This window comes from Eschrichtius robustus, chromosome 2 (assembly GCF_028021215.1).
Source record: "Eschrichtius robustus isolate mEscRob2 chromosome 2, mEscRob2.pri, whole genome shotgun sequence".
NCBI lineage: Eukaryota > Metazoa > Chordata > Mammalia > Artiodactyla > Eschrichtiidae > Eschrichtius > Eschrichtius robustus.
In genome coordinates, this window is record NC_090825.1 from 96,353,417 (window position 1) to 96,641,774 (window position 288,358).

At 35.7% G+C, this 288,358-nt stretch overlaps 1 non-coding gene across 1 annotated transcript; it reads right to left on the bottom strand.

Moving 5' to 3' along the window:
• Window positions 1–51,355: 51,355 nt before the first annotated feature.
• On the bottom strand, window positions 51,356–51,428 carry TRNAG-GCC (transfer RNA glycine (anticodon GCC)). Its single transcript has one exon. It is a non-coding gene; the product is annotated as a tRNA-Gly (tRNA).
• Between the last annotated feature and the right edge of the window lie 236,930 nt (window positions 51,429–288,358).

Below are 288,358 nucleotides of genomic sequence, written 5' to 3' on the forward strand. Positions count from 1 at the left end.
CAGGGCTCGAACCTGTGTCCCCTGCATTAGCAGGCAGATTCTCAACCACTGCGCCACCAGGGAAGCCCGGCAGGTAGATTCTTAACCACTGTGCCACCAGGGAAGTCCTACCATATTGTTTTAATTACTGTAGCTTTGTAATATAATATGAAGTCAGGGAGCCTGATTCCTCCAGCTCTGTTTTTCTTTCTCAAGATTGCTTTGGCTATTCAGGTCTTTTGTGTTTCAATACAAATTTAAAAATTTTGTTCTAGTTCTTTGAAAAATGCCATTGGTAATTTGATAGGGATTGCATTGAATCTGTGGATTGCCTTAGGTAGTATAGTCATTTTATATTAATTAATTAATTAATTAAATACCTAGGTTTATTCCAAGGTATTTTATTCTTTTTGATGCAATGGTAAATGGGATTGTTTCCTTAATTTCTCTTTCTGATCTTCTGTTGTTAGTGTATAGAAATGGAAGCGATTTCTGTGCATTAATTTTGTATCCTGCAACTTTACTGAATTCATTGAGGAACTCTAGTAGTTTTCTGGTAGCCTCTTTAGAATTTTCTATGTATAGTATCATGTCATCTGCAAACAGTGACAGTTTTATTTCTTCTTTTCCAATTTGGATTCCTTTTATTTCTTTTTCTTCTCTGATTGCTTTAGCTAAGACTTCCAAAGCTATGTTGAATAAAAGTGGTGAGAGTGGACATCCTTGTCTTATTCCTGATGTTAGAGGAAAGGCTTTCAGTTTTTCATCAATGAGTATAGTGTTAGCTGTGGGTTTGTCATGTATGACCTTTATTATGTTGAGATATGTTCCCTCTGTGCCTGCTTTCTGGAGAGTTTTTACCATAAATGGGTATTGAATTTTGTCAAAAGCTTTTTCTGCATCTACTGAGATAATCATATGTTTTTTATTCTTCAGTTTGTTAATGTGGTGTATCACACTGATTGATTGGTGAATATTGAAAAATCCTTGCATCTGTAGGGTAAATCCCATTTGATCATGGTGTGTGATCCTTTTAATGTATTGTTGGATTTGGTTTGAGGATTTTTGTGTCTATTTTCATCAGTGATCTTGGCCTATAGTTTTTTTGTGATATCTTTGTCTGGTTTTTTTATCAGGGTGTTGGTGGCCTCATAGAATGAGTTTGGGAGTATTCCTTCCTCTGCAATTTTTTGGAATAGTTTCTGAAGTGTAGGTGTTAACTCTTCTCTAAGTGTTTGACAGAATTTTCCTGTGAAGCCATCTCGTCCTGGACTTTTGTTTTTTGGGAGTTTTTTAATCACAGTTTTAATTTCAGTGCTTGTGATTGGTCTGTTCATATTTTCTATTTCTTCCCGGTTCAGTCTTGGGAGATTGCACCTTTCTAAGAATTTGTCCATTTCTTTTAGGTTGTCCAGTTTATTGGCATATAGTTTCTTGTAATAGCCTCTTATGATCCTCTGTATTTCTGTGGTGTCAGTTGTAACTTCTCCTTTTTCATTTCTAATTTTATTGATTTGAGCCATCTCCCTTTTTCTTGATGAGTCTGAATAATAACCTCATTTTATAGATGAAGAAAATGAACCTTTCAGAGCCTCTGCAAAATATCAGGTCACATTATGGAATCAGAATTGTAACCTAAGCAGTCTGACTACAAAGCCCGATATTTTAACAGATACTCTAAGGAAAAATACAAAACAAATCCTTGAACAGTTGAGCTACACTTTGATGCAGGGACAGAGTAGACTCCCTTTCCAAGTATGGTTTATACATGTAATCATCACCATCTGTCCCTTACGTTGGTTAAAGATGTAGAACATTGGTGAAGAGTACCCGTTAGGAGTTTTAAATATGCTTTGATAGAAAAAAATAGGGGGACATCTATACTGAGAAAACAAGTGGGTTGGTGAGATAAACAAATAATTAAGATTCAGGTGTCTAAGGTTTACATCCTGGCTTTTCTGTACACCAAAGCCCACGTGACAGCTATGACAGACAGTGCAATCTGTTTATCTCCAACTACAGGGACCATAATTGGCCAAGGGCCTCAGGGAGGGCTGGCTATATTATTTGCAAGACCTGTTACAAAATAAAAATATGAGGCCCACTGTTCAAAATGCAAAGTGTCAGGAAAGGTACTAAAATATAAATCTGTTTTCTTTCTTCTTCAATCTTCCTCTTGACTTTTCATGGTGTTTTTTAAATTTGATATGTCATGTTGTCCTAAGTAAAGAAATACTTAAAATTTTAAATTACTAGCTTGAATTTTTCACCATTTATGTTGTGTAATACCAGTTTTAAATACAAATATAAGAATATTTAATTTAGTGCAGGGTCACTGAATTGTGCAATTTGTGTTTTGTAGCTTGTACATGCATATGTATTTTGTCTCACCAGAAAAATGGAAGCTGCACAAAAGTTGCTCGAGTGTTCTTATTTTACTTCCTGATATGCACACACATCCTACCAACATCCTCTATCTTCAGCTTACTTATCAGTGAGGAAAAAGTGAAAGGAACAGGAACTATGGATTGCTCTATCTTTTCTTTTTCTTTCTATGCCATCATTTTCAGCACAAGTGATTGTTGAATACGGAATAGTCACATAAGTGATGATGTGTTTCTTCTTTCTGATTTGAGGCAAGTTCTGGTGGCCTGTTGGCTTACATCAGTAACCCTGCTTACTCAGTCATAGGCATAACAAACTTACCTCCAACTAACTTTGAGTCTGGCTTAAGCACATCATGGGTCTACCAGAATCCTGTGCGGTGGGACATCATGAGCCCCATATGTAAATGGGCAGCAAGGAATGGCAGACATGCCAATTGCCCGTGTTTCCTCTGTTAGTGCCCATACTCCATTGTCCCTTACAAAACACAAGTTCAAAGATAAAATTATTCAGAATGTCAAGACAGTAGCAGAGCGCTTAAACAAGGGCAGGTCTCTGCCAAGTGCAGGGCCCTGTATGATTGCCAAGCTGAAGCCCATGATGCTGGCCCTGAACCCAGGTGCTTTACTCTGAAATCCATCCCCATGTTCTGGTCAAGGGCATGTTTCCAGTGGGATGCTCCCAGACAGGGATTGAGTGCAGCTGGGCAAATAAAGACCCATTCATGAGATACAAGGGAGTTTATTGACAGCTGATTTTGGCTTAAGGCCTCCTGAATGGTCTTACCAAACTTTCCTTAGACTGCTCAGCAATCTAGGTCTCTCACCCAGACTTCTCTCTCCTCTCCTTTATTTAGAGTCACACATCATGATCTAAGGGCTCTCCCCAGCTACCTGGCCATTTTCTTTCACATAGATTAAAATAAGTGGTACCAAGTGGTCTGAGAAAACAGGTAGTAGGATGGGGATGTGGGAATGGCTCACCTACTAAGTGGCAGGTGAAGAGGATGCCACTCTACTCATTGGATGGGGCATGGGTAGATGACATAACTCAATCAATAGGGATTTCCCAGTAATGATCTAGGAAAATGTCACAGTGGAGGAAAGTGCTGTGGCAGGTATGTGATACATTTGAAAAATTCAAACTTTGGAGAATTGAAGCTGCAGAAGTCTCTTCCAAATAAGGCAATAAGTATCTCCCTTAGGAGCTGCCTCCAACTTCTCTCCTGGTTCTGAATCTGATGATTAGGGTTAAACCGTAATATAACTTGCCTAAGGATCTGCTGAGCTTTATAAGGAAGAAAAGAGTCTTTTAACCTAAAAAAATTGCAAGAACTAGTTTGCATATGCCAGCAGGAGCCAGGAGATTAATACCGGGATTAGATTTTGAGGATGTTTGATCAAGGGGCAGGAATGTAAGTCTGGATCAACAAGAACTATTATTTTAAAGCCATTATCTTGGGACTTAGTATTTAATGTTCTAGCAAGAATCCCAGGAAACGGGGCAAATTATCAGTGGGTTAGCTGTTAGATGCCTGGAATAAACAGTAGCTCACTCTGAGTGAAGTGAAAATGCCTGAGTTACCCTGAAAAATGGTAGAGGGAGGAATAAGGAGGCAGAAAAAGTGGATATGTTGGAATGGGTATATTATGTAAGTCCAGAAGAGCCATCAGAGTATGACGTTCCACAAGGAGGCCCAGAGAACATTCAATTTACCAAGACTATTGGTAATGTGTGGTGGGAAGGGTACTAGCATCACCAAGAAGTTTGATGGTATGCCAAGGCTGATGGTAGCAGATGTGGTCACAGAATTTGGCTCATTAGTATTCATGGGTTGATGTGGATTTAAAGTAAGCGTGGCCAGGTGGCAGTGCTTCATTTCTATAAGCCAGGAGACCACAGTTGATGTAATGGTTGGTATGATGAGGAACAGCCAAGGGTCTTTACTAGCCAAGAGTTGTGAAATGGTTAATAGATAATAGTATCTCAAGGGGGCATAGTGTCTGAGGTGCTGCTGAACAAATACAATTTTTTTAAAAGACATAAATGTAGGAGCAAGAGATAAAGAATGCTCACCTCAATAAAAAGTTATGCTCAAGGTTTCAGATCCGAAACAGTTTTTGCACTGAGAACCCTTTGAGGAGGAAGGACTTTACAACATGATGTCAAGTATACGCTCTGATGATTTCCCCAAGTTTTTTTCAAAGATCTACAGCCATTTACTCACATGAATATACCATGGGCGAGGGGGACTAAACCCAGACATTTCTAAGACTTCTGAACACAGTTTGAGTTGGCATTGTTATCTGTAGACTCAGCCGTCATCATAGTACCCCTGTTGGAGCAGAGGCATATGGAGGCCAGAGAATCAATGGAGTTCTGGCTCACAGTGAGTACCCTGGGCCTACAGACCCATCCTGTAGTCATTTCTCCAATCCCCAAGGACATAGGAAAAACTGCTATATTTGGTAGTTGGATTAACGCTTCTGTCCCTAATCTGTGAAGAAAGAGCTATCACTCTGAAGAAAGGCCAGTTGAAACCTCCGAAACTGCCTTCCTTGGATAAGATAGTAACTAGGAAACAATATGAAATCTCAGAGGGGATGGCAGAGCTTAATGCTGCAACTAAAGACCTAAACAATGCAGAGTAGTGGTCCCTATCACATCTCTGTTTAATTAGCCAGTCTGACACCTTTGGAATCTGATGGACATTGGAGAATGATTGTAGACCACCACAGACTTAAAAAAGTATTAAACCCTATCACAGCTGCTGGGTCAAATGTGGTGTTATTTCCTGAACAGATTAATAATATCTTGGGTGCATGCTATGTCAACATTGATTTGGTATGTGCTTTCTTTTCCCTTCCAATCAGAAGAGAATCAGAAACAGTTTGTATTCATGTGAAACAAACAGCAATAGTCACTGACAGTTTTGCCTCAGAGCTATGTTAACTCTCCTGCCCTCTGTCACAGTCTGAAGAGATCTGAACTGCATGTGTATCCCACTGAAAATTATACTGATCCGTCATAACATTGATGACATCATTTTGATTGGACAGAATGAGCAAGAAGTGTCTAGAAAGCTGGAAACATTGGTAAGACGCACGCACTCCAAAGGGTGAAAGGTAAATCCTATGAAGATTCAGGGAAAGGCCACATCAGTGAAATTTACAGGAGTCCAGTGATCAAGAGTGTACTTGGACATTCTCTCCAGAGTAAAAGACAAATTGCTGCATCTTGCATCCTTTACCACGAAGAAAGAAACCTGGCGTCCCTTTTGGACTCTGGAGGTCCATATAGCAGGTGATGCAGAAGGCAGCCAGCTTTGTATGGGACCTGGAGCAGGAAAGAGAACTGCAGTAATTTCAGGCTACAGTACAAGCAGCCCTGCCACTTAGCCTATGTGATCTGCTAGGCACTATGTTATTAGAAGTATAATTGGCACTGTGTACCTTTGTGGCAAGCTTCAGTGGAAGAATCACAAAGCAGACCTTGAAATTCTGGAATAAGACTATGCCGTTCAAGGAAATAATCATATACCCTTTGAGAAACAGCTCTCAGCTTTACTGGGCCCTGGTGGAGATGGAATGTTTAACCATGGGCACAAAGTAACCATGCATCTATAATTTTCTATTATGATCTAGGATCTGTGGGACTCACTAGGCCATAAAGTTGGATGGGTCAAACATCAGTCAGACCATTGTAAGATGAAAACGGGTACAACTAGGATTAAGCCCCTGTGGGATCAGAGGTCATGAGTAGACCCACATGTCACCTAGTAACAGTGTTCTTCACCTTGCTTTTACCTGTAACGTATGGGAGATTCTATATGATCAACTGCAAGAGGAGAGAAAAGTGTGAAATTGGTTTATGGATGGATCAGCTGAGTTGCTGGGTGCAAGCCAAGAATGAATGTTGGCTACATTACAGCCACATTCAGGGATGATCCTTAAAGACAATAGAGGGCAGAAAAAATCTTCCCAGTGAATAGGGCTGTGAGCAGTGCACCAGGTTATATGCTTTGTGTGAAAGGGGAACTGGCTCAGTATGAGAATATTTATGATTCTTGTCAGTGGCCAATCACCTTGCCTTCTGGCAGTAGCCTGGAAGATGAAGAATTGGAAGATCAGTGATAAGCAGGTCTGCAATGTGGATGGATATGCAGAAGTGAGCACAAAATGTGGAGATTTCTGTGTCACACGATATTGGCCACAAGAAAGCATTCACCATGTTAGATGAATTGAACAACTTAACCAGTTGACATAAGCCAGCTTTTGCCATTGGCTACCCCAGAGCTGCCATGATGGACACATGAATAACATGGCTATAGTGGCATAGACAAAAGCTATGTAAGGGCTTCACAGCATTTTCTCCCACTTACAAAGGCTGATCTTGTTCCTGCTTCCTTGACATATCAACCTGTCTATAATAGAGAAAAACTTTGAGCCTCCAATATGGTACATTCCTTGAGGAGACCAGCTTGGTAGAACTGACCACATTCCATGACCATGGAATCCACTGGAGGAATCACATATTTTATTACCCAGGCTCGCAGAATGCTGGAATGGCCTCCTAAAGGTATAGCTGAAGTGCCAGAGCAAAGACTTTGAGATGATGAGGTGACATCTTTGAGGATACAGTGTACTTATTAAATCAGAGGCATCTGTGGTTCTCTGTGTCCCCAAAGGAAGGATGCATGGGTCCAATATTCGTGGTGAGAGGTGAACTCTAAATAGAATATAGCCCTCTGTATTCACATTTCAAGCACTTGATTGAGCTGCTTCTTCCACTCCTAGGCAAAGTTGCAGAAGGCCTGCACAGGAAAGGCATACAGGGCATAAAATAAATTCCTAATTGAAAAGGGCCAACGCTATCACAAGTAAACAAACCTTTTTTTTTTTTTTTCTTTCATGAGAACCCTTTGGCTACAGATTATGTAGGCTTTGTAAAGAAGCAGCTGCTCAGATAATCACCTTTGGCCATGATGCAACCTATTAATTACTGTGCCATCCCATAAGAGGCTCCACAGAGCCATGTTGTCTTTTGCATATTAGCTATCTCAAAATTATGATAATATTCCAATGAACTAACCTCAAATACAAATTTACAAATCACCACTATCTTCCACCTTCCCCTCAAAGGCCAATTATCTGTAAAGCATTTGATCAATCTCCAGATGAAAGAGACTGGAATTGCCAAACATATTTGTGATTGCCTGACTATTTCAAAGAGCACTCTGGTGGTTCACACCAACAAAAGGATGAAAAAAAAAATATATATATATATATATATATAAGCATACACAGATATACCCAATCTTCATGAAGACCCTTGGTAACTGGCATGATGATGACCAGCATATATTAATATAAAAAAATAAAACATCCATAATCCACATGGCTGGCTGCCCTGAGTTCTGAGAAGGAGATTTTTACTCTACAATTCCTACCCAGAACCCAAGTTCAAACGTTGTTTCTATCATTGTGATTTTACTCTTTTATAGGATATTTTAACAAGATTACACAATCTGGAGGTGCCTATAGCAGGCACTATACGGAAGACCTTTTCACATTTTAAGGTAAACACAAATCACATTCCTAAGCACAGAATTTTTCTTCAGTGGGTCTGGGGTGGGGCTTGGAATTCTGCATTTCTAACCAAGCTCCCAGGCGCTATAGATACTTGGAGTAGTAAGATTATAGGGTCTATTACGTATCCCACTAATACCCGTTGACCTCTCTTCTCCTTATTAACAGAAATGTTTTCTTTGTTCCCATGTCTTCCCCATTTGAATCAAGGATGAGTCCTACTTGGTGGAATTCAGTCATGATGGTTCTGTTCATCTTGCCAGGGAGGGGTTAGAGGCAATCTGACCAATGAGATGTGAGGGGAGATCTGCTAGATCTGGGAAAATAGTTTTCACATGTAAGAATGAGACACCATGAGAGAAGATCTCTTCTCTACTTCTGCATATGCTCTTATTTGTGCATATGATGACTGGCATTAGTGCAATATCTTGCAACCAACCTGTGGATGAAGCAAGCACCTGGAAAAGATCAGAGTCAAGATAATGAGAGAAAACCAAAGCAGCGTACTTATAGTTATGCTGTCTTTGAACTTTTCCTTATTTGATATACTTGCCTTATTGTTTAAGACAATTTCAATCAGGACTTGGGCTTGAAAATTATCCTGACTACAGAAAGAAATGTAGAAATCAACTTAGTTCAATTCTATATCATATATACTAGATCTGTGTCTTTAGACATGATTCGGTTTCCTCATTTATAAAACAGAGATGATTATAAAAGTGACCACCGTATAGGATTGTTGTGATTTTCAGATAGGCTTTTACTTGTTAACCATTTATCAAAGTGCCTGGCATATATTACATATTCTAGGAAAATGATAAATGATTGTCCAAATTCTACCTGTATACTGCTAGTGCTGGGGAGCTCACTCAAGTGACATCCTACTCCTTTGTTGAGCAGTCTCCATTGTTCAAAAATGATCTCTTTTGTTGAGCTAAAGACCTATTCCCCTCTTTCTTTCAGCCCTAAATCCTAGCTCTGACCTCTGTCGCACAAAAAATAAGTATAACTTTCTTATTCATGACAGTCCTCAAAGGATTTACAAATAGTTTTCATGACCCACTGCTAAATCTTTTCTTTCCTGGCTAAACCTCCTCAGGCTTTTCAAATGTTTCTTCCGTGTCATGTCTCCTAGATCCTTTTCTAACCTACCTTATTTTTCTGGACCTTTTTCATTTTAGTTAAAAACTGTGTGCTTAATGGTACTTTTTTGTTTTCAGACTAGAACTGTGGCTCACACTTCTGCTTCCAAGAATAAAATACATGTGTTGCTTATATACAAATTTATATTTAATGGATTTAAATTGTCCAATATCCTATGGAACATCCACTATGTTTTTTAGTTCTTAAGTGGTCTTCTTTAAATTGGGTATGTGCTAAAGGTAAAAACCATCTATGATTATGGTGTATATTCCTGGTTTGCCCATGAGAATCCTATTGTATTCCTGCTGTCTCAGTATAGTTATTAAGCCCTCCTTTTACTTTTAAAAATGTCTCTGTTTAGATAATAAATTATATGATCACCCTAGTTATAAGCTATACTTAGATTTTTATTTTATGTTAAAAATTTTTGTTTTATATTGGAGTATAGTTGATTTACAATGTGGTGTCAGTTTCAGGTGTATAGCAAAGTGATTCAGTTATACATATACATATATCTATTCTTTTTCAGATTCTTTTACCATATAGTTTATTACAAAGTATTGAGTAGAGTTCCCTGTGCTATACAGGAGGTCCTTGTTGATTATTTTATACATAGTAGTGTGTATATGTTAATCCCAAACTCCTAATTTATCCCTCCCCACCTCCCACCCCCTCCACATTTCTCCTTTGGTAACCATAAACTTGTTTTCTAAGTCTGAGTCTGTTTCTGTTTTGTAAATAAGTTCATTTGTATCATTTTTTTAGATTCCACATATAAGTGATATCATATGATATTTGTCTTTCCCTGTCTAACTTACTTCACTTACTATGATAATCACTGGGTCCATCCATGTTGCTGCAAATGGCATCATTTCATTCTTTTTTAATGGCAGAGTAATATTCCATTGTATATTTGTACCACATCTTCTCTATCCATTCATCAGTTGATGGACGTTTAGATTGCTCCCATGTACTGGGTATTGTAAATAGTGCTTCAGTGAACATTGGGGTGCATGCATCTTTTCGAATTGTGGTTTTCTTTGGATATATGCCTAGGAGTGGGATCACTGAATCATATGGTAGCTTTATTTTTAGTTTTTTAAGGAACCTCCAGACTATTTTCCATAGTGGCTGAACCAATTTACATTCCCACCAACAGTGCAGGGGTGTTCCCTTTTCTCCACAGCCTCTCCCGCATTTATTGTTTGTAGACTTTTTGATGATGGTCATTCTGACTGGTGTGAGGTGATACCTCATTGTAGTTTTGGTTGGCATTTCTCTAATAATTAGTGACGTTGTGCATCTTTTCATGTGCTTTTTGGCCATCTGTATGTCTTCTTTGGAGAAACGTCTATTTAGATCCTCTGCCCATTTTTTGATAGAGGTTTTTTTTTGATCTTGAGCTGCATGAACTGTTTGTGAATTTTGGAGATTAATCTCTTGTCATTTGCAAATATTTTCTCCCATTCTGTTGTCTTTCCATTTTGTTTATGGTTTCCTTTGCAATGCAAAAGCTTTTAACTTTAATTAGGTCCCATTTGTTTATTTTTGTTTTTATTTCCATTACTCTAGGAGGTGGATCCAAAAAGATATTGCTGTGACTTATGTCAGAGAGTGTTCTGCCTGTGTTTTCCTCTAAGAGTTATAGTATCTGGTCTTACATTTAGGTCTTTAATCCATTTTGAGTGTATTTTTGTGTATGGTGCTAGAAAATGTTCTAATTCCATCCTTTTACATGTAGCTGTCCAGTTTCCCGGCACCATTTATCAAAGAGACGGTCTTTTCTGCATTGTATGTTCTTGCTTCCTTTGTCATAGATTAATTGACCATAGGTGTGTGGGTTTATTTCTCAGCTTTCTATCCTATTCCAATAATCTATAAATCTTTATGCCAGTACCATACTGTTTTGATGACTGTAGCTTTGTAGTATAGTCTGAAGCCAGGTAGCCTGATTCCTCCAGCTCCACTTTTTTTTCTCAAGATTGCTTTGGCTATTTGGGGTCTTTTGTGTTTCCATACAAATTTCAAGATTTTTTTGTCCTAGATCTGCAAAAAATGCCATTGGTAATTTGATAGAAATTGCCTTGAATCTGCAGATTGCCTGACGTATTACAGTCATTTTGACAGTATTGATTCTTCCAATCCAAGAACATGGTATATCTTTTCATCTGTGTCACCTTCGATTTCTTTCATCAGCATCTCATAGTTTTTTGAGTACAAGTCTTTTGCCTCCTGAGGTAGGTTTATTCCTAGGTATTTTATTCTTTTTGTTGCGATGGTAAATGGGATTGTTTCCTTAATTTCTCTTTCTGATCTTTTGTTGTTAGTGTATAGAAATGCAAGAGATTTCTGTGTATTAATTTTGTATCCTGCAACTTTACTGAATTCATTGAGGAACTCTAATAGTCTTCTGGTAGCATCTTTAGGATTTTCTATGTATAATATCATGTCATCTGCAAACAGTGACAGCTTTACTTCTTCATTTCCAATTTGGATTCCTTTTATTTCTTTTTCTTCTCTGATTGCCTTGGCTAAGACCTCCAGTACCATGTTGAATAAAATTGGCAGGAGTGGACATCCTTGTCTTGTTCCTGATGTTAGAGAAAATGCTTTCAACTTTTCACCATTGAGTATAATGTTAGCTGTGTGTTTGTCATATATGGCCTTTATTATGTTGAGGTATGTTCCCTCTATACTCACTTTCTGGAAAGTTTTTATCATAAATGGGTGCTGGATTTTGTCAAAAGCTTTTTCTGCATCTATTGAGATGATCATGTGGATTTTATTCTTCAATTTGTTAATGTGTTGTATCACACTGATTGATTTGCAGATATTAAAAAAAAACCTTGCATCCCTGGGATAAACCCCACTTGATCATGGTGTATGATCCTTTTAATGTATTGTTGGGTTTGGATTGCTAATATTTTGTTGAGGTTTTTGTGTCTCTGTTCATCAGTGATATTGGCCTGTAGCCTTCTTTTTTGTGATATCCTTGTCTAGTTTTGGTATCAGAGTTATGGTGGTCTCATAGAGCAAGTTTGGGAGTGTTCCTTCCTCTGCAAGCTTTTGGAATAGTTTCAGAAGGATAGGTGTTAACTCTTCTCTATATGTTTGATAGAATTCACCTGTGAAGCCATCTGGTCCTGGACTTTTGTTTGTTGGGAGTTTTTTAAATCAGAGTTTCAGTTTCAGTACTTGTGATTGGTCTGTTCATATTTTTTATTTCTTCCTTGTTTAGTCTTGGGAGATTATACCTTTCTAATAATTTGTTCATTTCTTTTAGGTTGTCCATTTTATTGGCATAGAGTTGCTTATAGTAGTCTCTTATGATCCTTTGTATTTCTGTGGTGTCTGTTATAACTTCTCCTTTTTCATTTCTAATTGTATTGATAAAAGCCCTCTCACTTTTTTTCTTGATGAGTCTGGCTAAAGGTTTATCAATTTTGTTTATCTTTTCAAAGAGCCAGCTTTTAGTTTCATTGATCTTTAGAATTTTAATTAATACTTCTTGACTGATTCATCAAAAGACTATTCACTTTCAATCAGTGACCTATAGTTTTCATCTTTGAAAGATATGTCACTTACGGAGCAAATAATGTGGATTGCCAACTCTAATATTTTCTAATAAATCTGCCAGCATTCCAAGTACAGGTTTTAAACACCCTCACAGTTTCTTCACCTTTTAATAAATTCAATATGACTTTTTAAAAAATCTGTTTTGTTCAGTAGTTTTCTATTTTGTTCAAATGGGAATGCCAACTGATCCTGATCTGTTTATTTAGTATACTATCCTAACGGTAGTTCAGGCATGCAGAAATGAATGTGGGAATTTTTGTGACTCATTCCATTCACCCAGGGAATGGTTACAACAGGCTGAAAAAACCCAGTTGATGACTAATAAAGGATATTAGTCTGAAAGAAAAGTTTTTACTCTGTGTTAATTGCTAAATAAACCAGAAACCAAGAAGAAAGCCTCCTCTATTTTGGTGAAGCATTCCACTTAATGTATTGGGAGATTATCCAGGTGGCATTTATGCCCATGTTGGAACTCAAAGTTCCAGAAAATTTTCCAACAGGCTGAAACTGTCAACTTCATGGAAATGAAAAGTGTCAAGTTGAATTTTATCCTGAGCAGTGTAGAAGGCTTAGAGCTCAGTTTGAATGCTATTAGGTACGATATTCTTAGCAGTCACCTGATTTTTGCTTCTAATGAACAAATCAGGTCGACATTAGAATGAGACTTCCATTCTTGAAAAGAATAGAAAGTTGCACCTTACAGTGGGTATCTGGCCTAAGCAATAAATATCCAGTAAACGGGGAATGATACATCTTTAAATTCCTCTCAGCAAAAGATAGCACTTTTTGGGGGTCTTATTCTTATCCAGTATTCAAAATTGTGGAATAGAATTGTGTTTTCTCCTTTGAGGCATGTAACAGAATAGAAATGGAGATTTTGAGAACAAAATTCTCATTAGTAACTGTAACACATATTGAATATTGTTCCATGTAATGAGAGCTACCACACTGATTTCAATTTTGTATGATTAACCAAAAATTGTTAGGAAAACTGCACTGATTAATTAGTTACTTTATTACAACTAAAATTTGCTTTAAAAATATGATCGTAACAATTATTTTGCCTGTATTTAATATTTGACTGAAACCAAAACTTGGGCAGTAAATAGGACATATTTTACTTTTATGTTTGGCAAACTTGTTTACAGTACATAATAAAACTTTTAGAATTCCCCTCAGTGACTGAATTTGGATTTTGTGCTTCTGCTGTGCTTGCCACTGGGACAGTTCAGCAGAAATGTATGAACTTTTGTCTGATATTAGGGAGAATTGGAGTGGAAATTAAGATTCACCCTGGCACTGGGTAAGTTCTCGGTCTCTAGAGTTTAGATAGACTATGATTCAATGAAGCAGGATTGCCACATCCACAGACACTCTCAGTGGGCAAACAAGATGCACAAATAAAAAGGCTACGTGGTTGTCAGTAGCCTTGTGGTTCCGTAACCCTCTGGATCCAGTAGGCATACAAATTCCAGGGTGAATTTTGAATAACACATTACAAATTTGGGGGGATTTTCATGGTACTTTATCATATTTGTTCTAAGAAAATGTTAGTGAAAGATGTCTGTTAATTTTCAGATTGTTAGGGCCTGGGAAATTGTCAGTCCAAGCTCTGGTAGGTGGCAGGCATGACAGTGGGTTTCATGTGGGAGGGCAACCTCCAGTGACTGGGTAGGCTAAAAGTTTGGTCCCTGGGCTCCAAGCAGTAGTGAGATGTCCTATCCAGTGGGAAGAGCACGGCCATAGAGTTCTAGAGTGGGCAGTACAAACCATGGCCTTGGGGAAAAGATTTGGTTTAGAAGAATGGGTTTGAAATTACAGCCTTAGCTTTCATCTGTCAGCTATATCACATTACTTAATGTCTCTGAGCTAGAAATTTCTCATTGAACAAAATACTGATAATAGAATCTACTTTATAAAGTGGTTGTGTGGATTAATTGGATCTTATATGTAAAGCTCTAGGATCTTGCCTAGCTCAGTGCTTAATAAATGGCAGTTCTCTTCAGCCCCCAAGGAAGGATTTTGGTAAGGGCAATACAGAGCCCTAATCATCAGATGTGAGTGAATTAATCTAAAAACCCAAGCCATTTGGGTCTCTTGCACAGACTACTGCCAGGGCTAGCTATATAATCTGTGAGGTTCAGTGCAAAATAAAAATGCAGGGCCCCTTGTTCAACAATTATTTAGTATTTCATGACAGCTACAGCAGAATTAAGCCAGGAGCAGTGCCCTTCTAAGTATGGGGTCTGGTGCAATGGCACAGTTTGTGTGCCTTGAAGCTGGCTTTAACTATGCAGTTAATTTCTGTTTTCCCCGCGTTCATTCTTGTTCCTCTATAACCATCCTTTCCACAGCAGATGGGGTGAACTTTTCAATTAATAAAGTAGATCCTGCTGCAACATGTTCCAGTCTTAAACTGAGAGGCAGTATAGCATAGGGAGAAGCTACATAGCATAGCAGTTAAGTGGGTGGGTTCTGAAGCTAGAGATTCTTATCTTTGTTTGCTGTTTTATCCTATCTGTGATCTTGGACATATTCCTTAAATTTAGTTGACTGTGTTATCAAATGATCATGATAATAAATACCTACCATATAGAGTTATTGTGAGGACTTAATGAAATAGCTCTTGTAAAGCACTTGGAATACTCTTTGTTATCTAGAAGTCACTTGATGTTATTGCTATTATGTTAAGTAGATCTATACTTGAAAGATGATATTAACCTGGCCCCCAGCCTCTCCATCATCTGCCTGTGTTGACCTCTCCATGCTCGTCACCTACAGCTTTCCTCTACTCTCATTACCAACTAGGCACACTTGTTTTTTGTTTGTTTGCTTTGTTTTCCATGTCCTTGAGTTAGTCAAACTTTATTTATACTGCAAGATCTTAGCTGTTCTCTCTACGCAGAATGGTTTTTCTCAAACTTGTATCTTTTAGGTCTCAGCTCAAGGATTCCTTTCTTGGAGAAGGCTCCCACAGATTGCAAATCTAAATGCCCTCTCTTTGTTATAATCCAGTACAATACCATGTTCTTCTACTTTGTAGCACTTTTCATAATTTGAACTTAAGTATTTAATTATAAGTTTGTTTAATGTGTGCCTTCTCATGAGGGTGGAGGGTCATATGTGATGTCTTTAATACATTATCCCCGGCACTCAGCAAAGCACCTGGCACGTGGCAAGTGATCAATAAGTGTGTGTTGAATAAATGAATGAGTAAAGAATAGCAGAAACTTAGAAAGCAGGATCATTTGGATAAATTAGGATCCTTGTCTGAGAGGCAGGAGATGGGATTAACATAACATAAAATATTAGGAAGCCTAATTAAAAAGACATTAATGCTATAAACAGTTGCTTAATGAATTTGCCTTGGTGGTAATCAAATTGTTACTTTTTTTTAATCCTTGCTATGTGCCAGGTATTCTGTTAAGCATGTTAAACATGTCATTTAATTTTTTTTTTTTTTTAGTCCTAAAAAGTAATTAAAATTGTTATCCCCCTTTTGCACAGCTTGGATGTGGTGAACTGATATTTTAACTTGTTTCACTTTACTTTTAGCAGAAACTGCTCTTTGGGAGCTAGTGTACACATTTGTTACTAATTTTTTTAACCTTGTTTTCAATGATATCTGGTCTAGTCTGTTATCCCCTTGATATTTAAAATATCAATTTTAAATTTTTAAATTCAGCTGAATTTTTAAAATCAGCTTTATTGAAATATAACATAGCACAACAAAATTGACTCAGTCGAAGTATACAGCTAGATGATTTCGATACATGTATAGAATTGTGTCATTACATTAAGATATAAAACATTTCCACCCCCACAAAAAGTGCTTCCTGCCTCTTTGCAGTTGATCCCTCCCTTTTCCGAACCCTGGCCCCTGACAATCACTGGTCTACTTTCTGCCTCTCTAGTTCTCCTTGTCCTGAATGTAGTGTGAATGGACGGATAGTTTGAACTCATATGTAGCTGACTTCATTCACTGAGCACAATTCCTCTGTGCTGTAGTGATATCATAATCCATTCCTTTTTCTTGTCCAGCAGTATCTATTGCATAAGGTATGCCACATTTTCCTTATCCATTTACCAGTTGATAGATATTTGGGTTGACTCTAGCTTTGAGCTAATATGAATAAAGCTATGTGAACACTGGCCTTTATTTAAACAGGTAACTATTGAATTTTAAATAGTGATGTAAATGTGTTTGAAAATTGACACAAACTAGTTCTTTAATGAGTTAATTTAAGGTGGCTCTGTAAAAAACAACCATTAGTAGTTAATTTTTCAACCCTATGGGATATCTCTTTTAAATGGAAACGTTTTCTTTACTGTTATTAAAGAACATGACTTTCAAGCCAGGAATGTCAATATCAAAAAAAAAAAAAATCAATAACTTTAATACCTTGGAAATTCCTTTTTCCTTTGTACAGATCTCCTTTGCTCCCCCTTTTTTCACCTAAATAAGTGTGGTACACAGTAATAATTTTTCGTTTCCTTAATATTAGTAGAAGACTTTATTTTAAATGAAACTAGGTAGGATTTACAGTTTGACATTGTGCCTACCTATCTCTTTAAGGACAAAGAGATAAAATAGTTTATGATCTGAAGGTGTGTATCATGAGCAGCTGCAAATGGGAATGGGGGGAGTCAAAAGACAGGTCTTACCCATAATACATGTTCCTCGTGGTGCACTAGTACCTCTGCTACAATAAGCTTTGTCAAATTATAAAATGGGTATAAAAAAAGAAGTATCAAACAGGAAAATGAAAGATGCAATCTAGTAACATTTCAAGTATTAATATATACCAGATATATTTCACATCATCCTGTTTTATTCTGAGTCTCTTAGTAATGAAACATCAATAGAGGTAATTCAGCTCCAGACTCCACAGCAAGTCTTATCCTATGCGATGTATGAAAGCTAAGGATGAACAACAAAGAAGGGTATTTTTATTGTTCAGTATTTCTATTTTCCAAAACATACTACACATTGTCATTTCTCCCTGGTTAAACATAAAGGGAATCACTTAGGGTTATCTGAGAGTTATGGCACCCTGAAACTGACCAGTACTCTTCCTGTATGCTTTTCCATTCTGGAACTGGGTCTATGGGGGTAGAGGTGCTATATAACCAGTGAAGCATCACCGGTCTCTTTGTGACTGTAGGATTCTGTGACAAGTCAGGGCTGATCAGGAGCCCTACCACAGAAGGGAGTTCAAAACCTTAAACCCCAGATAGAACTCTTATAGCAAGGCATTCCATAAAATAGCAATATAATTTCCAAATCCATCGATGTGCAGTTTATATTAGGAATAAACTAATACCCAGGGTATTTTGATGCTATTTAGAAACTATTTAAAGATCTTTCTGAGACGATGACTTGGTTAATAAAAATGGGGGCAGGGGGGGAAATGATAAATGATTTCAAAGTAAACATAGTATGATTTAAAAGATTAATTATGAATTTTTATGAGTGATAATATCCATGTGAGTTAAGCTCATTCTTTGAGAGAAAACATGCTTTTGAGTAAGCCTTAAACTCCTCAAAATTCATTTTGCAGGTAATTTTTTCCCCACAAATAAATCAGTATCATTTTCCATATTAATTGGCATTGTATTTCTTCTTTGCTTTTGACTGGCCAGGGGTTAAAATGAAGGTTTCTAATGTATCAAATGGTATATGTGTTGGAGAGAGAAGACCCCTCAGACATTTGCTTTCCCAGGAGACTCATTTCTCCACTTTCTAATATCCTACAAAAGTCAATTGTTGGTGTGTTTAAAATTAATCTCACGTGTCTATTTTTATATCCACATGCATAATAATTTCTCTGGATTTTGATTGTGACATTTTGAACCCTTTTTACTACAAATACATGAAAATATCTTTGTTTTCAAAGTAATCCCAGTTCTAGGAAAATGATATTGAGAGAGACAGTATTTAAATTGTTATATTTGTTCTGCTTTACTGTCTAAAATTTTAATATGGGGAATGTGATGCAGGAAGAAACAGAACAAAAGGAAAATTCACTTCACGCTAAATTTCAGAGCAGTTTCAATAGGTATTTAATCATAGAAGCAGAAGTACCAAGCTGTGAATGAAGATTGCTCTATTTTTACCAGCTCTTTTCTTTCTTTCCCTCTCTGTTTCTTAAAAAATATGTGAATAGGGGACAAGATCAGGCAAAGGAACACTTATTACTAGCAAGCATTTTGGCCCCAAACCCCATGCAATCTCTTGGTCAGCAGGTAGGAGTACATAAAAAAACAAATTTGTTTAGATTTACAGCCATATTACTTGGAGCACCCTCTTTTAAATTCCTGTGTCAGGTTTTATGGCTTTGGTGGTAAAGAATGTCCAGTCTAGACCACATGAGGTAAAAAGAAGAGTCTTCCTTTCTGTCTAGAAAAGAGCTTGACTAGATCACCCATGGTCCGCTCAGTTTGAGAAAAAGGCTGCAGGCTCAGCTTACCTTGTCAGTCACAGGAGAAAGAGGGATAAGGAAGCTGGAGGAAGGGAAGATAGAGGAACCCAGGCCTCTCACCACACACTGTTCCTCAGTTCAAAGGGCTAAGCATTCTTCTGCCCTTTCTTATCCCTTAAGACCCATGAAAGGAAATGTACAGTAAGAGCCAGAGAACGGGCGCTTGCCACAGTGTGGTTTCCTCTGCTCCCACTCACTCTCATTCCCTGATTCATCCCAATAAATATCTGCTATTTTGATTGCTCAAGAAGCAACAGTCTTCTTTCCTAGGGGTGGAGTGAGGAAGGAGACAAGTTTTGAACTGGCTGCCCTAAATCCAACAGTTTACGTTAGGTTTTCTGAGCCTTGAGTGTCATGCCATCAATTATCCACTACTGCGATTATATCATAGGCTTTTTTGTTTTGAGATAAATCATAGTTCTAGAAATATTTATTCATATGTAAGATATTGGTTCTGTTAATCATCTAAAACTTTATTCCAGTGGGTTTGATCATGAAAAAGATAACTGAACACCAGTTCTTGGAAACCCTAGCATGGTTTACATTTGAGGCGTCCATGAGCCTGTCTTACCCACCTACAGAGACAGCCTGGGAGAGCATCTAAACAGATTTCACAACTCATAGTTTAGTGTCTTAACACAAGTTCATGACCCTTTCTCTGGGGTAGCAGATGTTAGTGCTCATCAGTAGCCTGAAGAATAACCTGGATTTCTTTTAGGCAAGAAATTTTTGTATTTGTATTAATTTATATGGCTGCCTATTAGTTTATGGGATATTCAATTATTGTTCTCAACTAATGCATGGTTTCCTAGGTCTTATGTGGTATTGGGAATCCATTTTAGCTTAAATGTGCTTTAAAGTTGCATTTAATAAAATGTATAGGTCTTTTGGTGATGAGAGGAAAGAGGGATGATAGAATCAAATGAATAGGTCTAGAGAAAGTAACTTAAAACTTTTTTTTTAAATATCAGAACTGCTGCACAGCAGTGTGATATAATCAAATAATTATACACATTGAACCTTTTCTTTCTCTAAACGTCATTCAAGCCGAAGCCATGAAACTGATGACAAAGTGGTATTTTATCTGTTCCTGTGTGTCAGCTGGGCTGGCTGTAACTGCATCCCAGTGATTTCACCTTTTTTTTTTTAACTTGCCATAAAGAAAACTTCAGTTTTTTTTTTTTCTTAATTCAAACTAAATTCACACAGTGTACCAAGGCATGCTTCTTCAAATACCTAGCTTTCAAGTACTTTCCAATTAATAGGAATTAATGAAGTTTTGTGTTTTTCTTTTTAAAGACATGTCGTTGAATCCACAGCTCCTCATTTCTGTTGCTGTTTATGCCACCTCTTGGAGATTTTAGTATTAGGGGTTTTGTCTGTTTGTTTCTTTGTTTTGGTCAGCTCTGCGTGAAGTCAGTTATAAAAATGAAACTGTTCCTTTTAAATCATCTAATCCCATAGGATTAGAGTGAGCAAAGTGCTTACTAAATTGAATGAATATTCTACTGCCAGTATTAAATAGGATGATTTTAAAAAGTGCTTTATAATGGTGAAACATAAGCCATGTAATACTAAGATTAAGAAGTAGTTGCAGAGAAAGGCACACTGGAGGGATAATCTTAGGAGTTAAGTATTACTTTGTTCAGAGGAACGGAATAAATGATCACTCTTCTATTACAAAAATATTTCAGCATCTTACATTATCTGCTCAATCAAATCAATTAAATTCTTCTTATTAAGGAAATACTTCTAGGGAATCTGTGATTTGCTATCCAAATTTGGGGAGATTTTCTCTTTTGATAGTTGTACAGATGTTATCCATGACTTTATTTTCTTTGGTTTCTAGTGTTGCTTTTATTCCTTTTTGAATTGCATGTCTTCTTATTGTTGTTTTCTTCTGAAATATAACCTTTAGTGAATTTTAAAGGAAGAATGCATAGGAAATCATATTTCTGAGTCTTTTCATGTTTGACAAAGTCCTTACTTCCCTATTTTGCCTTCACACTTACTGATATTTTGGCTGGGTAAAGAATTATATGTCAGTAATTAGCTTTTTCCTCAGAGCTTTGATAGGTTCCATCACTGTGTTTAGAAACCAGAATGGCAAATAAGATCATTGACATTAAACCTGATTTGTGTTCCTGGAGGTAACCATATTTCCTCCTCTTTCTTTGGAATATTTTAGGCCATTCTCTCTAACCTATGTATTCTGAAATGCTACATTTTAGTTGGTAATCTCTTTTTCATTCATCTAACTGGATCTTTTCTATCTGAAGATAAGGATCTTTGGCTTTGGAAATTTTTTATCTATGAATTATATGATTATTTTTTTCATCTTTTCAGAACATTTTTTCAGAATGCATAATAAATGGGTATCTGTAAACCTCTTAAATTGGTCCTCATTATCTATTACACTTTTATTTTCCATCTCTGTTTCTCTCTCTCCCAACATTGTCTGTTCTGGCTGTTAGATTTGTCTTTTTCTTTAAATAGTATCTTTTTATATACATTTTACTAATTTAAAAATAAAAATATGATGACTAAACAATGACATGAAACATAAATATCTGTCTTTTCTTTTTGTCTAACACTCAGAAACATCTTTTTTTTAACCAAAATGGGAGCTTACTATGGTAAATAAATTTCTCTGCTTTGTGTTTTCCCCCCTTAATATATGTTGGACATAATTCCATTATAGCCTATATAAACAGATCCATTACTTATTATACCATTGAGTTTAATATAATTTGCTTTTCAGTTTTGATGGCAATTTACATAGATGTTAGCCTTGGCTTCCATAAACAGTGGTACAGTTTGTCAGTGAGTATCTTTGTATATATAGCCTATATATTTGTAAAATAAAATCCAGAAATAGAAATACTGTGTAAAAAGATACTTGCATTTTAGTATCTTGTTATATATTTGCTTAATATTTTGTCAAGTTGTTCTCCAGAGAGGATTCACAAATTTATATTCCTATGAACAATGAATGCCTGTTCCCAATGTGTTGCCAATGCTGGGTATTAATTTAATTTTTGATATATGCTGTTCACATTGCTAAAAAAAAAAAAAATGGCCTTTTCTTTTTGTTTTGACTTAACATTTTTTCAGTGTAAATTTGAACTTTTTCAAATACTTCAATGCCATTCGTGGTTTTGTTTTTCCTTCATGTGAAATAACTTTTATGTCATCTGCCCACTTGTTTCCTAAGAATTTGTCATTTTTTGTTGTAGTGATTTGGGACCTATTTATATTGAATAGAAATAATTTTGCATATCTTATGTGTTACTGTTCTTCTTCTGGTCTGTAATATGTTTTAAAACGCTGTTTATTGCCTTTTTTCCCATGTCAAACTTTCATTTTCTATGTCAAATACATCAATCTTGCCTGTTATGGCTTTTCTAAGAATACTATGGGTACAGATATTGATAAAGATATAGATATATAGATGTGTGTATATAAATATCTATTTATTCAAACATAAGCACACTGATAATTAGACTTTTTACAGCTAAAGCTGAAAAGCAATACGCTCATCAATTTTTATTTAAATTTAAAAGTAAGAAATACTACTTGAAAATGTTTTAATGCATTATTTATCAGAAACATAACTAGTTTGATAATAAAAGTGTTTTTAGTTTAAGGTAATTCTCCACAAATTTTGGTACCTATCATAAATTATGAATCAATGCTTTATGTGCCTATAAATTAAGCAAGAGGCAACAAATTGGGTGTCTTTAAGATGAAGACCTCAACTCTCTTCTGTCGGTTATATGCCTGAGAAACTTCTAAGGCTCTGAAAAACCAAGAGGTATAAACAGCCAAGATTGATCCTCACTACATGTACCAGGTATCCTTAACTGCAACCTGGGTAGTTCTTCTGCCTTAAGTGGTTATTCACAGAGATAAGCGTAGCAAAAGTTAGTTCTAATTTCCATTGAGTGTGAACTACCTGTCAGGCATGAGGCGAAGAAGCTCTGGACATACATCCTCCTTTCTTAAGCTGCACAGTGGCTTGCTTTGGTGGGTACTATTGTTGACTCCATTTTACAGGTGAGGAAACCAAGGCTTTGAGGCATTATGTAATTGTAACTGCTCAACGTCACACATCTAGCAGGCAGCATGCAAAGAACAGATGCTAAGTTTTTCAGACTCCATAATTCTGTGCACCCAATGCTTATTTCACACTGTCTGTAAGGTTTGTTACCATGGCCATCAGCCTTTACAATGGGGGATTCAAGAAGGAAGTAGTTGATTTGTCAGGTTAATTCTTTTTATCATAATTAACTCCATATTTTTTTTATATGTTAAAGACTTTAAGAATAAGGAAGTTGCTACCAGTTTGTGGTCAACTAGAATGTACGATCATTGATCATTGGGTTTTCTATTTAAATTAAAGATTCAAGCTCTAGATGCAGACAGACCTAGATTCAAAGATTGTGAACTTAATCAGGCAAATTAATTAACTTCTAAATTCCATTATGTTATCTTCTAAGAAATAGGATTAGTAATAGCACACACTTCAAGCAGTTCAAGGGTTGTTAAATAAATGTAGCTTTTCAAGAGCAAGGGTTTTTTGTTTTGTTCATTTTTGTACCCAAGCACCTAAAACAGGGCGTATACATAGTAATTGCTCAATAAATATTTGTTGAATAAGTATAAAAAGTTCCTAATACACTGTCATTGTATTTGCCACTATTAGACAATACAAATAATAATGGTACATATTTAGAGTTCTCTTTAAATGAGAAGTGTGATTTGAGATTCTTAATAAATAAAAATTCTTGAGTGAAATTGGCATAGATGAGATTCTGTGAGAGCCATAGTACCTTATCATCCACTAGCCTTTAGCTGCTTTTACGTATGTGAGAGATAGCTACCCTTTCCTCATTGGGAAAAAAAGAAAGGACAATTATACTGGTGACAAATTTTACTTGAGTTTTTAATGTTGCATCTTGGTATTTCACTTCTTTAAGAAGTGCTTTGAAAATGCCACAGTTTACTGAAACAGGTGTTAAGGTCACATAACTCAGAGTATATTTCAAAGAGACAGACAATGGGAGGGAGACAATTTTCAAGAACTGTGAAGTGAGGTTGGAATGCACTTTCCCATTTTAAAAGTCAGATTGGGACTTTCACAGTATTCATTCCAGAGGCAGGAGAACTAGTTTCACTGCCAGTGCACTGAGTACCCCCATCTGCCCCAGGCTGGAGGTGGTTAGGGAACTAAGAGTCAATGCTTGCATCAGGGTCCCCACCCGAGGACCCATATGGGTAAATTCAGCCGCTAGAGTATAGGATCAACTTGGGGCAAGAACCTCTGTCTTGTTTATTATGATTTCTCCAACATTTAGAAGGAAGAGATCCATAAAATTTGTTAAGTGAAGGATTGAAGTCAGTGACAGCTGGCCTTTATGCAGCTGTCCTTTTTAAACCAATATTTATGAAATGTACATTTATTTTTCCTTTCAAGGGAGAAACACAAGGAGAGCATAAATATTCCAGGGAATTTTGTAGGAAATAAAATTTTTATTTATTTATTTTATAAATCAGGGGAGATCTATGGAATGTGTGTTTCTGATAAACTTAATTTTGAATTGAAGTAAAGAAATTCTATAGACATAGACACATAATAAATCATTAACACATAATGAAAATGAAAAAATTGTAGAGTCTCCGAAGACAAATGCCCTGTCATCTTGCATGATCTGCTGCAGAGCTGGAGCTCTGGGATTAGTCTTTTAGGTCAACATTTTTTCTAGAATGTCCATCACATTAGTTTCAAATAATATAAATATAGCAAATTTGTATTTTCTGTGTTATAGTGGTTTGGATTTTTCGATATGGGTATTTCTTTCATGTTATTTACCAATATGGGAATAAAACGTAGCACATTCCACAGCCTTGGAGAATATTTCTGATACATGCATGCAGAGGTCTTGAGCACGCATGTGTAACTACCTCACATGGGTGCAAGATGAATTGCATTTGGGATTTAAATCACTGTTTTGTAACCTGTCAAGATGCTTTGACAGACTGTTGAGACTGAAGCTACTGTGAAAACTGTTCTCTCATTTACTTTCCATTGCTCAATTATTTTGAGCCTTACCCAAAACAGGGATCCATTACCTCCAGAGAGACGTCAGAAGATGTCAGGATGTAGATTTGTCTTTTTTATCCTTTCCTTGCAAATGAGATTCAATTGTCAAAATGACAGAAGATTCAAGCTGGAAAGAAACCCCCAGTAAAATGTCAGAACTTCATCACAGTATGAGTTGCAACCGGCACATTAATAAGTATTCATTCATTTGGGGCCTGACCTGAAGCCAACAATTAGACTTCTGGACAGAAATTGCATAACAGCCAATCAAACATATGGGATGCATAAATTATATAGGGATATAATTTAAAAGGTATGAGACATGTTCATTACATCAGCTATTGATTTGTCCTCTTTTGAACTTCAAAGAACTTCTCTAGTGTGTAACTTTGTGAGATGGAAGCCAATAAACACAAAAAAGAAGTGTTGTTTATAGTGACCCCATTATGCTCAGTGTTCAGATAATGATCTGGGTCTTGCAGAAAAGACTTTGATCTGGGAAATTGTGCTAGAAATCTTTCTGAACCAGATTTTCTTGAGGCATAAAAATCATTTTGTGCTGCTGTGTGTGTGTAGTAAAACAAGCTTCAGTTGGTTAAAGGGGCTCTTTATCTGGCTTTGTTTACTCTGGATGTAAGAGCATTTGATTCTCATTATCAAGAGAAGTGTGTGTCCTGGGCACTGTGGCTGACTCAACATTCATGTCAGCTCAGACTATTAGTCTAAGTCAGCCATGGGGATTTCATTCCCATTGCCAGCAACAGGTTTACTTGGGACATGTGACTGAATTCTTGCTAATGAGAAACCAGAGTTTCAAGATAAAAGAATCTGCACTCCTACAAAAAAGCCCCAGGTACCTGTCCCACATCTGAACATTGGCAGGGTAAAAATGACCCTGGGGACAACTGCAGCTTCCTTGTTACCAGTGTGAGGAAGCAGCTGACAGCATGGAATGGCCTGGAGACAGAAAGAACCTGGTCCCTTGTTACCATCACTGCGCGGCTGGATCAATGAATCCTGGAACCCACTGTACTCGTCTTCTTTTTACAAGAGATAAAACATTTTCTTAATCCTTAATACAGTTGAAGCTGATGTTTCTGTTGCTTACAACCAAGAAATCCTAATTGAGGTAGACTGGCTAAATGAACCTGTATTATGAACTCTAGACTGTGATTAGAATATGGGTGTTCTAATTTTAGATTTTATGAGGCGATCAACAGCACTAGAAGTAGTTTCTGCAAATAACTCTAAATGACAATTGCGTGCTTTTATATCTACCCCATTTATTAGAAATATTTTCAATCAGTTCATCATCCCACTAGCCCATGCGGCTAAGGGAACTATTTTGGCTCAATCTTCATACCCTGGCCATGTGCCTCAGTGGCTTGTCCCACCCACTATGCACTGGAATAGGTGCTTCTGGATTTAGGACATTGATAAAGATGATGATGATGATATTGTAGCCTAGACTGCATCACTCGGTTTCTAGCTAAGGGTTTGCTATTCTAAGGTCTGTCCCATCTTAAGCTCAATAATAGCTGTGATCCTGCACTTTTATCTTTCTCTTTTGAGTATGCTGTGTCCTCTGTGTCTATACTTGTGTACTATTTGGCGGCTGCATTTTCTATATGAGACCACAAGGGTCACTGGATATTGTGACACTTGACGGTGAATTTTAATCCTATTTTGACAAGAAAATTTACTTCCTGCTTGAAAAAAGAACTAAAAATGAATGTTACATTGTACCAAACATGAAGGCCATAAGGCTTCCTGTCCTAGCCTGGGTTTCCCCAGTAACAGGGTGACAGTCAAGGGCTTGCCTCCAAAAGGTTTACTTGTGAAACAATCCCAGGGAGTAGAAGCGACAGACTGCAGACAGTGAAACAGAGGAGGGAAAAATAATTTTTGAAAGGTGCACAATCAAGTTGCTACCACTGTGAATGACTGGGACTTGATCTTGTTGTGACCTTCCGACATATTGAATGAGCCTCAGAATTGTCTGCTTAAGAAACATAGGGAGGCATGTTTATCCATTAGCTCTTATGCCTCATAGGTCGAGTCACCTACATGTAAGTCTCTCACCCTTTCAGATTCCATATGTGTGTACCATGAGAGTTTCCACAGGTATCTCATGAATCAGGATAGTCCAGAGGTGAGATGCTGGTAAGGTACACATAGGTGAGTTTGCCACTGCAGCAGTGATTAGAATAAAAGATGGTTTGGGAGGACCTGAGGTGGGGAATAAGAGGTGGCCAACAGACTTTCTTTTCAATACTGTGAACTAACCTTATCTTCCTCCCACATAAGAGATAAGTAGCTCAGAGACATTTCTGTTTCATTATCTCATGCTTAATATTTCATGGGCAACACTGATTCTGGAATGCAAATAGCTAAAAGGAGGACCATGAGAAAAACTGGAGAAAGAAGCAAAATGAATCTGAAGGCAGAAATAATAAATCATACACACACATAAAACACTGGGGAAAATATACAGAATGTACGAGGGCACACAATATTTCTCAAAGTTATTATGCAGAAGTAGTGGGAAGGATTTGGAGCCAAGGAAGCAAGGTATTATTGAGCAGCCTGGCTAATTCGGGAGGTTGAAGATTCTGTGGAGATACGATTATGTACCACCTCTCTGAGAGTACGTCACATAGAGACTGCGGTTGATACTTGGTTAAGGAGATTCACGGGGTTGTTAGAACATCCGGAAAAGTAGATCTGAGTAGAAATAAACATATCACTTTTTATGTGTGGCTTCTACACAGAGGAATGAGAATAGATACATAAATGTACTCTACATATGGAATAGCCCAAAGGAAACAAAATTATTTAATTGGATGCCAATGTCTACCAGAATTCTAGAATCCTTTTAGTGGGGTGTGTGTGTGTGTAAGTAACATTCACATATGTGAATGCTTGTGTGATACGTGTCTCTGGCCATCAATGATATAAAGTTACACCAAACTAACTGCAGTTCACATTGTATCAGATATTTCAGACTGAAATTCATTGGTGAATCAATTGTTTAGCCAAGTATATTCCATAGGACACCAGTCCTATAATAAATCTAGTACGTGATTTTAAAAACGGGGGTCTCTGGCAAAGTACATTATAGAAAATATTCTATCTGTCAGAGTCACAGTGGACACCAACATTGTAAGGGCTCTGAAAAATCTTGAAGGACTAAAGCCAAGTACATTTTTGTTAAATAATGGTGAACCACATTTATTCTTGAGTGTAAGAGAATTTTGGAAATGCTGCAGGTAGAATGTTTCAGATTTCAGCAAGCCTTTTGACAAAGTCTTTCATGGCACTCATACATGTGATGCTGATATATGGGTTAGGCTTTAGCAAAATTAGGTCAGCTTGTGGCTGGTGGAATTACTTTTCTCAGAGTGTTGACTAATGGGTCACTGCCAACACACAAAAAAGAGTTCCCTGATGGCATGCCGCAGAGCTCTGTCCTTGGCCCTGCTGTGGTTTAACTTGTTTATAAGTAACTCCAATAATGATCTGAAAGGCATATTTTTCAAACTGTTAGAAAGAAGAATGTTGGGTGGAAGAGTCATTACCCTATCGCACTCTGAGGCTATGTAGCATTATGGAAAAAAGTGTTTTTGAATCAGGTGAACCTGGATTCAATCTCTAGCCTCGCTGTTCTCTGTGGTCATCTTCAAATTACCTAGTCTTGCAGAGTCTCTGTTTTCTAACAAATAAATAAATATGGAGGTAACTACATTAAAGATAGTAAATGAAATGTAAAAAGTAAAACCTTTTACTCATTTGCTGGATATAGGAAATTCTATGTTACTACCAAGAGTCGAACTGAGAGATTATAATCAAATGTCAGAAGATATATTTTAAAGTTTATACGTGTAAGATTCATTTTTAAAATCAATTATATAGGTGCATAAGAAAAACCTGAATTTACCTGAATTATATTTCTTAAGCTCGCCCCTGGGAGATAAACTGACTGCAAGCTCAATATGAGGCAGAAATATACATGCAGCTTCTCAGAGTTAATGCAATCTGGGCAGTGATTGTAAAAATAAAATGACAAGACCAAGGTAAACGGTCACTCGAGTGTACTATGCTCTGGCTGCTACCGTATCTGGATTATTCTGTCTGGCTGAAGGACAACATTGACAAGGTCTAGCATGTCCATGAAAGGGTGACCTGGATGGAAAACATCAAAACATGTTTTATTAAGATAGTGATGAAGACTACCAAGGAGGTATTCAGTGGAGTCATGCTGGGAGATATTTGAAGGATGACATTCTGAAACGGGGACTCTGTGCTCTTGTTCTTGGGGTTCCAAGGGCAGGAAGTTGGGTGGAAAGATTTGGAAACAGATCTGGCTCAATATAAAGAATGAATATTCTCGTTTTTAGCAATTACAAAAAAAAAAAAAAAAGAAGAAAATGCAATCTTTCTCACAAAGGAGTGAGTTCACCATCAATGCAAGTCCAGGGGTATCTATCCAGAGTCCTGCTTCTGAAAGGAGAAGCGCAAAGATTACTGCCAAAGCATTTCCAACACAAACATTCTCAGACCCAAGAAAGTAAATGAGATGTGGGAGAAAGATCAAGAAGGGAAAAGAAAAAATGTCTGTAACTGTCCAACACACTCGGTTGAAAGGAGCAAGGCTTTGTCTTTGCCTTTGCTGTTGTTTTATTTTTACTCTTCTTCTCTCCTCCTTCCCTTCTATATCTTTGTTGTGTGCCTAACATCCTTGTGGTCACTCATTTCTATACTAAGCATTTTGCTTATTATACTCGTTTTGTGCTATAGGAAGTAAAAGCAGTCCCAATTTTACACTGCCGACAAAGTTCTATGGACTGCCTGTTACTGTGTGAAGTGCTCTGTAAATACTTACCCAAAGATTCAGTTCTCAAAACTCCTATGCAGACTTTTTACCTGGACACATAGATAGTGGTGACCTCCCTGCTGTTAACAAAAAGGCAAACACTTTGGCCCATGACTGCTTCATTGAAACAGGCACACAGAGAACAATTGTTGATTAGTTTTTAGAAAAAATAGCTGTGTCTGGATTTTACTTATTTGTATTATGGAAATAGTCTGTGGGTCACTATAGATAAGGAACAAAATATAGAGGAGAAAATAAAAGTCAACAGTAATCCATAATTCTGCTTATATTTGTCAAGGGCTAGGCCTTACTAATCAAGACATAAATGAAAGGACTTTAGAATAATAAAAGACAAAAACAAAATAATAATGGCTAATATTAATCCTCATTAAAACCTGAGTTGACCAATATTATTATACCCATTTTAGAGAAGAGGTGAACTTGAGGCTCAGAGAGTTAAGGAATTTGCACTTGGTCACCCAGGCAGCAAGTGGCAGAGCCAAGGTTTGACCACGTGAAAGCTGGCCCCAGAGAGCATGTGCTAAACCACTGTGTTTCACTGAAACAGAAGCCACCTCTAGAAAGTTTAAAAATGAGGGATAGAAAGGAAAATAAGCAAACACAAAGTTCACTCTGTGTATTGTATGTAACATTCATATCCAAAATATATAAAGACCTTCAAAAAAGTAATAAAATATAATACCCCCTTTTTTAGAAAAAAAGGAAATAAATATGAGGTAATTCAAGGAGAAATACAAGTATATTCAAGTATATCAATATCCTTACTAATCAGGAAATCATGAACTTTAAAAATGAGTTTTATTTTGCTCATCAAATTGGCACAATTTAGAAGAATATTAACAATAATTAGCATTGGCAATCTTTTGGGAAATAAACATCCTTATACAGTATAAATAAAACAACATTTTCAGAGGGAAGTTTAGCATTATTAATCACAATTTTTAAAACATAAAATTCGTATTTTTAACACTTCTAAGACATTGTCTTAACAGAAACATACAAATACAAAAAGACACATATTACTTAATATCTTTGTAGCATTGTTTTTAATAGGAAAAAAATTGCAAGAACTCAGATGCCTAACACAGGAGTATATTCAGATTGTAATCATAATAATAATGGTTGTTAATATTTATGAAACCTTTTTTGTATCACACTCTACCAATATTTTACGGGCATTATTTCATATATGTATGGGTATGTGTAAATAATTGAATTATTTTTCTTATGGATCAATTCTGAGAGTATTTCTTAATAATTAGGATTTAAGTTTTAACATGTATCTATTGGTTGATCTGATTGATCTGAATTCTACCTCCTTATTTTATGTTACATATTTTGTTTTTTAAAGCTTCATTGATTTGGTGTTGTATCTTTATAACATAGACAAACTTTTTATATTGTGTTTATACATGATTATTGGCATAATTTTGAAAGTTGATTATATGATTTAGGTGTTCTGGAGATGATCTAAATTTAAAAAAATATTCAAACTTCTCTTTATTAATTTACCCACTTTAAATAGTTTCCTTTGACTTTCATATCAGAAGATCCAAAAAGTAGTGTATTTTAACTTTGTCAACTTTTGACTTTTCTCCTAGTTTCATTCATTTCCTCATTTCTATTAGTTTTATAGATCTGCCTTACTCTGACACTTACTTCCACTCCCTGTATCTATTTTTTTTAGTGTCTTTTCAAATTTTTTACACATGTCTTGGTGGATTCTTTAATTGAAGTATAATTTACATGCATATTACTTCAGTTTCAGTTGTGCAACCTAGTGATTCAATATTTTTTAGATTATACTCCATTTAAAGTTATTATAAAATACTGGCTACATGCCCTATGCTATACACTGTATCTTTGTAGCTTATTTATTTTATACATTGTAGTTTGGACCTCTTGTGCTTCTACCCCTATGGTGCTCTGCCCCTTCCCTCTCCCTACTGGTAACCACTAGTTTGTTCTCTGTACCTGGGAGTCTGTTTCTGTTTTGTTATTAATTTATTTTTTAGATTCTATATATCAGTGATAGCATAGAGTATTTGTCTCTCTCTTTCTGACTTATTTCAGTGAGCATAATGCTCTCTAGGTTTACGCATGTTGCTGCAAATGGCAGAATTTCATTCTTTTTCATGGCTGAGTAATATTCCACCATGTGTATGTATGTGTTTGTGCGTTTGTGTGTGTGTGTGTGTGTGTATGACGTCTCCTTTATCCATTCATTTGTTGATGGACACTTAGGTCACTTGTGTATCTTGGCTATTGTAATAATGCTGCTATGAATATTGGGGTCTTGTATCTTTTTGAATTAGTGTTTTCATTTTCTTCAGATATACACCCTGGAGTGGAATTGTTGGATCATATGGTAGTTTTAGTTTTTTGAGGAAACTCCAAATTGTTTTCCGTGGTAGCTGCACCAATTTACAATCTCACCAAAAGTACACAAGGGTTCCTTTTTCTCCACATCCTCACCAACATTTGTTATTTGTGTTCTTTTTGATGATAACCATGCTGAAAAGTGTGAGGCAATATCTCGTTGTGGTTTTGAGTTACATTTCTCTGATGATTAGCAGTGTTGAGCATCTTTTCAAGTGTCTGTTGGCCATCTGTATGTCTCCTTTGGAAAAATGTCTATTCATGTCATTTGCCCATTTTTAAAATCAGGTTCAGAAGGCTGTAGTATATTTTAGCTGTTGTCAGTGACTAAGTGGGGTCACTTGTACTGGTAAGGGTATGTCGTTAGAGCGTATAGTAAGTGTTAGTGCTTGGAAGCATAGGAAGGAAAGAACCAATGATTAGAGTATCTGCTATGTATATACATATATATATTATATATATATATGTTGTATGTATCTTATCTCATAAAAACCTCATTTAGTTCACAGAAAACCTATGCAAAGCAAGTTTTATCGTTGTTATTTCATGGATAAAAAAGTCAGCTCTCTGACTGTTCAATTTATGATAGTTTCATATGGTTAGGGAGGATCCCACCTGGCGACTAAGCGTGTAGAAGTGTGAGCCAAACCCTGAGTTATGAGATTGAACAGAGTAGAATATCAAGGCCTTAGTCAAGTAGACTAGACTGCAGACTAATTAAGAAATTCAGTGTAATTCAACCCCACACCATCACATGAACTGGACACATGTCGGGTGGAGCTGGGGTAAAACCATAACTCAGTAGTCGTGATTGTCCAGGGCTAAGGCTAGACACTGCAAATTAATTTCCTTTGTAGATAAGGATGAGATTCCCAATGTCTTGCTTTATTTTTTCAGATCTATGTTTGTAACTCATTGGCATTAGTTGGAGACATCAGAGATTATAACATAGTAGGATTGTGTAAAGCTGGGAATTCCCACAAAACAGACTGCTGAAGCCAGACACAGACCATTCAGTTATTCTCTATCTTAGAAAAAAAAAATTGCTGAGTAATTCTTCGCTAATGAAATTCAAGTTTTATTTTTAAAGATCTCCACCGAGTATTTGCAGAGTGTCCCTTTATATAGTACTTCTAATAGTAAAAGTAGTCATAAACACTGAAAGCAGACACTCTGCCCTTCTCTCACTCACCAAAAACTACTCTCCAATTTGACTTTGTTTCTTTTAGTTTTATCTCCACCAGAAAGAGAGTAAAAATGCTCACTGGGTCCTCCCCTGGCCCCTCCCAACACCCTTTATTTATTGAAAAGCAAATAATTTGCTATCATATTTCTTGACTATAGTCTAAATAATTTCTGTGTTTTTCTAAACTTTTAACTATAGGTTCTGTTTTCTCACCATCCAGTAATTTTTAGATTCTCCCATAAGAGATATTTTTATTTAATTACAAGTATTTCTAACTCATTCTACTACAGTGTATGTTTATTGATGAGATTCTACAGTATTGGAAAAAATATAAACCAAAATAAGTATGTGAAATCAAATCATAGACTTTCTGAGGTTCTGTTCAATGTGGAGGTAAAAGTCATGTCTAAGTATCAAGGCCAAGCAACTTGGGCAAAGAAAACAGCAAGATGCTGCAGTTGTCTTGCATGTTTATTAGTGTAATGAATCACGTTTATGAAGGCATTGCAAAGTTATAAACAGTTATAATACAGCAGTGCAGAGTGGTCCATCCCAGATACTCAATATATAACCATTTTATTACTGCAGTGGACCAACATTACAATTAACTAAAGAAGCAGGGTACCTATAAGTTATTTCAAAACAAACAGAAAAAATGAGCTACAAAAGGTCAGCTTTCTGGCCTAGTTTAAAAGTGCATTCTCATAAGCCACAAATAACGGTACAGCCATCAAAGCATTGTACATAAAACCTATAAAGACACTCTTTCTACAACACTATTTAAGGCCTAGAGAGCAAATCGTTAATGGGATGAAGCTTTTGGTTTTAGCTATGCATAATGAAGAAACTCAACTTTCAAAAGTACAAGAATGATTTCTTGCTATCCTATCCATTGATCATTTTCCATCCCCCCTCCAAAATCAGTCTTGGTCAGTTTTGCATGTCTACCCCTGCACTGGTTCTCCCATGCTCCATTTCCTTCTGGCAGCTTAAATTGTCACAGATGGATGACAGTATGTTACCTTGTATCTTATCTCTCTGTTTTGCCCACTCAAATGACTTCTCTTTTCTTAAAGAGGAAAGCTATGATGACAGATTATAAGGCCATGATATCATTTTGTAATTTAACACCATTATTCCTAAGACACTAACATTTGTCTGCATAGTACACGTTGAAGGGATTGCTTGCTGTTAGCCTTGACTCAACTATTTCTTCTAAGGAGTTGAGAAAATTCCAGGACTCATTACTGCAAACACAATTCTTAAAAGCTTTGTGTTCAGCAAAATCCAAACTGTTTTTTTGAAGCATTTTCTTATCTTTAAAACCTTTTATTGTTTAAGAGAAACAATCAATAGCTGCTTTTCATACTTAAATTTCAAATCAATAAAATGCATGTGTTTTAAGTTAATTGATATCCTCAAATATTTAATTATATAAAAACATCATTTGTCTTATATATAATTTTTAAAAATTTTCCCCAAATTTTACTTATAAGGCACTACCAGTGCTTTTTAAAACCCAAATAAATGATGAACTTTCAATCCTTATCTTGTGTATGTAGGATAGTGACTTCACCTATATGATAATTCTTCTATTTATCATAGCCTTTACCAAAAAATATTATTGTGTCTAAAGGGTGATTGAAACTCTAGAAATTGGTATTTCAATATTGAACTTAGTGACTTACCCTAAATGTCATATGGTCCTGGCTGTGGTGAAGGAAGATATTCAATCTTAGGAATCAATATTCATGCTTTTGGTTTTCATAAAACATATGCTTTTTACCAATGAGGAGTTTACTGCTGTTAGCCACTTTTCATTTGCCATGTGTGATCAGCTGTCTAATGATGATTTTGAGCTCTAGGTATTGGCACCACCTTGACGCTTCAACTGGGAAAAAGCCTCAGGCTTCTCCTGGGTCTTGTTCAAGGAGACACAGTCTTCCCAACATTTTTTCCCCAAGAACAGGGACCTGAAGCTTGCTTGTTCTATACGAGGCTTTTATCTAGTGTACGTATATGTCTCCTGGCCCAATGTCTCCTTGCTGTTCTCTGCTGAGAGGAAGCATGGAGTGAGAGGTAGAGCTGTGCTTTAGGCAGGCTGATAAGACAGACATGTAAGGTCAACAGTTGTACAAGGGCCTATGTACTCAATCCTAGTCTTGGATACCTAACACATTCCAGCACAGATGTTTTATGATGGATAGGCACCTCACTTTAGTCCTAAAGAGGTGATGGGGGTAGTACAGGGTTGAATGAAGAGGAGGTGCCTGGCTCAGTTCTCTGGTCCTCAAGCCAATAGAATGGGTAACTACCTGGCCCTTTTCCCTTGCATCAATAGCTGCCTTGTTCCTAGAACCTTAGCAGTAGTTGAAACCAGAGGCAGCCACGTCTGTAGGTACCACATTTAGGGAATTAAAAATATTTCTTAGCTCTCTGGTAATGGAACTTCCTTTTTAACATGTGAGCATACATTTCAACTCTCAGTCCACCATATGTATTTTCATAATGCAGTTGGCGCTTGGCTTTTGCCACCTTGACATTCTACAACCAACTTTTAAATTTCATAAAGGCCAAATCTGTGTTTTATACAGTTTATACAGTCCCAAGGTTATCTGTCTTGTTTCTTCATCTTTTGCTGTGGGACAATGGGTTTTTTGCTTTGTGAAGAAAATCCAAACCATAAATAGTTCTTTGTTTTTGCTTCTATATGTATTTAACTTACAGTCTTTCAATCTTGAGTGCTTCTTTTTTTTTTCCCTTCATTTAGAAGACATTTCTTCCTACACTATTCTCTCCTTAAGACTAGCTGACTTAATAAATTTAGAGGTAAGAAAAACTCTGCAGTGCTATAACCCCTTTGCTTTCTAAATGCAATAATGGATCCCAGCATTGAGTTCTTTAAAGTGATTGCTTTCCCTGTGTGTTTTGAGGGCAACAAAGCAGGGAGTTTTTAAGTGCTTTTGGACAGGAAGAGCCATTCACTTCTTGGATCCCAGCTGAAATCATTACCTCAAGCCATGAAACTTTCAACCATAATATTATAATACTATAATACTCTTAAATATTTTCATGGCAACCATAGCCCAGTATAGCCCACCTTCTATAGCAACCCTGAAAGGTATTATCACTCTTGTGTGTCACAGAGTAGGAACAGTTAAGGGACCTTTCCAAGGTTAGTCAGCAGGTAAGAATTTCTGTGTTTGAGCTCAGAGCCTTTTCTTATAAACTCTCAGCTGATTTTGCTAATGGCAGTATTATGGTTTTGTATATGGAATACGATACTTCCACTTGTAAGAAGTGGAAAAGACAAGATCAAAGAGTTATTTAACTAAAGTGCAGTTATTAGCAAATTTAGTCTCTTTTCTGTAATATAATAGTTATGTAAAAATAAACCAGCCACCCAGGGACAAGACATCTGCTCCTTAGTCAGGTGTGTTCTTGTTTAAATGAGAGAAATCAGTGCAGAGATAACATAAGGGGGAAAAACAAACTATGTTAAAGATGCTAAGCTCTAACAGAAATGGGAAGATAAATTCTGGCTAAGTTACATTCATTTTATTGCTTCATTCTCAGTAAAATTCAGGGAGAAATAAGGTAAATTCTTTTGTAAAACTGTAAAGACAACCATCTTTCCATGCTGAAAGGCTTCTTGTAACATTTCAAATTTCTACAGACATCTCTTATCTGAGTAAGGCTGTTCCATTTTGTTTTTTCCAAGTTTATATATTTTCTTACTGCTTTCTATATTAGCAGGCAAACGCATAAAGGTACTAACAACCAGGGTTCCCAACATTCAAAAATTTCAGTTTCTCTCTTTCCCTCTCTCTTTCTCTTTCTCTCCTATGCACATGCATATCCCTCCCCACCCGACCTCCAACATTTAGATGACTAATAAAAGTAGAGGCTGAACTAATTCAATTCCTGTTCTTTTGTGCGCAGAGTTTCATTTTAACCTCTGGTTCACAGGTACGTGAAAAATGCAAATTAAGTAGCACCAGTACTGGACTGTATCTTTGTTTCTAGGTGCCTCCAAATCTGTAGGGGTATCTCAGAGGTGGTCATGGTGGTGGCGGGGAGGTTTGGGGGTTGTATCCATACGTATAACTTTTTTTAAAACATCTTTATTGGAGTATAATTGCTTCATAATGGTGTGTTAGTTTCTGCTGTATAACAAAGTGAATCAGCTATACGTGTACATATATCCCCATATCACCTCCCTCTTGCGTCTCCCGCCCACCCTCCCTATCCCACCCCTCTAGGTAGTCACAAAGCACCGAGCTGATCTCCCTGTGCTATGCGGCTGCTTCCCACGAGCTATCTGTTTTACATTTGGTAGTGTATATATGTCAATGCTACTCTCTCACTTCATCCCAGCTTATCCTTCCCCCTCCCTGTGTCCTCAAGTCCATTCTCTACATCTGCATCTTTATTCCTGTCCTGCCCCTAGGTTCATCAGAACCATTTTTGTTTTTTAGATTCCATATATACATGTTAGCAGCATACGGTATTTGTTTTTCTCTTTCTGACTTACTTCACTCTGGATGACAGACTCTAGGTCCATCCACCTCACTACAAATAACTCAATTTCATTCTTTTTATGGTTGAGTAATATTCCATTGTATATATGTGCCACATATTCTTTATCCATTCATCTGTTGATGGACACTTAGGTTGCTTCCATGTCCTGGCTATTGTAAATAGAGCTGCAATGAACATCTTGGTACATGACTCTTTTTGAATTATGGTTTTCTCAGGGTATATGCCCAGTAGTGGGATTGCTGTGTCATATGGTAATTCTATTTTTAGTTTTTTACGGAACCTCCATACTGTTCTCCGTAGTGGCTGTATCAATTTACATTCCCACCAACAGGGCAAAAGGGTTCCCTTTTCTCCACACGCTCTCCAGCATTTATTGTTTCTAGATTTTTTGATGATGGCCATTCTGACCAGTGTGAGGTGATACCTCATTGTAGTTTTGCTTTGCATTTCTCTAATGATTAGTGATGTTGAGCATCCTTTCATTTGTTTGTTGGCAATCTGTATATCTTCTTTGGATAAATGTCTATTTAGGTCTTCTGCCCATTTTTGGATTGGGTTGTTTGTTTTTTTGATCTTGAGCTGCATGAGCTGCTTGTATATTTTGGAGATTAATCTGTTGTCAGTTGCTTCGTTTGCAAATATTTTCTCCCATTCTGAGGGTTGTCTTTTCATCTTGTTTATGGTTTCCTTTGCTGTGCAAAAGCTTTTAAGTTTCATTAGGTCCCTTTTAAAGATATATTACAAAATATAATGCACTAGAGCTAACATGTCTGTCCAACTTCTTAGTGTTTCAAATCTTGCAACTCTGAAAGAGTAATTTTTTGTTATTTATTATACTATGGGACAGTACAGGCATAAAGAATCAAAATTTGCTGCTCTGTAACTCAGCACATTCCCACTTGCTATTATAGCTTCCTGAGGCATTGCTTGCTTGTTTTCTTCCTTCGTTCCTTCTCTTTTGCTCTCTCCCTCCCTCTGTTCCTCTACCTTTCTTGTCTAATGAAAGTGTTTCTCTAGAGTGACCTATTATAGTCTGGAGGATTTCAGCCACAGGCAACATTATGTGGAGAATTAAGGAAGAAACATTTAGATTTTTTGATTCAAGAAAGAATGAAAATTTTAAAATAACAAATTCAATTTGACAGAATTTTAATTTTGATATTCCCTCCTTTGTAGTTTCATGCTTCTAACCACATTGTAGTTTGCTGTAGCTTTCTCTGGATAATGGTTTATCAGATGACACTTTGCATCTATTTATGTTCAGAGATACATTTCGGAGACAATTTAAGAAAAGGATTAGTTTAAGAATGAATCAAAGCAATCTAACAAGACAATAAAGGAAATTAAGGGTAACCTTCCTTGCTTGCTTATTTATTTATTTACTTATTGGACCCCTCTGGTCATCATACAACATGCATTAGAAATGAAAGTGTTCTGATTTTACACTTTCCTATATTAGTATCAAGGAGAAAGTGTTGACCATAAACATATGTGCAACTGTCTTTACCATTCCCAGGAATGACACGTATACACATCTGCTAAAAAGTAGACTAAAATTGGAGCTATTTTGACTGAGTGCAAAGCAAAAAACTCTTTTTTTTTTTTTTTTTTACATCAAAGTGTGCATAAAGAGTAGTAGAGAACACTTTTGGAACTTATTTTTCCCCATGGTCTGTTGCAGTTATTGGATAACATTAAAGTTAAAGTAAAAACAAGTCAGTGACTGAAGTCGGAATGCCAGTAACATTAACAAAAATAATAAAACTTGATTGCATTTAATAGCAAGAGTGGGATGGTAAGTGCTCCCAAAGCAATATCAAATAATTTATAATTATCTAATTTTAATGAGGCAGCCTAGAGTTCAATATAGATAATCTGAAATTTTTTAAATAATAGACATAACATATAGATAATATAATGTGATTTAGCTTTATGACTGTACAATCCTCGTGGATTTTTCACAAGAAACTCTGATTTCTTAAAGGACTCTTATCATAGAAGTAAAAATACTCTTTTTACATTTCATCCTTACTTTTGAAAATGAGGTTCACTCACTAACTGGGTGAATAATTCTATTCTTGACAAGAATATTCTATTCTTCCTTTTGACCCTTTCTTTTCATTGTACCTATAACATCTACTACATCCAACTTCATATATTTTATGCCTGCTTTTGCTACTTAGGGATATATCTTTTTATTATGGTCAATTATGGATGTGAACAGAGTAGTTTCTACAGTGGGTAATTCACAACAATGAAATTCTTTGGCCTTATTTCTGCCAAAAAGGAAGACTTTGCATCCACTGCTGGTAACACTAAATTTAAAAATAATAGGTAGAGTGGTTAGGTACCATCCCCTGAGATTATCTCTCTTTTTATTTTTTGTATAAAAGCAAATGGCCTGAGAGCTCTTCAAAGAATAGTTCTGTAGAGGTGGGAATTGTGTTACCTGATGTGAATAGAGTTTATTTGCTCCCAGACTCTGTGAAGCATAGTTTTGGTACTTGTGTTTATCTGAGGAAACAATTTCCCAGATTTTTTTTTTTTTTTTTTTTTTTAGTTATCCCTGTACCTCAAGTAGCTGAACTCAGCTTTTCCACTTTAATGTCAATAAACACAATCTATTGACCTAAATATGCCCACATTCACCTCCAGGATAAAGCTTATGGTATTATATCCATTCTTAGTCTCCATTTGCTTAATAGAGAACTTAATAGTTCAAGGTGTTTAAGGTAATTTTTTGATCAATTATCAGTTGATCACAAGTAAAAGTATCATAGTCAAACTGTTGAAATCCAAGCACAAAGAGAATAATTGGAAAACAGCAAGAGGATGGGAATTTGCGGTTAGGCAGCAAGTGGCATCTTTAAGTTGGATCTAATCGTATTCATGCTAATGATACTCAATATGCATAGAAAACACAGATTCTGATTCAACTCTACAAAAGTTATGGCTTGTGAGAAAGGCAAATTACTGACAAATATTATATTAAATTGTTCCTCTGTAAAACTGTGGAAAATATATATATATATATATTTTTTAATTTATTTATTTATTATTTTTATGGGTGTGTTGGGTTTTCGTTTCTGTGCGAGGGCTTTCTCTAGTTGCGGCAAGCGGGGGCCACTCTTCATCGCGGTGCGCGGGCCTCTCACCATCGCGGCCTCTCTTGTTGCGGAGCACAGGCTCCAGACGCGCAGGCTCAGTAGTTGTGGCTCACGGGCCTAGTTGCTCCGCGGCATATGGGATCTTCCCAGACCGGGGCTCGAACCCGTGTCCCCTGCATTGGCAGGCAGACTCTCAACCACTGCGCCACCAGGGAAGCCCCGGAAAATATTTTAAATCAATGAATTCTGACAAACTTACAGTTAGTGTATTTAGGAAGCTTAGCAGGTACTTAACAGATTACAAATACCGAAAAACTGTCACAAAAAGATCTTGTTCCAAAAGTCACACGTCACAGGAAAGTGCTGATTAATCAAACTTGCTTTGCTTCAAATTAGGTCATTAATCAAAATTATATTTGTCCAACTTTTATAAATGAGATTTGCAGGAGAAGAGAGATTGAAGAAAGTACATCCTGGTGGGAGAAATGAAAACTCTCTGTCCTCCATTTTTGCCAGTAAATTGACCTCAGTTAAAAAAAAAAAAACAAAAAAACAAAAAAACACATATCAGTGAGTGAGAGAGGTCTCTGTTAGCCTTTCTAGAAAGACTGTCTAGGAATTGAATATTCATGTACCCTCAGAATTGGTTTAAAAAAAAATCTGTATTTAATCCTCTCAAAGCACTGATTTCACTGAGGGAAGACACATAACAGATTATTTAAGACATACTGAATTCTTGGTAACATCTAAAATCATAAAAAAAAATGTGTAGTTACCATTGTTTCCTCTCTACTACAAATAATGTGTAATAACTAGAAATGTATACATCATGCAAATAAATTTAGCAAAACATTGGTTAAAATAAGTGAGTTTAATAAACGAAGAGTTCTTTTTCCCTTTTTTTTTTTTCAGTGCTTCTAGTATTTCTCACTTATCTCTTTATCCTTTCAGAATTAATGAAAAATATCAGGGTTGTAAGTCTAAATCACCAAGAGCAGGATTAGAACAATGAAAATTTGTTGTTTAAAGAACTTCTCTCAAAGTAAATCTAGGTATTATTGGAAATATATTGGCAGTTAGGTGATAATAGGGATCCATGGGTTTTCATTATTTGTTTGTTCATTTGTTTTTTTTAAAATTTTTCTGGGGAGGGGACAAAAATTGCTGGAGTTTTAAGGACTTTGGGGCTACTCAAGTATAATCGCAGAGGCTATACTTTGAAATCTCTTACTGTTGTGGCATAATTCTGTGTCCCCTAAATTTCTGTTTATTATTAATTTTAGGAAAATCAGAACCTAAACACTATTCTAGTGAAGGGCCTCTGGCTAAAGCTAACACTGAGAAATCTCTACTATGAGTAAATAGGCTATTAAATTCTGATATACCTAGTAGAGAGTATTTTGTCTTTAAAAACAAACTAGTAAAAATAAAAGTGAAAAATTGGCCTTTTTCATGAGGGGAAAAGAAAAGAAGCAACTCTTTTAGTATCTTCTGTGTGCCAGTTTTCATTCTAGTTGCTATGTCTATCTCATTTTAAAAGTATGAAGTTGTTAAAAAAAAAAAAAAAGTATGAAGTTGTATGTAATGTTAATTACAGATGCATTTAAGAAAAAAGAAAGGAAATTACTGAAACTAATTAACTATCTTAGGTCACACTTTTGGCAAATATTTAAACTTAGGCTTTTCTGATTCTCCAGTCCATGTTCTTTCCTCTCTTGTCCAAAGTTTATAGATAATGAAATCACAATCATTGTAATGATCAAAATAGGTAACTATATGCCGGCTTTGCTGCATGTGTTATTTCATTTAATCTTCATAACAGCCATACGAGGTATGTGAATTTTGAAAAGTTAGATATCAGTTGTTCTTCTGTCTCACTCCAGTGCCTGAACTCTTACTGTGTAACATCCAGTTTTCATAAAAACCCTAAACTATGTTGGAGTCTGGTATTCTACTTTATCCAAATATTCTTTCCAAAGTAGTTCTATTAACTAGTTATATTAGAAATCTTTGTAAGCAGCATGAATAGAGCAGCTGCTGTGTGCATAGCACCGCAGTGGTGCTCAACGTTATTTTTTTTTCTTTCTTTGTCATAGAAACCACGCAGTTAGATTGATTTTTTTTTTTTTTTTTTTTTGGTGCCTAATGAACTGACACTATTCAGAGTATGATAGAAAGATTAGGAAGAATCTCACAAGCAAAGAAACGCATAGGTTCATGAAGATAAATTGGATAAGTACTTATAATTTCTTACTTTAGAAATTAGGGAATTTTAATCTTTCTGTAGGTTACAGGAAAGGTCACAATTAAAATCTCATAGCATTTATTGAACAGCTATGTGTCCGAAACTTGTGGACCAGCAGTCTGATAGTTTGATAAGCTGACAGTAGAACAATATGCAAGTATAGTGGTCACTCAATAAATTGCCAGTAGAGCTATATGTAAGTATAGCAGTCGCTTAGAGAAGCTACTCGTTAAATCTGGGTGAGAGGTCAAAGGAGAAGATGCCTTCTGAACAATAGAAAATTTTCCAAGGGAACAGAGTTGAAGGTTTTCAGATATAGACAAATGTCTGTAGTCATGGCTCCATATTGGAGAGGTATTTCCAGATTAATATTCTGGAAGTGGAAAGACACTAATGTTGTATGGTGTCTGGAAAGAAAATATGGAAAAGGGAGAATGGGGTCTTGGATGTTATGCTATAAAATTTGGAATATGTTCTAGGGCCAAAAAAAGACCTCACTAAAATTTTGTAGTAGTGAAGTGACTTAATCAAACATATGGTTTAAATATAGATTAAAGATGGGAAAAGTTGGAGGCAGAGAGGTTCAGTGAGAGGCTGCTATAAGGAACGTGGGGCGAGAAATAGACTTAAATTATTTGATAGCCTCAGAATAGAGGACATGGAGGTTTGCTGTAGAGGCTCTGGGTTTGGAGAAAATGTAGGAATTCTCTTTTTGATGTAGTGAATGTTGGGGATGGTCTATGAAACATCTATTGACAACATTCAGCCAGAAGTTCAAAAACAGAAAAGTAAATATGAGGCCCACGTTTGTTTTATAGAAGTACATATGCTCAAAAGAGTTGAAGCCAGTGAATAAATAAGCAAAACCTGGGAGAGTTTGTAGAGAAGCTAGGAAAATAAGAGGGTCAAGAAGCAAATAAATCTAAGAGAGGAGCTTAAAGAGACATTTCTACAATAGTTGGAGAGAGGGTAGATTTATTCTACAATAGGATTTCCTTAATTATGGTAATCTTTGTCTTCATTTCTCTTTATTTATTAAGAGACTTACCTTTAATGGACTTTTTAAAAACTAATTTTATTTTCCTCTCTTGTGTCTTAAAATATTTTTCCATCAAATCACCTCCTTCCTATGATCTCATCTCTGTTTCTCGGTGGACCTATTTGTGTCTTCATTATTCATTAAATTACTGACATCACACGTCATTGCTCATTGTCTTGCCTTTTTATATTAATCTCCAAGCCAGATCAAAGTTCATGCATGGAACAATTATGTCCTTTACATGAGATTAAAGGATAGTTTTCCCTATTTATTCAAGTTAATCTTTGCTTCACTGTGTGAAATATTTCACATAGGCATTTTCTATCATTAACCTAAGACTAGGCCATTCCAATTAGGTAGTTTTTACATGTGTTGCTTCCTTTATTGAGAATGTGTTTTCCTTCTCTTTCTCTTATTATATAGACTCCTCCTTCAAGTTTCAGTTCAGTCCCATCTCTTCCATTAAAATCTTTCTTATTTCACATTGACCTGTCTCTTAATTCTGTCTAAACCACACAGTTTGTGTTTTTCTTATATTGATTTTTCAGTTGTTTGAATGTTTAAAATGTGCTTTTATTTCCATAATATATTTCAATCTTCTTGTAGGTACTTTTTTTTTTTTTTTAACATGAAGCAACCACTTCTCAGTATTAAGCGTATAGTAGAGACTCATTAAATGCTTGTATTGCAATGGTGTCATTGTGATTTATTTTTGAATTCAATATTAACTTCTATCAATCACTATTGCCACTCTTTATAAAGACTATCTATGTTGTGGCATGATATGTAGAAATTGTTTGGATCAGTCCCAACTGAGCCTGGAAATGCAAAGTAAAAAGCCCAGTTAAGGTCATATCGTCTTAGGAACAAGCACATCTATTGAAAAAGTGAATAGTTGTGGAACATGTGGTAATATTTCTTTTGAAGTTTATTATAAGTAGCCTGTAACCAAATTTCTCCATTTCCAATGAGGTATGAACCAGAGGAAACAAGCTTATATTAAATAAAGCCTGGATTTTAGTTGGCTCTAGGAAAATAATATTTCTGTACCAAAAGATATTAAACTGGAAAGGGTTGAAGAAAGGGTGTTTTTGGACAACTTTAAAGTCAGCTCCCATCTGTCAGAGGTGGCCTGCCTTTCAGAGCTATTCTGGAGTTGCTGACCTGTGTAGGTCCTTTCAACTCTGGACTTGATCTCAGGACCCCTATATTAAACTTTAGTTCCTTGCCAGGATTTGTTATAATTCATCATAATTAAACCATGGAAGATTAATGTCACAGCTGAGTTCAAATAAATGCTGGCAGACTTTACTCCAAATTAAGTTGGTAAAACGAATAAGCAGCTGACTTCCTTACTCTATTTGCCCCCCAGATCGCCTTATAAGAATATCTTTTCTAACGGCAGTTTAGACTTTCCTGTTCAGTTCCTGGTGAGAAGTTTTACTGCTTACAACTTTTGGGAATGTTGTAAAGAAAAGCTAAGCAGTGATTGTAAAACACTGGGGAATTTTAAAGTACTCTATAAATATCAAGTAATGGCCAAATTAATTGTAGAAATTCCAAGTAAGAAAAAAAATTACCCAAATAGTTGAGTGTCTAAAGGAAAGTTTGACTGAAGTTGGTTTTGCTGTAAAGCATCTCTTGAGTTTTCCTAATATTTCCTTTTATCCATCATTTGAGTATACAGCATATTTTAGGTTTCCAGTTAGCATCAGGTAATTGATAAATTGCTATAAAACAACCTGTAGATGAGGGAAAACGTGAATATTTGCATCGGAGTTATTCTTTGTGATGTATTAAATTTTTTCTCTGTATGGCCGATAAATAACAGTATTTGCCCAGAGATGTGCAGCCACGTTGTGAGAACAAATAAAGTAAAAAAAAAAATCTCATTCTAACAAAAATGGATGATATAACAAATACAGCAAACTACATTAGTTTGCATTACTGTAGTCCTTTCCCAGTTATTGTATTTTGTACTTTCTTCTAAATAAGCAGAGCGGGGGCAAGCCTGGTGTACTGCGTGACTTGTGATTTCATTCTCTCCCCAATCAAACTACCTCTAAGCCCTGGGCTACCTATCATTAGTTTTCTCTCGGTGATTCCTGGCCCTCTGGCAGACCAGAGACAACAATCCTCTGCAGTTTGTGGAATAACCTCGTGCCCTGATAGCTTTGGCAGTCCTCACCCATACTCAACAAGCCCTCATTTCCTCCAGGAATCCTTGCTGTGAGAGTACCTAGTGTTTGACTTCAACAGCTCCAGGGCTTGCATCAATTTGAATGTACCTCTTTCCCAGCGGAGCCCTCTGACTGATGTATTTGCTCAGCTTGCTCTTTGTTAGCACCTAATTGGGGCATTTGGGCTAGCGGTGGGGAGGGTGCCACAGGCACCTGATTGGGAGTCCTGGCCAGAGCTTTCCAGGCAGCTTCTAGTTCACGATTCTGTGACACCTGCCCTGTCACCCCTACCTTAGGGACAACTGCCGGGAGGGCTTCTAGAGTCAAACCAGTGAAGTTTTCATTGCCCTCTGGCAACTTCAGTGATGGAGTTGTTTTATGCTTGCACTCTCTTGAGTGGTCTCAGAAGTAAATGCAGGAGTTGCAGAATGCCAGCAGCTTGGAGTTGAAAACCCAAGCTGTTCTCTCCCTCTCTGGATCTGCTCTTCAATTAGGCACAGACCTGGGGATAGACAGGTTAGGTCTTGCTATGCAGAGCAGCAGGGCATGATGTAGATCTAAGAAGGGGGCATAGCCAGGTAGACCATTTATAATTTTAATTACCTCTGAGATTCAGGGCTCGGTTGTATCAGAGGGCAGATACTGGGGAATGTTTATGCTAAATGGATTCTCGGAGTCCTGCTTTACTCTCCAGGCTGTTGTCCTTTTTCCACCTACTTGCTTTTCAGTTCTCTAGATGCATTTTACTTCTTGCCAAAGTCTTACACTTAGATAGAAAACTCTTAGTTGTTTCAGTCTTTTAGGGTTTTAAGCAACTTATATTTAACAAGTAAAAGAAATTACTGGAAGTTGGGTTGAACAAAGTAGTTAAGTACAGGTGTTAGGAGGGAAATTGATACCCATCCCTACTTTGAGAAGAGTACACTATTTTGCTTGTTGGTTGATTAAGTGAGGTGTTTTTCTTCTTTTTTAAGTTTTGGAAAGACCATGGAACCTAGGTCCTTTTTCCTAGGTCCTACATCTCCGGCTCACATGGGTGCATTCTGATAATGTCTTCAGCCAGTAGTTTTTGACCATACAGAAAACTCAACGTGGCTATTTCCCCATGTGAAATAAGTGAAAAATTATTTTCTACTTAAAGAATGTAATACATCAATAAGGATATGAGTTTGCATGACTCAAAATCTCAGTAACCTGCAGGGGCAGGTAGTAGAAATGAAAGGAAAAAGTGACTCAGATGGGAAGTGTTGGGAGATAAAGAGAGCTGCTTTATTGAAAGCTGGCTGGAGCAACTCAGCTTCAGCTGATTAGGATTCCTAATCATTGTTTATTCCAAGTAAAAGATAAAGATTGAGATTTTTTAACCCAATTTTTAAATGTTTATATAAAATTTATTATTTCTTTAAAACTTTTGATGGCATATCAGATGGGCCAGACTTACTCATGAGCTGCCAGTTTATGACCTTTATCTTAAAGGCAGATGGGGAAAACTAGAGTTAGATTATGAAATTACTATTTACAATCTAAATTTTAGAGTGAGAAATATTAGAGCGAGTTACTTCAAGTAGCTCCTTTAGTATTTCCTCATTTGTTTTCGTAATATTAAAAAATAAAAAGTGGTGTCAAAAATCCTTTTAGGGGAGCTTAACTCCGGACCATAATTTCCTTTTGTCCTTATCAGAGAAAGGGCAATATATGTCTACTAAACCTTCTCAAATGGCAATAAAAAATTTATTTCTTTTTCAGCTTTCTTGGCAACATTCTCTTTGATAGCACCCCCAGCAAGCTTCCCTGAATGGAGATAAATCTTTCCTTGCTCTAGGTGGCTTGGCAACAAGAAGAGAAAAGGGTTTGGAGCCGTGCACCATGAATGTTCATGGGATATAACTCTGTACTTCAACCAGAAAAGTTTATTCAACTGCACTGATGTCACTTTCTCTCTCCTCCTTCAAGATAAATTTCTTATTCCCTCTATGATTTAATTACTAACAGACTTTTCCCTGGACTAAATCCTGGTGGGTTAAGCAACCATGATTTTTGGCCTCTTAAGCCAGTTCAAACACACTTGAATGAAACTATTATTGTTACTGAACCAAACTTGTGTGTACTCACCCTCATGCAATAAAGCCAATCTACTGACACTGGGTTGTGGTGAAGGAAAGTGCGGTGTTTATTGTAAGCCACACTGTAAGTTGTCTGGGACAGCTAGTGCTCAGAAAGCCCAAACTCCCCGATGGGATTCAGGAAAGCATTTTTAAAGGCAAGGTGAGGGAGGGGAGTCGCAAGGTATGTGATCAGCTTGTGCACAGTTCTCTGATTGGTTGGTGGTTAGGTAACAGGGCCATGCCAGAGGGGTTAACATCATTAATCCTTAGGTTCTAGTAGGCCTAGGGGGTATGTGCTCATGGTCATCAAGAGAGTCTTTTGTCTGGTAGAGGTTTTAGCATCTGTAAAACAACTCAGGAAACCTGCATTGGATACTGCTATCTAGGTACTTCACAAAGGAGCTAAAGCCGAGGATATGGGGGAGGGGTCTGTCCCAGGAAGGATCCTGCTCAGTTACACTTCTGAATTTAGAAATACATTTGATTTCACCACATATGCAGAGACGATAAGGGCTGTCAATTTCACTCCTAGCTCTTCTTGACACATCTCAGTATTTACTCTGATAAACTGTGCATGCCATTTTGGGGATGAGTTTTCTTTCCTATTCTTGTCTACACATGCTCTTTGCTTACTTAGTATGAACTTCATCCTCACTACAACAAAAGGAGACCATGACTGCATCTCCTATAGTCTGCATATCACCTCTTCTTCCAAGGCATTCGTATTAAAGGAGGGGGGAATATCACCTGTGTGAACATCTTATAGCTACATTTGTAAGAGAAAACATTTGCAGGGAAAAATCAGCCAAATATTGACTTAAGTGTCTACAATTCTAGTCACTTCATTTACCTTGATTTGATCAGTATTTTTAGTTTATCTTCTTTCAGCCAAGCTTACAGTTTCTGTGAGGTGATAGTGTTCATTTTCAAGCCAATTTGAGTTAAATATTCAGTAAGATGCCTTGAAGCCATGTATCCATTTCGTCTATTGCATTTTCTTCCTTAATTGAAACTCTTGGCAACAAAATCAACATCGAAGAAATCATTTCACCTCTTTCTCCATATTTTTTCTCCATTTTGCTTGGTTATCTTCTGGTGTTCACAAATAAACCTCCCTATATCTTTCTGATAATATTAAAAAAATGTCCATGATTTATACTACAATAATGTTTGTGATTGTATCCTGGACTCCCAAATGTTTCCGGAAACTTCTCTGTTCCCTTAAACTTCACAGCTCAAAATGACCTATGCCTATTGCCAGAATTTGGGCCACATATTTATACATTTTTTGAGATGGAAAACTCAAAACAATTTTGGTTATCAGGACTTGGGCTTAAATTTCTCCATACTCATAAATAATAGTACATAGCATGTAAATCTGTGTGGATATATGCTAACACAGAACAAAATATAACATATGTCAACCACAAATTAATCAGTTGGTCTAAGAAAGAATTGGAAAAATTTATCTGAGCCAAATTTGAGGATTATAACCCAGGAAGAGCATCTCAGAAAGCTCTGAGAACAGTTCTGCCTGTTAGAAATCAAGGCACAGTTATATAAGTTTTTTGAGACAGAGGGCCGTACATCAAATGACATATTATTGACAGTTTACATAATCCAGATCTAAGTGTCTTCCTGGTGGGTCATGTGACCCCTTACAAGCTCAAGAAGGAATGTTAGCTTTTCAGTTGTCTTGTTGCTGCTGGGAGAATGTTGCTCTTTGTGGTTGAGCAGGTATTCCTGCTGATGGGGGAGGTTTGGTCAATGCATGATGTAGACACACAATGCACAGTGAAGGGAGAGAGGAGGCCAGAGGGCAGAGAAGAATTTTTATGTTTCAATTTTTCTTGTCTTGCCATAAAATATGAATTTTATCTCATACATATGTCACATATGAATTCAAATTACAAACTATCCCCAAAAGTCTCAGTAGAATAAATTATTGTAAGAGTTTCCCATTTCTTTTTCTGACATGGAGATGCCTCCTTTAAAAACCCTAACTCAGTCAGCTAGTGACTGCTCTGTCTCCCTTGAGTCCTTGTCACCAGCATATAGAGGCTTGTCCCCTTTGTTCAACATGGTTTACAATTTTACACATTTTCAACCATTACTAATCTTCACAAAGCTGAAAATTATAGAAGTGAGATGACATCTGTAGAGCCACAGAATTTCAGTTCAGTATTGATGCCAAAAACGGCCTCTGTGCACTGGTGCTGAGTCGAATCTCAGAGACAGAGTCTTGGGTGAAGTAGAAAAGAATAGCTTATTGCTTTGCCAGGCAAAGTGGGCTCATGACCTGAAAAACTGTGTGTCCCAACCTGGGCAGGGGAGGTGTTGGTGAGGAGTTTTTTGTTTTAAAACGTTAATTTAATTAATTTATTTATTTATTGGCCACACCATATGGCATGTGGGATCTTAACTCCCCGACCAGGGATTGAACCTGTGCCCGCTGCATTGGCAGTGCAGAGTCTTAACCACTGGAGCACCAGGGAAGTCCCTGGTGGGTTTTATAGCAACGGTTGAAGGGTGGGGTTACTCATAAGGATCAGTGTGTGTGCAGGGCCTGCATCTTTTAATCTGGCCTCAGGTGGTCTGATGAGCTTCTGAGCTTATCAAACTGTGGTCTTCTCTCTGGAATGAAGAATGCTTCATCAAGTAGTTAACATCTTCCCTTTGTTGGGGGTTTTAGTTCTCCAGAAGAGCTCAAAGATACTGTTTTGTACATTTACATTTTTTAAAAAAATTTATTCATTTATTTATTTATGGCTGTGTTGGGTCTTCGTTTCTGCACGAGGGCTTTCTCCCCAGTTGTGGCAAGCGGAGGGCCACTCTTCATCGCGGTGCGCGGGCCTCTCACTATCGCGGCCTCTCCCGTTGCGGAGCACAGGCTCCAGACGCGCAGGCTCAGTAACTGTGGCTCATGGGCCCAGCTGCTCCGCGGCACGTGGGATCTTCCCAGACCAGGGCTCGAACCCGTGTCCCCTACATTGGCAGGCAGACTCTCAAACCACTGCACCACCAGGGAAGCCCAAAGATACCGTTTTGTGCACCCCGTGAGGGGGAACCAGGATCTGTCCAAAGCCTGCACTGTTGTTTCTTGACTGCCCCTCCCTTTCTCTGCATCCCCTCCCTTCCCAACTAGCAACTGTTTGAACCTGACCTTTGGAACTCAGGGAAGGTCATGGAGGCTGGAGCCTATTCCCTACAAACAAGAAACGGGGGACACAGAAGAGCTTCCATCCCCAGGAGTGCTTAGTTCAGTATCTTTCTATTTTCCCTTATGTTTCTTGCCCCACATTCCCATATTTCAGCACTAAAATGCTGTATTTTTAATCTTTTTTTTTCTCACATTTTTATTCTTTTCTTGAAGCAAGGAAACTATGAACTTAACTGCTGGGTTGCCTAATTTGAAGTGACTTGAAGTGGTAGATATTAATGATGTGTAAAAAGCATGAAGCCAGAAAAGTTTTAAACCTCTTTCATTATACAATTTGAGTTTCAGTTACACTTGAGAGCCCTCTTTACTGTCTCATAAAGGCTCTATTTAAATTCTCCCAAATTTTCATTGCATTTATTTAAGTATGAGGTTTACATTTGATATGTCATCTTCTTGTTGATTTTTAATGCAAAATAATGTGTGTGTGTGTGTGGTGCATTCCTCTGTAGTTTCATAGATACCTTATACGTATAAATATCTATCTTTAAAGACTGGCTTTGCTGGTTAGGAAAAGATATAAGATAAAATTTACTTTTAGTACTAATTTAGACTTTCATCTGTACTACCAGTTTTATTCTTAAAAAAAAAAAAGGCAACCCATTATTAATTATTTACAATGCTTTTGAAGAGGCAGAGATTCTGTACCTAACATCCCATGATTGGCCTCACTCACATGTAACCCCTGTGCTGTCTTACTTGACATTCCAGCTGTGCATCTCCCTGCTGCTTGCCATCTACTAGTTTAATTCAGTATTAGCTCAGGGGCAGCATTTTTCTTTTTTATCTGCATGCATTGCTACCCTTTATCTTGGTAACTGTGCAGATAGGAATGAAAGGTATGGTGGCAAGGTCAGGACCCAGATGGTCTGTTAATGAAGGGTATTTTGTTGTTATTAAGGATAATGAAACTATTGTATTTAAAGAATTCAAGTTTATGTAATTTTGAAGTGTTTTTGCTAAACTGCTCTTTATTAACTTTGAGAGAAATTTGGTTTGTTTTTAATTTTGTTTACTCTTTTTTTTTTTTTAAACATCTTTATTGAAGTATAATGGCTTCACAATGGTGTGTTAGTTTCTGCTTTATAACAAGGTGAATCAGCTACAGATATACACGCGTTCCCATATCTCCTCCCTCCCGCATCTCCCTCCCTCCCACCCTCCCCATCCCACCCCCCCAGGCGGTCACAAAGCACCGTGCTGATCTCCCTGTGCTATGCGGCTGCTTCCCACTAGCTATCTATTTTACATTTGGTAGTGTATATATGTCCATGACACTCTCTCATCCTGTCACATCTCACCCCTCCCCCTCCCCATATCCTCAAGTCCATTCTTTATAAGGTCTCTGTCTTTATTCCCATCTTGCCACTAGGTTCTTCATGGCCTTTTTTTTTTTTTTCCTTCGATTCCATATATGTGTGTTAGCATACTGTATTTGTTTTTCTCCTTCTGACTTACTTCACTCTGTATGACAGACTCTAACTCCATCCACCTCATTACAAATACCTCCATTTCATTTCTTTTTATGGCTGAGTAATATTCCATTGTATATATGTGTCACATCATCTTTATCCATTCATCCGATGATGGACACTTAGGTTGCTTCCATGTCCTGGCTATTGTAAATAGAGCTGCGATGAACATTTTGGTACATGTCTCTTTTTGAATTATGGTTTTCTCAGGGTATATGCCCAGTAGTGGGATTGCTGGGTCATATGGTAGTTCTATTTGTAGTTTTTTAAGGAACCTCCATACTGTTCTCCATAGTGGCTGAATCAATTTACATTCCTACCAACAGTGGAAGAGGGTTCCCTTTTCTCCACACCCCCTCCAGCATTTATTGTTTGTAGATTTTTTGATGATGGCCATTCTGACCGGTGTGAGATGATACCTCATTGTAGTTTTGATTTGCATTTCTCTAATGATTAATGATGTTGAGCATTCTTTCATGTGTCTGTTGGCCATCTGTATATCTTCTTCGGAGAAATGTCTGTTTAAGTCTTCTGCCCATTTTTGGATTGGGTTGTTTGTTTTTTTGTTATTGAGCTGCATGAGCTGCTTGTAAATCTTGGAGATTAATCCTTTGTCAGTTGCTTCATTTGCAAATATTTTCTCCCATTCTGAGGGTTGTCTTTTGGTCTTGTTTATGGTTTCCTTTGCTGTGAAAAAGCTTTTAAGTTTCATTAGGTCCCATTTGTTTATTTGTGTTCTTATTTCCATTTCCCTAGGAGCTGGGTCAAAAAGGATCTTGCTGTGATTTATGTCATAGAGTGTTCTGCCTATGTTTTCCTCTAAGCGTTTTATAGTGTCTGGCCTTACACTTAGGTCTTTAATCCATTTTGAGTTTATTTTTGTGCATGGTGTCAGGGAGTGTTCTAATTTCATATTTTTACATGTACCTGTCCAATTTTCCCAGCACCACTTATTAAAGAGGCTGTCTTTTCTCCACTGTATATGCTTGCCTCCTTTATCAAAGATAAGGTGACCGTATGTGCGTGGGTTTATCTCTGGGCTTTCTATCCTGTTCCATTGATCTATATTTCTGTTTTTGTGCCAGTACCAAACTGTCTTGATTACTGTAGCTTTGTAATATAGTCTGAAGTCAGGGAGCCTCATTCCTCCAGCTCCATTTTTCGTTCTCAAGATTGCTTTGGCTATTCGGGGTCTTTTGTGTCTCCATACAAATTGTGAAATTTTTTGTTCTAGTTCTGTGAAAAATGCCAGTGGTAGTTTGATAGGGATTGCATTGAATCTGTAGATTGCTTTGGGTAGTAGAGTCATTTTCACAATGTTGATTCTTCCAATCCAAGAACATGGTATATCTCTCCATCTATTTGTATCATCTTTAATTTCTTTCATCAGTGTCCTATAATTTTCTGCATACAGGTCTTTTGTCTCCTTAGGTAGGTTTATTCCTAGATATTTTATTCTTTTTGTTGCAGTGGTAAACGGGAGTGTTCTCTTAATTTCACTTTCAGATTTTTCATCATTAGCATATAGGAATGCAAGAGATTTCTGTGCATTAATTTTGTATCCTGCTACTTTACCAGATTCATTGATTAGCTCTAGTAGTTTTCTGGTGCCAGTTTTAGGATTCTCTATGTATAGTATTATGTCATCTGCAAACAGTGACAGCTTTGCTTCTTCTTTTCCGATTTGGATTCCTTTTATTTCTTTGTCTTCTCTGATTGCTGTGGCTAACACTTCCAAAACTATGTTGAATAATAGTGGTGAGAGTGGGCAACCTTGTCTTGTTCCTGATCTTAGTGGAAATGGCTTCAGTTTTTCACCATTGAGGACAATGTTGGCGGTGGGTTTGTCATATATGGCCTTTATTATGTTGAGGAAAGTTCCCTCTATGCCTACTTTCTGCAGGGCTTTTATCATAAATCGGTGTTGAATTTTGTCGAAAGCTTTCTCTGCATCTACTGAGATGATCATATGGTTTTTCTCCTTCAATTTGTTAATATGATGTATCATGTTGAACGATTTGCATATATTGAAGAATCCTTGCATTCCTGGAATAAACCCTTCTTATTCATGGTGTATAATCCTTTTAATGTGCTGTTGGATTCTGTTTGCTAGTATTTTGTTGAGGATTTTTGCATCTATGTTCATCAGTGATATTGGCCTGTAGTTTTCTTTCTTTGTGACATCTTTGTCTGGTTTTGGTATCAGGGTGATGCTGGCCTCGCAGAATGAGTTGGGGAGTGTTCCTCCCTCTGCAATATTTTGGAAGAGTTTGAGAAGGAGAGGTGTTAGCTCTTCTCTAAATGTTTGATAGAATTCGCCTGTGAAGCCATCTGGTCCTGGGCTTTTGTTTGTTGGAAGATTTTTAATCACAGTTTCAATTTCAGTGCTTGTGATTGGTCTGTTCATATTTTCTATTTCTTCCTGGTTCAGTCTCGGTAGGTTGTGCATTTCTAAGAATCTGTCCATTTCTTCCAGGTTGTCCATTTTATTGGCATAGAGTTGCTTGTAGTAATCTCTCATGATCGTTTGTATTTCTGCAGTGTCAGTGGTTACTTCTCCTTTTTCATTTCTAATTCTATTGATTTGAGTCTTCTCCCTTTTTCTCTTGATGAGTCTGGCTAATGGTCTATCAATTTTGTTTATCTTCTCGAAGAACCAGCTTTTAGTTTCATTGATTTTTGCTATTGTTTCCTTCATTTCTTTGTCATTTATTTCTGACCTGATCTTTATGATTTCTTTCCTTCTGCTAGCTTTGGGGTTTCTTTGCTCTTCTTTCTCTAATTGCTTTAGGTGCAAGGTTAGGTTGTTTATTCGAGATGTTTCCTGTTTCTTGATGTAGGCTTGTATTGCTATAAACTTCCCTCTTAGCACTGCTTTTGCTGCATCCCATAGGTTTTGGGTCGTCCTGTCTCCATTGTCATTTGTTTCTAGGTATTTTTTGATTTCCCCTTTGATTTCTTCAGTGATCACTTCGTTATTAAGTAGTGTATTGTGTAGCCTCCATGTGTTTGTATTTTTTACAGACCTTTTCCTGTAATTGATATCTAGTCTCATAGCGTTGTGGTCGGAAAAGATACTTGATACGATTTCAATTTTCTTAAATTTACAAAGGCTTGATTTGTGACCCAAGATATGATCTATCCTGGAGAATGTTCCATGAGCACTTGAGAAAAATGTGTATTCTGTTGTATTTGGATGGAATGTCCTATAAATATCAATTAAGTCCATCTTGTTTAATGTATCATTTAAAGCTTGTGTTTCCTTATTTATTTTCATTTTGGATGATCTGTCCATTGGTGAAAGTGGGCTGTTAAAGTCTCCTACTATGATTGTGTTACTGTCGATTTCCCCTTTTATGGCTGTTAGTATTTGCCTTATGTATTGAGGTGCTCCTATGTTGGGTGCATAAATATTTACAATTGTTATACCTTCCTCTTGGATCGATCCCTTGATCATTATATAGTGTCCTTCTTTGTCTCTTGTAATAGTCTTTATTTTAAAGTCTGTTTTGTCTGATATGAGAATTGCTATTCCAGCTTTCTTTTGATTTCCATTTGCATGGAATATCTTTTTCCATCCCCTCACTTTCAGTCTGTATGTGTCTCTAGGTCTGAAGTGGGTCTCTTGTAGACAGCATATATATGGGTCTTGTTTTTGTATCCATTCAGCCAGTCTGTGTGTTTTGGTGGGAGCATTTAATCCATTTACATTTAAGGTAATTATCGATATGTATGTTCCTATTCCCATTTTCTTAAATAGTTTATGTTTGTTATTGTAGGTGTTTCCCTTCTCTTGTGTTTCTTGCCTAGAGAAGTTCCTTTAGCATTTGTTGTAAAGCTGGTTTGGTGGTGCTGAACTCTCTCATCTTTTGCTTGTCTGTAAAGGTTTTAATTTCTCCATCACATCTGAATGAGATCCTTGCTGGGTAGAGTAACCTTGGTTGTAGGTTTTTCTCCTTCATGACTTTAAGTATATCCTGCCACTCCCTTCTGGCTTGCAGAGTTTCTGCTGAAAGATCAGCTGTTAACCTTATGGGGATTCCCTTGTGTGTTATTTGTTGTTTTCCGATTGCTGCTTTTAATATGTTTTCTTTATATTTAATTTTTGATAGTTTGATTAATATGTGTCTTGGCGTGTTTCTCCTTGGATTTATCCTGTATGGGACTCTCTGTGCTTCCAGGACTTGATTAACTCTTTCCTTTCCCATATTAGGGAAGTTTTCAACTATAATCTCTTCAAATATTTTCTCAGTCCCTTTCTTTTTCTCTTCTTCTTCTGGGACCCCTATAATTCGAATGTTGGTGTGTTTAATGTTGTCCCAGAGGTCTCTGAGACTGTCCTCAGTTCTTTTCATTCTTTTTTCTTTATTCTGCTCTGCAGTAGTTATTTCCACTATTTTATCTTCCAGGTCACTTATCCGTTCTTCTGCCTCAGTTATTCTGCTATTGATCCCGTCTAGAGTATTTTTAATTTCATTTATTGTGTTTTTCATCGTTGCTTGGTTCCTCTTTAGTTCTTCTACATGCTTGTTAAATGGTTCTTGCATTTTGTCTTTTCTATCTCCAAGATTTTGGATCATCTTTACTATCATTATCCTGAATTCTTTTTCAGGTAGACTGCCTATTTCCTCTTCATTTGTTAGGTCTGGTGTGTTTTGACCCTGCTCCTTCACCTGCTGTGTGGTTTTTTGTCTTCTCATTTTGCTTATCTTACTGTGTTTTGGGTCTCCTTTTCACAGGCTGCAGGTTCGTAGTTCCCGTTGTTTTTGGTATCTGTCCCCAGTGGCTAAGGTTGGTTCAGTGGGTTGTGTAGGCTTCCTGGTGGAGGGGACTAGTGCCTGTGTTCTGGTGGATGAGGTTGGATCTTGTCTTTCTGGTGGGCGCGTCCACGTCTGGTGGTGTGTTTTGGGGTGTCTGTGGCCTTATTATGATTTTAGGCAGCCTCTCTGCTAATGGATGGGGCTGTATTCCTGTCTTGCTAGTTGTTTGGCATAGGGTGTCCAGCACTGTAGCTTGCTGGTCGTTGAGTGAAGCTGGGTCTTGATGTTGAGATGGAGATCTCTGAGAGATTTTCGCCGTTTGGTGTTATGTGGAGCTGGGAGGTCTCTTGTGGACCAGTGTCCTGAAGTTGGCTCTTCCACCTCAGAGGCACAGCCCTGATGCCTGGCTGGAGCACCAAGAGCCTTTCGTCCACATGGCTCAGAATAAAAGGGAGAAAAAAATAGAAAGAAAGAAAGAAAGAAAGAAAGAGGATAAAATAAAATAAAATAAAGCTATTATAATAAAAAAATAAGAAAAGAAATTATTAAGAATAAATGTATTCAGAAAAAAAATTTTTTTTTAATTTTTAAAAATAGATTTATTAATTTTTTGTAGTAAAAAATAAGAACAAAATATTAAGAAAAAAATGTTAATTTTTTAAAATAAAAAATATGAAAAAACTTATTAAAATTTTTTTTAATTTCTAAAAATAGAAAATAAGGAAAAAATTTTTAAGAAAACATTTATTAGGAAAAAAATTTTTTTTGAGTTAAAAAAAAAAAAAAAAAACACGGACGTACCTAATCCTAGGACTAATGGTGAAAGCAAAGCTATACAGACAAAATCTCACCCAGAAGCATACACATATACACTCACAAAAAAAGGAAAAGGGGAAAAATTAATATATCCTGCTCCCAAAGTCCACCTCTTGAATTTGGGATGATTCGTTGTCTATTCAGGTATTCGACAGATGCAGGCACATCAAGTTGTTTGTGGAGCTTTAATCCGCTGCTTCTGAGGCTGCTGGGAGAGACTTCCCTTTCTCTTCTTTGTTCGTACAGCTCCCGGAGTTCAGCTTTGGATTTGGACCTGCCTCTGCGTGTAGGTCGCCTGAGGGCGTCTGTTCCCCACCCAGACAGGACGGGGTTAAAGGAGCAGCTGCTTCAGGGGCTCTGGCTCACTCAGGCCGGGGGGGAGGGAGCGGTACGGAGGAGGCGGGGCGGGCCTGCAGCGGCAGAGGCCGCCTGACGTTGCAGCAGCCTGAGGCAAAGTTGTCCCTGGATCACGGGACCCTGGCAGTGGCGAGCTGCACAGGCTCCCGGGAGGGGCAGTGTGGAGAGTGACCTGTGCTCGCACACAGGCTTGTTGGTGGCGGCAGCAGCAGCCTTAGCGTCTCCTGCCCGTCTCTGGGGTCCGCGCTGATAACCGCGGCTCGCGCCCGTCTCTGGGGTCCGCGCTGTTAGCCGCGGCTCGTGCCCGCCTCTGGGGTCTGCGCTGATAGCTGCGGCTCGCGCCCGTCTCTGGGGCCCGCGCTGATCGCCGTGGCTCACGCCCGTCTCTGGAGCTCGTTTAGGTGGCGCTCTGAATCCCCTCTCCTTGCGCGCCACGAAACAAAGAGGCAAGGAAAAGTCTCTTGCCTCTTCGGCAGCTGCAGACTTTTTCCCGGACTCCCTCCCGGCTAGTACCGAAGCCTGAGCCTCAGCTCCCAGCCCCCGCCTGCCCCGGTGGGTGAGCAGACAAGCCTCTCGGGCTGGTGAGCGCTGCTCGGCGCCGAGCCTCTGTGTGGGAATCTCTCCGTTTTTCCCTCTGCGCCCCTGTTGCTGTGGGATCTGTGCTGATAGCCGCGGCTCGCGCCCACCTCTGGGGTCCACGCTGATAGCCGCGGCTCGCGCCCGTCTCTGGAGTTCGTTTAGGCGGCGCTCTGAATCCCCTCTCCTTGCGCGCCGCGAAACAAAGAGGTAAGAAAAAGTCTCTTGGCTCTTCGGCAGCTGCAGACTTTTTCCCGGACTCCCTCTCGGCTAGCACCGAAGCCCGAGCCTCAGCTCCCAGCCCCCGCCCGCCCCGGTGGCTGAGCAGACGAGCCTCTCGGGCTGGTGAGTGCCACTCAGCACCGATCCTCCATGCGGGAATCTCTCCGCTTTGCCCTCCGCACCCCTGTGGCTGTGCTCTCCTCCGCGGCTCCAAAGCTTCCCCCCTCTGCCACCCGCAGTCTCTGCCCACGAAGGGGCTTCCTAGTGTGTGGAAACCTTTCCTCCTTCACAGCTCCCTCCCACTGGTGCAGGTCCCGTCCCTATTCTTTTGTCTCTGTTATTTCTTTTTTCTTTTGCCCTACCCAAGCACGTGGGGAGTCTCTTGCCTTTTGGGAGGTCTGACATCTTCTGCCAGTGTTCAGTGGGTGTTCTGTAGGAGCAGTTCCACGTGTAGATGTATTTCTACTGTATCTGTGGGAAGGAAGGTGATCTCCGCGTCTTACTCTTCCGCCATCTTGCCCCTCTCCCTAATTTTGTTTACTCTTAATCCCTCACTACCATAGTTAAGTTGTGTATATTTCCTTATGAGAGTTTTTTTTTTTCTTAAAATTTCATTAGGTAAATGTCTACCATATACAAAGCAGACAGAAAAATACAGGGAGACCCATACACCCATAACCCACTGCAAGCAACCTTCAACTCCGGCAAGTTTGGCTCCATCCATAAATTTACTTACTTCCTCTAATCCACTCTTAATCCACAGCAGGGGGGATTAAATTATCTCATCCATAGATATTTTAGTTTGCGTTGCTATTGCAAAAGTATTCTTTTTTAAGAAAACAAACTATTATCCAAAAATTTATAGATAGTACTTAATAACTTTAAATAGCCAGTGTTGACAATTCTAATTACCTCATAAATGTCAGAGTTTTTAAATTATCAGAATCAAATTAAAATCCATACATTTTGATTGGCTGATATGTTTCTGAATTCTTTAAAAAAAATTTTAATTTTATAATAGTTTTAGATTTATTTAAAATTACAAAGATATTACTGAGAGCTTCTGTGATGGTTAATTATATGTGTCAAGTTGACTGTCTAAGGGATGCCCAGATTAAACATTACTTCTGAGTGTGTCTGTGAGGGCTCTGGAGGAGATTAACATTTAAATCAGTGGACTCAGTAGATTACCCTGCCCAATGTGTGTGGGCATATCATCCAATCCTCTGAAGGCCTTGAATAGAACAAAAGGCAGAGGGAGGTGCATTTCCCTTTCCCCCCCCGCCCCTTTCTCACTGCTGGAGCTGGGATATTTCGTCTCCTGCCCTCCCTTGGACTGGCATTGACATCGTCATTTCCCCTGCCACCACCCCACCAAATTCTCAGGCCCTTAGACTCAGACTGAATTACACCACTGGCTTTCCTGGGTCTCTAGCTCATAGATGGCAAGATAGTGGCACTTCCATAATCAAGTGAGCCATTCCCTTGTGAGATAATTTTTATGTATTCTTTTCACTTTTCCCCCTTTTTGATAAATTACTATATCTACATTGTCAGAACATATAGTTTCTACATGCTGTAATCCATCACTTAAAACCATATGTTTTTACAGTCCTACAGGTAAATATATATTGAATGTTCACCACCAGGCCTTTTGTTGTTTCTCCATTCATTTTGTTTTCTAAAGTCCATTCTCTAGTAAATTCTTTATAAAGTGCTAACAAGAGCAGAATGTCCTAAGTAGTTGGTTGTCATAACAGTTAGTCTGAAGAATTTCTAGTTGAAAGTTAGTTTGGCTGGATTGACTCTTAGGCTCACCTTTCCTTTCCTTTCCTTTCCTTTCCTTTCCTTTCCTTTCCTTTCCTTTCCTTTCCTTAGGTATCAGGTATATTATTCTCTTATCTTCTGAGCTGAAGTACTGTTATTGAGAAGTCTGACAACCTAATTTTCTTTCCCTTGTACGTGTTTTCATGTTTTTGCTGGATGTCCAGAGGACTTTTTGTTTTAATGCCAGTAGTTTTACCAGAATACATCTCACTATTGGCAATTATGGGTCTATTTGTCTATGTTTGCATGGTATTCCTTCAATTTGTAGTTTCAAGTCTTTTTTAAATTTTAATCTCAGTTTTCTTGCATTATAACTTTCAGTATTTTAGTTCTCTGATTTAGATTTCTTTTTCAGGGAATCACATAATGTTGGTGTTTTGGATCATTTAGTCTATTTCCTACATCTGTTACTTTTTCTCATATTTTTTATGTATTCTTTTCATTTCTCTTTGATCTTTAAAAAAGTTTCTTTTTACCTTCTGTTCTTTTTAGTCATTATCTGTCGTGCTTATATGCATATGTGTTTTTCATAGTTTAGTCTTAAATTCTAAAATGATTTTTCTAATGGTTTTCTGAATTCTATTATATCAATTGTGACTTTTTTTTTCAATTCTTTTTTTCAGTTCTGGTTTAGTTTGCTCTGTCAAATTATGTATTATTTAAAACATTTTTTAGCTCCTGTTGAATGATTGGATAACAGAGATCCTCTGATTTATCCATGTGTCTCACTCATCCTATTCTAGATCAACATTAATGACCTGAAAGGGGCCATTTCTAGTGAAAGCCTAAGCCAAAGTGGATATTGGGCATGTGCTATTGAATACTGAATAAAATATGTCAGCCCACCCACTACCTTTCTTCTGATAACTACTTTATGGGTCTTATCAGAGAAGTGTTTTGTCCATTTTATAAGGTTCTATCCCTTCATGCCTGATCTGGTCTTGGTTCTGCTACCTTTGACAGGCAGTTTCAGACAAATTACTTAACTTCTCTGAGTCTTAGTTTTTTTCCTCAGTAAAATGTGAATTATACCTATTTTAGAAAATTGTTACAAAAATTAAATGAATGTAGATGTCTAACACAGTGCCTCACTGCATAACTGATTGTTACTTTTGTTATTATTTGACTAATTTTGGTATAAGTTAATAAATCTCCTGAGTAAAAGTGCTCAACCACTTCTTTTTTAGTAATGCGGAAATGCCATTTTCTTTTAGCTCTTTAATTCCATATTTTCACGATAGTTTAGTTGATTTCTCTTTCATTATATAGTCAGATGTGTTCCTGCTTCTCTAATTCACATTTATCTTCTCTGTTTTATTATTTGCTACAATTTTATTTCTATCACTTTTCTGATTTTTTTTGATAAGGCAAAATTCTTCACATGTTAAACTGTTGCTCCATTCTGAATTACTGTCCAAAATAGGGGACATGCTTAAAAATGCTCTTGAAAAACATCTATGCCATACATGTGGACAAAATCAAAAGAATGAAAATGTGGGTGGAGATGGAAAGTTCTACCTTTAGAGATCCTTTTTAAGATAACTCTGCAATTAATATGGGTCTTCTCTCTACTCTTATAACATGTCTTCCTCCTTATATTTATTTGTTTTTTTATATTTATAACACATTCTGATTTCAGTGCATTTTCAGTTGTGCTCTTTTATTGCTTTAGTGGTTCTGCCTTGGAGACATAGGCATTTAAATGAATAAATGAGAGGTGAGAAATACAGACATCTCAAAAGGGAGAAGGGGCTGCTATCTAACTGTTCCCTAGAGTCTTGTCTACATCAGACTGAGCTTGACTAGACATATATGCCTAAATTAACTGAAATATATAATTAGGTTCATTCTCAATGTTTAGAGAAATCTTGATTTGAGTTCAGGGCCCAAATAATGAGGTGGACTTTTGGCTTGTTTCATTTTTGGTTTTTTAGATACAGTTATTTTGGTGATGATTCAAATTTCCAAGGCTTTTGCAAGTATGTCTTTGTACACTGTAGGTATAAGGTAGTGATTACTTGTGCTAGTTGTGCATCAGAATATCCTTAAAATTATGGGTCCCACATCCCAACAGTCTGACTCAGGAAATTGAATAACAAAGTTATAGTTATGAATATCTAGATTTATTCCTAGCTATGAAATTTGGTATTTGGGTAGACTTGGGCAAGTTACTCGATTTCTCTGAGACCTATTTGATATTTTTTAAAATAAAATGATGGTAATAAAATGTATGTAATAGTTTTGGAGAACTACTTAGCACAGTGCCTGACTTGGAGAGAGCATGTATTAATGGAAAATATTAATATTCCTGAAAAATATTCAAACTGTGAAAGTTGACTGAGCCTATGTGGTGATTTGTGATATTAGAACTCAGACAATTTTAGAGCATGTACCTTTTATGTTCCATTTTTTTGGTCTCATTTTCAGGTTTCTAACTGAGACACAAAAATAGTTTTAACTATACTAGTGGCATTTAAAGGTAATTTTTCCTCTTTATCTCTCCATAGATATTTAATAGTAGATCAAAGAAAGAAAAAAGTCATAGATCTGAAATTAAACCTTAGCACCTTCTCCAGAAGGAAGGAGCTACCAACACTTACTTTGACAGGCTATGCCACCCCAGCAAGTTTGCTCTCTCAGAACAGCTGAGCCTCTCCTGAAAGAGAGTGACCTTCTGGGTATCCTACCTTGAGAGTAGAAATGCTTATAGTTTACCTATGCAGATTTCTGGACTGCATGGACTTCATGCACTTAACATCCATATATCTTTGTTAGCTGTTCTTACTGCACTTATAAATACTTTGTTTTTGAACTGTTTTCTTTTTTCAATTTCCTAATCAGTTATGCCAGTGAAAGAAGAAAAGACTATTACAGAGAATATAAAAGCATATAAAAGAGATGCATGTAAAGATTCATATTGTTTTTTATAATTTTACGTATTAAATTATGTGCAGAAAATTGAATTTGGCCAACTCAAAATAAACCAATTTTAGAAATGTATTCAATGTTGTTTAACTGTATTTACAATTTAGTATTGTCAGGAAGTAATTCCTTCAGCAGATGTTTGGCTTATCAAAATCCTCCTAGTTTCAATATATAAATAGTAGCCCTATTATCCTATTTCGTACCTTATATTAGGTCCATTTACAATATTTAACTTATTTTATTTAAAAAATTCTATACCCATATTCAGTCATTATTGTCATATATTCCTCTTTTTGATTATGTCTCAGGTAATGCCCACTATACTCATTGCATTTCGTTTTATATCTATTCGGAATTTCTCTAACGTCTGCCTACAAATGTTTCCGATTGCCACTTTTCTCTCCCCTTTCTCTTTGTCCTCCTCCTCTTATTTATTTATGTATTTATTTATTTATAAAAAGTTTTATTGAGATATAGTTGATTTATAATATTATATTTATTTCAGGTACACAACATAGTGATTCAAAACTTTTATTGCTTATCTCCACTTATAGTTATTATAAAGTATTTGTTATATTCCTTGTGATGTACAATATATCCTTGTAGCTTATTTATTTTATACATAGTTGTTTGTACCTCTTAATCCGCATCCCTATCTTGCCCCTCCCCTCTTCCTCTCCCCACTGAAAACAACTAGTTTGTTCTCTATATCTGTGAGTCTAATTCTTTTTTGTTATATTCACTAGTTTGTTTTATTTTTTAGATTCCATATATAAGTGATAACATACAGTATTTGCCTTTCTATATCTGGCTTATTTCACTAGGTGTGATACCCTCCAAGTCCAGCAATGTTGTTGCAAATGGCAAAATACCTTATTTATTTATTTATTTATTTATTATTGGAGTAGAGTTGCTTCACAGTGTTGTGTTAGTTTCTGCTGTAGAGCAAAGTGAATCAGCTATGCACATACAAATATCTCCTCCTTTTTGGATTTCCTTCCCACTTAGGTCAGAGTATTGAGTAGAGTTCCTTGTGCTATACTGTAGGTTCTCATTAGTTATCTATTTCATACATAGTAGTATATATATGTCAATCCCAATCTCCCAGTTCATCCCGTTCTTCCTTTCCCCCCCTTGGTGTCCATATGTTTGTTCTCTGTCTGTGTGTCTATTTCTGCTTTGCAAATAGGTTCATCTGTACCATTTTTCTAGATTCCACATACATGTGTTAATATACGATATTTGTTTTTCTGACTTACTTCACTCTGTATGACAGTTTCTAAGTCCATCCACGTCTCTGCAAATGGCATTATTTTGTTCCTTCTTATGGCTGAGTAATATTCCATTGTATATATGTACCACACCTTCTTTATCCATTCCTCTGTTGATGGACATTTAGGTTGCTTCCATGTCCTGGCTGTTGTAAATAGTGCTGCAATGAATATTGGGGTGCATGTGCCTTTTTGAGTTATGGTGTTCTCTGGGTATGTGGCCAGGAGTGGGATTGCTGGATCATATGGTATTTCTATTTTTAGTTTTTCAAGGAACCTCCATACTGTTCTCCACAGTGGCTGTAGCAATTTACATTCCCACCAACAGTATAAGAGGTTTCCCTTTTCTCCACACTCTCTCCAGCATTTATTGTTTGTAGATTTTTTGATGATGGCCATTCTGACTGGTGTGAGGTGATACTTCATTATAGTTTTGATTTGCATTTCTCTAATAATTAGTGATGTTGAGCCTCTTTTCATGTGCCTCTTGGCCATCTGTATGTCTTCTTTGGAGAAATGTCTATTTTGGTCTTCCACCCATTTTTTGATTGGGTTGTTTGTTTTTTTGATACTGAGCTGCATGTGCTGTTTGTGTATTTTGGAGATTAATCCCTTGTCAGTTGCTTCATTTGCAAATATTTTCTCCCATTCTGAGGGTTGTCTTTTCATCTTGTTTATGGTTTCCTTTACTGTGCAAAAGCTTTTAAGTCTAATTAGGTCCCATTTGTTTATTTTTGTTTTTATTTTCATTACTCTAGGAGGTGGGTCAAAAAAGATCTTGCCGCGATTTATATCAGAGTGTTCTGCCTATGTTTTCCTCTAAGAGTTTTATAGTGTCTGGCCTTACATTTAGGTCTGTAATCCATTTTGAATTTATTTTTGTGTATGGTGAAAATTTCTTATTTTAAAATTTTACCTATATCTCTTAGAACATAAAATCTTTTGGTTTGCCATTCTGTTTTTTTCCCCACCTTTACCGTTTTCTCTTTTCACTTCAATAGACTTGAACTTTTATTTTGCTTCCTTGACTTTCAAGAAACACATATTTAAGAGTTGATTTCCCTTTTTACTTCTCAGTTATCTTTTTTGTCTGTTTCTATTTCTGCTTAGTCTCATCACATTTCTCCACTCATCTTTATATATACTTTTTTCTCATGTACTCTTCTATCTTCTTTCCCTATCTTTGGCTTATCACTTCCTAATTTGAATTATACAGCCTTTTACTTATGTCCTTACACATTTGTTGTTTGTTTGATTTTTTATTTATAATTTACAAATTTGAGGCAGAAACTAATTGGTAACAAGAGAAGAGTTGGGGCTAGACCTTGCTTACCTGACTTTCGACCTAGAATTACTGAGAACACAGGTGTTGGCTTTAGACAGACCTGGGTCTGGATATGGATGATCTACTCACTAGGTGTTTGACCATGAACTATATAAGCTCTCAGTCTCACTTTTGTCATCCATAAAATGGGGATAAAATATGTGAATCAAATGTTTGTAGTAAAGTCCTACATGTTAACTGGCACATAGTGGGTGCCCAATAAATTGTAACCATTATAATTTTTTTTTGACACTTTAAAGTTGCACTTCAAAATTCAGCATTGAGATAGATATTAACAAGATGAGTTAATTGCTACATTTAGGACCTTGATTCCCTTTATATTCTTAAGGAGTATGTTTAGTTTTTTAAGAAACCACCAAACTGGGGCTTCCCTGGTGGTGCAGTGGTTGAGAATCCGCCTGCCAATGCAGGGGACATGGGTTCGAGCCCTGGTCTGGGAAGATCCCACATGCCGCGGAGCAACTGGGCCTGTGAGCTACAACTACTGAGCCTGCGCGTCTGGAGCCTGTGCTCCGCAACAAGGGAGGCCGCGATAGTGAGAGGCTCGCACACCGCGATGAAGAGTGGCCCCCGCTCGCCACAACTAGAGAAAGCCCTTGCACAGAAACGAAGACCCAACACAGCTGAAAATAAATAAATAAATTTATATATAAAAAAAAAGAAACCACCAAACTGTCTTCCAAAGTGGTAGTACCATTTTGCATTCCCACCAGCAGTGAATGAGTGTTTCTGTTGTTCCACATCCTCTTCATGTTTGATGTTGTCAGTGTTCCAGATTGTGGCCTTTCTAGTAAGCGTGTAGTGATATCTCATTGTTGTTTTAATTTCCATTTTTTTTATGACATCTGATGTGGACCATCTTTTCAAATGCTTATTTGCCATCAGTATATCTTCTCTGGTGAGATGTCTTTTAAGATCTTGGCCCTTTTTTAATCAAATTGTTTCTTTTATTGTTGAGCTTAGAAAGTTCTTTGTATATTTTGGATAACACTTCTGTATTACATGTGACTTTTCCAAGCATTTTTTCCATGTGGCTTGTCTTCTCATTCTCTTGGCATTGTCTTTTGAAGATAATTTTTTTTTAATTTTAATGAAGTCCAGCTTTTCAATCATTTCTTTCATGAATCATGCCTTTGGTGTGCTGTATTTAAAATGTCATCATCATACCCATGGTCATTTAGATTTCCTCCTATATTATCTTCTAGGAGTTTTATACTTTAGTGTTCTACATTTAGGTCTGTGACCCATTTTCAGTTAATTTATGTGAAAGGTGTAATGTCTGTGTCTACTTCCATGGTTTTGCATGTGGGTGTCCAGTTATTCCAGCACCATTTTTCAAAGAGACTGTCTTTGCTCCATTGTATTGCCTTTGCTCCTTTGTCAAAGATCAGATGTCTATAGTAATGTGGGTTCATTTCTGGATTCCCTATTTGCTTCCATTTATCTTTTTATCTATTCTTTCACCAATACCACACCATCCTGATTACTCTAAGTCTATAGTAATTCTTGAAGTTGGGTAACATCAGTCTTCCAACTTGTTATTCTCCTTCAGTATTGCATTGGCTATTTTGGATCATGTCATCTGTGAACAATAACAGTATTATTCTTTCCTTCCTAAACTGTGTATTTTCTATTTCCTTTTCTTGTCTTGTTGCATTAGCTAGTACTTCCAATAAGATGTTGAAAAGGAGAGATGAGAAAGGACATCCTTGCTTTGTACCTGATCTTAGGAAGTTTCTTATTTCTCACCATTAATTATGATGTTACCTATAAGTTTTTTGTACAGATTCATTGTCAAGTTGAGGTTTAGTTTCTCTCTATTCCTAGATTACTGAAAGTTTTTATCAAGAATAGTTGTTGGATTTTGTCAAAAGTTTTATCTGTATCTGTGTTTAAAATCATGTGATTTTTGTTTTTCAGCCTATTGATGTGATGGATTATATTAATCAATTTTCTAATGTCATGCCAGTCTTGATAAATTTCACTTGTTCAGGGTGTATAATTCTTTTTATTATCCCTAATTTTTAATCCCTTCTTAATGTCCACTTGGCCTGATATGTTCTGGATGTTTGTTTGTTAGGTTTTTCTGATTTTTGTTTGTTTATTTATTTGATTTTCATTATACAAAAAGAGCAGTTTGGGCTTCATGGTTCTCAAGATTCCATTTAACTGTGAAACTCATTGGAAATCATTTTACTTTCATTTTCTATCTGTCTTTACGATTGTCTTATTTTAATGTAATATACAGCATTTAACATCTTCACAGTTGGGAAATAAACTCTCTGTACTTTACCCTCATGGTAAATTTTGTATGATAATGCTGTATTTGAGTCATTGTAGTTATTTCAGTAACTCATAGTGTTTCCCAAACACTGTGTAAACATAACTCAATGAACTCAAAGTCAAAAACCAGTTAAATGTTTTTAACAGCAAAATTTTCTTGCTGCAACCCCAGGAGTCCATGTAACTGTCTTAATTTTGTAATGGTTACTCACTTTTTCTGATAATCAAAATCAAATATGTGATATTTTATGCATTAATTATCTATTTGCATTTTGTATGTCCCCTCTAGAATGTGCGCTTCATAAAACTACGGATTTTTTCCCCGTTTTTCTTACTTTTTATCCTCAGCATTTAGACCACTACTGGCACAGAGCAGATGTTCACTAAATATTTGTTGAGTAGAAAAAAAATCGTATTCAAATGTATAATCTTCAGAGAATTATAATTTAAGGCTCTATATGTTGATTATGACATATCAATTGAAAATTGTCACCAAAATTAGCCATACTGCTATGGCCTTCCCCCTGTCCTGCCCAACCTAATAACATATTGTAAAATCAGAATTTATAATTAGTTTTCAAAATAAAAACAATTCATTAAAATTTAATTTGATTCCTAGCAAAAGAGTAGGAAATGTTAACTTGTAAAGGGCTTTCTTAGAGCTTTCTCCATAGATGAAATAATATAGCTTTAGTCTGAGAATGTGGCTTCTGAGAAAACAAGAACCAAAAAATTCAAACTTCCTCAGATGACTGTGGTTCAAATATCTTTTCATTTATAAAAGGATTGTCTCTTTGAGTGGGAGAATTTATTTTTCTGAAAGCTACTCTTTCACCATTTATTCAACTTCTAAATTATTTCTATACTGTTAGTTGCATTCAGAAGAGGTAGAGGTTAGAGCTAAGCAAGGGAATAAACCAAAAATCCCTAGTATTCACTTGTCCAAAGTACACCCTGTTGTACTAACTCTTTGATTATAATTTTGTTGCATCCTGAGCCCCAGCCTTACCTTTGTTCAAAATGTTCCATGGTTTTGAGTAAATCCCTCCATCTACTGGCATCACATCTCCTTACTGAAATCCCTGGAAACACCTGGGAGACAGGATCTTTACCTTTTTCTGCATATCACTAGTGCCTTGTACAAAGCTCAACATACAGGACAGGAAACTGTTAAATGAAACAGTGAATAAATGAAAGAATGAAGCTAGAAGCAAATGCAAAGTCCTTTGCTCATCTTCCTGCCTTTGGACACAATTATACTTAGTCACCTCAAAGAGTGGGTTGGATCCTCTTCATAAATATCTTTAGTCCTTACATTTCTCTGCTGGCAACAAAGTCTTCAAGTCTCAGTGTTTACAGAAGGTTGATGTACCTCAGCCTAGCAGTCACTTTAGGTTTATTTTCATGTTTTGACTTGTGTTCCACAGACAAATTACAGTGTTCCAGCAATTATTGAGATAACTCAGGTAATAAACCTGCTTTTTTTGAAAGAGTCATTACAGTGCAAATGGAAAACAGTTGCTCACCATTAGATAACATTTTTATAGACATGAATGAACTCAATATTTAACCATGGGGGGCAGTATGTAGCCCCAAATAATTAATATTTCTTTGCTAATAATATCTCTTTTCATTCTCTTTTATCATTTCAGCGTCCAATTTCCTTCTGCGATATTCACAAGTTCCTTGAACATACAAAGTCCCACATTAGAAACTGTGTTTTAAATTCTACCATCTCTATCATTGTTATCAAATGATATAGTTATGTTCGTAGAGAACTTTAGAAATAATGGCCTCATTCTAAGCAATCCCCCAAGTGTAAAGAAACATGTAAAGGACCCCCTCAGCGGTGCAATCCTCCTCAAAGACTTGATGACCTTTCAGAGTTACATCCAGCTTTGCAATTTGATTTTTGTAAATATTTTTAAATGGTATAGATGGTAATATTTTCATAAGAAAAAAATCAGTAACAATCTGTTTTTATATCACACACTGCACCTGCAAGTCTCATTCAATGACTGTCTGTGGTGTCAGCAGCTGTGAGAGGTCTCAGAGTTTGAGGAGGTGACAGAATATGCTGCATAGCAAAGTTTCTCATGGAAGACTCCTGAGTACTATTTATATGTCATAGTAGGTTTAAGCAGTGCTGACAGAGGCCCAGAAAAAATGAGTTTCAGCTTGAGATTGTCAGTCTTTAAGAAATCAGAAACCAGGGCAGTGCACTAAACCACTGCAAATGGAAACAGAAATAGTGGAACTAAGGAGAATTTTGCCTAAAGGCAGAAATCACTGTCTTTATCCTTTGCTTAGACAGATAATAACAGTGAATTATAACAGGCTGCTCCAGAATCTGAGTCAGTAATCAGAGTTTTCACAGTTGTAATACTTTATAAACACAACTAGAAACGTGGGATTTCAAATACATGATTTCCCCCACTCTGCGTTTTAACATTTTATCAGCGTGAGAGGTGAAATATTGCAAATAAAAACTATCTTAATGATCCACAAAAATAAAATAACTATTACAGCTTTCTGTGAAAGACCAATAGCAAATATGCAATTGATTAGTTGCTACTAGCACACAACAGAGAAATATTTCTTGGTGTTTTACTCTGACTGCTATCACTATTTTAGAGCCAAATCCCTTTGTCAACTAACTTCCAAGCTGTTTCTTTTTAAACCCATGAAAAACAGGAAGAGAGCAAAAACCCAAACACTTATATAAAGTTTATATATACCATTTAGTGATTAATTAATCATTGGTAAGGAATTGCATACTTATGTCTCGGCTGTTAACTCATTACTTCTGGCTACTCTTTTACTTTCCAAAATGTTTTATTCTGGAATATTCCCTGGAGGAAATCTTACCTATTTTGTTAGGATTATCAGTCAAAACATAATAGCTAAGTGTATAACATGTCTTGAGGATGTGCAACTTAAAAAGAAGTACATCAGGTTTATTTTATAAAAGATTCTGATGACCTCAATGATAGTTAAGTGGCCTTGGAAAATGGGTGAGTGCTTTTTATAAGATTAAACATGATAATATAGTTCACAAAGTTGGACAACTGTTATTTTGCACTTTGAATTACAATTAATTCCTTCCATTAAAAAGAATTCTATGAAAGGCACATTTGCATATTGACTTGAGGGGCTCATGACAGTTTTTTATAGAACTTATAACCCAGCAATAATATAATGGGATGTCATCTACACTTGCAAGCCATGTTATTTGATTTAGCTACCGCTGTGGGAAAAAAATCTAAGTGCCTGTTTTTCCTTGGTGAAGAATTTAACTAAAGTTCCTGTAGTCTTGGCCAGTCAGGCATACTGTACTGTGGTCATGGAATTGCAGTTACTCAGTGTTCCACTGAAAGACAGCATTAAAAATCTTCTTGTCAGGAAACTCACATGGCTGGGGAGAAGGGTCCTCCATAATGAATGAAAAGGAAATTTTTTTCTGACACAGTTTGGAAACCAAGTTACAGATGACTGCAACCATAGTCTCACTAAAAGAGCTTTCCAGAAGCAGTGTATATTTGACTTATTTGCTCCTTGTTATCCTGAGAAGTAGATGGGAAATTTGACTAAAACTCAAGTACTTTTGAAATTCTGAGCATCATTTCTTCTTTAAAACTTGTTGAATTTTTATGGAGATAATTTGTTGAGGAAATACAGTTCTTTTGCTTCTAGCCACTCACTAAAAAGCACAAATAAATCTCATAAAACAAAAACAAAACCAAAACAGAGTGGATGAAAAGCAGAACAGTTAGAACTAAATAACTCCAAGAGAATCTCAAAATTTATGTTATGTGTCCTTTGAACACCTACAGGTAAGGTATTCTACCAGATACTGATGAGGATTTAGGATATTTCATTGGACCTTAGTCCTGAAAAAGTAGGACTTTCTCTGTTCTGAAGGAGAGAGTTAATGATCAAAGCCCAAGGAAGATGTTTCTCTTTTTGTATAATCTCTTCTTTTCATGAGATCTCCCCAAGGATTGGGTTATGGTAATTTAGGACTCAAGTAATCAGGTCCAAAATGGTTGGTGAGTTGGTAATTGATTGAAGGCTTACATTTTAAGAGATAAGAAAATAGAATTTCTTTAACAATTATAATTTAATTAAAATTGTAAAACATTATTGGATCCTGTATAGTGTATTTCAAGTTTAAAAATGATTTGGGCATCAGTAGGATTAGCCCATAATGAATAAATCCAAAGAATTTAAAGTTTCAGCTTTTGCTTATTAAGTCATGTTTTAAAATAACAATTCTTTTGAGTAATACAGAAGTCATTAATGCTGTTCAGCAAATATTTTCAGCTCTTTGTCTACTAGGCACATACTTCCTGGCCTTTTTATGAGAGGGGAGGACATATGACTAATTCTGTCCAATGGGTTGTGATCAGGGTTGATATGTGTTACTTCTGGGCCACAATATATATATATATATTATTTTAAATTGTATATGTCTAATTTGAATTTTTTTTTAATACATTTGTACCAATTTTATTTATTTATTTTTTGGCTGTGTTGGGTCTCCGTTTCTGTGCGAGGACTTTCTCTAGTTGCGGCAAGCGGGGGCCACTCTTCATCGCGGTGCGCGGGCCTCTCACTGTCGCGGCCTCCCTTGTTGCGGAGCACAGGCTCCAGACGCGCAGGCTCAGTAGTTGTGGCTCACGGGCCCAGTTGCTCCGTGGCATGTGGGATCTTCCCAGACCAGGGCTCGAACCCGTGTACCCTGCATTGGCAGGCAGATTCTCAACCACTGCGCCACCAGGGAAGCCCCCTGGGCCACAATATTTGATGGCTGATGTGGAGTTTTCTTTTGATTGTTGATCCAGAGTTTCTTTCTGGCATCATACTTAATCATGGCTGCTTCATCTGCTTGGTTCTAGAATATGAGTGATACACAATAGAATCCTCAGTCACCTAAGATGTACATGTAGCAGAAATTGAAATTAAATCATATCATTTTGGACCACTGAGATTTTAGAGGTATTTTGACCAGTTAAAACCTAGGCTATCCTGAAATGGGTAAAAGAACAGTTTTTCGTTTGTTTGTTTGTTTTTAATTACAGATGGAGGCAGTGTAGTCCCAAATCAGTAAACTATTTAAGAATTTCAAAATTGGGAGGAACCTCAGTATTAAGCAGCCCACTTAGTAGCCTAGCAACTTAACGTTAGTTCTCTTGAATCTTTTATAATTTTTATTGAGAGAATTAAATCCCAATTGTTAATTCCTTTTCGAAAGCATCTCTGCCAACACTTCAGATTTAAGATATCTATATCTGAATCTATAACTATAGATATGTCTGTATATCAAGTGAAATTGTCAGGACTTGGTACTAGATTAAATGTAAGGTGTGAAGTAGAGGGAAGTGTCAACTTGACTTCCAGGTCCTGATTGAATGACTGGATTGATGGCAATGCCTTTCACGAGGAAAAGAAACATTGGCAGAGAACCAGTGTTTTAAGTGAAGACTCTTAAGTTCACTTTTGGACATGTTGACTTTGAATCACCTCTGAGACATCAAAGATCTAATGTCAAGATGTAATTAGATAGAAAAGTCTAGACCTCAAAGCAGAGGTCTGGACTTGGGTATACATTTGTGAATTATCTGTATGTGGGATAATTTAAGTCCTGGGCATGAATGAGATGGTAGAAGGAGAAAGAATGGCATAATAAGAGGAGAGGCTTAATGGTAAAATATTTTAAATTATTAATGTTTATTATACAAATCAAATGCTTACAAAGTAAATATTGAGTGAGTGATAGAAGATATATAGAAATAAAATCAGGGGAGTATTGCATAATAAAAACCAAGAGAAGAGTGTTTTAAGAATTGTTCTGTAGTGTTTATGGTGCTGAAAATTCAAGTAAAATGAAGATTATGAGATTTCAGGAAATTGAGATCACTACTGACTTCAGTAAGAGCTGTTTCAGTGGAGCATAGAACTAAGAAATCATTTTAAAAATAGGATATTTAAGTAGATTTTTTTCCTCTTCATTTCTAGGTGGTTTATTGTGTTTTTTGTTTGTTTTATTTGCTAGAAAGAATGATACAGAAAATACATTTGCTGAAATATGGACAGTGCTTAAAGTCATAAAAGCACTGTAATGTTAATATAGCATATGTGGATGAAGCACTTTCATGTACATTAATTCATATGATCCCTGGGAGCCTACCTTCATGAACATCTTTCTAAAATCTATAAATGAAAATTTGTTCTGTTGCCTTAAAATAATCGTTTACAGAGTAACAAGGTCTCAATATTTTGCTCACAAAACAGAACAATTCTGAAAATAGCAGTTGAAATTATTTGTTTACATGTAATTTTTATTCAGAAAGTTTATCTGATGATGAAAGATTAAAATACACATACTTTTTGCTAATCAAAAACAACTTTGGTGTTAAATTACTATCTAAACAGAGTGTATAGATATTAAACCTCAAGAAGTCAACTGCTCAAGGGGTCTAGAAGAAGGACTAAGGCAAGCCCCTTCAGTGGCAGATATACCACGTACAGCTCCATTTATGAAGAGAATAGGCAGGCGATCTCGCTGAGCTTCATCTGTTTGGACAAGAATTTTCCTAGAAACTCATCAAGGGCAGTTGTGCATTTCTGGCTCTCCAGATAAGACATCTATGATTAAATTCAGCACATGTGCTATTTCTTCAAACATCTATAAAAATATGTTTTAAACTATAAGATTAAATGAGTAATAGGCTTTGAAGCTACTTTCTCTTATTTTAATTAACACAAATGCCATGCATAAAGTCATTTCATAAAGTACTTTAAATCAGTGTCTATGATACTGCTTTTATGGTAGATCATGAACGAATAATGAATAACAAATATGATCATTGATTAGTATATAATTTAATGGGCTTTAAGTTCCACTTTACTAATTTAGAAGCTCAAATGAAAGAGTAGTACATATTAGATTAAAAAATGCTCAGGGTTGATCATCCATTTATTCCTTAGTGTCCATTAAAATTTTTTTTTATTTGCCGGATATTTGCAGCCGTGAAGTGATCTCATTCATAGCCCCATTTGTTAAATATCATTTTGATTTTCACAAGTATCTCTTTGAAGTATTTGTTTGCTTATTGCTAATTATTATCATTGGAACAAAAAATTCTGTGCCCCAAATCAAAATTTAATTTTACTAAAACAAAACCTCTTCTTTATGTTGGTACATATGCTCATTTTAATTTTAGAGAGAAATTTTATCTGAACAGCAACTGGACATTAACCTTCACATCTTAAAATAAATGTCCTAGAAAACAATTCAATCAGCCTATATTATCTTTACATCAATACAACTGTCAGAGGATGTTTAATGGTAACAATCCAACAAAAGGTTAGAAAACTAATAAATATTTAGGCTGGCATCACTGACTAATTAAAATGACCACAAACAGAGGATCAGATATCCAAACTTCCAAGTATTAGTGTGGTCTTTTAAAACTCAAAAATCCAATCAGCAGAGCCTTTAAAGAATAAATGAAGAATTCTTAGTATAGAGCTCAACCAGGGGAATGCATGTGTATAAGAGTTTTTTAAAGAAAAAAAACATGCCCATTAGCTTTTGGCATCTGGGCAAGCACATGGCATTCTCATGTGGTATATGACCTTGTGGATTTTCAGACACTATGAACTTAGTGTCTCTTCAAATCCCAGTGTATTCTGATTCTATTATTGCAAGCAGCTCCCCATTTCTACTGCAAACCCATCAACACTAAATAAGTAAACGATGTGTATCTTAATAATTTTAATTCAATTTTGATGTAAATAATTTCAAAATTACATGACCCATTCTTAAAATTGTCAAGAAAATATCTTTCTTGTCTAATTAATTTAAATTTATCCTTGGTTTCATAGGCTTCATTGATCACCAGCCTCAAATGATTAATAAAATCATCACTTTCCATAAACAAAGTCTATAACTTTACCGATAACTAAACCACGGGATTAAAAAAAAATAGCCCCTTGAGGCAAATATGTCACTGTGATTAATGTTGGGTGAAAATGACTGGTTGAAAGGAGTTTTGTTTATTTTTTTCACAGGCAAATATGAAGTTGATTCTAATTTGTTTCTTTCAGCAGATATAAAGCCATGCTAGATGATAGTGAGGAAAACCTGCATTGGATAATAGTGTAATATTTGTCATCTTTTAATTCTCCTTTTTGTACCCCAAATGAATGAAGTAGCTTTCATTCATTTGTTCTGTAGACACAACTGGGGTAGTTACCCGTTGTATTTCTTGATATGTGTTTTGGGGGTCCTGAAAGGGCTTCTCTGTGGGCTTACATTTGCTATTTCCCACTATTTCCACTTATTTGGTAAGGCAGGAAGGAAGCCATGCATGCTTTCCCTTCCACTGAGGAATGAAAGGACAATTTGGAGACCTGCTCATCACTCATGAAATGTAACAAAAATGGGTTTGATCTTGACTTCAATAATTTGATAAAACTAAAATACGAGATTTGAAGAAAAATTATTCACCACTGAAATTAAAAAGGTAATTTTTTTCTTCAGATGATTTAAGAAGAAAAGAACAAGTGAAATTTAGCATGAATGGCAAAAGATAAAACAAAAAGACAATGGCAAAGAATTATTTTTATAAGCATAAAGCAAGAAAAATACTTAATATAGCAATATGGTACTACATTTCAATGAGCACAGTTCTCCAGCAATATCACAAAGAATTTCAGTATGAATATTTTAATCTTAAAAAATGTCCTCATTTTGTGATATAGTTATGTCAGGTAAATATGAAGACAAGAAAAGCAGTGTTAGTATCACAAGTAAGAAAAAATGTTTTAATGATACAGAATCGTGTTACATTTGAAAAAAGTATGGTCTATGGCACAGATATATTCACAAACATCATTTAAAACTACAGCAGCAATAAGTCACAAAGCAAAAGGAATTAGGAATAGTGACCTACTAAGGAAGAACGATAATGAAAATTTCAATATGCCACTCTGATTCAATTACAGATCAAATAGACCGAATAGTAATAGCAGCTGCTATTTACTGAGGTCAAGGTTTCATATATATTATCTTTGATGCTTTACGAAGTTTCATCCCATTTTATAAGTGAGAAAACTGAAGCTCATCCAAGTTAGTAACTCTCCTGGGCTCATACAGCTATTAAATAATTGAGCTTGAATTTGAAATCAAGTCCTTATGACTGTAGAGTATCACATTTACAAATAAATAAAGCTATTAATTATTTGAAGAAATAGTAAAAATGGTTAAATATATGTATATATTTATATGTGTACATGTGGTATCCATATACGATAATGTTATAGGCTCTGACAAATTAAATTTTGAAACTTCTCTTAGCTTAGGAGAAATCAAGAAGACAAAAAGTAAGCAAGAATATAGGAGATAAGAGATGTAAGTTTACAAAATGAATCTAAAAGATACATAGCAAAGATATGTATAGGTGGTACAACTTAACTTTTTAAGTATCCATGAAACATTTTCAAAATTTGATCATATACTAGACTACTGAAAAAGTTAAATTTATCTTCAATAATAGAAGTAATGCAACATTATTAATAAATTGGAAAATAGAAAATAGCTATCATATCACTTGACTAATTTTAAGAGCTGTTTATTTGAAAAGTAGATAGATAATATATAAATAGGTAATAGACAAAATAATAGACATATAAATATATAATATATAAATAGATAATAGATAAAACAGTAAACAATTTTAAAATTCAAATTTAAGCAAATATTTTTTAGAAAGATCATAGGCAAGGAGAAAAAGGAAATGGGTTATGAAAGAAAAGATTTATGCTCTCTGTGCAAGGAATATTGATAATCAAAATATTCTCAAATTAACACTAAAAGATATGAAATAAAAATAGGATAACCACTAAGAATGAAACTTAGAAATCTGCCAGAGAATATCCTTTATAAAAACACTAGCTTGTAACAATATGACCCCCAAATCCTACCTACTCTGATGTTGTTTCATGATTGTATCTAATTTTCCTTCAATTACTGTGCAATTGCTGTTGCAACAGTTCAGCCAGTCAGGAACTCAGAGGCCAGTTGACTGCTAAGTGTGGTTTATTCCAAGATGTAAGAGTAACTTAATATTAGGAAGACTATCGATATAATATTTATAGGTTAAAAGACAGTAATTTAATGGCATCCCCTAAATGCAAAAGATGTGTGATAAAATAATTATATTTCCTGATTTAGGGGAAAAAAACCTTGGTAGAGGGATATACCTAATATGTTAAAAGAATGCCTATAAGAAGTCAAAGGCCAGCAATATGATTAATGTTGAATGCTAAAGGACTAGATATATCCCGTTATAGGCAAAGTAAATAGAAGAGTAAACACAATTACTACTTACATTTAACATTGTTCTGGTAATACTAGCCAATGCAATTAAAGAAGTGGAATAAATAATAGGTATAAAAATTGGAAATAATTTATAGATGATATGATGGAAAGCCTAGACAGTGAAGAAGCTCAATCAAAAATTATTAGAATTTGTTTTAGCTTGTAGGGCTTGCCATAATAAAGTATCACAGATTGGGTAGCTTAAAAATAGAAATTTATTTCTTCATAGTTTTGGAGAATAGAAGTCTGAATTCAAGGTGTGAGCATAGTTGTTTCTTCTGAAAGCTTCTCTCCTTGCCTTGTAGATGGCTGTCTTCTTCTTATGTCTCACATGGTCTCCTCCATGCCTGTGTCCTAATCTTATCTTATAAGGACACCAGTTGTATTGGATTTTAGCACACTCATGTGAATTTATTTTACCTTAATTACCTCTTAAAAGGTGCTGTCCCCATGTACAGTCACATTCTGAAACACGAGAGGTTAAGACTTCAACTTATGAATTTTAGGGTACACAAATCAGCCCATAAGAGAATTTAACAAAGATTTCAGTAAAGTATTATATTAGAAAATTAGGTACAAACTTATAATCCTTTCTTAAATCAAACAATAAATGATTGAAAATGTAATGGAAGGAAAGACACCATTTACAACGTCCAGAAAAAGGAGAATGGCAGCTTAGATGAGGGTGGCAGAATTGGTAATAGATACCTTGAGCAGATTTGAGAGGCTGGATAAACAACATAGAGCCTGGCAAGGAAGAGTATTTTGTTCACTGTACAGAAAGAAAGGCCTTCTTCTAAAAAAATATACAACTTTAACTTTACTCTTGCGACTGAAGGCTTTTCAGAAAAAGAAAAGTACCTTCATGTCTTTCTCTTTCTTTAATATTAACCAATAAACTGATCCAGTGGTTTCAGGTGTCGATTTAAACAGTGTCTTTGTGAATAAAATATATCATATTTTATCAAAGTCAAACCACCCTTGATTTTGTACTGCTTTAGTTGCTTTAGCTTTCTTTGGGACAAGCCATGCATAATCTAAAATAATACGGCAGAAGAAACCGAGTAATATAAAGTAAGCTTTAGAATAAACCAATATTTTTGAAACCAGTGAAGTACTCCCCCCCCTTTTTTGAAATTCTTTCTTCTGTTGCATGCTAAAGTTTCTTCTTTTCAATAACAAAAAAATTAAATATGTTAAGAAAGAACCATTTATTTCTGGACTGGTGACTAGCGAGTGCACCCCATGGAGAGCTTTCCAAAGTGTAAGCCCCAGGTCTTCTTTTCAAACCCTGCCTACTTTCTGTATTTTTCTTTCTTCTTTTTTTTTTTTTTTTTTTAACTTTGGGTTTATTTATTTATTTATTTATGGCTGTGTTGGGTCTTCGTTTCTGTGTGAGGGCTTTCTCTAGTTGCGGCAAGTGGGGGCCACTCCTCATCGCGGTGCGCGGGCCTCTCATTATCACGGCCTCTCTTGTTGCGGAGCACAGGCTCCAGACGCGCAGGCCCAGTAATTGTGGCTCACGGGCCCAGTTGCTCCGCGGCATGTGGGATCCTCCCAGACCAGGGCTCGAACCCGTGTCCCCTGCATTGGCAGGCAGATTCTCAACCACTGCGCCACCAGGGAAGCCCTTTTCTTTCTTCTTTTGTCACAGATACTCAGCTTGGTTTCTACTTCTTTAGGAGCTGCCATCACCCACACCTGCCTTTCAGGGATTTCTCTGCTAGGTTTTACTGCAGTGATAGACAAAATCTACCAAGACACCCAACCTCCAGCCCACCCACATAGCTGCTTCTGAAGACAATTACTCCAGAATTTTTCATTTAAGCTTTTCACTGCTGGTCACTATCATGAAAGAAAGACAAGATGACAACCAGGGAAAGTTTAGAAAATCTTGAGGTTCTCACACTCCTTATCCTTGTCTCAGAGTTCATATCTGCTCTTCTAATGTAGCATATTTCCAATGGCATTTAGTAGAATTTACCCTGCTGCAAAAGCAACTACTACAAAATGAACAGACTATTCCTCAAGGTTTCTCTATAATTTAACTATAAAATATTCAGTGACTAAGTTATCACAGCAAAATAAGTGAGTCCTGATTAGGTCTAATATGGAGTTTCCTTATCCAAAGGAAAATGAGATTACTTAACCATAATCAGATGCCTTATTAATAATCAAACAGCATTATTTTAATAAAAATATGAATGCAAATAAATCTTGAAAAGTAAGTGTAATGGAAAACAAGACGACACATGAACATTTAAAATCTTAATACAAGTTTTTTAACATCTGAAACTTTGAAAGGTATCGATTTTTTTTTTTTAATGGCTGAGTGATTTCTGGTTCCAGTTAAGATGGAGTAAGCACACTTGATTTAGTTTAGATCTTGTCTCTCACCTGTATAGAATGTGCAAGGCAGCTTGCTGAAGTCTTTGAAATATAAATGATAGCAGGCAAATTGGGAAAGGGAACCAGAACTTAAAGTGAGGTTGATCTGATGGTGGATTTCTTGTTTTCTGTTTTGTTTGCTTTTGTTTTTGATTTCTTATTATCTCTCCCATCCTGGACTCAAAAGCAGTCTGAGTTTTGGAATTGTGCGTTCAGTGCAGACAGAAAGAGCTCCAAGAGAAGTCCTCTCTTTCTGATCTGGAGATCAAAAAAGAGGGCCTTAAGGAGAAAGAGAAGAGAAAAAAGTCCTCCATTATTTCTATTCCAACTGCCCAAGCCCCCAGCCCATCCTCAGTTTTAAAGCTATAATCTCATTGTGGCAGCAGTGACAATGGTAACTTGGCAAGTATGTAAAACTTTGTGGGAGGAGAATCCCTCTAACCAAAGGAACTGTTGCCTGGAGAAGGGTGGTGATAGGGGTGATATCTTTCTTTTTAAATCCTTGTATCACATGGCTTCAGAAGCAAGCGTAGTTACTGGAATTGCACACCAGAGCAAGGAAACTAAAATCGTAGTTTTATAGACAGACTAAAGGGGCACTTTGGGAGCCAAAAGAGAGTTGAGAAGATTACAAAGAGGGAAAACATGAGAAAATGAACCCCAAAAGTTAATGATCTAGGAACTACTGGGCCCAGAACAAACTGTTTTTGCAAGAATCTGACCCTCAACAGCACACCGAAAACTTTGAGAACATCAGAGTGGCTCCTGGATGGAACACATGAGGAACAGGGTCAAATCACACTTCAAAATGTCCAAGATACAATAAAAAATTCCAAGGACACAAAAACGTCAACATTTGTAATGGAAAAAGACAATCAAAAGATGCAAAACCCAAGATAACTCAGATGCTGAAATTATTAGACATAGGTTTTAAAGCAATTATCAAAACCTTGCTCCGAGAAGGGTCAGTATTGAAATTTTAGAGTGAAATAGAAACTATGGAAATTTTTAAACATGATAAATTCAATAGACCAAGTTAAAAAAAATAAGTGGATGAGCTCAATAGTGAAATAGTGATAACAATGGAAAATAACTGTCATATTTCCATTTTTCAGCTGTTTAAGTTTCAATTCTGAGCAGAGCTAACACTTTTACATGAAAATTTCTCATAGTATTTTCTTAGAAAAAGATTTTAAAGCAGAACTTTACAATCAGTATTGATTTTATCAAATGCCTTTTTTTGGCATCTTTTGAGATGATCAGATGATGTTGTTCTCTTTTATTCTGTTCATGTAGTAAATTACATTTATTGACTGTTGAATGTAAAGACAACCTTGTGTTTCTGGGGTACAACTGACTTGTTAATGGTGTATTATCTCTTTTTTTTTTTTACATCTTTATTGGAGGATAATTGCTTTACAATGGTGTGTTTGTTTCTGCTTTATAACAAAGTGAATCAGTTATACACATACATATGTTCCCATATCTCTTCCCTCTTGCGTCTCCCTCGCTCCCACCCTCCCTATCCCACCCCTCTAGGTGGTCACAAACCACCAAGCTGATCTCCCTGTGCTACGTGGCTGCTTCCCACTAGCTATTTATTTTACGTTTGGTAGTGTACATATGTCCATGACACTCTGTCACTTTATCACAGCTTACCCATCTCCCTCCCCATATCCTCAAGCCCATTCGCTAGTAGGTCTGTGTCTTTATTCCTGTCTTACCCCTATGCTGTTCTTCATGACCATTTTTCTTTTTTTTCTTAGATTCCATATATATGTGTTAGCATACGTTTTTCTCTTTCTGACTTATTTCACTCTGTATGACAGACTCTAGGTCCATCCACCTAACTGAAAATAACTCAGTTTCGTTCCTTTTTATGGCTGAGTAATATTCCATTGTATATATGTGACACATCTTCTATATCCATTCATCTGATGATGGACACTTACGTTGCTTCCATGTCCTGGCTATTGTAAATAGAGCTGCAATGAACATTTTGGTACATGACTCTTTTTGAATTATGGTTTTCTCAGAGTATATGCCCAGTAGTGGGATTGCTGGGTCGTATGGTAGTTCTATTTGTAGTTTTTTAAGGAACCTCCATACTGTTCTCCATAGTGGCTGTATCAATTTACATTCCCACCAACAGTGCAAGAGTGTTCCCTTTTCTCCACACCCCCTCCAGCATTTATTGTTTCTAGATTTTTTGATGATGGCCATTCTGACCAGTGTGAGATGGTATCTCATTGTAGTTTTGATTTGCATTTCTCTAATGATTAATGATGTTGAGCATTCTTTCATGTGTTTGTTGGCAATCTGTATATCTTCTTTGGAGAAATGTCTGTTTAGGTCTTCTGCCTGTTTTTGGATTGGGTTGTTTGTTTTATTGTTACTGAGCTGCATGAGCTGCTTGTAAATTTTAGAGATTAATCCTTTGTCAGTTGCTTCATTTGCAAATATTTTCTCCCATTCTGAGGGTTGTCTTTTGGTCTTGTTTATGGTTTCCTTTGCTGTGCAAAAGCTTTTAAGTTTCATTACGTCCATTTCTCTAGGAGGTGGGTCAAAAAGGATCTTGCTGTGATTTATGTCATAGAGTGTTCTGCCTATGTTTTCCTCTAAGAGTTCGACAGTGTCTGGCCTTACATTTAGGTCTTTAATCCATTTTGAGTTTATTTTTGTGTATGGTGTTAGGGAGTGTTCCAATTTCATACTTTTACATGTAGCTGTCCAGTTTTCCCAGCACCACTTATTGAAGAGGCTGTCTTTTCTCCACTGTATATTTTTGCCTCCTTTATCAAAGATAAGGTGACCATATGAGCGTGGGTTTATCTCTGGGCTTTCTATCCTGTTCCATTGATCTATATTTCTGTGTTTGTGCCAGTACCATACTGTCTTGATTACTGTAGCTTTGTAGTATAGTCTGAAGTCAGGGAGCCTGATTCCTCCAGCTCCATTTTTCGTTCTCAAGATTGCTTTGGCTATTGGGGTCTTTTGTGTTTCCATACAGATTGTGAAATTTGTTGTTCTAGTTCTGTGAAAAATGCCAGTGGTAGTTTGATAAGGATTGCATTGAATCTGTAGATTGCTTTGGGTAGTATAGTCATTTTCACAGTGTTGAATCTTCCAATCCAAGAACATGGTATATCTCTCCATCTATTTGTATCATCTTTAATTTCTTTCATCAGTGTCTTATAATTTTCTGCATACAGGTCTTTTGTCTCCTTAGGTAGGTTTATTCCTAGATATTTATTCTTTTGTTGCAATGGTAAATGTGAATGTTTCCTTATTTCTCTGTCATATATTTCACCATTAGTTTATAGGAATGCAAGAGATTTCTGTGCATTAATTTTGTATCCTGCTACTTTACCAAATTCATTGATTAGCTCTAGTAGTTTTCTGGTAGCCTCTTTAGGATTCTCTATGTATAGTATCATGTCATTCTGCAAACAGTGACAGATTTGCTTCTTCTTTTCTGATGTGGATTCCTTTTATTTCTTTTTCTTCTCGGATTGCTGTGGCTAACACTTCCAAAACTATGTTGAATAATAGTGGTGAGAGTGGGCAACCTTGTCTTGTTCCTGATCTTAGTGAAAATAGTTTCAGTTTTTCACCATTGAGGACGATGTCGGCTGTGGGTTTGTCATATATGGCCTTTATTATGTTGTGGTAAGTTCATTCTATGTCTACTTTCTGCAGGGTTTTTATCATAAATGGGTGTTGAATTTTCTCAAAAGTTTTCTCTGCATCTATTGAGATGATCATATGGTTTTTCTCCTTCAATTTGTTAATATGGTGTATCACATTGATTGATTTGCGTATATTGAAGAATCCTTGCATTGCTGGGATAAACCCCACGTGATCATGGTGTATGATCCTTTTAATGTGCTGTTGGATTCTGTTTGCTCGTATTTTGTTGAGGACTTTTGCATCTATGTTCATCAGTGACATTGGCCTGTAGTTTTCTTTCTTTGTGACATCTTTGTCTGGTTTTGGTATCAGGGTGATGGTGGCCTCGTAGAATGAGTTGGGGAGTGTTCCTCCCTCTGCTATATTTTGGAAGAGTTTGAGAAGGATAGGTGTTAGCTCTTCTCTAAATGTTTGATAGAATTCGCCTGTGATGCCATCTGGTCCTGGGCTTTTGTTTGTTGGAAGATTTTTAATCACAGTTTCAATTTCAGTGCTTGTGATTGGTCTGTTCATATTTTCTATTTCTTCCTGGTTCAGTCTCAGAAGGTTGTGCATTTCTAAGAATTTGTCCATTTCTTCCAGGTTGTCCATTTTATTGGCATAGAGTTGCTTGTAGCAATCTCCCATGATCCTTTGTATTTCTGCAGTGTCAGTTGTTACTTCTCCTTTTTCATTTGTAATTCTATTGATTTTGAGTCTTCTCCCTTTTTTTCTTGATGAGTCTGGCTAATGGTTTATCAATTTTGTTTATCTCCTCAAAGAACCATCTTTTAGTTTTATTGATCTTTGTGATCATTGCCTTCATTTCTTTTTCATTTATTTCTGACCTGATCTTTATGATTTCTTTCCTTCTGCTAACTTTGGGGGTTTTTTGTTCTTCTTTCTCCAGTTGCTTTAGGTGCAAGGTTAGGTTGTTTATTTGAGATGTTTCCTGTTTCTTAAGGTAGGATTGTATTGCTATACACTTCCCTCTTAGAACTGCTTTTGCTGCATCCCATAGGTTTTGGGTCGTCCTGTCTCCATTGTCATTTGTTTCTAGGTATTTTTTGATTTCCCCTTTGATTTCTTCAGTGATCACTTCGTTATTAAGTAGTGTATTGTGTAGCCTCCATGTGTTTGTATTTTTTACAGACCTTTTCCTGTAATTGATATCTAGTCTCATAGCGTTGTGGTCGGAAAAGATACTTGATACGATTTCAATTTTCTTAAATTTACCAAGGCTTGATTTGTGACCCAAGATATGATCTATCCTAGAGAATGTTCCATGAGCACTTGAGAAAAATGTGTATTCTGTTGTATTTGGATGGAATGTCCTATAAATATCAATTAAGTCCATCTTGTTTAATGTATCATTTAAAGCTTGTGTTTCCTTATTTATTTTCATTTTGGATGATCTGTCCATTGGTGAAAGTGGGCTGTTAAAGTCTCCTACTATGATTGTGTTACTGTCGATTTCCCCTTTTATGGCTGTTAGTATTTGCCTTATGTAGTGAGGTGCTCCTATGTTGGGTGCATAAATATTTACAATTGTTATATCTTCTTGGATCAATCCCTTGATCACTATGTAGTGTCCTTCTTTGTCTCTTGTAATAGTCTTTATTTTAAAGTCGATTTTGTCTGATATGAGAATTGCTACTCCAGCTTTCTTTTGATTTCCATTTGCATGGAATATCTTTTTCCATTCCCTCACTTTCAGTCTGTATGTGTCCCTAGGTCTGAAGTGGGACTCTTGTAGACAGCATATATACGGGTCTTGTTTTTGTATCCATTCAGCCAGTCTGTGTCTTTTGGTGGGAGCATTTAATCCATTTACATTTAAGGTAATTATCGACATGTATGCTCCTATTCCCAGTTTCTTAATTGTTTTGGGTTTGTCATTGTAGGTCTTTTCCTTCCCTTGTGTTTCTTGCCTAGAGAAGTTCCTTTAGCATTTGTTTTGAAGCTGGTTTGGTGGTGCTGAACTCTCTCAGCTTTTGCTTGTCTGTAAAGGTTTTAATTTCTCCATCGAATCTGAATGAGATCCTTGCTGGGTAGAGTAATCTTGGTTGTAGGTTTTTCTCCTTCATCACTTTAAATATGTGCTGCCACTCCCTTCTGGCTTGCAGAGTTTCTGCTGAAAGATCAGCTGTTAACCTTATGGGGATTCCCTTGTGTGTTATTTGTTGTTTTTCCCTTGCTGCTTTTAATATGTTTTCTTTGTATTTAATTTTTGATAGTTTGATTAATATGTGTCTTGGCGTGTTTCTCCTTGGATTTATCCTGTATGGGACTCCCTGTGCTTCCTGGACTTGATTAAGTATTTCCTTTCCCATATTAGGGAAGTTTTGAACTATAATCTCTTCAAATATTTTTTTAGTCCCTTTCTTTTTCTCTTCTTCTTCTGGGACCCCTATAATTCGAATGTTGGTGTGTTTAATGTTGTCCCAGAGGTCTCTGAGACTGTCCTCAGTTCTTTTCATTCTTTTTTCTTTATTCTGCACTGTAGTAGTTATTTCCACTACTTTATCTTCCAGGTCACTTATCCGTTCTTCTGCCTCAGTTATTCTGCTATTGATCCCATCTAGAGTATTTTTAATTTCATTTATTGTGTTGTTCATCATTGCTTCTTTCCTCTTTACTTCTTCTAGCTCCTTGTTAAATGTTTCTTGCATTTTTTCTATTCTATTTCCAAGATTTTGGATCATCTTTACTATCATTATTCTGAATTCTTTTTCAGGTAGACTGTATATTTCCTCTTCATTTGTTAGGTCTGGTGGGTTTTTACCTTGCTCCTTCATCTGCTGTGTGTTTTTCTGTCTTCTCATTTTGCTTATCTTACTGCGTTTGGGGTCTCCTTTTCACAGGCTGCAGGTTTGTAGTTCCCGTTGTTTTTGGTGTCTGTCCCCAGTGGCTAAGGTTGGTTCAGTGGGTTGTGTAGGCTTCCTGGTGGAGGGAACTAGTGCCTCTGTTCTGGTGGATGAGGCCGGATCTTATCTTTCTGGTGGGCAGGTCCACGTCTGGTGGTGTGTTTTGGGGTGTCTGTGGCCTTATTATGATTTTAGGCAGCCTCTCTGCTAATGGATGGGGCTGTGTTCTTGTCTTGCTAGTTGTTTGGCATAGGGTGTCCAGCACTGTAGCTTGCTGGTCATTGAGTGAAGCTGGGTCTTGGCATTGAGATGGAGATCTCTGGGAGATTTTCGCCATTTGATATTACATGGAGCTGGGAGGTCTCTTGTGGACCAGTGTCCTGAAGTTGTCTCTCCCACCTCAGAGGCACAGCACTGACGCCTGGCTGGAGCACCAAGAGCCTTTCATCCACGTGGCTCAGATTAAAAGGGAGAAAAAATAGAAAGAAATAAAGAAAGAAGGGGGATACAATAAAATAAAGTTATTAAAATAAAGAATAAAAATAATTATTAAGAAAAAATTTTAAAAAGTAAAAAAAAAAAAAAGAAAGAAAAAAAAAAAGGATGGACAGAACCCTAGGGCAAATGTTGAAAGCAAAGCTATACAGACAAAATCTCACACAGAACCATACACATACACACTCACAAAAAGAGGAAAAGGGGAAAAAATAATATATCATTGCTCCCAAAGTCCACATCCTCAATTTGGGATGATTTGTTGTCTATTCAGCTATTCCACAGATGCAGGGTACATCATTGTGGAGATTTAATCCACTGCTCCTGAGGCTGCTGGGAGAGATTTCCCTTTCTCTTCTTCATTCGCACAGCTCCTGGAGTTCAGCTTTGGATTTGGACCTGCGTCTGCGTGTAGGTCACCTGAGGGTGTCTGTTCTTCGCTCAGACAGGACGGGGTTAAAGGAGCAGCTGCTTCGGGGGCTCTGGCTCACTCAGGGGGGGCGAGGGAGGGGTACGGATGCGGGGTGAGCCTGCGGTGGCAGAGGCCGGCGTGACGTTGCACCAGCCTGATGCACGCCGTGCGTTCTCCCAGCAAAGTTGTCCCTGGATCACAGGACCCTGGCGGTGGTGGGCTGCACAGGCTCCCGGGAGGGGAGGTGTGGATGGTGACCTGTGCTCGCACACAGGCTTCTTGGTGGCGGCAGCAGCAGCCTTAGCGTCTCATGCCTGTCTCTGGGGTCCGCGCTGATAGCCGCGGCTCACACCCGTCTCTGGAGCTCCTTTAAGCGGCGCTCTTAATCCCCCCTCCTCGCGCACCAGGAAACAAAGAGGCAAGAAAAAGTCTCTTGCCTCTTCGGCAGGTCCAGACTTTTTCCCGGACTCCCTCCCGGCTAGCTGTTGCACACAAGCCCCTTCAGGCTGTGTTCACGCCGCCAAGCCCAGTCCTCTCCCTGCGATCCGACCAAAGCCTGAGCCTCAGCTCCCAGCCCCCGCCCGCCCCGGCGGATGAGCAGACAAGCCTCTCGGGCTGGTGAGTGCTGGTCGGCACCGATCCTCTGTGCAGGAATCTCTCCGCTTTGCCCTCCGCACCCCTGTGGCTGTGCTCTCCTCCGTGGCTCCGAAGCTTCCCCCCTACGCCACCCGCAGTCTCCGCCCGCGAAGGGGCTTCCTATTGTGTGGAAACCTTTCCTCCTTCACAGCTCCCTCCCACTGGTGCAGGTCCCATTCCTATTCTTTTGTCTCTGTTTTTTCTTTTTTCTTTTGCCCTACCCAGGTACGTGGGGAATTTCTTGTCTTTTGGGAGGTCTGAGGTCTTCTGCCAACGTTCAGTAGGTGTTCTATAGGAGCAGTTCCACGTGTAGATGTATTTCTGATGTATCTGTGGGGAGGAAGGTGATCTCCGTGTCTTACTCTTACGCTATCTTCTCAAATCTCCTATCTCTTTTATATATTGTTAGATTCAATTTACTAGTATATTATTGAGTTTCTTTTCCAGTGTTCATGAGAGGTAATGTCCTTGTCAGGCTCTGATGTTAGTTTTATACTAGCCTTATAAAATAAGCTCCCAACTATTACCTTCTCTTCTGTTTTATAAGAAAAAGTAACGTGATATTGTTCAAGAGTTTGATCTGTTTGTTCAAGAGTTTTCTACATGGAAATTCAATTTCAGATAGTTGGCTCTTTTGGTTTTGTATTTCTTCTTGTGTCAGTTTTTATTCTGCTTTTCAAGAACATTTTTTGCATTTTCTATAGACTGTCAAATTTATTAGCATAAACTATTGACAATACTCTTATTTAGTTAATGATGATCTAATTAATATGCAATCATTAATACCTGATATTGACAAATTGCATTTTCACTTTTGTCTGTTTAATTTTGCTAAAAAGTCTACTATGTTTATTTTTTCAAAGAACTAATTTTCATCTTTGTTAGTGTTCTTGTTTTATGCATTTTTATTTTATTGATTTCTGTTCTTTGTTATTATTTTTTAATATTTATTTTGAGATTAATTTGCTCTCTTTTCTCTGCTTATTCAGAGGAAGCAGGCATTTAAAGTTAAAATTTTTCTTCTAAGCACTGTTTTAGCTGCACCTCGCATATTTTGATACATATACTTATTATCATTCATTATGAAATACTTTGTAACTTACTGTCAGTTTTTATTTTGACTCATGATTTTTTTGAGTCTGCTATTAAAATTCTAAATATTTGAGAACTTAAAAAATAACTTTATTATTGGTTTCTAAATTTATTTTGATCTGAGAACATTGTAATGTTTTAATAATTTGAAATTTATTGGCATTTATTTCACAGCTTAGCAGTGGTCTAAATTGCTTTATGTTTCATGTGCACTTGAAAACCAATATGTATTCTGTAGTTGTTAGATGTTGTATTCGATCTGTTAGGTCAAAGTGATTGACATTGTGGTTCAAATAATATATATCCTTGTATTTTGTCAGTTATTGAAATTTCCAGTGTGATCATGAATTTGTCTGTTTCTCTGTTTACTATTACCAAATTTTGCTTTATGTACGTGAAGCTTTATTATTAGGTGCATATACATTAATGATTATGACCTTCATGATAAACTTACCTTTTTGTCATTTTGAAAGTGTCTTGTTTATCTCTGGTAATATTATTTGGCTTGAAACAGTTTTTCTCTAGTGGAAAATATCTTCACATGAGATTTCTGATGTATAGTGAATGAATGGCATATCTTTTCCTAACATTTTACTTTCAACCTATATGCATCTTTAAATGTAAAGTGCGTCTCTTCTAAAAAACATATATTTGGGGGACTTCCCTGACAGTCCAGTGCTTAAGACTTCACGCTTCCAATGCAGGGGGCTCAGGTTTGATCCCTGGTCAGGAAACCAAGATCCCACATGCCACGTGGCTCAGCCAAAAAATTAAAAATTAAAAATTAAAAAAACCCACATATTTAGCTCTTATTTTTATGTGCAGTCTGACAATGTCTGCCTTTTATTTAGAGTACTTTTTTTCTATATTGTTTAGTATAATTATTGACATAGTTTGTTTGGGTCTACTATTTGGAAATTGTTTCATATTTGTCGATTCTGGGTTTGTTCCTCTGTTGCTTCTTTCTAACCATTATTTGTTTTGCTTGAATAATTTCTGGTATTCTGTTTTAATTCCTCTATAGCTTTTAGTTACTACTCTATCTTTAATGCTTCTCTAGGGCTTATGAGTATCTTGCAACTTTTTACTTAGAATAAATATTATTACGTTTTACTTAAAATGTAAGAAAGTTGTGACAATATAGACATTTTCCCCTCATGTTTTCCCTCATAGGTTCTTATAAATCCCAAGCCTCACGATAGAGTTCTTGTTTTAAGGAGTGTTTTTCAAAACAATTAAGATCAGAATATCCACATATTTACTATTTCTAATACTCTATAGTTCCTCTTTTAACTCTGAGTTTTCATCTGGTGTAATTTATCTTTAAAGAACATCTTTTTCTTATAAAATGAGTCTTCTTGTCAAAATTCTATCAGATTTTATTTATTTAAGTATGTCTTTATTTTGGTTTCATTTTTGAAAGATAATTGTATTGACGATGGTTGACACACTTATTTTTTTCTTTCAGCATATAAATATACCATTCCATTGCCTTTTGACCACCATTGTATCAACTCATATTGGCTTCTAATAACCTGTGGGCCAGACCCTTGTAAAGAGTTGGTCTAAATTTGTCATTGTGGGACAAAAATAATTAATGACAATTTACAAACACATTTAAAAGAATTTAAAATACATTGTACAAATATGAAATTGGATAATGCAGTTTCCATTTCCCTCTCTCCCTCTTTCCTTCCTTCCATCCCTCCCCCCTTTCCTCTTTCCCTCTCAATCTCTTTCTCTCCCTCCCAATCAATTTCTCTCTCTCTTCCCTCTTCCTCTCTCCCTCTCTCTGTCTCTATCTCCTCCCTTCTCCTTCCCTTCCCCATTTATTGGTCATGATGTATATGCCAGGCAGCATGTTTTACATTTTTGTATTTTAGGTATAACATCTCTGAATTTTTACAATAACAAAATCAGGGTGGTGTTAATAATTTTTCTTTATTTACATCATCTTTAAAATGTGTACAACAATAATGATTACATTAGAGTTGGCTCTTGAACAGCATGAGTTTTCACTGTGCAGGTCCACTTATATGTGGACTTTTTTTTTCAAATAAATGCTGTAAATACTATAGTACTACATGATCCATGGTTGGTTGAATCCATGCATGGTACATTGCACAATTCATGAACCTACATTTACACACCATAATCAAATCACCCAAAGTCCATATTTATCTCATGGTTCACTCTTGGTTTTGTACATTTTATGGGCTTGGATAAATACATAATGCCATATATCTGCTATTGTAATATTAAATAGGGCATTTTCACGACCCTAAAAATCCTCTGCCCTTTGCCTATTCATCCCTTCTCACCCCCCTGGCAACCACTGCTCTTTTTACTACCTCAGTAGTTTGACCTTTTCCAGAATGTTGTATAGTGGAAACACAATATGTAGCCCTTTCACCTTGACTTCTTTCACTTAGTAATATGTATTTAAGATTCCTTCTTGTTTTCCCATGGCATGATAGCTTATTTCACTTTAGTGATGAATAATATTCTGTTCTCTGGCTTTACCACAGTTTATGTATCCATTCACCTACTGAAAGACATTTTGATTGTTTCAAAGTTCTGGCAATTATTTATGAAAAAAGCTGCTAAGTAACTATGTGCAGGTTTTTGTGGGAATATGTTTTCATCTCCTTTGGATAAAGTCTCAAGGAGCACAATTATTGGATCGTATGTAAGAGTAAGTTTAGTTTTGTAGAAAATCACTGCTAAATTGTCTTCTAACGTGGCCGTAGCTTTTTGCCTTCCTCCCAGCAATAAATGAGAGTTCCTGTTGCTCCACATCCTCCTCACATTTGGTGTTGTCAGTGTTCCACAGTTTGGCCTTTCTAATAGGTGTGTAGTAGTATCTTATTGATGTTTCAGTTTCCATTTCACTGATGACATATGATGTGGAGCATCTTTTCATATCCTTATTTGCCATCAGTATATCTTCTTTGGAGAGATGTCTTTTAAGGTTGTTTGCTTATGTTTTTAATCAGGTTGTTTGTTTTCTTGTTGAGTTTTAAGAGTTCTTTGTATATTTTGAATAACAGTCCTTTACCAGATGTGTCTGGTTTACTCATTCTCTTGACAGAGTCTTTCACAGAGCAAAGTTTTTAATTTTAATGGAGTCTAGTTCATCAGTTATTTCTTTAATGTATCATACCTTTGATGTTGTATTTAAAGAGTCCTCACTATGCCCCTGGTCATCTAGGTGTTCTTCTATGTTATCTATTAGGAGTTTTATACATTTGTGTTTTACATTGCAGTCTGTGATTCATTTTGAGTTAATTTATATGAAAGGTGTAAGGTCTGTGTCTACATTTGTGGTTTTGCATGTGGATGTCCAGTTGTTTCGACACTGTTTGCTGAAGAGACAATCTTTACTCCATTGTCAAAAGTCAGTTGTTTACATTTATGTGGGTCTATTTCTGGGTTCTGTATTCTCTTCTGTGGATCTGTTTGTCTGTTTTCTTGCCAATGTCACACTCTTGATTACTGTAGCTTTATGGTGAGTCTTGAAGTTGGGTAATATCAGCCCTACAATTTGTTTTACTTTGATACTGTGTTGGCAATTCTGAATTCTTTGGCTCTCTATTTAAACTTAAGAATCATTTTGCCAACATCCACAAGATAACTTCCTGGGATGTTGATGAGATTATATAGAATCTATAGATCAGGTTGGCAAGAAATGACACCTTGACAATATTGAGTCTTCCTATCCGTGAACATGGAATAACGCTCCATTTATTTAGTTTTTTTGATTCTGTTCATCACATTTTTGTAGTTTTCTTCATATAGATCTTATACAAATTTTGTTATATTTAAACATAAGTATTTCACTTTTAAGAGTGCTAATGTAAATGGTATTGCCTTTTTTTAAAAAAAACACAATTTCCACTTGTTCACTGTTGGTATATCTTATAAATTTTAGTTCCTTCATTGCTCAACTCTCCCTCAACCTTAGAGGTAGTAGCTGCTATCTGCCATTGCTACTTTTTCACCCTTTAGAATATTCTTTACTTTGTTTGGTAGTTACCCACATTTTAACTAGTTAACAATTCTTTTTTTTTTAACATTTTTATTGGAGTATAATTGCTTTACAATGGTGTGTTAGTTTCTGCTGTATAACAAAGTGAATCAGCTATACATGTACATATATCTCTCTATCTCTTCCCTCTTGTGTCTCGCTCCGACACTTGCTATCCCACCCATCTAGGTGGAAACAAAGCACCAAGCTGATCTCCCTGTGCCAGGCAGCTGCTTCCCACTAGCTATCTATTTTACGTTTGGTAGTGTGTGTATGTCCATGCCACTCTCTCACTTTGTCCCAGCTTACCATTCCCCCTCCCCATGTCCTCAAGTCCATTCTCTGTGTCTGGGTATTTATTCCTGTCCTGCCCCTAGGTTCTTCAGAGCCATTTTTTTTTTTTTTTTTTAGATTCCATATATATGTTTTAGCATATGGTATATGTTTTTCTCTTTCTGACTTACTTCACTCTGTATGACAGTCTCTAGGTCCAACCACCTCACTACAAAAAACTCACTGTTGTTTCTTTATATGGCTGAGTAATATTCCATTGTATATATGTGCCACATTTTCTTTATCCATTCAACTTTTGATGGAAACTTAGGTTGCTTCCATGTCCTGGCTATTGTAAATAGAGCTGCAATGAATATTGTGGTACATGACTCTTTTTGAATTATGGTTTTCTCAGGGTATATGCCCAGTAGTGGGATTGCTGGGTTGTATGAGAGTTCTATTTTTAGTTTTTTGAGGAACCTCCATACTGTCCTCCATAATGGCTGTATCAATTTACATTCCCACCAACAGTGCAAGAGGGTTCCCTTTTCTCCACACCCTCTCCAGCATTTATTGTTTGTAGATTTTTTTTGATGATGGTCATTCTGATGGTGTGAGGTGATACCTCATTGTAGTTTTGCTTTGCATTTCTCTAATGATTAGTGATGTTGAGCATCCTTTCATGTGTTTGTTGGCAATCTGTATATCTTCTTCAGAGAAATGTCTATTTAAGTCTTCTGCCCATTCTTGGATTGGGTTGTTTCTTTTTTTGATATTGAGCTGCATGAGCTGCTTGTAAATTTTGGAGATTAATCCACTGTTAGTTGCTTCATTTGCAAATCTTTTCTCCCATTCTGAGGGTTGTCTTTTCATCTTATTTATGGTTTCCTTTGCTGTGCAAAAGCTTTTAAGTTTTATTAGGTGCCATTTGTTTATTTTTGTTTTTATTTCCATTTCTCTAGGAGGTGGGTCAAAAAGGATCTTGCTGTGATTTATGTCCTGGAGTATTCTATGTTTTCCTCTAAGAGTTTTATAGTGTCAGGTCTTACATTTAGGTCTTTAATCCATTTTGAGTTTTTTTTTTATATGGTGTTAGGGAGTGTTCTAATTTCATTCTTTTATGTGTAGCTCTCCAGTTTTCCCAGCACCGCTTAATTGAAGAGGCTGTCTTTTCTCCAGTGTATATTCTTGCCTCCTTTATCAAATATACGGTGACCATATGTGCGGGGGTATATCTCTGGGCTTTCTATCCTATTCCATTGATCTATTTTTCTGTTTTTGTGCCAGTACCATACTGTCTTGATTACTGTAGCTTTGTTGTATAGTCCGAAGTCAGGGAGCCTGATTCCTCCAGCTCCGTTTTTCTTTCTCAAGATTGCTTTGGCTATTTGGGGTCTTTTGTGTTTCCATACACATTGGAAATGTTTTGGTCTGGTTCTGTGAAAAATACCATTGGTAGTTTGATAGGGATTGCATTGAATCTGTAGATTGCTTTGGGTAGTAGAGTCATTTTCACAGTGTTGATTCTTCCAATCCAAGAACATGGTATAGCTCTCCATCTATTTGTATCATCTTTAATTTCTTTCATCAGTGTCTTATAGTTTTCTGCATACAGGTCTTTTGTCTCCTTAGGTAGGTTTATTCCTAGGTATTTTATTCTTTTTGTTGCAATGGTAAATGTGAATGTTTCCTTATTTCTCTGTCATATATTTCACCATTAGTTTATAGGAATGCAAGAGATTTCTGTGCATTCATTTTGTATCCTGCTACTTTACCAAATTCATTGATTAGCTCTGGTAGTTTTCTGGTAGCATCTTTAGGATTCTGTATGTATCTTATCATGTCATCTGCAGTGATAGCTTTACTTCTTCTTTTCGATTTGGATTCTTTTATTTCTTTTTCTTCTCTGATTGCTGTGGCTAAAACTTCCAAAACTATGTTGAATAATAGTGGTGAGAGTGGGCAACCTTGTCTTGTTCCTGATCTTAGTGGAAATGGTTTCAGTTTTTCACCATTGAGGACGATGTTGGCTGTGGGTTTGTCATATATGACCTTTATTATGTTGAGGAAAGTTCCCTCTATGCCTACTTTCTGCAAGGTTTTTACCATAAATGGGTGTTGAATTTTGTCAAAAGCTTTCTCTGCATCTATTGAGACGATCATATGGTTTTTCTCCTTCTATTTGTTAATATAGTGTATCACATTGATTGATTTGTGTATACTGAAGAATCCTTGCATTGCTGGGATAAACCCCACTTGTTCATGGTGTATGACCCTTTTAATGTGCTGTTGGATTCTGTTTGCTCGTATTTTGTTGAGGATTTTTGCATCTATGTTCATCAGTGATATTGGCCTGTAGTTTTCTTTTTTTGTGACATCTTTGTCTGGTTTTGGTATTAGGGTGATGGTGGCCTCGTAGAATGAGTTTGGGAGTGTTCCTACCTCAGCTATATTTTGGAAGTCTTTGAGAAGGATAGGTGTTAGCTCTTCTCTAAATGTTTGATAGAATTCACCTGTGAAGCCATCTTGTCCTGGGCTTTTGTTTGTTGGAAAATTTTTAATCACAGTCTCAATTTCAGTGCTTGTGATTGGTCTGTTCATATTTTCTATTTCTTCCTGGTTCAGTCTTGGAAGGTTGTGCTTTTCTAGGAATTTGTCCATTTCTTCCAGGTTGTCCATTTTATTGGCATAGAGTTGCTTGTAGTCATCTCTCATGATCCTTTGTATTTCCGCAGGGTCAGTTGTTACTTCTCCTTTTTCATTTCTAATTCTACTGATTTGAGTCTTCTGCCTTTTTTTCCTGATGAGTCTGGCTAATGGTTTTTCAATTTTGTTTATCTTCTCAAAGAACCAGCTTTTATTTTTATTGATCTTTGTGATCATTTCCTTCAATTCTTTTTCATTTATTTCTGATCTGATCTTTATGATTTCTTTCCTTCTGCTAACTTTGGGGGGTTTTTTTGTTCTTCTTTCTCTAATTGCTTTAGGTGTAAAGTTAGGTTGTTTATTTGAGATGTTTCTTTTTCTTGAAGTAGGATCGTATTGCTATAAACTTCCCTCTTAGAGCTGCTTTGGCTGCATCCCATACTTTTGGGGTCATCATGTTTGCATTGTCATTTGTTTCTAAGTATTTTTTGATTTCCCCTTTGATTTCTTCAGTGATCTCTTGGGCATTTAGTAGTGTATTGTGTAGCCTCCATGTGTTTGTATTTTTTACAGATCTTTTCCTGTAATTGATATCTAGTCTCATAGCGTTGTGGTCGGAAAAGATACTTGATATGATTTCAGTTTTCTTAATTTTACGAAGGCTTGATTTGTGACCCAAGATATGACCTATCCTGGTGAATGTTCCGTAAGCAGTTGAGAAGAAGGTGTATTCTGCTGTTTTTTGGATGGAATGTCCTATAAATATCAGTTAAGTCCATCTTGTTTAATGTGTCATTTAAAGCTTGTGTTTCCGTATTTATTTTCATTTTGGTTGATCTGTCCATTGGTGAAAGTGGGGTGTTAATGTCCCCTACTATTATTGTGTTACTGTTGATTTCCCCTTTTAAGACTGTTAGCATTTGCCTTATGTAGTGAGGTGCTCCTATGTTGGGTGCATAAATATTTACAATTGTTATATCTTCTTTTTGGATTTATCCCTTGATCGTTATGTAGTGTCCTTCCTTGTCTCTTGCAGTAGTCTTTATTTTGAAGTCTATTTTGTGTGATATGAGAATTGCTACTCCAGCTTTCTTCTGCTTTCCATTTGCATGGAATATCTTTTTCCATTCCCTCACTTCCAGTCTGTATGTGTCACTAGTTCTGAAGTGGGTCTCTTATAGACAGCATATATATGGGTCTTGTTTTTGTATCCATTCAGCCAGTCTATGTCTTTTGGTTGGAGCATTTAATCCGTTTACATTTAAGGTAGTTAACAATATGTATGTTCCTACTACCATTTTCTTAATTGTTTTTGGTTTGTTTTTGTAAGTCTTTTCCTTCTCTTGTGTTTCCTTCCTAGAGAAGTTCCTTTAGCATTTGTTGTAGTGCTGGTGTCTTAGCTTTTGCTTGTCTGTAAAGGTTTTAATTTCTCCATCAAATCTGAATGAGACCCTTGCTGGGTAGAGTAATCTTGGTTGTAGTTTTTTCCCTTTCATCACTTTAAATGTGTCCTGCCACTCCCTTCTGGCTTGCAGAGTTTCTGCTGAAAGATCAGCTGTTAACCTTATGGGGATTCCCTTGTATGTTTTTTGTTGTTTTTCCCTTGCTGCTTTTTATATTTTTTCTTTGTATTTAATTTTTGATAGTTTGATTAATATGTGTCTTGGCGTGTTTCTCCTTGGATTTATCTTGTATGGGACTCTCTGTGCTTCCTGGACTTGATTTACTATTTCTTTACCCATATTAGGGAAGTTTTCAACTATAATCTCTTCAAATATTTTCTCAGTCCCTTCCTTCTTCTCTTCTTCTTCTGGGGCCCCTACAATTCGAATGTAGGTGCATTTAATGTTGTTCCAGAGGTCTCTGAGACTGTCCTCAGTTCTTTTCATTCTTTTTTCTTTATTCTGCTCTGCAGTAGTTATTTCCACTATTTTATCTTCCAGGTCACTTATCAGTTCTTCTGACTCAGTTATTCTGCTATTGATTCCTTCTAGAGAATTTTAAATTTCATTTATTGTGTTGTTCCTCATTGTTTGTTTGCTCTTAGTTTTTCTAGGTCCTTGTGAAACGTTTCTTGTATTTTCTCCATTCTGTTTCCAAGATTTTGGATCATCTTTACTATCATTACTCTGAATTCTTTTTCAGGTAGCCTGCCTATTTCCTTTTCATTTGTTTGGTCTGGTGGGTTTTTACCTTGCTCCTTCATCTGCTGTGTATTTCTCTGTGTTCTCAGTTTGCTTAACTTACTGTGTTTGGGGTCTCCTTTTTACAAGCCTCAGGTTCATAGTTCCCGCTGTCTGTCCCCAGTGGGTAGGGTTTGTTCAGTGTGTTGTGGAGGGGACTGGTGCCTGTGTTCTGGTGGTGAGGCTGGATCTTGTCTTTCTGGTGGGCAGGACCACATCCAGTGGTGTGTTTTGGGGTGTCTGTGAACTTAGTATGCTTTTAGGCAGCCTCTCTTCTAACTGGTGGGGTTGTGTTCCTGTATTGCTAGTTGTTTGGCATAGGGTGTCCAGCACTGTAGCTTGTGGGTTGTTCAGTGGAGCTGGGTGTTAGCATTGAGATGGAGATCTCTAGGAGAGCTTCTGCCATTTGATATTACGTGGGACTGGGAGGTCTCTGGTGGACCAATGTCCTGAACTCAGCTCTCCCATCTCAGAGGCTAAGTCCTGACACCCGGCCAGAGCACCAAGACCCTGTCAGCCACACGACTAACTGGGCTTCAGGCAACAGAATCCCTGCCTCACTCTGCGGGTGAGCAGCTGAGGGGGGCACAGGCATGTGCCGGCATTTAACAATTCTTTACATCACATTTCTTTGTTCAAATTACTGATGAGGTTTCTGTCTCTCAACCAGACCCTAATTGATATAACATATAAAAATATCTAATTCTCAAAAAGTTGACTTACTCAAGGTCTCAAAATAGATAACTTTTTGTAGGGCTTAGAATCAGAACCAATTATACTGTTGTGTACATTACCATCCATTTACCCTCTGCATCCTCTTTCCACCTCTCTCTATCTTTCTTCGTGCCATGGGAGGCTTACTGTATCAATGGACTTTTTTGTCCTTTTTAGCCAATAGTGAATACTAGCAAGAGATCAGAAGGAGGGGCGATGGTGAATGGTTTATTCTCTCAGCTCTCTCCCTGAGGAGTTGATGTAGTTTGGCTATGCTACTTGATAAATGGTTTTAGCTCCTATTGAAGCACCATCTCTAGACAATCCGCCACCTCTATTGGCTGATAACAATTTTTCCTCTTACCCTAATCTAAGGGAGGTAAGTTAACCTGCTATTTCTACCTATACAGTGCTGCACTGTCCCTCAGTTTTACCAACACCTTGACAGTACCTTTACAAAACATCTCTTTATTAAAAACACTCCGTAAATTACTCTAAATTTATTGCTCTGTTTCTGCAGGGATCTTGACCAAAACAAAAATACTCAAAACTCTGTGCTCTTTACCTTAAATTATAATGCCTCATTGGAAGCCAGATATCATGCTAAGTGTAAAAGTTTTTCAACCAAATACTAAAAATTTCATGTATTGGTGTTGGAATTTAGTTTATTTTTTAAAATCTTCTAGAGAGCAAAATCCACTTTGATAGTTGGCAAAATATATTTTTAAAATAGAATAAAGTTTAGGAGGAAATGAAACTCTATCTTCCAGCTCTGTCTCTTAAACATTTATTTTTTTTTTGCTCCCTGGTAAAAAAAATATATTTTTTTAACACCATTAAAGCACCATTTTTAGCACCATTAACACTTTCTTGGGTTCTCTACCCATTCTTTTACAAAGATGGATGGATGAATGGATGGATAGACGGTTGGATGGATGGATGGATGGATGATAGGTATATAGGGAGTTTTTACACAAATAGGAGTACAATATATACAAGAAAATTTTCTTTTAAAAACTGCTTAGAGCTTTTTATGTATGTCTCACTTTTGAAGGGGCTTTTTAGTATTCCACTCTGTAAATATGCCATAATTTATTTAGTCATCTTATGATGGATATTAGCTTGTTTCCGTTGTCTTACTACTAAACAAGAAAATTTTGTTTTGTTACAAAATGCTACAGTAACATATTTTATGTGTGTATATATGCACATCTATATATATTCAAGTATAAAAATACACTTGTAGAAGTAAACCTTAGAGTAGAATATGTACATTTAAAATTTTGACATTGCCAAGTTTCTCTCCATTGATATTGTACTAAATTATATTCCCATCAATAATAAATAATGTTTCCATTTTCCTACATAATTTTCAACACAATCCACTAGGTAAGATATAATGTAATTGTAACTTTCACTGCTCTTCTGACTGGCACGATTAACCTTACGTACCTTTTCATATATTTAAGGATTATTCATATTTTCTTTTAAGTGAAACTGTTCAGTGTTCTTTATCCATTTTTTTCTACAGTATTTGTTATTTTTGGAGGTGTTAATTTCAGTGAGCATTTTGTATATTAAGGAAATTACCCTTCATCTCTAATATGTGCAACAATATTGTTTTTCTAAGTTTGTTGTTTTTCTTTTGACATAGCGTAGGTTTTATTTTGCCATTAAGGTAGTTTTTAGTTTTAAATGGGCAAATTCATTGAACTTTTGTGGTTCCTGGGTTTTATATCATATTTAGAAAATCATCCATTCTCCCCTAAATTTTTAATTTTTTAAAAATTTTTAGTTCACAAATAATTTTGTATACATTTATAGGTTATTCATTTTGAATATATTTCAGTGTTAGGAATTAAATAGTGGTTAATATATTTATTTTCCAAAGTGACTGCTATCCGTGCAGCTATCATAAAACTATTTATTGAAAAATCAAGTTTCGGCATTTATTTGCAAAATTTTTAAAGAGATATTAAATTCACACACATATATATTAGTATGTATACCTATACATGTATAACCTCTTCTGTACTCTTTATTCCATTTTATTCTACCCATGCTTTATTTAATATTGCTTTATGTTTTAAATCCAATAAAGTACTTTCTTCTCTTTTTGACATTTAGTTTTCCATATGAATTTAGATCCTTTTTTTCTGTATCTAAGATCAAAGTCCTGTTGACATTTTAATTGTGACTTTATTAATTAAAATTTAGTTCAAGAATTGGCATATTTATGATATGGAATGTTCCATCAAGAATGGCATATAGAATGGCTTTGATATATCTCTTATTGTCCTTTAGGATGTATTTGTTATTTTCTTATCTCATCATCATAAAGTCAGTTAAGCAATATGTTGTGAGACAACTGTACTCCTGTTCTTGACCCTCGTGATTTACAGTGAACCTCATCTGCCTTTCATTCTCAACAGGTGACCTATCTCTCTATTTCAAAGAGGAAATAAAATCTAACACAATTCTTTCAGTTTTCTATCACAACTTTCTTACATACTTGATTCTGTACCAAACCTTTTCCTCTTTCTTTCAGAAAAATAAAAAGGTTCCTTTTTTCTGAAATATGCATTACTTCTTATCCATATCCATCTCTTCCTGCTCTTCAGAGTGACCTGTCCATTGCCTTGGATATCTAAATATTTCCTCTAAATATTTTCAGAGATATCCACTGTTTCCCACCTATACTAACATCATTATTGTCCAAGATATTGGCATTCTTTGCCCAGGGATAATTGGATCAAATTTCTGTCTCTAGTTGTGCCAGTTTCCCCCACTCTCCCCAAATCCATTCACCAATTTTCATTTACAGCGTTCTTGTTCAACGACGCATTTGATTGTTACAGTGTCTTGCTAAAAATTCTTCATTTGGTTCGCATTGCATTCCGGATGAAAGTCAAACTCCTGACTGGATTACAGGAAGGAGTCTTTGCTTTCTGGCTTGTCTGCCTTTCCAGCCTAATCTTGCTCTAGAGCTTGTGATACTTTGTGGGCTCCCAAGGTAGCCAATACATACACTATGTGATCTTAGGCAATTTCTTAAGTAATCTGCATCTCAGTTTCTGATTTAAGGGAAAATAGTGATGGTATCTACTTTACAGAGTTGTGGTAATTCAGAGGTAAAAAAAAAAAAAAAAAAGAAACACTTAGGACACTGTCTGGCTGTGAATATGTACTTCCTATTAACTTGTCCTCTTACATTCAGTCTTGTCCTCTTTCTTTAGGCCATTTTCCATAAAACAGTGACCTCTTCAAAGCAAGTATATGCTTAAATATCTTCAGGGCTTACTCAATATCTGTATGTTAAAGAACAAACCCCTTTCTTTGTGCATTCAACACTTATTTGTTGAGAGCCATTTATAAGCAAGTTACTGTGTGGAATAATACTAAAACAGTGGTGAACTAAACACATGCAATACACTGCCTTAAAGAGCTTACATCCTAACAGGGGACACATCTATCATTTATGTCTAACTCCCTTAAATTCTAAGGGAGGATCCTAGGGTGCTGTGAAACAGTGAAACCCTGTATCATGGGCCCTCATGGTCTCAAGGCCCAGAAATACTTTTATCAGGGAAGTTGTTTTAGCTGAACCTGATAATATGGGCAGAAATTATCAAAGAGGACTTTGGTAATTTCAGTGAAAGGAGATTTGGTTAACAGGTCTTTAATGTGGCTTATGAATCCTTTCATGATTTTGCCCCAGTTTGTTTCTGTAGCTCCTTCTATTGTTGTTGCTCTTTCGAAAGCTTCTCTTAGGCGATAAAAACTACTTGTATTTCCCCAAAGATACCAGATCCTTTTGACTCAAGGCCTTTGCTTATGCTATTTTCTCCCCTTGGACTAATTTTCTCATCCTCTTTCTTAGATAACCCACCTGTTCTTCATATCTCAGCTTGCATATTTTTTCTTCTGCCAATGCTTCCTACACCTCTTAAAGTTGAATTAGGTTTTCTTTTTGTAGATATAGGTTTTTAAAATTAGGGCTATTATTTTTGTTGCTGTTGTTTTGTAGATAGTACCTACTTTTTCACTAATACATTGAACTGTGATTGCCGCCTTACTTTGTAAAGCTCCATAAAGACAAGGGCCATGTTTTCTTTTATTTTGTTTCCCTAGTTCTGAGCACAGTGTCTGGTACATTGTAGGTGGTCAGTAAACATTTGTTGAATGGGTGAATGAATTTAAAATATAAAAATAAAATACAAGTTGCATGTATAAATCAGAATGCAATGTTTTCTAATACATTGTTGAATAATATAATGTGTGCCAAGGACTTAGGAAAAACAGTGTCACCTCTTCTCAATCTAAATAATAGAGCATCCTTCCTTGTAACAGAACAAAATTAGGAAAAAATTATGGTATAGAAATTACTTCGGAGTGTGAACTGTCACTTTTAATAATTACCTTTTTTTGTTTTTGTAAAAACTCTGCTAGTCTTATAAATATTGGAATTACTGGTTTTTCACATCACATAAATGTACATTTTCTCACATTTAAAACTAATGTATTAAAATGGTTCTAACAAGATTGAGAGAACGAGCAAAAACCTATGCAAAAACCTATGTCCTATACAAAGACTTAAACAAAAATGTTCATAGGTATTTATTTATTCATAGTTGCAAGAAAAAAAAAAACCTGTTGACAATCCAAACATCCATTGCCTGGTGAAATAGTAAAGAAAAAGCATCATGTTTATACAGGGGAATACTATTCAGCAATAATAATGAAAAGACTGTAGAGACATGGTATGACATAGATAAATCTCAAAAGTGTTACAAAATAGTGAAAGAAACCAGACACAAAAGAAATGTATTAGATGATTCTGTTTATATGAAATTTCTAAAAAGGCAAATCTCTAAGAGACAGAAAGCAGTGTTTGCCTGGAGTTAGGGGTGGGAGCAGGGGTTGACTGCAAATGGTCAGGAATGAATCTTTTAGGGTGATGGAGATGTTCTACTCTTGTGGTAGTGGCTACACAACACCATAAATCTAGTAAAAGTCATTAGAAATATAAATGTCAATAAGTGATGTTTATAGTATATAAATTACACCTCAATAAAGCTCTTTACAACAAGATTGAAACAAACACATCCTAGTGGATTTTCAATTGGGGTATAAATTTATACATGGTTTTGGAGGAAATTCTGGTAATAAATATCAAACGCCTGATGATTACATTCTCTTTGACACATCAATTGCATTTCTGAAATGTTGCCGTAAGGAAATAATTAAGAAATTATTGATGTACACAATAATTTAGCAAAATAACTCTGTTTCAGTATGCATTTGTTGTTGTTGTTAAAAACAAAAATGTTCTTGTAATCATTAAAAATTTCCATTTGTATTTGCATATAATTAGTGCTTTAATCAAAGATATAATTTCTAGTTTTAGGCTGAATATAATCATAAAAGAAATTAGAATTAACCTAAATGTTCTAAGGGAATAATAGAAGGGTTTGTATGTGATATATATGTGTGTATTGTGTGTGTGTGTATATATACATATACATGGCAGTCAAGTAATATATAACCATTAATTATATGCACTATATATCTAGATGAAGAAAATGGAATTATTCCACTGTTATGTATTATGTCATATGATGTCCTTTATACCATTGACATACCAAGTAACAACGGTACTAAAAATTGACAGTGCATGGAAACTGTTTACCTAGTGAAGATATCTGGGGTTTCTAAGGTAAAAATATATTATGTGCAGGATGATTAAATGATGCTAAGATATTTATTTATGCCCCACATACCATTCTACAGTATGGCAGTATCACATTTTCCATTCCTGTTTAATGCTTTATCTTCAGGAACTCATTCATTCATAGGATTTCAACTCCCAGTACCGTATATACTATTCCCAGATCTATTTCTCTAAGCCCAACAATTCCTCTTAGTCTGAAACATAAGGGACGTACAAAGTTGAGTCAAATGTTTTGTCTTTTCATGAGAAACTGGAGTAAACTTGGCTCCAAGGAATCTATTCAGTGCCTATGACCAGTAACCATGTGCTCAAGCAGTAGATCTCAGATTGATGTTATATTGACCAGTGAAAGCTGTCTCATTATGAAGTGAGCTGTCTTAGGAGATATTGCAGCTATCCTATTATAGGCTAGTCAAGTGTTGTATACAGTGAAGATGATGTAGAGGTAATAAAATGTATGTTTTGGCCCAAATGACCACTCAGACTCTTGATTCCTTCGGAGGTCACTGCTTTCTTTGTCACCATGCATGTCCAGACAATACCACATCTTGAATGCTTGCTACAAAAAGACTTTTCATCTAAAATACTAATTTCCTTAAGTCTTGAAAATAGTATTGCATATTAAGTCTCAAGTCTCTGCTAGCTAGATTGATGCTTGTCTTCATAATTAGAATTTTAGCTCTATTTACTGGAAACATACCACTGTGGGGTGTTATTATTGGAATTCATTTTGTTTCACTGTGTTAGGGCCTCAAAGACTGACTTTGTGGGAAGATTTGGCAAAATCACACACATTTCATAAAGAAAAACAAATAAGATATTTTTTGGCATCTGGAAAGTTGACAGTATATTTCTAGCTTTATAGAGTTGGTCACCATTCATAATTTTACTTACAATAGCAAGTGTGTTTTATATATCATTAAAATACAAATTTTACATGTGGGTGTAACATAAGACACGGAGAGTGTTGACTAGAAAAATACACAGAAAAATCTTTGTAAATTTTGAGATAGGAACAGTTGCTATATTATATATCTCTGTTAAAATGATAAAGATGCTTAAAGGATTTCATAAAGCACTTATGACTAATTTTTCCTTTTAAAAATAAAAATCAAGGTACTGATTTTCAACACCTACTCTTCTGATTTTCTGCAGATTAGTATTTGGCCATGAGAAAACAAACAGTGATTGATTTGTGCCTTTGAAGGGTTTAAGAAAGCCAAGCAGAACTACAATTTTTGATTCAGGAATGCTACAGATGAGGAAGCCTAAAAGTCAGAAAGGGCACATTTATTGCCAAATGAAGACACCATATGGCCTAAGTTAGCCTAAGAGCATATTCAAATACAAAGTGAAGATGCTAAAAGCATATAGGTGACTTCAGTTACTGTTCATCTCCCTAAATGGAAAAGCTGCCTTGATGGAGAAAACTGTGGGCAGCAGAGGCAATGGCTTGGATGTGGCGGGCAGAAATGATCTGATTACAACCCCATGTAGACCCTCTCTATAGTAAATCATGTAATAAATGTGCGTAGGCCAGCGTGAAGTGATTAGCCGTATACTACAGAAAGATGTATTGACTTAACACAACAGCAACTTAAAGGCCGGCCTACCATTTTCATTGCGAGATGTCATTTTCATTTTGTTATATTTCCTCCAAGCTAGTCCTCCTTTCTCTTCCTTTAATCCTCTCCCCACACTTTGATGGAGCCAGTTAAACATTCACAGGTTCTGTTATCCCCCTGTTATATCCAAAGGTGCTTGCTGCTACATGAATAAGGACAGCAGGCACTTGCCTCAGCAAAACAACAGCAGGTGAAATGTGGTGAAATGCACATATTTATAGATGACCCTGCAGTATTTATAATGTGAAGCTGGAGTCTCCGGTGGAGATCTGGCTCTGGGTGACTGCGCCACTGAGGTCAGTTCAAGGCAGCTGACTGACTTTCTATATACGGGCTGGGGAACAGCTGTTAAGTTTTGAGACTAGAGCATTTAAAACAAGTCTTGGACCTGTTCAAGTCTAATAATTAGAATAAAACATGGCAGGATAGGGAGTGTAAAATGCCATAATCCTGACATTAGGGAAGTGTTTCCCAAAGAAATGATCTTGTGTCAAGTTGCAGTTATTAAAACGAAAATATTTAATGATTTTTGTGGTCTGAGTAACAAGTAGAACAAAAAAATCAATGCATTAAAGTTATAAGTTTGATTATGTGACTCTCTCTTTGAGCAGTGCTTTAGCAGAAAAGCAGATGGGCTCTGATTAGGCTTATAAATATAGAAATGTATTGATCATCCAAACAAAACTCCTTGAAGTGTTCCCTGCATGAGGTCAGTGCATCTCTAAAAAGAGAGAAAGAAGCTGTAGTCTGTCTTTCCAGGCTCCAACTAAGTTTGTGGAGCTGACATCTCAATAAATTACAGAGCTGTATTGACTTCTTTATGGACTATGCACAAACAAAAAGGGATTATATTGAGCAGCATTTAGAGAAATAGACAGAACCCTGTTTTGATTCCAGTATATGGATGTAAATTTTGTCAATGTGAAAGAGTCCAAAGTAGCAGAGGGAACTGCAGAATAGACATATTGGCATGAAGGAACAAGTGATTTCAGCAAAGCTGTGAATATTTTTGGCTGCAACCAATTCTGGCCCATTAACCTCAACTCCCCTCCCTGTTGTCTACACAGTGAATGAGATATGTTTTCACCTTCTAATATTCTTACTCACCCCTGCTTTTTATGCCTCTGAATTATCTCCAGGCACATCCACTAACCCCAAACAAGGGAATGTTCTTGCTGAAGGTCATCCTATCACTCTAGCTTCCCCTAGAATTTTGGACTCTTGATGGAAACTCCCTAATAGACCTCTAGAAGCTCTCCCTTCTCAGACATACACCTTTGGCTCCAGTCCCTCTTTTCCCTGGGCAAATAACGAACTCTTATCCTTCCTCTTAGTAACCAGAAACATACTCGTCATAAAATTATATTTATGTGATCCTTATAGAATATATAAAAGAAAGCTAAGCACTTCCACATAAAGCAGCTCCCGTGGTCTATAAAGACTTTTGTTAGAATATTAATTATATGAAACGTCTCATTTAGCTCTTCATGGCATGAAAATTCTAGAAACACTTTTAAGACCAAAGGAGTCAAAATCCATTCAATAAGCTTTAAAGCTAAAACTGTCATTTGTGTAATTTATGTTCCTTAATTCTATTTCCAAGTCACTCAAGCGTTTTTAGGAACAAGGCTCATCCTACCCATCTTAGAGCAGACATTTTTTCCTGGCCATTAGAAAGGTAACTCAGCCCAAAATACAGCAGGCTAGAGCTGAAGGATTTAGACAGAGACATCTCTGTTTTAAAATATGAGTATTGAAATTTTATCAACTCCAGTATTCTGTTTCTAGAGTCACATGATACATTTTATACAATTTAGCATTTTATCTCTATGTCTGTGTCTTAGAGAAGATTTAGAGAAGCTATTATAAAAAGTAGGGGAAATCAAGACTAGAATAATCAAACTGAAACATCGGAGATTTAAAAAAATACAAGTTTCTTACTGTATGTTTTTATTCATGTGTCTCCTCAGTTAATAAAAGACAGATTTTTTGAGTGCTTATCATGTCCTAGGTATATACAATGATGAAAGCTTTATAAATATCATTTCAACCATCTTAAGAATCCTTTAGATTTGAAACTATTAGCATTATTCCAATTTTGAGAATGAGAAAACTGAGACCTCAGTAAGTTATGTAAATAACCCACAGCTTGTAAATGGCAGAACGGGAGTCAAATCCTGCTCTATATCTGCCTCTAAAATGCTATTATGCTACATTTCTATTTAGTGATGGAAAACAAAGTAACAAGTAGAAAGTCAAGGCCAAGGAAGCTAAAGGTGCTGATCTAACTAATGACAAAGTAAGAACTGAGACTAGAATTCCCTGACTCAGCATCATTGGTATATTTTTACTACTTGAAAAAAATACTAAAGTTATTTGTATGACTACGGTGTGTTTTATACATCTTATAATATGACTATTATATCTGTATCTCTTACATAGTTGACATAGTTATATAAAAACAATAAAGCATTTAATATTTTATTATTTTAACCATAAACTTTGCAATTTTGCCCACGGTTGCAGAAAAGGGCATTCATAAGCATTTCTCCCAAGTACTCTACCAAAAATCTATGGAAAGCCCTTGAGAGAATTACTCAATAATAAATGAGTCATTTGCAATTTAGGATGGGTTATTTTAGTGGGATAATTCAATTATTCTCCTTTCAATATCTAGCTGGGTTTAATTGCATGGAAAGCATAGATATGTATTGGTCACTATTAATTGTTGAATTAATATTTGGTTTGTGTAGTGAGGAAGAGAATTTAGGAAGAGAAAGATTTGATTTTGATACTCCAGGCAATTTGTACAGAATAAATCTGGAGGAGCTTCAGCTGCAAAAAATAGTGTAGAATGATTCCCCAAACTCCAGGAGACGGGTAAATGCAATGTCAGAAAGCAGGAGTGTTGTCAAAAGGGATGTAAAAGTCACTGCAGCTATTTCAGCTACGTGTTCATTTTCCCAAGGGACCTGGCACTGGATTCTGTGTGGTGCCAGAGACACAGCGGGGGAACATCCCAAATAAACAACAAACTGTTAGGAATGTGAGGAGTCAAGAATGAGGAACAGAAACTACAACTTTGCCTTCGCTCACACCATTTTCTCTTTGGACATCCTTCCATCTCCCTACTTCTGCCTGTCAAATCTCACTCCCACAGTCAAGCCCTCTTTTGCTTGGCCACACCAGAAATACAGGGTCATCAGCCTGGCACCAAACCTTGCAAGGGCTGCTAATTTGTGGTTCAAAAACTCAAATGCCTTCAGGAAGCAGGCAGGTAACCTGACAACTGAAACAATTTTTCTGCACAGACTGGAGGGGTCATCACCACCAGACACTAAATGTTCAACATCTACTTTAACAACTTGAGTTGAAATTTATTCTGACATGCTGCATCCTTTTTTGCCAGTTTAACAGTGCCTCCTGAGCATGATGACTCCGGTTGCCAAAGGAGAGTAAATTATTGTACTCCACAGTAGTACTAAGACTGAGAAGGTGCTGGCCATTTTCTTTCCAATATTAAACAGCTCCAATGTCAAATGGGAATAATTTTGAGGCCCCTGAACTTCTACTGTATAAATTATTTATTTTGTTTTTCACTGTATAGTCTAAACCAGTCTGTATGGTCTAAACCAGCCTCTTTGGAACTTTTTCTTCTACCTTTCAATCTGTTGCTTCTGATTGGTTGTGGCCTAGGACTCTGGTTAAATAGCTTTTTGAAATTTTGCATAAAATCTAAAAATAGACTTGAACAAACTTAGAACTATTTTTAAAGTACATTGTAAACTTAGAACTATTTTTAAAGTGCATTGTACACTTTATTTTAATGTAATATTTGATAGATAGTAATATATGTAACATAGGTAAATTTAAAAGTTTAATAATATTATCTATAAACTCACTAGCAAACTTATGAACTGTTAAATACCCATAATACTGATACTATTTGGCCTTCCCCAATTTTCTATCCTAATTCCCTTACCAAACTAATGACTGCTCTGAATTTTATGCATATTATTCCTTTGTTGCCTTTTTTGAATACTACTACTACATATTTAAGTGGTAAGCAATATGTTGCTTAGTTTTCTTGTTTTTGAGATTTACAAAAATATCAAACATTATGTTATCCACTGTGAATTGAGTTTTTCCCTCAGTATATTTTTTCAGACTCATCATGTTATTTTATGTAATTGTAATTTATTCTTCCCATTCTTCCATAATATTCCACTGTGACTATTGCAAAATGTTATCCATACTCTTGCCAATGCATTGTTTCTAGTTTTTTTCGCTACCGTGAACAGTACTGTTCTGAACACCTTTCCTGATGTACATAGGCAAGAATTTCTCTAAAATAGTGTTCAAACTTTTTACTGTGAGTCACATTAAAGGATAAATTTTAGATCACGGCCTGGTAGATATTTAAAACAAGGAATCTTCTAATCCATGAGTATAGTATATTGCTCCATTTATTTAAGTCTTTTAAATATCTTTCAATAAAATTTCATACTTTTTTCCACAAGGACATTAGGTTCATCCAGTCTGTGTAATCCCTCCTTCCAGAATTACAGTTAGAAGGCGGACCTTGTCATTCATCCCTTACTTTTCTTAATGTGTTTTCATATTTCTGTTACCTCGTATCTCTGAATGAGGATGTGGATACTTCCTTCAGCTATTTCCTCCCGTTCTCTAATAACCTTTTGACTATTTTGTTACCTATTCATTAATTATACAATTTGATTCTAGAATTTTGCTTTGTTCTTTTCCAAATCAGTCTCTCCATTGTAATAGTTTCTTATTGGTTATACACTCAAAAAACTTTTTTTTCCTCTTGAACATTTTACATTATTATATACATATTTTTCTAATTCCATTATCTGTTGACCTTGGGAATCTAAAGTTGTCTTTTAGTTCCTACTGTCTCTCATGTTACCCTATTTTATAGATGTGTTTTTTGTGATTAACAAAAAATTGTTGTATTAGGTTGACCTTAATTTGTGAGACTACTGTGGGTTTGTAGGTCTGTAGGTATGTTTCCTCCAGAGAGGATTTAATTTCTTTCTGTTGTGGCCCAGAACCTGCTATTACCCTGGGGGGCAACTTTAACCTCCTCAGGGTTTCCATCTTCTTCAAACACTCAGATCCAATCATATGCAATTCACAGCTGCCGTCTCTGGTTAAAGTTCATAGTTGTTGTTGTTTTGGCTTAATTTTTAATCTTGAAGATTTTCCTTACTTGTCATGAACGCATCAATATCTTTCAAATCAAGTTTTATTCAGATTTTAGTAGTACTGTAATAGGAAGTCTTATAGAGTAGCTAGTCTACTTCCTTAATGGTCAGAAACTGAAGTCCAAGTGCATGTTATTGACTTCACGGCTCCTTCACATCTACTGACTGAATAGTACCCTTCATTAACCAAGTAGACAACATAATCAGCAGGATCGCATTACAGCTGTGTGTGTGTATGTTGGGGAGTGTGTCTGTGTACACGTGTTTGACTTAGACAGATTACTGTATATGTTACTTTGGAGAACTAAAGTTGATGGACTTCTTTGTCTGGGGACTATTCACGTATTTTAAAAAATAGAGCCTGAAATTTTTTATCTCTTGGATATAATGTTGTGGGAATGTTAAGACTTAGATGCTAATTTCCATTAATAAGATGTCTCTGATGCTACGATAAAGAGGTTTTTGTTTTGTTGGTGGCACAGTGAACTAACAATCATTATATAAATCCTTCTACTCGTATGCGTCTACATTAAAATGAGAAGACAAGTTCTTGTTGGAAATATACTGACAACATTTTATTCTTCTAATTGGGTTTCCACTTTTTTTTTTTTTCTTCTGACAACCGCTTGGGAAACAAAATGTGGTGAATGCCAGTCTCTTAGACCATAAGGGATTTAATAGCGTCTGAGAAAAATTTCACCTATCTGCTCATTGTTTTATGCCAAGAAGATACAACAAATTATCCAATTAATCTTAAAATCCCGTGGGCTTCCAATGTATGTTGCACATATCACATTTTGATAGGCTATTCCACCCTCATCAAGGTTTTGCTTTAGCATGTTGGCAAGCACTGTCAAATTTGTGCATGTGTTAGAATGCCTGAACAAACATTTAGGGTGTCCCATGAGGTGGTGGCAGAGAAACCCCAGGGTTGAGGATGAGATATGGGATGCCTCTGAACACAAGGCTGTCAGATTATTCGTGCATCCAGTTACAGTTGGGAAGGGAAAGACCACTACAATTTAACCATGACCTAAAACAATAGTTTCTGTTGAACAGACAAAAGAATTAGGTGGTAGTAGGGAGGTTTATACCCTCTGGCATACAAAAAACAAACAAACAAAATAACCCTAACAAAATTCATTATAGTATATTTTTGTTGTAATTAGTTTTGTGAAAATAAAATTAAAGGACATATTTAAAATTAGTTGTTAGAGTTAATGACTTTAAAGGGATTAAATGTTGAATTGGATTCTCAGGATTTTAGTTTGTTTTTTTTCTCTTCTCTATTCAGTTTTGTAGTTTCTGCTCTCAGAAAATAAAACTCTCCAAATTATATAGCATCTTGTTTTATGTTTGAATAAACAATTCATTCCTGTTTGATCTCATATTTTCTGATCTAAGTTATGTATTGCTACGTAATAAACTGAGTGTCAGTGTCTTAAAACTTTTAAAAAAACGTTGAGGTGAAGGAGTATCCAGAGGTTGTGAGGAGGAGGAGGTGTCCGAGTCACAGTTGTGCCTAAAATATAGATTTTGAACAATCCATCAGGAATCTCTACACGGTCAAAGTTTGTCTACTGGCTTGTTTTCTATTTGTTGAACATGCACTTAGTGACTATTCCTTGTATTGCTTTGCCTCTGCTTTTTGCAGATTTGGAATTATTGGGAATAGTTTTAAAAATGCAGGTTAAAGGACGCATGGGCTTTAACCAAATCTGGAAGAAACTGAAGTGCTTATGCTTTCTAGCCAAATAATTGATTGCTTCATATATTCTGAACACAGTCAACTCCAGGAAAATAGGACTATTGTATTGTCCCGGGGTCACAGGGAGGGAACTCTTCTTAAATTATTCTATGCTACTTGCTCAGAAATACACTAATGAAGTTAAAAACAACAACAAAAAAGTAAAATTTTATTAAACTTAGAGTACTTAAAAAGGATAATGTACATTATAAGAAATACAAATTACTGAAGGTACCTATAATAATAAGACATTGCTAGGTTCTTGGAAATAAAATATTTCTCTAAAGTGCCTGAAAGTAGCTATTGCATTAAGTCCTTGTAGATCAGTGCTTCAGATATTGATTATTACTCTAATATTTATTTTTGGAAAGAGAATCATCATAAATGAGTGTCTAATTCACACAAAACCATGTAAAACAAAGTTCATAAAATGAATTAAACTACATTGCTCTGTATTCACTTCATTAAGGTGGAATGTAGAATAGTAGAACTGTCTTTTCCCTTAATCATGAAAATAGCTGTTATATAGCAACTTTTCCATAAAAATTCCTAGATTTGCCTAAGATTGTATAGCATATATAAATACTAGAATTATTCTTGTGCTTAATTACAGAAAAGAAGAGTTTTATTCTATACTATTTATTCATTGTGACATGCAATGCAGGAAATTGAACTCAGAATATAGATCAAGCAGCTGGGGGAAAAATCCATTATTCGTTTGATAAACACTTTGAGAAAGGCACAAAAGAATTGCCATAAATGTAAGGATTGTGACATATGTAGATATTCTAATTGCTTATGTAATTGTACATTTTAAAAATTTAATGTCTTTTGTTTTGCTCATATAACAACAATTTGAGCCTAAAACTCCCAACTGCATATTCAAATATACGTGCAGTGTAGATGTTATTCATTCAGTTAATCTTTCCAAATGTGACAAAGAAGAGGTTTAGGGTGGAAGTTGAGTGTACGAGTTTTTCAAGTTAACTGACTGTTGAAAATCCGAGCAGCTAAGCTGGGTTTTGTTTATTTTTCTCTGGGAATAAGAATCATGGGTCAGAGTACAGAGGAAAAATGTTGAAATGAAACTAGAATTTGAAAAGAGATAATCTCTCAGAGAGCCAGCAAAACTGAATGAGATAAGAGAGAAGTAATAATTTAAAGAAAAATTTAAAACTGCTGTGATACACAAATTTATTGGGGAAGGCCAATTTCAGAAGGCATAATGTAGCAATGAGAAGATGATAAAAATCAATGATTATGGACCAAATGGACAGGGAACAATCAGAAGTGAAGAAAGTCATTTCTGTAAAGACATTTCGGTAGCTTGTGAGGCTAAGGGTATGGAACATCACCTAGGACAGAGGCTGATAGTCTCCCATGAGTCATTTTTAAAAATTGATATATAGTTGATTTATAATGTTTCAGGTGTACAGCAAAGTGATTCAGTTATATATATATATATATACACACATATATATATATTTTTCAGATTCTTTTCCATTATAGGTTATTACAAGATACTGAATATGGTTCCCTGTGCTATACAGTAGGTCCTTGTTGTTTATTTTATATATAGTAGTGTGTATCTGTTAATCTCAATTCCCTAATTTATCCCTACCCTACACCTTTCCCCTTTAGTAACCATAGTTTGTTTTCTATATCTGTGAATCTATTTAAGTTTTGTTAATAAGTTTCTTTGTATCAGTTTTTTTAGATTCCACATATAAGTGTTATCATACGATATTTGTCTTTCTCTGTCTGACTTCATTTAGCATGATAATCTCTAGGTCCATCCATGTTGCTGCAAATGGCATTATTTCATTCTTTTTTATGGCTGAGTAATATTCCATTGTGTGTGTGTGTGTGTGTGTGTGTGTGTGTGTGTGTGTATACACACACACACATACACCACATCTTCTTTATCCATTCAGCTGTCAATGGACATTTAGGTTGCTTCCATGTCTTGGCTATTGTAAATAGTGCTGCTGTGAACATTGGGGTACATGTATATTTTTGAATTAAATTTTTCCTCTTTTCTGGGTATATGCCCAGGAGTGGGATTGCAGGATCATATGCTAACTCTATTTTTAGTTTTTTAAGGAACCTCCATATTGTTCTCCATTGTGGCTGAACCAATTTACATTCCCACCAACAGTGCAAGAGGGTTCCTTTTCTCCACACCCTCTCCAGCATTTATTATTTGTAGACTTTTTGATGATGGCCATTCTGACTGGTGTGAGCTGATACCTCATTGTAGTTTTGATTTGCATTTCTCTAATAATTAGCAATGTTGAGCATCTTTTCATGTGCCTGTTGGCTATCAGGATGTCTTCTTTGGAAAAATGTCTATTTAGATCTTCTGCCCATTTTTTGATTGGGTTATTTGTTTTATAAATATTGAGCTGTATAAGCTGTTTGTATATTTGGGAAGTTAATTTCTTGTCGGTCGGTTGCATCATTTGCAAATATTTTCTCCTATTCCATAGGTTGTTGTTTTGTTTATGGTTTCCTTTTCTCTGCAAAAGCGTTTAAGTTTAATTAGGTTCCCTGTGTTTATTTTTCCTTTTGTTTACATTACTCTAGGAGACAGATCCAAAAAAATATTGCTGTGATTTATGTCAAAGTGTGTTCTGCCTATGTTTTCCTCTAGGAGTTGTATAGTATTTGGGCTTGCCTTTAGGTCTTTAATTCATTTTGAGTTTCTTTTTGTATATGGTGTTAGAGAATGTTCTAATTTCATTCTTTTACATGTAGCAGTCCAGTTTTCCCAGCACCACTTATTCAAGAGACTGTCTTTTCTCCATTGTATATTCTTGCCTCCTTTGTCTTAGGTTAACTGATCAAAAGTGCATGGATTTATTTTTGGGCTTTCTATCCTGTTCCATTGATCCATGTGTCTGTTTTTGTGTCAGTACCATACAGTTTAGATTATTGTAGCTTTGTAATATAGTCTGAAGTCAGGGAACTTGATTCCTCCAGCACCTTTCTTCCTTCTCAGTATTGTTTTGGCTATTTGACTCTTTTGTGTTTCCATATAGATTAAACATTTTTTTGTTCCACTTCTGTGATTAATGTCATTGGTAGTTTGATAGGGGTTGCACTGAATCTGTAGAGTGCCTTGGGTAGTATGGTCATGTTAACAATATTGATTCTTCCAATCCAAGAACACAGTATTTTGTTCCATCTGTTTGTATCATCTTCAATTTTTTCATCAGCATCTTATAGTTTATGGAGTATAGGTCTTTTGCCTCCTTAGGTAGGTTTATTCCTAGGTATTTTATTCTTTTTGATGCAATGGTAAATGGGATTGTTTCCTTAATTTCTCTTTGTGATCTTTTGTTGTTAGTGTATAGAAATGCAACAGATTTCTGTGTATTAGTTTTGTATCCTACAACTTTACTAGATTCATTGATGAGCTCTAGTAGTTTTCTGGTGGTGTCTTTAGGATTTTCTATGTATAGTATCATGTCATCCACAAACAGTGACAATTTTACTTCTTCCTTTCCAATTTGAGTTCCTTTTATTTCTTTTTCTTCTCTGATTGCTATGGCTAGGACTTTCAAAACTATGTTGACTAAAAGTGATGAGAGTGGGCATTCTTGTCTTGTTCCTGATCTTAGAGGGAATGCTTTCAGCTTTTCACTGTTGAGTATGATGTTAGCTGTGGGTTTGTCATATATAGCGTTTATTACATTGAGATATGTTCCCTCTATGCCCACTTTCTGGAGAGTTTTGTAAACCATAAATGGATGTTGAATTTTATCAGAAGCTTCTTTCTGCATCTATTAAGATGATCATGCGTCTTTATTCTTCTATGTGTTAATGTGATGTATCATATTAATTTACCTGAGTCTTTTTAATATCCCACATAGGTAAAAGAACTAAAGACACATTGGTGTAGTCTTTTAAGTGGGCAAGTTGATGGTATTAAGGCATACTAATTGCATGCATCTTATGACTCAGCAGTTCTGTTCTCAGGCACTTATTCCATATATATTCCATAGAAATTTTCATATGCATGTGTGAAAATATTAATTACAACAATGTTTGTGACGATCAGAAGTTGGAGACAATTTAAGTATCATCATTGGTAAAGTGCATGTAAGTAAATGTATAACGTAGTGAATCTGCCAGTGATTCAAAGCAATGAGTTAGATGTACATATAGCAACATGGATAAATCTCTTTTTTAGTCAAGTTTATTGAGGAATAACTCACATCCATTAAATTCTATTTTTTTAACTGTGCATTTTGATGAATTTTGATAAACCTCTACAGTCAGGTAAATACAACCATAATCAAGATATACAAATATCCATCAACCCCAAAATTCTCTTGTGCCCCTTTGCAAATAATTCCTTTTACCACACTCATTTCTAAGCAACCACTGATTAATTTTCTGTCCTTATAGTTTTGCCTATTCTAGAATATAATAAAAATTGAGTTATACTGTGTGTAGTCTTTTTGCCTGAATTATTTCCCTTAACATTATATTTTTGAGATTCTTCTGCTATAAACATAGTAGTTTTTTGTATTGCTGAGTAATATTCTCTTATTGGGCTGTAACCAAAATGTGTTTATCCTTTCACCAACTGATGGATATTTGGGTGGTTTCCAGATCTGGGCTATTTTGAATAAGCTGCTATGAACACTTGCAAACAGATATTTGTGTGAACATATGCTTTTACTTTTCTTGAGTAAATATCCAGAAATTAAATAACAGGGTCATATGGAAAATGTATATTTAACTTTATAAGAAATTGCTAAACTGGTTTCCAGTTGATCATACCATTTTACATTCCCACTAGCAACGTATGTGTTCCAGTTCTATGTTTACATCATCATTTGCTAATGTCAAGCTTTTCAGTTTTAGCCATCCTATTAGATGTTTATTGGTATGTTATGGTTCAGTTTACATTTTCTTGATAGCTAATTCATTTGAGCATCAATTTCAGGCGCTTTATAATCCATTTGTTTACTGTCTGTGTTGAAGTGTCCTAACCAACTTTTTGCCCTTTTTGTATTAGGTTGTTTGTATTCTTATGTTCAGTTGTAAGTGTTCTTTTTATATTGTGGCTATAAGTCCTTTTATAAGATATGTATTTTGCAAACATTTTCTCCTAGCCTGGGGCTTGTATTTTCATTTTCTAGAAGTATATTTGAGAACATGTATTTTTTTATTTCAATATAGTCCAGTTTATCTAATTTTTTCTTTATGGTTGGTGCTTTTGGTATCATATCTAGGACATATTTAGTTATCACAAATATTTTTCTGTTTTCTTCTATATATTTTATATATTGAATACTTAAATTTATGTCTATGATCATTTTTGAGTTAACTTTTGTGTATGGTAAGGATCAAGGTAACTTTTTTGTATATGAAGGCCTAATTTTTCCAGTACCATGTTGAAAATATATTTTCTTCATTGAATTAATTTGGCACCATATATGCATATATTTCTGTGCGTATTTCTATTTTGTTCCACTGACAGATGTATCTAGCTAATTTCATACCCTATATGTAAAACCTTTTAAATTTGTTGATTGCTCTAGCTTTATAGTAAGTACTAGCATCAAGTAGTATGAGTCCTCCAACTTTATTCTTTTCCAAAATTGTTTTTGTTATTTTATATTCTTTGCTTTGCAATACACATTTTAGACTCAGCTTCTTAATTAATACAAAAATACTTCCAGAATTATGCTTGAAATTGTATTGAAGTTGTAGGTCAATAAGTATAAAACTTCTGATGAGAAAAATGTGTCATTTTCTTCATTTATTTGATTTCTCTCAGCAATGTTTTGTAGCTTTTAGTGTATAAGTCTTGCAAATACTTGGTAAATTGACTCCTAGTTATTTGCTTTTTGATGGAATGAACATTTTATATATATGTGTATATATACATTTATATATGTGTATATATATATACTTTAAATTTGAAGTTAAATATTTTGTTTGCTAGTATGTAGAAATGCAATTGATTTTTGTATCTTGACTCGTATCCTGTGTCCTTGATAAACTCACTTATTAATGCAAGTGGGTCTTTCCCAGATTTTTTGGGATTTTTCTATGTGGTAGATATTGTCAAATAAGAACAGAATTGTATTTCTTCTTCCTAATCTGTTTGCTCCACATTTATTTTTCTTTTCTAATTGAATTTTCCTTCTTTCTTTCTTTCTTTCTTTCTTTCTTTCTTTCTTTCTTTCTTTCTTTCTTTCTTCCTTCCTTCCTTCCTTCCTTCCTTCCTTCCTTTCTTCCTTTCCTTCCTTCCTTTCTTCCTTTCCTTCCTTTCCTTCCTTCCTTCCTTCTTTCCTTCTTTCTTTTTTAATAATAGGAAATATTGCTCTAAATTGCTTTTCTTTAGAAATCCAGACAATTTTAACAAACTAAAATTTAAATAAATTATATATCCATTTAAATCTGTGCTATTTATTGTGTGTCAATTACCTATCTAAAATCTGTTAACATATAAAATATATATTGTTATGTTTAATATATAATAATGCCCTTATTAACTTCTGTCACTGCAGATTAGTTGACATTTTTTAGAGTTTTTTATAAATGAAATCATGGCATATAGTGTTCCTTTCTTTTTTCTTTTTTTCATTCACTCACTCTAATTATTTTGAGATTAATCCCTGCTATTGCATGTATCAATATCCCCTTCCTTTTTACTGCTAATTAGTATTCCATTGTATGGATATACCATTTTATTCATTCATTTACCTGTTGATGAACATTTGGGTTGTTTCTAGTTTTTAGGTGTTACAAATAAAGTTGCTGCAAACATTTATGTAAAAGTCTTTGAATGGATATATATTTCTTTTTATTTTAGGTAAATACCTAGGAGTGGAATGGCATGATCATCTGCTAGGTGAGTGCTTAACTTTTAATAAACTACTAAACTTTTCCTAAGTGGTTATACTATTTAACATGCTGCATATGAGAGATTTAGTTGCTTCATATACACACCAGTACTTGATATTTTCTGCCTTTTTTATTTGTATCCATCTTTTTTTTTTTTTTTTTTTTTTTTTTTTTTTTTTTAAGAGGAATGGTCCTTTTCATGGTAGAACGACAGGGGTGGTGAAGCTTGTTTTTTTTTTTTTTCTTTTTTAAAGGGAACGCTATTTATTTATTTATTTATTTATTTATTTATTTATTTATTTATTTCTGGCTGTGCTGGGTCCTCGTTTCCATGCGAGGGCTTCCTCCAGTTGCGGCAAGCGGGAGGCCACTCCTCATCGCGGCACGCGGGCCTCTCACTATCGCGGCCTCTCTTGTTGTGGAGCACAGGCTCCAGACGCGCAGGCTCAGCAATTGTGGCACACGGGCCCAGTTGCTCCGCGGCATGTGGGATCCTCCCAGACCAGGGCTCGAACCCGTGTCCCCTGCATTGGCAGGCAGACTCTCAACCACTGCGCCACCAGGGAAGCCCTGTATCCATCTTATTGAGTGTGTAGTGGCATTTCACTATGTTACTTACTTGCATTTTGCATTTATCAGTGGTTGGAAATCTTTTCATGTGCTTATTTGCCACCTGTATATCCTTTTTGGTAAAATGTCTCTTCATTTCTTTTGCCAGTTTTCTAACTGGATTATTTGGTTTTTTACTGTTGGGTTTCTAGAGTTTTTTTTTTTTTTTTTTTAATTGAGATATAGTTGACATATAACATTACGTTAGTTTCAGGTTACAACATAATGATTTGATGTATGTATATATTGTGAAATGATTGCCCACAATGTGTCTAGGTAAGATCCACCATCACATGTAGTTACAATATTTTTTTCTCAGATGAAAACTTTTAAGATCTACTCTCTTAGCTATTTTGAAATACACAGTACAGTAGTATTAGCTATAGTCACCATGCTGTACATTACTTCCCCAGGATATTTATTGTATAACTGGAAATCTGTACCTTTTGACCCCCTTCACCATTTCACCCACCCCTTCAAAATTTTGAATTTTTTAGAACTTCCATTACAAGTTCAATGAGAAACAGTGAGATTGAATATCCTTTTCTGTCTCTCTTAATTATAGAGATAATGATTTACATGTTTCACCAATTAGTAAAATACTCATTATTGGTTTTTCAAAGGTGATCTTTATTAGTTTGAGGTAGCTCCCTGTTTGCTGAGAATTTTTATTATGAAGAGAATTTTAATCTTAAATTTCTCAAATGCTGTTTTCTGCATCTATTAAAATTCTTGTGTGATTTTGGAGTTTATGTAATCTGTAGTTGTTGGTTAATCATATTGACTGATTTTCAAGTGTTGACAAATGCTTGTATTCCTGGATGAAGCCACTAATATACTATTGCTTTATATATTGTTGGACTTGATTTGATAACATTTTGTTAAAGATTTTGAGCCTGCGTTTGTAAGAGATATTGGTCTGTAGTTTTCTTGTAATGTTGTTTTAGTATCAGGATAATGTGGTCTCACAAAATGTGAGGGAAAGCATCACTTAATCTTCTATTTTATAGAGGACTTAGTATATAATTGGTATTATTTATTCCTCAAATGTTTGATAGAATTTACCATAAAAGCATCTGAGCTTGGAGTTTTATATTTGAGAAATATATATTTAAATTTTTTACTACTAGACTATTCAGGTTACAGTTTTTTTCTTGAGTGAGTTTTGGTAATTTATATCTTTCAAGAAATTGTCCATTTCATCTTGTTATCAAATATATTATCATAAAGTTGTTTATATTTTTCCTTATTAATCTCTTGATGCCTGTATGTAGTGCTACATACACTTTCCTTCCTGGTATTGGTAAGCTATATATTTCTTGATCAGTCTGCCTAGAGTCTCATCAATTTCATTAATCTTTAAAGAATATTTTGGTTTTATTTACTTTTCTCTTTGGTCTTGTCTTTTCTGTTTTGTTCATTTTTGTTCTGACCTGTATTATTTCCTTTCTTCTGCTTGCTTTCAGATTAATTTGCTCTTCTGTTTTCAGTTGATTGTATTAGAAACCAATGTCATTTTTTGAGACCCTTCTTATAATTATAAACATTTACTTGTACAAATTTGATTTTAAACTTTGCTTTAGCTGTGTTCCACTAATTTTGATGTTATGTTTTCTTTTCCACTGAGTGCAAAATATTGTCTCATTTGTGGTTTCTTTTTTTTTTTATTTTTTTTAACATCTTTATTGGAGTATAATTGCTTTACAATGTTGTGTTAGTTTCTGCTGTATAACAAAGTGAATCAGCTATACATATACATATATCCCCATATCCCCTCCCTCTTGTGTCTCCCTCCCACCCTCCCTATCCCACCCCTCTAGGTGGTCACAAAGCATGGAGCTGATCTCCCCGTGCTGTGCGGGTGCTTCCCACTAGCTATCTATTTTACATTTGGTAGTGTATATATGTCAGTGCTACTCTCTCACTTTGTCTCAGCTTACCCTTCCCCCTCCGCGTGTCCTCAAGTCCATTCTCTACATCTGTGTCTTTATTCCTGTCCTACTCCTAGGTTCTTCAGAACATTTTTTTTTTTTAGATTCCATATATATGTGTTAACATACGATATTTGTTTTTCTCTTTCTGACTTACTTCACTCTGTATGACAGACTCTAGGTCCATCCACCTCACTACAAGTAACTCAATTTCGTTTCTTTTTATGGCTGAGTAATATTCCATTGTATATATGTGCCACATCTTCTTTATCCATTCATCTGTTGATGGACACTTGTGGTTTCTTTTAACCATATTACACGTAGAAATGTGTTGCTTACTTTGTGATTACCTGAGGATTTTCCATACATATTTTTATTTATACGTAAGTTCATTTTTTAATAATCAGTTTATTTTGTATGATTTCAGTTATTTTAAGTTTGTGGAGGTTTGATCTGTGAGATTATGGTATCTCTTATTGAATGCTTCGTGTCCTCTTGAAAATATTGTGCTCTCTGCTGTTGTTGAGTTGAATGTTCTTTAAATGTGAATTAGTTATTTGACTCTCTGGTAAAATTCCTTGTTTTGAAGTATATGTTTTCCCTGATATTTATATAGCCAGTACAATTTTCTTTTCATTATTCTTTTCATGATGTGTCATTTTCCATTGTTTTACTTTTAAATAGCATAAAATTGAGTATGGCTTTGTTATCCAAATTGACAATCTCTACCTCTTATTAAGAGTGTTTAGACAAATTACATTTAAAGAAATTATAAATATGTTAGGATTGATATGTCATGTTGATATTATAGCAAATATTGATACATTTATATCTCTCTTCTTACTTTTTGTTTTCAATTTATCCCATCTGTTCTTTGTTCTAATTTTCTCTTTTCATGCCTCCTTAGAATTAAATGTTTTTATTTTTCCATTTTATCTCCACTAATAGCTTAATACTTGTACCTCTTTTATTTATTTATTTTTTAATTTGTGTCTCTTGTAGTTATTTTTTTCATTAGATTTTGGACATTTGTGCAAAAGAAGAGTAGAGACTAAGATAGATAATATGCACTCTTAGAAATCAGTGTGCCTTGTTTCTGGCAAGTTTTGTGGGGGATTAAGGCAACAGTGTTGTTAGTTCCTGTGGCCTTGAACCCTACCAAAGGGGCTCATTTTCAGCATTTTTCTTCCTTCTCACACAGCAGCCAAACTGCCATTTTTTTTTAATTAATTAATTTATTTTTATTTTTGGCTGTGTTGGGTCTTTGTTTCTGTGCGAGGGCTTTCCCCAGTTGTGGCGAGCGGGGGCCACTCTTCATCGCGGTGCATGGGCCTCTCACTATCGCGGCCTCTCTTGTTGCGGAGCACAGGCTCCAGACGTGCAGGCTCAGTAGTTGTGGCTCACGGGCCTAGTTGCTCCACGGCATGTGGGATCTTCCCAGACCACGGCTCGAACCCGTGTCCCCTGCACTGGCAGGCAGATTCTCAACCACTGCGCCACCAGGGAAGCCCCAAACTACCATTTTTAGATGAGGAGTCTTGCTCAGGGAGTCTTGAACACAAGCACATTTCTTGCTTCTCTTCCAGTGGTGATAGCACACTGCTTTCTATTTGTGTAGGGTGCTTAAAACAAGAGACTTTCTATCCTTCCACCAAAAGCAGCCAACCTTTGCCTGAGATAGGAAAAAGGGCTGTTTTCCTCTTCTTCCCTAAGAAACAGACAGCTTCTGTTTTATCCCTTCTCCGGTGGACAGCTCACCTATTTCTAGGAAAGTTTCTTGCCCTGTACCTAGAGAAAGAGAGCTTTGGCTTAATATGAGAGAATAGCCCCAGTCACTTCTGGGTTTCACGTCTATTCCACAGCAGCAGCTAGTAAATCATCCCCTGCAGGCTTTCATTGCTAAGGAAGGCTTTCTCAGCTATCCTTTATTGCCTCCACCCTTTCTCCTTATGCCTGGTGAGGGTTTATGAGAAAAATTTGGCAGGTGGCTGGGGACTCCTTTTGTTTCTGGGACTTTCAGAGATTTTTAACCTGACATACTAGTTCATACTCTGCTTTTATGTTTTTGTTAACATTTCAGTAATTTATGTCTTCTTACCCATTTTAATGGGTGCTGCTTCTCTATCTTGTACTTTGTCAAGACAAAACTGTTTGCATGTCCTATTTTTCCTTGTAGGAGTTTGTCACCCTTCGAAATTCAATTTACCTCACTGCCTTGAGACCTCAGCTTACTGATGGGCTCAAAAAAATAAAAACCCTCTTGTTTTGCGTATTTTTAGCTTTTATTATTGCTGGGTAGGAGCAATGGTCACTTGTGGTTTTCTATATTCTCAGCAGAGGCAAAACTCTGGATGGGTCTTTAAGCACAATTTTTCAATGAAAAAAATGGAAACTATAATGAGATACATAACATGATGTCATTTAAGTAAATTAAAATATTTGCAAATTATACAATTCATGTTTTGTGAAAGCATATTAAAATAAACAGAAACACATTGAATACATTAAAATTATTGCCTGGGGATGAAAGAAGGAGAAGTGAGATATAGTGATATAAGTGAATGAATTAGGGAATGAATTAATAGAGCAAGAGAGGATAATTTCATTAAACAAGGTTGATTATGTGCAATAAACTGAGGAGTCTGCTAAACTCAGCCCCCTGTAGCTGAGACCCAGAAGGTATTAATAAACAAACAGTCAAACACAAAACAAATCAGATAATCTAGCATTATCTTATTCTACTTATATTGTAATAAGGTGCTACAGTACATGCATATCATTTTTGTACATGTCAGACTTGTTATTTTCATTTTAATATTATTAAATATCTTGTTAAATATATAATTTGAATTATTGAAAATATTTGTGACTATATGTATCTCATTGGCAGATGAAGTACAATGTCTGATTAACATAATAGAACACAAGAATTACTATAATTGGGGGAAAAGAGTAAAACAGAATAATGAGAACATGCATCATGGAGGAAATATTGTATTTACTGATTTAATGCTAAATTATTTTCTAGAAATAATTGTAGTTCTGTTTGTCCATTTGAGATAAAGGCAATAGACAGTGATTTATATAGGCTATGAACCATTTGGAGTACCTTGGGTCAGCTATTTTGCCGATTTTGAGCCTTCGTTTTTTTCATTAGACTCATGAGTTTAAACTCTAAGGTCACTCCCAAATAATATGATAATATAAGGAAGACCCAGAAGGAGAATGCCTGGCTGGACCTCAAGCAGTTTGGTTAAGATACCAGGAGAGTACAACCTAGGGCAGGATACTTTGATAAGGGAAAAAGAAGTTTTTGTAAACTAAGATTCATTGAGGTAGTTTGTTTATCTATTTATTTATTAATTTAAAACTTTTCTTTTTTTGAAGTATAGTTGATTTACAATGTTGTGCTAATTTCTGCTGCACAGCAAAGTGACTCAGTTTAAAGAATTCAAACCAAAGAATAATAAAAGAACAAGGAGAACTTTTCACTGATGGATTCTATAGATAAAGCCTTGATAGCATTGAATAAAATCTTAATTCCACTCTCTTGTGCCTGGACATATACCTCTGTATGAGTCTTGATGGTTCTGTAGACTTAGAAAACTGAGAGTTTTACCCCAAGATCATGATGAGTATTCTAAATGGATTTAGATTCCCTTCCAGCTTAGCTTGGTTTTCTACCAAAGACAGAGCCTGAACTAAGGATTTGCATATAGGTGGTTTATTTGGAAAGAGATTGGAGATCAATCTAGGGCACATCATTGAGGTGCCAGTGAGAGTAAATAGGGAAAGAAAGAGTCTACACAAAGGTATTCCATTGGATTGCTCACTGGAAGTGGCCTTTGAAATTTGATCTCATGTAGACCTTCTGAGGAGTAAACAGAATATTTCTCAAATTGTCCACAAGAGATTTCCAAGAAAAAGCAACTTGTCACACCTCTTTTTTTTTTTTTTTTTTTTTTGAGAGTTTCCCTGAGTGGGTGAGTAAGTAATGTCTGGTATTTCTGAGCTGTGCATGTGTGCACGCCACTCTGTCTCTCACCACTGCCCCGTATCATGGCATTGGAAAAGCCCTGAAAGAAAACAAAAATTACATGGAGCATGTTTGAGCTAATGTAACGTCAACAAAACCTAAATCAAATCCTGCAGGAACCTAGTCAAAAACTCAGGCAGCCCTGAGAGGATGCAAGGTAGAGTCCAAGAGGGTCTGATATACTCTCTGGACTTCTGAAGCTTTGGCATAGCAAGTAGCTGGTTGAATTCCCTCCATCCAGGATTTGAGAAATAGACAGTTCTCCTGTATGATCCATAGGGAGATTTACTTCTTATTTTCTTCTGGTTAAACCCAAGACTGAAGTTTAGTCTCAGAAGCATTGGCCTAATCTCTGTCTAATTTTTCAATAAGTTCAAGGTTCTGTACAGGGGTGTTAGGATGGGACATTTTTCTAATATGCTGTATTTCTATTTCATGGAAAAACTAATACAGTTTTAAGTGTGGTGTTTAGATAGGGCACCAGTAATTCTCGGAGGTAAGCATTCTTTGAAATAAGAAACACTAGTTTTATTCATATACTCTTGAAAAATCACTTTCCCCTGCTGTTTTCTTTGCTCTCCTCGCTCTGTGCCTTTGAATAGCCTTCCAAGTGCTAGAGTTGCATCATTAAAGCTTCATTTCTCAAAGTTCCAGTAAACCCAAATCCGTATTATCCTCATAGTAGATACTCAGTGTGCTGGTTTTCGACTGATCATAATAAGGATTTTTAAATTTCAAGTTACATTGTTTCCACCTCACTCACCTCCCAACACAAAAGCAAAGTAAAGCGGTAGAAGCATTTATTTCCTCTGCAATAATGGTATCTCTTGTCAATAAGTTGTCAAAAATGCTTTCCACCTCCAGGTGAAAGATAAATAAGGAAAGAAAAATACTGAAGTTTCCACCAAAGGACTTCTTTAAATTAGTGTTTTATTTATTTTGGTATGTTTAGAAAAGTGAAGCAAGAAAGGTCATTTAGAAAGGATAATAGGATGTAATCTTCAACAAAAGAGGTTTAAGCAAAAACTTTTAAGAAAAATGTAATACATTTAGTATCGATAAAAGAGAAGTCAGTGGGTGATTATGAGGAGACTGGAGGTAAAATAGTAGGAGAAAAAGGTGGAAGAAGCCAGCTGGGAGGTTAGACTTGGATCAAAGAACTGCAAAAAATAGATGAATCTTGGTGAAAACCTCAAGAACATTTTGAACAGTAAAAGAAAAACCATCACAATCCCAACTTCTAACTCAGGATTTAAAATACTTGAAACTTCTAATGCACAATATTAAAAATAGTAAATGCAATGTCCTTTTAGTATAGCTTTATGTTTCACAAGGGCCTTTTATTGTTATAAACATCTTTTTCTTTCTTTCGTAATTATTTACTCTACACAGTTTGCTCTCAGTATGAAGTCAAATATCATTTCATTACTTTATGTTAAACCTTTATAAAAAGATTATGCAATGAACTAATCAACAAAAGGTAAAGCTGACATTTAAATAGCAATGCACCTTTTGGCATTATCTACTGTGAAATTCAAAGAAATAAAAGATTCAACCAGTGCTTGCCTCCCACTGTCCTTGCCCAGGCTCACTGGATACAAAAAATCCAACTCAGAAAGTTGACACTGCCAAGGTTGAATTTCACATCCTTTGATTTTTTACACATGTAAGTGTCCAACATACCAGTGATTTTTTTCTAATCCAAACTACTTCTAGGTTGCTCCTTTGAAAATCAGGTATGCATTTTCCTATTTAAACAATATTATAAACTAAAAAGAGTGCCAGATACACCCATCAGAGTGCTTTTGGTGTACACTTAGCATAGCTAGACTATCAGTTAGGGACCCTCTTACTGCTGAGTTTTGATTGGCTTTGGCAATAGCATGAGAAGAGACATAAGTCAAACAGAAAACAGAGGAAGAGAGATTCTCCTTGTTAGGAGTTCATGGTTGGTCATGGGGACAATGTTGAAATAAGGGACTGGAAATGAAGATGAAGCTTCTCTCGTGACTTTTCCGTTCCATGTCCACGGCCTGCTTTCACTCCCTGGCATCTCCCAAGGTCCCACAAGGCCCTCAAGTAGGTGTTAAGAAGGAAACCATCTAATTCGGTCTAACTGGTATTGACTGTTGTATTACCTCTTTAATTTTCTCGAAGGGTTAAAAAGGAATACTTATTAATCAAAAGATCTGTAACTGGCTGCATTGAAAGACGTGTAACAAAAGTGCAAGTGTTCTGTGGCATGAGGGCAGACCCTGTATCAGGCAGCTATGCAGGTTGCCAGGCATGACAGGCTATTAGCAGTCCTCAGTTCAAATCCAGTTACTTCTGACCTCCCTGATTTTGCTCCTTGATAAACCTCTCCTTCTCCTTGAGAGTGAAGTTCAAGTGTCACCTCATCTAGCACAATATCACAGCCTCTGAGCTCCTCAAGCACTTAGCTGTAATTTGATTAAACCAGAACTCTTTATATTTAATAAAGGAGGATGAGGAGAAAGGAAGGGGAGGGAGAAGAGAAACGGGGGAAGGATGAAGAGAAGGAGAAGAAAAGGAAGAGAAAAAAGTTTTCTCCTCTTCTCTCTGTCTTTGCCCCCATGAACTATAATTCATATCTAATAATACTATTAATATTTTATCATTACTTATAATAAATTTTGCCTTTTCAAAAACTAATTATATTTAATATTTAGAAAATGCAAATTTTTAAAATATTAACTTTAACCTGTACATATTTTTTATGAAATAAAGAAACAAAATAATTCCCTAAAACAAAGTCCCCTGTAGGATCCTATTCTGTTTATACTTGGCATCCTATTTACCTCTTTTCTTACAGTGTCATATACTATCTGTGACTTAATTTGTAGTTTACGGAAGAAGTGGCTAAAACATAGTTTGAGCAGAGGCCTTTCCAGAATTCCCACTCCTTAAATTACCCTGAACAGTCAGACAGTTGATGAGAACAAGTAATTGAAGTTACGTTTAACAGCATAGAATCACATTTTTGACTATTAAAAAATTCATTTCTTCCCTCCCCTCTTCCATTCTACCACGTTTCCGCTAATGTCAGTGTTATGTCATAAAGCAGGCTGAACAAAGGTCAGATTCAGGAAATGTGGACAGAGCAAGTACACTGATGGTAAATTGTGTCTCATGAATTATATTCTGTGTGCATGTATACATAATGCATTATCATAAATACATCTTATTGTTTGATTTGATTGAGCATTCACTTTACCGTGTATGTAGGGTTTACTTATGCCAGAAATGAACATTCTGGCTTACATAATACTGAAATAGCATTTCTGAAAGGAATTCTATTGTACTTGCCCCAAATTAAAAAAGTCCTTTGCACAAATTATTGGAATTATTTATTTATCATCTCCCATAGGAGACCATGAACTTCTAGGGGGCAGGAGTAATTCTTATCATCCTTGCACTTTGCAGTACTGAGCAAAATTCTTAACGTAAGACAGGTGTTCAATAAATATTGAATGACTGAGTGGAACTTGTCCAAATGTTCTGCTTTCTTTAGAATATTTTCATCCCTTACTTTTGACTTCACAGTTTCTCTTCTAGTTATGATTAAATTATTAACTCTATTAAACAGAAGCTCCCTTGGGGCTACTGGAAGGGCCTGTACTCTAGAGCTGTGAGGTCAGCAAGAGCAATGGCTTGTGAAATAATTGTGATGGGAAGTTTCTCTGTGCCTCTGAACCTCATTTTTTACTTAGCAGACTTGTTCCTAAATGGATGGTATGTTGTGATTTTTGTGATACTTACCTTAATTGCTTCAAGGGAACTAAAAGAATTCCTAACAGATACTCTTTATAAAAAGCAAAGAATCACATCTCCATCCATAGTCTCCTTTTTACAATTTATCTATATTGTGGGGTTCTATTTTTATATCAAGGTGTCTTATCTCTAGATACATTTATTGCTCAGTTAGAACTTTGATAAAATATTTCCCTACTATTCTTAAAACTCTAAATTACAAATACGTAAGGATTTAAAATGGAGCTTGGTAAACTTTAAAAAAAAATTCACTGTTGATTTACCTTACTCTTTGCATCTTCTCATAAAACATAGCACAATGTATAGCTGAACAGAAAAGATAGGTAACCACAAAAAGGAATTTTTTGGTTTAGGATTCAAGAGAGAAGTATGCTGGTGTGCTGGAGTCCATTGGGTCCTCCGGACTGGCCACAAGCAACTCTCTCCCCTTGCCAGAGATGAACCTCGTTGCTCCTGCAGTTTGTACAAAGACCTCAGCTGAGGCTCTTAACTCAGAAAATGACATCTGTTCAGAGCCCTCCCCTACCATCTTCATTGCCTCTAGGTGGATAACCAGAGTCAACTTTCAGCATAACCAGGAACGTATAGTCTGTGGCCTGGTGGAAATAAATTACACACAGAAGGAGCTGCAGGAGTTGGTTACCGCACGCTAACAGCACCTAAGGGAACGTGTGTGGGAGGGGTGCCATGGAATGCTGATTTATGCAGGACTTCTTGTGTGTAGTCTGGGACCAGTAACATCAGATTCACCTACAAAGTTGTTAGAAATGAGACGTATTTGGCCCACCCCAGACCTAGAGAATCAGAAACTCTAGGAGTGGCAGCCAGCGATCTGTGTTCTAACAAGCCCTCCTGGTGCTTCTGATGCCTGCAACAATTTGAGAACCACTGTTCTTCTGTCCCACTTCCCATCCTCTTAGCTTCACTGCATGGGCTGCAATAGTCTTGCCACAGCTATATCCTGACAGTGCCTTGCCTCATGCCTGTGTCCTGCAACTCTTGCCTCCTGTCCTAGGGTTAACTTCTGCATCCCAAAGGCACAAAAATTACAGGATTCATCTCGATGCCGGGGCATATGCAATCTGAAAGCCTGGGGAATCCCCAACTTCCCTAAGGATACATTTTTGACAAATGGGAGATAGAAACTGGGAATATATTCTTCTCACTTCCTCCCTCTGGACAGACTCTTTTGAGATGAAGTTTGTATGGTTTCTTAGAGAGCAGATCTATGAGGTGAAGAAATCAGTCGCAATCAAAATGTTAACATGTTCTTGTAATTTACCCGACATTGTTACTCTCCCTCACCCCGCTGTCCTTCAGGTCAGCTCTCTGGGATTGTATTTCCTCAAACAGTGGTCACACATAAGCCTTTGCCTCAGACTCTAATTTCTGGGAGAATTGGGCTAAGAAAAATGACACCCAGGACCTGAGATTCACTGCAGTATCCTTGCTGCAGGTCTGATGCATACTTGCTATATAGAAAATGATATGCAAAATTAATGTTTCTATAATAGAATATTATTGTGAAATTTTTGTTACATTTAACATAGTAAATCATAAAGCAAATGCCTGATAGCAAACTAAGATATCAGAGGTATGCACTCAATTTCCTATTTGTTATTGTTGGACAATTCTAGCAAGTACTCAGAGGTTAACATGCTATTTTCTCCTTTTGCTCTGCATCCCCACAAAACTGAACAGAGCTATGAATTCTTCAGTAAATCATAAGCTTCTGTACACCATTTGGGAATAAGGAGCGTATCCCTTCAGCATTGGACTTACGAAGCAGCCTGATTTTTGTGCTTTTTGTTTGTTTGTTTTGGATTTCCTTTGTTAAGAATTATTCACTTTGCAAACAAGGTAATGAAAGAGAGTATGCATTTTCATTTCTTCTTGGGACTCAGTAAATCTTTACAGAAATTAACTTCCAGTGTGACCCAATGCCCCAGAGGGCAAAGATGCACATAGAGAGACATGCTAATAATTTAGGAAATCTACCTGGGGAACAGGAATGATCAACTACTTATCTGTTGTCTGAAAAAGTCATTGGACTTCCTTAAGTGCCTAAATCACTATAAGAGAATGGCCCCAGCTCTGAGAAAATATTTCTGAGACTAGGCCAGCTTTTGTGTTATGATTTGGAAGATGATTTGAAAAAATCCCTGAAGTGACATAACTTGCTCACCAGGGTACCTTAAAATTCCTGTTAGGGGGTCCTTTTTTAAAAGATTTTCTTTGAGCTTTATTGAGCTATAATTGACATGTAACATTGTGTAAGTTTAAGGTGTACAATATGTTGATTTGATATACTTATGTATTGCAGAATGATTACCACCACAGGTAACACTTCCAGCAGGTCACATAACGACCATTTCCCTTTTGTAGGGAGAACATTTAAGATCTACTCCCTTAGCAACTTTCAGGTATATAATACAGTATTAACTATAATCACCATGCTGTACATCAGATCTCCCAAGCTTACTCATCTTATAGCCGATAGTTCGTACTCTTTGACCAATACCTCCCCATTTCCCCCAACCCCTAGGCCCCTGGGAACCAACATTCTAGGCTCCATTTCCATGAGTTTGGCTTTTATAGATCACACATATAAGTGATATCATACAGCACTTGTCTTTCTCTTTCTGACTTGCTTTACTTAGATGTTGTCCCAAGTGGGAGGACTTTTTTCTTTCTCGTGGTTGTATGATATCCCGTTGTATATGTATACACTGTAACTTCTTTAGTCATTCATCCATTGACAGACATTTAGGTAGATTACACATCTTGGATGTTGTGACTAATGCTGGAATGAACATGGGAGTACAGATACCTCTTTGAGATCCTGTTTTCATTTCCATTGCATATATACCGAGAAGTGTGATTGCAGGATCATGTAGTAGTTCTATTTTTAATATTTGAGATGATGTTTTCCATTACTGGCTGTAACCAATTTACATTTTCACTAATAGAGCACAAGAATAGTTATCCCTTTCTTGAACACAAGCTTTGGTTTCCAGGAATATTAATTTTCATTACACTCAGGAAAAATAATGCAACTATTACTACTATATTATGAATTTGCTTACAAATTAAGAGATACCAAAACCCTAAGGTGATAGGTTAGGTTAGATAAATCTGGAAGGAGAAGGAAGATAAGAAAAAAGTTTTAAGTGACTTTCTTTGAGTATTCAAAATGGCCCAAGTACTCAAGTAGAAAAAAGTACTGAAGTAGAAAAAAGAAATTCAGTTCTTTCCACCAAAACCATCCCAAAACTATTTAGCTTAATGCATCTTCTCTAAGGCCTCTATACTCAGCCAATATTGTGTATTAGGACATGCATTAAAATGTTTTTCTTGCTTTCTCAGAATATTTCATAATTCAGTATTCATGCCCTCAACCTAAACCTATCTCCTTTTCAGACTTCTGCCTAACTCTGCTATAAGCATTTCTCTGTTGTCAATTCCAACTCCACCCTACAACTTATCTCTGGCTAACCCTCTATCTCTGATTTATCAGATCTTCATGAGATTGCTATACACACTTATGAATAAGACTTACTCAAGTGAATATCCATCAGTAATGATGTCCTCACTAACTCACAGCCACATCCCTAAAGTTCATGAAAACAAAGTGGGTAATTGAGTAAACGATAGAGGTGTATGCTAAGAAAAGGCAATGGGTCGGGAAATAAAAGATAAAAATTCATCAGTTGGGTATGAAAATCCGACAGACTAAAAACAATACAAATGCCATTTATTTTGTTTTCTTAAAAAATTCTACTATATTATACACATTTCCCTGGGTTTTCATAGATCACTTTTAATGATAATTTTTACTAGTTTTTAAATATCCATCTAATTTACATATACTATACTTGTTTTAAACTGCTCTCTATATTTTATCCAGTTTCTTAAAGTTAAAAGTTACTGCAATGAAAATCTGGCTCTGCATAAAGTAGTCCTCTTGTGTGGAATTATGGTATTAGGATACATAGTGGTGAAGGTAGAATTGCTGAGTCAAATTGGGTTAACATGTTGTCTTGTGCCACATATTGTTTATTACAAAGCAAACATCTGTGTTCAGTTATTAGTTTCACCACAATCTCACAAGCTTTGAATGTTTTTACTTAAGCAAAAATTGTTTTCTCCATAGATGGAGAATACAGTGGTGTCCTAGGAAATGTTTATTTTCTACTTCTTTAACAGCTGACAAAAGTATACATTTCCCATGATTATATAATTTTTGTTTATATAAAGTATTTGTTAATAATATTTGCCTTATTTAAAATAAAGAGCAAGACCCCATTAAGTAATTTTTAATAAACACTTTGAAAATGTTGTTTGATGCAAATATTTTCCAAACATGTTACTTTTGTATTAGTTGCTGTCATGTACACAGAATTATCATTATCTTGTATGTATTGATCTATCAATTTTTTTGAATCTCTTTTCTTCCCCAGTTCTAAAAGTTGGCATGCCCATGGTACGAATTCTGTGTTTATTATCTCTTCTATATCTATTCTCATTCATAAGTGATTTCATTTGTCTCATACTCCTTTCGCTTTTTTTTTTAATTAATTAATTATTTATTTATGGCTGTGTTGGGTCTTCGTTTCTGTGCGAGGGCTTTCTCTAGTTGCGGCAAGTGGGGGCCACTCTTCATCGCGGTGTGCGGGCCTCTCACAATTGCGGCCTCTCTCGTTGTGGAGCACAGGCTCCAGACGCGCAGGCTCAGCAATTGTGGCTCACGGGCCTAGTCGCTCCGCGGCATGTGGGATCTTCCCAGACCGCGGCTCGAACCCATGTCCCCTGCATTAGCAGGCAGATTCTCAACCACTGCGCCACCAGGGAAGCCCCCTTTGGCTTTAAATAGCATTTATATGTAGGCAATTCCTAAATCTTTTTGCCCTACTTCAGTTTTTCCCCTAAGTTTCACAAACATGTCCACCTGAGTTTAATTCCATCCCCCCTGGTTCAACTCTTGACCCCTAAAATATGCAGCCAGATAGCAGACTCAAGCCTTTTCTTTGCATAGGTCAGATCACATGATTCATCTATGAGAAAGCATCCACTGGCTTCTCATCTCACATAGAATGCAATCCAAACTTCCTGCCCTGACCATCAAGGCTCTGGATGGCTCTACATTAGAGGTCCACATTTACCTTTTAATTCATACCACTCTAGTCTTTGTTTACTTCTCTGTATTCACATTGCACATTTTTCTGTCCTCAAACAAGCTAGGCTCGTGCCTACACCAAGCATGTTTTTTTCTCTTGCTGGTCTCTGAATGGAATGTTTGTTCATGTTCCTTTTTTCTTGAGGTATAGATGATTTACAATATTATATTAGTTTCAGATGTACAATATAGTGGCTCAATATTTTTACAGATTATAATCCATTTAAATTTACTTCAACACAATGGCTATATTTCCACGTACTTTACAATATATCCGTGTTCCTTATCTATTTTATACATAGTAGTTTGTGTCTCTTAATCCCATACTCTTATCTTGAACCTCACCCTTTCCCTTTCTTTGCTGGTAACTGCTAGTTTGTTCTATCTGTGAGGCTGTTTCAGTTTTGCTATATTCACTTATTTTGAAAAAAATTTTAGATTCCACATATATGCAATAACATAGAGTGTTTGCCTTTTTCTCTCTGACATTTCACTAAGCATAATACTCTCTAGGTCCATCTATGTTGTTCCAAATGGCAGAATTTCATTTTTTATGGCTGAGTAATATTCCACTGTGTGTGTGTGTGTGTGTGTGTGTGTGTGTATGGTACATATTCTTTATGCATTCATCTTTTGAGGAACATACGTTTCTCCCATATCTGGGTTATTGTAAATAGTGCTACTGTGAACATTGGGGTGCATGTATCTTTTCAAATTAGTGTTTTCATTTTCTTTGGATGTATACCCATGAGTGAAACTGTTGCATCATATGGCAGTTCTATTTTTAGTTTATTGAGGAACCTCCATACTGTTTTCCAAAGTGGCTGCACCAATTTATATTCCCACCACCAATGTACGAGGGTTCTCCTTTCTCCACATTCTCACCAACATTTGTTATTTATAGACTTTTTGATGATAAAAAATTAAATACAAGTTTAAATGCAAGTTAAAGCCACAATAAGCTACCACCTCCCACCATTCTGACCAGTGGAAGGTGGTACCTTATTGTGGTTTTAACTTGCATTCCCCTGATTAGTGATGTTGAGCATCTTTTCATGTGCCTGTTGGCCATCTGTATGTCTTCTTTGTGAAAATGTCTATTCAGAACTTCTGCCCATTTTTTAATCAGATAATTTTTTTTGATATCGCATTGTATGAACTGTTTATAAATTTAGGATATTAACCCCTTATTGGTCATATAATTTGAAAATATCCTTTCTCATTCCATACGTTTTGCCTTTTCATTTTGTCAGTGATTTCCTGTACTATGCAAAAGTTTTAAGTTTAATTAGACCCCATTTGTTTATTTTTTGCTTTTGTTTCTTTTGCTATAGGAGACAGATCCAAAAAAGATTGCCACAGTTTATGTCAGAGTGTTCTGCCTATGTTCTCTTCTAGTTCAGGTCTTACATTTAGTTTTTTAATCTATTTTGAGTTTATTTTTGTATGTGGTGTAAGAAAATGTTATGATCTCATCTTTTACATGAGGCTGCTGAATTTTCCGAGCACCGGTTTTTGAAGAGACTGTCTTTTCTCCATTACATATTCTTGACTTCTTCGCCATGAGCTAATTAACTATAGGTGTGTGGGTGGGTTATTTCTTGACTCTCTATTCTGTTCTGTTAATCTGTGTATCTGTTTTTGTGCCCGTATCAGGTTTTTTTGGATGACAGTGGCTTTGTAGTATAGTCTGAAGTCAGGCAGTGTGATACCTCCAGCTTTGTTCTTTTATTCTCAAGATTGCTTTGCAGTTTGGAGTGTTTTGTGGTTCTACACAAATTTCAGGATTATTTGTTCTGGTTCTGTGAAAACTGTCATGGGTGTTTTGATGGGGATTGCACTGAATCTGTAGATTGCTTTGGGAAGTATGAATATTTTAACAATATTAATTCTTCCAGTCTGTGAACACGGGAATCATTTCCATTTCTTTGTCTAATGTTCAAGTTCCTTCATCAATGTATTATTATAGTTTTCAGAGTATAGGTCTTTCACATTCTTGGTTAAATTTATTCCTAGGTATTTTATTATTTTTGATATGATTTTAAATATAATTGCTTTCTTGCTTTCTCTTTCTGTTAGTTCATTATTAGTGTGTAGAAACAGAATAGATTCTGTATATTAATTTTGTATCCTGCAACATTTATAAATTAATTTCTTAGTTCTAATCATTTTTTGGTGGAGACTTTAGGGTTTTCTGTATACAGTATCCTATCATCTTCAAATAGTGACAGTTTTACATCATCCCTTCCAATTTGGTTGCCTTTTATTTTTTGTCCAACTGCTGTGGCTAGGACTTCCAATACTATGTTGAAAAGAAGCAGTGAGAGTGGGTATCTTTGTCTTGTTCCTGAATTTAACAGGAAGGCTTTCAGCTTTTCACCATTGAGTATTATGCTGGCTATTGGTTTGTCATAAATGGCCTTTATTATGTTGAAATATGTTCCTTCTATACCAACTTGAATGGGAGGTTTTATCACTAATAGGATGTTGGATTTTGTCAAATGCTTCTTCTCCATCTATTGAACTGATCTTGTGATTTTTATCATTCCTTTTGTTAATGTGGTCTGTCACATTGATTGATTTATGGATATTGAACCATCCTTGTATCCCTGGCATAAATTCCACTCCTTTATGGTGTATGATCCTGTTTATATATTGTTGCATTCAGTTTGCTAATACTTTGTTGAGATTTTTTCATCTATAGTCATCAGAAATATTGGCCTGTAATGTCTTTTTATAGTGTCTTTGTGTGGCTTTGGTATCAAGGTAATGGTGGCCCTATAGAATGAATTTGGGTGTTTTCTGTCTTCTTCCATTTTTTGGATTCATTTGAGAAAGATAGGCATTAGGTCTTTCTTATATGTTGTGTAGTGTTCCCCTGTGAAGCCATCCAGTCCTGGACTTTTATTTGCTGAGAGTTTTTATTATGATGCAATTTCACTACTAGTGATTGATCTGTTAGGATTGTCTATTTCTTCCTGATTCAGTCTTGACTGGTTGTATATTTCTAGAATTTTGTCCATTTCTTCTAGATTGTCCAATTTGTTGGCATATAACTGTTTGTAGTATTCTCTTATGATTTTTTGTATCTCTGTGGTATTGCTTGTTATTTATTCTCTTTTATTTCTTTTATTTTGTTTGTTTGGGTCCTCTCTCATTTCTTCTTGATGAGCCTGGCTAACGGTTTGTAAATTTCATTTGCCTTTTAAAAAAAGATAGCTCTTGGTCTCACTGATCTTTACTACTGCTTTTTGGTCTCTATGTTATTTATTTCCTCTCTGATCTTTATTATTTTCTTCCTTCTGATGACTTTGGGCTTGTTGTTCTTCTTTTTCTGATTCCTTTAGATGGTAGGTTAGGTTGTCTATTTGATATTTTTCTTGTTTCTCAATGTAGGTCTGTATTCCTATAAACATCCCTCTTAGTACTGGCTTCGTTGAATCCCACAGATAATGGAAAGTTCTATTTCTATTTTCATTTGTCTCAAGGTATTTTCTTATTTCCTTTTTGATTTCTTCATTGACCCACTGGTTTTTAGTAGCATGTTGTTTAGTCTCCACTGTGTGTGCTTTTCCTTTTTTTCTTTTTGTAATTGATTTCTAGTTTCATGCTATTGAGGTCATATAAAATGCTTGATACAATTTCTCTCCTCTTAAAATTTGTTGAGGGTTGTTTTGTGGCCTAGCACGTGACCTGTCTTGGAGAACGTTCCATGTGCCCTTGAAAAGAATGGGTATTTTGCTGTTTTGGGATGGAAAGTCCTGTAGATATTTATTAATTCCAACTGGTCTCATTTAAGACCACTGTTTCCTTACTGATTGTCTGCCTGAATGATCTGTTCATTATGTAAGAGGGGTGCCAAAGTCTCCTACTATTTGTGTATTATTGTCAATTCATCCTTTTATGCCTGTTACGATTTGCTTTATATATTTAGGTGTTCTGTATTTGGTGTATACACATTAACAAGTGCTTTATGTATTTAGGTGTTCTGTATTGGGTGTATACACATTAACAAGTGTAGTATTAATTTCTTTATCATTATATAATGACCTATGTTTTCTTTTGTTATGGACTTTGTTTTAAAATCTATTCTGACTCATATTGGTATTGCTACCTCCACTTTCATGTCATTTCTTTTTGCATGAAATATCTTTTTCCATTCCCTCACTTTCAGTCTGTATGTTTTTAGCTTTGAGCTAAGTCTCTTGGAAGCAGCATATAGATCTGTCTTGTGTTTTATCCAATCAGCCACCCTATGTCGTTGATTGGAGCATTTAGACCATTGACATTTAAAGTAATTATTGTTAGGTATGTACTTATTGCCATTTTTTACTTGTTTTCTGGTTTTTACGGTAGCTCTTTTCTGTTTATTTTTTCTTCTTTTGTTTCTTCCCTTATGGTTTGATGATTTATTTTAGTGGTATGCTTGGGTTTCTTTCTATCACGTGTATTGTAGATTTTTGATTGGGAGTTACTATGGATTTTGTATATGTTAACATAACTATGTCTACTGGTTTTAAACTGGTAGTCATTTAAGTTCAAACACATTGTAAAAGATTTAAATTTTTTACTCCCCATCCCCACATTTTGTTTTTTGATGTCATATTTATATCTTCCTGTTTATTCCATCACTGTTTATTATAGTTATAGTTAACTTTACAATGTTTTGTTTTTTAATATTTGTCCTAGCTTCCTTAAGTGTTTGATCTTCAGCCTTTACTATATGTTTTCCTTTACTAGGGTGATTTTTCCTTTCCTACAGATTCTTACTTCTTGTTGTAACCTTTTCTTTTCCACTTAGAGAAGACCCTTTAACATTTCTCTTAGGGTAGATTTAGTATTGAAGAACTCTTAGTTTTTGCTTGTCTGAAAAGTTCTTCATCTCTTTTTCAATTCTGAATAATAGTCTTGCGTGATAGAGTATCCTAGTTTGTAGGGGTTTCCCTGTCATCACTTTGAATATATCATGATGCTCCCTTCTGGCCTTCAAAGTTTCTGCAGGAAAATCAGCTGATAGCCTTATGGGGATTCCCTTATTTATGACTTTTTTTCTCTTGCTGCCTTTAGAATTCTGTCTTTATCATTAACTTTTGTCATTTGAATTATGATATGTTTTGGTGTAAGTCTATTTGGGTTAATCTTGTTTGGTACCTTCTATACTTCCTGAATCTGAATATCTGTTTCGTTCTTCTGGTTTGGGAAATTTTCATCCATAATTTCATCAAATATATTTTTGACCCTCTTCTCTCTCTCTTCTCCTTCTAGAACCCCTATAATGACATGCTAATGACATGCTGGTAGACTTGATGTTATTCCAGAGATCTCTTAAACTGCTCTCAGTATTTTTTTTTTTCTTTTTTCTGTTCTGATTAGGTAATTTCCATTATTCTGTCTTCCAGATCACTTATGTGTTCTTTTGTATTTTGTATCACTTTGTATGCTATTAATTCCTTCTAGTGTGTTTTTCATTTCCGTTTTTGTATTCTTCAGTTCTGACTGGTTCTTTTTTGTATTTTTTAGTTCCTTTTTAAAATTCTCACTGTGTTATCTTTTTTCCCCCTGGTTCAGTTAGCATTCTTAATACTAATGCTTTGAATTCTTTATCTGATATGTTTATTTCTGTTTCATTTTTTAGTTTTTCAGGAGTTTTGCTATTTCCATTGAGATCAATTTCTCTGTTTTCTTTAAACTTTCTCTGTCTCTATGAAATTAGGTGAAACAGTTACCTATGGTGGTCTTGAAAAGGTTTCCTCATGTGGGATTATCCCTCTACATTCTGCATGTGCCCACTGCTTTTGGCGGGAGGGCTGGATTTGACTTGAACATAAGTCATGTCTTTCTTTCCTCAGAGTGTTCAGGCAGCTATCACCTTGCTGGTATGTGGAGCTGGAGAAGGAGGGGCTAAGGCTGATACCAGGTTTTAGCCTGGGCTTCTCTGCTCGGTGGCTGTCACCACCCTATCAGGGTCAGGGCAGGTCCCAAGTTGCTGGAGCAGAAGCCCTGAGGTCAGGTCCAAGGTGGTTCTTTTCCCTTCAAGTGTGTGCTCTCCTTCCTCCCAGCACCAGCACCTTTGCACTAGAGGGTAGCAGTGCTGGAACAAGAGGGGCCCCTGTGGACTTTTGGCATGTGTTGAGGCAAGGGTTGTGGAGGTTCCAGGTAGAGGTCAGGGCTGCTTCTGATGTGCTGCCTATGCAAAGCACCAGTAACAGCTACCCCACCCGGCTCTCATACCCCTTAGGGTCTGAGTCTCCTTCTTCATTCACACTGATCTCTTCGCTTGGCCTCTGCCACCACTACCCTGGTGTGGGGCTGCCACACAGGACAGGTGGAGTCTGTGTGGGCTCTAGGCATGTGTAGGGATGGGGCTGTGTTGGTCCAGATACAGACAGAGTTTGGGGATGCTTCTGATTCACTGCCTGTGCAAGCGCCAGTAATGGCTGCCCCTGCTCTGCTCAGATGCTGCGTTGGGTCTGAGCTACCTCTGTGTCTCACAGCCAAGTTCTTTCTTTGTTTTTAGCGGCCCTTGCTCCAGTGTGGAGCTGCAATGTGAATTAAGTGGGGCTGGGGTGTTAGCTCAACTTAGGCTGGGTCGCATGCCAGGATGGAGGATGGAAACCTACCTGATACAGTGTGGATCTTTCTTACAGTCTTGGTTGTACAGGGGTCTTTCTGACAATTTCCACTAGTTTTCATTGAGAATTGTTCCACATGTAAATGTATTTTTGATGTATACCTGGGGGGAGGTGAGTTCCATGTCCTCCTTTTCTGCTATCTTGATCTTCTCCTGGATGTTTGTCCTTCTCTCTCTCTCTCTCTCTCTTTCTTTCTTTCTTTCAAGACATTGGTGGGAGAGAGCCTTTGGTGGACAAGGCTGCAGCTGGGATGGTGAGGAGCCCTACTTCCCAGGGTAGGTAGACTCCCCCCTCCAACAAGAAAAGTGACAGACTATGGGAATGTGCAATCATAGCAACCCCTGTGAGGGCCACTCAGAACCCCAGTGCAGCTCCTTTTTTGGTCATTCATGTCGTAGTTCAAATGTAAGTACCTCAATGTCAGTTTTCAAAGAGGTTTTCCCAACCACTCTACCAGAAAATAAAGCTCTCAAGTCACTCTCTATGGAATTTCATGCTATTTTATCTCCATAATAACACTTAATAACATCTAATATCATCCTGGTTTTATTATTTTTAAAATTTTAATTTATCTGTTGTCTTCCTGTCTTACTGAAATAGAAGTTTTAGGGGAATAACCATTTTGCCTATTCCTGTTTAGTTCAGCATGGTATCTCTAGCATCTTGAATAGAGGGAGTAACTCAATAAGCATTTGTTGAATGAATAATTGACTTAATGAGTTTCTACTGTTATAAATCTGAGAGTGTTGTTTTGTGAGGAATCAGGACATCAGTACATTATTTTACCTGCTAGCTTTTGTCCCCTTAATTTATTTCTTAATTTAAATTTAAATTTTTTCGTAGGTAATTCCTTTACACACTTCCAAGATTTTAAACTATAAAAGTTGCATATGTATCTATCTATATCTATATCTATATATACATACATATATCTTTCCCACATCTCTTTTTTGTCTCTTTCTCTGGTTCTCATTTCTATCACTCAGATAGGGAACAACTATTTTTAGCTTCTTGTGAGTGCTTCCAGAGTTCTGTGTGTGTATACAAATAACTACAAATAAATATTCTTATTTTCTACATACAAAGTATATAACTTTGGCACTACTGAATAAGTACCTCACCTTCAGGAAGTATTTTCTGTTGCCTTCAAAGAACTGCCACTGCAGGGCCTCTTTTCACTCTCTCCTCTGTTCTTCCTCTTGTGCACCTTCTGCCAGATCTCACCTGCTTACACAGTCAATACACATGTATTTGTTACATGCATAGTATATCTCTCTCCTAGTTTCATTGAAATGTTCCTGATAATTTAGTTCATTGAAAGAGCTTTTTTTAGGAACTTGGTCTATCCTGCTATTTACAGACTGTATAGCCCTGAATGCCAAAGGGATCTCTGTTATCTGAGGTCCAGAAATCCTAAATTCAGTAAATACAAGCTAGGTATTTCTTGATGATTCATTAGAAAAACCTTTAGTAGAAAACAGCCTAACTAGAATGCTACAGGACATAGCTGTAAGTTTATTTATTTATGTGGAACTTATTCTCATCCTTAAATCTAACAATGAATAATGTCTTTCCAGTTGCATATTCTTTTTCTTAATATTACAGACGTTTTACAAAAGGGTGGCTTCTTCTGGTCTTCACAGAAGACTTCTAACAGAATTTACTAATGGCCCAAATTCTTGATCTATATAGCCAAATCAGTGTTTTTGAAAATAAATGTAGATCAATGGGACACTGACATGCAGATAATGAAATAATATAAATCATCTTTATAATTCAAATGGGCAAAATTTGATTTTCTGCTGTGCCCTGTGTCTCGCAAACACAGGCCATAGCATTTTCAATGGTATTGCACTCACGAGAAGTAGATTGTCATGTACTGAAGAATGATCAGAGAAGGAAATAAATTTTATTTTGTATGATATTATGGAAAATGTTTTTTTCTACACCTGAGAAATATGTATTTGTTGTACGCCTAACTTAGAAAATCAACGAATTAAGATAATTACTCAGAACATTCCGAACAACAAACACCCTCACTGAATAAGAATGATAATTTGAAGACACAACACTTTGTGGCTAGAATAATAGGTGAGTCATCCATACTTTGAAATCAGAAGAGAGTTAGAAAATAAGTGAGTATAGTGTGTACATGTATTTTAATTGAATGTTCCACATTTATTGTGCCAATGATTACATTAAAAATTAAGTATAAACTATTATTTGTACATATATAAATCTATAATATTAACTTTATAATCAAATATTTTCTTACTTATATCATTTAAGAAGTATCACATTTTTCTATTGTTTCCATATTTTTTCTCATAATAAATACTAGAATATTTTCTATTATATAATACTTAGAATCAGATAATTCATCAATGGCTTTGTATTTACACTTAAGTATGAATTTATGATATTCTAGGAATTCATGATTCTTTAAGAAACAGTAAAACTGCAATGCAAAGGTGGAAAAGTTGAAAGCACCCACTCTAAAATTTGGTTCAGGCATCCTGGACTTTCTGTCAAGGTGTGTTTCCTTTTAGACTAATACAAAGGACCTGCCTAAACTTGTCTCTGCTCCCTCTTTAAGTTTAATGATTCATAAGAGTCGGGTTTTTTTTTTTTTTCCATCCCAGCAAAGGTTTACAAAGTTGTTTTTTTTTTTTTTAATTGAACTACTTACATCAATTAGGTATGGGTCCCAAAAAAAGTCATTACATTTACTTTATGAGACATATGGTTAAATTTTATCCTAGAGGCAAATGTTTCATATTTCTACCCTCAAACATATTCCTATAATTATTTATTCTTAGTCTTTTATTACTTCATGTTCTGCATACAAGTATAGCGAGTTAGTCATCTCCACTCCTGAGGTTCAATTGTTTCCTAAATCCATAAAATTGGATTAACTCCTAAAATGTGCAATCTTTAGTTTCTTTTATCACATAAACACTAGAAGATCATTCATATTATCATATTATCTCTAACAATTTTCACATCATTTTTTAAAAGTTAAAACACGGCACTTAATGATTTTTTGAAAATCAAGAAAAAATATCTTTGACTTGTTGAAAGCCTCATATATTTCCTCTGAAAAGCTTTGTCACCCAAAGCTAGCTTTCGGCGTGGGGGTATTTATCCAGTGGCAACATGACTCTAAACATCTCTCACTGCCCTCCTTGCCAACTCCCTGTTCCCGTTTATTGGTAAGAGTCACGGTTTTGCTATGAAATATTCATGTTTGGAATGTCAGGCTGCTTCATCCTGTCAGGTGGATGACAGTTAGCCTGGAAGGCAGCTGTGCATGTAAATTAATCAACCTTACTTTATGTGCCCAAGTACATCTTCTGCTTCTTTGGGACTGAAAAACTCCAGCTATTTCCCAATGCACTGTGCAGTGAATTTAGACCTGGGAGATTTTTGTAGACTTGTCTGTTTTCTTCTCCAGTCTAGCGGGACAGTTGACATTATTGTCCTGCTGAACACTTTGTGAAACCATTTACGGATCAAGAAAAGTGATGTAATTGGCTTTTCTTACAAAAATTCTGGAAGGGTTTGTTAGGTTCTCAGGAACACAAAAACACACAGTGAACCTCATTGGCTCCCCATTGCCTTGTGCTCTAGATTGTCAAACCCTGAACCTTGAAAAGCAGCAGCAGAATCATCTTCCCAATTAGAAGACTGAGGCTGAGGCCAAGCAAGCTATTTTGCACTTGAATTTTTATTGAACATTTTAAGTCCAAACACCTTACCTGACCTCTTTTTTTGTTGTTGTTGTTTTCTTCATTTTTTTTTAATCAGTCATCAATTTTATACACATCAGTGTATACATGTCAATCCCAATTGCCCAATTCAGCACACCACCATCCCCACCCCACCGTGGTTTTCCCCCCTTGGCGTCCATACGTTTGTTCTCTACATCTGTGTCTCAACTTCTGCCTTGCAAACCAGTTCATCTGTACCATTTTTCTAGGTTCCACATACATGCGTTAATATACGATATTTGTTTTTCTCTTTCTGACTTACTTCACTCTGTATGACAGTCTCTAGATCCATCCACGTCTCAACAAATGACCCAATTTCGTTCCTTTTTATGGCTGAGTAATATTCCATTGTATATATGTACCACATCTTCTTTATCCATTCGTCTGTCCATGGGCATTTAGGTTGCTTCCATGACCTGGCTATTGTAAATAGTGCTGCAGTGAACACTGGGGTGCATGTGTCTTTTTGAATTATGGTTTCCTCTGGGTATATTCCCAGTAGTGGGATTGCTGGATCATATGGTAATTCTATTTTTAGTTTTTTAAGGAACCTCCATATTGTTCTCCATAGTGGCTGTATCAATTTGCATTCCCACCAACAGTGCAAGAGGGTTCCCTTTTCTCCACACCCTCTCCAGCATTTCTTGTTTGTAGATTTTCTGATGATGCCCATTCTAACTGGTGTGAGGTGATACCTCTTTGTAGTTTTGATTTGCATTTCTCTAATAATTGTGATGTTGAGCAGCTTTTTATGTACTTCTTGGCCATCTGTATGTCTTCTTTGGAGAAATGTCTATTTAGGTCTTCTGCCCATTTTTGGATTGGGTTGTTTGTTTCTTTAGTATTGAGCTGAATGAGCTGTTTATATATTTTGGAGATTAATCCTTTGTCCATTGATTCATTAGCAAATATTTTCTCCCATTCTGAGGGTTGTCTTTTCGTCTTGTTTATGGTTTCCTTTGCTGTGCAAAAGCTTTGAAGTTTCATTAGGTCCCATTTGTTTATTTTTGTTTTTATTTCCATTACTCTAGGAGGTGGATCAAAAAAGATCTTGCTGTGATTTATGTCAAAGAGTGTTCTTCCTATGTTTTCCTCTAAGAGTTTTATAGTGTCCAGTCTTACATTTAGGTCTCAAATGCATTTTGAGTTTATTTTTATGTATGGTGTTAGGGAGTATTCTAATTTCATTCTTTCACATGTAGCTGTCCAGTTTTCCCAGCACCACTTATAGAAGAGACTGTCTTCTCTCCATTGTATATCTTTGCCTCCTTTGTCATAGATTAGTTGACCATAGGTGCGTAGGTTTATCTCTGGGCTTTCTATCTTGTTCCATTGATCTATGTTTCTGTTTTTGTGCCAGTACCATATTGTCTTGATTACTGTAGCTTTGTAGTAGAGTCTGAAGTCAGGGAGTCTGATTCCTCCAGCTCCGTTTTTTTCCCTCAAGACTGCTTTGGCTATTCGGGGTCCTTTGTGTCTAGATACAAATTTTAAGATGATTTGTTCTAGTTCTGTAAAAAATGCCATTGGTAATTTGATAGGGATTGCATTGAATCTGTAGATTGCTTTGGGTAGTATAGTCATTTTCACAATGTTGATTCTTCCAATCCAAGAACATGGTATATCTCTCCATCTGTTGGTATCATCTTTAATTTCTTTCATCAGTGCCTTATAGTTTTCTGCATACAGATCTTTTGTCTCCCTAGGTAGGTTTATTCCTAGGTATTTTATTCCTTTTGTTGCAATGGTAAATGGGAGTGTTTCCTTAATTTCTCTTTCAGATTTTTCATCATTAGTGTATAGGAATGCAAGAGATTTCTGTGCATTAATTTTGTATCCTGCAACTTTACCAAATTCATTAATTAGCTCTAGCAGTTTTCTGGTGGCAGTTTTAGGATTCCCTATGTATAATATCATGTCATCTGCAAACAGTGACAGTTTTACTTCTTCTTTTCCAATTTGTATTCCTTTTATTTCTTTTTCTTCTCTGATTGCCATGGCTAGGACTTCCAAAACTATGTTGAATAATAGTGGTGAGAGTGGACATCCTTGTCTCTTTCCTGATCTTAGAGGAAATGCTTTCAATTTTTCACCATTTAGAATGATGTTTGCTGTGGGTTTGTCATATATGGCCTTTATTATGTTGAGGTAGGTTCCCTCTATGCCCACTTTCTGGAGAGTTTTTATCAGAAATGGGTGCTGAATTTTGTCAAAAGCTTTTTCTGCATCTATTGAGATGATCATATGGTTTTTATTCTTCAATTGGTTAATATGGTGTATCACATTGATTGATTTGTGTATATTGAAGAATCCTTGCATCCCTGGGATAAATCCCACTTGATCGTGGTGTATGATCCTTTTAATGTGTTGTTGGATTCTGTTTGCTCGTATTTTATTGAGGATTTTTGCATCTATATTCATCAGTGATATTGGTCTGTAATTTTCTTTTTTTGTCGTATCTGTGTCTGGTTTTGGTATCAGGGTGATGGTGGCCTCATAGAATGAGTTTGGGAGTGTTCCTTCCAATGCAATTTTTTGGAAAAGTTTGAAAAGGATGGGTGTGAGCTCTTCTCTAAATGTTTGATAGAATTCACCTGTGAAGCCATCTGGTCCTGGACTTTTGTTTGTTGGAAGATTTTTAATCACAGTTTCAATTTCATTACTTGTGATTGGTCTGTTCATATTTTCTGTTTCTTCCTGGTTCAGTCTTGGAAGGTTATACCTTTCTAAGAATTTGTCCATTTCTTCCAGGTTGTCCATTTTATTGGCATAGAGTTGCTTGTAGTTGTCTCTTAGGATGCTTTGTATTTCTACAGTGTCTGTTGTAACTTCTCCTTTTTCATTTCTGATTTTATTGATTTGAGTCCTCTCCCTCTTTTTCTTGATGAGTCTGGCTAATGGCATATCAATTTTGTCTGTCTTCTCAAAGAACCAGCTTTTAGTTTTGTTGATCTTTGCTATTGTTTTCTTTGTTTCTATTTCATTTATTTCTGCTCTGATCTTTATGATTTCTTTCCATCTGCTAACTTTGGGTTTTGTTTGTTCTTCTTTCTCTAGTTCCTTTAGGTGTAAGGTTAGATTGTTTACTTGAGATTTTTCTTGTTTCTTGAGGTAGGCTTGTATAGCTATAAACTTCCCTCTTAGAACTGCTTTTGCTGCATCCCATAGGTTTTGGATCGTCATGTTTTCATTGTCATTTGTCTCTAGGTGTTTTTTGATTTCCTCTTTGATTTTTTCAGTGATCTCTTGGTTATTTAGTAACGTATTGTGTAGCCTCCATGTGTTTGTGCATTTCACGTTTTTTTCTCTGTAATTCATTTCTAATCTCTTAGCATTGTGGTCAGAAAAGATGCTTGATATGATGTCAATTTTCTTAAATTTACTGAGGCTTGATTTGTGACCCAGGATGTGATCTATCCTGGAGAATGTTCTGTGCACACTTGAGAAGAACGTGTAATCTGCTGTTTTTGGATGGAATGTCCTATAAATATCAATTAAATCTATCTGGTCTATTATGTCATTTAAAGCTTCTGTTTCCTTATTTATTTTCATTTTGGATGATCTGTCCATTGGTGTAAGTGAGGTGTTAAAGTCCCCCACTATTATTGTGTTACTGTCGATTTCCTCTTTTATAGCTGTTAGCAGTTGCCTTATGTATTGAGGTGCTCCTATGTTGGGTGCATATATATTTATAATTGTTATATCTTCTTCTTGGATTGATCCCTTGATCATTATGTAGTGTCCTTCCTTGTCTCTTGTAACATTCTTTATTTTAAAGTCTATTTTATCTGATATGAGTATAGCTACTCCAGCTTTCTTTTGATTTCCATTTGCATGCAATATCTTTTTCCATCCCCCCACTTTCAGTCTGTATGTGTCCCTAGTGGGTCTCTTGTAGACAGCATATAGATGGGTCTTGTTTTTGTATCCATTCAGCAAGCCTGTGTCTTTTGGTTGGAGCATTTAATCCATTCACGTTTAAGGTAATTATCGATATGTATGTTCCTATGACCATTTTCTTAATTGTTTTGGGTTTGTTTTTGTAGGTCCTTTTCTTCTCTTGTGTTTCCCACTTAGAGAAGCTCCTTTAGCATTTGTTGTAGAGCTTGTTTTGTGGTGCTGAATTCTCTTAGCTTTTGCTTGTCTGTAAAGTTTTTGATTTCTCCATCAAATCTAAATGACATCCTTGCCTGGTAGAGTAATCTTGGTTGTAGGTTCTTCCCTTTCATCACTTTAACTATATCATGCCACTCCCTTCTGGCTTGTAGAGTTTCTGCTGAGAAATCAGCTGTTAACCTTATAGGAGTTCCCTTGTATGTTATTTGTCGTTTTTCCCTTGCTGCTTTCAATAATTTTTCTTTGTCTTTAATTTTTGCCAATTTGATTACTATGTGTCTCGGTGTGTTTCTCCTTGGGTTTATCCTGTATGGGACTCTCTGCGCTTCCTGGGCTTGGGTGGCTATTTCCTTTCCCATGTTAGGGAAGTTTTCGACTATAATCTCTTCAAATATTTTCTCTGGTCCTTTCTCTCTCTCTTCTCCTTCTGGGACCCCTATAAGGCGAATGTTGTTGCGTTTAATATTGTCCCAGAGGTCTCTTAGGCTGTCTTCATTTCTTTTCATTCTTTTTTCTTTAGTCTGTTCCGCAGCAGTGAATTCCACCATTCTGTCTTCCAGGTCACTTTTCCGTTCTTCTGCCTCAGTTATTCTGCTATTGATTCCTTCTAGTGTAGTTTTCATTTCAGTTATTGTATTGTTCATCTCTGTTTGTTTGTTCTTTAATTCTTCTAGGTCTTTGTTAAACATTTTTTGCATCTTCTCGATCTTTGCCTCCATTCTTATTCTGAGGTCCTGGATCATCTTCACTATCATTATTCTGAATTCTTTTTCTGGAAGGTTGCCTATCTCCACTTCATTTAGTTGTTTTTCTGGGGTTTTTTCTTGTTCCTTCATCTGGTATATAGCCGTCTGCCTTTTCATCTTGTCTGTCTTTCTGTGAATGTGGTTTTTGTTCCACAGGCTGAAGGATTGTAATTTTTTTTGCTTCTGCTGTCTCCCTCTGGTGGTTGAGGCTATCCAAGAGGCTTGATGGGAGGCTCTGGTGGTGGGTAGAGCTTACGTTTCTTACCTGACCTCTTTACAGTCTGGTTCTAACTGATATTCTGCTATTCCTGTTTGATTACTTTACCTTCCAGGCACACTAAACTTTTCACATTCTTTGGCATGCCATCCTCTCTTTCTCCTCCATGCTTTTGTGGTTTTCTCTGCCTAGTCTACCCACTGCCTTATGTGTTTGAAAAACTCTTACTCATTCTCTAAAACCCATTTCGAATATTGTGATCCCAAGTAGAGTCTGCAACTCCATCTTCTATGCACCTACAGCTCTTTGTATTTCTAGCATCACATTATAGTACATTAGGCTGCAATTAAGTATTTCCTAATCCAATTCACTCTTGGATTTTGAATTCTCAAGGACAAGGATCATTTCTCTTTTTTTTTTAATCTTTCTATTGTATTTCTTTTCTAACATCATTCATTCAGTTCGCAACAGTGTGCCATACTTAAACTTTGAAAGTACTTTATATATTATACAGAAATGTGAATGCTTTCCATAATATGTAATGTGACATTTGCACACTTCCTTAAATATATCATTTAATTTAGAGTACATTTTTAGAGCTTTCAAAAACTACACATGTAGCAAATCATGAGTTCATAAACTTCAACTTTATTCATTAAAGTATGTTGGACAAAAAGTATCCTTTGTAGCTTTGAGATACCTGCCAGTCACTTGTTATCACTCAGATTCAGTTTGCAAGTTATTTTGAAGAGATACATGATCTCTTCAAAAGTTCATTTAAGCTATTGTTTTCTATTCATGAACCTTGACAGGAGCCATCAGAGATCAAATTTCATTACCTTTTCTCCAGGTTGAACCAAAACCATTTACTTTTTTATAAGTCTGCAGAGAAGGAGATTCTATAGCCTGAATCATTTCAGTGATTGACGATGCTCACTACCAAGACAGTTTTATTTATTTTTAATATGGCTCATTCAGTGTAAGTCTATTTTCTTTGGCCTTGTTTTCAGAAAAGATGGAACACAGAAAATCACCATCCTCTGCTTAACAATCTCCAGACTTAACAGTCTCAGTTTCTTTAGCTTCTGAAATGGCTCCTATATTCCAACTGTTAACCATCTTTGTAGCTCTCCTCTGAACACTGCCCTGACTCCCTTAAACTGTGGACTTCATAATGCTTTTATAGGTGAAGATTCAGTACTTTTTTTTGGAATTTCTTGTAAACAAAACTGCATTTTTCTATAGTAGAGCTTTAGAATCACATATTTTCCAGAACATTCTTCACTGGAAACTCTCCTATATACCCCAAAGATGATTAATATAAATAATTAAAGGTACAAGAGGTTGTTTTCTTCATTTCTTTTTTATATAGTTTCTTGGTAGTGTACAGAAGTGCAACTGATATTTACATGTTGATTTTGTATCCTGCAATTTTGCTGAGTTTCTTTATTTGTTCTACCTGATTTTTTTTTTTTTGGTATGTGGAATCTTTAGGTTTTGTACATGTAATATCATGTCACCTGCAAACAGATAATTTTATTTCTTCCTCTCTGATTTGGATGACTTTTATTTCTTTTCGCATTTGCAATACAATAAAAAAAGAATAAAATATTTAGGAATAACTTAACTAAGAAGATAAAATACCTATAGACATAAAACTATAAAACATTGATCAAAAAATTAAGACACAAATAATTGGAAAGACATCCCATGTTTATGGATTGGAAAACAATATTATTAAAATATCCTTATTATCCAATCTACAGATTCGTGGCAATCCTCATTAGAATCCCATTGGCCTTTTTTATAGAAAGAGTAAAAACAGTCTAAAATTCATATGAATCACAAAGGACCTCAAGAACAGTGATAGTATGTGTAAAGGTCAAGGATATGTAGCTAGGGGTGAAAATTTAGATTTATAAGGAGGTTTGAATTTGTTTGTATCTGTTGGCTTTTACTTAGTGTCTGTTATTTGGTCTTTTTTATTAGTATATTTTCTCTTATCAACTCAGTTGGAATTTCTTCAGCTGGACTGCTACAGCAAACTAAGCCTGGGCCTTTGTATTGTTACAAAGGAAGTGCTTGCCATGAACAGAGGAGTTAGGAAACTGGGTGGAGAAGAGAGAAAGAAGCATTTTCTGGACCTCTTAGAAATGCCTTGTCTAATCAAAAAAGTAGTCAATGTATCTCTATCTATCTGTCGATGGAGAAAGAGGGAGAGAGAGATTACAAGGAATACATGGTTGGGGGACTAGTGAAGGAAGTCTGCAATCCAGAGGGCAGAAGGTCAGGAAGGCAAGATCTTGAGCAGACAGAAACCCCCATGGGCACTGGATGAAGCTGTTATCACCAGCAATCAGGAAAGGAAGCTGTTATCACCAGCAATCAGGAAAAGAAGCAATCTTGTAAGGGAAAAATAACTTGTAAGCCAACAGTTGTTGGGATATGGCTCAGGGGGGTACCTAAGTCTTATTTTAAAGGGCTTCCACTGATTAAGTCAGGCCCACCAGTATAGTCTCTCTTACTTAAAGCCAACTGATTAGAACTTTAATCCCTTCTGTATAAGCCCCTCAGAGCAGTACCCATATTGGCATTTGATTGAAAAATCAGAAGACGGCTTCCCTGGTGGCTCAGTGGTTAAGAATCCACCTGCCAATGCAAGGGACATGGGTTTGAGCCCTGGTCCGGGAAGATCCCACATGCCATGGAGCAACTAAGCCCGCGTGCCTAGAGCCCATGCTCCACAACCAGAGAAGCCACCACAATGAAAAGCCTGCACAGCGCAACAAAGAGTAGCCCCTGCTCGCTGCAACTAGAGAAAGCCCGCATGCAACAACAAAGACTCTAACGCAGCCAAAAATAATAAATAAATAAAATAAATAAATTTAAAAAAAAAACAGAAGAAAATATGTGTATGTTACAAAATAGCTGCTATACTCCTTTCCATTGTTGTAGTAATCAATGTGACACATCAAAAAAGCCCTCACAGATAGATTTATGTTTGTCTGGATTTTTCCACTGGGCATTTTCTTCATTCAAGGTCTATCTGAGGTTGCTCTGGCTACTGCAGTGGTGAGAACAGAATTCGGAGGTATGATCTTCATCACTACAGGCTAGCCTGTAGATCAAACTGTTAAAACTAGACTCTAAATTTTAAAAAAAAATGGCATAAAATTTGAGTTCGAGGGAATCTTAGACATGACTGAGCTTACTTCCTCATACGTCAATGACCTTAAGTGATTTTTCTATTGTTAAACTGCCAGCTGGTAATAGAGTCATATCTAATGGCCATATCATGTCATGTATCATATCATATCATATTATATATCATATCTGAGATTTAAAGACACCAGTCTATGATATTTACATGTGGAAATCAAGGAAAAGAGAAATTAAATAACTTCCTCAAGTTAGTAAGAGGGATAGAATTCAGCACAGGTGGCCTGATTTCAGGTACCACATTTTTAACCTCTCTGCCCTACTACCTACCTAAGACTAGAATATGCATCTTGTGACTAATGGTAATGTTTTTTCCAGTAGTCTTTTATTTATCATGGAAAAATCCGTATGGCAGTTAGGAAAATCAATCATCTAATGCTGTGTTTCTTTAGTTCCATTTCTTTTTTTTTTTAACTCTATTCTTTCTCTCCCAAGAAAAATATTAGAAATGTATTACTATCTATGATTTGTTCCCATTTATTACTTTCCATTTCTTCTCTCTTCCTTTAAGTGACTTCAACAGATAGGTTTTACTGAAAAGTTTTTCAGATACCCTGAGGTCCTCTTCTTACCTTTAGTAGTATTCCTAACTATAAAACTTAGCAGATTTTCAACCTTATAATAGCCACCTTTTCTAAATATCTGAAGCCTATAATCTTAGTTTAACATTCTTTCCTAAATCACACACATTTAAAAACTTTAGACATGACAGATGCAAAAGGTTGGCCACAAATTTAGTATGAATCTGGAAATTTATTATTTCCTAGCATGACATGGAGTCCCCAAACTGATATTCCTTATAAAGTATTTGAGTTTTTTCTATAGATATGATTTTATTAAGTTTTACTAATACACATGAAGTTTCATCCAACAGCGGGTTTTAGATGACTTATTTCCATATGAAAATTAAAACTATATTTAAAAAAGTTAGGCTAAGCAATAAACAAAAAAATAAAAGTAGTTAAGAAATCTAGGATACAGGTTATACAAAAGCAGAAAGAAAAGGACACAATTTTTAAAATAGTTTTATGAGATAAAATTTATATATCATAAAATTCACCTGCTTAAAGTATATAATTCACTGATTTTCAGTATATTTAGAGTAATGTAACCATCACCATAATCTAATTTTATAACATATTCATCACCGCAGAAAGAAACAGTGCACCAAATATCAGGGATTCCTCATTCACCTCTCTACCTAACACTAAAGAACTACTAATATAATTTCTGTCTCTATAGATTTGCCCATTCTGGATATTTTATGTTAATGGAGTTAAATAGTACATTGCCATTTGTGAATGGCCTCTTTCATTTAGTGTAGTGCTTTTGAGGTTTATCCATGTTCTAGTGTATCTCAGTACTTCATTCCTTTTTATTGATGATAATCTTCCATTATATGGATATACCATGTATTGTTTATCCATTCATCAGTTGATAGCCATGTAGTGTGTTTCCACTTCAGAGCCACTATGAATAATGGTACTATGAATATCCATGTATATGTTTTTGTGTGAATGTATCTTTTCATTTTATTTACTGTGGATATCTAGGAATAGAATTATTGGTCATCTTCTAATTCTGTGGTTAACATTTTGAGAAACTGCAAAACTGTTTCTTTGAAGAAATATGTATTCACACACTTTCCCATTTTTAAAATGTGTGAATTGCTTTTTTTATTATTGAGTTGTAATTGTTCTTTTTGTGTTCTGAATACAAGTCGCTTATCAGGCATATGATTTGCAAATGTTTTCTCCCATTTTGTAGGTAGTCTTTCTTTTTGAATTTTTTTTTTTAACATTTTTATTGGACTATAATTGCTTTACAATGGTGTGTTTGTTTCTGCTTTATAACAAAGTGAATCAGCTATATATATACACATATCCCCATATCTCTTCCTTCTTGTGTCTCCCTCCCTCCCACCCTCCCTATCCCACCCCTCCAGGTGGTCACAAAGCACGGAGCTGATCTCCCTGTGCCATGTGGCTGCTTCCCACTAGCTATCCATCCTACACTTGGTAGTGTATATATGTCCATGCCACACTCTTACTTTGTCCGAGCTTACCTTTCCCCCTCCCCGTGTCCTCAAGTCGATTCTCTAGTCTGTGTCTTTATTCCTGTCCTGCCCCTAGTTCTATAGAACCATTTTTTTGGGTTTTTTTTAGATTCCATATATATGTGTTAGCATATGGTATTTGTTTTTCTCTTTCTGATTTACTTCACTCTGTATGACAGATTCTAGGTCCATCCACCTCACTACAAATAACTCAATGTTGTTTCTTTTTATGGCTGAGTAATATTCCATTGTATATATGTGCCACATCTTCTTTATCCATTCATCTGTTGATGGATACTTAGGTTGCTTCCATGTCCTGGCTATTGTAAATAGAGCTGCAATGAACATTTTGGTACATGACTCTTTTTGAATTATGGTTTTCTTAGGGTATATGCCCAGTAGTGGGATTGCTGGGTCATATGGTAGTTCTATTTTTAGTTTTTTAAGGAAACTCCATACTGTTCTCCATAGTGGCTGTATCAATTTACATTCCCACCAACAGTGGAAGAGGGTTCCCTTTTCTCCACACCCTCTCCAGCATTTATTGTTTGTAGATTTTTTGATGATGGCCATTCTGACCGGTGTGAGATGATATCTCATTGTAGTTTTGATTTGCATTTCTCTAATGATTAATGATGTTGAGCATTCTTTCATGTGTCTGTAGGCCATCTGTATATCTTCTTTGGAGAAATGTCTATTTAGGTTTTCTGCCCATTTTTGGATTGGGTTGTTTGTTTTTTTGTTATTGATCTGCATGAGCTGCTTGTAAATCTTGGAGATTAATCCTTTGTCAGTTGCTTCATTTGCAAATATTTTCTCCCATTCTGAGGGTTGTCTTTTTGTCTTGTTTATGGTTTCCTTTGCTGTGCAAAAGCTTTTAAGTTTCATTAGGTCCCATTTGTTTATTTGTGTTCTTATTTCCATTTCTGTAGGAGGTGGGTCAAAAAGGATCTTGCTGTGTTTTATGTCATAGAGTGTTCTGCCTATGTTTTCCTCTAAGAGTTTGATAGTGTCTGGCCTTACATTTAGGTCTTTAATCCATTTTGACTTTATTTTTGTGTATGGTGTTAGGGAGTGTTCTAATTTCATTCTTTTACATGTAGCTGTCCAGTTTTCCCAGCACGACTTATTGAAGAGGCTGTCTTTTCTCCACTGTATATTCTTGCCTCATTTATCGAAGGTAAGGTGACCATATGTGCATGGGTTTATGTCTGGGCTTTCTGTACTGTTCCATTGATCTATATTTCTGTTTATGTGCCAGTACCATACTGTCTTGATTACTGTAGTTTTGTAGTATAGTCCGAAGACAGGGAGCCTGATTCCTCCAGCTCCGTTTTCCTTTTTCAAGATTGCTTTGGCTATTCGGCTAGTCTTTTGTGTTTCCATACAAATTGTGAAATTTTTTGTTCTAGTTCTGTGAAAAATGCCAGTGGTAGTTTGATAGGGATTGCATTGAAACTGTAGATTGCTTTGGGTAGTATAGTCATTTTCACAATGTTGATTCTTCCAATCCAAGAACATGGTATACATCTCCATCTGTTTGTATTATCTTTAATTTCTTTCATCAGTGTCTTATAGTTTTCTGCATACAGGTCTTTTGTCTCCTTAGGTAGGTTTATTCCTAGGTATTTTATTCTTTTTGTTGCAATGGTAAATGGGAGTGTTTTATTAATTTCACTTTCAGATTTTTCATCATTAGTGTATAGGAATGCAAGAGATTTCTGTGCATTAATTTTGTATCCTGCTACTTTACCAAATTCATTGATTAGCTCTAGTAGTTTTCTGGTAGCATCTTTAGGATTCTCTATGTATAGTATCAAGTCATCTGCAAACAGTGACAGTTTTACTTCTTCTTTTCCGATTTGGATTCCTTTTATTTCTTTTTCTTCTCTGATTGCTGTGGCTAAAACTTACAAAACTATGTTGAATAATAATGGTGATAGTGGGCAACCTTGTCTTGTTCCTGATCTTAGTGAAAATGGTTTCAGTTTTTCACCATTGAGGACGATGTTGGCTGTGGGTTTGTCATATATGGCCTTTATTATGTTGAGGAAAGTTCCCTCTATGCCTACTTTCTGGAGGGTTTTTTATCATAAATGGGTGCTGAATTTTGTCAAAAGCTTTTTCTGCATCTATTGAGATGATCATATGGTTTTTATTCTTCAGTTTGTTAATATGGTGTATCACATTGATTGATTTGCGTATATTGAAGAATCCTTGCATTCCTGGGGTAAACTCCACTTGATCATGGTATATGATCCTTTTAATGTGCTGTTGGATTCTGTTTGCAAGTATTTTGTTGCAGATTTTTGCATCTATGTTTATCAGTGATATTGGCCTGTAGTTTTCTTTCTGTGTGACATCTTTGTCTGGTTTTGGTATCAGGGTGATGGTGGCTTCATAGAGTGAGCTTGGGAGTGTTCCTCCCTCTGCTATATTTTGGAAGAGTTTGAGAAGTATAAGTGTTAGTTCTTCTCTAAATGTTTGATAGAATTCGCCTGTGAAGCCATCTGGTCCTGGGCTTTTGTTTGTTGGAAGATTTTTAGTCACAGTTTCAAGTTCAGTGCTTGTGTTTGGTCTGTTCATATTTTCTATTTCTTCCTGGTTCAGTCTCGGAAGGTTGTGCTTTTCTACGAATTTGTCCATTTCTTCCAGGTTGTCCATTTTATTGGCATATAGTTGCTTGTAGTAATCTCTCATGATCCTTTGTATTTCTGCTGTGTCAGTTTTTACTTCTCCTTTTCATTTCTAATTCTATGTGGGTAGTCTCTTTACTTTTTTGATGATATTGTTCAAAGCACAAAGAATGTATTTCTGATAAAAAATAATTCACTAATTTCTTTAAATACAAGCATGACTCAAAATTAACTGCTCAGTTGAAGAAAGAAATATACTGACACCAATTCTAGGATTATTTAATATAAATAAGAGGCAGGTAGAGAACATAGTATTTGAATGATCCTTGACCGAGCTATACTTGAGCTATGACTGGCTTGGAATTCTAAAATATTCTGATTGATTGTTTATATCTGCTTTTATGCATCAGAATTATTTTTTTCCTTTTCAGTTAATACTCTCAGATAATGTATATAAGGTTAAGGTAAGACATTTTAATATTATGCCATCTTAGTTTATAGATGTAATAAGATTCTGCCTACTGAAGTTATGTTTTCCTAATGAGATTTGGTTAGCCCATTCTCTAGCAAACTAGGACAAATTTCTGTAATTAGTATCATAAATATTTATAAAAGACTATAGTCAACACAATTTAGTTTTTTTGAATTTTGTATAAATGCTACATTATTCACTGTGTCAAGTATTTCCCTTGCAAATGAACTTTTTCCTACTAGTGCCTTCAGAATCAATAAGTCTCAGGAGATTTCTTACATCTATTAAACTAGAGGTGACAAAATGCTGTCAAAATAAAATACAAGTAGATTCCCAATGTCAACATTTGTCTACATTCTATATAGGTTCCCAGAAAACAGAGAGTCTCATCACAAAGCTATCATAAATAATAGTGGTGCAATATACTACATTATTTTATCCTGCTCCAGTTGACTTATTCAATTATCTAAAAATACCCACAACTTTAAACTTATATATCTGAAGTCAGTCATCTTAATCTATAATTACTTAAAGGTCATCACTTCATCTTTGCTCTTTGTGTCAAGATGATGAAGGATTGCAACTTTATAAGAAACCCTTAACAGTCAGTCAATAAACATTTATTCGAGGACATAGTTAAAATAAATGGACCAAAATTATGGGTTGCCATCCTTCTTTACTTCATGGAAATTGTGTATGTGTTCTCTTATAATTTTAATAGTTGAGGTAATGGGCCTCATCTGTTAAAATTAAGTATTAAGAAAGAATCGGGCCATTTTTCTACTTGGAAAAACAAAGGCAACATAAGTAATATTTAAGTGATTCAGTTGCACACAATTACTAATTGGCCCCTTGAATTACTTTATCCTTTTCTGTTTAACTAGGTTGTCTCCCACATAATTATTCATTGTAAAATGGGATATAAATTGTGGTTTTAAAAATATTGTGATATACTCATCATGATTTGTTATCCTTGCAACAGCATTAAAGTGATTGATGCCTTCTAAAGAGCTACAAAATAATAAAATAAACTGTGGAAAGTGTAAGTTGTCACAGGTATCATAGCAGATACACCTTAGATGAAGTTAGGGATGTCATTGACGAAAGGCTTTGTAACAAAGAGTGATAAAGAAATAGACAACCTCATATAAAGATCATATCCTTCTCAAGAGAAAGCCTGCTTATTTACATGAAGCCTCTAATTTAACATAATGTGATTTGAATTGTGACCCACGGAGTGCTTTGTGCATTTCTCTTTTATCGTCCTGGGCCCGGCCCCTGCTGGGACAAGTCTGCTGTGGGAGATTGAAATTGCCTGCTTCTCTTCAGATGCAACTGCCAAGACTCTGCCTCTCAGGCCTGTGTTCACCAAAACAATGATTATCTTGGACACTTGTGAAATCATGGAAACCTCATTTGCACCTAAATACAGTCTATGTACATGAATAATAATTGCTCATCTTTCAGGTAAAATTATATAAACATACAGAGAAGGCACACTCTTGGACATATTTATGGCAGGTTGACTAAGACTTTTCGAAAATAATTACATCAGGCTAATTAATCTCTCAAATTTTGCACAAGGAGGTCTGTCCACATTAACCAATGCCAACATTTTCTTCTCATCTCCAGCTGTTCCACACCTCAAACCAAAATGCCTTGTGCAGCCAAGATCATTGAACATAGTTTTAATGGACAACATTTACTCACCACTTGACGTGCTTGTGACCCTAGATGGAGGGCTTTACATGCATGAAGAATATGCTGTATAATCGTGGAGAGGTGGTCAAGTCATAATAATGAAAAAGAGCGGGAATATTGTACTAAGATGTACCTAGGTTCAAGTCTTGTTTATGTCTCATGCAAGACTGGACTTATAATTTCTAAGCTTCTGCTCCTTCATCTTTGAGGTAAAGATGGTAATCATAACTTAGAGATTTTAAGTGACTTGTCCACGGAAACAGCCAGCAACATGATGAGTTAGTATTCAAACCCAGGGCTAAAGTCCATGCTCTTAATCAGGAAGTTTTACTGTTGCCATTATTCCTTGTAGCTTTTCTACTTCTCACAAGAGTATTGAAGCTCTTCAGTTTATTGAAAAACAATGTTTTCATACGATTTTCATACTATTCATACGGTATCAGGGACAGGGATGAACAGATATTATTTTTTATTTCTAGACAATTTATATCCTATCATGCATTTTAAGTTTTGAAAACTATTGTACAGTGTTTCCCACAGCTTGTCCACTCCTAGGTCTCTCATTTTTGTTTCTTACCTCAGGTGTCATAAAGAATTGTGTGCATTGTGCATTGTCATGCATGGGTGGCAGAGTGGGGGATGGTGGCATATGTATAGGGAAAGAAGGGGGGAACTGAATATAAGTAGTGTGTTTGAAGAAATGAAAAACTTGGCTCCTTCTTTCTAACTTCAAGTCTTGTTGTGGGTGCTCTTTGAATATGAGGACAAAGTGTTTGTCAATATTGATGACTACTTCTAATGAACTGGAACCTTTTGGTTCTAATTGTGTTTTTTAATACTAGTACAGAATATGGTTAAGTGGAGGTGAATGAGAGGAGTAAAGGAGAGAAAGTAGAGTGATTTTTTTGGTGTTACTGAAATCTAAGTAATAACTGTGAAGGGTTATACAAATGAATATAAATCCAAAGGCCTTCAGAATGAACTTGCCTTTTGTTCTGTTTTATGAAGAACTTAACTTTTGTTCTGTTTTATGAAGAACTTGGAGTAAACTCTTGAGCTCTTGTCGTTATAGGTGCTTCATCCAAAAACATCTGACAGACTAGATTAGAGGAAATACAATCGATTTAAAAAATGTTATTTTAACTCTCTTTCTTGGCCCTTGGTGCACACATAGAAAATGAAAATTTACAGAGCCCCTGCATTGTCCATGAAAACCTAAAGATGCTAAAGAAACAGATCTTTGGGTTTCACTGGATTGACACTTATTTTTATCCAGTGGAGTGCAGGTCAAAGGCACCCCATAAACTGAATTTGTAGCTCTAGGAAGCAGTGTTCTGAACCAGAAAACAGGAAAGAGTATTAATCAAAAGTGAAAAGGTTCTGCTGAAAGAAGACCAGCCTTGGAAAATGATTTTAAAGATCATTTGCCATGCACACAATTATTTTGTAGTTGCAGTTCATGCCAAGACTTTAAAGAGAACCGATGGAAAATTTCATTATTCAAGTATGCACTGTATACACATTGTAATCCCCGTCACTCACCAGGGGAAGGCAAAAGTGACATAAAGACAGAATATTTTAAAAATCTAATTGTCCCGTACTGTACAAAGTGAGGTATCATTGCAAATATTTATTTCCATTATGAGATCTACAGAGGCATCATATTGTTAAAATGAGAATAGTTTCTGAACCGTATAGACTTTTACGGATATTTTAAAATATGTCTCAAAAGTGATGGATGACTGACACTATTATTACTTATTTTCATTTTCTCATGTATTTTACTAGCTCAGGAAGGATCTAATTTAATATAAATTCCCATCACAGTCTGTAACTTCCTCTCCATTTTCATAGTAGTAACATGAGACCCTGTTTCAAACATGGTTAAGCCAGTTAAAGGTGTTGAAGACACAGTTTTGTCATTTTAAAAGACACAGTCCTTAAAGATGGGGTAAGGTTGATAGATTGAAGATGAAGTCTAAGATACTCTGTCTCATGGAAAAATAAAATCAACCCAAAGAGATTATTTCTTTCTCTCAAATGCCAAATCAGTGAACCAGTTGTTTGCCCCAGAGGTTTCTATATAAGTTCATGAATATGCATCCTGAAATATGTGTCAATTCAAAGAAACAACTACCCTTTTATTAAAATAAATTAGTATAATGAAGTGAAAACACTTACTACATTGAATGCATTGTTGTTTTGTTGAGATAACTAGTTAAAGTAAAATATTTCATCAATAGACTTTTTTTTCATTCTAACTCCAATCATAGATTTGCTTTAGCTTACCTGGCAAAAGATAGGGCTATTGTGGAGAATTAGGAAATAAAATAGGTGTAACTCTTCAAAGTATTATAAAATACACTTTCAGAAATAATCCTGTGGAAGAAAGAGGCAGTGTCTTTTGAGACTCAACAACAGTTCCAGTATTTTAACTTCGAACTTCGTGTGTTCTAGTTTCATATAACTCTGTGCTTCTGAAGCTTGTTCTCTGAAGTGAAAGTGATTACATTAGTTCTGCAAGGTTTCTTCTTATTCAACCACACTATCTTTCCTTCACAGGAATCTTAGCACACTATGCACTAAATGTAATACGCTGTACAGTAAAGTCAGTGCATACCTCAGATGTATTTTTATCTAAGTGGCATCCATGTTACTTTATTATTCTTCTGAAAAATCATCTTCATTTCTGTATAAAGTGCCTTTGTATTAAATGCATAGGACATTAATGTGTATCTAATTCACAAAAGTTAGTTGGTTTTAAATCCTCTGCCCTGAGTAATTGAGTTGCTTGGTACTTCTGTTTTCTACAATGTATTCTTTTTTTTTTAATTGAAATATGGTTGATTACAATATTATATTAGTTCCAGGTGTGCAATATAGTGATTCAATAATTTTATAGATTATACTCCATTTAAGGTTATTACAAAACAATGGCTATATCTCCCTGTGCTGTGCAATATGTTCTTATTGCTTTTTCTATTTTATATATAGTAGTTTGTATCTCTTAATCCCATAACCCTATTTTACCCCTCTCCCCTTCTCTCTCCCCACTGGTTACCAATAGTTTGTTCTCTATATCTGTGAGTCAGTTTTCTTCTCTTCTAGGAGATTTATGATTTCAGGTCTTATATTTAGGTCTTTAATCCATTTTGAGTTTATTTTTGTATAAGGTGTAAAGAAATGTTCTAATCTCATTCTTTGACATGTAGCTACCCAGTTTTCTCAGCACCACTTATTCAAGAGACTGTCTTTTCTCCATTCTATATTCTTGTCTCCCTTGTCATAGGCTAATTGACTAGAGGTGTATGGGGTTATTTCTGGGCTCTCTATTCTGTTCTGTTAATCTAAGTGTCTGTTTTGGGGCCAGTACCATGCTGTTTTGATGATGGTAGCTTTGTAGTATAGTATAAAGTCAGGAGTGTGATACCTCCAGCTTTGTTCTTTTTTCTCAAGATTGCTTTGGCAATTTGGAGTCTTTTGTAGTTCCATACAAATTTTAGAATTATTTGTTCTAATTCTGCAAAAAAGTAATAAATGAATTCAGTAAAGTTGCAGGATACAACTTAATACACTGATTAGTTTACAGAAATGTGTTGTTTTTCTGTAATAAAGCACTATCAAAAAAAGGCAAAAAAAAGTCCCATTTAAAACTACATCAAAAATAATAAAATACCTAGGAATAAAATTACCAAGGAGGTGAAAGCCTATACTCTGAAAATTCTAAAACATTGATGAAGGAATTTGAAAATAATATAAAGAAATGGAAAGATACACTGTGTTCCTTGATTGTAATAATTAATATTATTACAATATTATATATTCTTTATTTTAATATGCTTTTTCATTTGGTGATCACATATTTTTTAATTATCAACTCTAGGTATGTATATAACTATATGTTTTGTTCAACAAATGCTTCTTGAATGCCTATTGTATTAAAGGAATTATATGGTGGGATTTGGGTGTCAAAATACATAGTCTTGATGGTCTTATCCTCCAAAAACTTGTACAGTGCAAAATAATGAGCCAAGTACTGTTCCAAATTAAAAGCCCCTGGGTAATTTTAAGTCCTTCAATGCAGTCACTAAGGATGTATTACCAGAGAAACTCCACTATCTCATTGTAAGCACATTATTTATTTCAGTAATTTGACTGATAGCATTTAAAATATAGTTGTTACACCTTACTTTAAATTGGATAACTTAAATATTTTTTAATGCAAATGTGCTTGATCTTGTGAAATATTTTAGTTTCTAATAACATTACTAATCATTATTTTTAACATCAAGACATATAAAAATACATTAAAGGAGTTTTTATCTAAATGGACCTCTATGATGAATTCTTCAGTAACTGAAGGAATAACTGAAGGATTATTCAGCAAAGGGAAATTCTAAGTTATTGAGGTCTTGCATAACTTTTGAAATTCCTATGTTGAGGAAATACCTATTAAAAGCTATCATGGATTTAATAGAACTTTTTTCTTCCTTAAATGAATCAAAGTTTTAGCTGAATTTTTGTCTTATGCATCTTCAGGGTCAAAGTCTCCTTATCACTAGTACTTGAGATCAGGAGCACTAACCCTTTTTTCTAGGTTTATGTCATAAAATGCTGTCCAACTACATTTGTATGAGTATCTCAGACAGATGCAAAGATGTGACTAAAGGTGAGGATGGAAGCTACAATTATGTACAATGCCAGGAGAATGCTCTGATCATATATGCAATATCTCTGCCACAAATCATGAGAGCTGAGTGTGTTAATGTCCTATGGGTAGTTCTGGGTGAAAAACATGCTACAAATAGTATATGATATGGGCTGTTTTAAAAATAATTTATTATATTTAATTCAAACTAAAATCATAAAGCTCTTAGAAGAAAACAAAGAGGTAAATCTTTGACCTTGACAACAAAAGAAAAATAGATAAATTGAACCTTATCAAAATTAAAAGCTTTGCTGCATCAAAGAACATTATCAAAAAAGGGCAACCTACAGAATGGGAGAATATTTTTGCAAATCTTTGCATATATTCAAATCATATGTCTAATAAGGGTTTAATATCCAGATTATACAAAGAACTCATACAAGTCAACAACAAAAGGACAAACACCCAATTAACAAATGGACAGAGGACTTGAATAGACAGTCCTCAAAAAAAAAGAGCTATTCAAATGACCAATAAGCACATGAATTGCTCAACATCATATGTCACTATGCAAATATAAATCCAAACTACCATGAGATACAACTTCAAACCTTCTGGCATGGAAATCATCATCATCATCAGAAAACAACAAATTCTGGTGAGATAGTGGAGAAACTGGAACCCTTATACATTTGTTGGTGGGAAGGAAAATGGTAGACCCACTGGGGAAAACAACATGGCAGTTCCTCAAAAAATTAAACAGAATTATCATATAACCCAGAAATTCTACTGATAGATATATACTTACTAGAACTGAAAAGAGTCTCAAATAGATACTTGTACACCAGTGTTTACTGTAGCATTATTCACAATAGTCAAAAGGTAGAAATAACCAAGTGTCCATCAACAGATGAACAAAATGCAATCTATCCATACAATGAATAATATTCAACCATGAAAAGAAAGGAAGTTCTGAAACATACTACAATATGGATAAATCTTGTAGAAATTATGCTAAGTGAAATAAGACATAAAAAGACAAATTTCACTAATATACGATATTTGTTTTTCTCTTTCTGGCTTACTTCACTCTGTATGACAGACTCTAGGTCCATCTGCCTATTTGTAGGGCAGGAATAGAGATGTAGCCATAGAGAACGGACATGTGGACACAGTGGGGGAAGGGGAGGGTGGGACGAATTGGGAGATTAGGGTTGACATAAATACACTACCATGTGTAAAATAGATAACTAGTGGGAACCTGCTGTATAGCACAGGGAGCTCAGCTTGGTGCTCTGTGATGACCTTGATGGGGGCAGGGGAGAAGTGGGGGAGGGAAGTCCAAGAGGCAGGGGATATAGATATACATATAGCTGATTCATTTCATTGTACAGCAGAAACTAACACAATATTGTAAAGCAAGTTTACTCCAATAAAAATAAAATAAGATAAATAAATTTAAAAAAAAGACAAATTTCGTATGATCCCACCTATATGAAATACCTAGGATAGGCAAATTGATGGAAACAGAAAGTACATTTAAGGTTAACAGGGACTGGAAGTGGGAATAGGGCATTATTGCTTAATGGTTACAGAGTTTCTATTTGGGGTGATGAAAGCAGTTTGGAAATAATGGTGATGGTTGACAACATTGTGAATGTAATTAATGCCACTCAGTTGTACACTAAATGGTTAAAAAAAAACCCACAACTTTTAATGTCATATACATTTTACCACAATAATATACTTTTAAAATTTACTACTTTTAGTTCATTTTAATTTATTTTATCTACTTGCATAAATATGACTCTATAAGAAAAACAAATATATTATTATTCATATTTTCCAGGCAGTAATAATTATGTCAAGACATTTTATTGAGTGCTTCAACGTTCCAGGCCCTGATTTAAGACCTTTTCAATTATTAACTCATTTGTACTCATAAAAACCCTATGAAGTAGAAATTATTATGTTAGCTATTTTACAGGTGAGGAAACTGAGCAACAGAATGTTATGTAACTCATTCAAGGTGCAGTGGACAGTAAGTGGCCAGGCTGAACAACAGCCCCAGGCAGTCTGGTTCCAGAGCTTCTGACCCTAACCACTAGGCTTGACCATTTTGACATTTTGAGCTTTATTTTGCTTTGACATTTTAAACTTAAATTATTCATCTTAAAATGAAGTTCAGTGGTCAGACCCAGGCCAGTGAATGCCTGTGTGCAAGTAAAGTGGGTTCTTTTCACTTCTTTCATTTCAAGACAAGTTTATTATGCCATCTTCCAGTTCTCCGTGGAACTGATTTAATTGCTTCTACTACTAGTTATTATTAATATGTGGCAAGTGGTTATCAGCACTTTTGCATTCAGACTACACATGCCATGTCTCATTTTCAATCTGCCACTTGAAAATTGCTCTTTAGTCACTAAGAGCTGTGATGCTGAAAGGACAGTTAGAATATGGGATATGTTACTGAAATAGCCTTTTCTACTGTTTTATGAACTTTCTGTCACAGTGGTCTGTCATCTTCACAGTGACAGGAGGATAGATTAAATTACTTTCTTGAAAAGAGACCCATACTGCATCTACATCATCTTTGTGTTCCCAGCACCAGACATCATGGTTGGCATATAGTTGATGTTCGAGACACTTTTATTACATGAATGAAGGAAGGAATGGTACAAACACACCTGAGTAATTTTCTAAAGACTCTTTATAATATCCTCATCTACTGTGTGACATCACAGGAAGACAAGGAACTGAGTCTTGTCCATTACATATGTTTATGTACCATGCTCGAATGTGAGCTCTCCCGTATTTCTGCAGTGCCCATGGTGCCATGATTGTATTTTATGTTGTTCTGTCTTTGGAGTTTATACACTTTGGATTTGAATAATTTGATGATACAAAATACATCACTGGTTGTGAAAAGGAGTGAGGAGAAAGATATCCGTTTCTGGCCAGTGTGGAGAAAGTCCTTCTTTTTTGCACTACTTCTTGAATGAGTCTACATAGGGCTAGACTCTGTTTAGGGTGAGGGATATGAGGCACCTGGGTGCACAGTTTAAGGAGACACTCACTCTCAGGTTTGTGCAAGAGAAGTGCTGGCATTGACATGAATGAGAAAATGAATGCCTCGCAGTGTTTGTACCTCTCTTGCCTTGAGCCTGAGATATAAGAATGGTAGTGTTAGCGCTAATAATAAATGAGTCTAGAACGATCTGTAAATGGAAGTAAAAGACTGATTTTGAGCTGTAAGGAGAGTATGGCTGTGTTTAAACCAGAGGGCAGATGATATCCTTCAACATATTTTTGTCAGGGCTCTGCTAGGCATTGGTGCAAAGGGGCTCTCAATAAATATAATTGCTTGGTTGGCAGCTGGTTTTTCTACAGCGTGCTCAGGGATCCCATGGTTGCAGCCCAGGGAAGAACTTTACTCCTGAGGCCGAGGAGATGGGGGCAGAACAATAAAATTAGAGGGGACTAAGCTAATGTTAACTTTTAAGGAGACCTGGATCCTGAAGATAAAGGTTCTATGGTCATCTAAACATTTCAGCTTGGGTCAACTACTGACCATTCCTGCTGTGAGTGTGCCAGACATGTTCTGTGGAATGGAGGACTTACATTAATTTTTAAATAATGTAAAAACATTGGTAATGTTAGATAACATCTTTTGTAAATCATTGCAAAATAATTTTTGCTTGTTAATGTGTATAGCTATAATGACTAATACACATTGGTGCTTGTGAGTACTGGCACACTGAATAATGGAAGCATTTCATCCCGATACCCTCAGATCCCTTTTTACTGTGATGGTGTAACAATTCCCCACTCCCCAGCCTACTTCCCAGCTTCAGTACGCTTTCTGTGTGCTTTTGTTTCCAGCAGCCAGCCCCTGCCTCTCTTTGAAAAGGGCTGACATTGGCTGTTGGGCTCTGCCATGCCCTCCCACAAAGAAAGCTGAGCGAGCCTGGGAATTTTGCCCCCTCCTTCCTCAAAACCAGAGGGAGTGAAGACCATGCTCCTTCACATGCCTTACGTGGTCTTCCTGACCTGCTTCGTGCCTCTCTAGTGAGCAGCCCTCATCATACTTCCCCCCACAAGCCAATCATTCCAGTGCTCTCTTACAGCCCCTAGCTCTTGCACCTTTGGGTTCTTGTACTAGAAGTAAGCCTTTTCCTATTTCTACTCCTCAGCGAATTGTTTGTCCTTAAGATCTCAGCTGAAAATTAACTTCCTTATAGGAACTTTCCCTCATCTCCTAAATCTGGGGTTAAGAGTACCTCTGATGTAATTCCAGAATGCTGTATATTTCTCTGACAAATTTACTTATTTATTAATTTTCTATTTGCACATGTTTAATTCATTTTTGCACAAACTAGCCTATGAGCTTTATGAAGGCAGGGATAAAGCTTTGGCTTCACTGTGGTAACCCAGGGTGTAGCACAGTGCCTGACATATACGAAGTACATAATAAACATACACTGAACATATGAATAATTGGATGAATTGATTTGATTAATCAATCAATGTATGGATTATAAATATAAATCACTTGACACTGTGTCTTATTTTGTTTAATCACATGCTTATTTGCTAGGCTTTACACACTAACACTGTTATTGTGAAGGATGTTAATATATGTATTATACATTCCCTTACCTAAAAGAGTGCAAAAACCACTTTAGGAATCAGCATTTAAACACGTAAAAAAATTAAACATTTCAAGATAAAATTTCCTACTGATTTCCTAAGAGATGGGGGCTCAAAAGGTAACCAAACATTCATGCTTATTCATTACAGAATATATTTCCTGACAAGATAAAATTTCCTACTGATTTCCTAAGGGATGGGGGCTCAAAAGGTAACCAAACATTCATGCTTATTCATTACAGAATATATTTCCTGACTTGGGTCAATACCTGGCCACAAATATACAAGTTGTCTTTCTACCCTCTCTCTTAGCTTAAGCGCATGTATTTAAACACTTAGGGTTGGGTGGGATCCTCTGTCACAAATATTCAATATTTATTCTGTGAACATAAAGTGTCTTTCAGACAAAGTCAGAAAAACCTTTTTAGATTTTTTCTCAAGCAGAATTTGTGAAATGATAGTGCCTTAGAAGCAGTCTCTCCAGAAAGCAAAGCCTGAGAAGGAGGTTGTGTGCAGGTGGTTTATTCTGGTATTCTATCCCGAGGTACGGGAGCAAGAGACTCAGGAAAATTAAGCACAGGAGAGGCGAAGCCAGCATAAGGATACATTCTCATCCTTTGTCTACCATTGTGGGTTACTGCAGTTGAACTCTCTTAGGAGCCATGCACATGGGTCTTGGAATTGCCCAGCCAAGGGCATGAAACGGGGAGTGATTATCAGCTAGCTTGGGTACCACATTGGTCATCCATACCTACTTGAATTTCTAATTACTTAGACGCAAGTACTGAGTACTAGGTGGTTCCTCCAACTGTAACATTGTGGGGGGGGGGGGGCGGTCAGAAAAGCCCTGGGGCAGAAAAGTGAAATCTATTCAGTGCTGCTGTAAAAACGTATATCATGTTCCCCATAGTGAAGCTTTTTACCTCATCGCTGTCTAGGGTAAAAAAGAACCTAGAAGATGTGAGTGGGGGAAGAAGAGTAATCCAACATAGGTGGCCTGTGGGATAGAGACCTACACAGATGTCCTTTATTTGGTCATCACAAGATTTTTTTCAATAAATTGTCAATGTTTAAAAAATTAGTAGAATTCACAACATAATCTGCTTTGTTTCCAAAAAGTGGGATTAATACCTCTCACAGGTGTGTTTTATTTGGTCATCAGGAACACTACTTTTTTCCCCAATGAACTGCCAATAATTAGAATTAAGGAGATTTCACACAATAATCTGGACTTCCTGCTTCACTTCTAAAAACAGATCTTCTAGCAGTGCTGGGTCTACGTTACCCTGAGGCTGAAAGACAGTGGCATGGGTGGTGTCCATGCACCCTTAGATGAGCACATACTCACTAGTCTATTATTGACCCATGTTGTTCCCTCTTCGTGTTTGCGTGCCTGTGTGTCCCCTGAAGATATTTGCATTTGATGCCACTGTTCTAAATACTGAACCACTTATCAAGGTTGATGACTAGATGATTAATGTGTTTGCCCACTCAAAAACATTGTATGCCCATCTCTGAGCAGCTGATCTGCACAGATTGCATCAGCTGGGCTCCCTTTCCAATGTGGCTTTTGGGCTGGTTCAGTCAATGAGAGGAAAAACAAGTTAGGGAATATTCTCCTCACTCCCTCCCACCTTCAAAATCACAGTCCTGAAGGTGGCTGCATCCTGCATCATCACAGCTACCCTGAGCTATCACTGATCCCTCACAGCACAATGTTTTCCCCTTGCGCCTTTCAGGCTTACTAAACTCAGCATCTCAACATTACTTTGGGGGTCTCTTAAATCTACCCTCATTATTGGAAGTTGTCCTGTCATTAAATTCTTTTCAATGAGCCCATCTAATCTGAGTTCTGTTTAATGCCAGGGTCCTGACTAATACAGTAAAGTGCTTATTGTATTATTATTGTTATTATTGTCATTATTATTACAGTTATTAATAATGGAGCCACCCCCTCTCAAGGGTACTTTGTCAAATCCCATCTCTGCTTCAGAGAAACTGATGATCATTCTATGCTGAGCTGCTTCTGCCATCACTGCTGATCACGACCCAGCCCTGTTTTCCTACTTAGCTGACCATGTGCACTACTGGGGCCTAATCTGCTGCCTCGCTCTGGTCTGTGCTGTCTGCTTTGACCTGCCAGCAGATTGATTGACTACTGGACCAGGAGACTCTGTGCTGTGGATCTCCGGTTACCCGCTGTATTTGCCAAGGCTTCAAGTGGCCATAATGAGTTTCCCATGTACCAGCTGTAGCCCAAATTGTCTTTGTTTGCAATAAGCAACGGTACTCAAGCCTCTTATCTTTCCTGCCTCCTCCAGAGCAGAATTTTTGATTTTAGATTGTTTACTTTCTTGGTAACAATCTGTGTGAGGAGGCCTGTGGAGACCAAGTTTTGATCCTGGCCCTGCAGGGCAAAGCTTACTGCAGAAGAACAGACACTGGCAGGTTGATGGAGGCTGTGGCTCTGAATCTTGCACAGCTTGGCATCACGAGGAAGTTTTGGATCACTACTTGGTCTGGCTTGCAAGAGACCAGGGTGCCTAGCTCCCCAGGCATGTGCAGAGCCTGAAGACCTCTCAGCCTGCCCTGCAGCTCTAAGCAAGCCCCAGCAGCCCAATTTCAGATTCAGTATTTCAGCAGCTCTCGAGTTCCTGCTCCTTCCACTGCATCACCAAAAGGAATGGCACAGACTTGGGTTTGAATGCCTGCTTTGCCAATTTGAACAATTTACTTAACTCCTCTGAACCTATTTTTTTCTATCGTTAAAATGGGGATAATAATTTCCTGTAGGAGGATGGAAATTGGTAAGTTAAGTCAATTGCCAGTCCAGTATCTATCATATAATGAATATTCAAAAAATGTTAGTTTCTTTCATAAAATGGAATCCAAACACACTTCATCTCTACTAACTGTAGAATGCTCGCCAAGCGTTGGCTTTTTTTAATTCAGTTCTCAACCACAGGATAGAATAGTTCTAAAGAGTATAATCTGTAAAATCAAAAAGATCTGGGTTGAACTGTGGCTCTGCACCTTCCTGACTGTGTGACGATGGAAACGTCATCTGATCTTCTGCATTTTCTGGGATCATATTGCCTCTGTTCAGTTTCCATCTTTACACCCTTAATAGCTGTGCAGGCTTCCACAGTGTACTTTACTTCTCTGTGCCTCAGCTCTCTCATCTGTAGTTAAATCTTAATACTGGATGTAATCTGTTGTACCTCATTAGGTCATTGCAATAATTAAATGGGTTCATTCTTATCAGGTACCTAAAACAGTACCTTCTCAACAAAAGTTGGGAAAGACTAGTTTCTTTATCTATAAGGTTGGTGTGATGATATCTATTCATAGCTATTGTGAATATCAATTGAAATAATAAATTATGCAGAACTAGATGAAATTGCCCAAATCTGTCTATATGGCAATTTTATATACTTTAATATCACAGAAAACTGTTGGCATATTGGCTGATACATAGTAAATGCTCAATAAATGTTGCTTGTCATTATTTCATCATCAGGTTAAGGTAAAAAGCTTCAAATCACACTGACTTGTTTGGATGTAAATGATCCAATTGAGACCCCACATCCTCTTCCAAATAAAGCCCCCCGGTGCTGCCCAGCCTCAGGTGTTTTGGTAGGTGTAGAATATCGGGTCTATTTAGTCTAAGCTTCTGTAGACAGAAGGAATATGAGCTTTCTTTTCTTATCCATTGCATTTCTTGAATCCAACTGCTAACTCTAATAAAAACATAAAAGTCTTCCTTAATATATCTTGACAGAGGCCCAGCCAAGATCTTGTCTAAAAGACATAGTGGTATTCTCCCCCCACCCCCAGGATTCTCTGAAGCTGTGTACTGACTGAAATTTCTTCTGGTTTGGGCCACTTCCAGCTTGTGGTAAGTCAGGATTCCATAGCTAGCTTCAAGGTTGCATTTAAAAAACCTCCTCCATTCACTGTCCCTAGTTGGCTCCTGACCAGTTGCCCCCTTGAAGTGATGGTTATTTCAATAAAGAATTTATGGCTTTTGGTGTGGAGCAAGAGAACAGCTGGCAAAAAAAACCAAACCAAAACAAAACCAAACCCTCTACAGGCTCTTTCACTGAGCTCGACTACGCACGTACCACTTCAGTCTAACATCAGAAAAATGGGATAATACCCTCCCTAGGAAACAAAGCAGCCTCTACCAGAGCCAAAGAGAAGAAGGTGGTGGAGAGCAGAGAGGAGCTTTGGCAACCAGCTCCTCTTGTGGTAGTTCCGAGACCACTGAGAAATGTGCTGAAAGGGCTTTTGATTAGATATTTTATTCAAGAGTATTTATATCGACTCACACAAATGGTTATGTTACAGAACCAATGCTCTGAAGAGAACCCTCTATTTAGGTCTCTTTCCCTGATTCTAAGCAGAACTGCACAAAAATCCCTGCAGAGACTTTGTGAAAACTCATTTGAACAAAAGCAACTAAATGAGGTAATGGTTAGGTCAGTAAAAATGTGCTGGGAGAAAACAAGGAAAAAATCCTTGCCATAAAAATATTTGTATTTAGTAATTGGCAAAATGAAATGAAACACCTGCCGTTTATAAATCAAAGTTACCATATGGCATATAACATTTGCTAATAAATTCTTATAAGCACAACCCTAGAAGTGAAGCCTTTTAAAAAGTTTTGCTATAGTGCAATATTGTTTTATACTAGTTTACTTCATCTATGGGTTTTTTTTCTCCAAACTTTAAGTTCATAGATTGTAAAATTGTCCTTTAAAGTTTATTTCAAACTCTTACTAGTAATAAAAATACACAGCAGAGCAAATTACTAGGCATGAATGGCAGTGATAAATTAAGAGTTGGGGCCTTGGAATAATCTTTGGAAATCTTTTCCTCAACTTCCTCTTGATGCTCAGTATTTTAATTAGATTATTATTATTTTTAAAAAATTTTATTGGCGTATAGTTGATTTATAGTGTGTTAGTTTCAGGTGCACAGCAAAGTGATTCAGTTATACGTATACATATATTCATTCTTTTTCAGATTCTTTACCCATATAGATTATTACAGATTATTGAGTAGAGTTCCCTGTGTTATACAATAGGTCTTTGTTGATTATCTATTTTATATATAGTAGTGTGTGTATGTTAATCCCAAGCTCCTAATTTATTCCTTCCCCCTACCTCACATTTCTCCTTTGGTAACCAACCATAGGTTTGTTTTCGAAATCTGTGAGTCTGTTTCCATTTTGTAAATAAGTTCATTAGTATCTTTTTAAAAAATTAGATTCCATATATAAGTGATATATGATATTTGTCTTTGTTTGACTTTACTTAGTATGGTAATCTCTATGTTCATCCATGTTGTTGCAAATGGCATTGTTTTGTTCTTTTTTATGGCTGACTAATATTCCATTGTATACATGTACCGCATCTTCTTTACCCATTCATCTGTTGATGGTCATTTAGGTTATTTCCATATCTTGACTATTGTAAATAGTGCTGCTATGCACATTGGGTGGATGCTCAGTTTTAAGTTGATTCTTTGGGGTTGATGGAAGCAATAGTTTGTCAATAGCAAGTTAGCCACAGCACGTATCTTTTTATTTTCAGACACTACCTTGTAGACAGTTTAAGTATCAAATATTCATCTGGTCAAAAAAATTTTTTCCCAGCCCTTCTTTTTTCTCTTGGGAAAGGAAAGGCAGTAACAAAAATGGCATCATGATCACCTCCTAAGCCCCTATTTAGTACTCTTATTTTTGGCAGTTAAAGACCAATTTCTTTTTAAAGACAAATAGGTCATCACTGATTCTACATCATAAACACCTTCTTGGACACAGACTGTCATAGACCCAGGTGTCAAATGTCCCAATCCCCATTTACTTCCTGAGTATTTCATGCTGATTAAACTCTGCAGTGTAGAAATGGAGTCATTAAAAAGGTATTATATGCATACATCTAAGAGAACTGCTTCCAGTAGAGCCTAAATAATGGCAATTTCTAAGCCTTCTAAATTTGTTTTGAATTGCCATTGGTGTCTTGGCATATGCTTTTGAGTATCCTTAATGATACCAGCTCTTTGCACTTTGATGCTGAATTTAATACTTCCAATTGTCCAAAAGGCTCTGGAAGCCAAGTCCAGTGCAAAAAAGCTTTATTAGGAGTAATTGCACTTATAAAATATTAAGTCCACTTTCTCTTTGTCAGTAAACTCATGGGTCATTTACTGTTAAACAACTGAGTGTAATGCCACTGTTTTAGGTTAAAAGAAAACTTCTGCAGAGCTATTTGTGAAGGTTGGCGTGTAACCCGGACTTGGTAAAAAATGAGAAATTTAAGGTTAGTGAAATATATGCTTCCAATCTGCTGGATATCTGGCAGCAATTTTATTTTCTGTAAAAGTCGTATTATAGAGAAAATATTTATAAAAATCCTTGGTAAAAAGTGAAAACTTAATACATAAAGTGTGATTTATATTAAAATAAAAAGATTAGCCCTGACAACATTTCAGACAAAACCAGTCACTATGCTACAAAATCTCTCTCATCTCTAAAATCACAATTTGACATCACTTTAAATAAAGCTACATGTCAGCCTTGTAGTGAGCTATTACTTTACACACATGCAATTTGAGTATGTTACAGATAACTTACTGTGTACAAATTTTTGGTGGAATTAAATTTATGTCTTTTACAGAAAACATTTTCAAAATTAAAAATAAGGTTTTACGTTTATTTTTATGTAGCTTTTCTGTATCTTTTTGTCTGCCTATTCTTTAGCCAGATTGCACAAAGGGTAATTATTGATTCATAATATATCTACTGTTTTAATGAAAATAAATTAGAATCCTTCCTGTACTATTTGATGCAATATATTATAAAGTATCCAATAAAATTAGAATTTTCAAAAATATTCTTTGACCTTTTACATACTTATATTGAAGTATTTTCTTTTTACTCCAAACCAATAACTATTTTTTTATGTACCTTAATTTTCCCATTATTTTCTATTTCTCTTCTGAATCTTTTGCTGTGAAGTAGGTTAAGAAGAAATTCACAAATTTGCCCTTTTTTAAATGGATACTTATTTTGCATTCAGGTAATAGTAATGGAAAAAAATTATTTAATGAATAGTTTCTTTTTTCATATGAAACCTCACAATACTAGAGGAAATTATTTTCTAACCACCTTAAAAATATGCATAAACCCCACATTTAAAGTTAAAATGTAACTAGAGCTCTGAATGGCCATAGGAAATCATGGAAATTATGTTTGGCTTATCCAACTCCAACGAAGTCAATTTCAATAGATCTCAGTCTAATGACACCCTGATTCCAGCAGTGGTAGTTGTCACTTTCAAAGCACCATGCAATTTTCTATTTCAAGAAAATGATGTAAAGACTTAAATAAATTCACTTTAATCTAAAACAAACACAAATACTCTAATATCTTTCACCCCTCCTCCTTAAGAAGTGGAAGAACTCTCTATAAATTTAAACCTCAAAAAGGACAAAATAATAAAATCTTTCTAAACTACCCTGGGTTACTATTTGCTTTCTAACATATTTTAACTTCTTTTATAAAGTGATCATAGAAAGAAATACAAGATTTGCTTTATTTTATTTTTGATGAGAAAAAAGTTCACATAAATCATATAAATGAACTCAGCAAAGGGAAAGATAAATTTCAAAGTAATTGGGTGAATATTTCTTGCAGTTAAACCAAATACATAACCACAGTAATGACCTTAAATTCTTAAACAAATAAACAAAATGGACTAGGTCAACTTTTTTATCTCAGTAGTGAATATATCATTTGTGTAGAAGTACTTGTCAAATTGAAGAAACAGAACAAATCCATTATTAGACTGACTGCCCATTGATGAATTTGATAGGAATGGTCTTGGGGGGAGAATAATACTGATCCACTTTTGTCACGGTGAAGTAAAGAGGTTGAAAAATTCTCTCTGCAGTAAGTCACTGTAAAGCTACACAGAACTGTCAAAAACAGCTATTTAAATGCTAGAGAAATAGCTATGTACAACAAACCAGAGAGTTTTTATTCATGAAAACTACGAAACATTGAGTAGGAACAGTGGGGCTATATGGCATTCTTGGTTGGCAGTACTCCTAAACACACCTCATCTCTTGTGGCAAATAGTTCAACCAGGATGGGGCAGACCATGAAAATCAGCAGTCTGGCTGTTGCTGTTAGAGGTGGCTCCCTTGAGGTGAGGCACCATCAGTTAAAGTGGTGAAGTCAGTATCAAGCAAACAAGGAGAGGCCAGCAGATCTGCTAGTCTGAGGTTTCAGTCCTTTTAGGGGAAGCAAATTACTGATAGCCAAACAGTTTTCCAGGGAGTGCCAGAAGGTAAACCAGCTGATAAGCTCTCTACATATCCTGGGTTGACCTAAGGCTGGACTCATGCACAGCAGAGACAGGGGGAAGGGGCAAGCCACCCATGCATCACTGGCCAAGGACACCTGTGCATACATGCAGAGGAGATGTGAAAGGGCATGGCACAAAATAAGAGCCAGACTAGACTTGAAAATGATTTAAACTTTTAATGTATTCCTTGAACCACACAGAGATCCATCAAAAGAGAGTGGAAGACTCACTGGCTGCGTATGTTTTGAGCACAACTACTGATCAATCTTTCACTGAATAACAAGTTGTGTAGACAAAGGAGAAACCCCTAGGGATCCAGGCTTAAAAATAAAAAATACAACAATAAAAAAACAAAATAAAAAATTCACACTGATGGAAAAACAGATTTCAGAGATGTAATCCAAAGAAGTTCCTAAGCAAACAAACAAATCAAAACAACAACCTTTAGTAAGAAAATATCCAGATCTAGAATTGCTAAAGTATATTATGTAAAATGACCAATATTCTACAAAAGTTTTAGAAGACAAGCAAAGAAATTTTTAAAATGTGATTCATACTCAGAAAAAATAATATCAACTGCCATTCATTATCTCCAGTTATTGGATAAATACTGCAAATTAGAAATTATTCATATTTTCAAAGAACAGAAGGCAACTCTATTTAAAGATTTATATAGAAGCATGATGACCATGACTCAAATAATAATGAATAGCAACAAAGTGACAGGAATTATAAAAACAAGCCAAATGAAAATGCTTATGAAGTGGTTAACAAGCTTAGAATAACCAATGAAATGTTTTGTGTGAGAACTGAGCCATTTTCAAATGCCCTGGATGCTACAGCCTAAGCCCACTGTGAAGACTTGTTTTCTCATTATGTGTAATGCTGAGTATATTTAAAATACTTTGGGAGGGATAAAATGGGAGATTGGGATTGATATATACACACTACTATATATAAAATAGATAACTAATGAGAACCTACTGTATAGCACATGGAACTCTACTCAGTACTCCGTAATGACCTATATGGGAATAGAATCTAAAAAAGAGTGATGTACGCATAACTGATTCACTTTGCTGTACGGCGGAAACTAACACAACATTTTATGTCAACTGTACTCCAATCAAAATTAATTAAAAAATAAAATGCTTTATGTTTATCATGGCTGTAATTGGTAATTTTTTCCTTGAAAAATAGATTCTTGGCTTTTCTGGTCTCATTGTTCTCTCTTCTTCCATTCCACAAATACTCACTTACTCAAAAGCAGTAAATAATCCACCTGGAACATTCTACAAGACAAAAAAAAGTAATAAACCTAACTGTAACAACTACTCATACAATCTATGTAAAAATAAAAAGCTAAAACTAGTATCTTATGTATTTTTTCAAGGAGAACAAGACTGAAAATCTGTTGATAGATGATGTATATCAGTCTGCTACTAAAAGAACAGAATCCAACTGAAAATGGTTATTTGAATTCATCAGTTTCACACGTTGATGTTACCAGCTCTATCTTCTACAAACTTTTGATTTAGTCAATAAACCAGAAACACAGCAAATTGGATTTATTTCTGTTAAGAAATTTTATAACAAAAAGCAATGTGAGATCAAGTTAAAGTAAATGTAGTAATAGTAAGTGTTAGGAGAGTTCAGAGTTGTACAAGAATATCTATAGACTTTGTCATCAAAAAAGCATCACAGAAAAAAATGGCATATGAGGCTATGTTGACCAATGGCTGTGTTCCAGATTGTGACTTAGTCACAGCATCTTACAAGGTCAATATAACGGATTTATGTAAGTTTATTTTTGCAGGGAAGTGGTGGACCAAATTCTTGAAAAGTAGGTTGACATTAAAGAGTTGAAGGCTAGACCGAGAAATCAGGACCTTGGATTCTTTTATTCAGCTTCTCAAAGACCGTCACTGGTTTCTCATTGCTAAATGCAAAAAGACAGACCTTGAAAAGTCGATGTGGTGGTCATGTAAAGGTGGATTGAAGAGACAGGATATTGGAGGTAGAAAGAAGATTTCAGAGAAAGGTATTTTCAGAACAGACAGTTGGCCTCTTGATCACTTCCAGGCCCTCCAAATCAAACCAAATGTTAAGCTTCATCTTTATGAACATCCCAAACTCTAACAAGTTTACATGCATAATTGAAAAGCCTGTGACCCCTGACTCAACTCAAACATTCTTCAGTGACTTTGCATTTTTTCTCGTATCTTACAAGCTGTATGAAATATGTATTTTCAAGAAATTTACTTTCATATATGTCTTCTAACAATGTAATTAAATTGCAGCTCAGCTGTAATTTATATTTTTAAGTACTATACACTAACAAACATTTTATACATAGCACTGTCTGTTGGCTAAGGTATCTTTCACAGCTGAAAAATATTTTATGCTAATTAGATTAGAGTATCATTAAGAAGTTTGAACAGAGAAAGGGAAAAGAGCTTTAATTTAGATTAGACAAAGATGAACTCTGTATGTGGTCACTGACTAGGAATGAAGCCTGATCATTCAGATTATTTTGGTCTCTGCAAATAGTAATAGCATCAATGACAAACTGGCCTAGTAATAATTTACCTTAATCAGAGATGATTTAAATGACAAAAAAGAGCCATACTCCATTTAAGCACACAGATCTCACCTAAAACAAATATAATCAGTGAATGTAGTCAGTTTGAAGATGAAAAATAATGTGCAAAAAATCTTATGAAATAGTAACACCTTTTAAGATGCAGTTATAAGATGAAATTAACCAAATAGTATGTATCTTACATATTTCTCCTTCCTTCAGTTTATGAATATTCAGTAATGTAATATGTATAGACATGTGAGTTAGGGGGAGGTTTTAGTAATAATTACTTGCATATCTTTGGGGATTCAGAAATGGAATGAATCTCTGCTGTTTTCTCAATATTTTTCTCTTTGTAGGTATTTATAACAAGGATATAAGCAGATTCTACTTTGGATTTTTTTTTTTTTTTTGGCCTTTTCTTGAGTTAAGAAATACCAACAACTGAAAATTAACAAAGAAATTCAAGTGTACTATTTTCAAGTGTTGGATTTTCACCATCTACTCTATCATTAAATCAACAAGTATCAGTTGGGTTTGGGATTGCTAGGCAATCCCTGTCTTTAAGGAGCCTGCACTTTAAAATAAATTATAGAACATTCACATAAAGAACAACATAGAAAGAAAGGTATTATGATTTTAATATGTAATGAATTTTCAAGGCAATAAATGATGAATTTTTTCAAAGGAAAGAGTTATTTTAGATCTAAAGTGGTAGGTAAGACTTAATGCTTTTATCTCTTGCCCCTTCCATACTTATTCAGTAACCACTTAACTCCATCCCATTGGCTTAATTGCTTTTAGCTAAATAAGACTTTCATAGTTCTATGTGCTTGTACAATGTAGCCTCCCTTTCTGGGAATGCTTATTCTTCCTTTCTTTGGTAGACTCAGACTCACCCTTCAATAGTCGTCTCAACATGACTTTCCAAGTGCTATATTAAATAGCCTCTGCTTATTTCTCAACTTCATTTCTCATCTATTTCTCAAGTTTATGATAAGCTCCATTTATGCTGAACTTCCTTAGGTTCATAGAATGTCTTAAATTCTCTCTTATACATATTTGAACATGCTGTTTGTCTGCAGTGCTTTCTTTTTTCAGCACGTCTCACTATTACTTTATAATTCCAGTTCATCCTTTAGCTCTCAGATTAGAAATCTTGTCATTTTTTAAGCTTTCCCTGACTTTCCAATATGAGTTGAGTTCCTCTCAAGTGCTTTATGTACTTCAGTATTTATTATGACCATATTGTGAATTCTCTCTTCTTTTCTAGACTGTAATTTCTGTATCTTCTTCAAGTCTATATATGTTCAACTGTGCTTCAATAAAAAATAAATTTTAAAAAGACTATATATAGATCTTACCAGCTAGTACAGTTTCTAATATACAGTGTAGGCACAATAGATACTTATAAGTAAATGAATATGTGAATGAGTGATCTTTTTTTCATAAAAAGCAGAGTTAATTCTTTCTCTTTATGTTTCCAAAGAATATTTAACTTTCCTTGTAACAGGTACTATATTTATCTTAAAGAGCTCTTTATTCCTCTTTAGGTGCAAGGGACTGTCTCTGCAGTTCCAAACCTTGGCATAGTGGAATATAGCATATGTTTTAAGAAAATGTCTATTCATATAGTAATTATGATTTTAAAAGGGAATCAGAATTGGTAGAAGATCTAGAAAACTGATATACTACAGTTTATTCTGCTACAAATCAATTGTGAACATAATAAATATTTCTTATCAGACAACCAAAATACAAAACTTTACTTTTCCACTTAGTGTTTCACAGAGACTTCTCTTGTTCAGATATCAGTTGCATATACTTGATATATATGGGGAAAAAAATCTCTTTATTGTGAGATTTGCTGCTATTACATTTTATTTCTATGGTTTTAAATTTACTATGGCTATGAACATGAATGTAAAGAACATGAGCCCTTTGAACTGGTTTTATGCACTGGAATAAAAATTTGTAGACGTTTTACCAAAACCTTAAACATACATATTTTTTCTTTCAAAATCTTGAGTCAGTCTGTATATCATAGCAAAAAGAGCAAGTACTCCTGGGAAATATGTATCTATAGCTATGTCTATAACTATATCTATATCTGAAGGTGTCCCTTTGAGAAGGAAGTATTGTAATGGGAAGAAATAGCTTTATTATGAGTAAAAACTATCCTTTTACGGAAATAGCTTGTTCTTTCTCATGGGATATCATTTGGGTCTTTGAGAAGAAATGTAAGACTGTTGGCGTATATATATGCCATACATAATCTCTGGTAGGTTATGAATAGTTATTCGTCATCTCCTAGACATTTTTCTAGATGCTGAGATAGAGCAGTGAAAAACACATATAATGCCCCTGCTCTTATGGGGCTGATGGAGTTTAAAAGACTGTAATGAAAGAAAATAAAAGAAAGAAAATTAAAGTAAATAATTGAACAAGATAATTTTATATAATTATAACTTCCACTGAGAAAAATTAAATTAGATAGCAACAAGATTAAAAGGAGGTAGAACTTTAAATACACTGGTCAGGAAAAGACCTGAGACCTGAAATATACCATAGAATTGGTGAATGAGCCAAAGAAGGGTGAAAATGCTATAAAAGAAAAACAGATTAAAAATTGAGCAACCAAATGATCTGTTTCCTTTAATACAAGTTTACTTTTTATCAGAGGTATAGCAAAAACATATCCCTTGGAGGTTATACCAGATTGGGCAACCTGGTGGGCTGAAAGGAGTTACAGGAGTACAGTTTCTTTCCACTAGAGATAATACCTCTTGGTAGAGCACCATGCATTTAATAACTACTTAGAAGTACCTGTTTATCTGATCTGAGAATTTTTACTGGCATGTGTTGCCTTCTCTCTTATATGACAAGAATAGTTTTAAAATAAAACACATTGCCTAAAATCAGTATACTAAAACCACAGGGGCCATTATTTAAGGCAAGTCCATTTCTTAGCCTAACAAACTTGAAGGTGTCCCTTTGAGCAGGAGGTAGTATAATAGGAAGAAGTAGCTTCATTACTATGTCTTTTCTCTAGAAATAAGAACTATCTTTTAATGAAGCAGCTTGCTCTGTTTTGTGGGATATCATTTTGGCCTTTGAGAAGGAATGTAAGACTGATGGTCTGGTTTGAAATGGCTGTATGTGGTTGTCCAGATCCTTGAAGAAACTTTTAAGTTTCTAGCTAAAGCTGCTGCTATTGAAAACAATAAATATATTTTCAGAAACTTAGAGCAATGGAGAGTGAACTAATTCACCTGTCACCTTTTCAAAACTTTAGTTTCCTATTGGGAGCATGAATTTGGTCTTTTGCCTCATTTGACTATCAATTTTGAGTTGCTTCATTAAATTTTTCACTGGGTTAAGGCCAGGTTCCGAGGGAGGGGATGAAGTACAGAGAATTTAAAGTGTGTAGGCTGCTTTTAAGGCATGTTTTCCTCTATACATTTGGAGTTTAATGCATTTAAGGGTTTTGGAAAAGGAGTTGTACTACTTACAATGGGACACATTCCGCCATCAAAAACATAAAATAATTGATTTATAAATTAATAGGAAAACATCCCGAGAACATTTTATTTATATATAAAGGGCTGATTGGTATAAACATTTAGTTTCACAATCTCAACTTTGCAAGTTGAGTTGCAACTTTGCAACTTAGCTTAGTACAACTCTGTTCATTCTCTGAAGGAGATCCAATTATGGAAATTTATTGGCAAATATGATCATACATTACATGTGAGAATTAAGACAATTTCAGCCTGCACACTTTACTTCAGGTATTGGCATAAAATCATCATCATCATTATCATCATCACTGAGATTCGTATGAGAGTATATGTATTCTAGGAACTATTCTAAGTACTTTATACACTTTATCTCATTTGCTATTCATAGTAAATGTTATGAAGTGAATATTTTTTATGGATATATTTTATGGATGAGAAACAAGAAGACCTAGAAAGTTTCAGTAACAAGCCCAAGGTAATTCCAAAAATTCCCAAGTTGTACACAAGGTAATTTTCAGTATCCATTAAATAGCCAAAAGACAAATTCAAAGCAAAATGCAAACTAGTAGAATTTGATTTTCTTTTATGAATGTCCCCATTGCCCCTTGATAATCTCAATTCATTTGTGTGAGGAAGAAACCAATTTGATGGTCAAATTAGACATATTCTCTAAAAGTACTAACTATTTATGCTTTACAATTGTTTTTTATTAGAAAAGTTCATTAAGAGAAACTCAGCTGGCAGGATGTGCCCTATGGTTGTTTTTCCTTGTCAAGAGGTAACTGGAAGTGACAAGTTGTTCCTCTTCCTTTTTATGCTCACAGAAGAATATTAGAGGCACAAAGTGTCAGCAATGTCACTTCTGAAAACTTGTACACTACAGTTCCAAAGTTAACAGATGGGATCCTTATCAAGTCTGAAAGGAACAGAAGAGTGAGCCCAGGGGAGTGAAAAGTCCCACTGGTATTTCTGTTTTCCATTCTAAGAAGCACTGGGTCTGCACAGATGAACTCTGTAGTCATAAAATTGCTGGAAGAAGTGAGGAAAGAGGTCCTTGGTCCCCTCAGGGAGCCCAGGTAAAGACTGAATCCCACATAGCTCCTCATACAATGCCAAGAGAGGGAGTTACTGTGGTTCAGAGAACAAGACTGGAGACCTCTGCCTTGACTACATGACTGACGGACAAAACCTTAAATCTATCACTTAAAAATGAGTGCTTTTAAGTAGTTGCTATGTAAGGTCTTCCCCAAATATTTAAAAAGATGTATGTGCGTATGTCCTTCACGACGTTCTCAGTGGAACTTTCCAACGCAAAGCATTATATTTTAGTCACAAGAGCCATACTCTCGTGACGTTCTGAACACAGTACCCTCGTTCATTATTGACCTGTATCTTCATCATTTAATACTGCAGATTAATTTATTATTATGAAAATAAAATTCACAAGTAGTATTATGTCAAGTATGTATATCATAGCTAGATACCCTCATTATAGAATTTATTGTACTTTTTGGCAAAGGACATTGGATCATGAGCCAACAAGAATCTTAAAGGCAGCTAAAAGAAGTATCATAATAATGCAGTGTCTTGTGGTGAGGTGGGTTAAAGCAAGGAACACTGGTGTATTGTGAGGAAAAATATACAAACGTTTATAAAGAGAGGTCGTGGCACAAGCTCATTCACATTTAAACAGGACAGAAATAAAAGAATCAGGGTATTTCTGAAAGTCGTTGTGAGTGAGACTGATGCTTCTTGTCTTAGGAAATCAATACTATGTCATTTCTACAGTACATCTTGATTTGTAATTCATATAGTGTTATGAAATACTATATATCTCAAGGAAGAAAAGGGTCTCAGAGCTTAAGGAGTTCATGCAAGAGAAACTAAAGTTAGAGAAAATGATGACTATCCCAGATATTACACTTGTTTCCTCTCTTTTACCTATTGAGTCTAACTTTATGCTAAAAAAGCCTTGATACCTATCAAAAGATATCACTGGAGGTCAAGCCACATTTGTTTCTTAGTTCTTGAAAGCCTAACTTCCAAGTTTGTCAATATACGCAACTGAGAAAAGTTTGTATTTTCTAAGACTTAGTTTAATAATATAAGTAGATATATCATTTTAAAAATTATTGGAATTTTCTAATTCGTGAATATTGTATTTCAGTTCATGACCTATGTGTTTGTTGAGCATATAGGTATAATGAAGAAGACAGGAATAAGATATAGTAGTTTCATTTAATAGATTAAATCTTATATAATATTTTAAACTTAAGTGAAAACTGCTTGACAAAACTCCTAGGGATGTGGTTAGTCTCTGTGCTCTAATATATAAAAGTATTATCTACTTATACTTTAGGATACAAAATAGTCATTTATTCTTTTTTTGGAGTCTCATTCCAAATTCTTTGTCTGTACCTGATCTGTTTCTTGTTACTATACATTATATAATAATTTAGATTCTAAGTTTTTAGAGGAACAGGACAGTATCCTATATTTATTTTCATCCACCATACTGGTTAGAAGAATTTAGGCACACATTAGGGTCATGATAAATACATATAAAATAGCATAGCACAGCATAGTATAAAATAGAGTAGAACAGAATGTTTTATATCTCACTCAGTGAAATCTGTCTACATATAATAGTAGAAAAATAGACCACCTTACATTATTTTTTGTAACAAAAAGAAAAAGAAAAAGAAAGAAAGAAAAGGAAGAGAAACTGTGGAAATGTAGGTTCAAAACATGGATGGTAGGTCCTGATCAATTTAGCGCAAACCTTATAACAGACAACTAAATTCGATCCACTGGTCAGATGATAGACATTTTCCATTATTGAGACCTGTCTTTATTCACCCTTTCATTTTTCTTTAGCATACCATAACACATTTCCTCATCATAATAGCAGGAATACTACACTCTACAACATTCCCTGTTGTAGAATCAACCAAACCACAGTGTATTATACAAATATGTCCCAGCCACCTACCCACCCTGCTGTCTGCCAACCTGGCTTAGAAGAAATCTTGGCCATTAACAAGAGATTGTTAGCTCCACTCCATGAGCAAACAGGATGGTTCTTCAGTAGTATGTCAGAGCTAGAGCTCATGGGAGCACATCTTCTTTCCCCCACTCTGTGTTCATTGACATCATTTTAGCAGCATGAAATTGACCATGGTGGGAGTATTTACACCATGGTGATTGGCACATACTATGAATCAAGCCTCTTTTTTTCTGGTGGCCATTTGTTAAAAATTTCCTAGCCTACCACTGAATTTCCTTTCTCTTTTCTTTAAGATTATTTTATCCTATCTTTCCCATTTTTATTGTTTTTTTAAATGTTGGCTTTTTAACTGCAGCTGATCCTTGAATAACACAGGTTTGAACTGTGTGGGTCCACTTATACTTGGATTTCTTGTTTCAGTAATAAATACTACACTAATACATGATCCAGGCTGGTTGAATTCATGGATGAGGAACTGCATATAAGGAGGAATCTGGAATATGGTGGGCTGATTGCAAGTTATATGTGGATTTTCAACTGTGCAGATGGGCAGGGCCCTTAGCCCCCAAGTTGTTCGTGGGTCAACTATCTGTTTGTTATAAGCTAATAACTATAAAAGATCATAGCATCAGACAAGTCTATCAAAGTAGAGATTGATAGATTTATTTTGAAAAGGACACATCTTAGTTTCTAATCATTTGCAGTAACTAAGCAAAAGGAAAAAATGCTACTTTTTAATATTACAAGTATATCTTTTGATGCATTGTGTTTCTGTACTCAATGTCTGATGATCCTTAAAACCTCTGGTAATTTGAAATTTGGAAAACATTCCTTCATATCTGGATGCATAAGTTTGTTTCACTGGGGACTGAATTTTTCCTCATATTATTACCAATCTGCTACTTTATACTTTCGGAGTTGTCTTCAAACAGTGGTGGGTTGCAAAATATCATTGATCATCTTCAGAATGACAGTATTAACAAAAAACAAAAATATTATTGTTAAATTATAACAGGTATATTTAATCATTTATGCTCATTGACTATATTTAAGCGGTATTTTTTTCTCCTTTATTTTTATGTGGGCCTAGAAATTATATAGCGTTTTCTTTCTCATCTTTAAATAGAATGATGAAATACGTATGGAACTCACACGGGATGCTTTCCATTTGTTCCATTACATATGTCAGAGGACATATGATTTATTCTTTTCTCCTTAAGTCAAACAACATTAGTTTTCTCTGAACATCTGGCTGGCATCTGGGAGATCTACTCCATGCACTGTTAATCAGAATATCATTGTGAAGTCTGGGTAATGACCTATGTGAATAGAATATATTTATATGTAGTAAAGTTCACTTTATTGATTTAATACTACTCGGCATCCTGAAGTGCTTTGGTTTTCAACACAATTTAAGTATATTGCCAGGGAGACTTTCAAGATGGCGGAGGAGTAAGAGGTGGAGATCACCTTCCTCCGCACAAATACATCAGAAATACATCTACATGTGGAACAACTCCTACAGAATACCTACTGAACGCTGGCAGAAGACCTCAGACTCCCCAAAAGGCAAAAAACTCCCCACATACATGGGTAGTGCAAAAGAAAAAGAAAAAACAGAGACAAAAGAATAGGGACAGGACCTGCACCTCGGGGAGGGAGCTGTGAAGGAGGAAAAGTCTCCACACACTAGGAAGCCCCTTCGTGGGCAGAGACTGCGGTGGCGGAGGGGGGGAGCTTCGGAGCCGCAGAGGACCGCGCAGCAACAGGGGTGCAGAGGGCAAAGCGGAAAGATTCCTGCGCAGAGAATCGCTGCTGACCAGCACTCACCAGCCTGAGAGGCTTGTCTGCTCACTCCTCGGGCATGAGTGGGGGCTGGGAGCTGAGGCTCAGGCTTTGGAGGTCAGATCCCAGGGAGAGGACTGGGGTTGGCTGCGTGAACACAGCCTGAAGGGGGCTAGTGCGCCACAGCTAGCCAGGAGGGAGTCCGTGAAAAAGTCTGGAACTGCCTAAAAGGCAAGAGACCATTGTTTTGGGGTGTGCGAGGAGAGGGGATTCAGAGCACCACCTAAACGAGCTCCAGAGACGGGCACGAGCCACGGCTATTAGCGCGGACCCCAGAGAAGGGCATGAAACGCTAAGGCTGCTGCTGCAGCCACTAAGAAGCCTGTGTGCAAGCACAGGTCACTATCCACACCTCCCCTCCTGGGAGCCTGTGCAGCCTGTCAAGGCCAGGGTCCCATGATCCACAGCTAACCTGGGAGAACACATGACGCACCTCAGGCTGTTGCAATGTCACGCTGGCCTCTGCCACTGCAGGCTCACCCCACATTCCGTACCCCTCCCTCCCCCCGAAATGAGTGGGCCAGAGCCCCCAATCAGCTGCTCCTTTAACCCCGTCCTGTCTGAACGAAGAACAGATGCCCTCAGGAGACCTACACACAGAGGCGGGGCCAAATACAATGCTGAACCCCAGGAGCTGTGCGAACAAAGAAGAGAAAGGGAAATCTCTCCCAGCAGCCTCAGGAGCAGCGGATTAAATCTCCACAATCAACTTGATGAACCCTGCATCTCTGGAATACCTGAATAGACAACAAATCATCCCAAAATTGAGGTGGTGGACTTTGGAAGCAACTGTAGATTTGGGGTTTGCTTTCTGCATCTAATTTGTTTCTGGTTTTATGTTTATCATAGTTTAGTATTTAGAGTTTATTTTCATTGGTAGATTTGTTTATTGATTTGGTTGCTCTCTTCCTTTTCCTTATTTTATATATATATATATATAGATATAGATATTTTGTTCCTTTTTCTCTTTTTGTGAGTGTGTATGTGTTGGCTTCATTGTGAGATTTTGTCTGTATAGCTCTGCTTTTACCATTTGTCCTAGGGTTCTGTCTGTCCTTTTTTTTTTTTTTTTGTATAGTTTTCAGCACTTGTCATCATTGGTGGATTTGTTTTTTGGTTTGGTTGCTCTCTTCTTTCTTTCCTTCTTTTCTTAAATCACTTTTTAATCTTTAGTAATATTTTAAATTTTTTATTTTAATAACATTATTTTATTTTATTTTACTTTTTCTTTCTTTTATTTCTCACTTTTCTTCTGAGCCCTGGGGTTGACAGGGTCTTGGTGCTCCAGCCAGGTGTCAGGCCTGTGCCACTGAGATGGGAGAGCCGAGTTCAGGACATTGGTCCACCAGAGACCTCCCAGCTCCACTCAGTATCAAACAGCGAAAGCTCTCCCAGGGAACTACATCTCAGTGCTAAGACCCAGCTCCACTCAACGACCAGCAAGCTACAGTGCTGCACACCCTATGCCAAACAACTAGCAAGACAGAACACAACCCCACCCATTAGCAGAGGGGCTGCCTAAAATCATAATAAGGTCACAGACACCCCAAAACACACCACTGGACACATTCCTCCCCACCAGAAAGACAAGATCCAGCCTCATCTACCAGAACGCAGGCACCAGGCCCCTCCACCAGGGAGCCTACACAACCAACTGAACCAAACTTAGCCACTGGGGGCAGACACCAAAAACAACAGGAACTACGAACCTGCAGCCTGTGAAAAGGAGACCCCAAACACAGTAAATTAAGCAAAATAAGAAGACGGAGAAAAACACAGCTGATGAAGGAGCAGGACAAAAACCCACCAGACCTAACAAATGAAGAGGAAATAGGCAGTCTACCTGAAAAAGAATTCAGAGTAATGATAGTAAAGATGATCCAAAATCTTGGAAATAGAATGGAGAAAATACAAGAAACGTTTAACAAGGACCTAGAAGAACTAAGAGCAAACAAACAATGATGAACAACACAATAAATGAAATTAAAATTTCTCTAGAAGGAATCAATAGCAGAATAACTGAGGCAGAAGAACGGATAAGTGACCTGGAAGACAAAATGGTGGAAATAACTACTACAGAGCAGGATAAAGAAAAAAGAATGAAAAGAACTGAGGACAGTCTCAGAGACATCTGGGACAAATGCACCAACATTCGAATTATAGGGGTCCCAGAAGAAGAAGAAAAAAAGAAAGGGACTGAGAAAATAATTGAAGAGACTATAGTTGAAAACTTCCCTAATATGGGAAATGTAATAGTCAATCAAGTCCAGGAAGTGCAGAGAGTCCCATACAGGATATATCCAAGGAGAAACATGCCAAGACACATTTTAATCAAACTATCAAAAATTAAATACAAAGAAAACATATTAAAAACAGCAAGGGAAAAACAACAAATTACATACAAGGGAATCCCCATAAGGTTAACAGCTGATCTTTCAGCAGAAACTCTGCAAGCCAGAAGGGAGTGGCAGGACATATTTAAAGTGATGAAAAAGAAAAACCTACAACCAAAATTACTCTACCCAGCACGGATCTCATTCAGATTCAATGGAGAAATTAAAACCTTTACAGACAAGCAAAAGCTAAGAGAATTCAGCACCACAAAACCAGCTTTACAACAAATACTAAAGGAAGTTCTCTAGGCAGGAAGCACAAGAGAAGGAAAAGACCTATGATAACAAACCCCAAACAATTAAGAAAATGGTCATAGGAACATACATATCAGTAACTACCTTAAATGTAAATGGACTAAATGCTCCAACCAAAAGACATAGACTGGCTGAATGGATACAAAAACAAGACCCGTACATATGCTGTCTAGAAGAGACCCACTTCAGACCTAGGGACACATACAGACTGAAAGTGAGGGGATGGAAAAAGATATTGCATGCAAATGGAAATCAAAAGAAAGCTGGAGTAGCAATTCTCCTATCAGACAAAATAGACTGTAAAATAAAGACTATTACAAGAGACAAAGAAGGACACTACATAATGATCAAGGGATCATTCCAAGAAGAAGATATAACAATTGTAAATATTTATGCACCCAACATAGGAGCACCTTAATACATAAGGCAAATGCTAACAGCCATAAAAGGGGAAATCGACTGTAACACAATCATAGTAGGGGACTTTAACACCCCAGTTTCACCAATGGACAGATCATCCAAAGTGCAAATAAATAAGGAAAACACGCTTTAAATGATACATTAAGCAAGATGTACTTAATTGATATTTTTAGGACATTCCATCCAAAAAGAACAGATACACTTTCTTCTCAAGTGCTCATGGAACATTCTCCAGGATAGATCATATCTTGGGTCACAAATCAAGCCTTTGTAAATTTAAGAAAACTGAAATCGTTTCAAGTATCTTTTCTGACCACAATGCTCTGAGACTACATATCAATTACAGGAAAAAAAACCTGTAAAAAATATAAACACATGGGGGCTAAACAATACACTACTAAATAACCAAGAGATCACTGAAAATATCAAATAGGAAATCAAAAAATACCTAGAAACAAATGACAATGAAAATATGACGACCCAAATCCTATGGGATGCAGCCAAAGCAGTTTTAAGAGGGAAGTTTATAGCAATACAATCCTACCTCAAGAAACAAGAAACATCTCAAATAAACAACCTAACCTTACACCTAAAGCAATTAGAGAAAGAAGAACAAAAAAAACCCCGAAGTTAGTAGAAGGAAAGAAATCATAAAGATCAGATCAGAAAAAAATGAAAAAGAAATGAAGAAACCAATAGCAAAGATCAATAAAACTAAAAGCTGGTTCTTTGAGAAGATAAACAAAATTGATAAAACATTAGCCAGACTCATCAAGAAAAAAACGGAGAAGACTCAAATCAATAGAATTAGAAATGAAAAAGAAGCAACAACTGACACTGCAGAAATACAAAGGATCATGAGAGATTACTACAAGCAACTATATGCCCGTAAAATGGACAACCTGGAAGAAATAGACAAATTCTTAGAAAAGCACAACCTTCCAAGACTGAACCAGGAAGAAATAGAAAATATAAACAGACCAATCACAAGCCCTGAAATTGAGACTGTGATTAAAAATCTTCCAACACACAAAAGCCCCAGACCAGATGGCTTCCCAAGCGAATTCTATCAAACATTTAGAGAAGAGCTAACACCTATCCTTCTCAAACTCTTCGAAAATATAGCTGAGGGAGGAACACTCCCAAACTCATTCTACGAGGCTAAAATCAGCCTGATACCAAAACCAGACAAAGGTGTCAGTAAGAAAGAAATCTACAGGCCAATATGATGAACATAGATGCAAAAATCCTCAACAAAATACTCGCAAACAGAATCCAACAACACATTAGTGGGATCATACACCATGATCAAGTGGAGTTTATCCCAGGAATGCAAGGATTCTTCAATATACACAAATCCATTAATGTGATAAACCATATTAACAAATTGAAGGAGAAAAACCATACGATCATCTCAATAGATGCAGAAAAAGCTTTCTACAAAATTCAACACCTATTTATGATAAAAACCCTCCAGAAAGTAGGCATAGAAGGAACTTACCTCAACGTAATAAAGGCCATATATGACAAACCCACAGCCAACATCGCTCTCAATGGTGAAAAACTGAAACCATTTCCTCTAAGATAAGGAACAAGACAAGGTTTTCCACACTTACCACTATTATTCAACTTAGTGCACCACTCTTATTCAACTTAGTGTTGTAAGTTTTAGCCACAGCAATCAGAGAAGAAAAAGAAATAAAAAGAGTCCAAATCGGAAAAGAAGAAGTAAAACTGTCACTGTTTGCAGATAACATGATACTATACATAGAGAATCCTAAAGATGCTACCAGAAAACTACTAGAGCTAATCAATGAATTTGGTAAAATATCAGGATACAATATTAATGCACAGAAATCTCTTGCATTCCTATGCACTAATGATGAAAAATCTGAAAGAGAAACTAAGGAAACACTCCCATTTACCTTTGCAACATAAAGAATAAAATACCTAGGACTAAACCTACCTAAGGAGACAAAAGACCTGTATGCAGACAGCTATAAGACACTGATAAAAGAAATTAAAGATGAGACAAACAGTTGGAGAGATATACCATGTTCTTGGTTTGGAAGAATCAATATTGTGAAAATTATTACATTACAATTATTACATTATTTCAGAAATGCAAATCAAAACTGCAATGAGGTATCAAATCACACAGGTCAGAATGGCCATCATGAAAAATCTACAAACAATAAATGCTAGAGAGGGTGTGGAGAAAGGGAACCCTCCTACCCTGTTGGTGAGAATGTAAATTGATACAACCATTATGAAGAACAGTATGGAATTTCCTTAAAAAACTAAATATAGAATTACCATATGATCCAACAATCCCACTCCTGGGCTTATATACGGAAAAACCATAATTCGAAAAGATACATGCACCCCAGTGTTCATTGCAACACTTTATACAATAGCCAAGACATGGAAGCAACCTAAATGTCCATTGACAGAAGAGTGGATAAAGATGATGTGGTATATATATACAATGGAACATTACTCAGCCATAAAAAGAGAATGAAATAATGCCTTTTGCAGCAACATGGATGGACCTAGTGATTGTCATACTGAGTGAAGTAAGTCAGACAAGACAAATATCATATGATATTGCTTATATGTGGAATCTAAAAAAATGACACGAATGAAGTTATTTACAAAACAGAAAGAGAGTCACGGATGTAGGAAACAAACTTATGGTTACCAGGCAGGAAAGAGGGGGGCGGGATAAATTGGGAGATTGGGATTGACATTTACATACTACTATATATAAAATGGATAATTAATAAGGACCTACTGTATAGCACAGGGAACTCTACTCAATACTCTGTAATGACCTATATGGGAAAAGAATCTAAAAAAGAGTGGACTATAAGTATATGTATATGTATAACTGATTCACTTTACTGTACACCTGAAACTAACACAACATTGGAAATCAGCTATAATCCAAGAAAAATTTTTTTAAAAAAGGAAAAAATAAATCAGTAAATAAATACATTGCCAAAGCTTTATTCATTTAGTAAATTTACACAATATTTTTCTTCCAAAGTGCTACACAGTAACAGCAGCTAGATCCAAAAGGCACTTTGTCTTCTGGCTTCAGTTATTTTCCATGAGCTCTTTTCTAAGAGCTAGCTCCAGTATCCAGCAGCTGTCTGGTTTAAGATGCAATGCACTCTCCTTTTTTTCCCTTCCTGACTCTCCTGTCTAAATCTTGACATTTTAACTTGTTTGTTTTGCCAACATTCTCTCCACCCCACCCTCTTTCTCCTCCTCTGTCTCTGTATCTCTCCCATCATTAGGACTCATTCCAACCTCCAATGAAGAAAAGTAAAAACATAAGCATTAAATCACTTTTTAATGTCTTGATAGGTCTTCTCCTCATTTCTTATGCAACTTTGCTTTCTCACCTATGTGAAATGTTTGCTTTTTTTGTTGCTCTTCTCTAAGTTTCTCCTATTCTTATCCAAGTTTAAAGTCCATATGAGTTTGGACTATTTATTTTTGTTTAGATGTCAATCTTACTACCTCAGTTTAAGAAGGAAGAATAAAATAAGATAAAAGAAAAATACTTAAAATGTGAATTAAAATTAACACACAGCTAATAGCATTTGGTGTTTAAATTTTTTTTTTTTAAAGTTTCCTTTAAACCCAAACTCCCAATTTAAAAATGAGTTCCATATTTAACCCTTTCACTCTTGATTTCTACTGCTGTTATATTTTTTTGGATGTCCCTCTGTTCCTTAGTTGTTAATCCTCTAAGGGTAGGGACTATGGTTAAATCAATGTTTAAAGAACATTGTACCAAATAGACATGATGATATGTAATCAAAATAATAATCAAATGTGCTACCTAGCTTTATTATTTTTTTCTTTTACTTTCGGTAATGAATGCTCAGCACAGTGAGAGGCAGAAGGAGAGAATGCTCTCTGAAGTTTCATTTTCTTTCGACATATCTCCAACAGTGGGACATTAATATGTCTGTAACTTTGAAATACTGATTCTGAAGCCAGAATCACAACTATGAAGGCATCAGGAGTGCCTCTTGAACATATTTCTCTGGACAAATTACCTCTAATAGCCTGGAATCACTAACGATCACTGCTCTCTTTTCATCAGATCTTCTTTGAGATACCAGAGATCGATTATTGATTCTTGATTGCCTGGGAAATATGATGGAGACTATCCCTGGTTTTGAACAGCAGTGCATCCTTTTAATTTCTATGAAAATATGAAATTTCATCCTTCTCTCTAGTTCCTATCCCAATTATCTAATGACTTTGCCCTGTGATGATTATGTGCTCTGAAAGTCTGACTGAGGTCTTCTCCAGATGTGGCTGTATGAGTCACTGGTTATAAGGTGTTTACTTATATGCTGCCTCAGTAAATCAGAGACTGCTATTTCCCATACAGGAAGCCTAATGAGCCAATGGTGACTGCAAAATAAAAACAAACTGGGTGTTGATCGTCCCACACATAGCTATTAGGAAGAAGCACCAGCTGTAGATCATGCTGAGTCGGGGCAACAGAACAACCAATTTTACTGTTTCCTACTGTTGCTTTAACAATCGAGTTTAGCGCTTAAGAGGTCACAAAGCAGTTCTGTATCTAACAGCTGTCACGTATTAAAACAATTTAGACGGCTCTTTTCTTTATAAGCAGAAATAAGACGTTTCATGTAAAGGATGTATCTAGTAGATAACAACCTGGAAAGGCATCTAAACAGAGGGGAGTGGAGCTAAGGCACAAAGAAGGAAACCTCTGATTTCCTGTGTATTCTCACAGAAACCTCCTGAGTCCCTTAGTAGCTACTTTCTGCTGCTTATGTGGGTCACTATAATGGCAGGGGTGCTGTGAGGGCTGGTGGTTTTAATTTTGTATTCTGAGATGCATTTTCCTTGTACATATGCCCTTAGGGACACAGACAAATACCCTTCTCTATTATATGGTTATTCTGGAAATTCCACTTCTGATATGAGAATACTAAGAGGAACCACTGAAATAGGAAAAGCAATGTGAAATTTCAAAATTTAGGGGGAGTTTCTTCTTGCTATACTCCAGTGGCCTGAAACTCCAGTACTCCTGGGGAGGAAGGGTTTATGCTGGTTGAACTGACTGAATTTATAAGCAAATTGCCGACTGGGAGATGAGAACAGGCCCAAACAGGAAAGGAATAGGAGATACAAAAGCTTAGCTTTGGTGAAAATGTACTGTGTGATTTTTAGAACAGAAAGTGAGATGGAAAAGGGGGAGAAGTACAGATATTTGAGGGGAAATGAAACCATTCCATTAAACAAAGCTGGGTTGAGCCCACACATCTGTCATACACACACACACACACACACACACACAGGCACACATTCCCAGTAAGGGACTGTTAGTCACTTTCTTATGCTTTTATCTCACTATCAAGAATCAAAACCATTGCTCTGAATGGGACCTCAATGTCAAGATACTAGAAAAAGGAAATAACTCTTTTGCCAAATTGTGCAGTCTTGTTCCAGGGTCACTCGTCCACTTAGAAATTCCCCATGAGAGCCGTGGATTCGAAACTCAGTTGCTGTGAACAAAGGGGTGGACCTTTCCTGATCCTTGCTGTTCTGAGCTTGTGGACAGTCATGAACTTTTCATTTTATGTGATCTCATGGGTGAGAGAACTGCACACCTGCTTGGCTCACACTATGCTTGGCTCACACTAAACTACATTAAAAAAAAAAAAAGTCTACATACATAACAGATGCACCAGAGGATTTCATTCTGGGAGGAATTATACGTTCAGACAGTTCACACGTCCCCCCCAGTCCCAATCCTATCCCTATGCCGGCATTATGGTGCAGATTGGGAAAGCTGACATTGTGTGTTTCTCGTGGAAATGAATCCAGTATATTTTCCACATACCTGTTAGATATGCTCAATAAAGCATACTGCACATACATTTTTTTAAAAATACCTTTATTGGAGTATAATTGCTTTACAATGATGTGTTAGTTTCTGCTGTATAACGAAGTGAATCAGTTATACATATACATATGTCCCCATATCTCTTCCCTCTTGCGTCTCCCTCCACCCTCCCTATCCCACCCCTCTAGGTGGTCACACAGCACCGAGCTGATCTCCCTGTGCTATGCGGCTGCTTCCCACTAGCTGTGGGTTTTATATTTGATAATGTATATATGTCCATGCCACTCTCTCACTTTGTCCCAGCTTACCCTTCCCCCTCCTCATGTCCTCAAGTCCATTCTCTAGTAGGTCTGCGTCTTTATTCCCGTCCTGCCTCTAGGTTCTTCAGGACCATTTCTTTTTTTTTTTTTTTAGATTCCATATATATGTGTTAGCATATGGTATTTGTTTTTCTCTTTCTGACTTATTTCACTCTGTATGATAGACTCTAGGTCCATCCACCTCACTACAAACAACTCAGTTTCGTTTAAAATATGAGACAGTTTTATACATTTTATTGAAAATATAACCTAGTCAATTATTTCAAATGACAGCAACAGTGGACAGGTAACATTCCATTTGCAAATCTTTCTAGAACATATCGGGGCCACCAAATCTGTCAGAACACTTTCGAAACCTACTTCCTCAAGGAAACTTCCCTCAACTAATTAGGGAGTGATGGTGAAGACCCTGACATGGAAATTCCACCAATTCTCTGTTCTCGCAGCCTCTCTGAATACATTTTGCTCTACAGGGTCAAAACACCCTATTGACACTTACTGGCTTTCCTAAGTGTAGGTATTCTGTGCCCTCGCCCTTATTTGAAACAGTAGATTTCAAAATCAGAGTTTCTCAAATTTTTAATAGTGTACTTCCAATAAAATGTTCAACATATACAAGTATAAATCCTACTCCTAGATAAGAAATTTTATGAAATAGACTTACTTTTATACTTCAGGTCATTTATTTGAAAGGGAAATTTTATATTAGTACTAGAGATGTGAAATTAGTATTTCATGAATTGAAGATAAATAAAAGTGTAAAGCAACGAATACAAAACAATGTAATTGAATTCCAGCTTGAGACAGTTGCCAGCCAAATCCCCTTTAAAGCCTGATCCCCCAATGTCAAAGAGGGAGAACCACGGTTTGGGAGATGCTAAGGACTTAATAGTACCTTGCTGAGACTTGTCTCTGATGGAAGCCTAGAGAATAACAAAGAATTAGATATTCTTTAAAAAGATAAGAATTAAAAAGAAGTAACTTTCTTGCCACTGTTGAATGATGCATCAGTAACACTGACTAAAATCACCACCACTGTGTGTGTCACACACTTGGGAACACCCTGCCTTGTTGTTGTGCAGTATTAGTGATGTATATAAAGTGATGTAAAGTTTTGACAGTAACTTTTTTCTACATTAAAAAAGTATAATTCCATACGTAAAGTTCAAAACCCCTCTAATCAATGATGCTGAATCAAAGTCATGTTTACTTTTGTGGGTTAATGCACGAGAGAGGATATGTGAGAGACTTCCAGGGCTGATAATGGTCTATATCTCAGTCTAGGTGGTAGTTAGTTACCTGAATGTGTTTACTTTGTGATAGTACATTCAGCTGTACATGTAATATATGTGCATGTTTCTGTTGTGTGGCATGCTTCAATAAAACATTATTTAATACAATAATAATTAAAAGATGTACTTGCTTACTTAAGAGATTTCATAGGAAGGGTGCTTCAGGGTAACTAGATTCCAGTGTTGTACTGCATCTGGCTTGTACTAACTTGTGAGAACCAACAGCTAATTTTCAGGAATTTTGTGAGCTGGCTGTTAAACACAGCCTTTTTGTTTGTTTGGTTTTTTTTTTTTTGGCCTCACTGCGTGGCCTGTGGGACCTTAGTTTCCCGACGAGGGATCGAATCCAGTCCCCAGCATTGGAAGCGTGGAGTCCTAACCACTGGACCACCAGGAAATTCCCTTTTTTGTTGTTGTTGCTTTTTTGGTTTGTTTTTGTTTTTTTTTTTGTAAACACAGCCATTGTTTAAAATCAAATTATATAAACTAAAACCTAAATAAAGTATATTAAAATAGAGATGATAATTACTCAAAACATATCACTTGGTAATTATTTTACTATTATCTGTTCTCAAGGTTACTTCCATCTTTTGTATTTCTATAGTGGAAATACTATATAATGTTGTGTTCCTAAAACTTTTGTTCAGTGACCTCAGATTATTACCTTGAATTGGCCATGGCAGGAGTATTTACACCACAGAAATCAGTAAACACTATAAATCAAGGCTTTCTTTACCCCTGAAGGGCCAGTTGTTAAACATTTATAGCACAGAACTCCTAAATCCAGTGTTTCAACAATGACATCAATGATCAGATACTCATAATACAGGTAGTTGACAAAGGACTAATATCAAGAATATAAAAAAGCCCTACAAATCAATAAGAAAAAAACAGAAAATTAAATAATTAGAAAAATAGGCAGATGATTTGAACATTATAAAAGGGGATATGTATGAACACATGGAATGTGTTCTCCTTCGTTAGTCATTAGAAATGTAAATTAAAATAATGAGTCACAGGGACTTCCCTGGTGACGCAGTGGTTAAGAACTCGCCTGCCAATGCAGGAGACACGGGTTTGAGCCCTGGTCCGGGAAGATCCCACATGCCGCGAAGCAACTAAGCCTGCGCGCCTAGAGCCCGTGCTCCACAACAAGAGAAGCCACCGCAATGAGAAGCCCGTGAACCGCAACAAAGACCCAATGCAGCCAAAAATAAATAAATTAATTTAAAAAAATAAAATAAAATAATGAGTCACAAATATAAATCCATCAGAGGGGCTAGAATATAAAGACTGACAAATCCAAATGTTGGTGAGGAGTAGAACAATTGGAATTTTCATAATCTGCTAGTAGAAGCATAAGTTTGTACAAACAGTTTGAAAAACTATGTGGCAGTATTTAATAAATCTGAGCATATGAATACCCTATGTACTACCTTCCTAGGTATATATTCAAAAAGAATGCTTACGTATGTTCATCACAGGATGTTCACAGTAGAACTAGTCATAATAACCCCAAACTGAAAAATAAAGCAAATGTCCATCAACAGTAGCATGGATTAATAAATAAAATGGCATGTTACATAGCAATGAAAAAGATTGAACCATAGCTACACACCAATCATGGATGCATGCTACAAAAATAAAGTTGAGAAAAAGCAGCCTGACACATAAGTGTACATGGAATAGCGTTAGAACTACAGTTAAGTTAGTCTAAGAAGTTAGAGGACATGATAGTGGTACCTTTGTGAGAGTAGTAAGGGAGAAGCCACACGGGAGACTCCTGGTTGCTGGAAAGATTTTATTTCTTTATCTGGATTCTGGTTACATGGGCATCTTTGTGAAATACTGTTGTCAGCTGAAGGCTCTTAGCTTGGGGGCTATTTTCTCTTTGTGAAAAATGGAGATAAGCAAGTGTTGAAAAGTTGTTAAGAATATATGAGATTTTCTCTTTGAGACAATGAGAAGGAATGAGAGAAAATTGAAAATAGCTATACATTAAGATGTGTGTATACTCCTATACATATACTATACTTCAATAAGAAGTTAACTTTGAAAGGTAAAGAAAAATGCTTGCTTACCTGAGAAAAAGCATATAGGTTGTATATACGTCAGGATTGGTAGAAGCTTTAATGTCAACAGTGTCATGAAGGACTCTGTCTATTCTCTCTGATGAACAAAGAGTTAGCTTTATCCTGGGTCTAATTCCCCTAGGAGTTGTCTGCATCAACAGGAATGTTTTCTCTTTGTTTAACTGTGGTACAGGAGAGAGGTTTCTCAATTCTCTATTTGAAAATAGGAAAGGACTTTCCCAGTAGTCTACAGCAATATTACCCTTAAATATTACTGGTTAGAAATTGTCTACATGCTTATTCTTGGATCAGTCACCATTAAGGAAGTGATATTCCCTTAATTTCAGTTCAAGGAATAAGCCTGACTGGTGGAATTCTTCAAACCTTGAGCTATTTAACAATGCAGGGAAGATAGAATAGATCTTGAATAATCACTCCTAACACCCAAGCCACTCTGGTGCTTACTAGTGGACACTTTTTAACTTGTGTTCCATACTTAAGCCAATTTTTTAATCCTGGAAAATTTTCAGCACAGACAACATCAAAATTTACATTGTGATGTAAACATTAAATCTCACCCCCTTAAGAATACATGATCCCTTTAATGTCTTGAATGAAATTCACAATGCTTTACCCAGCCTTCCCATATCAGCTTAAAATACCAATACAATTGTCTAATAACAATATAAAAAAAAAACAAAGTAATGTTCATTATTAAAATATAGAGGATTAACTACACGAGTTGGCATAATGATGTAGCTGGATGCTTGCAAACATTTCAGAATAAATAAGGTTGTATTTAGTAAAAGGAAAATAATAAGCAGAGTATTTTGACATTTTTTTAATATTTAACATTTCAATATGAGAACCAAATAAACACATGACTATGTCAGCGACTATTGCAGACTGATAATGTGTGACTTAAGTGATTCTGTAACTTAACTACCATGAGCAACAATGTCACGAGTGAAGAGATTTTTGAAATGGCATATAGCTCTTGGGAAATCTCCAAACAAAACAAATTTTAATCTTCTGCCTGAATTATCCAGAAGTTGCATTTCTGGAAAATTCAATATATATTAAAACAAAATAAATCTTTCTGTTTATATGCAAAGCAGAGTTAGGTTTGAGTCTTGTAAAATCATAAACAGTATGTTTTTCTCTATGGTAATCTCTAGGAAAACTTTCGAGTCACAGAACACACAAGTCAGTTCTTTATTGTGTAAGATTGTCTTAATATTGCAGGCTGTCTAGACACTATCCTAGAACATCACCCATTAAATGCCAGCAATGACTTGTGATTCCTAAACATTTTGATAGGTTACACACATCCCCAAATTTCTAAAACACCTCTATAGTCTTTAGCAATAGGGTTATTAAAATTCTCTTAAAATGGAATGAACATGGATACTTGAGTCAGAGAGCTCTGGTTTTAATTCCTTACCTTACTCCTCATTGTTTGCCTGGACTTGAGAATGTTAATTCAGTGTCTTAGTTTTCTCTTTTGCAAAAGAGAAGTAACACTGCAACCTTCTTTTTAGGATTGATGCAGTTACTAGGCACAAAATAGTTGTTCTACAAGAGTTATTTTCTTTATCTTTCCCTCCCTTCATTTCTCTCCTGTTTCTTTCTTTCTATATTGCTCTAGATTACCCTTTCCAGCCTCTTTATTTGCTAAGAGGCTTTACCGAGAAAGAAAAGCATAAATCAAAACTAGAGTCCAGTCCAGTGTGGAGGACATTGGCAACCATATGGAAAAATATGAAAGGAGGGACTGATGATATTTAATTTCTTAAAAAGGGATAATTGAAGGAGTCAATTTATTAGCTGTATAGCTATATATTAACTCTTTCTTTAGTTCTTAAAATTTTTTAAATAAACTAAAACTTCATCTATACTAGTTTGAATTTCACACTGTACTTGAATCGAAGGTCCAGACCATGTAAATACAATACCACCTCTTCACAAGACATAGTGATATCATTACAGCAGAAATTTTCAAAATAACAATGCCAAAAAAAAAAAAAACTGGCTGAGATAAACAGCCACACATACCTGCAGAGATTACATTCAGTTGTTTTAATGCATGTGTGTGATGAGTGAATTAGGAAAGGGGCTCTTAAGCAGATTTTCTTTTGCTAACAATTCATGGATTTTGAGGGGAACAACCACAAGTATACTAATGACAGATTTTTCTCCAGTAGTTGATTAGGAAATTCTGATTGATTGCCTAAAATTTGCTTAAGATTGTTCTTTGGAAAAGTTTTTTCCATGTTCTCAAGTGGTAAAAAGGTCTTTTATTTCCTGTAGTTGGGGGAGGTCTTTGACATGGATGTCTGCATATATTAGGAGGTTAGAGGAATGTGAGTATAATGCTCTTACTCAAAGGTCACCAACAAGCTCCACATCTGTTGCCGTAAATATCTTCAGTATCCACATCAGAAATTTTACATCAGTTGTTTCCTCCATTATTTCAATTTAGGCAAGATGCTCTGTCAATAAGTAAATTCCTGAAATGAAATATAACAAATATATGTAATAATAATAATAATATATATATATATATATATATATATATATATATATTATGCAGCCACATTTTAGAAGGGGTTACATTACTAAGGACAATAACATTAGTACAACTGAAATAATGCTTAAACATTTCTTGATCCTAATGAAGGCACTATATTGAATACATTGGCGTACTGTTTCTCAGTAATTCACACGCTTTCAATTTTTCCTTCAGTGTTGGAATAAAATCCTACTTTATTGATTGAGCAGTGGACAAACTAGTTTTCTTGCACTTAGGATTTGTTTTGTGTGACATACAAAAATCTTAACAAAGTTAAATCATGTTCAATATATGAGAGATGCTCATACAATAAAAGGTATTACAAACTGAGGCTCACTGGAGACACAATAGATTTATGGTTTCTAGAAATAAATTTTAAAAAGAAGTGTGAAAGCTTTATAGAAAAAAATAAAGATCTTCTTGAAAGGCATAAAGTATGTCCTGAATTAACGAGAAGCTATAGTACTTTCACTGATGGGAAAATTCACTGTCTTGAAGTTATCACTATTCCAATCAAAGTTCCAATAAGTGTTTATAAAAGTTAACAAATTGCTTATAGAATTTATATAGATGTATAAATGTCAAAAAATAGCCTAGAATATATTAGAAACAAGCAAGGGAGAATTGATTTCCAGATATCAACTATTTTTATAAAGCTAGATAATTAAAGTTGTCACATAGTGAAGGAGAAAAAGATGAATGGATCAATGGTACAGAGAATTCAGAAACTTACTGTTGTGTATCATGAAATCATGGACTAAAACAGTGGTGGTTGACAGTTCTTTTCATTTGGAACTTGTAGAATGTTGTGCTATGTCCTCCTGGCCTCCATGGTTTCAGATGAAAAATCTTCTGTCACCCAAATTGTCAATCCCCTATAAGCAATGCAAAGGGCTTTTTTTTTTTTTTTTAAAGCGTTATAACAGTTTAAAGGAATGAACTAATTAGATGAATTTATCAGTTTGAATAGTTTTCAAAAACCTAGCATTGACATGAAAAGAAAATCCAATGGTGGAATAATATACACATTCTAATAGAATTTACATGATACTTTTTAAACAGTCTGATAATATTGAACATATTTGTGTGTCTAAAAATTGTTAAAACAGTCTAGAAGTTTTCATGCACAGTTTTTATTGTGGATGCCTCTCAAAGGGTGAGAGAGAATGGGACAGAAGAAAGGAGGAAAAACATTGACCTTATCTATCATGTTGTATTTCTTCTCTAAAATCAGATTTTGTGAAAATCTGATAAAAGATGTACTTTTATTCTGAGCAGAAAACACAGGAGTATTTATTATTTTTTAGGTAACTTTTTTTTTTTAATATCTAAAAAGTAGAAGCTTCCATTTGTAAGAACTCTCATTTCAAACTGTTCTACTGATGGTAATTTTGATAATATAATAAAAATATTCAATTTAATACCACTTATAAAATATGCTATAGAGAAATTGGAGAGGTTCACTGGATATATCTGGGAAAGTCACAGTGCCAACGATGCAGGAGCAGGGACGTGGACCCAATTACAGTTCATTCTATTGGTTAAAATATGGACATTCTGACCGAGAGCTGTAATTAGGCATAGCTCCCTCTGAACTATAATTCTGTCTTAGGTGTCTCGAGGAGGTATGCCTAGAATCAAATGGGGAAATCTTATACAGTAAGTCATTTCTTCTCTTACTATAAATTACATAATTGACCTTCAAATCCATTATTTCTCCACATAAACTATAGTAGGTGGTATTCTCTACAAATTATACTCTGCGAAGCAGTAAATTATAGTGCTCCTAAACTACTACCCATCATAATTTTTTAAAACATAAAACTCTCTTCACTAATGCAACTGTACTTAGCCAAAGTTAAAATATATATTTAGTTGTTGAAAAATTTATCTAAACGCTTCTATGCCAGACTATAACATTCACAGACCTATGTGAAAGTGTTGACATTTTGATTTAGGCATATAAGAGTTTCTCTTCATTAGGTATTTCTAATAAAGTAAAGGAGAAAAAAAAAAAAAAAAAAACCTTCCTGAAGGAGAAAGTTGCACTTTTGAGGCTTCTAGTTGTTGTAAATCTCAACAACCATTACCTTGTAAATCTTCGATGCATATGAAATTTCATTTGTCAAGTATAGAAGGCTTTAATACTCTCACAGCAAATGTATGATGCTCTGTACACATCAGATAGGAAGTTTGCTTTGTAAAGGGATCCTACCTCTTGACCTGTCATATTAACTGAATGCCAGTGGCTCCTGAGTTCCTAATTAAGCTTTTGCATGTTTTATCGGGAAGATTAGAGAAAGATATAGCAGGAGGAAGGAGGAAGAGGATTAAGGAAATCTTCCTTCTGAGGATGATAAACAACTAATAAACATACAAAGAAACTATTTTACATGCCTGCAGTGATGAGAATGAGGAGGCACTGTTTTAAGCACCTTAAAAATATTATTTAATTTTCACAACCATTTTCTGAGATAATACTATTATTATTCCCATTTTACAGAATGAGGAAATAGAGTCACAGAGAAGTGTAGTAACATTCCCAAGATCACACAGCTAGGAGACAATGGAGCTGGAATTTGAATCCAGGCATCCTGACTCCAGAGTCTGTATTCTTGGTTGCTGTACCACATTGCTGCACAAAAATAAATTCAAGGCTCTAAAAGGGTGGTGATAAAGTAAAACCACAAGGGTTAGATCTGTTTTTCGTATCAGTATTGTTTTAGTTAGAGGACTTTGAAATATATTTGATAACACTATTTTTTCCTTGCCAAAATTGTTTCTTTTTTCTCATTGCCTATCTATAAATGTGACCAGCTGTCATCTAGTAACACAAGCTAGAAAACTTAGACTTGTTCAATATCTCTACTTCCTTTATACTTCCTACATCTAATCATTGGCCAAATCTTGTGGTTTATGGCTATGAATGATTCAAACAGCTTTCATTTACTATGCACAGAGGGTTACCAACTGTGCAAGTTCCTTTATTTCTGATGTATCTTAATTCCACAGACAAAATATGTATTAATATTTTTATCCCTACCTGAGATTCATAAAGTTTCATTAGCTTGCTTAAATCACTTTTCTAATAAGTAGCTGAGGTGGGGTTAAATCTATGTCCATATTCAAAGCCCATGTTCTTTCCAGCTATAACATACTATATTAATTCTTAAATATCACTCCAGTATAACCTATCTATTCAATCCCAGTGCCATACCCCTACATCACAATCTTATCTCATCTCAACTTCTATAAAATCTTAACAAATTTTCCTTTTTTCAGTGTTGCAAAAATTCTCCTACTTCCATCCACTCAAATCCTACTGATAAATTATTATCTAAAGGACAAATTTTTTCATACCACACCTCTGTGAAAAATAATCTTCATTTTTCTACAAAATACAGTTTTCTAAATTGATAAGGCCCTTCCAAATGTCTACCTATTTCAACAGCTTCTTATTTATCCAGACCACTCCATCTCACCCCTATACAGACACTCTGTCCATAATCCAGCGAAATTAAACTGTAGGCAGGTCTCTGAAATGCATTTAAGTACTTCATGTTTATAAACATTTATTTATTCAAATTGTCTTTGTTGTAATTGCCCTTGCATTTTTTTCTTAAACTATAAACTCAATTCCAGTATTACTGCTTCATGATCTATTTTATACATTTCCCCCCCCCCCGCCCCTTTTCCTCAGTCTGAGTTATATACCTCTCTCCTCTGTACATAATTTTATGATAGGACTTTGTTATAATTGTCAGTTTTATTCTTTTCACATATTGTATACAACATAAGAAATTTCAGCACAGAGTTTTAAAGAAAACCATGACTTTATCAAATTTTTCAAATTTTAATGAAGAACAAACAGCTACATTTCTGGAAGGCTTTAATTAAAGTCAGTATGTAAGCAGTAAGATGGGTCATATTCTCACAATTCCCAATGGATAGCATGTAGTTAAACTAATAAATATTTCCTAAGTAGGCCTGCAAATGAACACTGCTATAAAAAATCTTATATTATCATTAGTTTCATTTTTAAAATAAACTCTTTTTAACCAACTGAAAATATGCATTTGAATGCTGAGTAACGGACAGTGTGGGCAAACAATGATTTAACCTTGGGTAAAGAAATATTATATGTGGTTCAAAAAGAAAACAAATGTACTTATACACTTTGGTCTGAATACCAAACTCATCAGGTTAAATTAATTTGCTGTTCATGTTGATAGGGAAATTATATTCAGTGATTTTTTTCAATAGATACTTACTGAATGTCCCAGACAGAGGAGGAGAGAGAAGGACAGTACATTTGTGGGCACATTAGGAGGTGTGTAATATACATGGGGTGCAGTACAGATAGAAAAGGAACAGAGTGGTAGGAGTACATAGTGGACCAATGGTAACAGACAAGAGGAAGCAGTGTGAAACTGAAGGCCCAGTGTGCTAACCACAAGATCTGAAGTTATCTTGAAAGTATTATAATGCACTGGAGAGTTTTAAACAAAGAATGTCATAAATGGATTATAATTTTAGAAATGTTACTCAAGCAGCGTCATGAAGTTTAGATAGGAGACGAACAGTGGGGTTGGGTTGCTGCTGGGTAAACTGATGGTGGAAAGATAAGATTAGAGGCTAGTCAAGTAGGCCTGGAGATGAAGCCTGCATAATCAGTGACATTGGATAAGGAAAGATAAGGAATGAACAGAATGAGATAGTTTCCACAGGAGTTGGAGATTGCTGATTATATTAATTTCCTATTGCTGCTGTAACAGATTACCACAAACTTAAGTCAATTAAAATAACATAAAGTTATTATCTTACAGTTCTGGAGATCAAAGCCTGAAACAGTTTTGTTGGGCTAAACTCAAAGTGACAGAGGGCTCTGCTTTTTTCTGGAGGCTCTGAGGGAGCATGTTTCCTGGTCTTTTCCAGTTTCTAAAGGCCTCCTGCATTCATTGGCCTGTGGCTCCTTCTTCCATCATCAAAGCCAGCAGCATAGCGTCTTCAAAACCTTCCCTCTCTGACCTCTGCTTTATGACCCTGCCTCCCCTTTATAAAGACCATTTGAGTACGTCGCACCCATCTTCAAGATCTCTTTTGCTATATATGGTAACAATTTCACAGGTTCCAGGGATCAGGATGGGGACATTGCGGGGGTGGGGGGGGAGGTTGGGTGGGTGCCTTGTTCTGTCTACACACAATGATGAATGAAAGGTTGGGTTTCAGACTGATGTTCACATGTTTGTCTTGGGAAGTATGGATAATTGGTGATACTCTTCTCTGATACAAAGAATAAAGGGGAAAGAAGAAGGTAGAAGAGAGAGCAAATTAGCTTATTTGTGGACCCAGATTTTGAATTTGAGCTAACTCAATGTAGTACACCGTATAGTTAACCTGTAGAAAATTGACCACATGTATTAAAAGCTTAAAAGAGGGGATTTGGCCAAATATATGGATTTCAGAGCCATTAATATTTAAATGCATGGTCCAAATGGTACTTCAGGCCATTAAGGAGTAACTGATTCTGAATCACCTCTCCTCCTGTAAAGAGCTATAAAACATGACGAGTTAAGAAGGCAGTGGTTTGGGGGCATTGGGCAAATTTTGAAAAAATATTTCAATTTCCCAGTTTAATAAAATGCATTAATTTTGATATCCAAGAAAGTCAGTGAATACTAAGCAAGGTGAACAGAAAGAAAAACACGTTTAGATACAACTCAAAATATTTTGAAGAAATATTGTTAAAGTTTTCGTATCTGTATTTATTAATTTTATCCTGACAGAACATAGGGATTCTGAATCAGAGAAAACACCTATTATTTACTTTGAAAGCATCTTAATATAGGTTCCCCACACCTCAACCCCACATGAATTGGTGAGGTGAGGGCAGATATATGGAGGTGTCTGTAACACAAGATAAGAGCTTAAAAAATATGAATTTAGAGTTTATATGATTGGTGCCACAGCTAGCTCTCCTTCTTCTGGAAAGGCAGAATGACTTTGTTCTAAGTGTTAAAGGAATCCTGTTTGCGGGGAGGTGGGGAAAGTCCCTAGGTTCAGTACACTTTGGAATGCAAGCAAATAGCTCAAGTGGAGATAAACCTGTGAATGTTTCTGGAGGTCTCTATCACTTGTAAATAGCTACCAAAGATTGTTTGCCTTTCATGCCTCCTTTAACCCAGGTTGCCAGTAGGTTTTGCTCAGAAAGCCCTGATCATGCCAAAACATAAAAAGATTGTTTCCCAACTACTTTATGCCAATACATTTAATAATTTAATTGAAATTGGCAAATTTAAAATTTACACATACACAAATAAAAATTTGAATAGGCCTATATTTAAAATTAAATTTATAGTCATAATCATTTCTACAAATAAATGGTTTAAGTGGTGTATTCTACCAACATTTAAAAAAATACTATGGCCAACTTACATAAAGGAGAAGAAACATTTTCTGACTTATTTACTGAGACTGGCATAGCCTAATACCAAAACCAGATAAAGATGTGATAAAAAAAAAAAAATTGTAGGTCAATATCTTTTGTGACTATAGATGTAAAAATCTTTTTGAAAATATCAGCAAATTTAAACCAGCACCGTAAAAAAGAAAAACAAAAAACAAAAGCAAAAACTATTACAATATAAGTGAGCATTTATCCCAAATAGAATTCTAAAATCAATCAATGAAATTTACATTAAAAAAAGAAAAGATACAGATCATGTTATCTCAATAGATACAGAAAAAAACAGTTTGAGAAAATTCATATCCATTCATGATGAAAAGACTCAGTGTTAGAAGAGAACTTTCTAAACTTGATAAAAGATATATATGAAAAACCTACATCTAGCATCATGCTTAATGGTGAAATATCAAGAACTTTCTCCTTAAAACTGGGAATGAGATAATACTCACTTTTACCATTTGGGTTTAATATTATTCTTGCAAGAACATTTCTATTTTTAAATTTGCATTAGTTCCTTATTGCACCTGAAACAAATTACCACAAATTTATTGGTTTAAAACAGTAAAAATTTATTCTTTTACAGTTTTGAAAGTCTAAAGTCTAAAATCAAGGTGTCAGTGGGGCTGCATTTTTTCTGGATGCTTCAGAGGATGTTTTGTCTTTTCCAGCTTCTAACAGCTACCTGCGTTCCTTGGCTTATGGTTCTTTCCTCCATTTTAAAAGTGCATAATCACTTCAACCTCTGCTTCTGTCCCCATGTATTCATTTTCTGACTATGCTCCTTCTGCTTCCTTCTTATGAAGACCCTTGTTTATTACATTGGGCACCTGGATAATCCAGGATGATCTACACATCTCAAAATTTTTAATCACACTTGCAGTCTCATTTACCATATAGGTAATGTATTTACAGGTCACAGGAATTAGGATTTGGACATCTTGCGGGGGCAGCTATTATCCATTCAAGCACGATAAACAATATATATGACAAACCTGTATCTAGTATTATACTATGGTGAAATATTGAATATTTCAATATTAGGGTGAAATATTTTCTCCCTAAGGTTAAGAATAAGATAAGGATGTCCAGCTGGCTCTCCCAAAGTAGTCAGAGACCTAAGGTGGAAACTCAGGCTTCAGACAGAATTCACGAGGCTTCTGTGACCCAACTACAGAAGTCACACAGTGTCACTTTTTCCACATTCTGTTGGTTATGTCAGCCTAGATTAAAGGGGAGAATCTCTCTCTCAACAGGAGGGGTAGTAAAAATTTTTGTGGCTGTCTTGAATCTATCACACTGCTCTTTCTCCTCAAATTGATAGTGTTACCATAGTTTCAACCAAAATCACAGAAAGCTTTCTTTTCTTTTTGTAGAACTCAAAAGACTGACTCTAAAACTTAAGTTAGAAGTGCAAAAACTTAGAATAGCCCAGATAATTTTGAAAAATAAAAACACATTTGGAGGCCATGCAGTAGCTTATTTCAATACTTAAATGAAAACTACAATTCAAGGCAATATGATATTGGTATAAAGACAGAGAACCAAAATATAAGCTCACATATATATGGCCAATTGATTTTCAAAAAGGATACTACCATCATGGAGGAAAATGGTGTTACTAACAAATACTGCTAAGAAACTACATTTTTTTTTTTTTTTTGAGTTTTTGACAATTTACTTAGCAGAGCTGATTTCAGGAGGTTTTTTTAAACTAATTTTTATTGGAGTAGAGTCGATTTACAATGTTGTGTTAATTTCTGCTGTAGAGCAAAGTGACTCTGTTATACAGATACATATATCCACTCTTTTTTAGATTCTTTTCCCATATAGGTCATTACAGAGTGTTGAGTAGAGTTTCCTGTGCTATACAGTAGGTTATTATTAGTTAGCTAGTCTGTATATAGTAGTGTGTATATGTCAATACCCATCTCCCAACTTATCCCTCCCTCCCTTCCCCCTTGGTAACCATAAGTTTGTTATCTACATCTGTGACTCTATATTTCTGTTTTGTAATTATATTCATTTGTGAAACTAGATGTTTGTATGAAAAAATATGAACCATGAACTCACTTGAAACCAAACACAAAACATATCAAAATTTATCATGAACCTAAATGTAAATTCACCAAGTATTAAACTTCTAGAAGGAAATGTAGAAGATATCTTTGTGACCTTGAGATGGGCAGAGATTATTGATAGGACACAGAAAGCATTAAGCATAAAAGAAAAAGTGTTAGGTGTGACTCATCAAAACTTAAAATTTCTACTCTTAAAAGACCTTCTTGAGAAAATGAAATGTAAGCCACATACAAGGAGACGATATTTATAAGGCATGTTTTTGACAAATTATCTATTTCTAGAGTACAACTCAATAATAAGAAGAAAAAGGACACAATCAAAATTAACTGGTAAAATATTTGATTTGGCATTTCATAATAAATGACTTATGAATGGCCAATAAGTACATGAAGTTATTCTCAGCACGATGTTCAATTGGGATATGCAAATTAAAACTACAATGAGAACCTACTTCACAGGCATTAAAATAGTAAAAATTTAAAAGTATCAGTGAAGCTGTTGATGAGTAACTGCAAATTTCTGACATTGCTAGAGGAGCTATAAACTGTAAACACTTAGGGAAACATTTTGGTTGTTTCTTATAAACATATAGTTACCATTTGACCCAATAATTTCCCTCATAGGAATTTACCCCCCAAAAATATCAACTTATAGCCACCAAAAGAATTGTATATAAATGTTCATAACAGCTTCATTAATAATTACAAATAGTAGAAATAGATGAGATGTCCATCAACTTGAGAATGAATAAACAAATTGTGAAATATTCATACAGTTAACCTATAGATACAATATGGATGAATCTCAAAAAAAATGCTGAATGAAAAAAATGCCTTACGCAAAAGATACTTATTCTATTATTTCATTTATGCAAAGTGCTAGAATAGGTAAAATGAATTAGATTAGTGTTTGTTTCTGGAAATGGGTGGAGGCAGAAAATGACTGTGATAGGGCTTGAGGGAAATTCCTGGGGCTATAGAAATGTTCTATAATGTTAAAGGGGTTCGGGTTGCACAGATTTATGCATCTATCAGAATTCAGCAAATGAATATTTATCTTTGAATACCTCATTGCATATAAATTTTATTTGAAAAACTCTGTATGAATACTAAACTCTCATTAATGATGTGCATGCTGAAATATTTAGGGAAAAGTGAACTGATGTCTGCAATATATTTTGATATCTGCAATTTACTTTGGTTGGAAAAAATGGATGATACATGAATAAATATGTAACAAAATGAGTATATAGTAAAATGTTTGTAGTAGAATGTAGGTGGTGTGTATATGCGAATTCACTGCCCAGTTCTTTCAACATGGGTGTATATTTGAAATTTTTCACAATAAAATTAGACAAAAAATATACAAAGGATGTTATAAATGCATATTACTAACACATCAAAATATTATATGTGTGGTAAAATGCATTACTTTTTACCAAATATTCTGTTGCCATTCCTTACAGTGACCCTCTCTGAGAAAAGAGGATACATTCCTGACCTGTTATATTCATGTGTGGCGCTTTGACTCAGAACTGTGAGTGTCATTTCTAAACTGATAGGTTGAAAACCAGAGCATGATTTGCCTTTTTTGTTGTCGTTCTCCCTCTGCTATAAACCTGGGGATCCTCCAGATAGACTCTTCTCTATGAGTCTGGCACTCGTGTGAAAATGATGTGGGGCAGAGCTGTCACTGATCCAAAATGAACATGCATAAGGGAAGACAAAAAAACACTTTTCCTGAAAGTATTTATTGTCATAGCATAGTCTAATACAGTATATTTTGGGGTTTGACGAGGAGGAGAAGTTAGGAAATAGATGATTAATAGATAAATAGGTAGGTAAGTAGATAGGTAGATAGATATAATTTGCTTTCATATTAACTAACTAGCAGATTTTAGGAAAATGTTTGAGTATCTAGGAAACATTAGCTTTGAAGTTCTCATGTTCCAGCAGATAACCAATATTAATAGCATGAGATAGCATCTTAGAGTTAAAATCTGCTACTCCTGATTTAGCTAAGAGTAGTCAAAATATCTTCAGTAGTACAAGGCAGTTTGACTGGAGAATATGCCTTTTCTTTATCTCTCCATGTCAGTTACAACACACAGCTGCCCATGTGTGGCAGATGTTCTTTCAGAAAATTAAGGTCCTGGGGCTGGAGGTGCTAACATTTCTTTGATGCAAAATCAAACCAGAGACAAAATGGAAACCAATTAGAATAAACAGGACAATTTATCACATAAGAATTCATTACCCTATGCCAAAAAGTCCTGCCTTAAATCTGTATTGCCTCAACTTTGAAACTGATTGCTTGCCATTGAATTCTTTGGTAAATTTCATATTTCCACCATAAATAGCATACATCTTTGTCTGACCCAACAACATTTGTGTTTATCAGGTCTTTTAGTGCCACATGTTTGTATCCTCAAATATGATGACCTTCACAGAGAGAGAGAGGGAGGGAAGGAGGGAGGAAGAGGGAGAGAAGGAAAGAGGGAAGGGAAGAGAAGGGAAGGAAAGGGAAGGAGAAGTAAATTTTTAAATCATATAGCCCTCCTAATTCTAAAATCCTAGTTTCAGGGAGCATCGAACATACTAAAAATTTCAAACCAATAATACTGCATTACTAGGATTTTCTTCAACAATGATATTGATCCTTTTCACTTTAACAGCATAACAGATTCTATGTCAGGCCCTGGGACTTGTGAAAAGATAAACATCCAGAATGACAAGATTGAAAAAAGGAGGATAAACTGGTCAGAGGAAAAAGAAGAATCACAGGGTGGAAAGAAACAATATATATGCAGATGTGGGGTGATGGGAAGCCTTAAAAATGAAGAAAATACTGACACAAGATAAAGTGCAGGGACAAATTTCTCTGAAAGCTGAATTTTATATGATTTGGGTGACAGTCACATTTGTGGTAATACACAAAGTAGCAATTAGGTTATTTTATTAACCTTTTCTTAGGTCCAATATTTGGGAGATGCCAATTTCATGGTATTCAAGCAGGCTCAAAATATTGATTCAGCTTCAAAGGTAATAGATTCCTATATTGGAAAAAAGAAGGAGTTATTCTAGTAAATATTTATGATAGGTAAGAAGTAATATAATGAAAAATGGCTTGAGCTATTAAAATACATAAAAATGTGAGAGGGAAATGTATTTTCTAGTTCTTTTTTCTAGGTTGCTACCTTTAAAAAAAATTTAAGGCAGATACATGATCAGTCTTTGAAAACAGTCTAGGTGTAACAGTAGGTAACCACTGTGTCAGGTCAGCTGGCTCACAGAGCAGGACCAAGCAGTGTGGTTCTTATATAACTTTAGTTTTTATTATTTGAATTGTTATAAGACAAGCAGCCAATTTTTCTCTGTTGGATCTTTGTCAGATTTCTCTTTATTTTGTTCCTCTTGAACTCATTCCCAGTTCTAGAATGTTGTGTTTCTGTCATTATCCTTGTTCACTTTTGCCCCTTCCATCACTCTTTCTCATTATTATGGATTGGCACTAAAACAGAAAACAAACAATACATATCACTTCTTGTCTACTGACTTGCACATGTATGTGCTTGGGTCTGAGTGTATTTGTGTGTGGAGGAAACATGGGAGAGGGTATCAAGAAAGGATGAGGTTAAAAAAGAAAATGTCATGAAGACTCTGAAAATTTTTACTTGGAGAGATAGAGTAGTTATTGACAATGAAACAAGAAAAAGAGCAAAGAATCATAAGAGAAAAAACGTAATGGTTCCACTTCTTCATGGAGATTTTGGGTCAATATTCATATTAAAGTAATACTTGGAGATATTGGATTATACTTTAGAGGAAAAATAATGCTTATGCAACACATGTAGAAAAGAGACTCTAAGAAAATGTACTGAAATAAACATAGCCAATTCTCCCTATAGCTTTGTAGTTGAGGTGAGAATAATATGATGATAGCAGTTGCTAAAGGATGAAGAAAGGTAGGTGAATGTAGAAATAGGATCCATATAAAGTAATGGGAGATTTGAGAATGTATGTTCTAATATTTGCTTCTGTTTAAAAAAAAGGAGGTAGTTCAAATAAGTGGGAAGTTTAATCAAACCAAGTGTCCCCCTCAGAGAAGGAAATGAAAACTATCTAGGGAAAATAGGAGACTGATTGAGAAAGTTCAGTGGATGAGTCTAGGGAACATTTATAAGTTATCATTCTGATGGGATTTGAAGACGAGAAAATCAGGGAAAGCGTTAGAGGACATAGTTGATTATTGGTCCACTCTGTGTAATCATGTAGTAGTCCGGCCTTAGGATGACCTTCCGAAGCTTGGAGAACCCTGAGAGCAAAATTGTACCGAGGGAGCTGTAATAGTTAGGAGTAAAAATTAGGCTTCACTAGTCTAAGGTTCAGCATGAGAGTCAATTCTAGCAATTTTCCAAAACTATCATTCATAGAAAACCACAGCCTTGGTGACAGAGTTCTATTCAAGGTCAGCAAAAGAGAAGCAGACATAGTATCTAGAAATAAAGTAGAATCTGAGATGAGATGAGATGACTGATATTTCAGAGACATACAATAAAGAGGGTTTGTTGTTGTTGTTTTCTTTTTTAAACAAGGAAGGAAGATATTATTCTCAAAGCCTTCAAAGAGAGGAAGTCAGTTAAAGCAGGACCTGACAGTTCAGTCAGGGAGGGCAGGAGGCAGTTGCTGATATAAATGAATGGGCATTGGACTGCTGCAAAGAATGAGATAATCATTTTAGATTCAATCAGTATACACCCCACTTTTAGTGACTTTAGTGACCTGTGTATGATCTCGTAAAAAGATCTATTCTGAATTGTTCACTTTCTTTGCATAAACAACACTTTTCCAAGAGTATCTGCTTTGCTGAGAGTTACTAGTCACTATAGGGGAAAGGAAACTACTGGTGTGGCTGGGAGTTGAAAACAGTGGTGGCCCCATTTTCAGATAAAGAGGAAGGGAAGAAAACCCCAGCATCTAATACTGAAGATGGTCATCCAGCGAAGCCCATGCACATTGAAATAGTCCCTTATGGACAAAGAGGGAACATCTGAGTCTCATTCTCTTATTGTACATATTTTTTGATGATTGTGATAAATTTTTTTTTTTTTTTGAAAACTGCCATCATGACCAGACAAGGAGAAGATCATTCAACTGTCGAACCTTCCCTTAGGGCTTTATTTATGCACATATGATCTTTTAACAAAAGTGCATGACGCAATCTTGCTTTGTTAATCTGAGCAGCAATTTATTGGGAGGCTACCAAATATTCTATTTTAAACTAACATTATAACATAACACTCCATCCCATATTTATTTTCTCATTGTTGAAAAACAACACATTTCCATTTATTCTTTACAGATTTCTAGAATCAGAAACAAAAAAGTGAAATCACATCACTGGGTACGTATATTTCCCAGGGTCAGAGATTGGCCACACCAAGGAGCTTGAGGAAAAGAGATATGAATTAAAATGTAATAGAAGGGAACAAGATCACCCCTCTATTCCAGCTGACAAAAAAGTGAGGGGGGAAATGCCAAAATTCCAGGGTGATAAATTATTCCTATTATTTAAATTTTGTAAATAAACATTTTTAAATAATGCCTTTTTTTCAATAAAATTGATTTAAAATGACTGTGTTCAAACTATGGATTAGGATGTCTAAGTACTCAGATTCCCATACAGTGAGGCTAATGAAATTGCCAAAAATGCTCTGAGTCTTGAGCAGAGTATCTGGCTGCACTATTCCCAGTTGTATAACTTATATTCTGTCTTCTGTTGTAGAACATTAGGATCTGAAGTTTATACGACCACCATAATTCTAAAAATTATATAATTAGAGTTTTGTAATTATTCAAAGCAGGTAAATATATATATATATATATATATCGATACACACATATATATATCCAATATTTTAGAAGTTGATAAAATGAGCATATAGAACACATATATGGTATTCATAAATTCTTTAGATCTTCAAGTAAACTTATTAAAATCCTCACTTTTAAAGATAGATTTTTTTTATGTATTCAGTGTTAGGAGATGTGTGATGTATGGATTGGCTGAACTTTGATCACTGTTCCTTCTGCTTTTTAACTTGTGTGTCATGTTAATAATTAAACAAGGTCACTCTGTATATAAAAAGTGGGAGTAGGAGATGAAGAGAAATAAGGGTTGAGAGAGAGGAAGAAAGGAGGCAGAAGGTGTACATAGCTAAGAGTAAAAAATAAACCAGAAAACAAGCAAGAAATGCAAAGTAAGGAATTTTAAATTAACCTTTGGCCCAGAGTATTGTGTCTCCATAACATAATGCAGAGAAATCAATTTTTGTTCTGTTCTGAAACCAGGATGTGACATGTGGCTGAACTCCACCCTCTACTAAATCCCAAGCTTCAATTTTGGATTGAATTCCCGTCATTCTTTATATTTTTTGTTTACTTTTCACAAGAACTAAGATAAATCAATGGTGAGGTCAGAAGAAGGAATGAGGTAGAGAATAGAGAAGAGGAAATATTATGTTGACTACAGACTCTTTCATACAGATTTCTTATTCTTTTAAAAGTCCTTGCCCTGCAACCTGAGTTCATATCTTCTTGATGAAGTTTCTTTGAGATAGCGAGCTATGACTCCCACAGAAAGGAAGATCGTTATTCTAAGCTCATCCCTGCCATGTACTGACTTGCGTACGTTAAGCCCATTTTGAGGCACACTCTGGGTTTCAAACATCTTTGAGGTCGTGTAGCAGATTTCAAAAATAGCATGTGGTGCATTTTTTTGATATTAACTTCTGACCTAGATAGAACTATTTCTGGTCCTCAGAACAACTGTCAAGAGGTTAGAGCTTTCTAATAAGCTGGTTACTGGCACAATAAATAAATGCAGTCCCGAGGTAAATATGTCTGTCTCTTTCCAAGTGTATAAGGTATTGCTGAAAAATTTAGGTGTGCCTTCATCTACATTGGCTCTTGAAATACAGAGATCGCTCAGTTCACCTTTGCCAAGATAAGCTAACGATTGATAACCGAGGTATATATTTTATTTTCCTTGGGCAACCCATTGAAAACTGGTGTGAAATGATGGCAGAGCAGTTTTGGAGTTGTTTGTCTCTGACTTTACTCAAAAGGTATGCAGGCCTGGCTGAAAGGCAGACATCCCAGTCCATAGAAGCAAGTCATCCAAATAGGTTTTAAAATATATATATATATATATATATATATATATATATATATATATATATATATATATATATATATATATATATATGTATTTTTTTTTTTAGCTGAAAACCTCTTAGAACCACAATTCTCATTCAAAAAAAGGTACAGCTCAGTTTTCAGATAAGAAGGAAGTGGGGAAAAAAATTAAGGCCTTGTAAAAATTCCTTTGTGTTCTTTGCATTACCAAACAATACAATTTTTGCATTCAAACCTTGTAGGTGGGTGATCAAGCAAATGTAGAGCAGGAAGTGATTTCTTCAAGTTAGAGAAAAGCTGAGGTGGTTTGTGGGCAGTTTGGTGTGGAATTTTATATGCTCTGGTGGCCACTTTCAACTTAACTTTCTATTAGAACCCTTAGAGAAATTGTTAACAGTGATTCTCTTATCTCTTCAGTGTATGAACAAATTTCCCTGCCATTTTGATTCAAAATGGGAGATCTGAATTGTTGAGTCATATTTACATTGATAGACGATTCTTCATTTGTCAAGATAGACTTCATTTGACAAGATAGGCAATTGAAGCCTTCTTCAGTTTTGGCATCCTTGTCATTCCTCACAATTTCAACAGCACTGAGGTTCACAAGGTCAATAAATTTGAAGAGAGAAGTAAAAAATTGTTTCCCCTAGTTAGTTTTATAAAGCTCCTCCTGACTCCTATCTGGGCTGGGTCAAGAGAAGGTTGTAGATACAATTGGCTGCTGGCATTCGAGGTTCCAGATGTGTAAAGAACTCTGTGTACCTTGAGGTGAGACTATTACACTGTTCCATTCTAATTCTTAGTAACAATAGTAATAATAACATAGGTACAACATCACACAATATGTGTAAGTACCATATAATTATACCTGACAATAGCATTTGCAAATTTGTTATAAAATTTTACACTCAGTAAATAATTATTGAACAAATGAATAAATCTTAAAATACATTACTGAGTGATTTTTGAAATTTTTTTGGAATCCCTTTAACAAATGTTAAGATTCCTGTTTTACAGATGAGACAAGTGATATCCACATAACTTATATGAGTGATTTAATTCCACATAGCTTAGTAAATGATAGAGGCAGAACCAAAATCAGTTCTGATTCCTTCTCCTGTACTGATTTCTTTGGCCCATGCTGTGTGGAAAATTAATTTCCAGTTGCCAGTTATTACAAATCAAGTCTTCCCCCTGGAGAATTAAGGCTATAACCATTATTTAGGCTGAGGGTGTTACATCATTTTTCCTATACCCTTTATCTAATTGTCCTTCTTCCCTATTTAAGCTTACCCGGTCCTCTGGGAATGTCTGACCTTTGTCAGCCAAAGATTCTTATGGGCTGGAAGACAAGGCCACAATTACCCAGGTCAAAGTTCAAGGTGGTGAGCATATTCACTTTATCTACCCATATTTTAAGAAAGAGACTTCAAGGTGAAAGGTCAGATACATTTTCACATTCTAACTAATGAGATTAACTTCCATTTTTATGTCAGAGACAATGCTAATAATCTACTCAAAAAGAAATGGAGAGTCTCCACCTCCCTTTTTGAGAAATTCATTTGTTTATTTACTCAACCAAGTTTATTGAGCATCTAGTGTGTAATAAGAACATGTGAAGTGCTACGTGTATAAGGGTGAGCAGATACACCATTGCATATTCTCTACAAATGGATTATGCGTTTGGATGGGCAGGAGAGCTTTGCACGCTTGAAATGGTGATGCTTTCAGAGCTAGTCATGCATCACAGTACATGCTTTGTAGTTTTATCAGAATCACAGTGCCTTAGGCTTTGATTTCTGCTCCATCTTCTTGGATGGAACAAGTTGCATCCTCTTATAGGAAAATGGAAGGAAAAAGACAGTGCTTAGGAATCACTGGGAAAGGGGAGAAGTGCAAAAGCAAGATCCAACTTCTGTGCTACTGTGGAGCTGTGCACCTTTCCGGATAGGTCCTGAGGCCCACTGATTAACTCCCTAATCATTTGGGCTGATATGCTGGGTTACAGTTGCAACTGTGGTAAGAGACTAGTCTGGAGGCCATGTGCTGGATGACATAGCACATTTCGGTCCCTTACACTGGAGGAGGTTAGGAATTAATGTTCAGAGACTATAGCAGTCTTTACTTGCAAGTGGGATTCATAAGGCTCCAGTTTGAGGAAGAGGAGAAATACTGGGAATGGCAAGCCAGCTGGCCTTGATTATTTATACAGTCTATCAATACCGAGCTGACTCTTCTGAAACTCATAGCTGTCTCCCCAGGAAGAGGTAGGAAATTCCAGCTCTTCCTGTTGCTGCCCTGCACCGTGACAATCCCCTAACACCACTATTGCCAGTGCATACTGACACTGAAAGAACAAAGAAAATTTCCTAACTGGGTGAACCAAAAGCTTAGATTTTTGAAATCCCAAGAGGATGATTATCATGGAAGATTAACAGATTATCGTTCATCCTATTACTTTGAGCTCTAAGACTTGATGGCTAAAGTCATGTACCTTCTGACCTTAGATGACTATTGCTCTGCTCCAGTCTTTCATGTCAGAACAGGGTATGCAGAGCAGCAATGTCAGTCCTGTATGATTAACACAAAAGTGGATCTTTACTACAGATCCTCCTATAGCTCATCAGTATGAGAATGTTTAGGTGTTTTTAAGAGTGAGTCATGTGGGTATTCTGAACTTTGTATGGATGACAGATCACAGTTTAGGATGATCTTTAGACATGTCTTCAACAAACAGAAGTCTCATTACATACTTCATAAGGAAAAGAGTAGATTTGCCCTCACACCAGTGTAAAAATCACCTGAAGACAGTCATAAAAACAATAATATATTTGGTGATAGGCTGATAAACTATATCTCTGAGGAGAAGAAGGCTCTAATATGTCCAAGTTGCCAACTTTTGTAGTGTAAATACTTCTTCCATGTGAGTTTAACAAATGGCTCTCAAGATTCCTGAATATTTAACAATTGGCTCTTGCAAGCCATTATAGGCTGGCTCCAGCAGAGGCTTTATAACTGCATATTTCCCACATGGGAAAAAAATTGACCTTGATATAACCCAGTGTAGTCTTTTGGATTAATTAAGAATAATTACAAAGAGATCAATTCTTCCTCTCCATTGGTATGGAGACTGTGGAAGAATTGGACACTTCTCTTTAGGTTGCCAGGGCACTAAGGCATGTCCCAAGGATTCGCTTACCCTTAACTGGGATACACTGTGCTGAGGTTATGGACTAGAGAGGTGTCAAAGTCAAATGCACAGATTGCAAGTCTAAATCGGGTTGCCAAGAAAGGAACCTGAAGAACTGATGATAATAGTAAATGCAAGAGGAAATGAAAAATTTTTTAAAAACCTGGAATGAGAGAAAGAATTCAGTTTTGTATTCATTCATCTATTCAACACTAAACAATTATTGACCTTATGAACCATATATTCTTTTAGGGAATGGAGAAATCAATACACAAGTAAACAAAAAAAAATGCATAAGACAATTGGAGCTAGCAATATATGCAATCAAGAAAATTAAATGAACTGATAAAATAGAGTGACACAGTTGGGGTTTAAATAAGGAATTCAGAAAAGATCATTCTGAAAAAGCAACATTTAAACAAAGATCTGCGTGATAAGGAGGCAGCAAAGATTTGGAGTCAGCCATCAGTAGAGAGAACAAAAAATACAAGACACTCTAATCCAGTAAAATGCTCAGCACATTCAAGTGACAGTTACTGTGTCTGGGGTTTGCTTCATGAACACGGAGAAAATTGGTAGGAGATGAGGCCAAAGAAATAAGGAGGAGTAGGTCACGTCGGGTCTTGTACAGCACAAAAAGACTTAGAATTTTATTCTAATTTTAATGAGAAGTCTTTGGAGGGTTTAGAGCAATGAGTTATACCTGATTTGTGTTTTTTAAAAGATGTGTGGGTGAGGGAGATCAGAGGAATAAAGAGTAGATGAGTGTGAGCTAGGCTGGAAGAATCCAGAGACAGACACGTCTGGTTGCTTATCACACAATCCTAGCACAGATTTGCAGATGGACAGAGCTTGTAGAGGCCAAAATAAGATACAGAGACTTGGCTTTAAAAGGTACTAACAACTTCGGTATTGAAGGAACATAGAATCACAAGTTTCTGTTAGCTTAACTGAATGGCACACCCAATGGTACAATGTTTCCTGCATAGGACAGCCCAATCCAACCTTTGAAATCAAATGCCTAAATGGAATGGAGCCAACCTCAACTTTTATACTGATGGTTGCTATTGCAGATGATTGGTTTAGTCAGCAAAATGGTAGCAGAAAATGAAGCTTGGAAAGTTTCTGACAAATAATGGCTTGTGGTACAAACAATAAAATACAGTGAATATCTCTTCCCCAAAGAAATAAATTAAGGAGAGCCAATTTATTTTCCATTCAACAAAAAAAGCCCTTCGTGTGATGACTTGAATTGTGCATCCCCTATGTGCAGACAAGACATTTCATGAATTCACCATGGATTTAGAAGGTCATAGACAACAAATGTATTTCTTCCATTATGTCTCTTTATGGACTCTAAGTTTCAGTAATTAACCCAGAAATGGAACAAACCATTTTTAATTAACCTAAAGATAAAACCTTTAAGAGGTTCATTTTTCTATAAAAATTTAAAATGATTCTTTATGAATTAATTCATTTTAATTACACAAACATAAAGTTCCAGATTGAGTTTTGAGTCACATACTAATGTGCCTCAAAATTAATTAATATTATTTACCATTAAGAAATATACTTGCAAGTCTTGTTTGTGGTGACGTTCAGCCCTGTCACTGTAATGATAATATAATGGTGACAAAATACATAGATACAGTAGTAATCTATGACTTTGCCGTATTTCTCTTTACAAACTTCTTATGTCTAAAAATCAGATACATGGTAATTCCCTTTGCAAGTAAGTTTATTGCATTAAACTGTTTCAGACCTACCATCAAAGACCAAAAGTACACTTGTAAAAAATAATTATTCATTTCATTACCTTTATAATTAACACCCACTAATTAGTTATTGACAGTATGTATAAGGACATACATGAAACACACACATATCCATTATATGCAGTCAATTTTCTGAATATTAAATGTCCTACAACAAATCTTGCATGTAATTTTTGTTTACATCATCATTTTCTAGGTTAAATATTGGTGCAATAGTAGCCAAAGATTCAAAGCACAGTAATAGTGATCACTTATACTATTGACTGGAAAAATAGTAACAGCACTCTGATAAGGTAGAATCAGAAAGGGAGAGCTAGAGAGAGAGGAGGGGAGAAGGAGGAAGAAAAGAAGATCAAAAACAAATATCAGAAGAACGGGAAGAAGAGGGAGAGGAGGGGAAAGGAATAAAGAAAATAGCAGAAGAGGAAGTAGAGGGACATTGGAAACTGCTGTCTTTGGTTCATTGGCTGAATATGGGAAGTGACATTTCACCTTCTTGCTTCCCCAATATGAAGTTTGGATTGGGTAGTACCTTTCCAGCCATCCTGATAATAATATATCCAAACTTTATTTAGAATGTTGTGATTTCCCATAATGTCTAACAGGTCATTTTTTTCTCATGCAAGCTACAGAAATAATTATTTTAAGTCAAATATAATTTGGGGAGGAGATTTTATATTACATGGGATTATACAGTGCTCAACTCTTTATGAGAAATGAACTCATTCAGGTTATTCCAACAATAGAAAGTTTATGGTAAGAACACATCAGAACCACATGGGTCAAGCCTTTGAAAAACCTAGTGAAAGACAAACCCCTGGGCCTCTGAGAAAGAGCAGGAGCTGCAGGAAAACCATGCTTCAAGATAGGTTCCAAGTACCCTTGGAAGTTTTGCTGAAGGGATTATTTTGTTAACTTCTCAGCAGCAGAAAGTCATTGCTTTTCATATGTTCCTTTCATTATCACTTGGCTTGTCCTGTTTACTCTCCATTTAAACCAAGTCAACCATTTCTTCTGAGTTTTCCATTTAATACACCTTCCCTATTTGGTATTTCACCATTACATGACAGTGAAGGTCACTGGCAAACCTATGCATGAATTTCTTTTTGAGCTGCGTGATACTCCTCTCCAATCCACTGTGGTCAGGAGCCTGGGTCAACAGTAGCAGCAGATTCCCTTCCAAGTGAATCATGGGAATGGCTGCCATTCTTAGGTCTGGCTTCTACAATCACTGAATATTTGAGAGGTAGCCCTGATTACATCTCTGAAAGCCCTATCTTTCAGAATTTTATTGTCTGAATAATATATTTAATGGAACTAAAAGGGGAAGGACAGAATCAAAGGGGAATAATACCTGTATAAAGTTCTTATGGTACTCCCATCACATTGGAAAGTGAAATATCTCTTCAAATAAGCAAGTCCCTGTACTTCTGAAAGGAGCACATTCATTTAGTCATCCAATCACTTAGTTGCTTATTTCACACATATTGATTTCCTACTAAATTTCATGAACTAAACAAATAAGGTCCCAGCCTCTACTCCCTATGCCCTGTCTTCAGTGAGTCTTAAAGTATTTTAGGAAATGATATACAATTAAACTAAATCAATGATAATGGAACTCGAAGAATTTTATATTTAAAATTAAATAGTGATGGAAGTTTTCTGAGATTAAATGGGAGAAACCACGTCAGAGAGTTTGCTTAAGGAAAGTATCTCTGATGAGATGCTACTTGAGCAGAGACCTGAAAACTGAGAAGGAAGCAGCCAAAAGTCATGGCATTCAACTTCAGTGTCCAATTTTTGCGTTGCCTCATGGTGGTAAGGATTAATAGGACAAAATATGTTTTTTAACATCAACTTTTGATCCAGCTCATTTAGTTCTTAGGGTAGAAATGGGTCCAATGGTAAATGTATGGAGGGATGTTTTCTTCACTTAGTTTTTTTAGTATCACAATGGTACTTTTATAATAAACTATTCATTGGTTTGCTTAAAACGTTACAGTAATTTGGGAATGAGAAAAGAAATTGCCACCTGGAAGAGAATATTTCTCAAGAATGATAGGACAGAGCACACACCATGAAATTATAGTAACAGCAGCTGAACACTGATCCATCTGGAAACTTTAAACAATGCATCTGGCAATTTACAGGTAATAACGTTCCACATTTGACAGAAAAAGTCATAAATATTTCTTATTATTACCAAACAAGACATCTGTGATCTCAGAGCCAACACTTATAAATCTAGGGGCCATATTGGCTGGGTGTCCTGAAGTAAACATAAAGTCAGCTAATCTTTCAAATTGGAAACTGCCATTAACATACAAAAAGTCATAAGATTCGTGAATAAAAGTAAACTGACAGTTGGATGCAGTTGGATTTTAAGTGTGTCTTTGACAGGGTGACCATAGATCCCTATTTTCCTGGGACTCTCCTGGTTTATGCCATTTGCCCAGTTGTGTAATTAAAGGTGTCTCCTTTCACTCTCAAATGTGTCCTTGTCCCAAGTTGAAAGATAAATTACATCGTCTCCTTAGTTTTAACACATCTATGTCCCAGAGGACAAAAAGGCATAAGTGAGAAAGAACAGAAGAACTGAGACCTCCAATTGTTAAAAGAAACAGGTAATGAAAAAGATGTTAGCTTTACTGAGTCCATTACTGCTTTAGTGTCCCCTACCATGTTATGATCCACTCTGAAGAGATTGGGATGGCTCTCAGGAAAAGCAGGCTAATATCCTAATAAATGATTGATTGGCCGATTGATTGATGGGTAGATAGATAGATGTACATACACATACACACACACAACGTACGTATGGTTGACTAAACTCTGTACTCAGCTAATTGCATCTCCTCTAATATTCTTTCTGAGAAGTAATGCCGAGCTACTAGTATTTTCTAACTCCTCAGTGATGCAACTCTTTTTTGTCAATCAGTAGATATATTTTATCCATATGCTAAAAACCCAGGCAAAGAAAGAAGTCATTCATAGAAAATTTCAACTCAAGCCTACTTTTTAAAGATCAAGAATAACTATATTGAGCAAAGAAATTCAACTTTCTAATAAAATAAATTAACTTAATATGATGAATTCAGGTAGATATAATCCTTATCACATTATCAATAATTTGAAACATATAGCATTTAAAAAAAAAAGAATTTTGAACTAATTCAACTTCATTAATATCTCCTTTGCACAAACAATTAAATTTTATTGCAACAAGCGCATTTCTTCCCATCACAAACTAGTTTCTCCTCTCCTTTTTAATGGGCCATCTTTCTGAAGTTTTGAACTTCATCTTTTGCTTTAAATAACTCATTCAATAAGAGTGACTAGCATTTTCTACACAATGAAAAATCAAGTCATTTCAATCTTAGGATTTGATGAGCAGAATTAAACCAACAAAGAAAAGCAAAGTAGAAATTTGAATTAAACCAACAAAGAAAAGCAAAGTAGATATACGCAAATCACAGTTTCTCTGAAGGAACCTATACAATTGTCCATGAAATCAGATCAAGGTTTAGACTGTGAAGGAAGTTGGCGAAGTTTAAAAACAATCTATTAAGAGGCTAAACTAGAATGTTTGCAGTTATGTAGTGTTTTTTAAACAATAGCTCAAAGCCATGTTACCTGTATGTATATGCATCTTGGCTAAAATTTAACCAGGTTGTACAAGAAGGGAAGATGAATACTAATGATTAATTATCCTCTTGTCCCAGTTAAAAATACTTGCTAATTAAGATGTCCTATTTCATTATCACCCCTGAGACATTCATGTAATACCTGAATTTCACAAGTTCTTTTTTAAAATTTTGCCTTATTGATACAAAACTGAGCAACATATTAAGATACTAATAATTAAAATTAAGGTATAGGGTATTTGCAAGATTTAAATGTCTGTATCCTCCAAAGGAGAAACATAAATAAGGACTTGATTAGTGGAATTAAAACATTATTTTACTTTTAGCCACTAATTCCACTTATATATTTTTTATGTTTTTAAAAAAAATTTATTACAGTATAGTTGATTTACAACATTGTGTTAGTTTCAGGTGTACAGCAAATTGATTCAGATATATACACACACACACACACACACACACACACACACACACACATATATCTATTCTTTTTCAGATTATTTTCCCATATAGGTTATCACAGAATATTGAGTAGAATTCCTTGTGCTATACAGCAGGTCCTTATAAGTCATCTATTTTATATATAGTAGTGTGTATATGTAAATCCCAATCTCCCAATTTATCACCCCCTTCTCCCCACTGGTAACCATAAGTTTGTTTTTTACATCTGTGACACTATTTCTGTTTTGTAAATAAGTTCATTTGTACCATTTTTTAGATTCCACATATAAGCGATATCATATGATATTTGTCTTTCTCTGTCTGACTTACTTCACTCAGTATGACAATCTCTAGGTCCATCCATGTCGCTGCAAATGGCATTATTTCGTTCTTTTTTATGGCGGAGTAATATTCTTTTGTATATATGTACCGCCTCTTCTTTATCCATTCCTCTGTCATTGAACATTTAGGTTGCTTCCATGTCCTGGCTATTGTAAGTAGTGCTGCAGTGAACATTGGGGTGCATGTGTCTTTTCAAATTATGGTTTTCTCTGGATATATGCCCAAGAGTGGGATTGCTGGATCATATGTTAGCTCTACTTTTAGTTTTTTAAGGAACCTCCATACTGTTCTCCATAATGGTTGTACCAATTTACATTCCCACCAACAGTGTAGGTGGGTTCCCTTTTCTCCACAGCCTCTCCAGCATTTATTGTTTGTAGATTTTTTGACAAGGGTCATTCTAACTGGTGTAAGGTGATACCTCATTGTAGTTTTGATTTATATTTCTCTAATAGTGATGTTGAGCATCTTTTCATGTGCCTCTTGGCCATCTGTATATCTTCTTCGGAGAAATGTCTATTTAGACCTTCCACCCATTTTTTGATTGGGTTATTTGTTTTTTTTTGATATTGAGCTGCGTGTGCTGTTTGTATATTTTGGAGATTAATCCCTTGTCAGTTGATATGTTTGCAAATGTTTTCTCCCATTCTGTGGGTTGTCTTTTTGTTTTGTTTATGGTTTCCTTTGCTGTGGAATAGCTTTTTAAGGTTAATTAGGTCCCATTTGTTTATTTTTGTTTTTATTTTCATTACTCTAGGAGGTGGATCAAACAAGATCTTGCTGTGATTTATGTCAGAGAGTGTTCTGCCTATGTTTTCCATTTATATTTATATCTTTTTAAGACCATGTTTATCTCTGTATGTATACCCATGTAACTCTGCTGCTTTTATTGCTTTTATTGGTGATGTAATTAGATACATTTTCATTCATCCAACCTTACTCCATAGTGCTGCTTGATGGGCACCGTGCAGAAACAGTGAGATAAGGAAACACTCAAAAGCCTTTGAGGGTGTTGATGGAGCTCTAAAGTCTTGCCTTGATTGGTGGCAAGATTAAAGCCATACCTGTTTACTATAACTAGAGAAATCCATCCCTAGGCACCAGGATCCCTTCACTCCCGTGTCTCCAGAAAATGCCAGATCTGGGGATCGCACCAGCCTGGTGAACAGATGTCTCAGACATGACCAGTGTAGGCAGATGACCCCTGGATGGTCTGACTCACATACGTGTCTCATCACATCAACTACCTATCCTCTCTCACCAGGGAGCCTTTTGGCTCATATTGATGACTCTCAGTGTTGCAACCCTTTTCACTTATTTCCATTTTTCTCCTTTTCTCTTTCTTATACTCGGGGAAAGTGAAGGTTCCCATTTCCAGGGAGCTCAGGAAAGGGGATTTAATGGTGCCAATATATCTAAGATTTTTCAATGAGGATAATTTTTAATGGGTTTATTCTAACTCTCTGGAAATGTTTTATAATTGTATAATGTGGAGTCCTAAATATCTGCAAACCCTCACTTTTAAAGACTATATGCCTGCCTCGTACAACTTCATTTTGTCCCTTTTTTGATTTCCTACACTCTCTTTTATTGCCAAGTAATCAGTCCTAAAAAGCAGCAGGTGTTAGGTCAAGAAGTTACTCTTTGGGGCACCAGCTAGTATAGTTAATTTGAACTTCATGTACTTTTCTTCCCAGGAGAGAAGAGTGGTCCCAGATGAATCAAGCTACTTGTGAATTAAAATATCTACTTTGATTTTGTATAATATTGGGTATTTTATCTCAAAGTTTCAACAGATGAAAGATGTGAAATCCTGGTTAGAAATATGATTCTGAGTTAGTAAAAATGTACCTTCAGCATCACCTCTTTCCACCATCTCTTCCCCTTCCAAGATATGGTGGTGCCATGTCTCATCTTGCTCTTCAGTGGATCATCTGGCCAGAATTCTTCTGCAGATCCCAACTAAAATTACACTTCACAGGCATTCCCAAATATCTGGAAGGAGAAAATGTGGATGGTGTGGAAAATACATGAGTCAGACAGGCTTTAATTTGAATCTCTATTCTGCCAGTTCTGGGACATTAAACAAGTTGTTTTGGGTCTTTTATTGTTAACTTTCTTATGTATAAGGGAGAAGACTAGCAACTATCTTTTAAGTTGTTGTGAAAGTTAAATGAGATATGAGTTTAAATCACTTTTGTGTCTGGCACACAGTAGGTGCTCAATATATAATTAGCTTTTCTATTTTTTCTACTCTGCAGTCAAACACATCTATCTTAAATAATAAAAATTTATTTACCCTAGTGTACTAATGGGTTAAATAGGTCCTTAATGCCTTAATTTTCTTTCCTGTGAAATGCAAGAATTAAAACTAAAACATCACAGAAGCTGAAATTTATTCATAGTTTTACACATTTCTAAACAGAATCTAATTTTACTTTTTCATTTTTCTTATAATGTTTGAATGTATATAATTATAGATTTTAAAAGTATGTGTATACAGTTAGTTACATATTATTTCCAATTTTTTAAATTATTACTTTCAATAGTTCTTCATGGTCTCATAGTTGTTGAATTTATAGTTACATAATATCCTCATTAGCTATTATTGAACCCTTAAGAATATTTCCTGAATTTACCATGATAAATAATCTTGCTATAAACAGCTTGTTACATAAAATTTTTTTTTCAAAAATTCTAAGAAGTAAAATCACTGGATCAGTCTGGGTAATCACTTTTTAAGGTGCCTCTTAATAGCAGTATGTGAAAGAACAGTGGGTTTTGGAGGCAATACCTCTGTCTTTACTCAAAGGAATGGTATTAAAATTGGAGTTCAATTAAAAGTGTCTTCCTAATGGAGAGCCTTAAGGAAATACTTTGAGCAGCCAACATTTTTGACTTCTTGGATCTGTCACCAAAGTATGGGATTGATTGTCTTACTCAGGACCTTCCAAGCACTTCACAATAGAAACCTGGGATCACTCTACAAATAAGGATCTCTGTGCCCAGTGAAATATATTTGCCAAAAATGTGCCTCTGGTATAATGTTTTTACACATATAATCAACAATGCTTATCTAGGAAACACTAAATTATGAAGAATTTCACAAATAATTTTCCCAGTATAGGAAGTTTGTATGTATAGGCATATTTACTCATTTATTTTTTATCATTTTTCTATTTTTCAGCTTCATTTTGATTATTTGTAACATCTTCACTTTTATGTAAGATGTATGACATCTTCCTAATGCCAGTTTTTTATTCCTAGTTTCAACTCATTCGGAATGCAGAAGGTTCTTTCCTGAAGTAATAAATTGCCAATTTGGTGCATATTTCATTTCCTTTGTATGAGTTTCCATGTTCACCCCTGTTAGGATATGTTTGACTTCTCTCTCTTGATTTATGTCACTTTCTTTTTCCTTCTCTGAATAGCCCTCTCGCCTTCCAGCCTTTCCCATTCATTTGAGGATATGAAGGTCTGATGTAGGTGAATTGGCCTCCCTGAAGAGAAGGAGTTTGACACAGATTGCAGAAACTTTCCTATAAAGTTGTATATCAGATGAAGAGTTTTTAAAGGAAATAGCTGCCTAAAGCATCTCATTTCACATTACCTGGAGAGGGAGGTTTTGTCAGAAGCCATCATACAGAATAGGTGAAAATACGTTGCCCAGCATATCCACCAGCAACACATTATAGACGTTATTCCCATGAATAATTGAAATTGTTTCCCTCAGAGTTTACATTATTAGCATTCATTTGAGCAGCATGATAATAAATTCAGAGAAAAAAACTCACTCTGAATATTTAATAATAATATTTTGCATTTTTATGGTGTGTTATATTTTGGAGGTGAGGTTTAATGTATTGTAATGAATTAGTGAGTTCCACAGGATGTACCTTGGAGGGAAGTCAAGCTCCCTATGCCGATTTCACAGTTTAGAAAACAGAGGACCTGAGAGATGAAGGGATATGTTCAATGTATGTCCATGAGTTGAAATTAGAAGGAAATAACATAAAATTGCTGAATCTTTTATTGAGGTCTGCAGTCAGAAGGCGTTTTAATCATTCTGTTAGGAAAGGGAAAATTAAGATTAAAATGTAATATATGGTGTTTCTTAATGAAATTTAAGTATCTGAATAGCGCTGACAATAACCTCTCAATCAAGAGGGTAAGCGAAGCAAAGGACGCTGGTTTCTTGATTCTCTAAAACTCTTCAGTAATAAAGATGCCTATAAGTAGGTATTAGGCATATAAGAGAACTGTAGAGTAATGACAATTTTTAGGTGAATTGCCTTTAAGATTCAGGTCATGAGTACTCTTCTAAGTCAAGAAGCAGTTCTACAAACTGATGTGTGGGCTTGCTGAAATACATGAAATTAAGTATCTTCCTAAGGGCCCTTTTGTCTACATACTAATTTCCAAGAGTTCTGTAACTTGACATGAGAAATTCAGTACCAAATGGTACAAAGTAACCAGACATTCAGGACAATTAAAAACAACTAATTTCTAGAAAGTAACCAAGCGAGTGAAACCATTGCCCAAATATTTCCAGTTTATCACTCTAATCAAGAAAAAGCATCTCAAGAAAAAGGTTTCTGATATTGTTAAACATAATACAGTTGACCCTTAAACAAGGGTGGGTGGCTAGGGGCATGGACTCCCATACAGTCAAAAATCTGCTTATAACTTTTGACTCCCCCAAAACTTGACTACTAATAGCCTACTGTTGACTGGAAGCCTTACTGATAACATAAATAGTCAATTAACACATATTTTATATGATATATATATTATACACTATACTCTTACAATAAAGTAAGCCAGAGAAAATATTATTAAGAAAATCATAAGGAAGAGAAATACATTTATAGTTCTGTACTGTATTTAGTCATACTGTAATTATATTTTGTCTCTTTACAAGATGAACTCTCTGTCAGTATCTACATCAATATGATCTTATTTGTTACAAAACACTGGATGTTATATGTGTTACTAACACTAGGCATCAAAAAAAGAAAAGGTGAAAAAGAAATTTATATTTATTTGCAGGTATAAAAAGTCTTGCATCGATAATAAAGAAGCAGCAGTATGGTTGCTTTATGGTAGCCTACTGTAATCGATAAGATTGCTTCATGGTAGCTTAGCCTATACATGTATGAATCGTTATAATGTTTTTATGGCATACAGTATTACAGTCATATTCATAATACAGTATTGGAAACATTATTACATTTTTTTCACCTCTTACCTGTGGTGATAGGCACAGAATAGGCAGTTTCTCCAATTACAAGAGAGAGACATACTGTATGGTAATATAATTATTTGAAAACCAAGTTATAAAACAGTAAGAAAAATAAAACATTATTAATTTTATATTGAACATCGCTCACCTTATACCTACATAAGGATAGACTAGTATCTACGTATATATTTTTTATGCATTCATGACATACCTTTTTCTTAATTTTCTCTTATTTCTAGACTATGCAGTTTGTCTGAGTTTTTTCAACTTTTTGCAAAAATTTTTTCCAATATACTTATCAAAAACAAATCCATGTATAGATAGACCCACACTATTCAAACTCGTTCAAGGGTCAACTATATATGTGTGTGTGTGTATTTATTTATTTTTAGTTTAGTTTTATTTTTTGTAAAAATAGCTCTACAGAGAAAAACAGTCCATTGTAAAATTCTTACAGTACCATAAACAAAACTATATGTGCATAAATGAATGCATGTGAAGACTTAAAATGTATATATGTATATATAGTTGTATAAATTTTTATTTAAACAGCATTATAGAATGGCAACACATTCAGTGCTAAGGGTATTGTTCAAAATTATTTGATTGTAAGTAGAGATATAAGATATATTGTTTAAAACTAAATCAATACGAACTGAATAGAATGCAAAAATAAGGAGCCTAAAGTTTCCCAGTTAACCTTGGCATATTTCAGGATTTGTCTCAGAATTTCTACAGTCACTTGTGACAAATGTCAGAGTCAAAGCGATAAGGTGTTTTCAGACAACAGGCTAAGAATAATGATAGGATTTTGAAAATTGGATATATTAGTATTGAAAGAATCTAGGTGATCATGTGCTTAACCCCCTAATTTATAAGGGTTTATATTGGGGTCCAGAGTGATTTTATTCAATGTCCCAGAACTGAGATTAAATCAGAGGCCTGCTCACTTGACTTTAAGGTTTCTTTTTTTCCTTTTATGCTTTCATCTTGCCTCTCGATGGGAAATGGCAGCAAATTGAGAGTTGCCTTAAAAAAAATAATTTTCATATTTCACAATTTACTTAAGATATAAACCTTGTAGCAGTAGAAGCTTATTCTGTCATTCTCCATCTGTCCCCCACCCCCCAAATTTTGGTGGTTCTCTGTTGATTACACAATAAAATTCCACCCCTTCAGTTTAACGTGTAAGACATAAACTTATTTACCTGTAGAGAAATATTTACCTTTATTTTATTACTCTTGATTCTCATGGCCAACCTGTGTTCTGGCCAAACAATCATTTATTTGGAGTTTCTTTCCCATTCTTCCTGACTTCCCTGGTTTTGCTTGTGGTCTTCTCATTGCACAAGATTCTATTTATTCTCTCTCCACGCAGCCTGAATCTTGTCAACAGCAAAGCTAATCTTAAATTCTGTATCTTGCATGAAGTCTTCTTTGAACCCCAGAGCTAGAAGTGAGCTCTCTCTTCTGTGAACTTCCTGAGGTTTCTATCTAGAGAAAATCCATTTTTATCACATCCAATCTGCCAGACTGTAAACTCTGCAGGTTAGATTTCTAGCTAATTGATCTTTGTCTTGCCAATAGCACTCCCAAAGTAAAAAGCTTTCTCTTTGTTCATTCATTTGTTTATTCATTCACTGTTCAACTAATGTTGCTTCAGGACCCTTTAGGTGCTACTCACTGCTCTACTACTGAGTAGGTACTCAATAGCTATTTTTTTGAGTAAATAAGAATGAGCTTAAAAGGGTCAGTTTGAAAGGACCTAGAAGCTGAATAAGAAGGCTACCTGACAAGAGAGATAAAATGGACTCTTGTTATTAAAATTCCATGGAGGTTAGTACTGTTGTTGAATAAATCCTATATATGGTGCTATAATGGCAATCTCTAGCAGATGTAGCACTTGTAGCTAGGAAGAAAAAATATATATTTAATGCAGATTTTTTTTCTTCTCTATATTTGATATACCATGACTGGCTGAACTAGCTTTTGTAGTTCAGAATTAACTTTGAAAGTTAACATTTATCTGAGTTCTGGGGGGCTGATTTCCACTCCGTCTATATAGTTACTTATCTCTTCCATATGTAAAATGGCTTCCTTTGAAGTTAGTAAGAATTTACATGTGGCAGAGATAAAAATATTAATACTAGTTTCTTAAAACTCATATCAGACACATACAAGAATACTTAAGGACTTAGGGAAATCTTTCTGTAAGACTGAAACAAACAAAAGAATAGTTTCCAAGAATATATCAGTAAAAATCACGCATCAAGATTTTTAAGGCAGAATGTAAATAAATATATTTATTTATTTGTTTAAACTCCAGTAATTAATTTCAAGTACGTTGAATATAACACATGGATGTCTATATGCTAAATGTCCCTATGTATCCAAATTTTGGCTCATGTAAAATATAAGAGATATTTGTTGAGATTTTCTAAGAAACATCATTTCTAACATTAATTTTTTGCTTTGGAAAAATGGAAGTATACCTGAAATATAATATTTGATACCTTTCAAAGTCTCTTTACAGGTTGATTAGAATTCTTCATGGTACATATCTTATTTAGCGAACAGGAGCCCAAAGGATGGATTGTTAGGAAAAAAGATAATCTCTCACTAGTCAGTTTATTCTTTTCCAGAGGAGAGAAGAACCTAGGGAATTGTACATCAGTGATGGAAATTAAAAAGGAATTAAAAATATTATTTTAGTTACACACTTGCTGGCAGCTTAATGTAAACAAAACCTATGCTGTTGAATGAAGTGTGCTTGCTCTTATCCACTCCACTCCTTTCTGTGAACCGCATCATGTTAACAGAAGTTACAGTTTGGCAGGTAGAAGCTGGGCTATTGATTGTTTCTCCCCAGAGGACTGATTGCAAGCCTTGACGATTTGGCTTAAATTGTTTAGCCCACTGGGGAATCGATATTATCAAACCCTTTTACAAAGTTTATATATATATATATATATACACACACACACACACACACACACACATACATACATATATATATATATATATATACACACATATATGAAGGTTGTAAATAAGGTCATCATGAATTTTCCTATCTTTTAAAATTTTTTTGTAACAGTAAATTTAACTCATATTCTTTCCTGAAAACACAAGACTGTACTTCTTTAAACTGAGTAAACTTGGTTATATCTGTACTTGGAAATTTCTTTTCTTCTGCATATTATTCTAGTGTTAATATTTTGGTCCTTTATTTCAATATAGGTGAGACCAAAGGATCACAGTATATGATTTTTTACTTTTTCTTTTCCATTTATTTCTGTATCAGTTTCTTAGCCTGCTCCCTTTTTTACCTACTAGATTGTGATATTTACTCCAGTATTTCCAAGTTTACTTGTAATCACTGTGAACTATGTATACCCTAAAACCAGGTATCTAAGTGATTCCACTTATTTTAATTCAGATTATATTTTCCATTAATTCTTATTATTTAATTATTTTCTGTTTGAAATTAGCATCATCCAAAAATTTGCAAGCCTCATTTGTAACATTAGCTAATCACATTCTTTCTTTTTTGATCAATTTCGCTATTTTTAAAACTTATGAATGCAAATTATATTGACTACTTTAGTGTGAGACTGTTGCGTTGTCTAAAATATACCCCAGGATAAAATGAGAAAATTGAGGAAGAAAAATTCTTATTTATCTTTTCTTTACCTTACATTCTATAAATACTTTTTAATAATGTCAAGATCCAAGCATAGAAAGTAACCCTCAACTACTCATTACCAATATAGCTCTAAGGGTTCAGTTGCCATTTTGGTGCAGTGGAATTATGAAAAGAAAGAGAATATAGGTAGTCTTCCACAAAATTCAAAAGTAAAAATAATCAAGAAAGATAGTGATGGAGTTCCACTGAAAGGAGAAAGAGAAATACAACTCTTTTTGAAATTAAATCATTAAAAAATCTCATATAAGTCTAATGAAATATAAAGATAAAAATACAAAATATTTATCATGTTAACCAGATTATAATATGCCTATAAAAGTACATAATTTGTAAGTGTATACATTGGTAAGTATTCACGAAGTGAATTCAACCATTAAGGCATCGCTCAGGTAAAGAAATAGAGCACTGACAGTCCCCAGAATACTCCTTTGTGTTACCAGAATATGGGAATCCCCCCTAAAGTTTACCGTATTGTGATTTTTATCATCATTTGATTAGTTTGGTTATTTTGAAACGTGTATGGCTTTTTTCACTAAGTATCATGTTTGTAATTCATCCGTATTGATGCCTGTAAAAATAGTTAATTTTCATTGACATATATACATAAACTCATATATACTTACATATGTATATATTTTAATAGACTTTATTTTTTAGAATAGTTTTTGGTACACAGCAGAATTGAGGGGAGGTTATAGAGATGTCTCTTATACCCTCTGCCTCTACACATGCATAGCCTGCCCATTATCAACATCTTCCTCCAGAGTGGTATAATTATTACAATTGATGAACCTACATTGACAAATCATGATCATAGTATACATTAGGGTTCCCTCTTGGTGGTGTAAATTTGTGGGTTTGGAGAAATGTATAACGGCATGTATTCACAATTATAGCATCACATAAAGTAGTTTCACTGTCCTAAAAAATCCCCAGTGTTCTACCTCTGTTAACCAAAATTTCAGAAATGGAGATCTGATTGAAATAAAAAGATGTTTATTTGGAGTTTGTTAGGACTGCAGCCTGGGAGAACCAGATTCAAGAAGCATTTGAATTGTGTTCTGCTGAACTACAAAATGAGGGAGGCTTGTAAAGGCAAAAACCAAAAGGTTACTGTTAGTTACATGAGTTGTTTATCAAGAATTATAACTGGAAGATGCAAGAAACAAGGGTGTTTGTTAAGTAAGGATTGACTGGGATCTGAAATGCTTACACAGTTACAAGGGTAGGCCTTGTAACCATAATGTTGGAGCTGGCAGGTGGTGTTCTGAATAGGGCTGGTGGTGTCCTTGGGTCTGGTACAGTTCAAAGAAGCTTCAAGTTTTCAGTGGTGCAGAGACAGGTCTGAGACCAGATCCTAAATGGCCATCCAACTGCATTTTTGTAGGCCTGAACTATGATTGCTTCATTTTAATTTCAGTTTGTCATCACCTCCCTCCTCCCTAACCACTGGCAATCACTCAGCTTTTCACTGATTGCATATATTTGCCTTTCCAGAATGCCGTACAGGTGGAATCATACAGTATGTAGCCTTCTCGGATTGTCTTCTTTCACTTAATCATATGCGTTTAAGTTTCCTCCATGTCTTTTCAGGGCTTGATAGCTCATTTCTAATTATTGCTGAAAAGTATTTACCTTTCTAGATGAATTGCAGTTTATTTATCCATTTACCTACTGAATGGCACCTTGGTTACTCTCAAGTTTGGGCAATTATGAAAAAAGCTGCTGTAAACATCCATATTTAAACATGCAGATTTTTGTGTGGACATCAGTTTCATCTCCTCTGGGTAAATCCAAAGAGCATGATTGCTGGATTGTATGGTATATGTCATATGATGTAGCGTGTCTTTTCATATGCCTGTTTGCCATATTTGTTTCATCTTTGGGGGAGATGTCTGTTAAGGTCTTTGACTCATTTTTTAATCAAGTGGTTTGTTTTCTTACTGTTGAGCTTTAAGAATTTTTTGTGTATTTTGGATAACAGTCCTTTATCATACGTGTATTTTTCAAATATTTTCTCCCAGTCAATGCCTTGTCTTTTAATTCTCTTAACAGTACCTTTCAAAGAGCAGAAATGTTTAATGAAGTCCAGTTTATTAATTATTTCTTTAATGGATTGTGCTTTTGGTGTTTTATCAAAAAAGTAATCACCAAAACAAAAGTCATCTCCTTTTCTTCTAAGTTATCTTCTAGAAGTTTTACAGTTTTGTATATTATTTTTAGGTCTGTGATCTATTTTGAGTTAATTTTTATAAAGGGTGTAAGGACTACGTTTAGATTTTTTGCATGTGGGTGTCTAGTTGGTCCAGCATCATTTGTTGAAAAGACTCTCTTTGCTCCGTTGTATTGCATTTGCTCCTTTGTCAAAGATCAGTTGTCTGTATTTATGTAGGTCTATTTCTGGGTTCTTTATTTTATGCCATCGATCTGTCTATTCTCTTGCAAGTACCACACTGTCTTGATTACTGTCACTGTATAATGTCTCAAAGTTGGATTGCATTAATTCTCCAATGTGTTCTTTTTCAGTATTGTGTTGGCTATTCGGGGGGTTTTGGACTCTTATGTAAACTTTTGAATCAGTTTGTCAATATCTACAAAATAATTTGCTGGCGTTTTGATTGAGATTGCATTGAATCTGTAGATCAACTTGGGAAGAACTGACATCTTGACAATATTGAGTCTTCTTATCCATGAACGTAGAATCCCATTTATCTAGTTCTTCTTTGATATCTTTTACCAGAGTTTTGTAGTTTTTCCTCATAGATCTTGTTCGCGTTTTTTTAGACTTATACCTAAGTATTTCATTTTGGAGGGTGCTATTGTAAATGATATTGTTTTTAACTTCCAATTTCACTTGTTCATTGCTGGTATATAGGAAAGTAATTGCTCTTTGTGTATGTTAACTTTGTTTCCGGCAATGTGACGGATTGTTTTTTAGTTCCAAGAGTTTTGTCAATTCTTTCAGATTTTCAACATAGAAAATGATGTCATCTCTGAAAAAGACAGTTTTATTTCTTCCTTCTCCATCATTATACCTTTTATTTCCTTTTCTTCCCTTATTGGATTAACTAGGATTTTGAGTATGATGTTGAAAAGGAATGTTGAGAGGGGGCATCTTTGCTTTGCTCTTCATCTTATAGGGAAAACTTGTAGTTTCTCACCATTAATTATTATGTTAGCTGTAGGTTTTTCATATATATTCTTTGTCAAGTTGAGTAAGTTCCCCTCTAGTACTAATTTGCTGAGAATTTTTATCATGAATGTGTGTTTGATTTTGTCGGATACTTTTTCTGCATCTCTTGATATGATCATATGGTATTTCTTCTTTAGTCTGTTGATGTGATGGATAGATTAATTTTTGAATGTTGAACCAGCCTTGCATTCATAGAATAGATCACACTAGGTCGGTCATGGTATATAATTGGTTTTATATGTTTTTTTTTTGTTGAGGATTTTTGCATCTATGTTCATGAGAGATATTGGTCTGTGGTTTTCTTTTCTTGTAATGTGTTTGGTTTTGGTATTAGGATGATGCTGGCCTCATAGAATGAGGTAGAAAGTATGCCCTCTTCTATCTTCCAAAAGAGACTATAGATAACTGGTATAAATTCTTCCTTAAATATTTGGTAGAATTCACCAGTGAACTCATCTGGGTCTGGTGCTTTCTGTTTTGAAAAACTATTAATTATTTATTCAATTTATTTCATTGATATAGACCTATTTAGCTTGTGTATTTCATCTCTTGTGAGTTTTGGCAGATTGCGTCTTTCACAGAATTGGACCATTTCATCTAAATCATAATGTTTGTGGACATAGAGCTGTTCATAGTATTCCTTAATTATCCGTTTAATGTTCTTGGAATCTGTAGTGATATCCCTTCTTTCAGTTCTGATATTAACAATTTGTATCCTTTCTTGTTTTTTCCCTAGTTAGCCTGGTTAGAGGCTTTCAATTTTATTGATTTTTTTGAAGAACCCATTTTGGGTTTCACTGATTTCCTTTATTAATTTCCTGTTTTCAGTTCATTGATTTCTACTCTAATTTTTATTATTGCTTTTCTTCTACTCACTTTGGATTTAATTTGCTCTTCTTTGTCTAGTTTCCTAAGGTAGAACTTAGATTATTGACTTTAGATCTTTGTACATTCTAGTATGTGTTTTCAATGCTATAAAGTTCCATCTAAGCACTGCTTTCCTGCATCTGAGAAATTTTGATAAGATGTGGTTTTTTTAATTTAGTTCAAAGTATTTTTAAGTTTCTCTTGAGATTTCTTCTTTGACTCATGCATTACTTAGAAATACATTGTTTAATCTCTATGTATTTTGGAATTTTCCATCTATCTTTCTGTTATTCATGTCTAGTTTAATGCACAATCTCAGACCAGATTGTGGTCTGAGAGCAGACATTGTATGATTTCTATTCTTTTAAGTTTGTTGTGTTTTATAGCCAGAATGTGTGGTCTGCCTCGGTGAACGTTCCATGTGAGTTTGGGATAAATGTGTCTTTGGTGTTGCTGGATGAAGTAGTTTATAGATATCCACTTTGTCCAGTTGATTGGTGGTGTTGTTGAGTCCAACTCTGTCTTTATTAATTTTCTGCCTGCTGTATATGTCCATTTCTGGTACAGTGGTATTGAGTTGATTCATCAGTTTCTCCTTACAATTCTATTAGTTTTTGCCTTACAAAGTTTGACTCTCTTTTGTTAGGTGCACACATGTTAAGGATTGTTATGTATTCTTGGAGAATTGGCCCTTTTATCATTATGTAGTGTCATTCCTTATCTGTGATAACTTTCTTTGATCTAAAATCTACCCTTTCTAAAATTATTAGAGCTTACTTTTGTTTTTTCTTGCTTTTGATTAACATTGACATGGTGTATTTTTCTTTACTTTTAATCTACATGTATCTTTATATTTAAAATGGGTTTCTTACGGATAGTATATAGTTGGGTATTGTTTTTTGAACTACTCTGACATTCTCTGTCTTTTAGTTTGTGTATTTAGACCATTGATATTCAAAGTGATTATTTTATTTAGTTGGATTAATGTCTACCATATTTGTAATTGTTTTCTATTTGTTGCCCTTGCTCTTTGTTTCTATTTTTGTCTTCTACTCTTTTTCAACATTTGTGATTTTAATGGAGCATTTTATATGATTTCATTTTCTCTCCTCTCTTAGCATGTAGATCATACTTTTTTTTAAAATTATTTTTTAGTGGTTTGCAATATATATTTACAACTAATCCAAATCCACTTTCATTTTACTCTGTATCACTTCACAGGTAATTTTAGAGAATTATAATAATAAAATAATTCTAACTCTTCCATCCCATCCCTTGTATCACTGCTGTCATTCATTTTACTTATATATAAACATATAAAAGCTTATATAAAGGCTTACATAATATATATGAGCTTACATAATCAAATATATTGTTGCTATTATTACTTAGATTAAACTGTTATCTGGTAGATCATTGAAGAATAAGAAAAAATTTTTAAATTCTATTTTACTTTTACATATTCCTTCTTTGATGCTCTTCCTTTCTTTATGAAGATCCTAGTTTTTTCCTATTTTATTCTCCTTCTCTCTGAATAACTTTTCAAAACACTTTTTGCAATGCAGTTGTACTGGCAACAGATTTCCTCAATTTTTGTTTATCTGAGAAAGTCTTTATTTGTCCTTTGCTTTTAAAAAAGAATTTTGCAGAGTACAGAATTCTAGTTTGGTGGCTTTTTTTTTTCTCTCTCTCAACCTTTGGAATGTTTCATTTCACTCTCTTCGTGCCTGCATGGTTTTGGAGAAGAATTTAGATGTAATTCTTATCTTTCCTCCTCTAAATGTAAGTACTCCATCCCACCCACCCCCCTGCCACTGGCTTCTTTCAGAATTTTTTTCTTTATCTTTGATTTTCCTGTAGTTTGAATACATGCCTAAGTGTAATATTTTTGACATTTTGGTTGGTGTTCACTGAGATTCCCAGATCTTTGTTTTGGTGTTTGACATTAACTGGGGAGAAATTCTCAGTCATTATTTTTTTTTCAATAGTTTTTCTGTTCCTTCCTCTTATTCTTCTCTTTCTAGAAGTGCCATTACATATATGATATGCGTTTTATAGTTTTCCCACAGTTCTTGGATATTCTGTTATGGTTTTATTTGTTTCAGTCTGTTTTGTCTTTGCTTTTTAGTTTGGAAGGTTTCTTTTGAGATACCCTTAAGCTCAGGGATGCCTCAGCTGTGTCTAGTCTATTGATAAGCCCATCAAAGACATTCTTCATTTCTATTACAGTGTTTTTTAGCTGTATCATTTTTTTGGTTCTTTTTTAGAATTTCTTTCTGCTTACATTGACTGTTTTTTTAATGCTATCTACTTTATTCATGAAAGTCTTTAGCATGTATATCATAGTTGTTTTAAATTTTGTGTCTGATTATTTCAACATCCCTGCCACATCTGAGTCTGGTTCTAATGTTTGATCTTTTTCTTCAAATTGTATTTTTTGCCTTTTAATATGGCTTGCAATTTTTTTTGGTTGCTGGACATACTGTACTGAGCAAAATGAACTGCTACAAATAGTCCTTTAGTAATGTGGTGGCAAGGTGTGTAGGGAGAGAAAGCATTCTATGGTCCTATGATTAGATCTCAGTCTTTTAGTGAGTCTGTGTCTCTTGACTGTGAATTTCAAGAGTGCTTCTAATTTACATCCTTCCCCTCCTAACTGAGGCAGGTTGGCTAGAACTGGCTAGAGTCGGGTATTTTCCTTCCCCCAGTTCAGTTAGGCTTTGGTCAAACCCTAGTAGGTTTAGGCTCTGGTTTAATAGTTTCTCTTCAAGTGGGATCTTGTTAAGAACACAATGCTCTGGTGTATTTCATAATGGTTCCTTTTTTCTTTCCCTTCTGGAAGCATGAGGACTTTTTCTTTGATATTTATTTTGACAGCCCAGTCAAGCTCCTGGAGGTAAAACTCACAAAAAGTATGGGTGTCACCTATGACTGGGTCCCTCTGGGGTTTTTATCTCTGAGACTTATCCATACTGATCCTCCAGCAATTCTTTAATTATACTTCAGGTTTTCCTATCCTGCATTTATTCCTGTGGGTTTCTGCAGTAAGTTGTGATTCTCCGTATTTGCCTATCTGTCTCTTTAATTTTAGGGGCAGTGGTTTGCCAGGTGACCTCATTTCTCTTACAGATATAAGAAGCATTGTTAAGTTTTATGGTTTTTGTTTTAGTTTTTACCTGTTGTTAGGATTAAGTGGCAACATCCAAGCTCCTTAAATGCCAGATTGGAAACCAGAAATCAACATATTTTTTCAGTGTACAAGTATATCAGAATTATCCATTCTACTGCTAATAAACATTTTGTCACTTTCAGTTTCTGACAGCTTAAGTTTTTCTCCAAATATTTTATATATTTTTTAATTAAACATATGTGTGCATTTCTGTTTTATATATATGTATGTATATATGTATACATATATAATGTAATATATATATATATATAATATCTAAGACAGGAACTGCTAAAATCATTAAGTATGCCTATGTTCAGTTTATTTAATTTTCAGTTGAAAAGATGATTCCTTCTATATTTATCTTGGTCGCTTATCCAAAAAACAATTGATTATATAAATGTTGTCTCATTTGTAGACTCTTTATTGTGTTCCATTGATATATATGTCTTTCCTTATACCTTATAGTCTGGTATCTTAATTACTGTAGTTCCATAATAAATCTTTAAGTAGTGTAAATCCTCCAACACTGTTCTTCTGTTTCCAAATTTTCACAATTCTAAATCTTTTGATTATTTATATAGATTTTAGAACCAGATTATCAACTGGTAAAGGGAAAAAACATGCTGAGGTTATAAGTGGAACTACATTAATTCTATAAAGCAGTTTGGAGAGAAATGACATCTTAAGAATATTGAACTACCCAGTTTGTAAGCATGGCATATCTCTCTACGTTTTATAAGTCTTCAATTTTTACCAGCATGTACACCTCATGAAAATCAGAATCAAATAGCCCTGCTAGATTGGTTACTTATTTACTTATTTATTTTTTTTTTGCTTGCTGGTCTCTGGGCATAAAAAGACCAAAGTGCCATGACAGCTGCTATAACTTATAGTTCACTGGGATTCTTGCTATGATTCTGGCAGTGGTGTGCCCATTTGGGTACCTGGACCTCTAGCCATGCCAAAGCCACACTTCTGAGAAAGGGAAGCACTGATTTTCCTAGTGGGTGACTGAATGATGGTAAGTAGAACCACTCATGCCTCCTCCCTCTAGGTTCTCAGACTTAAGTATTCTTTCTGTTGGGATATAATACCATTTAAGGGCTTTGATTTAATGTATATTCTTCCTTCTGTAAAATTGTAGCCCATCCTCATAGAATATTTTCTCCAAGCTAGTGCTTTGACTGTGAAGAGTAGGATTATCTAATGCCATATCAGGCTGGCAGCTTTTGGGTGCTATGGTATGTGATATTACTAGTGGATTCCTTGATTGTGGACCCACTCCCATACATTTGAAGTAAAACCCCATTCTTAAGTGACTTTATGTGATACCACATACTGATGGATCAAGTACTCCATACTTCCTCAGATAGTGAAGCTAACTGAGGCTCTACAGGCAGGAAAGGCAATTCCTTATCAAGAATGTATATTTTTTGCTGCTTAGAAAATATTTCCAGAATGGAAAGAACCCCATGTAATCGACTTGCCATCAAGTGGCCAGTTGGTATCCTCAAGGAATGGTGCCATACTGGGGCTTCAGTATCAGTCTATACTGCTGGCAATTTGGATATTCCGTGGTAGCAGTAGCTACACCAGTCTTGGCAAGTGGGAACCTATGCTGTTGCGCTCATACATGGCCTTCCTCTTTACTTATGGTCATTCTGTTCAGGTGCCCATCATGACAGCATCAGTTTAGCTGTTTACTGAGGTCGGTTGATGCCAACTGGCTGAGTCATTCTGTCTACTTGGTTGAATAGTGCCTCTTCTGTGATAGATACACTCTGGCATTTATAGGAGATACAAAGATCTTCACATATTTTTCTATATATCCATCCACATTGCCTCCAGCACAGAACACTGTCTGCTATCTTAATATTTCTTTCATGTTCCTGATACATCTAGCATGGCAGCTAAAATTGAACCTACTAATTGAGTTTTTGGTATTGTCATCTAAACTTGGATATACACAACTCAGATTGATGAGTTAAATATGATGGGCGCTGCCAGTAATACATCTCTCTGATCCTCAGGGTGAGTGCACTAACTTTTTCCTTCCACCTCTGACTGCAATAATGTTTTTACTATAATAATATATATATATATATATATATATATATATATATATATATATATATATATATATATATATATATATATATATATAGAAACTTGGATTTGAGCAGAGAAAGTGGTTTACTGTTAAGGAAAGAGGTCTTGATGCCATGTATAACCTCAAGGGAGGATTTGTTGCCTCAGCTGCCAGCAGACAGCCTCTAGCTGTCTGAAACATCAGAGTTTATCTCAGCTACAGAGATCTGCTTCACCAAGGGCATGGCCTTTTTATAGCAGCCCACATCCCACGAATGATTGAATTTGGAGGTGGGGGTGGCTTAGAAAGTTCCAGATATTGTGGCAGGACAATTCTGATGGGCCGTGTACTCTCCCAAGGTCCCAGTGGGCTTGGCTGAAGCATTGTCAGAATGACATCACAGTTTAATTTCTCCCTCTGCCCATTCCTTCTTCCTTCCTTTCCTTCCACAAGTGTTTATCCTTAATAAATATCCTGTACACCAAAATCCCTCAAACTTGGATACTGTAATCTGGCTTTCATTATTTATGATGAGAACTCTCTTATCAGTATATTATATTATATACATATCAGTATAATATATAATATAATATGTATATATATGTAAAAAATGTTTTCCTCTGAAGACTATCTTTTCTTTGTTCTAATTGCTTTTAAGCTTTCCTCTTGATATTTTTAAAAGATTTTTGAGAAAATTTTTGTAAAGATATTTATTTTAAAAGTGTGATCGTGTTTGGTGTTGACCAGTTTTACTGTAATTTACTGGGATATGGTTTTCTTTGTAGTTTCCCTCTTATATTTTCCCTCTTAATATGATTTTTGACTGCTTTCACCATATTTTAAAACTCCTAGGCATCATCTTTTTAAATATTGCTTCTTCTCCAGTCTTTCTCCTCTCACTGAGATTCCAGTCATATGCTATCAAACTTTACCATTTTCCCTGTCCTTCTCTTCCATATTTATTTTACACCTGTTTGCATCTTCATCCTTCATTTGGGTATTTCCTTTTGAACTCTCACTCATTTTTTTTTTTTTAAATACCATATATATATATATTTTTAAATTAATTAATTTAATTATCTTTGGCTGTGTTGGGTCTTCGTTTCTGTGCGAGGGCTTTCTCTCCTTGCGGCAAGCGGGGGCCACTCTTCATCGCGGTGCGCGGGCCTCTCACGATCGCGGCCTCTCCTGTTGCGGAGCACAGGCTCCAGACGCGCAGGCTCAGTAGTTGCGGCTCACGGGCCCAGTTGCTCCGCGGCATGTGGGATCTTCCCAGACCAGGGCTCGAACCCGTGTCCCCTGCATTGGCAGGCAGATTCTCAACCACTGCGCCACCAGGGAAGCCCTCACTCATTTTTAAATAGATGCATTTAAAGTTTTATAAACTTAACATTTGTGTTCTCTCTTTTGAGATATATATATATGTATATATATATTCATTTATATAACTTACACTTGATCCTTCTTTATAGTTTCTTGCTCTGTGTCAAAATTCTCAACCCTTTAGAATTTTGGCTCTTGAAGTTTTTTCTTCTCAGCTGCTTTTGCTGCTGCTTCCATGTTCATCAAAAGATCTCCTAAGGCTAAATTTATAAGAAAACTAGGGGAAAAAAAGAGCAAATAAAAATGAGGATTCCCATCATTCTCTTTCAGCTTTCAGAATTCTTAATTTTTGCTCTATGAGTCAAACTAGTAGATTTCTTTGGAATTGCTCGCTGTCTGAATTACAGTTCTCATTTCCAGTTTTAAGGTTGTGCTGATTTCAGGCCAGGGAGTATCAGAGTGGAAAAAATTGTAAACTCACCACTGGTTTTACGGGACATAGAATTCTGGTATTCTTCCTTTGTCTGCCTGCTCATGTTTAATTTTCATAGTTCTCAAATAGCACCGATGCATCTGTCCAGGTTTCTTTGGTAAATTTGGTGGGAGATAGAGAGGTGTGTGTGTACTCCATATTACTCAGAATCAAAAATCCCCTCCCCTGAATTTGTCTTTTATTACCTAAAGAAAGAATGACCATAGTTATTTTTATACTAATATCCAATAATCATATTTCTGTACTTTTTAAGTTTATGTATATGTTGTGGATTGCTTTTCTTGGTTTTCATTGCACTGTGTTCTCTTAAGATAATTTTTATTGTGTCACTGACATTTTATAGAAAAATGTTGTACAAATAAGACGAAAACAAGCTTCTCTCAAACACGCAGTAGCAGTAGCAATCCTTGATGATCTTAGTTCCATTTCAGGAGCTAGATAATTTGAAGGCATGAGGTGCAACATACATTCAGTTTGCCCTAACTCCTAGAATGTAGTTTTCTTAATTCCAACCCACTGGGTTCTCCCATCACCAGGCTTTGAGTTCTAATTTTACCATACGAGCCTGCAAGTGTGAGCAAAGTTTTGTTCAGCTTTCCAGGCTTTCAGCTTCTCCTTATGAATATGTAATACTCAAATATACATGCTCAGGGGCTTCAAAGACTAACAGGAAAATCCTTGTGATTTCTCTCTTTTGGATTTTCTTATTTTGTTCTATTAAGAGATGGTCCTCAGTAAATGCCTATTATTACTGTTCCTTCTTGCTTCAAGTGGTTGTTAGATTAATTTGGCTATGGCAGTTATTTTCTTAGTTAAGAATAACGCCATTGTGTACATTATTGTGTGTTTCAGTTTCCAACTCATAGAAATTGTGTCTTTGAGAAAAATCCAAGAAAATATGGAAGGAAGGATTTAACATGAATTCTTGTCATGCTTTAAATGGAGTTGATTCTGAATATCAACTTAGAACATGTGACTCTGGACAAAAATATGAGACTAAAAAAATACAAAGTAATTGATTTTGTATTAAGTGCCAGGCCACACATTAAAGAATCTTCCTAAAATAATTGTTAGTCATGGTGGATCTGGTTTATTCATGTTGGTGACAGGCATTTAAACTTAGTCTAGTTCTCTAGAGTTATGTGGGCTACTTTAAAAGGGACCATTCATTCATGGGTTTATTAATTCCAAACGCATTTATTTAACACCTAATATAGGGACTTTGAAAGATATTAAGGAGAAAGAATGTATATAATGAATGCAGAGCCTTCTAGAAAGAGTGTATGGTTTAACACAATAAACGTTATTATGAGTTCAATGAAAAAGCTATTAAGTGCCATATTGCAAGAGTGTATTAGCCATCACATAAACAGCAGTGAAAAGTAAAGCAGGTGATATTTCTATCTTAGGTAATAAAAGGCCATTAAATATCTTTACTGTTTGTACACAGTAGACACTCAATACATGTTTATCAGTGCACTATAATTTTCTGTTACTATGATATACAACTCTGAATCTTTAGTTCTTACAAAATTGAAGTGGACTATAAGTTATATACGTAAACTAATTTATTTGTTTTCTTTATTTCCAAAAATTATGCAACATATTGACATCATCCTGGGTCCTCATATGTTGATAAAGCAATGGCTTTACTGTAATTTTAGGACATAAAATTCTCCAAGAAACATTTGAATAGATTCTAATTATATAACAATTATATCCATATATATAAATATATATAATTACTGCATTATTTCTCTTGATCTGCAATGTTTAAAAATAGATGTGAATTGAAGTTCTGGGGAGAACATAGTATTCAACTTCCAAATCCTTTAGGTATGCCTACAGCAACCCTCACTCCAGGGACTCTCTGGAAAGATTTCCTGGATATTGGAACTGTCGGGAATGTCACTGCCTACTTTAAGCAAAAGTTTAGATTCTATTCACTTAACACGTGTACCACTCCAGGTAGGTGCAGATCAATCCAGTTGCATCTGAGCCACTGGAGGTCTAATTAAACCATAGCGCTTCCTAACCTTCTCCTCTCCAAAGTTGTATTAAACTAGGGAGAAATTTCAGAACCATTTCTGAGGTCTTTTCTGTCTGAGAAATGGGTTCATAGTAGCAAGGGCAGCTGTCCTTTTGCTATGTGTAGTATATAAAGCAAGCAGATATTACTTGTTCTCTATTTTGTAATTAAGTAATAAGAAAAAAATATACAGAATTACTGATGTCCTTTTCCAACCCATGCCCCATAATACCCAAAGGACTGTGCCATTTTATTCAAAAGGCAGGAAAGAACAGGAGAAGCACCCACCAGCCAGTGTCCCTAAACTGATAAAAGCCCACTTTACCTCAAGGTGCTTTTAGGCCCCAGCACCTCTCATGGGTCAGGCACTAGGCTGGGCCCAGAAAACCCAAAGCTGCATAAGACATAGCTCTATTTTGAGATGCAAACTATCTACCCATGCCCTTCTTCAAGGAGTTTGCATCTGTTTCTGGCACAGTTTTGCTTTGAAGATTTAGAGTGCTTCAGATGTTCAGAATTGTGCTTAAATCTTTAAGACATGTTTGTGCTGTTTTTGATAGAACAAGATGGAATATTCTTGCAAGTGTCTGATGCTAAATAGTTTGAGGTCTCTGTACCTGAAAATGTGTTTGGTTTTAAAAGAAGAAACGGAAGAATGACTTCTCATAATAGTCTCTGGAAAACATAAAATACAGTTTAAAAAATGATAGCCTCTGAGCCTAAATTCCCCATGTATAGCAAGATTTGTTCCTATCAATCAGGAAGGTGCCAAAATAAATCTATCTGCATGTCATTTTAAATGCCCATCCAGTAAGATCAGATGGAAAGAGAATTTCCATGCCAAGAATGCTCTTTATCTTTTATAGAGGAAGGAACGCAGGGCCCTGGGTTTTTTGTTGTTGTTTGGTTTGGTTCGGTTTTCTTTAATTATTTCACTGTCACAAAAGAAATGTATGTTTATTATAAAATTCAAACAACTCAACTATGCAAAACAAAAGTGAAAAGCCTCTATTTTTCGTCAGCTCAGTGTTTAATGTGCTAAAAGCTATCTCATTAAAAAGAGTGATCAGTTTGTAAGGCAGCCAACATGAAAATGAGAGTTTTAAACTCACTTAGGTTCCTAAATATAATTATTACTGGGGAAGTCTCAGGACGTCCAGAGAAGAGTAACCAGAAGGTTGAGGAGTCAGGAAAGCATAAGGGCCCACCAAAGGAATTGCTTGGGTTTACCTGAAGTAAAAAGAGACTAACAGGGAGAATGATTTCCTGTCTTCAAATTGTTGAAAGTCAGCAAGCAGAAAACAAAGTAGACTTGTTCCAGGGAACAAAGGACCAGCTTGTAGAGGATAATAATACTTCTACCCAGTTATGACATAGGCTGCCCTCTGAAAAATAGAGCTCTCCGCACAGGATACACCTAAGAAAGGACTCGGTGGATGTCAGCCAAGAGCACTGCAGTAGGGCTTCCAGTATTACGTGGGAGGTAGGTTTAGGGGTCTTTTATTTTGGAGTGCATTTCTGCTTCCTCTCCTTGGCTCCGCTCTCTCTTTTTCTCTCATTTCAAACATCCAAGTTCAGGCAGATAGACTCCCAATAAAGCCATGAGAAATAAGTAGTTCGCCTGTGATAGATGGCCAAGAGAATGGTAGGAATTATTTTCAGTACTTTATAAAGGAAACCTTAACCCTCTTGACGTGAGAGCCCTGGGCACTCTGTCTTCCCAGAACAGATAAATATGAGAGACACAGATGTGAGACTTCTTTTTGCTTTGGTTAAGAGAATTCACATCTCTTCAGTATCCAGAGCCTAGCACCACCATGCTCAGCTTAAAGCAAACACATTTTATTGCATCTATACTGTGTGGGAATATCTAATTTTTCCCAGAAAAAATTCATGAGACCCTTGAATGAATACAAACATATCCAAGTGCTATTTATACCTCATATTGCCTAGGTATTAAACAATAATCAAAGCATATGAAATTGTGTTATTCTTATATTCACTGATTACCTCCTCCTCCTCCTCCATTTCTAATTTCAGTTAAAGAGTTTCAAAAAGAAAAAAAAAAAATAGAACAGTATGAGGAGACAGATGGCTCAGCTGATGACAAAATCCATTTGACTTTTACCACACTGAGAGATGGAGAGCTTGATTAATAGTTGGTCAGCCAGTGAGACAATATGAAAAGAAAAGCTACTTGGCAAAATGTTTCTTAAATGAATATAAATAACTTATAATTGCTTGATTTAAATGTTCCTCATGGAATCACCATTTTTCATCACTTCTCTTAAAAATTCCAGGTTGAACCACCTCAAACCAACATAAACATGTTCCTAGCACTAAGTCTAGAACATGAGCCACTGTAAACCTATTTTAACCATATCTACTGATTAGGTAAAAGAAAATGCAATTGAAACTTAGTGCCTTACCCCAGATGGCATTATAATTACCAAAGAGAAAAAGGATCAAAGAAACTCTGCCTATACAGATTATTCTCAGAATACTAGAACCTCAGAGTTCGAAGGAGCCTGAAACTTCTTCTGGCCAATTACCATTTTTTTACAAGTGAAATTAATGAGGCTCTGAGGAATGAAGTGATTTTGCTGAGACCACACAGCTTTCATGTAAAACTTATGCTAGAACCTTAGGATTCTAGTGTTCTAATTTAATATGCACTATCCTTTACTATGTGTATAGTCAGTATCTCATAAAATGATGTTAAGATTATTGCTTCTTTTATTTTTAACGTTGGAGGAGACATTGAAGATTAAACTACATGTGTCTGTGTTGTAGATTTATGTAGAATTGGAAATAGTATATCTCAAAGTAAATTTATGTGAATGGCATTATTTAAATGTCTTAAGAAGAACATAATATCCTTATAAAAGCCGGGGGATATATTATGATATGTGTTCATTTTAACTAGATTTATTCTAAATGCTGGCCTAGAAGGGGAGAGAAACTTCAGCTCAATGATTCACTTGTGACCACTGGCCAGATTGTTGGTGACCTTGCATTTTGTGAACCCAATTGTAATATTATGGGAAAAAATAGCCAACAGGGGCAATGACTGTAGAGCAGATGCTCCTTTGAGCTAAACTTTTCCAGGGAAATAAATTACAAGGAAAAAAATTACAGCAATTTTAGCTTCAACTTGAGAATAGATGCTCAAAATGTTATGGTGGTTATTAAACAATGATATATTATGTGGATGATTTTCTAGGGAGTCTTCTCTCTCTCTCTTTATCATTATTTGACCATACTGGAGTACTTATAAAATTTTAACATGCTGCCACTCTCATTTCCTTGAGAATATGGATGTATACGCACACACACATACAATGTCTCTGACTATAGCTGTAAAATGTCAAGGAATAGCATTTGACACATATATAACTGCAAATCAATATACGTGGCATTTTGTTTTCTTAGCACATTTTGTATAACTTAGAGCTTCAGGTATATGGTGTGTCAAGTCATGCCTTCTGTATTGTAGCAGCTGAATAAAGGAAAAGGCTGATATAACATAATTAGCTTCTTTGTGTAGATTACTTTTGTCACCACTTAAAAAATGCTTCTTACATTTTGAATTGAAAGTTATTTATAAAATTGGATAAAACAAATTTTATCCAATAAAATAATTATAAATATAAATAATTATATTCCCAGCTGTCCATTTTCAAGACATTTTTACATTTTTTATAGATTTTTCTATATGAGAGACTGATGGTCATCTGTTTATAGTCCCTATACTGTGACAAAATATGCTCAATATATATTTTCCTGAATGTGTATTGAATAGTCGTGTGAATCAAAGATAGACATACCTCAGAACTCATTGAATGGTATACTTCAGATTTGTGTATTTCATTGTGTGTAAAGTTACCTCCCCCTCAAAAAATTCACATACAGTTATTGAACTCTAGTTGATATTATGTATGCTAAAGCATTTAGAAGCAAAGTGTACAAGTGTACAACTTGATTTCTGCAAGTTATTTTGAAATGTATCAAAATAAAGATAGATGTAAATGTAGAAAGTTGCAAAGATGGATAGATATGTGATAAAGCAAATATAGCAAAATATTAATTATAGAATCTATGAGGTCAATATATGTGTGTTCACTGCCCCATTCTTTTAATATTTCTGTATATATGAAATCTTTCATACAAAATTATTGGAAAAACTTAAATGGGCCCAAATTATGGCTACTATTTGAGATGTTCCTTCAAATATCTCCAATCTTACAGACAATTTTACAGTTCCAATAAAAACAATCAACTCAAATTTTATTAGAAATGACTTGCGACTCAACCAATCTTTAAATTTAATACTTATGGCCTCAGAAGTAAATGACACACAGCCCTTTTGGTGGATACACTCAATATGCACCACCTCTAAACACTAGTTTCAAAGGGCAAGTTACAGATACTAAGTAAGTCTAATGAGCCAGTTACTTATTTCATTAGCTAGGGGTACAGCATGCATACAACTCACCCTGACAGCCTTCAGGGAAGCCAGGGCTGGTAACTATCAATCCTGGCCTACCTTCAAATGTAGTGCAGTGATGTTCCACCTAAGTGAGAACATTTGTCAGAGCATTAAACATGATATTTGGAATATCACCCCCAAATACTTCTAAAGTATGTGAACAAGTGCTTTCTGTGCCAAGCCCTGTGCGAATCCCTAAGCATGAAGATGAATAAAAGCAGCAGAATATCAGGCTTTTAGTATAGACTTAATAATAAATGTTGGTCACTCGGGTTCTAAGAAAGATTTTTTAAGGAAGCTACTCTATGAGGAAGGTATCTTTTCTACTGTATTAACAAGTTTTAATTATCAAGTTAGACCATCAGATAACCACATATCTGTATGTATTGAATTTTAATATGATGAAATTTTTAGATTTAATCAAGGGAAATAAAGAATAAATTCACTTTTGTCACTAACCTTGATTTCAAAGGCATGGTATATATAAGTTCCCTGTAAGGTCAAAATAATTAACTATAATTAAAAATTAGCAAAATTTTGACTCCATAGAAAATGTGATATGCCACTTCTTTCGAACAATGAAAACCACGTAATCGGATTTTGACTAGACTTCCAAGAAATTCAAAGTGAAATTAAGTGTTCAACAACTGTAACTATATTGCTTTCCTATTTCCATTTTAACAATCATAATATATGAGGGTTTTAAAAAATGTGACATGCCAAAATCATTTTTGGACTAGGATGATCATAAAAATACATAAATTATTAGTCATTTGCATCAAATACATGTGTTCTGCCAAATATCTGTTAAATATTTTAGATTAATTTGTTGAGTTTATTTTAATTTATTGTGTTGATAAGAATGTCACCCTATACTTTCTGACTGTGGAGTAATTTCACATTATTTAAAAGCCTAGGCAAAATACACATGAAAATCAATTAAAATTTTAAAAGTAAACAATTGAAATCATTTTATAGGGCAGCATATCATCTATGTAAGCATTCTAAAGTCAAAAGAGGGTCACTTTCAAATTCTACTTGTTCATTGTTGGTATATAGGGAATTGATTGACTTCTGTATATTAACCTTGTATCCTGCAACCTTGGTATGATTGCTTATTAGTCTCAGGCATTTTTCTGTCCATTCTTCCAGGTTTTCTACATACAGTCATATCACCTGTAAACAAAGACAGTTTTATGTCTTCCTTCCCAATCTGTATACCTTTTATTTCCTTTTCTTGTCTATTACATTAGCTAGGACTTCCAGTATGATGTTGAAAAGGAGTGGTGAGAGGGGACATCCCTGCTTTGTTCCCAATCTTAGGCTTTGAGTTGCTCACCATTAGTTATGATGTTATCTGTAGGATTTTTGAAGATATTCTTTATCAAGTTGAGGAAGTTCCCTTCTATTCCTAGTTTACTGAGAGAATGTTGTATATTGTCAAATGCTCTTTCTGCAACTATTGATATTATGACTTTTCTTTTTAACATGTTTCTGTGATGGATTACATTAATTGATTTTCAAACGTTGTACCAGCCTTGCATACCTGGAATAAATCCCCTGTCGTTATGGTGTATTACAAAAAAAAAAAAAAAAAAAGAGGGCCACTTTATACATATCTACTGGTGGGTTAAATGATGGCATTTATTTCCTCCTCCCTGTGTATCTTGAAGAAAGTTGAAAACTTAGCTGCATTGCTTCTGATACAGGTCCAGGAAATGAGATTTGAAAAGAACTGGAAGCATATTCTGTGATAAACACAGAGCTCCCTAACTCATTTTAGCAGCATCCTTGTTATCCATCTTCAGGATATTGCAGAGTGTTCTGTATGTGAGCCAAGAGATGGGGTCCAGAGAAGAGAGGGAAAGGGAAAAAGAAAGAAGGAAAGAAGGGGGAGAGAAAGAAAGAGAGAGGAAAGGAGGGAGGGAAGGAGGGAGGGAGAGAGAGGGATTTTATAAGGCTTTCTTTCTTCATACTTTTTATCCAAATTTATCCATCTACTATTCCAAAAGATGCTGGAATGATTAATGAAATAATGATTATGATAATACTCAGAGTCTCTCAGAAAATTTAATCTTGCAGGAAAATATTATTATTGGCTAAATAGCAATAATAATAACAATAATAATTGTTATAATAATAATAATCACAATAATTTTGATAATAATAATAATAACAAGCAATAATAATAATAATAATCTCTGAAAATATACTTACTTAATTGATAAACAGAAAGCAGTCCCACCCTCAAGTAAGTTTTGCATAGCTTATAGAATTTTTTCATTATGGTATTGAAATGTCCTCATTTCCCCCAAAGATCTTTTGGTTAAATATTTCATCACTGAGACAGTCCTTAATAGTTTTGTATCTCAGAGAATGAAAGCCAATATAATGCTCCATCAAGTCTATATAAATAATCGATCTGTATTATCATTCAATTATAAATGACTTAATTTCATCTATGCTTATTACTCTGGAAAATGTGGGGTAGAGTTCACTAGTTTTACTTCGTATTTAATAAGTTTCAGAAATGTAATAATGTTAAAATCACTGGCTCTATACCCACAAGTACCGTATTATTTCTATCAAGACAACATTAGTAAATAATCTTTGGCTCTGATACAGTAACAGATTTATACTTAGTCTCAGTTGAAACCACCCAGTCTATCTCTGTTCACCCATTCTTTCCTATAAAGGATAATATTCAATATTTGAAGGAGCATTTTCATTTCAAATTGTTCTTTTTAGTGTATTCAGCAAAGCACAGTATCAGGTGGTAATTACTGCCAATTATAGTTCCCATACATATTTAAATTATTTTATGAGGGTTTCGTTAGAGAATGTGATATTTTATTCAAGTTAAACAGTGAGATACACAGGAAGGGAGAATATATTTTGGCAATAGTAAAGCCCACTAAAATCTTTCAGAGTCTATAAATAGAAAGCTGTTTTCTCAAGTATTTTATTTTACTTTCTCTTGGTAAATCAGTGATTCGATTACTGTGGACAACAGCAAATATGTCTAATGTATGAACTCTATGCTAGGCACTGTCTATGTGTATTTCATATATTAACTCATTCTATTCCCACAGCAGTCTCTTAGGTAGTACTCTTGTTATCTCCATTTTACAGATAAGGAAACTGAGGCACAGAGTGATTATCTTGGCCAATGTAATGACTCGTAAGAGACCTAGTTAAGGTCACAACTCATGTAATTTCCTCCAATATCCATGCTTGTAAACATCTCCCTAAAGGTCTTGCAGGAAAACACTTATGAATAAGTTAAACAACAATCAGGTCTCACAAAAGCAATTTCATTAATATCTTAATGGCAGTATATTTTGACATATATATATATATATATATATATATATATATATATATATATATATATATTCTTTTCAGATTCTTTTCCATTATAGGTTATTACAAGATATTAAATATAGTTCCCTGTGCTATACAGTAGGTCCTTGTTGTTTATCTATTTTATATAAAGTAGTGTGTATCTGTTAATCCCAAATTTCCAATTTATCCCTCCCCCCCTTTCCCCTTTGGTAACCATAAGTTTTTTTTTTTTTTTTCTGTGTCTGTGAGTCTATTTCTGTTTTGTAAGTAAGTCCATTTATATAATTATTTTTAGATTCTGCATATAAGTGATATATCATATTTGTCTTTCTCTGACTGACTTACTTCACTTAGTGTGATAATCCCTGGGTCCATCCATGTTGCTAAACATGGCATTATTTCATTCTTTTTTTATGGCTGAGTAATAGTCCATCGTGTGTGTGTGTGTGTGTGTGTGTGTGTGTGTGTGTGTGTATAACATCTTCTTTATCCATTCATCTGTCGATGGACATTTAGGTTACTTCCATGTCTTTGCTACTGTAAATAGTGTTGCTTTGAACATTGGGGTGCATGTATCTTTTCGAATTAGAGTTTTCATCTTTTCCAGATATGTACACCAAAGTGGGATTGCTGGATCATATGGTAACTCTATTTTTGGTTTTTTAAGAAATTTCCATACTGTTTTCCATAGTGGCTGCACCAATTTACATTGCCTCCAGCAGTGTAGGAAGGTTCCCTTTTCCCCACACCCGCTCCAGCATTTATTATTTGTAGACTTTTTGATGATGGCCATCTTACCAGCCCGAGGTGGTACCTCACTGTAGTTTTGACTTGCATTACTCTAATAATTAGCCATGTTGAACATCTTTTCATATGCCTGTTGGCCATCTGTATGTCCTCATTGGAGAAATGTCTATTCAGGTCTTCTGCCCATTTTTTAATTTTTTTTTTTTTTTTTTTTTGATGTTGAGCTGTATGAGCTATTTATATATTTTGGATATTAACCCCTTACCAGTCTTATTGTTTGCAAGTATTTCTCCTATTCATTATGTTGCCTTTTCATTTTGTCAGTGTTCCTTTTGCTGTGCAAAAGCACTGAAGTTTAATTAGGTCCCATTTGGTTATTTTTGCTTTTGTTTCCTTTGCCTTAGGAGACCAATCCAAGAAAATATTGTTTTGATTTATGTCAAAGAATGTTCTGCCTATATTTTCTTCTGGGAGTTTTATGGTTTATAGTCTTACATTTAGGCCTTTAATCAATTTTGAATTTATTTTTCATATGATGTGAGAAAATGTTCTCATTTTATTCTTTTGCATGTAGCTCTCCAGTTTTCCCAGGACCACTTATTGGCAAGACATTCTTTTCCCACTGTATGGGAAAGGTATGTTTTCTCTATACCAATTTTGTGGAGAGTTTTTATCATGAATGGATGTTGAATTTTTTTATTCAATCAGCCACTCTATGTCTTTTGATTGGAGCTTTTAGTCCATTTACATATAAAGTAATTACTGATATGTATGCACTTATTGCCATTTGCTTATACAATAACTTCCTAGGTTTTCTTATCTCATTACTAAATAAAGTAGCTGTGTGATTTTTTTTTTTTTGCATTTTTTTAAACATCTTAATTGGAGTATAATTGCTTTACAATGGTGTGTTAGTTTCTGCTTTATAACAAAGTGAATCAGCTATACATATACATATACCCCCATATCTCCTCCCTCTTGCAGCTCCCTCCCACTGTCCCTATCCCACCCCTCTAGGTGGTCACAAAGCACCGAGCTAATCTCCCTGTGCTATGCGGCTGCTTCCCACTAGCTATCTATTTTACATTTGGTAGTATATATAAGTCCATGCCACTCTCTCACTTCATCCCAGCTTACCCTTCCCTCTCCCTGTGTCCTCAAGTCCATTCTCTACATCTGCATCTTTATTCCTGTCCTGCCCCTACGTTCTTCAGAACCATTTTTTTTTTTTTTTAGATTCCATATACATGTGTTAACATATGGTATTTGTCTTTCTCTTTCTACTTACTTCACTCTGTGTGACAGACTCTAGGTCCACCCACCTCACTACAAATAACTCAATTTCGTCTCTTTTTATGGCTGAGTAATATTCCATTGCATATATGTGCCACATATTCTTTATCCATTCATCTGTCGATGGACCCTTAGGTTGCTTTCAGGTCCTGGCTATTGTAAATAGTGCTGTAATGAACATTGTGGTACATGACTCTTTTTGAATTATGGTTTTCTCAGGGTATATGCCCAGTAGTGGGATTGCTGGGTCATATGGTAGTTCTATTTTTAGTTTTTTTAAGGAACCTCCATACTGTTCTCCATAGTAGCTGTATCAATTTACATTCCCACCAACAGTGCAAGAGGGTTCCCTTTTTTCCACACCTTCTCCAGCATTTATTGTTTGTAGATTTTTTGATAATGGCCATTCTGACCAGTGTGAGATGATATCTCATTGTAGTTTTGATTTGCATTTCTCTAATGATTAGTGATGTTGAGCATCCTTTCATGTGTTTGTTGGCAATCTGTATATCTTCTTTGGAGAAATGTCTATTTAGGTCTTCTCCCTATTTTTGGATTGGGTTATTTGTTTCTTTGATATTGAGCTGCATGAGCTGCTTGTAAATTTTGGAGATTAATCCTTTGTCAGTTGCTTCATTTGCAAATATTTTCTCCCATTCTGAGGGTTGTCTTTTTGTCTTGTTTATGGTTTCCTTTGCTATGCAAAAACTTTTAAGTTTCATTAGGTCCCATTTGTTTATTTTTGTTTTTAATTTCCATTTCTCTAGGAGGTGGGTCAAATAAGGTAGCTGTGTGATTTTAATAAATGTGTGCAAAATATTTTTTAAAACCTCACGTTTCAATAAATTCAATTAATTAAATTTGTACTCAGTACAAGACATCATATCCAGTATTGTTAGTGAGTCAAAAAACAAACAACATAGTCTCTGCTTTTGATGAGATTTGTAATCTAGAGAGGGAAAAGACGCAAAAAGCGAGAACTCTGGGAGCTAAATATACATTGCGAAGTCAGAACATAGAAGCAGTTGCTTACAATAATGAATAAGAATGAGCAAATGAGCAAGGAAAAAGTTACAATTTCATGCCACATAAATTGTAAATTATAACTAAAAAAGGAAAACAAACATTTCAGTGTTTCACAGTGTGATTCCCAAGACACCACCACAGTCAGAAAAGGCACTGAGAAAGAGTCAAGCAAAACACTGAGAATTTTCAGTAATATCTACCAATTAGGAGGGAATTACATAGATACTGAGTATAAAGGCAACCCTTGGATATCCACTTACCATGGCAGTGTTTCATAAGAGGTGCCATCAGGAGCTAGCTAATTTGCAGGATTTTGGATTAAATTGGGTAAAGAGCTAAAGATTAGAGAAAGAAGACACTCCCCTGCCTGGATCAAGTTGTCCCTGGTAATAGAGACTGAGATTACAAAGCATGTTTCAGGACTCCAGCAATAGCTGTCTATAGCACCTGTGAAGCTCTCCTCTTCAGCAACCCTGTATTATCTTATGGCTTCAGAAAAGTTGATAGAATAAATCAAGGCTGTGGAGAAGGAAAGAGAAGTTTTAAAATGCAGGAAAAGGTCTAAAGAGTGTTGAACTGTATTACATTAGACATTAAGAAGGTCTGGACATGTTTGTCCATATAATCTCAAAGAGATTAAAAAATATAATGTGGCAATTGTGCCAAACAAACAAACAAAACACCAAATAATAACAGTAGAAAAGAACAAAATGCAAAAAAGAAAAAAGGAGAAAACAGACTGAAAGAAAATTTAACTCTAGGAACAAAAGAAACTTTCTATATAGTATTCCTTTGTACTTTACTCTTCAGAATATCTTAATAAGAACATGAATTAAATAAGCAAAGAAGTGGAAAATGAGGTGGTAAAACAATAGTCTGATCTACTTAGTTAAGAAAAGAAACTGATATCCAAAATAGATTCACTGTAGGACTAAGGGGGGAAGAGAGGAAATCAGGTAGGAGAAGAGTAAATACTATTGAAAATCAAGTTATTAACATAGTGAAAGTCTTCAATAAATCAAATTATAAGCAGAGAAAATATATCAGAGACTTTTAGTAATAGAGGGAAGCTGATAGATATTGAAAAAGTCAAAGATGATCCTAAATAAGGATAATTGTGACCCTCTGTGAAAAAGACAAGTCATTGTAATGAAAGAGCAGATGATTTTCCTATAATGAAGGATGGACTAAATATACATTTCAAAGGAATGCACTTAATTGCAGAAAGAATGATGTCACAATGGATGCTGAGACACAGCCTGGTTAAGTTATTGAACTTAAAAGATTTAAAAAGTGAAATTTTTAGACGTGAAGAGAGACGAGTAAGTTACCTTCAGACTGGCATCTACAATATTCAATCCCTTAACACAATAAAGCAACGTGTATGAAGTGCTGGGGGAAAGGTAAGCCTAAAGTATCATGCTCAGCCAGGTTGTCACTCAACTGCATTAAGAACAACAAACATTCTCATAAAACATAAAACTCAGCTGATTGCTGTCTTCTTCTTAGTTGTTTTGCTAATGAGAGCCCATCAGACCCAAATAACTTACTGTGGAAAGAAGCTGCTGTCATTCCCATAGATACAGAAACAGGGAACTAGAAACCAGAATGTTCAGAAAATTATAGCACAATAATTTTAAAAGTGTGTTTCCTTGACCAGCAGAATCAGAATCACCTGTAAACTTGTTACAAAAGCAAAATCTTGGGCACTACCCAGACCTATTGAGTCATAAACTCTGGGCATGGGGCCCAGGATTCTAGCTTTTAATACATTTTCCAGATAATTCTGATGCTCACCAAATTTTGAGAACCACAGTGTGGTATTCCTAGTGTGGTAATACCTAGTGTGGTAATGCTAGGTATTACTAGTATTCCTAGTAATACTCATGGATCAAAGGCCACAGGACAGTCTAGACTGTCGAGGATTAGTATTTCAGCAGCCTCCCTCAGGCTAGAGGGCCAGATGTAACATACATGGACTCGTGCCAAGGTTATGTGCCGAGTTCTGCATTTATTTCTTCAAGTATTGATTGAGTTGCTGCTTGTGCCTGTGAAAGATTACATGCATAGAATGAAATTAGCTGTCATAAAAAGTTTGTCGTGACCAGTTATGACCAATGGCTTCATGAAAAGAACTGATGAAACAGAGAGCATGTGAATTGGGAAATAGAAAATATGTGTGTGTAGAAAGAATGACAGCAAATGGCAAACAAGCACAGAACTGCATGGAGATTTCTTTGAGCACAGTGGCTGCTGCCCTCAAATGAGCTGACTTTCTGAAAGAAGCCCTTGTTACAGGTATGTAGGATGTAGAGACTGGTCTCCAACATCAGGGGTGCCCTCTCCTAGGAGACACAAAAGACAGGTACTGCATGTGTAGAAAGAAAATATTACTTTGATTTCTTTTTTTTCCCTTTTTTTAAAGTTTTTTTTTTTTTTTTTTTTTTCGTTTTAGTTTATATTGGAGTCTAGTTGATTAACAGTGTTGTTTTAGTTTCAGGTGTACAGCAAAGTGATTCAGTTATACATATGCATGTATCTATTCTTTTTCAAATTCTTTTCCCATTTAGGTTATTACAGAATATTGAGCAGAGCTCCCTGTGCTATACAATAGGTCCTTGTTGATTATCTATTTTAAATATAGCAGTGTATTTATCTTTTTAACATGTATTCTTTGAATTATAAACTAGAAGTTAGTATACGATAGCATAGATAAATAAATATACATCAGAAAAAACCTCAGAGGCTGTAAATGTGCAAATATTTCCTGAAGACATCTCTCGATCATGAAATCTAGCCAATAGTGAAATGAATAAAAACAGTATTATTGAAACCATTTAAATGAAGAGCTAAGACCAAGTAACTGGGAGAGCTATGGTTACAAAACAGACAGTGTTGTTATCCTTGAGAAAGAAAATATTTACCATACAACCAACACAGATTGGAATGTGGGAAGAATTATAGTTGCTGTATTACACAACTCCGAGGGGAGTCATTGCTGTAAAGTAAAATGTGAATGGTGTTTCCTGTAATTAAACAACACAGGAGCACCAGGAGGAAGTGGGAAAAAATGGGAGAACTCAGTCCTTTATTAAGTTTCCTATCAGGTATTCAACTGATAATATTTAAAATTAAAACGTAAAATTGAAAGTAGGGCACGATTCTACCCTCAGCAATTTTGTATTTTTCTTTCAAAAACTTAATTTTTATATACTACTATCTCTTTTATAGGAATAATTGAAGTTTATTTAATTTCCTTTAGTTTTTTCATTGTTTCCTTTATTGAATTCAAGTAGAAAGAAATTAATATTTTACTTAATAATAACTTGCATTGTAAAATCCCTCTTTTACACACTTATCTGTGAGTAATTTCTTGCGTTCATTCTTATTTTGCTGGAATTTCTAATAATGAGCATTTACCAAAAGTCATTATTAGTTAAAAAAAAAAAAACAAAAAAAGCAAAGAATGTCCTTTTTAAGCACTGTGACCTGTTCTTCTCAGGGCCCATGTTCTCACTTTCACATTGAAAGCAATTTAGTTATATTTTGCCAGTCAATGAATACTTTGTTATAAAGCCATGAAGTTCATCTTGTGCTCAGTTATAAATGCTAAGTCTTGTTCGCAACACTTTCTCTCCATCGTAAATTTACAGAACTTCATATAACAAAAACAAAATGAGCAGTAAAAATAATCATTATAGTCTTCTTGTGAATGGACCTTATTGAAGGAATAGGTTTTATATACGCTCCCATATTAAAACTTCTCCATCAGTCAGACTAAAGAAGCGGCACGTGCACGCACACACACATACTTTTTTGACTCTGCTAATATTTTTGGAAAACATTTTATACCAGAAATATATGAATAAAATGAGTTTGAGTACTTACAAGGGAAAAATGAAATGGTGCTATACTGAGTTTTAATTATCAGTTCTTAGTATATGACACATCCTTTTGAGGAAAAGACCCTCTCTCTGTGTATACGTAATATATGAACAAACTTGATTAAAAGCACGTGTACTGATGTGATGACAGGAGTGCCACACTGGAGTGGTTTTGTAGAAAAACAAGAAGATAACCTCAGAGCATCACAGTAGAACATGGAGTTCTTTTAGCCATGCAGCCCGATGTGCCAAGCCAACATTTTTATTGGAACTTTTAATTAAGTATTTTTTTCTAATTTAGAAAGTAATAAATAGTCATTGTAGAAATTTTAAGGAGAAAACAGCCCAGTGAAAGAAGAAAAATATGTATGATTATTTTATCTTTTGAATTCAGGGAATTATGTATCTATTATACATTTGACCAAAGAAGTGACACCTTGAGGAAATTTAAATGTACTAAATATTTAGTGTGTGACACAGCCTTTTACTTATTTGATCTGTTTTCATCTTTAAACAACTGAATATATCCTATCTCCTTTTTCAAGTTGAGTAAACTGAGACTCAGAGAGATGGCAGGATCTCAGGGCTAGTTATGGATAGAGCTGAAAGTCCAACACTGGCTTGGCATTTCCTAAAGCCCACCTTGAAACTTCTGTCCTAGTGGTCCTTAGTAATGGCTGCACATTACAATTTCATGAGAGGATTTTTAGAAGCCTTGTTGCTCATAGCACACACGCAGAGATTCTGAGTTGATTGTCTGGAGTGTGGCTCAGGTGTTGGTCATTTTTTAAAAAGTCTTCCAGGATGTCTAATAATATGTAAGCGGGTAAGGAGCAGGTCCTATACCCAGCTCCCTCACTCTTCATCCCTTTGCCTGGGATCCAGATTGTAAGTAGTTTGCCCTTGGTTAGTATTTTCAGTTACAAAAAAATCATACTGGATGTTTTCATTTCTCATGTCAAACATATAATTGTCCCAACAAATCTTAGTACAAGACATGGGATCATAAGACAACATATTAAATTCTAGCTAATGTATGTCCTGACAGTTCATATTCTAAAGATACATCCAGCATCAGAATACAGCTTTGATCTCAGTCCTACTCCTTGTATTTTGAGGGTAGGGAGAGGATGCTGAAACAACAGTTACCAGATTTGCATATTACTGAGATTTTTATGAAGTTCCAGGTTTAACCATTTTATTCGTACCAACAAAGACTGGATTAATTCATCTGGAAAGGTTTTCACTCACACAAAAATCAGAAGGAATAAAATGAAGGGAAACATCTGCTAGAGCCTGAAACAGCTTGTGGGTTGATTTTGCCAGTAGAGCCAAACCTGCGGTTAATCAGCTCTGCCCTCACCAACAGATGTCACTGCAGACAAGAGAAATTAACTGACTAGGTTATCATGCTGTGGGCAGTGCAGTAAGATCAAGGTGCTAACCTTTAGCAACTCAAAAACATAAATGTTAATGTTTTTCTTCTTCCTAGTACACATAAACACACATACATGTGTATGTGTGATATATGTATGTTTATATGTGTATATATGTTTGTGTGTGTGTATGTATATATATCTCCCAAATTTTACTTATTATCTTTTATTTGCCAGTTTTCTCCACTTCCCACTCTTTCCCCTTGAGTTGTTTCTGAAGAGCCTAGCCTTGGTATAAAAGAATAGTGGGCTGTAAAATGGTGTTGGGGTAACTGATAACTTGGATATATTTACTATTGAATCTGTGTTTTTGGTTTTTGTCTTTTATATTGATGATTATTAGTGATGTGAATTTTTATAGGTGAACAAATTGTACCATCTCAAAACTATTAGCACTGTAACATGTTTCACCCTTGACATTGTCATTTCACATACTTTTGACCTTTCTACTACATACTTGGCAATAGAACATTATACTATACTGTACTGAGGATTTGACGTGAGGAATATGTGAGTCTCTTTCATAACATTCATATAACACTGGCCCCCATGCTCTGCTTATTATATGCATTCATATACCTTTTATATTTAGAATAAGACCTATTTTCTACTGCAGAGACTTTTAGGGTGTTTCAGACTTAATATTTACGATTTGGAGTTTTCTTAACCAAATTTAGCAGTAGTCTGGAGACAACCAAATTTAATTGACTTCAAAACAGAAGGAAACAAATAAGCATGACGCACCAGAGCAGAGAAAGTACTTTTGTGAGTTGATCCTTCCATGTGCTTCTCATTTGGATTCCTTCTGGGAATCATCTAAATGGCAGCAAATCCAATCAGGTTCATTCTTTGAAAATGGACACACATCTCAAGTGAGGATGAAATAAACTGTTCCAGGAAATTTAGCACAAAATATTTACATGAAATTTTCTATAGAGAGGGACTTCATAAAGCTGAAAGCCTAATTTTGAAACTTCCAGAAAAGTCAAATTCTGGAATGCAAGATTTGGACAGAGGCAGGCTGAAAAAATGAGAAGGACGAAGAAAAAGTGCCACCTTGACATGGAAATTCACCACTAATTGGAGACGGGTCTGCATGGAGACTTGTGAAGCAGAACATCCTTAGCTAGTTCAGGAAGTGATGAGTGGGAAAAAGAAGAAACAGAAAAAAGAAAGAACAAAGAATGAAACTTGAAGAAAATAAAAATAAGAGAAGGAAATGAAGATGAGATTGGTCTGACAGCACAAAGCCAAACCTAGTGTCTGCTGTATGAGCTAGTTGGTGCCTGGCAACTGTGAAAGAGAAGAGGAAATATCCCACAGACTAAAGAGTAGGAGGGGCTGCAGCAGGCAGAGGCACACATGGCCCACGGAAATGTCAGCCGAGAAGGAGAGGCGATTGTCCTGCTTCCTGCCAGCGCCGAGGCTTATTCCATGATGGTTTCAGCCTGGGAAAATCATGAAGGTCCGTGAATATGAATCATATCTAGAAAATGTTATTTCTTCATCTCTCAAGATGTGAAATAATTGTTTGTGAAAAAAATGATTTTCTTGGAATTCAAGCTCTTTGGTTTTACAACTGAAATGAACTACTTAGAAGTACTTCTCAAACGTCCAGATCTTACTGAAAACCAGTTAAAACTGAACACACATGTTTTTGTTCTGTCTCTTCCTTATCTACTATTTTCAGCAAAACTAATAATATAAACTATCTTGTTGCAATTTTTTGAAGTACCTAAAGGAAACAATCATGGAACAGAGCTATCAAACACTTTACACATCCACTAAAAAGTAGCAGAACAGCATTCGAAAATATGTTTCTTTTAGTAAGTGGAAAAGTCCTTCCTATCAAAGTATTTGTTAATGGGCTGAATCTACAAATCACTGTGCCCATGCCACCATACATGAGGTAAAATCAGGAGATATTTTTCTGTCTCAACAGGGATATTCAACTTTGTTTCCACAAATTTCCTAAGAAAAGGAAAGATCAAATAATGTTCATTTACTTCTGAAAGACTACTTTGACAGAAAACCTGAAGTAGATGATTCTGAAAGAAATGCTATACTGATAATTATTGGAAGTCATCATCATTAAAGGGATATTACGAGGTTAATTGTCTCCAATTGTTTCTTTCATTCAATGAAGATAACTCATCATTGTGTTATAAATCAGGCATTTTAATACTTACCTTCAGGGCACAGTGGTACTTTCTTAACAAAGACAGTACATGTTTGCAACTTCAGAGATGTACTGAACAACACGTTCTGATGCCTTAGAAGCATCAGTGTCTATATAAATACAAACATACAAATATACAAACAATTGACTAAAGGAATGAGAATTCTAAACTCACAGATCAATTTCAGATCATCTATTACTGCTATTTATAGTAGTCAAATTATTTTCAAACTGTCTTACTACTTTTAAAGGAGAAACACATCAGTAAATACACAGAAAATTGTTGTTCCAGTACTATGGTGAATGTCAAGATAGTGTGGGGAGGAGTGAATAAAGTAAAAATCAGTTATTGATTTACAGTTCATCTGTGCAAAACTGGGAGGGATAGCATCATATTTCAATCACATGAGCTAAGAGATTATTGAGCTGTATAAATCTCAACATATTTGGATCCCAGGAAGTTCATTGCATGCAAGAAAAGGTCAAAACCCTTAAACAAATGAACTGATGAATGAAATTCCATAGCATCATGTAATAAAACAATGAATATCAGTCATGCAATAAACATAAATATACAGTAAAGCAAGTTAGGCAGTTGTATCCTCCCCCTTTTGTTGCACTCCTTCCTACCCTGTGCCTGGTAGTATAGTACATGAGACCACTATTTAATTTCTACAGCTTAAGAGAGAGAAGAATCAATGACATAGATATCAAAGTTGGGAGGGAAAAGAACAAACAAACCAAACAAAAATAGTGAACCTTGAAATTTCTAGACCTGGGTGTGAGTCCCTGCTTTACTCCTTCCTAACTGTATGAACCTGGGCACTCACTTATATTCTCTCTAACATGCAGATAAGAATATTTAACTGAATTGTTACAATAAATAAATAAAAATGTACATATGTAGGCGTATGTGGGTGAGTTTGCTGTGTCAAGGTCCTTGCAAAAGTTGTATGATACTAACTAGGGAAAGGTATACTTCGTTTACTTTTAAAATGAATTTTTAGCAGATAAATTTAAATTCTCTAACAATGATTGTCGATCCAGTTTAGTTCTGTTCTTGTTTTGGAGATCTTCAGCTCTTCTCTTGGCCCAATCGTACTGATTGAGTTCCATAGCTGATTTTTCATAAGAGGCAGTATAGAAACACAAACTGTGAATTTTAACTGCATGTATTCTAACCCTGGCTCTACCTGGCTCCAAGCTTTTTGACTCTGGATGGATTACATACTTTCTCTAAGTCTCAATTTTTTCAACCACAAAATAGAGATAATAACTCATATGTTTATTGTATAAATTAGATGTTTAATGAGTCTTTGTTTGGGACCGTGCCTCACACATGTATTCAGTAAATATTATTATAAGTATTAGTGGTTTCTGAAGAGTCCCACAGAAAACTCACAAAGCTCATGGGAATACCAGCTATACAGCTGGATTAGCTGTAGAAGGCTCAAGAAACAGTAGAGCATTCTTAGCCACAGTGGGGGGCTGAGGCAATTCCTTCAGCTTCCATCTCATCAAAATCATATATTTAACTGCTGTCATGTGTGGGAATCTTGATAAAAGTAGTTTTCCCAGAAGTCTCTATGAGGCATTATTTGCTTTCATTAGTGCAATAGAAATGCAATTACCTGGGTCCAGTTTAAAATGTTTTACTTTAAAACGTTTTACCTGAAGCCTAGGCCCCTCTCCATATATGTTTTTAAAGTCACACAAGGGATTGTGTTACAAAAAGGTTTGAAAACCACTGATGTATGGTGTACATAGGATGTATAGGTTATGGCAAGTGATAGGAGACAAAAACATGTTCAAAATCAGTCCATTTCCTCAGGGAACATAGTAGAGAGAAAGGCGTAACAAACAAGATAATAGCAATCATAATAATACTGCTATTATTAAGAGCTATGCATAAAATTCTGTGAAAACTCAGTGTAAGATACAACTAATTTATTCCAGAATCAGAAGAGGAAACTTTAAATACATTGTGAATGTTAAATAATAGAGAACAATTTGGAAAGCAGATTGTGGTAAAGGGAGGATCTTCCAAACATATGAAATACATCTGTAAGGTATGGAGACAGGCACTCTGATGACCTATTCAAGCAAGAGCAAGTACCATATAGCACAGGGAACTATATTCAATATCCTGTGATAAACCATAATGGAAAAGAATATAAAAAAAGAATGTCTATATATATATATATATATAACTGAGTCACTTTGCTGTACAGCAGAGATTGGCACAGCATTGTAAATCAACTAGACTTCAATAAAAAGTAAAATTATGTTAAAAAAATAAAGTGCATGAGAGACGGGTGTGTTTGTATAACAGACATTAATAGTTTACGGACAGATGAGTGACACAGTCATGGAGAAAACTGTCTACAGAATGGAGAATGAATTCAACTGAGGAAAGAATAGAGTAGAAGACCATTTAAGAAGTTGTTAAAATAGCTTGGATAAGATCTGATTAAGAACTAACCTAAGATGTTGATTCATCAACAGGAACCATGAATCCTGGTTATTCAGATTTCTCCTCCTATTTAGCAGGCTGCTGGTCATATGATAGCAACACAATAGTTATTAGATAAAAGAAGGAGTAGAAAATACAGGAAGCATGGAAGGAAGGAAAGGAAAGCGATTTCTGACTCATCTGGTGTAGGATCTGTCTATTTTGTGTAATGTAAGTCTACTGCCTTCGTTGAAAGGTAGACTTAAAAAGAGGTAAGTTCAAATTACTTTGCAACCTGCTGTAGGTTATTGGTGAAACAGCTAGGTTCAATACTTCTTCAATCAATGAATACATTATGGATGAGTCCTTATGTTTTCTACAGTGAAATTGTCACAGTAATTTTTATCAATTCTCTGTTACTTAGTTCCTGCAGCTAAACTATATTAGCCAATATTAGTTTGATTTAAAGAGAGCTGATAGATACCACACCAATGGCTTTCACAAATGAAAGGATAAATGGAAGGAAACAACTTTTGTTTTTTTGTAAGAAAATAGGGGGAACTTGAATATATTATATAACTCTGTATTAGCTTCTTTTTTCCTTTGCTCTTTTTCTGAGTTACAACATTTAAGTATGGTTGAAAAAATTCACATAGGCACTTCATCTGTATATAGAAATCATAGATTTTTACTTCTTTGCATCCATTTACTTCTCTTTTATTTAATATGAATATGTCCATGCAATTCCAAATGATCAATTCAGATATGTTTATTAAAAATTAAATTTTCCTGGGTTTCCCTGGTGGTGTAGTGGTTAAGAATCTGCCTGCCAATGCAGGGGACATGGGTTCGAGCCCTGGTCCGGGAAGATCCCACATGCTGTGGAGCAACTAAGCCCGTGAACCACAACTACTGAGCCTGCGCTCTAGAGCCTGTGAGCCACAAGTACTGAAGCCCGTGTGCCACAACTACTGAAGCCCACATGCCTAGAGCCCAAGCTCTGCAACAAGAGAAGCCACCGCAGTGAGAAGCCTGCGCACCACAACAAAGAGTAGTCCCTGCTCGCCACAACTAGAGAAAGCCCACGTGCAGCAACGAAGACCCAACGCAGCCAAAAATGAATAAGTAAATAAATTTATTTAAAAAAAGTTAAATCTTCCTTAGTTAATGTTTACATATAAATCTACTTCTAATAACTTATTTTATAAATTCAATATGAAGTTCAATATATTTTTAAATTAAGTACTTCCTTTGGAGATCATGGATAATATCTTAAAAGTCCATATAAAATATCAAAACATGAATCTGCCTCAACAGGAATATTAGAAAAGTCATATTTTGTCTTGAATAGACTTACCATATATTAAAATGTTGTGCATCTTTGACCACTATTTAAACTAGACTAGTCAGACTATTGAAAAAAAATTAATAGCCATTGTAATTATTATTTACCATAATCATAACTCATCATCAGCTATTTTTTCATACCAAATATTTATGGGTATATGAGCAGTGCTGATCACTAGACAAAAGTTTCTGTTTAAGATTGACTAATAGGAAGAACTGAATACTGAGTCTGAGAACGTGTGGTGGCAGGTACGTAAAAATGTATTTAATGTGGGTTTTATGGTGAGTCTTGGATAAGAGGGATCTTTACCTTCATGAGTTTTGTGCTGAGTCTTCCCAAATGTCACGATATGTACTTCGTTAATACAGTCACAAACTCAAGCGAGTGTTTAAAATGTGCAAATAAACTCATAGATTCAGCACATGGGGATACACAGACTTATGTGACACAGTCCCTGATCTTGGACAAGCTTATTGATATTCCAATACTTGGCATATAGTTATGAGTGTATGGACCATCTTTCAGTAGTTGACCCTTAACGATGTTTTCCTTTTCTGTTTCAAATTGTGACATGAAACCATAATCATGACCAAACAGAACTAAATCCAGAGAACTCTAATCAGGAAGCTTGGGTTTATGAACTCTGCGAAAATGACTCACTGTTGGTTATCTAACATGATCTAAAAATATATCTCTAGTATAAATGCAGTCCCTGAAGATGTCTACAGTTTGTATACTAAAAATTTTCATTGGGTATAGAATTGGGATGCATCTGCCCCATCAAGGCTAAAACTTTTCTACCAAACTTGGGGTAGAGGTGTTGGCAGAAACCTACTGAAATACTAAGAAAATGACAAAAAGATACACAGATGTCAGCCAAATAAGTGGCAACATTGAAAAATGTTATATAGGCATTTCCTAGGGATGCAAGCTATAAATTTTGCATAGGAGGAATTACTGCAGCGAGCTTAGGTAGCAACCATCAACATGTCAACAATTAATAAGCACATGTTTGAGCAGCCCTTGTATATGATGATTCTATTGATTCACCATCAGCAGGGCACGTAACAGAGCTGTTTGGGCTGCAGGGGATGATGGATCTGAGCTGGTCTGCCTAGACTTCATTATGAACAACAGTTTGCAGTTAAGAAACAGATTTTTCTCTATGAATGAAGCTACCTGCCCTGAACTGGCCTGTCCCAAAGGACTGAATTTACAGGCCCTGGTCTGCATAAGTCTACCTCTGCTGATAGGTAGCAATGTGATATAAAGTGTGCTCACAATTTTAGGTAGTATATCCTAACTAAATTATAACTTATGTTGGAGAAAACCTTTGTTACTCAAAGGCAAAGGGTTCATTTGTATTTTTTTAAAAAAGAAATGGAAATTTTTATTTGAGCCAACCTGAGGATTATAACCTGGGAGACAGTCTCTCAGAGAGCTCTGAGAACTGTTCCAAAGAGGGAAAGAGGGAGGCCAGTTTATATGTGATTTTGGCAAAGGGGTACGTGAAATCAAGTACTCATCTTGGTAGAATGTTACTGTTATTTGCAAGGAACAGATATCTTAGTTAATACTGTTAGTGCCTTCACCTTTTTTTTTTTTTTTTAGTTTTCTTTTTTTATGACTTTTACATTGGAGTATAGTTGATTAGCAATGTTGTGTTAGTTTCAGGTGTAGAGCAAAGTGATTCAGTTCAGTTGTATTGATGGAATAGTGCCCATTTATACAACTTCAAAAGTGGTAGTCACTCAGCCTCCTACTCTCCCCACCTCATGTGGGCTGACCATACATTTGTGCCCTGGAAACTGTGACCACAGTTTTATCTAAAGATTTGTGTTTTGAATGTGGATATGTAAAGGCTTCAGGTGATGGAGTTGTGTAGACTTGGTTCTGAATCCCAATGTCATAATACGCTATCTTGAGCAAATTAGTGAAATCCTCTGGGCATGAGTTTTATCATAAGTTAAACAAGAATATTAATAAAAAGAGTACAAATAAAACAAGAATACCAATATTTATCTTACAAGGTTTTTATGAGGATTAACTGATAATCTGACTCAGAGTTGGCACCAGGAAGTTTCAGTTCATGTATTCATCCATCTAACAATATTAATTGAATGGCTACTCTTTTCCAAGCCCTGAGCCAGAGACAGGCTTATTTTGGTGAACAATACAGACAGTCATTGCTGTCTCCTGAAGCTTACATTCTAGCTCCCTTTACCCAGGCTCTCTGTATTTTACTTCTCTCCTCTACCATTCAGGGTTTAAAAAAATATTGAGGTATAGTTGACTTACAATATATATTAGTTTCAGGTATACAACAAAGTGATTCAATATTTTTATAGATTATATTCCATTTAAAGTTACTATAAAATATTGGCTTTACTTCCTGTACCATACCATATAAACTTGTACTTCATTTATCTTGTATATAGTAGTCTGTACCTCTTAATCTCCTACCCCTATCTTGCTTCTCTTCCCTTCCACTTCACCACTGGTAACCACTAGTTTGTACTTTATACCTTAGAGTCTCTTTCTGTTTTGTTATATTCAGTCTTTGTCTTATCTTTTTAGATTCCACATATAGGTGATAACATAGAGGTTTGTCTTTCTCTGTCTGACTTATTACACTAAGCATAATAACCTCCAGGTCCATCTGTGTTGTACATGGCAGAATTTTTCCTCTTATGGCTAATATTCCATTGTGTGTGTGTCTCTGTGTGTGTGTGTGTGTGTATCTTCTTTATCCATTCATTTGTTTAAAGACACTTAGGCTGCTTCCATATAATGGCTATTGTTAATGATGTTGCTATGAACATTGGAGTCCATGTGTCTTTTCTAATTAATGTTTTTGTTTTCTTTGGATATATACAAGAGTGGAATTGCTAAATCATATGTAGTTCTATTTTTAGTTTTTGAGGAATATCCATACTGTTTTCCATAGTGCTGCACCAATTTCCATTCCTACCAACAGTATACAAGGGTTTCCCTTTCTCCACATCCTCACCGACATTTGTTATCTGTGGTCTTTTTGATGTTAGCTAATCTGACAGGTATAAGGTAATATCTCATTGTGGTTTTGATTTGCATTTCTCTGATTAGAGACTATCAGCTTCTTTCCATGTGCCTGTTGGCCATATGTATGTTTTCTTTTGAAACATGACGATTTAGGTCTTCTGCCTAGTTTTTAATTGGTTTTTTCATTTTTTTATATTGATTTGTATGAGCTGTTTATATATTTTGGATATTAACCCCTTATTGGTCATATCACTGGCAAATATTTTCTTCCATTCCATAGTTTGTCTTTTCATTTTATTGATAGATTCCTCTGTTGTGCAAAAGTATTTAAGTTTTATTAGGTACCATTTGTTTCTTTTTGCTTTTGTTTCCTTTGCCTGAGGAAACAGATCCAAAAAATAGTGCTATGATTTATGTCAAAGAGTGGCCTGCCTCTTTTCTCTACTAGGAGTTTTATGGTTTCTGGTCTTACATTTAGGTCTTTAATCCATTTTGAGTTTATTTTTGTACATGGTGTGAGGAAATGTCCTAATTATTTTATTCTTTTACATATAGCCCTCCAGTTTTCCCAGCACCATTTATTGAAGAGGCTGTCTTTTCTCCATTGTATATTCTTGCCTCCTTTAACATATATTAGTTAATATAAGTGGTTTTTATTTTTGAGCTGTCTATTTTGTTCCATTGATCCATGTCTGTTTTTTTGCCAGTACCATATTGTTTTGATTACTGTATCTTTGCAGTATAGTCTGAAGTGAGAGAGCATGAAAACTCCAGTTTTGTTCTTTTTTCGCAAGATCACTTTGGCTACTTAGTATCTTTTGTGGTTTCATATAAATTTTAGATCATTTGTTCTAGTTCTGTGGAAAATGCCATGAGTATTTTGACAAGGATTGCATTAAATCTCTACATTGCTTTGGGTAGTATGGACATTTTAACAATATTAATTCTTCCAGCCCATAACATGGGATTTCTTTCCATCTTTTTGTATCATCTTCAGTTTCCTTCATCAGTGTTTTAGGGTTTTGAGAGTATAGGTCTTTCACCTCTTTGCCTAAAATTACTCCTAGGTATTTTGTTCTTTTTTATTCTTTTTTTTTTTTTTTTGAGACAATTTTAAATGGTATTGTTTTCTTCCTTTCTCTTTCTGATAGATCATTTTCAGTATATAGATAAGCAACAAGTTTCTGTATATTAATCTTGTATTCTACAGCTAAACTGAAGTCATTTATTAGTTCTAATCGTTTTTTTTTTTTTTGGTGGAGACTTGAGGGTTTTCTACATACAATATTATATCATCAGCAGATATTGATAGTTTTATTTTTTCCCTTCCAATCTGGGTGTTTTTCATTTCTTTTTCTTGTCTGATTGCTGTAGATACGACTTCCAATACTATGTTAATTAGAAGTGAAGTGTGTGAGCATCCTTGTCTTGTTCCTGATTTTAGAGGAAAAGCTTTGCACTTTTCACCACTGAGTATGATATTAGCTATGGATTTGTAATAACAAGACTTTATTTTGGTGACATATGTTCCCTCTATATCAACTTTAATGAGAGTTTCAATCATAAATGGTTGTTGAATTTTGTCAAATTTTTTTCTATGTCTATTGAGATGATAATGTTATTTTTATCCTTCCTTTTGTTAATGTGGTTTATCACATTGATTGATTTGCAAATATTGAACTCTCCTTGCTTTCCTGAAATAAATCCCACTTAATCATGGTGTATGATACATTTCACATATTGTTGAATTTGGTTTCCTAATATTTTGTTGAGGATCTTTGCATCAATATTTATCAGAGATATTGGCCTGTAATTTTCTTTTCTTGTAGTGCCTTTATCTGGTTTTGGTATCAGGGTAAAGTTGACTTTGTAGAATAAATTTGGAATAGTTTGAGAAAGATAGGTATTAACTATTCTTTATATGTTTTGTAGAATTCCCCTGTGAAGCCATCTGGTCCTGGAATTTTGTTTGCTGGGAGTTTTTTGATTACAAATTCAATTTCATTAGTAGTGATTGGTCTGTTCACACTATCTGTTTCTTCCTGATTCAGTCTTGGCAGGCTGTATGTTTCTAGAAATATATCCATTTCTCCTAGGTTTACCAATTTGTTGGCATATAACTGTTCATAGTATTCTCTTAGGATTTTTTGTATTTTGGTGATACTGGTTTTTATTTCTCCTCTTTCATTTCTTATTTTGTTGATTTGGGTCCTCTATCTTTTCTTCTTGGTGAGGCTGGCTAAAGACTTATCAGTTTTGATTATCTTTTCAAAAAAACCATCTCTTAGTTTTATTGATCTTTTCTATTCTCTTTTTTTCTTTCTACGTTATTTTTTTCCTCTCTGATCCTTATTATTCCCATCTTTTTGCTGATGTTGGGCTTGTTGTTCTTTTTTTAATTCCTTCAGATGATAGGTTAGGTTGTTTATTTGAAATTTTTCTTCTTTCTTTCTTTTGTGTGTGTGTGTGTTTGCTTCTTGTTTATTTGCTTTAGTAATGGGAGATGATCAAAAAGTTTTGGATGGACACTTAGGTTGTTTCCAGGTCCTGGCTATTGTAAATAGAGCTGCGATGAACATTGTGGTACATGACTCTTTCTGAGTTATGGTTTTCTCAGGGGTATATGCTCAGTAGTAGGATTGCTGCATTGTATGGTAGTTCTATTTTTAGTTTTTTAAGGAACCTCCATACTGTTCTCCATAGTGGCTGTATCAATTTACATTCCCACCAACACTGCAAGAGGGTTCCCTTTTCTCCACACCCTCTCCAGCATTTATTGTTTGTAGATTTTTTGATGATGGCCATTCTGACTGGTGTGAGGTGATACCTCATTGTAGTTTTGATTTGCATTTCTCTAATGATTAGTGATGTTGAGCATCCTTTAATGTGTTTGTTGGCAATCTGTATGTCTTCTTTGGATAAATGTCTATTTAGGTCTTCTGCCCAATTTTGGATTGGGTTGTTTGTTTTTTGATATTGAGCTGCATGAGCTGCTTGTGAATTTTGGAGATTAATCCTTTATCAGTTCCTTCATTTGTAAATATTTTCTCCCATTCTGAGGTTTGTCTTTTTGTCTTGTTTATGTTTTCCTTTGCTGTCCAAAAGCTTTTAAGTTTCATTAGGTCCCATTTGTTTATTTTTTTTTTTTATTTCCATTGCTGTAGGAGGTGGGTCCAAAAAGGATCTTGCTGTGTTTTATGTCAAAGATTGTTCTGCCTGTGTTTTCCTTTAAGAGTTTTATAGTGTGTGGCCTTACATTTAGGTCTTTAATCCATTTTGAGTTTATTTTTGTGTATGGTGTTAAGGAGTGTTCTAACTTCATTCTTTAACATGTAGCTGTCCAGTTTTTCCCAGCACCACTTATTGAAGAGGCTGTCTCTTCTCCATTGTATATTCTTGCTTCCTCTATCAAAAATAAGGTGACCATATGTGCGTGGGTTTATCTCTGGGCTTTCTATCCTGTTCCATTGATCTATATTTCTGTTTTTGTGCCAGTACCATACTGTCTTGTTTACTGTGCCTTTGTAGTATAGTCTGAAGTCTGGGAGCCTGATTCCTCCAGCTCCATTTTTCTTTCTCAAGATTGCTTTGTCTCTTCGGGGTCTTTTGTGTTTCCATACAAATTGTGAAACTTTTTGTTCTAGTTCTGTGAAAAATGTCATTGGAATTTTGGTAGGGATTGCATTGAATCTGTAGATTGCTTTGGGTAGTATGGTCATTTTCACAATGTTGCTTCTTCCAATCCAAGAACATGGTATATTTCTCCATCTGTTTGTATCATATTTAATTTCTTTTATCAGTGTCTTATAGTTTTCTGCATACAGGTCTTTTGTCTCCTTAGGTAGGTTTATTCCTAGGTATTTTATTCTGTTTGTTGCAATGGTAAATGGGAGTGTTTCCTTAATTTCTCTTTCAGATTTTTCATCATTAGTGTATAGGAATGCAAGAGATTTCTGTGCATTAATTTTGTATCCTGCTACTCCACCAAAGTCATTGATTAGCTCTAGTAGTTTTCTGGTAGCATCTTTAGGATTCTCTATGTATAGTATCATGTCATCTGCAAACAGTGACTGCTTTACTTCTTCTTTTCCAATTTGGATTACTTTTATTTCTTCACTGAGGGCAGGCTGGAGGGCCAGGAGCAAGTGAAGGAGCTGGAAATCACCTCAGTGAGACTCAGGAGAACACAGGACTGTCTTCAAATAGGAGGGTAGGAAAGGTTTGTCCTGTGCTCTGCACCTTAAGGCAGAAGTCACAAATAACTAAATTTCAGCTCCATGTGGAAAAGAACATACTAACCAGGCTTCCAACTATGGAACGGGCTCTGGTGTGAGGCCACAATTTGTCAGGGATGGTGAGGAAAGGATTCCTGGCTGTGCAAAAGGGAGACCAGTGATTCACAGCCTGGCTTTGCTTTGGAATCACAGGAAGGATTGTTTAAAAAGGCAAATATCAGTAATGGAGGTGGGGCCCTGGATTTTTTTTTTTTTAACAACTTTTTGAGATACAATTTACTACCATAAAATTATCTGAAGGGTATAATTCAGCGCTTTCTGGTATTTACAGAGTTGTGCAACCATTACCATAGTCTAGTTTTAGAACATTTTCACCACCCCTAGGTGATTCTTATACCCATTAGCAGTCACCCTCCATCCCACTCCCTAGCCCTTGGCAACCACAAATCTACTTTCTGTCTCTATGGATTTGCCTATGGAATCTATATTTCTAAATGCACTTCCAGGCGACTCCCATTGCATAGATCCATGGTTGGGCATTTGGGAGTCACTGGACCAGACTATTCCAAGATCATTCCCTAGTCTAAGCTTCCATAGCTCAGGATGACAAGTGCTGACTACATCCAGGTAGCAAGCACTTTGCTCAGTGCTGGGGTTCCAAAAGAAATACAGTATAACCCTGCCCTTCAGAACCTACAGATGGTGGGAGAACCAGAATATACCAATAACTTTTCTTTGAGGTAAGGGGAACTATTCAAAACTATTATTGCAATGAGGGGAGGAAGACTACTGCAAAAGGAGAGTGCTCTGTTAACAGGCTGTAAGATCTGCGAGTACCTCCTAAACTGATAACTTTAATACAGTGTGAGAAGTACTGTAATAGCACATGAATAAGAAAGAGGCCTAGAACAGAGATGAGGGGGTGGTTAATTCTGCAGGTACAGAAAGGTATAGAGCAATGGGAAAAAGTGAACTCAGTCTTGAAAAGCGAGAAGTCATCCTCAGAATTAACAGTGGCTTAGCATTTACTTTTTGAGGGCTTACCACACGCCTATTATGCTAATTGCTTTCCATGCATGATCTCAATTATTCCTCACCAAACTCTGAGTCAGGTATCAATATATTTCTGCTGAATTTTGACTAAAGGATCTTCCAAGTAAAGCGCAAAGATGCTGAGGCAGGAAGGTGGTGGCTTTGGGAGCAGGCAGAGGAGCAGGGAGGGGGAAATGCTGAAGCTGCAGAGCAGAGGTTTCCTCGTCAAGCTCTTCTTTAGCCAAGGCTTCCTGAGCTGTTGACTCCAAAGGAATCGTGGGCACGCTGTTCATTCATTCACGAATCTATTCAATCGTCTTCTATGTGCCAGGCATTGAACTAGGTGCAGAGGCTACAGCCGGTGGGCAAGACAGCATGGTTCCTACCACTGTGGAGTTTACATTCTGGTAGGGGAGACACACAGGCCAATTCCATTCCAGTGTGATAAAGATGAATGAGAGGGTGCTGGAAGCAACTCCTGGTCTTGCAGAATGAAGTGGGGCTTACTGGAGGACCTCGAGCTCAGGGTAGCTGAGCACCACCAGGGAGGTGCAGGCGCTGACACTGTCGCCCTTCACAAAGGACAAGTCCATGCCCCCGACTCTCTGTAGACCCAAAAAAGTGGGGTCCCATTGCCATGGCTCCGTGTCCCGGTCCACGGCAAGTGTCTTCAACAGGGCTTGCTCCCGTTTCCAGAGCGACAGTGTTTCCTCCGGTGGCCTCCCAGCCCTGTTGGAAGATTTTTAATCACAGTCTCAATTTCAGTGCTTGTGATTAGTTTGTTTATATTTTCTATTTCCTCCTGGTTCAGTCTCAGAAGGTTGTGCTTTTCTAAGAATTTGCCCATTTCTTCCAGGTTGTCCATTTTATTGGCGTATAGTTGCTTGTAGTAATCTCTCATGATCCTTTGTATTTCTGCAGTGTCAGTTGTTACTTCTCCTTTTTCATTTCTAATTCTATTGATTTGAGTCTTCTGCCTTTTTTTCTTGATGAGTCTGGCTAATGGTTTATCAATTTTGTTTATCTTCTCAAAGAACCAGCTTTTAGTTTTATGGATCTTTGCTATTGTTTTCTTCATTTCTTTTTCATTTATCTCTGATCTGATCTTTATGATTTCTTCCCTTCTGCTAACTTTAGGGGTTCTTTGTTCTTCTTTCTCTAATTGCTTTAGGTGTGAGGTTAGGTTGTTTATTTGAGATGTTTCTTGTTTCTTGAGGTAGGACTGTATTGCTATAAACTTCCCTCTTAAAACTTCTTTGGCTGCATCCCATAGGATTTGGGTCATCATGTTTTCATTGTCATTTGTTTCTAGGTATTTTTTGATTTCCTCTTTGCTTTCTTCAGTGATCTCTTGGTTACTTAGTAGCGTATTGTTTAGCCTCCATGTGTTTGTATTTTTTTTCCTGTAACTGATATCTAGTCTCATAATGTTGTGGTCAGAAAAGTTACTTGATACGATTTCAGTTTTCTTAAATTTACCAAGGCTTAATTTGTGACACAAGATATGATCTATCCTGGAGAATGTTCCATGAGCACTTGAGAAGAAAGTGTATTCTGTTGTTTTTGGATGGAATGTCCTATAAATACCAATTAAGTCCATCTTCTTTAATGTATAATTTAAAGCTCTGTTCCCTTATTTATTTTCATTGTGGATGATCTGTCCATTGGTGAAAGTGGGGTGTTAAAGTCCCCTACTATGATTGTGTTACTTTTGATTTCCCCTTTTATGGCTGTTAGCATTTACCTTATGTATTGAGGTGCTCCTGCGTTGGGTGCATAAATATTTACAATTGTTATATCTTCTTCTTGGATTGACCCCTTGATCATTATGTAGTGTCCTTCTTTGTCTCTTGTAATAGTGTTTAATTTAAAGTCTATTTTGTCTGATATGAGAATTGCTACTCCAGCTTTCTTTTGATTTCCATTTGCATGGAATATCTTTTTCCATCCCCTCACTTTCAGTCTGTATGTGTCCCTAGGTCTGAAGTGGGTCTCTTGTAGACAGCATATATACGGGTCATGTTTTTGTATCCATTCAGCCAGTCTGTGTCTTTTGGTTGGAGTATTTAATCCATTTACATTTAAGGTAGTTATTGATATGTATGTTCCTATTACCAATTTCTTAATTGTTTTGGGTTTGTTATTGTAGGTCTTTTCCTTCTCTTGTTCCTTTAGCATTTGTTGTAGAGCTGGTTTGGTGGTGCTGAATTCTCTTAGCTTTTGCTTGTCTGTAAAGGTTTTAATTTCTCCGTCGAATCTATATGCGATCCTTGCTGGGTAGAGTAATCTTGGTTGTAAGTTCTTCAATGTCTTCACTTTAAATATGTCCTGCCACTCACTTCTGGCTTGCAGTTTCTGCTGAAAGATCAGCTGTTAACCTTATGGGGATTCCCTTGTATGTTGTTTGTTGTTTTTCCCTTGCTGCTTTTAATATTTCTTCTTTGTATTTAATTTTTGATAGTTTGATTTATATGTGTCTTGGCGTGTTTCTCCTTGGATTTATCCTGTATGGGACTCTCTTCACTTTCTGCACTTGATTGACTGTTTCCTTTCCCATATTAGGGAAGTTTTCAACTATAATATCTTCAAATATCTTCTCAGTTCCTTCCTTTTTCTCTTCTTCTTCTGGGACCCCTATACTTCGAAGGTTGGTGCATTTAATATTGTCCCA